Below are 288,358 nucleotides of genomic sequence, written 5' to 3'. Positions count from 1 at the left end.
ATTTCTCGCCTGGAACAGCAGTCACTTTGCTATCTGTCCAGCCAGCATCCTTTTGTTGATCAGTGAAGTTTTGGCACTGCAGATGTGATAAGAATAAAAACATTTAAGCAATCGGTTAATCTAACAAATATGTTAAATATAGTGAGACAATTCCCACTGCTTTCATTGGCACCAGACATAAATCTCAGAGAAAATTGCACAGATGCAATCAGAGTTGAACACGAGAAGTGTTTGGCACATTTGAGCTCTGCTACCCTGAAGATAAGACTTGAAAAAAGGACAGACTGCCTATCAATACCTTCACAGAGAACACCCTTTGGAGCTCTATAAATACATTACATTCTCACCACAATACTTTTTTTTCTTCCCCCTAGGACTGTCTTTAAACATACATGCCCTCATTTCTATCCTGGGATATTTTTTTAACATCCTTCTGATAACTTTCTCCAGCTTTGAATTATTAGTGAGCTACTTAATTGTTGTTAACATTTTCCAACATTAGTCAAAATCCTTGCCAATATAGAAAGATATTTATAAAATAAGTACTTTTAATAAAATATTTGTAATAAGGCAGTTGTCAGCTGTTTGCAGGTGCACCTCACAGTCAAGTCTTATTATTGAAAGGTGGGAAACAACTTCCTGGAGGAGACTGCTCTGAGATTTTCAATTAAAGCAAAGCTGTTTCACACTGTAATGGTTGAGTGGTGTCTCCAAATTGAACACAATGGCTCTTTAGGGGATAGTTGAATTTTCCAGGCAATTTGTTTCATTAGAAACTCTCCTAAGTTTTATAGACATTTGTAAAAAATAACTTTTTGAGAATAGACCTTGTTTTCCACCTCCCATTTTTATGTTCCTCTCATGAAAAACCATCTTTTCAACTTTCAGTGTAAAGCAAATATGTTTTTCTCTCATTTAAGGTAAGAGTAAGAGAATTTCTTGAGGTCAATTCAAGTTGAATTTTTAATGCATTTTAGGTAAATCCTATTCAGCTTCCCTGTGTGCTTTCCTTTTCAGAATTAAAGTTGCCCTGATTTAAAACAATTTTAAAGAATTACAGCAGGAAATAAATGAAACTAAGAACTTTTTGAATTTTGAATGAGAACGTACACATAAGTTTTTTATGTGATTTAGCTAATCCCCTTAAATTTTATACCTCTATTAATTCACAAGATCTCTTCTGAGTGATCACAACAAGATTATTCTTAGACTGTTAAAAAAGGCCCAACTGTTATTACCAGGTCAGAGTTAAAAAGACAGTTCAGTAGCCTTAAGACAAAGTGAGAGGCTTCAGTTTCTCTTACAACTCCAGAAAGCGCCCATTTGGTGTTTCCATAAAGCACATGCCTCCATGCCTCTCTGGTTAGAAGCCAAAGGTCTTTCAATATTTGGATTGTCACAGTCCCAGGATGCAAAGGAGCCAGTGACGAAAACCACCAAGTCTGCTTGAGTTTCAAGAGATATTTGGACAATGCTCTCAGGCACATGGTGTGATCCTTGGGGCTTCCCTGTGCAGGGCCAGAAGCTGGACTCAATGATCCTTGTAGATCCAATCCAAATCAGGATGCTCAGTGATTCACTGACAATTGTCTGATACACGAGCATTACGGTTTTTTGCCTTGAAGTCGCACCACTACCTCAATATGACTTTATGAAGTGCTGTGCGAATTGATCTGTCAAGACTGGTGATGCCTTTGCTGTTTTTAACCTGCTTAAGAATAATTAGAGAGTAAGAAAATGCTCCAGCTCATTTTTCGCATGTTGAACCCAGGAATGTCTCCCAGCTCCCACATTTAGCTGTGCATCCCAGCTATGTCCAAAGCCAGAACAGGGAAGGATCTGTCTTACAGCATCCCCTCAGCTCAGTTCCTGACTCCAGTTCTCTTATCTTCATGGACAAAGCCAAGGACTCACAGACCGGAAATAGCTGGGCCATATCTCAGCATAATCCAGACTACTGGGGTGCCAGAGAAGAGGATATTCTGCAGAATTATTGAGGCAAAGTCACGAACACCATCACAGGCTGAAGAAGGATTTCTCTAAATCTGATTCATGCCCAAGTCAGGTTCCATAGAAGACCAAGGCCCCAGGTATGAGAGAGTTGGTTTATAAAACCCTTCACACAAGGTGGATGAAGAGAGCCACTCTTTCCATAAGGATATGGCTGGCAGGGATGAGAAATATGCAGGGATGAGAAAGATATTTTGCTAAAACCAGCCAGGCCAATAGAAAAGTTGCACAGAGTGACCCCACAGGAACCAAAATATTGACATCTCCCAGCTGGGTAGATGATGAGGGAAAGATTGCTGTGGCACTGCTAACTAAGCCTGAGGTAGAGAGTTTTTGACCTCAGAGTTTGGAAGAGCTCAGGAAGGTAGATGAGAGTGAACATGAACACTTTTTCCATGTGCCACACTTAGAAATATAAACTGACCTTGCCACTAAGAGAAAGGTTTACGCAGACCTGCAGATAAATGGCAACAGCTCTAATGTGGTTTTGGAGGCCTAGGACCATCTCAGAAGCCATGGAATGGCTTGGAGGAAGGCTTGTTTTTCTATTGAACTGATGTATCTTGACAACAAAAACCTCGTGTTGATATGGACATGTCTGCCTGCTATTGACAGACTTCATGGGTGGGTTATACACTCATGAGGTGACTGTTGACATCACAGTGCTCACCTCCAAATACCCTATGTGAGAACATAGGGAACAATGATTTGGCCACTTTGAAGGCATATTCTCTACACCATGGAAAACGCACCATCTGAGCATCCCAAAAAATCGAGAGCTGGGAAGGCTCAGAGTTGACTCCAAGTCACTGGTGTGAGACCCTCAGAGATGCTATTGCACTGCCCTTCACTAAACCTAAAGAATTACCTAATAGGAAGGAAGGCTCCTACTTTGCTCCTCACTTGCACAGAGCAGTAAAAAAACTGTTACAACTGATCCCCAAAACACAAAGTGTTTTTTTCCATAGGTTAAATGAAATATTGAAACTAGGCAGGAAATTCCCCAAAGTTTAGTGCACAGGGTAAAAACTACATTCCAGGGATTTCAAAGCACTTACATTAGGCTGTAGGTAAGTGGGCTCAAAGTTAGTGTGAGCAACAGATCTGGAACACAAGATAGGTTTAAAGTTATCCACAAATGAACACAAGGCTGCAGGCTATAAAACCATTTGGTGGAAGTTTGTAAACTCCTAGAGTACCACTGACATCTAAATATTGTCCTTCAATTTAGCATGCCTGAAGCCTGCGAGGCCAGCAGTGCAGAAGTGTAGAAGATGGACCTTAAAGAATTTCAGCCTTCCCCCCCCAAATTATTTTTCTCTCAGGTTTTGCCAGGTTTAGAAAGCTAGAGAAAGGGATCAAAACTTGGAGCAAACATAGTTCTGAATAAAAAGAAGACAGTCTGAAACTTCTGGGGAGTTACTGGAAAAGAAATTACCGCTTGCTAACATTTTTCCATCAAATTTCAAAAATGCTGGATAAAATGTCATGCAGTCCCCAACCCTGGGATACAATCTCTTTGAAATCCGTGGGCAATATCACAAATATGACATTGGGTATGCTTGGCATGTACTGTTGCACACAAGTTTTGTGAGCAGACACAAACATGGAAGTTCACACAGTAATTAAATAAACAGAAAGCAGACTATCTGGGAAGATTCCAAACACCACGTCTTAGTTACTTAATCACCCTGCAAACACATTTCAGACTATTCTGGTTTTTTTAGTTTCATGTTAAAATGCAAATCACATACTGTAGTTTTAATGACACAATAAAACAGAAAATAATTTTTGGCATAAAGATCTATTAAATAGATTTCTCCCCCACCAAATTGGCTTGTCCGATACACCCTCTGCTCAGTTTTAGTTCCTTCTCTACATAGCAGCTCTTTTGGTAGGACGCCAAAGCCCGTCAATTAACAGTAAGCCTATCCCTTAAGAACAGAAGCAGGGACTGTGATCATGTTCAACTAAGATCAAGGATTAGTAAATCAGCATGGCACCAGATTGCAGGCACTATTTAAACCCCACAAGCCTACAAGCCAATGCAGCAATATTATATTCCATTTGGATGTGGAGAACAAAATCTCATAGTTACAGAGGAACTCACTTTTTACCTTTGCTATGCAGGCAATTACAAGTCAACTTAAAATGAGCCCTGATTTAATCACGTTTGCTCTCTCAAATGCCAGTTAGGAAATAACCCCATGCTGCCACCGCTGGTATCTTATCAAGGACTTTCCATCAAATTACACATATTTCATTACACCTACTATAAATTATAGAAGACTGGATTTTCTACAAGCAAACCAAATATTGCACCAAAGCTGGCACAAAGGTTTCTTTTTAAAGCTTGGAGAAGTGTAATGCTATCTCACCCCTTGCCTGGCACATGGGGTTGTTTCTGCTGCTTGCTGCAGAATCAGGCACACTGCACATGGTGAAATGTTTCATTTCCTTGAGTTCAGGGCTTTGCCAGAAAATAGCCACCCAGTACAGTGTACATCCCATGTTCCCTATAATCATTCTTTCCCCCAGGGATTTTTTAGGGTTTTTTTTCCTCCTTAAGAAAGGCATAGGTTTCTTTTATCCCAGATCAAGTGACAAGAGAAAGAACTGAGATGTTTGCTGCCAGGTAAAATACAAAGTCATGGAGGTCCAGGGGGATCTCATTCCACAAACCTACTGCCAAGCTGAAAACAAATGATATTATCAGAAAATGATCACAGAAAGCAAGCCTTACTCAGAGAAAAACACTCTTTATTAACCTCTCTTTGAAATGACCTGAAAGCAAAGTCAAAGAACAATGGGGGAAGGTGACCTGCCTCACTACTGCTGCTCCCACCAACCATACTCAGCTATGGAGCACTTGTGCAGTGCCAGACTGCTGGTGTCAAAGCAGTGAATCTCTGCAGCCGGAGAAGACTCTTGGGCCTTTAGGCAGAGGTTTTGTTTTGACACTGCCTCCCTTGCTGTGCAATAGTTTCCTATATCTGAAAATTAAAACAGAAGAAAGCTCTTATTTTCAGCCTTGGTGCCTTTGACTTGTTTTTTCTATGACAAGCATCATGTAAAGAGGGAGTGAGGCCACCAGCTGACAGGTCCTAATCTAGTGCCCAAGGGGTGTCTTGTGAATTGAACTGCAGCTGTTTCATAGCAGGCACATGGGCTATTTCTACACTGTGGGACCCCAGAATACGTGTCAGTTCTTGGTCTTGATGGCTTCTGCAGCCACTTTGCCACACCATACTGGGATGAAAGCTTGGCGGCAGCCAGCCCCTCTCCTCCCTCCCTCCCTCTTGTCCAGTTTCCTGAGGAAAGGCAGACATGCACCCAGGAGTGCCCCATGGCACTGCCCAGACAGATGTCATTTGGCATCAGCAGAGGACCACAACATAAGGGATGTGTGTCCAGGCATACCGTGTATATTTGCACTTTTGTTTGGGATTCATCTGTCCTAACCTAATAGATTTGATAGTTAAGTGTCTGTCCCTAAGCTAGCCACAACTGGCTGCTTGTGTAATCAGAAAGGAGGAAGAGACATTTTGAAGGTGTGATTCATGCCATCTTAAAGCAGATGCCAAAAATATGGTCAAATTCTCTTCCAATTGATATAAAGGCAGCCAGGGAGATGAGTACACACAGACATTTATTCTGTGGATATCTAAAGACAGCAGATATGAGTTTTAGTCTTTGCGACTCAGCAGCATGGCCCCCTTTGCTGAGCACCTGCAGTTTACTGGGATGAAAATGATTGAAAGTCATTGTCCTGTTAAGAACAGCGATTAATCTGAGACTCCAAATAATATAAACTTAATGTCAATTATTTACTTCCACATTGCAGGACAGAGCCTGAAATTTCTGCAATTCACTGCAGGACATATTAACCAGAGCCAGCTGCTTTTGACCTCTTTAACAAGTATCCCACCAAAACAAATTTCTTAGCAAATCAAGTTTCCTCCTCCCTCAGTGCTCTGATTCAGAAATCCCTCTTACTCAGGACTTCCCTGTGGGCAACATGACTATAAGCATGGATATTAAGCATCAATCATCTTTTTGCACATCTGCTGTGCTGTGTAAAGGAATTTGTTTTCTTTACATGCTTATGAGAGGGAAGGGCTATAAACCTCTCAATATCTTTATTAAAAGCATTTTATATGATGCTGCCAGTCATCCTTAATGGAAGAGCCATTGAAATCCCTATGCACAACTATGTTTCTTCCAGTGATGAGTCTAAAACCAGATTTTCTTCCAATGATGCAGACACAAGCTCCTTCTTTATAAATACAGCTTTTAGTGTAAATTTAAGTCCAAGCAACCTGGGAACAGCTAGCATATTCTTGAGCAGTTTGCTGAAAATGTCACATAAATCATGGCGCAAGTACTGAGTTTTGTTTAAGAGAATTGTGGCCCATGTCTGTCATGACAGAGGGACTATTTTAGGAGAAGAATTTTCTTAAAAATCAGGACTTTTAATTTAATTAATACCTGAAGCTCATTAAAGAGAAAAGAGTTGCTATGCAAATGAATTATTTCTAGTGATACCATCAGGTTTTTCCCTTTAAATTGTACTTGTAGGAAAAAAATAGTTTGTCTCACTTGATGTTTAAGCTACATAATTGCTCAGATGGACATTTATTGGCTTGCCTGGTGTCTGATGGTCTCTGAACAGCTAAGTAAGAGAAAAGAAATGAACAGGCTGCAGAAGTTCTGATTGTAAAGCAACTGCTCTTTGGAAGTGTTACCATGCCAAGTGAAAATACAAGAACTGAATGTAATTTGGCATTGCTAGAACTTGTTAGTGCTTTTTCTTCTCTTAGCAGTATCCTCATGTGACAGGATTTGGTTATGAGGAAACTCCTAGAGCAATGCTCTATCAGGTCCGTAAGGAGTTTCAAAGCCTGTCTAAAAAGAGGGAGGAGAGATGGCAATGGGAATGGAGATCCACAGGAAAAACACAGCAAAGCCTGGTGTAGCTTTCCCAGTTCCCTTTAAAGCCAAGATGTAAATGCCAAAAGCTTCTCTGTGTCCTTGAATTCTCAAACTATGAAGTAAATGTACACAACCCTTTTTTCTACTCCAACGATGCAGAAAAACTTTTCTATTGCTGAATTCTATTTATGTGTCTCAGTAGAAGACATAAAACAAGTTAAAAAAAGTATCCATTGCCAAATACAATGGTATTTTCAGCAGAAATTTATCATTATATTTGTTAACTAGAGGCTGAAATAATAAATAATCACTAATGCTATCAGCTGATGGGTAGCATTTGTGTCGAACAGCAAAAGCTAATAACAAGCAGTACTACAGTTTCATAGCAGGGGCTTTTATTCAAACAAAAAATCCCCACAGGTTTTAGGATTTTTTTTGCCTGCCGATCTTCTGCTGAGCTTATCAAGCTGAGCAGTCATGGAATCAATCTCACTGAGGAGCGGCAATTTCTCCCCAATTCAGGAAGCTTAAAATCACAGCTTTGGCAGCAGCCCTCCCACCCACCCACAGCTTTCATGGGATCCAGATATAATGTAATTTTATTTTTATCCTGTATGGTTTTACATGGAAACTCAGAAATACATTTGCACCATCACACAGTGTCTATGAAAGCAGCACAAAAGCAAATTCTGCATTTGCAGGTTCGGAGAGATCTTTCAAATACTCCAGTCACCAAGGATTTTTGGGGGGCAGGAGGAAGAAAGCAAGCACCTTTTTCCTTGCAGGGACAAAATGATTGGATCTACCTTCTACTCTGATGTTGATTCCCTTATCTTTATGGACTATTTATACAGTTGTAAAACAGTAGACTGCTGAAACCCCAGTGATCCCCCTGTCCTCTGTGCACAAGGAAGCTCAAGCATCCCAATTCCTTTTTAACAGATGTCAGGCTAACATGTTTTTCATACCTTCAGTAATAATGAAGTCTCCCAGTATTATTCCAGTATTTCTGCTTCCAGAGTTTGCAGATTTTTTTCTGTGTCTGACCTGAATTTGTATTTGATGCAGTGTAAGTCTGTGGTTTCTCTCCTATTCAGCTTCAACAAGAACAGTTTAGTCCATCCCTGCTGCAGCCTTTCATGTACTTTGAAAACCTGCCATGTCACACCTCAGTATTCACTCTGCTAGTGCAAGCAGGCTTGAGATGCTCTGTTTTCTGGAGCTCTGACCATTTTCACTGTTCCCCCTCCAATTACTCTTCCTAAAATGTGACACCCCAAACTGGACACAGCATTTCATATAAGGCCTTGCTAATGCAGAGCAGAAGAGAAAAACTGGACACGATGTGTGCTGTATTGCTATTTATATACCCAGCCTTTTCAGTTTATCTCCTATTTGCCAGGAACATTTGAATTCTATTCCTGGACCAGCATGCCGGCATCCCCTCTCAAGTTTTTGCTTATTTGCAAATGTATTGAATGCAGTTGCTATGCTATCATTTAGGCTGTTAATGAAAACTGACCCAGATCACTGACACTCAGCTGCTATTTTTCAGTGCAGTGAAACATGTCGTTTCACGGTGGGAAAATGCAGAAAATATTATTTTCTTTTTTAATCTCTGAGTATGCATGTTGTGGTACTGTTGTTTGTAATGGGACAACCTACAGAAAACCTACACTTTTTATATTCCAAGGACTTTATCAAATTTCAGTGCATATACATTTGAAACCTGGCTTTTTTTCTATGGAGTGGTTTGGGGTTTTTCCCCCTCTTTGTTTCACTTTGCTTTTTCTCAGCAAAGAATGAATACAATCAAGGGAAATAGTCATCAAGGTCAAAGAATGGAGGGACTTTTTACGAGACACTTGAAAATTGCCTGTTAAAACTAATATTTTCTTGGTAAATATGTTCAAGGCTAGGAATAAGCAACCTGTTCTATCAGGATACTCTGTCCCTGCAATAGCTGAGTAGAAAAGAAAATACTATAAAAAATGAAAAACACCCCAACATTATTCTTCTGCAAACTGTGAGAAAAGATTAATTCTCTAATAATTCAAATAGCTGCTTGGGAAGAAACCTGCCATAACAAAATTATTTTTAGGGCAAATAAATGTTTGAATAAATTTGTGTTATGTTTAAATGCAGGGTTGGGGTTTAAATGCAGTTGGGGCTTAAATGCAGAGCATTAACAAACATTTGCTTAAGCAATTTCATCGATCATTTCAATTCATTATTCTGTTGTTTTCTCTGGCACAGCTAAATCAAACTCCCACAAAAAAGAGTAGAGGAGACTGTGATGAGTTTTTCTCTGAAGTGGACTTTAAGCTGTTGAGACAGATGCATAAACATTAAGACAGATTTTTTTATCATGACCATGACACAAGATTGTTCCTACAGTCCTTTCAAGTATGTATCTAAAAATACTACAAACAAAACCTCCTTGTAACACAATGCACACCCATGCTGTCAAGTGACCTCATCCCCCAGACAAATCCTAGGTCCTGTACTTGTGTTATCATGCTCCTAAACTGTTTTTTGGCATGAAACAGCATCTAGGTACAGCATGAGGGGACAGCTCCCTCTGGAGAGAGGTGACAGCAGACAGGCTGGGTGACACTGCCACAACTTGCCCAGTTCCCAAACACAGCCCCAGCCTCCTTCACTCATCCCTGCGAAACCCCACACCACACACTGCCACAGGCTGGGGTTTGTGCGGTAAAAACACTGCTCTGGGGGACTGTGGTACAGCCCTCTCATCACTTCTGAAGTCCGGAATGAAGGAACATATGAAAAATAATAATTAGGTCTAAAGGGGCACCATATGGGCCCCAGTGGCCTGCCACACGTGGATGTGGCTTGACTATTTTAGAGAAGAGGAGCCCTGACCAGTGGATAAAGTCTTATCAGAGCGATAGACAGTTTTGATGATCTACAGAGGGGAAATCTCTCCGTCTACATGTAGAAACCTTGCCCTAGACTTAATTTTTCTCTGGAGATTGAGTTTTAGAAATTCAGGGCATTATTTTGAGAATACTGCCTTTCCCAGCAAAAATGTAGGTTCAAAGTGGGTGAGTGTTCTAGTTTGAAAGCAAACCAGTGGGAAATCCCAGGTCAGAACTACAATTTAACAGGAAAATTAAGATAAAGGCAATAATACAGAAACATTGTCTTAAACTGACAGAGTCAGGATACAACCTGACAGCCTGCCGGGCAGGGTGCTGGTAGCAGTCCGATTCAATGGTGGCTGCAGTCCTGGTGAAGTGATAAATGTGGTTCTGCTGAAGCAGTGATCCTGTAGAAGGGTCTGCTCTTCCTCTGAAGGTCCAGTGGTGGTTATGTAGCTCTTGTCCTCTGGGAATCCAGTAGGTAAAGGCTGACTGTGGTGTTCCTAACCTCAGATTATATCCAGGTAGGAATGCTGGGTTCCTCCCCTGGGCGGAGCATCTCACAATGGGATGAATGTAATTTTATGAGTCATGCAGTGAGGCTGGATGTTCCATTAACAGAAGATATCCCGCTGGAGGGAGTTACCAGGGGTGAGTGATGGAAGAGAGAAAGAACACTGCCCCACCTGGTTTTAACAGCTGGTGATAGAATACATATTTCTGGTTACATCTTACATTGTAACCTAAGACAGTGAGTAGGTTAGGTGGACTGGTGAAGACTTGCCTAGAGCAGTGTCCGGTTCTGGGTCCCTTGGCTACAGGTTAAAGTGGGCTATTTGCACGTTGCCCAGAAATAGGGGTGTTTGAGGTCTAAACTCACTTGCTAATGAAATAGAATTTATCCTAGAGAAGATACAGCAACAGTTTTCAAATATGTAGAGGACTATTATAAGTACTCATTTTTTTTTGATACATCTTGTCCATACATATTATTGAAATGTGTTCTGTGAGGGCTGGAAAACACAGATTAAATGGCAGCAGGAAAACTTCAGGTTAGGAGCAACAAATGACACTGTAGCAGCAGAAATGGAGAAGCAGTTGGAGAGAATGTCAGAGGGGAAGATGGGACCTCTAACTTCAGGGTTGCTTAAGAACAAATTGGATGAAACTCCCTAAGCAACTAGAGTGTGTAGATGACTCTGCCTTGGGAAGACCAAGCTCAGCCCCTGAGGTCACATCCATGGCTCTACTGAAGGTTTTATGAGGGTTGCTGTGGGTGCATCAAAAGTAGGATAGAGAAATGAGTATTACTGATTAAACGAGAGGCTGCTCAGAAGCATTACATAAAGCAAGGATAGCTCCGTAAAAGCAGACAAAATTTCCTTGGAGACCTCTAATCTGTGAGTAGCTACTGAGTCTGGCAAAGATTCAGATGCTTTACAAAGCAAGCCTGTGAAAAAGCAAGACAAGTTAAAGGTAAACTTCACGTTTAGGTGCTGGAGCGTGTTCAAAGAAGACCAGTGAAGATGGTGAAGGTTCTAGGGAACAAGTCATACGAGGAGTGGCTGAGAGAGCAGGGGTTGTTCGCAGCAGCTGCTTTTAAGGAGGAAGAATACAAAAAAAAAAAAAAAGTAAGAATGCCTACTCTTATTATTCCAAGAAATGTCTTTTTTTCTCTAGCACTATTTCTGTGTAACAAAGCAGATCATAATTAACTAGGGACCCAAAGATTCCTCACATTCCAGCTAAATCCTGCAATTTTTCTGTCCAAAAACTGTTGCAGTGGGGATCCTGCAACATGCATATACCAAACCAGGAGTCCCGTGGAAAGGAAATATATATGGACAGACAGATTCTTGCTAGATGTTTCAGAGATGTTTATTTCTCCAGACGCATGGCCGGGGCTCTGCTGAGGAACTGTTCCAGTCACGGGACCAAGGGTCCTTCTGCCCGTGCAGGGAACACAAACCAACCAACGGGAACGAGGCTGAGCAGGGACAGGGAAGCCCCGTGTCTGTGCCCTCAGGGCCCCTCTGCCAGGGCTCCATGGCAGGGGAGGGACCCCAACATCTCACCCGTTTTATTTTAATAAAAGGAGAATGAAAACAACTGGATAAACATAACAAGAACAGTTTCAAAACAAAACAAGCCACCCTCCCGAGTCTTTAAATGTCCAAACAGATTCTGTGGAACATCTTAGGGCTGACAGAAGGGAGACAGAAATCTCTGAGCATGCTTTGTGGGGAAACTGAGGCAGGAGAGGGTTTAACTTCTTCCCTCCCCCTTTTCATCCCCCACTTGGCATTGGAAAGGGATTTTTGGGGAAACAATTGGCAAAAGCATGGTTTTGTGAGGGAAACCATGGATGAAAAAATGGATTAGGAATACACTGGGGGTAGTAGGATATAGGATAAAAGGGAAAGGTGGGATTAGGAAAGGGAGACTGTAGGGGGGCTTACAATGGAGATATTGTCTAACATGACTACGATTTTTTGCATATATACTGCCTTTTACAGGAACACCATCAGGCCCAGTGACCTGCGATGCTTGTAACCCTTTTCTACCTTGTATAATTTTGAATTCCACGACTTCTCCATCTCCCAAGCTTGGGATGCATTTCTCAGGGTTATTCTTTTTAATAGCAGTTCTATGCACGAATATGTCTTGCTGGTTGTCACCCCTTGTTATAAAACCATAATTTTGCTTAACATTATACCATTTTACTATCCCTAAGATCTTAGTTACTATGATCTTTTCCTTTTTCCAAGTGGCTGCTGTTTTCTGTCTCGCTGCGTCTTTGCTCTCTCCTTCGGTCGCTCCCGTGTTGGAATTGTCGGGGCTGCTGGTGCCTGCGCGCTCTTCCCGGGGTTGCGTTCGGGGCTGCACGGGCCGGCCCGGGCCGCGCCGCTCAGTTCTCCGTGCGTCGCCTCCTCTGGTCGCAGCTTCGCTGCCGCTGCCAGGTGCTGTACCCATGTCTAGGCTGGGCCCCCGAGCGACGACCCCCCCGCGCCCTGCTCCAGCGCGCCTTTCGGCTGGGCGCGGCTCCGTTCTACCGCCACCCGCTGCCAGCCGCCGCCCGCGCGCCGCCCCTCTCGGCCGGGCGTTCACGGGGCTCGCTCCACCACGCGCTGCGCGGGACCGGGCAGGCACCGCCGGGTCCCGCTGCTCCCGCCGCGCCTCGCTCCGCCACCGACACTGCGGCTCGGGTGGCTCCGCCCGCGCGCGGGAACTGCCTCGCTGCTGCTCGGAGAGCGCTCGGTGCACGTGGCCTGGGCCGCACAGTCCCTGCGCCAGGCTTCCCTTCGCCAGGACACAGCTGACATTGCTCAACAGTCTCGGTAACTAAATAATATTCAAGAAAATATTCTTCCATCGGCATATATTTTGACTCCAATATTAACTGTGTCCAAACGGTTTTCCAAAAGCCCTTCGTAAGAATTAAATCCCAAGAAACATTGAAAAAGTTCTTAAACAACCATGCCAGGAAGTGTTTCAGTTCTTTTTCAGCTTGAATCAAGCTAAAATTTACAAATCGTTGTTCAAGAATCATTTTAAGTTTAAGATAAATGTCCATATGCGGCTCTGAGAGCCAAGAGTCTTCCCACGGTTCCTCCATAGTTTAGATATGGAATAGCAAAGCAAAACCAAGAAGAGGAATCCAAAGTTTCCAGGGTTTACTCACACAAATCAGTCGCTTAGGGATCGGGGATCGTTCTGCTCTCAATTCTCCACCATTATGTTGCAGTGGGGATCCTGCAACACGCATATGCCAAACCAGGAGTCCCGTGGAAAGGAAATATATATGGACAGACAGATTCTTGCTAGATGTTTCAGAGATGTTTATTTCTCCAGCTGCATGGCCGGAGCTCTGCCGAGGAACTGTCACAGTCACGGGACCAAGGGTCCTTCTGCCCGTGCAGGGAACACAAACCAACCAATGGGAACGAGGCTGAGCAGGGGCAGGGAAACCCCGTGCCTGTCCCCTCAGGGCCCCTCTGCCAGGGCTCCATGGCAGGGGAGGGACCCCAACAAAAAACCCTCACTGGATTTTCTTAGCAAAACTGTTAAAGCCTATGTAAGAGCAAAGCTTCTGTCCCCGGTCTCCCCGGGACCATGGGCTTCCTGGGGCTGTGTGTGCAGCTAAACCTGCATTCACAAAACCAGCAACAAAACCCATGCTAACCCAGGTGTGCTCCCACTTTCACAATCCTTGGTTACGTGATCACAAAGCCACCCCCGTCACCCCCCCAGTCGTATGGATTTTGTCTACAAAGTTGGGCACATGGGTGTTTTACAATATTCTTTTAGTCTAACCCAACTACTTTAATTGATGTGTCAGAACCTTTATTGCTGTAATCGCTCTTCTCTCAAATGTTCACATTAACGAATTGTTCAGCCTTGATGTGCTGTGTACTTACTAAAAGGAAAACCTTGTTTTCTTCTGCAGATGGTACTTCAGAAATGTAAGCACATAGAAATGTAGAAATGTCTTTTGATGAGTTGAGTGTCTTGTTTGTGACTGGATCTCCTACATAAAGCTGTACCTGCTTTGTGTTTTCCCTGTGACCAGTCCTCAGATTCTTTTAAGGCTTGCATTCACTGATCAATGTGTTAGATCTCTTTTCCTCCTCCATTTCCTTCTCTTCTCCTCACCTCTCCTCTCCTTCCTTCTTCCCCTTTTTCTGTTTTCATTTTCCTTGTCCATAAGAATCTGCCCCTGTTTATTGCTGATTTGCAAGTCAACAGCATCTCAAAGACACTGAGGTGCTGGAGTGTGTCCAGAGAAAGGCAATGGAGATGGTGGAAGGTCTGGAGCACAAATGCTATGAGGAGTGGCTGAGGCAGCTGGGAGTATTTAGCCTGGAGAAAAGGAGGTTCAGGGGGAACCTTATCATTCTCTGCAAGTACCTGAAAGGAAGCAGCGGTGAGCTGGATGTTGCTCTCTTCTCCCAAGAAACAAGCAATAGGACAAGAGGAAATGGCCTCAAGTTCTTCCAGTGGAGGTTTAGATTGGATATTAGGAAAATCATCTTCACTGAAAGGTTGATCAGGCATTTGAACAGGCTGCTCAGGGAAGTGGTGGAGTCCCCACCCCTGGAGGTGTTGAAAAGATGTGTAAATGTGGCACCTGGGGACATGGTTTAATGGTGGACTTGGCAGTGCTGGGTTAACAGTTGGACTTGATGATCTTGAATATCTCTTTCAACCTAATGATTCTGTGATTCAGTAAGAATTTTTCATATTATTATTCAGGAAGAATAATATGAAAAAACAATTCCCAGGAAAATACTTGGATTGTATCCATGCATTCAAATGTTTTCTTCTCACTTTTTGACTAGAACAAACTCAGATAATATTTGTAGCAGATATTCATTCTGCAATGAACTCCTAAAGCTCTCTCTTTAAACACGCTTTTCGCAAACTATCTTCTATCTTAATCAGTACGTAATATTTTCTCACTGTAGACAGAAGGGAATGAACCCTTGCACTGGCTAGTGCCAAGGCAGAGCAGCACCCAGCTTCCTTACAAGAAATAAGGAAATTCAGCTTGCCTTCCTCTCACCCAGTGGTGTTTAGCATAAACAAAGTACCATAATCACCATTATTCACGAAAACAACAGAACTACCTTTTCTAGTGCACCCTGGTTTTATTCTTCAGGGTACAAGCACATTGCATGTGTGTGTGCACCTGCCTGCACATGCCACATAACTGGGGAGGGGGGAAGTTAGCATGCAGAATAATGTAATTACTCATTCTTGAAGAGAAGGATAATTACTGTCACAGAAACCCACATAACTTGCAGATCTTTTTGTTCTTTTTAAGATGATAAATACAGTATTTTCCATTTTCTAACAGGATGCATCCTTTTCCTTCTGTTTTCCCTTCCCCCCACTCAAGCTGAATTGCATACATTTCAAATGAATAACAAGGGTTATCTGTTCCCATATAGGAAAAGAAAAGCTTATCTGGATTTTTAAAAAAATAAAAGTAATTCCATGTCTCTGGAGTCACAGTGGTGAGTCACTGATTGGGCTGTCACTGGTAACAAACTTCCTTTAAGACTTTCAACAGCATATCTAGAAGACGATGGGGGAAAAGAGGCAGGAGCAGAAAAAGACACAGTGACCGACCACAGGCTAAGAGTTTTAAAATTCACACTGTGAATCTCATGCTTAAAGGCAATGATTGCCTGTGTGTGCCTTGCTGTCAGTCACTCACAGAGCATAATCTGGGGGCAGGTGGTAGGCAAAGCAGTGCAAAAAGACACACAAGCAGCCAGGAGCTCACAGCTTCTGACAGCTGGTCAGGTGCCCTCTTTCCTTCTTCCTTCCATCCAGAGAGGCCTTTGGAAATGCAGAGAATTGTCACTGTGTGAGTAGCTGTCTGTTTGAATGGGGACATAACTTGCAAGATACTCTCCTAAATAGCTTTATTTAAAGAGCTTTTTTAAGCCCTGTTGCCAAATCTTAGGCAAGAAGAGTACTTCTGTTAGGTATAAACCTAAATATGTATCTATATATAAAAAACATCCTGACTTTAGGACATTAGGGCAACAGAAGTAGAACAGATACTGGGAACTGCTTTAATGGGTCTTTTTAACAGCTGCTGACAGAACAAGCCTGCTCTTCTTTAGTGACAGTGATATTAAGGGAAAAATTTCAAAGCCTCCATGGGAGCCTGGAGCTCACAGACATCTTTATGCCTCTGTGAACAACAGTAGTTTAGGCATCATCTGGTCTTACATCTTCTGGAAAAAAGGATTGAGACCATCCCTGCACAGCAAATCCCCACTAAGGCTATGCTTATAGTGCAGTTAGCTTAAAACTGCCTGGGTTTTGATCGCTGTATAACATGGTACCACTTAATGTAACTGATTTCAGTATGTTTACTGGGATTTTTCTGCCACCTGTGACCTCAGAATCACAGAATTATTTAGGTTGGGAAAGACATCTAAGGTCAAATCCAACTGTTAACCCAGAACTGCCAAGTCCACCATTAAACCATGTCCCCAGGTGCCACATTTACACATCTTTTCAACACCTCCAGGGGTGGGGACTCCACCACTTCCCTGAGCAGCCTGTTCAAATGCCTGATCAACCTTTCAGTGAAGATGATTTTCCTAATATCCAATCTAAACCTCCACTGGAAGAACTTGAGGCCATTTCCTCTTGTCCTATTGCTTGTTTCTTGGGAGAAGAGAGCAACATCCAGCTCACTGCTGCTTCCTTTCAGGTACTTGCAGAGAATGATAAGGTTCCCCCTGAACCTCCTTTTCTCCAGGCTAAATACTCCCAGCTGCCTCAGCCACTCCTCATAGCATTTGTGCTCCAGACCTTCCACCATCTCCATTGCCTTTCTCTGGAGACACTCCAGCACCTCAATGTCCTTCTTGCAGTGGGGGCCCAAAACTGAGCACAGAATTCGAGGTGTGGCCTCAACAGTGCCAGGTACAGGGGGATGTTTGCTGCCCTCATCCTGCTGGGCACACTGCTGCTGAGCTTTGTGCTGCCCCAATTTCACTGTCAATAATAACCTGCTGTGTCTGAATATGCCTTTTTGAGCTTCTGTGCACTAAACCTAAAAACCCCTGACCCTGGGAAACTCTGTCTGGTCTTATTTTTTAGATAAGTCTGGTAAATAAATCAACTTGTGTGGTGCTATCCCAAATCCCCCCACCTGAAATGGAAGACATTTCATTGAAGAAAGATTACTTTGCCAGTTCCAGGAACTAGTACCTTAAAATAATTATTATGAAATTAATAATAAATAATCAAGAACAGGCTACTCCACACTCCACTATAAATAGCAGGCTGCCTGCTCCAGGCTCCAACTGAAATTCTGTCTGTTTGCAATAGCACCCTTAGCAACCAAAAAATCACACAAGACAATTCATGTAGGTGAGGTGTATCCAAGCAGCCAACATTTCAAATGCAAGCTTTTCTTGTGGGCCTGAAAAGCTAATTTTTCTACAGAAATCTTGAATTTATTTAAAAGTCTTATCCAAGATATCTTTCTCACTCACAGATTTAGCATATCAATGTTACTGGGAAGTCATAATCATTGCTTTCATTCTATAGATTTCCTTGCCCTCTAACAACTCAGATTGTGTGTTGTCTCAACCATTCCCTTCAAGTCAGCTCTGACAGCTGAGTCAGACCAGAAGAATGGTTGAATTAAAAAGCCTGACAATCCTCTACCCCTTACTCAGCCAATAACCTCATTTGTTCATTGATTGGAAATTAAAGATTATAGAACTGCTTTTATTATTTTTGTTGGTGACAATCTACGACTCTGCTATTTTGTACAAGCCTCTCTATTATTCACTTAGGGCCAAATTACTATGGAGACAGAACAGGAAAGCCCATAATAAAATACTGTAAAAATGTCAGAGAGGAATCAGTTTCAGCCAGGCAGGTGTATCCTACTGGTGTTCGCAGCCCAGATGGAGGTTCACACCTTAAACTCCCAGTGCTGACTGTTCCTTTTTGCAGCAACATGCCAGAAGGATGTTTGCAGGATGTCACTTCTCCAGCAGTGGGAATACAGCAGCTGCTCCACTGGCTGCAGAGAAGGACTTTACTGCCTGGGGGGAAAATGGATATGTCAGTCCCCCACTCTGCTAAAAGTGGAGCTAAGGCTTGTGTTAGCCTCATTGTGTGTTCTGCTGATAGCTGAAATGTTCTCAGTAGTTCAAAATTCATATTTTTGCTCTCCTAATTATCCCTTAGCTTAGCTTCTGATATTGGAAAATTGTCCTCTAATTCTCTTCATTTAATCAGATGGTTTATATTTTTAAAAATTCTTGATTATACTCATTTTCATATCCCCAATTAAACATAGTTAGCATTTCCTGACCTCTTTCCCATGTTAAAAGAGTGATGAATTGACTGCAGTCACTCCAGCTGTTCACAAAATATTTTCCACATTTCTACAGTGGATTATTCATTCAATATGGGATTTAAACTTCAGTATCTGAAAGATTCCTTTTTAAAAATGTTCTTCACACTTATCCATCCAGCCTTTTGACATCTAAAATGTTGTAATTGTAAGGTCTGAGTTACTTCTAAATAAAAAATCATTTCACAAACACTTATTTTCTGAAGGTGGGACATGGAGAAGGCTGTGTTCATATGGGCTGCTCTACAAATTGTGAACAACTCCTAAACTATATCTCAGAACATCTGTCTTCACCTCATGTATTCTCTTGTAAAAGATGAGGAGTTAAAATGCCTCAATTCAACCTTCAGGGGAGTATATCTTTGAATGTCTAAAAGGTTTTGTTTCCACTTACTCTGAATGGTTATAACAACATTCTGACCTTTGGTAATGCCCATTACCCCTGAACCATATCCAAACCCTTGATGCTTTTTTATCAGTCCTCTCTGAGAAGCACCATCCTTAACTTATGGGACACATTAATTTCATGAAGTGTAGGACTCAATTCAGGACTTTAAAACATCCAGAGAAATTATTGGCAAGTTTGTTAAAAAAAGAGCAGAAGAGCATAAAAATCTAGTATTACACATGGCTAATTATTTTTCCAAGCAAAAAGCTTTCTACTAGTTTTCCACAGTATTAAATTTTTACCTAAGCAATCAGAGTTAAAAACATGTATTTGAGGCTTTGAAACTAAAATTTATTTGAATTATCTGTGTTCACATAGCTTTTCTTTACATCCTTTTTTGGATAGTAAAGCAGTTAATAGAATATTGATATTAAGGGGAAAATCCATCAAGGACTAAGAAGAGAAAAAAATCCTTGTGTTTATCACTAGCTCATTCTCAGACAGACAAATACTTTCTTTCCTTTGAGGAGGACAACAGCAGTATATGAAAAAAATCTTCATAAACACTGAGGGTACCTTGGAATGCTGAATAAAAGTTAACTGGCAAAATGAAGAGAAAAATTGCCCACAGGTACACCAAGTGTACTAATTGGCTGTCTGAGAGCCCAGAGAAGCTCCTCAGACACTGTGTGCTTGCTACTCTTTCCTGGGGTAGCCAGCATGTGAGCATGGCCGAGGGAAATAAAAGCATTTTTTGACAAAAGACCAGATGCTCACAGGAACAACCCCCAGTTGTAGGGCAGTAACAAAAGAATAGCCATAGGGTGGAGGCAAAACTGGCCAGAAAGTTGTACTAGGAAATTAGCCATCAATGGTCAACCATCAAATTAAAAGGATGTATTGAAAGGGATTTTCCAGGACTCTGTCCCATGTCTGGCTCCATTCAATATTTTCATTATTAACTTGGATGGTGGAATAGAGATCATACTTTGTATATTTACATCTGACTCTAACCCGGTGGGAGCTGGAAGTGATTTAGAGGACAGGAATCAGACTCTGAATAAGTTTTGAGAAACTGGAATTGTCTGAAAAAATATATTAAAAGTTCCACATTCATTTCTGCATTTCAGCTGCTTAAATACAGGGTGGAAAATAATTGACCATTTAAGAGCTTTGCAGGATCTGGAGTTGTCACAAGCTGAATGTCAGCCAAAAACATCATGTGGCAGCAAAAAAAAAAAATCCCAACATGCTGGAATGTGTAAACAGGAGGGTCATCTGTAAGACATACAAAGTAATCTTTCTGCTTTATTTGAGGCTGATAAGGCCTCAGCTAAAGCATTGAGTCTAGTTACAGGGCCTGATTTGTGCTGAAGTTGGAAAGAGTCTATATGAAGCCTGTGCTCTAATCAGGACATACCAGAAGTGTAGTTGGAGGAAATGCAATGGCCAGAAAAAGAAGACTGAGGGAACTGATCAACAGTTTTCAAAAATGTAAAGGCAAGGGCAATAAGGAGGGCAACAAATGATTGCCTCTCTCTTCGACATATATGGTGTATACATCTTAACGAAATTCTTTCTAGACCACTTATTTTTCTTGTAGTTATTATGGCTCACAAATAGCAAAAGGTTATAAAAAGTCACTGATATTTTTGTATATAAAATTCTGTGCTTCTTATTTCAGGAAAAACCTTGACTAGAAAAGTAAATGTCATTTGTAGGACATTGATAACAACTTCATCTTCTAGTAATTTCATTTTAGACTCACTTCCTTTATTCTTTCTCATAGATATCTACCACATTAACTTCTTTCATCATATTACTTTTATGCTTACATGCCACAAGCTCTCTTTCCTCTTCCAATCCCTGAAAGCCCTATGAACATATATATGAATATATGAACAAATTTCTGTCTATTTTCTACCACTGTGGACCCAGGCATCATTCTAAAACTACTTCCGTGGCTGGTATCATCGTCAGCCACGAAATATCATTTCCTTTGCCATAAGGAATGAGAGAGAAGTCATCTCCCTTTTCTCTAACTCAATTTATTCAGTTGAACTCGCCACAACATGGTCTTCCCCTGAACACCTCCCTTCATCACTGTGTTTGAATGCTTCTATGTTTCTTTGGCCTGATAGGTGACAGCATTTTCTCCTTCAGCACACTTGCAGGACCCAGAGCATATTAATTATTCACAGAAATACAGTCCTGCCATCCTGGTGAGTAATTCCTTAAGGCCAGGAATTGCAGTTCAATTCCCTATACAAGCACCTAAGTTTCTGGTACGTGGTCTTTTTCCCAATTTTACTTCATGAGCACTTCAGTTAATAACTCACATATGAGGGGATATAAGGTGGTGGAAATAAGTAATATTCATGTTTCACTGGAACTACCTTTCTCTTTGAGATGGTGTGAGAGATGCACAGAGCAATGAAAAATAAAATGCCTCCCATATCCTGCCACAGGTTACCATTTCCCCAGTTCTCGTGGCACAACAGAGGTGGGACCTCCTCCTTAAGCCTCTCACAAAAACCTGTCCTCAGCAGTAGGCTGCCAACATTTACCCTTAAGGACATGGAGGAGAGTTCATGATTCAGCCTCCTCCCTCTGCTCTGCAAACATCAGTACACAGCAACCATGAGGAAGTGAAAAGCTTGAGGACCATAAGTGAACTTCAGCAGATATTTACTGAGTGAAAGTATGCTTCAGCACTTCATCTCCTCTAGTTTCCTAAGCATGCCTTGGGCTTCTTAAGAGGTCTTCACAGGACCTGAACATCATTTTTATGAGGTATTCAAAGACTGCTACTGATTCTTTGCCTTGTTATAAATGTCTTTATTGGACTGTTTCTCCTGGTCTGCCCACTCAAGTGGTCTACAGGAACACCTATTCTTGAATTAATGCAATTTAAATAACACCAGTTCTTGAAAAAGTGAGTAAAACATGCAAGAATATCCACTGAAAGATGTACTTAATTAGTTTTTCCTAGATATTGGGTGCAGTTTGAGTGAAAGGTCAGTAACTGAGCCAGCCTGTGTACAGGTATTTCTTAAGGCTCCACTGACTCAGTGATGGCCCATGAGGTGGCAGGGGGTACATATCAAATGCTAGCCCAGCTCGCCTCTGCTTGGCCTTTGGACCCAGCAACTGGCCACCCCAAGCAGAAATCTGAGTACAAGTGGCTCGTACAAGTGCCTTTTTATGCACATTAGTGGTGATGGCCAGATGTGCTGTGCAGCCTCCACCTGCGCTGCTGTGTAGCCTCCAGCCACTGATCACCCTTGTAGTAAAAATTCTGGGTAGAAGAGATGGTTAAAACCACCACCTTTTGTGGGTCCACAGGTCTCTTCTTAAAGTCCTCCAATATTTCCTGTCAGTAACACTGGTCCAGGGTGAATTCAGCCTTCTAACAATACATCTCACTTGCTCTGGGTACAGGGGTGTTTTCAAATCAGCATTGCCAAGGGCACCCTATTGGGTACAGCTCCGTCAGGATTGTAACACATTTGCTGCAAAGGTACAGAAATAAAATTTTAAAATTAAGCCAGTGTAAAATGAGACTGAAATATCTTATAAGACAGCTACTTTTTTAAAACTTTAGTTTTCATGGAACAGACTAAATTTAATGTTCTATGAATACAATTCTATCTTCAAAACCTGTATGTTATCTGAGTTTAGTGATAAATACAAAAACTTCATAAAAAGTGAAGCATTTTTGTCCATTGATTACGATACCATCCATTTTGTGAAAGTTCAAAATTCAGCTTTATTTTACATTTCTGTACCTTCATATTTGTACTTCAGACAGTAGTACATCACTAAATAGACAATTTTTCACTTTATACCTTTAAAAATGATTGTTCACAATGTTTTAACATGGCTGTATAATAAAAATTTTTTGTAGGAAGTTCATCTCACTGGTTCAAATGGAGTGGCATTGTCTGCGAGGTCTCATTTCAAAATTATTGCACTTTTATCCTTTTTGTCATGCCACAAGTTGTGAAGTCCAAAATATTTACCTTTCTGATTGTCAGTCTTTCCTTCATAGAGATGTCTGAGTGAAGACAAAATAGACAACTTGTTTTGTTGAATCAATAGAGGCATATTATCACAGCAAGATTATAATTCAGGTGTACAATACCTGCATTTTACAGTGCACAAAACTGAAACTGCCATGTGCTGTGTGTCACAGCAGGTAACTAATATCAACAAAGTACCAGAGTCTATGTTCAAATACTGTTGTATGGGTCTAACTTCAATCCACAAAAGCAAGGCAATTCAAAGTTAAGGCTTAAACTCTATCCATAATCCACTCTCTTCAGGAATTGCATTATGAATGCAGCTGAAGTCTCTTCTCAGGTCTTTGCAGCTCCATGTTGCCACACAAACAGTGAGAGAAAGCAAACCCACTGTTACATGCAGATTCCTATCAATTGCTTTATATCTGGTAAGGATACCATCTGCTGGCGTTCGTATTTACTTGAGGCCGAAACCTGAGGCTTTGGAGACAGGCTGTGATCATTGCATGATGTGTTTGGGATGAATAAGTTTAGATAACTGAGTATTTCTCTTTGCTTTTTGGGGCATATTGGAGTTTCGGGTTTGCATGGCCAGGTTTTCGTAGCAGGGGGGCTATAGGGGTGGCTGCTGTGAGAAGCTGCCAGAAGCTTCCCTCATGTCCAGCAGAGCCTATGACAGCCAGTTCTACGAAGGATGTGCTGCTGGTCAAGGCCAAGCCCATCAGAGACATCTCTGGGATAACATATTTAAGAAGAAGAAAAAAACGTTATTGTGCAGTTGCAGTTGTGCTCAGAGAAGAGCAGAGTGAGAATATGTGAGAAGAACAGCCCTGCAGACAACAAGGTTCCGTGGGGAAGGAGGGGCAGGAGGTGCTCCAGGTGCTGGAGCTGAGGTTCCCCTGCAGCCTGTGTTGCAGCCCATGGTGAGATAGCTCTGCCCCTGCAGCCCATGGAACACCACAGAGATCCACCTGCAGCCCATGGGGCAGCCCCATGCCAGAGCTGGATGCCTGAGAGGAGGCTGTGACCCCATGGGAGGCCCAGGCTGGCGCAGGCTCTGGGCAGCGACCTGCAGACCCATGGAGATAGGAGCCCACTTTGGAGCAGGTTTCCTGGTAGGACTTGTGACACCATGGGGGACCCACACTGGAGCAGGCCGTGCCTGAAGGGCTGCATCCTGAGGAAGGGTGACTCACACTGCATCAGTTTGTGAAGAACCATTGCCAGTGGGATGCATTCACACTGGAGAAGTTAATGGAGAACTGTGTCCCATGGGAGGCACCCCATGCCGGAGCAGTAGAAGGACTCCTCTCCCTGAGCAGTGGCAGGAACGACTTGTGATGAACTGAGAGCAATCCCCTCTTCCCTGTCTGCCTACAGAGAGGGGGGACGAGCTAGAGCTGGAAGGAGGGAAGGGTGGGGAAAGGTCTCCTTATCCTGCTCTGATTTTGTTAGTAATAAATTCAATACATATCCCCAGTCTGAGTCTGTTTTGCCCATGTCAGTATTTGGTGAGTGATCTCTCCTGGCCCTTATCCTTCATTGTATTTTCTCTCCCCCATCCAGTTGTAGAGGGGAGGGATAGAGCAGCTTTAGTGGGTGCCTGGCATCCAGCCAGGGACAACCCAATACACAGAGGTAGGAAAACACCTATTTTATGAACTTCTTGTGGCAACAGGAGCAGACACTCTTGTGCTTATTTTCACATCTTTTTGAACTGTCATTATCAGGAGACAGGAAAAAGAGGGAATATAAGTCCATGCTGAAACCAAAGTAAAATGGCATCAGTGGTTTTCAACATCAGGAACCTTTCCCTTCAGCCTGTGATTTTAGGCAAACAGGAATACAGTGTAAGAAGAAAAATAGTCTGTTTCCAGCTGAAGATACAGAGGGAAGTATAAATAATGTCATCATACTTGAACTAAGAAATTTGTTTCTATAACGAAGATCAGATTTCAGGCTTGGAAACAAAGGTTGCTTGTGAAAACTAATCAGCCCATCATGACTATGTGTTAGGCCTATGACCAACATTTTTTGCCCCTGATGGATGCATCTGCTGCCAGGGCTTTACATCTCCCACTTCTCAAAGTCTGATTTCAGGAAATCGTATTCTGCTCTAGGCTACCCCACTTCTCAGGAATCTTAATTGTGTGCATCTTTCTTTGTAGTATTGTCAGGACTAGGGTTTTGCAGCTTGTCCACAGATTTTGGAGTTAACAGAGAGGAGAATGCTCTGTGTTTTTCATGGGGTGTAGCTGTGCCATGGAAACATGGGATGGAAGCACCCTGGGAACTGTATCCTCCTCCCCCAAGGCATCTTTCCCCAGAGACATCTTTCTACATGCACTAATTACTTTTTTTTTTTTAGTGCAGGTTTCAATGATATCAAAGCTCTGATTAACTAGTGGCAGAAAGTGAACCAGTATGGACAATCCGCAGCTGCAGAATGTGCCGTATTGAAGGACTTCATAACCACTGATACAGTGATCTCAAGCATTAAGACACTTGCAATTTTTTACACAAGAGACCTGACTACAGTTTCACAGCCCCTCGTGAGCTTCTCCTCCTCCTTCAAGCAGCCCAGCTATCACTGAAAAAACAAAGCCATGATGGGAGCTGGGAGACGTAAAGATATTGCTGCAGAACAAATGAAAACAGAGCTAGAACTCTGTACTGCAGAGGTATTCATCCTTTTTATTGCCTCAAAGAACAGCCCTATTCTTCTAACCTGAGTAGATTCGTAAATAGTACATTCAGCTTTCAGAGACCTTCAGTATGTCTGCAAGGCTTGTGATGTAGAATAATGTAGGTAAAAGGAAATACATGGAAATTTTAGTAAAAACAGACACTGAAGTATTGTAGTTGCTTACTTCCTCTCTGCTGTGAGGAAGATGAGAGAAGAATCTTTTGTGTCAGTTTTATTTTGAACCTATTTTGTTGCTGAATATTGGAAAAGATTAGTTTGCTGCTAATTGTGCCATTGGTTTTGTGATTCTGTGAAAACCCCCTAAAAGTCTTCATGCAAAACCAATGAGGTAGAACATGTTTGACAAGCTTAGTTCCAACTTGACCAATGTAGCAGGAAAAGACTTTAAAATCATTGCCTCTCTTCAATAACAATAGTACATAAAAGTGTTTACAAGAGGATTAAAAGCTGCTTTAGCAAGTTGTATTAAAGATTCCTGTATCAGACAAGTTTTATCAAAAAACCTGTTGGAGCACTATGCAGCTGATCAGACGCAAACAGAAGCGAGTTATGCTACTGACTTTATTTTACCTGCTTTAAAAGGATGCTCGATCTATCTGCAAAATACATACCATGTGTACAATAAGCTATACCTATTGACAGCCTGCCCAATTACAACAACAGCAAAAAAAGCTGCACAAGAAACAACCCCTAGCACCTGGTAATTAAAATTGCTAATCACCAGCAATTATCTGGCACAGCTTTATAGCCAGGCAAAACAGTTTGACCCTTTGCCCATGGAAAGAAGAATGTTTGCTGTCTATTGATAAGTGCTTAGGCAAAGCTGTGTTCGGCTCACATCCATTAAGTGGCGCCTAATAGGAAGTCAACAAAAGAGCTCTGACATCTGTAGTGGGCACTTCTAGCAGGCCAGGTTTGGGAGCACAGGTGTCCAATGGGCTCCTGCCAAGGACCAGCGTACAGGACATGGGGACTTTTTCTTGAAAAGAAAACTTGAGCTGCCAATGTTTCCCGATTGGCTCTTCCACAACCAAAGAGTAAATGCAGTATGCTTCCAGGACAAAGATTAAAATAATTACTCTAGTCAGGAGTGGTGGCTTGTTTTCAAACTGTCTGCATGGATTCGAACACAAAGAGGTAAGAAGTCCAGGAGGCTCAGTAATTTAGGTAAAGATTGTTATTTGGTCTATTTCTGTTCTTATTAATTATTGAGTTAAAAAATATATAAATGTCTTTCTAGTGTGCTCTTTAAGTCTGATAAAGAGTTCGCGATAATAAGGTTTTCTTTTTTTCCATATGACACTATTATGCTCAAAGCTATAAAATACCCGTCCATTGTTATAGCTCCAGGAAGATGCCACTAGAGATTATTCGAACTACAATAAACAGCTCCATTAAAGTTTCTGATCTCACCAATGACTCTTATGAGGTCCTAGATAAAAAGATCAGGTTTGGTTTTAGTTGGGTTTTTGTTTTTGAGAAAGAGAGAAAGAAAGAGAGAAAGTCTGGCAAAAATATTGCAAGCTTCTAATAATGAAATGACCTACAAAACCTGAAGGACAAAGCATCCCTTAATCATTTAGGAATGAAAATTGCTCCAAGAACAGGCATCAGTAGAAATTACAAAGCCAGGAGCTGCTGAAATTCAGAACCAAACCTCTGTAGCCTCATCCCTTGATGGGGATTTGGGGGATCTTGGCAATTTGGAGTTTCATTGCAAAAGGAAATTTAAAACACAAGTAATTTGGGGGCATTCTGACTTGCACATACCATGCCTTTTCCTGCATATGGTATCAGAGCCTCTCCATGTACATCTTTGTATTGTGACATGTAAAATCTGAACTGTTTTATAAATGTGAAGCAACATTTCCAGCATACTTGGCGGCATCTCCTAATCCAAAATAATTAATGAAGTAATTCAAAGTGTTCTCTCACTGCTTTGAGTTACTGGGTTTGAAAATAACTTCATTTTCTCATTACCATGACATGAATAACGCAGCCACAACTTGCATCTCTGCACTTATTTGTTTTGGCAAAGTCTGAATCCTGGCAGGATACCTCTTGTCTGCAGAGGGCATCTTGCAGAACCTGGTGTAGTTCCTCTTTAGCCCTTACACAAAAGTTGCTTTGCTAGAGAAGAAGCAATGCTATGATGGGCCCATACATCTCACTCCAGTGCAGACTTAAAATGCAGGTAGGGTTTACATCCCAGCCTAGGAGCCTGGAAACACTTTTGAGCCCTCCAATTCAGCTGTAGCCCAGGGGTTCTCAAAGTGTCTGTACTCTGTACCAAAGCCAGTTGAAATAATTTAAATAAAATTTCAGATAAAATCATAAATAAATAAAAACCCACCAGCCTACTTCTGTATTTCACACAGATTTTTTTGCTTTTGTAGAAAATAAAATTCTCTGCTTTAATTTTGGCACATGCATGGATTGTTTTCCATTAGATTCCAATTCTTGATCATTGGTATTACCATGAGATTGCTGTCTATTGCAGTTTGGAAGCTTCTGCCAGTGTGAAAGAGCAGGATTTCTCTTTGACAAATCTTTAGTGAAGTCAGAAATGAATGAAGTCACTGGAGATACACCTACTTACAAGCCCGGGTTGTAAAGTGCAAAGCAGGATGAAACGATAGATCATAAATTCTGGCATTGCTTGACATTCAGATTCTTCTGCTTGCATGTCTAATTCAGTAATGATCCACAGCAGAAGAGCATGCTACCAGATTGGTGTAGTCTATCCATCACAGAGTAAATTACACTGAATGACTCTTCAGTGGATAAGCTGAGGTAATACGAGGGAGAAGAGGAATGGATTTTCTGACACTCTTTGGCATTTGGAGTCCATGAAATACTAGCAGATTTCAGAATGTTCTATTCAAATTGGGACATCACGGTCACCCAGGTTATGAAACCTATTTTTCTGCCAACATTCATGGTGTAAAGTGATTTTTAATACTATTCTCCAAACCACAGTCTAATGGAATGGCCAGTGGGGATAAGACATTCAGTTGGTTTTTTTCCCATTTTTGACAGTCTGTGTCTTTAGGGGTGGTAGTAGCATAGGCAAAAGAATACAGGGAACAGTAAATTAATCCCTCCTTAAAAACTGTGGGCTCAAAACAAACTAGACAATGGAGGTGGGGAGTTAAGATGCAGCTTGTGTTACCAATCATTCAATTTCCATTTCATGTATAATATGTGCTTAACACAGAATCGATGCACAAAGTTCACCAAATCACTGCTTCACAATATTTTTCTCCTTTCTCTGTGTGTAATTCCAAAACAAAACCAACTTTTCCATTTCTCCTTCAGGTGAAAGCCTGGCTGTGCCTGACGGGCCAATGAACCCATTCTGGGCTTCCTTGGAAGAAAACTCCGGAGTCAAGAGTCTTCCACTGAAAGTGTCTTTCTAGAAACTGCTGAACAATTAAACCTGGGGAATCCCTCTTCAAATGCCTGTTGACCTCTTCTGTCCTGGGAGGAGGAAGAAATTAAGAAGGTAGATTTCAAACCATTTAACTGCTGTGCACAGCAGTACTGTTGAGCTGTGCTAGTGTAGACACAGCCCTGGGAAGTGCTTTGTCCCAGGATGGCACATCTCAGCTGGCACACCTTCTAGTGGTTTCCCTGGCAGCCCCAAGGATACACCCAGCGAGAGGAAATACTCCACTCCAGAAATCAGTAAGGCAATGCCTATCTCATCACACCTCTCTCAAGATGCACATAGGATAATAAACACTCCTGTATTGCCAGTGCTTCGTGGAAAAACAGGCAAACGCTCACCAAGAAATCAAATCTCTCTTCCCCCAGGGTATACGTGTTCCTGCAGATTCCTTCTTCAGCACCAGCTCTGTCTTGCCCAGATTAAAACTTAGTGAATTTGCTCATACCTTCATCTCAAGCTTCGTCAGGCTTTTGATGGGCAAGAGTGATGTTCGTCCTGGACTGGACAAACAACTGCTAAAAAGGAAAATGTTGCCATGGTGGCCCAAACTGTTGCAACATCTCTCCTACAGAAGCAGGACACATGGAATCACAAAATAAAGAGAAAGATGAAAAAACAAAGCCGACACATCTTATACCTGGGATGATGATTTGCTCTGCTACATCTTGGTTTCCTCACTGATTGTCAGATATTAGATCTCTGGCATACTCTGCATTGTTCTCAGCCACTGCTCTGGCAGTACCCTGCAATTCCCATGGCACAATTATAGAATTTTCTTTAAAACATGTATCTTTACCTTTCTCACATATATTTTAGTGACAGGAAGCCATGGGATTGTTACCAGCTCAGTTACTTCCTGCCTTAGTTGCTTATGGTTGCTGAATGCATGTTGTGCAACTCTTTCTACTTAACGTGCTCCAGAACCTTCCCTTGACTTGTTCCCTTGACCTCTTGACTTGTTTTACTGTTGTTATTTGAAGAGACAGAGAGAGAGAGTGATTGAAAAGCCCCCTTGTTATCTAGTGCTCTCTAGTGCACAGCATGGCTCCCACGGGACTGAAGCAGAAATGGTTTTGATCCATTCATGGAGTAGGAGTCAGACACCAAGGTGCTTTGGGGGCCCTAATTAAACAGTAAGAGTGAATCAACAGCAAAAGCCTCTGTAATGCTTGGACCTGTATCATGTGAGCCTAGGTTTGGCCGGGCTTCTGACACAACTTCTGCATGCCAGAGTCCCATGCCAGCCATTTGGGACAGAAGGGAGACCCCGAAGTGTAACAGTATCTGTACCATCCCGTCCAGGGAAATGTCTCCAGAGCATAAAAAGGTGGCTGAGCCAGTTAGGTCACAAGGACAATGCTTCTGTGGAGGACAGCAGTCTCCATGGTTGCCACCTCTCAAGAAGACCATCTCTGTGAAGAAGGATTTGTTAGACACATGTCAGGATGAGACAGCCCCCAGAACACAGGGACCTCATATCTTTCTCTGCCTGTTTGCCAAGGTCTTCCAGTTCACAGGGTTTCAAATTCCACGGCTTCTTCCTAATCCTTGAGGAAATGGAACAAGACCCTAATAGAAGATGGAGGTTAACCGGAGATGGTTAAAAACGTAGATGTTGGACCAATCTGTCTCTCCAGCTCTCTAAATCTGAAGGGAAACTGACCTAGACCTTTCAGACCAGTAGTACAAATACAAAAATGTATCACCAGTGTGCCAGGTTCAGCTGCAATGTTTTCCCAGTACCCTGTTAGGAGGTGGAAAAGGGCTCCAATAAACAAGCCTAGCACTTTATTTCTGTTCAGTGCAAACTAAATCCCTGGCCCCTGAAACTGGCTTTTACGCTGCATATGCTCCATTTCAAAGCTTTAGGACAGGGAGAGCCTATGTCAGTGGATGATGATGCAAAAAATTTCTTTAGAGAGCTTAAATGGAACATTGTTATTGAGACATGGAGATTTTGCTGAGGAATATTGTGAAGGAAACAGCTCCAATAAGCAGTGAAAAAGACTGCAGGATGTGATAAAAAATTACAAGTGTTGAAATAAGTTAAAAATAAAAATAAATTAAAAATAGGATGTGGAATGGGAAAGACAGCCAAGAAAAAATGTTAATAAAAGGTATTGGATGAAAGCCCAGAATAGAAGTACAACAAATACAAACAACAAGCAAATGTACACATAACAGGGTGAAAATTAGAGTCTGTCTTCCCCTTGCATGCAGAACTGAGCAAATGGAGCTACAGGCAATTTTGAAGAATGGCAGCTTTGAAGCATCCAAAGTATAAACATTTCTGTCAGGTCAGCAGCCAGAGGGAGAGGCAGCCTGAAGTGAACCTGTGAAGTACCAAGAAGGGAGGTGATGTACAAAACGGTAACACAACTCAAACACTCCATGTGCCTCTTTTGAGGATCTCTCAACATGGTGGTGTAATTAAAGTCTCAGAACTAGCTGTCTATCTCACTTGTTATTACAATGCCCCCTCCCTAAAAAGTTTTGTGAAGCATAAAAGGGCCTTCACCCAAGATCAGAAAAAGAGTATGAAAACAAGTTTCAGGTGTTCTTTTTATCTCATGGAGACAAATAATTATCAGTTACTAGTTCCACAATGAAATCTCTACTTTTCTGTCCACAGAATATTTGTACTACTTCTGATTTATTTGAAAATTTCAAACAATAAACATTGAATATCATTGTTCATGTTTACCCTAATTAATTTGTGACATCTTTAATAAATTAATATCCAATAGTCAGAGTTTGAATTGTGAGTTTTAGTTTGAGTTATATAACATTATAGCTGTTTCCTGGCTTGATGAGCACCACTTCTGCAACTGAGAGAGATTTAACAAGCTTCTGAAGACAGCCTGTATTTATATAGGATTGAAAGATTTACATAATTGCAATCCTTTTTTTCCAAGCCTAAACATGGCTTTTGCTAGTTGAGAGAGGTGTTTAAGAATAAGATGATTTAGTCAAAGGGAAAATGCTAGTTTTAAAATCAGTTTTCTTATGCAGAAAAAGAAAAAATAGTATATATATACTTGTTCAGACCAACTTGTAGAGGATATTTCATTCTTTTATTTCTTCCTGTCAGAGTTCAGGCTGGGATTTGGAAAGTTGATTCCCTGGCAGGCCCAAAAACATTTCTCTCACTTTATAAGAAGTTCTACTTTCAGGGCAAATATATGAACAAAAAGAATTAAGGTTTCTTATCCTCAAGTATTAAGATAGGCATGCTTAGGATTCTTTAAAAAGCAATCTCGTTAAATACTTTAAGACAATTAATTTTAAGTAAGCACACACATAGAGAGATAAATGCTCATATGTAATTGGAGATGGAATAACTTCAAGTGAAGTCAAGTCCTTTTTTCACAGTATAAAATACATACATATAAAAATTAATTTAAATGGCTAAAGAAAAAGCTAAATAGGCAGTTCAATTCCGACATCAAAAATTGAATTAAAATATTGTAGCAGAGAAGGAAATATTGAGCAGGATTCAGGAATATTTTGGAAGAGTTTTGTTTTACCTTAAATAAAGATTTTTAAAATGGTGACACTGTTAAAATTTTTTCTGGTTCCAAACCTCCTTCACATGTCTCAAATCAGAGAACCAAAATCTGAGATACCTAAGATGAATCATCACTTTTGAGAGACCAGGCCCATGACAGAAAAAGTAGTGAAGTTCTCCCTGTCTTGCTCTGATTCACATGCATTCTGATGGGGCAACAAAAACCCTTCCTTATTCCCAGATCATGTCTCATGACAAACAGAATGCCTGCTCAAAACCATGAAAATGGTGAAGATTTATATAAAAAAGTTGAAAGATCACCAAAGCCTTTTCTAACTTTGCTCACAGGGAAGTCTTGCCTCTCTTTACAAGTACTCAGGGATTGGCAGATTGCAAGCAAAGAAAATTTTATCCCAAATCACAGAAACTTGGCAGAATTATGGACAGAAGAAAATAATAGCATGTAATTAGGCAAAGAATTAGGCAATCATAAGAAGTAATGCAGACATCTCAACATCATTAAGTGAAATCTGCTCCAGAAATTGAGCCAGTCCCCTTTCCTAACCGCTGCTTTCCTTTTGCGTGAAGTTTGTGTGAAAAATGAAGGTTTTGGACATGGTTTTAGTCCTACCAAATTCTGAATTTCCTTTCTTTCCAATCAAGACAAACAAGAGCCCCAAATCCTCCCGACTAAGTATTAAACCACTGGTCTTTCCTTGCAGGATCAAAGCAAACGAAGCCCCAAATGTCCTTTCTGTTCCTCAAGCTGCACACAGACAGAACCTCCTGCCCCTCTTTCTTTTGGCTGCAAGAAGAGAAGTTCCAAGCATCTTTTCCAAGGGTTTATTGAAAGGAGTCTCAGGAAAGTTCCTCTCAACAGATCTTTCATCCTCCTTCAAGAAGCTTAATAAACACTGGTGCTGGCTACAGGAGAGTTCCTGTTAAAGAACATTTTGTACTGACTTGATAATAATTTTGGGAGGAGTGAACTCTTAGTTTTGAAAAGCCAAATGAATGTAGTGAGGCTTTGATCATCTAACAAGCAGACTGTTGGCCTCCACTTTACACAAGGCAGCACAAGTACATTTTAAAGCAAACAGAAGTATTTCATGGGGCTGCACAATAGGAAGCCCAGGTTGGGTATTCAGCAATTCTCTGAGCACAGCTGTAGTTTCAAGTATATCATAACAATGACATATGTGAGATATATATATATATATATATACATATATATATAAAAAATGTTCATGGGCTTTAGGATCAGCAGATAAGATGGACAATGAAGGCTCAGAGACCTTTTAAAGAATTTTTTGCTGAAAGAAACGAAGTTCAGACATTACAGACTGATAAGCTTAAAGAATTTTCCTAACAGGTCTTCCAGCAGTTTGTGGTAACATAATGTTTGTAATTTTGTTAGTGATAGTGAAGTCAAAACTGCAGCAACAGAGTGTTTTGGGACAACTTTAAGATCCAAGATGTGGAGGTATTTTGGAACTCACAATGCCTTTACCACTCTGTTACCCACATTTATGAATTGCTATAATAGCAGCTTTCAGAGGACCATGTGTATGCATCCTGCTGGTGTAAACCCCTCAGCTCGCTGAGAATTTAGCAAACAATGTATGGGGCTTAAAGGAAAAACTAGTCTTTTTACAAAAGGAGACCATGTGTGGGTGTCTAAAACCAAAAGGACTCTTGACAAACATTGGGAACAGACATTAACTGCTTAAATTTTCGTACTACTTCAAGTTATTAGCTGGGTACAAAGGATGGTGTTCAGGAGAAAAGATGGTGAGGGTAAAAAGGTTGTCAACCTTTTTACCCAAAGAATTACAGAAAATGAATACCAAACATAGCATATTTCACATGACTGGAAAAAATATAGGTGTGGAAGGAAAAGATTGTTGGTAAAATGGTTGGCATGGCCTACTCAAGTCAAAAGCTTTTGGAAGTGGTTTAAATCTATGTCATTTAGATTTTAGGCACTGCTGGAAGAAAATAAAAGCAATAAAAGTCTTAACATGCTCCTCTCCAGAAACATCGTGGTTTGATTTTTCCTATAAAACATTAGTTCAGGTTTTACAAGGTAGGTAATTAAATGTTTACAAGTACACTGCCCTTATACCTGGAGTGGCAGCAACAGTGAGATTCCCTTTCAAACTGTACTTATGAATAAGAATGTATTCAGTTTGAATACATTTCAGGAGTGATATGAAAAAAGTTGTGCCGATTCAGTCTGTACATATAAGACTCCACAATCAGACAAATCATAGAAAAAAATTCTAATAAGACTAACATATTTTATATCAGTTTGAACAAGCCAGTATCTTAAGTTGCTCCTAATTTGAAATATTTATAAATTACTCTTTACCACAGTCATCTCCAGAGGGCTAAACTTCTGGTATGATTGCATGGATGTGTCAGGACACAAGCCTGTGGAAACCTTCTCTGTAACCCTCTAATCCTCATCTCTAAAGGACAGCCTGTTTGCACTCACTGAGTGTAAAAATACTTAGGCCACAGTAAGTAAAATACAATTACATTGAAATCAAATCAGACCAAATAAGATGAAGCTCATTTTGTTTCATAAAAAATGGAGAACCCATCACTCTTCTCCTTTTTGAAAAGGTGAGAGGTAGTTGTTCCATCCTTCCACTCACCCAGGACATGAATGATGTGCTTGAATTTCCTTCTTGGCAGGGAAGAAACAAATCTATGTGTGACAGAAGAGCTGCAAACGGTTGTCTCTCTGTATCTAATCTAGGTCACCAGCCTGTCTCTGTAGTCTGATGGCTAGAACAGTATTTTGACCCATGTTCCAAAGACTGTAACAGGATATTAAACAGCTAAAAAAGCAAAATATATTTCCAGATTCATCTGCTAAGTTTACTGAATGATGAAGTACAGGGGCCAGGCAGCAAAAATCTTCTCTTTGCCTGACCTTCATGGAGTCAGAAGTCTGATGCCCACTGACACTTCATTCTGACAGAGTGTAATTCTTTAGGGTGGGGGTTTTACGGAGGATTTTTTGTTGTTGTTGTTCTGAGCTTTTTCTCTTTTCATTCTAACAAATTGTATCCAAGAAAAAAGACCAGAAATGGTTGCAGGAAGGAATAGGAACCAGGTATATAGATGTGATTTGCATTGATGTGATTTCTCTGATGAACTGTAAAAGGCTGTGAAAAGTCCTGGTCATTCTCTGCATCTTGGCTAGTTCTGCATTAGATCCTCCTAAGGACGACAGAAATGACTGTTGCTAGTTGTGGCTACTGCAGATGTGGTCCACCATGAGCAGCACCAGCTCATGGATGGTGGTGTTACTCAGTTTATAAGGCACTGATAACCATTCTTTAGCTTCTCCAGGCAGCTCATACTTCTAAGGAGCAAAGACTTCTGGCCAGACAACTATAGGAAGAATTCCTGTTTTGCTTATTTCTTTGGTCCAAGATGGTCTTAGGATCCCTTAATAGCTATCATCATGTGTTACCTGCATTACTGTAGACTTCCCACTTGTGCACTGTGATGTTACCAGAGAGTTCTGGTAGATGAATCAGGACATCAGCATCCATGCCTGAGGAAGCCAAAACACCCTGCCCTTCCACTGACTGTATCCACTAGATGCTGCTGACCACAAAGGCCTTCTACATGCACATGTCTAAGTACAGGTATCCTGTTCCAGAGCTGAGCTGCACCCAGTAAGTCTAGGAGAATACAGTAGACATGAGAAGCAGACGAGGAGAGGGTGGTGGTTTCTGCACCATCTGAGATGGTGCTTTCAGTACACTGGCAGACTAACCCTGTCCAGAATCTTTGTAGATATAACAGAAGAACCCCAAGAGAGATGAACTGCAAGTATTTAGGAGAAGCTTTCTGTTAAGTGGAGAGAGCCAGAAGACATTTATTTGAATATTAAGTAACTTGTGAGGGTAGGAGTTTTCCTACCACACGAGGTTGTATTTCCTACAATAGAAGAATTACCTACCCATAGAAGGTGCAAATCAGAATAAGGACAGCATGGTTCAAGAGGCCAGGTTTTCAGCAGACTTCATGCTACTCTTTGGGATCCTTGTCTTCGATGCCAAGGAAAGAGCTAATAATTTGATACTAAGACAGGATGTGAGGTTGAGGATGGGAATAACATGCAGGGAGATACTGAGAGATGGTTGCCATAGTGCTCTGGAGGCCTCTGGAGGAAATGCAAGAGAGGTCATCAGAGATTCACAGCTGGCCACCTGCCCTGGGTCCCCCTGGAAGTACAGTGAGCGCAGCTGGGGCCACTGTGGCCTCTCCAGAACACAGCCCACGAAACTGCAGCTGGGGCCACACACCCCCTGTGGATATTACAGAAGAATTAAGAGACTTTGGGGTGCACACTGAGCCCTGTGATCCCTCTCCTAGATAAAGCAGAACCCTACAGGGATATAACACTACAGCAGATATAACACTACTTCTCTGTGGTGCCAGGCAATAGGACAAGAAGCAACAGGAAGAAACTGATGCACAGGATGTTCCACCTGCATATGAGGAAGACCTTTGCTATGCAGGTGACTGAGCACTGCAGATATTCAAGAACTATCTAGGCACTTTGTTTAAGCAGGGAGGTTGGAACACATGACCCACTGTCCTTCCAACCTAACATACTCTGTGATTTTGTGATTCTGTGAAGTGCAGGTTGACCTTTCTCATATAAGACTCTTCAGACTGCTCCCCACACCATCACTAAAGATGGGATTGCATATTCCTTGCCTTTCTGAAGATCATCCTTAAATCATTCCAGTTCAAGTCTGTGGCATTGTGGGGGTCAAACCATACCGGGTGACCTCTAGGTGGGACTTTTGAGACACATTGCCTCATCCATGTAGTCACAGACAAACACACTGCATTATGGATCGGCTCAGATGCAGGATCAGTAATTTGCAGTGACCCCCACTCCTGGTCTCAGACATGGGAGCTGCAGCTCATCCCACATCTGGGGAGAGGCTGGCACAAAGCAGAGGATAGCCTGCTGATGTTCAGGATACTTCCATGTATCAGCGGTACCTCCATGAGCTGCACTTGGCAGACAAGAAGGGAGCAACGCACAGCTGCTGCGAGGTCACTCAGAGGAAGGTACAAGCTGGGTGTTGTGGGGCTGATGAGCTGCTGCCAAAGCTCTCCTGGGAAGTGCTGCACCTGTCGGGGACAATGTCACACACACCTGTGTCCACAGGCAGGGCTGGAGCAGGAATGAGGACACCATGCACGCTGAGAACAGCCTGAGGAGGACTCTGACCTGAAATTTCTTAAAACTCACTAGTTTTAAGAGAGCCCTTGGCTCCTTAAATGAGGGTGACAACACCTTGCAAGATGGCTCTGGGCAGAGCCAGCAGTAAGGAGACCTATTATGCATTCACATCAGTTTCAGGGACAGGGGTTAATTTTAGCCTGGTGCATAATCCTGAGGTGGAGTCCCTTGTCTTACTCACCAATTGTTCACTGCCAGGCATTCCATGGTAATTTGTACATACAGTGGCAGTCTCCTGAAGATCCTTTGTCACAGGTAAGTCAGGTTATTACTGTGACACATTAACGAAACAGCTTATAAATTCCAGTTGTTTATATTTGCTACATCAAACCATCCTACAATAATATAAAAAAGAAAAGGTTTTAAGATTAAACATGTAAAAATACTGTGTTGCCTATTATTTCAGGGGGGTTTTTGTTTCCTGTGTTTGCATGTTTATACAATGCTCCAGGTAAATGCTGCCCGATATATTTTTTTAAATCAATGTCATATTATCAGGGCATGCAATATAATAAACCGATCTGTTAAAGCACCAGTGATGTCTCTATTGGCAGGCTTATAAAAGAGCTCGGTGACCTTGGTTAATTAGCCATGTAATAAACCAGAACTGAAAGAGCCTATTCCCACAAACCACAGCACAGCACCCCTCCACCCCCTGCCTGCCAGAGGGGCTCTGAATGGGAAGTCAGCAAACGCTATGCAAAGTGCAGCCACTTAGCCTTAGAGCCCTTTGGAATGTATGCAAAGATTCACAAAGACATTTCCTTCCAGCCACTGATTTAAGAAACAATCTTTAAAACAAAAAGATAAGTTTTCTGAATACTTATTTTATTGGCTAGGGCTGCTTAAGTTGTGTTTAGATAAATGTGTATCTTCTTGAAACCTCACAACACTTGCATTGAAAAACAGCTCTAAAAATTCTTCATTTTCATCTTTTCTATAAATTCGCTGATTTGTTTTGATGTTTATTTCAAATATTCCTAATAGAAAAAAAATACAACCCCTCTAGTAATTAATACCTATTGAGTTGAATATATTGAATTATTTGAATGGAATTTATTTTGATCCATAAAGTGCAGCCCTCTTAAATAGTGAATCCCATTTAATAAATTGTATGGAAAACAGTGTTACTTGTATTTCTGTTACTTATTTGATTTCACTAAAATACACACCTAAAAATTTAGACCTATACTATAAAAATAAAATTGTTGGTCTTTTGTCTGAGGGCAGACAGTAAAATGGATACAATTTTTTAGCAAATTCTTTGACTTTATCCTATCAGACTCTTTAGAAACAAAAGCTTTTGTAGGTACAAGCAAGAATCACTACAGTTTTAAATTTCACCCAAATGTTAGTTCCTAACAAACATAACCACAATCAACCACATAGCCACGGAGTTAGGCTTTTCTTCTGCAAGAGCAAGTGCAATCGTTTTTCTGATTGCTATAGGAGCTAGCTCTTTTTGAAGTGAACGTATGTGAAGTCCATGACTGCTATCCTTTCACGGCATGCCCCTGAGTTCTGGCACAGCACAGAAACAAAGGAAAAAACCCAAATCCCTAACAGAAGCTACCAGTGTTTTTCAGCTGTCACTTCCACACAGGATAGTGATTTCAATTCTTAAAAAAAAAATCAACAACAAGAACAACAACAACAAAAAAAAAACCCAGCCAAAATCAGCATCAGCTCTTTCTTTAAATAATTTTTTTTCTCCAGAATGCTTTTTATTTTCCAAGTGGACTTTAAATTTACAGTGTTCCTATGCAGTGAAACTAATGAATATCACTCTGGTTTTAAATCCTATACAGCTGTTCATCCATTCAGGGTTGTTTTAGCTGCAGTCACTTCTTTCAGTACTGCAGATCATAGTCAATTCACATGAACAGAGAGTTTCACTGGGTCTGCCAAACAGTCTCCATTATTCTGGGGAAGTTTCAGAATATCAAGCACAACAACAGCCTCAACAAATCTGAGATTAGAGTTGTTGATAGCAGAGTATCCAAGAGCAAACATTTTTTCCTTGATATTCTTGTTTGTTGGATTCCAGAGTGAAGTGGGAGATATATTTTAGGCAAAACATATTTGTTAACTCATTCTCTGTGTTTTCTAATGTGATCTGAGAGATGTCTGGAATCTATCCGAAGGCTCAGGAAGCTACATAACTGCATGGCTCAGCAGCTCATTCGACAGACAGTGTGTATGTGTGTTTGTTCACATTCATAAAATTGAAATTTTTACCCACATGCTATAAATAAAAATGTTAGTACTCATATGAGAATGTGAGCAATGCCCATGACTTCCAATAAGACTATGCATAAGCAGTCCAGGGTCAGACACTACAGCTGAATTTTCCAGTCAGTGTCCAGCTTCTAGGGTGACCACAGCCATACCAAAAAAGCTTAACTGAATAGGGAGAGAGGTAAGTACATGCAGATAAAAGGGGACCTTATAATTTAATGTGAAGTTGCAGAAAATAACAGCAAGCAAAGAGGAAGAGAACAGGGAACTGTGAGTTAGTCATTCTCCTTAGATCTGGATATCGTACACTTTTCTGCAAGACAAACCAGAAAAAAAGGTGGGCACAGGTTTACAAGTTGGTAGAACTGGAACTCTTACAACTAAAAAATGTTATGCTATATAAGGCACAGTTTGTTGTTGGTATGGCAGTCCCACTGAAAAGACTCAGTGATACTGAAAATACAGATGTGTACTGTGATCTCCTCTGGCAGCCTCTGGTCCTACCACATCTCAGATGCCAGTGCAAACAGACTGAGGGCTGAGGACCAGAGTGCTACATCCTCAAACTGTGATCTGGAGAACAGGGACTCGGGCTGGAGGTGTCCCAGATCAGTCCAGTTGCATGAACGGGGAAATCCCAAGGGCAGCAGTCCAGAAGCCAACTCACTTCCCATGGAGGGTTGGCATTGCTGCACAAGCATGTACCCAGGAGTGTACTTTCCTGACTGCCAAAAGCGTGTGCTCCAGAAGAGAAAAGTTTGGAAATATCAGCTGCTGCTCCTCTCCAATTTCCAGCTGCTTGAGGCCTGCAGTTGCTAAGGCTGGAGGAGGATGCCCTCCTCTGGCTACGCGCGTTCCCTTTTCATCAAGCCTCGGAGGCTGAGGAGAAATCACTTTGAACACTGAGGCGGGGAGCTGGAGGCAATTACTTGTGATTGATAGCACTAAATATGAAACCACATGTACCTCATCCATGAAGCATGGAATCAGCAGCATATTGTTAGTGGGGGAGATGAATGGGGCTTGAGATAACCTTGGCAAATTAGGCATATGTTAGCATTAAGCTTTGTCAGTAAGCAGGCTATAAATTACAGACATATTGTAACTCCATAAACTCATCTAATGAATTGAATGACAGTGGTAATTTAAGGCAGAATGGAACTGTTTAACCCTTTTAAGAATTTAGCTTTATTTCTATATTACGCAACAATCCAAACTGTACTAAAAGGTTGGTATTTCATATATACTGCAAGATACCATAACAGGGAAACAATTCTTCCATGTTTCATGTACATTTTAACAAACAGTTGGTAACCTGCAAATTATTTCACTTGTAAATTGGTTTAAAAAGAATGGAAAAAGAATGGAATATCTGGGGTGGGTTTCTTGCACATTCCCTTACTTTGTCATTATTTTTCCATATGATCAAGCTAAATATATTGAAGCTATAGGACACAGCATGCTGTCATTTCTGGACTACTACTGAACTCCTCAGGAGGTGTTATAAGACACAAGGCTAAAGGGCAGGTGACTTTAGTCATAAGAGAAGTGCAATAATCCCTTCAAAACGCATGGCCTGCAGTGTCTTATTGCTATTCTGAAATGGCAGTTATAAATAAATATAAGAGGAGAAAGTCAGTCTCCTGCATTTACCGGCTGCTATTGACAGACTTATGCCATCAGTGACAGCTAATCCAGGATTCTGAAGCCATTTTCCATTTTACTGTGTATTTCAGCCAAAGTAACATTTGAAAATCACTGGCACACCAATGGCACAAAAGAGCTTAAAATATAAACCAGAAAATTTAATACAATATGTTATTAATTAAAATGTGTTGATATCATAAAAAATATTTTTACTTTTATTCAGTAGGGCAACTGAAGAAATGAGCATATAAATCATGCCATAGGTTTAGTCCACTTCTGAGAAAATTTTATGAAAGCATGTTTCTTCACACACTTTAGGCAGTTGATCTTGGCACTCATACAAATCACGGGAAAACTTCTTATCAGACTTTTTGTAGAACATTTGCTTTTATGCCCATTTTTCCCTTTAAGAAAATACAGTAAATGAATCAAACAGAGGCATTTATCTCCATACAGAAATCAGGGGACAGTCCTGTGTAATGTAAGGGTGGAAGGGGCCCTTGGTGGAAGGGATGATAAGCAGAAAGTGAAATCATCAACTTATGTAATTTTGTATTATGTAAATAAGCATTACTTTTGATACTCACTCAGGACAATAAAACCATATATGAATTAAAATGATAGATTTAATAGTAACTCAGTGTGAAAAAAGGAGGAAGAAGTATAGTTACAGATATTTATTTTGTGTTTGCGGTTCACACATATTTCTATTTAGAAAAGGATTATGTTTATCGCAACCTCAGGAAACATAGTTGCTCTGCTAGCCCTGTTTTGACCAATGAAGGAGCAAAGCCTCCATAGGACTTACCTGGAGTTATACAAGGAGTCTGCAGAGAAGTCAGGAGGAGGCCCAGTCCTCATCAGTCCCCTTCTTTTGACACACTGATGTTGACACCATGCCTGGGAATACGTCTGAGATCAAAGAGAAGCTTGCTGTTGTCAAGAGCTGCAACAGAGTAAATTCGGGAGTGCAAGCAAGATAACATAGGAAATTGCTTGCATAACATGGGAAATTCACAGCCAATGCATGGGAGGAAAGAAGCTCTTTCACACTTTTCCGTTTTCTGCTGAGCAATGTCGTGTTTCACAGTTGTTGTATATCCATGAAACTCTGTAAATGATTAAATAATGATATAGTGAGAGTGCTATAGAATTTTTGGTACAAATCTGACCTCTGAATAAAATTGGTTCTTCATTCCAGAAAGATTACTGTGACCTTTACTTCTCCATTTTCCTAATGGTTTCTTCACTACAATAACAAAATTGAATGACTATCTCAGCCATCTCCAAGATTTGGAATTAAATTTACCTAGTGCAAATCAATAAAGTGGAAATCAAAACTAAAAGCCTGGAGTTATTTTAGCAATACTCTGTGTGTAATACAACTTTGCATTTAACCTCTGGACTAAATGGTGACTCCATAACTAAGTCAGTCACTGAATGCATGCTTTACATACTTCAGTGGAATCAAGCTGTTTAGATCAGCAATTATTAATGAAAAGATCTGCCAAAAGTGATTTAGAGAAAAGATGCCTACTCAATCCTGTGACTTTGTTAGGCCATCAAGACAGAAGACCCACTTGAGATACATATAAAATAGTCCTTTGCATGGAAAATAGGGTGATTTTTTTTGGTTTTGGCTGCATAAGGATTACATGGGGGGACATGCATGGGGGAAGGAATTCCCATCCCAGCACTGCCAACAGAATGTACGTTAGGACTGCAGCTATTTCCCTCTGTTCTGGCTGTGGGAATCTCACAGCTGTGGACCCAGGTCTTCTCCTGATGCCAGCCAGCTTCTCAACAGTACTCACAAGACCATCTGCATAAGGAACACCCCAGAGCTACCACTGAGCTGTTTATCCACAGACCTCGGTATGACCAGCGAGTGTCTGACATGGCAAGGTCTGTTGGTGTAGGAGAAATTGAAATAGTTTGCTCAAAATAAAGTCAACAGGGAAGCAATGTCACTGGGGATTAAGCCCCACCTTCCTAAGCTCAGGTCCCTGTCTCTGCTGGACCACAGAGCTGCTGTGCTGTGATGCTGGAGGATCACAGCAGACAGATGAGCAGAGCTGTCATGCAGCCTGTGGCACCAGCACTCCCTATCCCACTGCTCCTTCCCAGTGATAAGAGAACGCCATTTACCTTAAGGTAACAGGCAGCAGGCCCAGCTGAGGGACTCCAGGACATCCTGGCAGGTACCATTTATTATGTTTCCTCAGTAACCTGCCAAAAGGAGCCAGTCTGACATAGCCATCCTCAGCCTAAGAGGAAAGTGGATTGGCAGACACTCACTGGGATCCAGGGCACACAGTCTACAAGAGAAGTGGTGCTGTGAATCTCCAGAGCTGAAATGCCACATCCACGTCCCCAGCAGCCAGGCCCAGTACACACTGCAGCCCAGGCACAGGGACAGGCAGGACCAGAAAGGTGCTCACCCTTCCATGGTGCTGCAGGGCACCACACAAAGTCTGCCTGTCCACTAGCCTAGGCTGTTTGCCTCCAGCTGCTGGTGCCAGCTCTGCGCTGGTTCCTCAGCAGCACAGTACAGAGGGAGAAAGCATCTGTGCTTTCTCTGCAGCTGGGAGCCTCTCAAGGACTCTCATCAGCTCACAGGGGCTGGGATTGCTCCTTAGGCTGGGCAGATAATGGGTAACCAGCTTCATACAGGTCTCTCCCCACTACAGCACCAGTGTAATTAGTCAGTGTTCTGCTGAAGGTAAATATTAATTAACTGAGATGAACCTTCTTTTTACCTTAAGATTTCAATTTAATTTTTATTCCTGCATCTAGGATACATGTCATACAAGAATAACACATTAATGCATTAAAATTGAATATTAGTGGAGACGATGAAAGGATGAGAGGTATAATTAACTTTCAAATAACATACAAGTGCAAGTAGGCAGTATGATAATATGCATAACAAATAATAATAATAATATCACTGCTTAAGGTAAAACCACCTATTTTAACAATGGACACAATTAAGATGATTTCTAAACATGTTTTTTGGGAAGTGTCTGTTCACTGCAGCCTTGTCTGAGCCAGCCTCTACATGAACACTCACATGATCTTAAGCACCAGTGTAACCATGTCCTGTGCTATGTCAGGGGTAAGACCTAAGCACAGCGTCCTCCTTTATCCCACCACCATCACTTTGATATCCCCTGGGACCACAGCTCAGGAAACCAGTTTGAAAGGAAGCCACAGCTTTTGGATTAAAGCTGGTTGTTCTGGTTTTAAGTCCCTCTCTAATAAAAAGCTCAGCCTCACTCCTGCAAAATAATTTTTTGTAGGTATGGGGATCTGTGGCACCTCCTTAAGCCCTCAACAGAAATAGAGTGCTTGGAAGTTCTGGATGAAAATACCATTTACCCACGCCACACTGTAGTGTTATTTTCCAAGCACAGTTAGATCAGGTGTAAACCCCGTGTAAATCCCAACACATGGCCCCTGACTCCGGCTGCATTCCTGCAGATGGCAGCCTAAGGTGGCTGAGTTTGGCTCTTGCCTCACAGTGCTGGACTACGAGGCTGATCAAGCATAGGCAGGAAGCCTGACCAGATCCCGTGAGTGGGAGGGTAAGCCTTAGTCCTTCATGTAACTTCCTAAAATCTTTCTTGCATCCACTTTAGGAGTCCAGTCGTGGCTGAGGTCACATTTTCTGTATGGACTCACTTTTCTCTATGGTCCCTGCTCACGTTTTCACAGTGTTTCGTTCAGTGAATAGCAGAGTTAAGCCAAAAATGAGAAGGCATGTTCTGAAAAGGGGAAACAACCTGTCAATCTTTGATAAAATGGATTTTAGATTACAAAGAGAGAAACCCTATAATTCAAAGTTCATGTGAGTTAAGATTCGTAACTCAGAACAATATTAAGTGTTTTTATAGTTTCAAAGTGCTTCACAGGCATGAATTAATTAGCTGTAATATGAGTTAAAACACTGGATGCCAAAATGTTCCCAGATGTCATTGGGGCACAGATGCCATTAAGAAGACAGACCACAGATAAAATAGCTTGCAACTGACCCCATTGGAGCTTCGAAGGCACTAAAGGGGTCACATTCATCCCCATGGGAAGGGGAAGGGGAGGGGAAGGGGAAGGGAAAGGGGAAGGGGAAGGGGAAGGGGAAGGGGAAGGGGAAGGGGAAGGGAAGGGAGAATGGCTTGAAAGCAACAGCTCTTTTGAGCATCTCAACCAATTTTCAGCACTTGTTTTCAAGGAGACAAGTGAAAAAAAATATTGCAATTGTTTTAAAAAATGAAGAGGAATAGATGCAGCTAATAACTTAGGTAACAATGATTCATTAATTAAACTAGGGATCAGGGTTCTTGAAACAGCATGTGAAGAATGAAAAATGGGTCTGATGGATGACATTAAATGTCAGATAATTAGGATCACTTTTGACAGAACGGAGGTTTAGCAAAGAAACCTAAAGTTTATAAAGAATACTGTAGTAACTTCTGGAAATATCTGCATTTCTGTAGATTTTCTTAGTAAAGCAGATGAGAACAGAACTCTGTCAGCAAAGGCAATTTTGAAATTCATGCAAATTAATTTTCAAGATTGTTTTAGTCTCACTCCATTAAAACACTTCCCATAAGAACATACTGTACTTCAACACACTTCCTCTTTTGTCTCAAAATATTGCCCTTTCAGACATAAATTGCTAGCCAAAACACATAGTCTTGAACGTTTCTTTCCACTGTGGTCTGAACATGACTGTGGTTGGCCTGAGGCTCTGTACTGGGGTATCCTGGCTTCACCTACTAAGCCACATCCCCAGACTTCATGTGATCCAGCCAATCAACACATTTCATTTAATCTGGTCAGAATCCTCTGATCCAAAATCACTGTGATAGAGGAAATATCAAGATCTTGTTGTCCACTGAAAAGTTTTAACTGAACAAAGATTTTAGGCCGACCCTGAAAAAGTGTTCTTCACCAAGTCTTGAGATGTAAACACAAGTATCTGCCCAGCAATGCTCTCAGTGCACCTTCACAAGATGTTCTCAGGTTCAGCACTCATGTCAGATGGATGTCCCCTTCACAAGCATCCAGTCCCTTTGGGTGAATTCCTCACTTCACCAGAAGTACCAAGAGTCTTTCCACCTACATCAGTGAGGGGAGAACTTCCCTTTTGTTCTCAAGTGAAAATTAATTTTAGTGTATATGACTCAACGTCCCTATACTGAATATATTAAGATCTCCTGTAATTTTTCATCAGACTTTTAAACCTTCTTACTAGATAATTTTAGAGGGAAATTCCTTTTAGGCTTCAGTGCTACATATAAAACTAGTGATCTTTAAAATGGTGAAAAAAGTGAGTTAAATGACTGGTAATCATTAAATACTCTAACTACATGTTGTCATGTTAACCATAGGGTGTAGCACCACTTCTCTTTTCTTTGTCATACAGTGGGACTGTCCCATATTTACACGTTGTGTAAACAAGTTGCATGCTATTGTGTCTACAGACCACTTCTTCTCTCGCCCATGTCCTGTGGATTTTCTCTTCCACTTTCCGTGCCAGCAGCAGTACAGCTCACTCCAAGAAGGCATTGTTGTTTACAAGTACAAAGAGGTAATAAAAGAAGGGAAGTGAATTTTGTGGCCTCACAGTAGTTGGTGGTAGCATCTAGTAATTAAATATTGGAGGCTTTTCTTAATTGCATCCTTCCTTGTGCAAGGCAAGATCTGAAAAAAGGACAGAGGAGATGAACTCTATCCATGCTGCCTTCGTGGATGCTGCTAAGCTTTCATGTGTACTGCATACCTATCTCCCAATATTCCCCCAGAAAACTTATGGGCTCCTGGATCTGTTTCCATACAGGTACACGGATCCTTCCCTGTTCTTGACAGCATTCCTGGAACTGGCCTGTCCAAGACTGTCTCCACAAAACCCCAGTTAAGGTGGGTTAGCTCCACAGTCAGATTGCTCTACTAGCACTTCCACCCACACGGTTAGTCCACCACCAGCTTTCTATGTTTCACTCTTTGCTAGAAGGATGGAGACGAGCATGTGTTTTCACTTCTATAATATGTCCTCTCATATATTTTAAAAAACTTTTGGAAAGCTGATAAAATCTCAAAGGAACCAGTTTGTAGCTTGATGCCCTCCAAAAAGCAAGATGGGAAATAAAATTAGTTCATATAACTTATTAAGAACAAAACCCAAAAAACCATGATTATTACATGGCTAATTTCCACTAGTGACACTTTACAAACCTTTGTACAAGACAAAAGTAGAAAGGACAATTGCATAAACTGCACAAAGAGGAGAAATAGAAAGTAAAGAAGCCAACAACAATCTATCACAAACAGCTCCGTAAATAATAGTGCAATTTTCCTAGCTAATAGAATGGTTTAACACCTGAATACACTCACACGCCTGATTAAACACTAACAACGTAAACCCATGAAAGAAGATTATAAGTTGTAATATCTCTTTGCAAATAATAGCATATTAGCCACTGTTGCATACTTCTCTGATTGCATCCCTTTCATTCTTTTCATCTGGAAAACGGTTCACATTATAATAGTCAGCATCATTTGTGTTTTAAAACAAGCTATTACTTTGTATGCAGTGTATATTGCCAAATTGCAGGTCTCTTTCTCCATACATCTAAGTATACTCTTAAAGTTAATAAAATCAGTAATTGGCAGAGCAAGTTATCTTTAACTTGGCTTTCTATGAAAAAAACATTTTAACTTCAACAAACATTTACTTCTTGTCACCCTGGACACTTTTCCCAGGCCTTCTTCCCTTTTCTTATCAGAGGTTGCCAGGAGCATGAAATGTGCCTAACAGCAGCATCCCCACATTTACCAAAATGCATGAGCCTGCCCACATCCACATCCATACAGTTTTCTTTGGCTTCTGTTCAGTTGACTTGAAACAAGTGTGGGTGTCTTGAAAAGAAACATGGAAGGCCAAAACCTCTGGTTTCAGTCACAACAATCTCAGTTCACCACCTTCTTTAATCAATCACTTTCATCCCTTTCTATTTTCCATGCACCTCCAGCTATGCAATTCACTCTTGTGTCTTGTCTCCTCTTGCTTGGACATTCAACCACTGTAATTTATTGACCTTCAGGCCTGCCCTCCTGCTTGAATTACTTAGAAATCCCTAGTTGGTTTGAAAATCCTCCAAGTGAGGCAAGAAAAGAGCACCCCTGGAGATTTAAGTGAGTAAACAAACTTCCCAACCCAATGGAAGAACACTGGAAAAGTTCAACGCAGTGCATTGTAGCATTTTTACTGCTGAATCTCTAAAAGGACAGGATAAACAAAAGTTCACAGGAACAGTTTGGGTGTGCTCCATTCTGTTTTAGTGCACCAGGTGAAGCTCCATCATCTGCTGCATTTGCCTGATTCCTTTAGAGCACAAAGCTCTGTGGTAAGTAAAGCCTGGGGCTGAGCCAGTATGGCAGTCGTGCTTCAGAGGCTGTTCAAAGCCAGAAGGAAAATCAGCCCAGTCTTTTCAAAGCATGGCGTTTGAACAGAAGTGATACTCATTCAGAAAAGGTAGCCTAAATGGAGGTTTCTGTTAAGAAAAAAACCCAGGACAGTAGTCTACTTTTCAGATAATTACTTTCTCTTTTCTGCTTAATTTTGTATTCCAGCTGTTGAGGCATATAAAACTGTGGTTATGATTTATTCCTCATCATAGAGGGAAGAGTAAATTTTAAGGTTTTTCCATGATCTTCTAAACCATCAGGTACTGGCCATTCACTAAGACAGACCAAGGAAATTTTGGACCAGTCTTCACAACTGATACAGCTAATTCTAAGTTTCCTACCAAGAAAGTTCAAACTGGTTAAAATTTTTCCTTTCTCTTTTTTGTTTCCTAGAAGGTTACAATTTGCATGGTCTTTATTGTCAATCTACCCACTAATATGCCTGTGGGTTTCACAAGAAGGTATCTTCAAACTCTTCCTATAGCTGAGATATAATCAGAAACGATAGCGCTACTGTTTCTAGTGATCAGCTTTCCCAAACACCCTCTTGGGGTGGATTTTCCAATATTATTCTGAGACCACCCTACACCTCTCTTACCAAAGAGTTCTGAGTGTGATAAAAAGTGTTCTAGGAGTAAGTTCCCTTGGAGATAAAGCCAGAGCGGGGGGGGGAGGAAAGAAAAAAAAGAAAAGAGTAAATGTAAAAGTAGGCAGATACACAGGTGAATTTAGCAAATTTTGGTGGCAAGCAAAAAGGAATTGAACCTGGCTCTAGTCCATTTCTACCACCTCTACAGGAATAAGGATAACTATTAAAGGAGACAGATTAGCTAGTTTTCCCCCACTCTTATTTTGAATTCTTGTTTTCTTGTGCAGAACTATGGGTCTGTACAGATATGGTGTTAGAATTGAAAAGCAGGTAAAACAAATTGAAGACAAAAAACCCCAAAGGAAAAAGTAGAAGGCCTGAACAGAGTTGCCTGGTGTAACCTCACACCCAGCACACATCTCAAGAGCAACAACCATAGGTAACTGAAAGCTGACACTGCCAGAAAGCTCATCTGCCACAAACTTGTAGGTACTCCAGATCAATAGATTGGGTCTTTCATTGTTGTTATTATTAAAAGAGATGGATAAAGAAATGAGACATTTGTATCTAGCGGATCCAATGAAAACAGAAATTTTGTTCACCCTTTGCTACCTGCTCAGCTGAGAATTGTTTTAAGTTTTGCATTTCTCTCGAAGGTTCTGGATGAACTTCTCTCAATTCCAACCACCGTAGCATTTCTCAGGATAAGCACAGACCGAATACCAAGGCACGGACATCTGACTTAGTGCAGTAACTGAGGGCTGGGAAAAGGATGTTTATGGAATATCAGTGTCAGGCTGGAAGGTTCCTCAAAAAGTCATTTAGTCCATTTCCCATGAGCTGCTGTCAGATCAAGATTGGACTTGCAGGTGGAAATTGCTTAGGCATGGCCATAGCATATACCAATGATGTGACAGCAGGCAGGAATGTGAGGCCAAGTGACTTACGCCACTCTAGAGTTCAACTCAGCTGTCATCACTATCAGGCCACAGTTTGCCAGACTGGCCTCAGAAAATCAACTTGGCTAAATTATTTTAGGAATTTTGGCTTTGCAATTAGGCTACAAAGTTTTTATGGAAAATTAAGCTGCTTGACCATTTCCACAGGCCAGAACAGGATAATCATCTGTCCATCCATAGGTACTGCAAGACCACTGTCATAGCAGTCTTCCTTGCTTATCTCTTTCTTGAAGTCCAGTGTGCAAAGCCAGTCACAGGATTCCACAGCAAGCTTCACCAGCATCTTCCCATGTCTTACATTTGATGTTTCTGCTAAGATGCTTCTGAAAGAGGATCATGTCACTGGTTCAGATTAGGCTACTAATACTGGGAACATATGATGCTGACACTTGGAAATAAAAATTCTCCACATTTGTGCATCAATTTCTTCTTCTTACACACAGTGATACACACTGTGCATTCAATTTTTTTCTTTTTTTTAACATCAGGTCATCTCTTCAGTTTACCAAAATCATTCTGAGTTATGAGTCTATCCTCCAAAGTGCTTGACAGACTGCCCCAAATTTCATCTCATGAAAATTTTATACTCATATGCTGTCTTTCAATATCAAGGCAGTTGAAGTAAAGGAGACTGAGGGGAGACCTCATCCCAGTCTACAGCTTCCTCACAAGGGGGAGCAGAAAGGCAGGCACTGATCTCTTCTCTTGGGTGACCAGTGACAGGACCCAAGGGAATGGCCTGAAACTGTGTCAGGGGAGGTTTAGGTGGGATATCAGGAAAAGGTTCTGCATCCAGAGGGTGGTTGGGCATGGGAATGGGCTCCTCAGGGAAGTGGTCACAGCACCAAGCCTGACAGAGTTCAAGACGTGTCTGGACAATGCTCTCAGGCACAGGGTGTGACCCTTGGGGTATCCTATGCCGGGTTAGGAGTTGGACTTCAGTGGTCCTTGTGGGTCCCTTACAATTCAGGATATTCTATGATACTATTATTCTACGATTGCATGAATATTGGCTGTGAATATAATAACTGGACAGTTCGAAAAAGCTGTGTATGATTTGAGCACAGGAAAGGCTGCGATGTGTATCTGTCCGTTCAGCTTTATGTAGCCATATGAAGCACTTAGTTGTCCTGACCATTTTCAGCAAATCCTAGCGTCTTTTGATTTGCACTAGTTAGTAGTCAATGACATAGATAAGATGTGTGTGAACAACTTCCACAGGAAAAAAATCACCAGGAAGTTGTTAAATAATAGCAGTGGAAAGGTTAAACTGCTCGCTCAGGGCAAGTCTGTACCCTACAGGAAACCATTTCCTACACAGCTCTAGTAAAACACTGCTGTCTCAAGCACCGGTATTTAAGACCCGTTTGAAGCATATTGTTGTGGTTGTGGCTCCAGTGGTTCCTGATGTTACTGCTAAAGTTTTCTTCTACCTAAAAATTAAATTTAAGAAATACACCTTTAAGATGTACTCTTTTTTGTTCTTGCCTCTTTGCTGCACTCACTTGCACTTGTGCCAGCATAGATGGCAGCCTGGATAAGCTCCAAGGCAGATGACTGAAATGACCTGCATTGAAAATAAAAAATGAATGAAAAAACACACCACCCCAGTGATCTTTGTCAGGACTCTCTGGAGGGAATGGCAAGAACCCTTGCTTCACCACAAATATAGAAGAACCACAAATATAGAAGAACCACAAAACTACCAAAGTTTGCACTTGAAGCTGGAGCAAGCACTATCCGCACTTGGTTCTGGGGGAATAGAAATGCCAGTGAGAATAATGCTCCCAGCCGGACCCCTAATAATCTTTGAAAAACAATGACATTGAGGCATGGGATCAGAAGGACCAAATACTAACTGAATTGAAAAGTAGAAGTAATCATTCCTCTGGAAGGCATATTCTAGAGCCATACTTGGGACCCAGCCAGAACATATGCCTCTGCAGAAAAAAAAAAAGAGAAAGAGCAACGTTTTGCCTGAAACAGTTGCTCCATGGGAGTTACCCTGGGTATGTGTCAATGGGAAGACTCAGGAAGCAGATTCAGGTTGTGTCTGAGCTGAACCACTCACAGTCATTTCATTAAAACAGAAAGTCTCCTGGCATGTTGGTAACTTCAGTTTTATTCAACTCATTCTTTACCAATAAGCTTTGGTGCAATGATCTAAAAAAGGAAAGATATGTATATATACTTTACGTTTCATATACATATGTTATGCCTCCCCACTCTGGAGACAGATACCAAGGGAAGACAGCAGGGTAAGAGCAAAACCATAAGTAGTCCCTATTCAGCCACTGAGGGTTTGAGCACCACTTCAAACATCTAGAATCTCTTGAAATGAATGGGGGCGGTTGCACACTAGAAGATTGTCTTGCACAGAGAAAGGCTGTGGTCCAGCCTTCAAACTCTTCCGTGAGCCCTCCTCTCTGCAGCTGTTATACACGATGTCCTGGTGACAAAACAGTTGCACAAGCGTTCATGTCCTTTCTATTCACTTATCAGTAATGTTTTTCTCTAGGCTTCATATTCTTGCCTTCTGCTTAACCTCCTGCGTCATGGTGGCGCGGCTGGCAGGGATGCATTTCAGGAGTCCTTTCTGCCGAGGCCCCTTGCCAGCCCCCCTTGCCGGCGGTCCGTGCCCAGGGATGCGCTGGGAGCAGCCAGCCGGGAGCACTTGGGTGCAGCACAGTCGATGTGGGGACGGGGTGGGTCAGGCCACACCACGCTGCTCGCTGACCCCCGGTGTCATAAAACACGGGTGTGTTACAGCAAGTGCTCGCTGCCCGCCTCACACAGCGCTTCTGCGGTAATTACGGAAAAGGCGTGGAGTGACAACAGTGTGTCTAACAAAGTGCTCGTGTGATGCAGCTGTATCCGCTCTTAATCCTTCATTAATGCCTCATCAAAAGAGTACTGTACTTTTCATTTGTTTCATTTGCCGAAGGTCAGCATACTTGGAAGCTATTGTCATACAGCATTGCAGACTTTTTACATATTTCTCTGGTATTGTTCCAAGCTATTGTATACGCAAATGAGTCAATTGGTATGCAGATTGTCTATCATTAAAACCGTTTCAAAATCAGCTTTGTTGTGAGTTTAGCGGAGAGCTTGCATAGTCTTCCTGAATGTAATGTGTGGTTCTGCACTGGTGCGGTGAGGTGGTCGTGCCAGCCTCACGTGGGACCAGCCCTGGTTTTCGTACTGGCAGAATGTGCAGTGAAATCGTGGGAAATTTTCCCTGGGAACAAGTTTGCAAGCTGAAGCCCTCTGCTTACCTCACCCTCACTTTGCAAACCACACAGGCTACGTGGTCGTATCTGTGCTTTTACCTCGCCTCCTTCTTTTGCTGGGTTGTATTTTGCTTCAGTGTGAGTCCCTAAGGTCTGCAGAATTTTTCCCTAGTCTCCTTGGGAGACGTGTCAGCCCCAGAGCTGGTCCTGCCTTTCCAGCAGGCAGCACATCTCTGCAGCTACAAGCACTGCCTGCACCAGCCTCTGCCTTGCTGCCATGGCACTGAGCCCTCCTCATCAGCCCAACATATCCGAACTTCACACACACCCAGGGCAGAGTCTTCTGCTTTGTTTTTACTACCGAATTTCAGCCTTGAGGGAGAAACAGTGCTTCAGAAAATAAAGGCCACTTGCCTTTTCTATCACCTTCACAGTTTTTTAGCGTTTCCTCTGTGGTTTTTTTAGCAGTTCTTATCCAGGTATCACAAGCTCTTGCTGCAGAACCTGGATTCACTTGTTCGCAAAAACCATTTTAATGACTTCTATGTGAAAAAAAAAAAAGAAGTATTTTTATTTGCAGCTGTGTTGCGTCAAGTGGCATAAAAATCTTCTCTCTTTAATGAGGGAACTATAATCATAATCAGAAAAAAAAAAGAAGGGTAAAATTAAAACCTACATTTTTATAAAATAATTCAATGACAGGAAATGTTCATTTCAACAACGTGCAATACACCAGGAGGTTTAGAAGAACAGGGAATGTAGATATAAAATTCTTAACAGAAGTGGAGGAGAGTAGAGTTTGGGACCATCTGTACAAACCCAGTATTGCCAAGGCTATGGGACCTGATAAGATGCAGCTGAGGAGCTGAAAAAGTTCGTTAACCTCAATGCAAAACTGCTTTCTATCATCTTTGAAAGATCATGCAGGTCACAGTCCCAGACAAGTAGGAAAAGTCTAATTTATGATCATCTACCAAAGAAAGATCTGGGAAACTACTCACCAGTCAGGCTCACGTTTTTCCCAGGGAAAGCTGTGTGTTGAGCCCTCATGGAAGGTATTTCCAAGCAAATTAAGGTCAAGAAGGTGACTAAGACAAACCATATTGGATGATAGCTTTCTATGATGAAACAACTTACTCGATAGATGACGGGAGAACTGTGGAGAAAACACTACCTTGATTTTAGCAAGGCATTTGCCAGCATCTGCTAAAAAATCCTTGTTGACAAGCTGGAAAGTTTTAGTGAGCATGGAATTACAGCAATTCTTGACTACTGAAACTTGTTGCCAACAAGACATGTTTTTCCATCTCGGCTTCTAAAGACCAAAGTTAAAATAATAAGCACAAAGAAATTTTCCATTCGTTTCAACAATTTCTTTATTTCAAGATGTACTGATGCAAGTTGGCCATTCATATCAAGATTTGTCAGTGGTCTTTTTTTTGTCACATCTGAAGAAATCTGTTAAAATCAATTCCCAATCCAGACCTATAAAATATTGGCTCTTAGCTGCAGAGAGACCACCTCCCTCACTCATCGGCATCTGGGGGACAGATGTCACTCTTTGACATCACTGTTTGTGGCACAAGTGGTGGCTAGAGTCCCCTTGGGGATAGTTTGTTAATGTCCATTTGAAGGCAAAGTTTAGTTCAGTCTTGAAGCATGATTTGTAACCTACTGCTACTGTATGGACTTGTGTTATTTATACCAATCTGTGCTGGATTTAAGAGCAAATTGTGTTTTCTGAGCAGTCTGAATACTACGCATTTGTTTAAAAGGGTACTTGCAGAAGCAACATCTTTCGCACAAGAGATTTTTGGTGTTTTGATTTGTGTTTTAAAGCATCATTGCATAAAGGAAAATGATGATTTACATTCTGAAAGCACTCTCTGCCCTGGTGTCAGGTAAATTTGTGCAGATAAAATATTTCCAAATTAATCTTCCCGGCCAAGAAAATGGCAGTACAATGTAAATGGGCATGTGATGGCTGATGGTGCACTGCTCTGATTTAAAAAGAAGGAGAAAAACTAGGGCAATCTACCCTTTCTGTTTCATTCCCCCCTGCCAGGCCTGAGACAGGAGATCTACCCACTGATTCTCCAGGCATTTTGAACTGGGAGAATTCCTTTCTGTTGCCCACCAGCAGTATCTACCTATGGTTCAGGGGGAAGAAATGGGCTGCCAGGAGCTTCTACTAGCTCTGCCTAGTCCTAAATAAAGGCAATCACTTAGATCACTTAATGCAAGCAGCAGTGGCACCCAAACACATACAAAAATGTCAATTTATGATTGTCAGTTCCAGTACAGCAACCTAGCAACTCTGGAGCCCTGGCATAATTATAGGCACCTCCTTCCCATCGTCGCCTCTTGCCCACTGTGGTATCACAACTCATTTCAGGCTTTCAGAAGTCTTATCTGAGATAAGTGGTCACCAGAGCCACCATTCAGTACATGTGGAATATAGTCACCTCCAAGTGCAATTCACCCCAACTGAAATACTAAAGTTATTCATCTCACTTCTGTTTTCAAGTTCTTTCTGCTTGAAATATTCTCTGCATTTCACTGGGCAGAGTAAGTATTTCACAAGGTCAAGTCAAGACTACTTGCCTGCTAGCAAGGGGTATAATTTTGGCAATACCAAAATGGTCCTGTTATTTCTAAATTTAGTAAAATATAGCTATCCTTGTGCTGGTTTTGAACTCTTGCTTTGGGGATTAGGGTTGGGTCTTACTCACCTGAAAGACAGCAAACGTTTTTGTATTGCTGTATGACTTCAGCTGCAGAGGTACTGCTGACACTGTTGTGGTTATTGAGTCATTCAGAACACAAAGAAAAAACTCTGATAAGGCCAAACATGAGAATTCGGAGTGAGACACTGCACCAAACTGATGGTCTGTTTATTGCATTAATCTTGAAATCCAGTTGTGCAAATCTGGTTTGAGAATTCATCAAAAAACACCTTAAGAAAACACTTTAAAAATTAAAGCTCTCTAATATAAATATAAATATAAAAAATAAAGCAATATTTTTCTGCTGAAATGATTCTACAGAACAAAGAAAAATAAGTGCAGTAATGATATTATCATTGTTGCTGTTGTTATTATTATGCCGCAGTAAAAGCAGAAGATACATAATTCCCTCATGCAGAACATCTTCAGTAGGAAGCCTACAATTTTAAGTTTGTAGGTAGAAGATTACAGAGAGATGGGCAGAAACATTATTTATTGGACAGAGGGATGAGGAGTCCAGTGGAATGCTGCTTATCCCAGAACTCTCCCTCTACTTCACTATCTTTTTTAATGCTCCATCTTTTTGTTCATAGAGATGCAGTTTGAGGTTGATTTTCAGATGCCAAAGGAGCATGTTGTGTTGAGTCTCAATGGAGGAGGCTGGCAGCAGCGGGGCTGCAGGAATGGCGTTTGTGAGGGGGCTGCCCCATGCCAGACACAGCCATTTCCATATGGCTCTAGTGGATACACCACTGGCCACAGCTGCGCCCGCCTGTGACGCTGGTGGGGCCTCGATGGTGATATTTGGAAGGAAGGAAAAAAAACACTGATTGGGCAGAAAGTAAAAAAAGATGGGAAATAGCAATGCAAACACCAGGGTCAGAGAAGGAGAGGAGGTGCTCCAGGCACTGGAGCAGATGTACACACTGCAGCTGATGGAGGGAGGACCCCACACCAGGCCAGCTGGATGTTGCTGAAGGAAGCTGCAGCCCCTGGCAGCCCACACTGGAGCAGAAGAAAGATGTGGAAGAAAAGGAGAGGCAGAGAGAAACCACTGCGTACTGATCACAAACACCCTCCTGGAGTCCGTCATTTTCTCACTGGAGGGACTGAATGTCTACAGTGGTAACAAGGGCAGGAGGAGAGGAGTCTGGAATGAAAGAGTGAACTTGAGCACGGGGGAAAGATAGCTGTTGGTTTAACAATTGTTTTGGGTTTTTTTTTCCTCACTACCTGATTCAGTAAGTAAATATTTATTTTAATTGGCAATTGATTAATTTTAGTCAAGTTAAGTCTGTTTTGCTGCAGCAGTAATTGGTAAGTGATCTGGTTTATCTTATCCTGTGAGCTTTCTTCTTCCTGTTCTTCCTGTTTTCCCCACCCCCAGCCGAGTGAGGGTGTGTGTGAGTGAGCGGCTGGGTGGGAGTTTCAGTGTTCACTGTGGCTGTCCCACCATCTACAGCTGTTTCTGTGGAATTAACCTAAGACACTCCCAAAATACTTTTTGTGAGACAGTGTTAGTGTTTCAACTTCCATATGCAGGGATTATTTCTGAGTATGCCTAATTCCTCAGGGAAGACCCTGCAGCAAAGTGAGTGCTTTAGGTCTGTGTTGTAGCAAACTCTTAAGGATAGTAAAACTCTAAAGGATAGTTGAGAAACACACCAACCCAAGAAAAGAAGTAGTATAAGGTCTCTCTCATTTCTTTCATTTTTAAAAGGTGTTGAAAAGGAGAGAGAAGGCAATATCAAAATAACAGAGCACATAGAAATGAACAAGGAAGCAAGAAAGCAGAGATGGAGAGAAGAATGAATTAACACAAAAGTGGAAAGGAGGGAACATGTTACTGTAGTCTCTGCAGCTGCAAAGCAAGAGCAGTGCTGTGTTGAAGGAATGGAAATTCTGCCAAACTAAGTAGAAGAAGAGAGAGACTTTCTTGTTTAAAGCTGTCCAAAAATGCTTAAGGGCCAAATGCCAGCCAAGAATAACCATGGCATTGTGTGGTCCTGTGTAAAGACAAGGAGGGAAGAAAAGAAGCATATCCTTTAGGCTGATGTTGGCATTGGAACATACATGTGTAGATTGCCCATGGAAGAAGTTTTTTTAACAATTGTGATGTGTAACCATGAAAGCAATTCAATGGCAGATGGGTCTTTTAGTGAGATCAGTGGGAAGAGACAGCATTCATTGCTCTGAGGGTCAAGATCACAGAATCATAGAATATCTCAAGTTGGAAGGGACCCATAAGGATCATCAAGTCCAACTCTCTGCTCCTCACTGGACTAAAACTGTTTACCTAAAACTAAAACATATGTCTAAAGCATCCTCTGGATGCTCTTTGAATTATGAGTCAACTGAGGGAAGAAGATCCTTTAACACAACAGTATCAATAGAATGGATGCACCAACAATCTCTTTCAAGGTCTGTCCTCCAACAGCCTCCAAGTCCAGATGACAAGGTCTCCTTTGGGATCGCAGCTTTGAGCCCAGACCTGCACTCCAGAGCCCAGACTACATGTGCAGAGATTAAAAAAAACATTAAATACAACTGCAAATTTAAATCATTAGCAAAGCTTGGCGAGTACCCCTTGAATGCTGAAATTACAGCTCTCCAAATCAGTTCCTATTAAAGGCCCAGTTCCACGCTGTGTAGCAAGAAATCTCTGAGCATCTGACATGTGAAAGAGGTATGTAGGAAGACAGCAGTGATCTCCCTCTGGTTTGATCCTCTCTGTAACTGTGGGTAGGCTGTAAGGACAAGAGGGAATGCGGCTGCATCTCACTGAATCAGATAATTAAAACAATCAAAACTGCCACAGCCATAAAAGCAGTTCTAGAGAGAGTCTACAGAGATACTCCACAGCATATTAATTTGCAATGACTTGGAAGTTCCCTTTGTTGCTACTGAAATCAAAAAAATGTTGCTGTTTCAGGATTTTCACTCATTCAGAGACACTAACAAAGTGAAAAAGAAAACTTCCTGTCAATGTCAAGACAGATTACTCAAGATTACACAACAACATCAAACACTCCATAGGATTATCAGCAATGCAGGATCTTCCCCTCTAACATATGGATTGCATGATTCCCTCTGGATAGGAGGAACATGAAGGCTGCAGATATGTATGAAAACACCATATAACAGTCTCTGTGGCAGTCTCTGATTTCATATTGGTTGGGGCAGCATTGGCTTCAGTAGTTACTTCAGTGATGGAGAAAACCACTGATCCCCTCCCCTCACATATAGTTCTTTATTTGGTGGTTGATATTAGCAATTAAGTGTTTGCAGTCACAGGATTCACCATTGAACATTGGAGTACGTCATTAGCTGGTAACAATACTGAGATCTTTGATGTAATTTTATTTTAATTGGCCTCTTAACTCATATCAGTGAGAATTGAAAAGGATGGAAAAGACCTCTCAGATCATTGGGTCCACCTGTTGTCCTTTTCTGAAATATTTTTACTATTATAGAGGAAGAATAATAACTAATACTGATAGTGCCCATATAAGAAAAGATTCAAAATCAGAAGAATACAGACAAAACTCAGGAATATAAGCAAAAAGAGGATGCGATTGCCATACAAAATACAAATCTCAACAATAGCTGCAGTCAGCTATCCATGACTTCTAGGAGAGAAGTCCTAGGGCAATCGTATGGATTCAGTGGCTTCAGAAGAGCAGCCTGATCATGAGACATCCTACACTAACTCAGCACCAAAAGCAAAGGATAAGAAGACCAGAATTTCTGTAATTCTACTGTATCCCAAAATCATAAGCAACTATCACAAATACCTGTTATCCACAGCTGCTGTTCAGAAATGAAAACTTAGAAGAACCACTGTGCCTGCCTCCCAACAGTGGAGTTGGTCATTTACTGGTCATGATACTAGTTTAGTACAGTCAAACATGCAGTACACTCAAACAAACTTTAGTACAGACCAGCAGTCTAAGTTGCAGGTTCTATAACCCAGATTCTTCTAGTGAAAAATACCAGGCACATTGTATTGGAGCTGGGAGGAGGCCAAAGATTGACTTTGCCTCAACTACAGAATTTGTGAAGTCTTGTCAGCAGATTTGTTTCAAGGGAACTTGGCAGCCTGCTAAGAAGTTAATCTACTCCTTTTGATTTCAATTTAAAAGGCTTCCTCTTGAGAGTGATATGTCTAATTGTCCAGAAAGAAAATGACATCACAGCTGAATCCCCACCTCCCTTGCCCTGTGTCCAACCCCTTCCTGGGGCTGTCTCACTGCCTGAACGTTACCTCTTCTCTACAGTTTCATTCCTCTTACACCACGAAGTGCAATTGACTGGTCTGCGTCCATCCCCCCTGGGAAAGGCAGGTTACCCTGCAGGATAGCCCACTGGGAAGCACTGCTTTCACTGTCAGCACTGTCAGATGGCCAGAGGACAAACCTCTTAGCCTGGACCTGCAGGTCTGAAGCATCACCCTCATGAATCAGAGCAGCTTCACCTGCATGGCCTGGGAGGTGCCTCTGTGTCCCAGGGGTTCAAGCAAAGTAGGGGCAAAGGACAAAAAAAGTCACAGATGCGGTTCATTTGAGAGCAAATTTAATTAACGAATTCCACACAACTATAACCACAGTTAATACTAGCACCAAAGCCATGTAATGGGTTTGTTTGCTAGAGAGATTTGCAAACCACTTGCACTCAGAACTGGAGCCTTCTCCTCACTTACCCTGCTCAAAAATTAACGTCTTTCTATTGCAAAAGGCAAAACAATTGTTTGAAAGACAACTGGTTTTTTCTAAATTTGTACTTGTAAAACGTGATACATGGATGCTTCAATCACCTGACATAATGCCTTTTTTGCAAACAAACTCAGAAACTTTCCCTCCTGCAATATCTGAATAGAAATATATAAACATATAGCAGGAAAATAAACAAGGAAAGAGAAATAAAGTAAATCTCGATTACTTGAGATATATTCTAACATCAATTTTTGAAAAGAAACAATACTTTCCTTTGACACCATTGGGGTTTTAACTTTAGGTCTTAGGACACTTCATAAGCAGTAAGGCCACTCCTGATCTGCTTCTACAGCTCACTCCTGTACAGTAACCACAGAATTTCCCTACTAAATGACTACTATTTGTAATACTAACCTTGAAAACAAACAAAGAAAAAATTCGAAGTATATAAGTTTGTTATAAATATATCACAGTATTGAAAGTTAGGATAATCAAATGCTTTATATAATTTTCTAACAAGAACATTCGGTCTGAATCCAAAACTCTTGGCTATAACCAAAGTGATTTCAATTAGAACAAGAATTTATTTAAAAGGATTTATGTTTTCTTGTTGAAAAAGGAAATGGTGCTTTCTATAAACAAAAGAACATGTGATTCCTTTGACACAGATATAAGTTACAGTGGAAAAAGCTCAGAAAGCTTCAAATAAAATTGGCATTTGTTTAAAAGGATGATTTAACAAGTTGATTGCATGAGGTTCAATCAGCCCATACAGTCTGGTAATTCTAGAAACATCAGTGTAAAAAACCCTGCTTTTTTTGCTTTCTGCTATCCAGTGTCACACAATCACATGACTGAAAACATGTTGCCTGCAGAACGGCAGACACCGATCCCAGCGTCTGCTTGCACTGTCCCCAGCGGCGGCCGTGTGTCCAGCGGGAGGTCCCACACCTTCGGTGCCCCCTCGGCAGCTGTGTCACACGTGAGAGCTGCGCCTGCCTCGTGTGCCCAGCGACACACGCAGCCGTGGCTCCCTGGCCTTGTAGTGCTCGTTGAAGTCCAGTCTAAAGCTCAGGAACCAAAGGCTCTCATCAGAACTGGTTGTCAGCATTTGTAACTTTCAATGCCTGCCATGAACATCAGAGTCTCCAGTGGAAGCAGCTTGGTCTTTTAAAGCATGTTCCCCTTTGCCACTGCCTCGGGACAGCATTCAGGATCCAACCTGTGCCAACAGGAGGCCTCACCTTGAGCCCATGTTGCAGGTCCGACACCATCCAGGCCAGCATTAGAGCACTGCTTGCTTCACACAGACCCATCTAGTGTGGGTTGTACAGCAGCACATGGCACCCCAGAACAGCAGAGGCTCTGCCCATCTGCCCCAGCCAGCTTCCAGCCATTTCAAGTAAAACCTAACTCCAGTCGAATAATTGGTAGAAGCTGTCCTAAAATTCGACCCAAGATTTCCCAGGGACGGAGATGTGCAACATTTTGACCCAGCCAGCAAATTTCTTAGATTTAAAACCCCCGTGCCAAAGGCTAGGATCACCAGAGCCTCCAGAAAGGGTCGCCAGTATTTTTTATTGGGGGACACTGTTACCTTTTCCACTAGACCTCAACATGAAGCAGTGAGCTCCTTTTGACAATGCAGCTGTTCATTCAGTGAGGCCATGGCTTAGCTAGATGGAAAGTAGAATTCTTAATGATAGAAAAAACTACAATATAATTAAAAATAAATGGCTGATACAAGTCACAACCTTGTCTTGAAAAAGCATAGCCTATGAACAGCACACATTATTACTTTGTCTCCACTTTGAATCAGAATTCATAATTCGTATAAAAACCGAAGTATCCCGGATTATGAGGCCACAGCTGAAAATGCATCATTTGTAATTCTCCGCTGTCCTCTAAAGGCTGCTTCAGGAATTTCAGTCTCTGAGTTTGAAAAGCAAGCTGCTTCTGCTCTGTATCCATGTACTAGAGCACAGGTCAGTGGGTCCAAGAAATGTGAGAGGTTTATGAAGAGCTTCAGCTGCAGCTCTGCAAGTCACTGCAAAAGATTGGTCTGACATAGGACGCAGAGTGATCACATCTGTGGCATGTGTGACACTGCACTGTCAGCATCACTGGCTCTGGCAAGGTATGGGATCGGCAGGATTTCTATTCTTCTGCATCCTGATACAGTTAATTCTGCTGGTGAGGTTTGGAAGTCCCTCAGCATGGCCAGGTGCCTGTTACAAGTAATAACGTGCATCCAAATCAGCTTGCCAAAACTGAACCAAAAAATCTGATCTTGTTTGGTACCTTGCTACCCCTTTAAAGGTGATTTTGAGGAGTTCTTTATAAATAAAGGAGAAAGGACAAGCCTAAAATAAGCCTGCAGTTATAAAATTGCCCATTAAGAAACTCTCTAGTTTAAGCCACAAGCAGATGTAAACTTCTTCTACACAGCTATTTCTTCTGAGTCACTTACAGTGACTCAAGGACATGGTAACATTTATTATTTTATTTTGCTTCCTGGCTAGCATCCAATTACTCATTTTATTGTAATTATTTCCTATTCTGTTATTAATGTCTGTTTTGATCTTTTCATTTGAAGGAGATTTCTTTAGATTTCCAGAACATTTTGCCTGTGAAATACTGGAACCTGTGCACATATTCTAACTCTGGGGTAAGTCTGGATCTGATTCTGGCTTTGTCTTAAACTTTAGTTGTGTTAATAAAGTTGCAATGAGTGGAAATTATTCTTTTCTCATTTATCAAATACCACTTTCACCCCACATTTATGTTCTCTTTATGCTTTCTGTTCACCACTAAATGGTGCAATTTCACTTCTCTCCATCTGATGATTCAATTGCTTGTTGTCTAGAGAATTTTAGTTTTTTGCTTTTTTACTCATCATAATATGCTCCAAATCTTATTTTTACACACTAGGTTGTTAAAGAAAAGCTCCCATTTGCCTTTTTAATTACTGTTGCAAGCCTGTCTGTAATTTCCCTGTTTCTTTATGCTCTTCAGCACAGTTCAACAAAAAAAGAGGTAAAAGTCAGTACAAATATCCCTCTTTTAAGGAGTGAAGGTAGTGCCTTGTTAGAAAGAAAGGCAGAATACTGTGTTGTTTGCCTCCCTCTTGGTAATTTTTGGAAAAGCTTTAAAGGGTGATGAAGTGGCCTTGAGCAGCTTTGGGAACGTTCCCATTGTAGAAATGAGAGGCATCCTAGATGCCTAACTACCTTGTTCTTCTGGCAGGTAACTCAAATGCAAATAATTAATTTTCATTTTCTGTGGCACTGGAAGAATTCATACACGGGGTAATCACCGTGTGACAGCTTTTTGCTATCATATCTTTTAATGTTCTGACTGATGGTAATAATCACTCCAATTGCATTTTCTGTACCCAAATGTTTAGCTAACTTAATTGCTGTTCTGATAACTTCTGAAGGAAAACATTTAACATAATTTGCTCCACAAAGAGCTAAAGTAAATTAACTGCGCAGTGATAGAAATTTCACCTCCTACACTCCTCAGCTTTTCTTGGTATGTTTTTCTTTCTCTACTATTTCCTGAGCATCTCTTTGGCCACCATTTGATGCCTTTCAGGATTCCTGCTCTCTTCTCTGCTTTTCTCTCCTTTTGTGAATGAATATCCATCACTGGTTTCTTTAACTCTCCTGGCCTCTGTGTTCTCTCTGACCCCATACAATTCTGGTCAGCTTTGGCTTTTCACCTGCCCTTGAGTTTCTATTTTCACTCATGCAGCACTCAGGATTTAGTCCAATGATGTTATGAAAGAGTGTACAATATTGGGTAGTCAAAGTGTATTAGCAAATAAGCTAACTTTGGAACAAAAAGAAAGAAAATAAATACTGACTGAGGTACCTTTCCTGCTCTTCCGGTGAAAGAGAGTAAGCACCAAGTTAAGCCTTAGGAACCATACTCACGCCCTAAAGACCAAGCTAACAAAAATAGTTAAAATACTACATCAGGGAGCCTGTTACTTTAGGGAGTCCGAGTGGTTCATACCTTAAATTCATAGTATTCCTTGTCAACATAAAAATAACATGTTTTCATTTATTTTAAAATTGTGGTTCAGCAAGCCCTCAGAATGATATATGACTTGTTAAATCAATGGCAGTAGAAACTTTTATATATTTTACTTGTAATTGTTTATTGTTACCGTTGGTATTGTAAATAATTTTGTTTTGTTAAATAGGGTAGAGCAGGCAATGGTTACAATGCCCTTGTAGAAACCAGACAGAATTAATTCCTCTGACTTCTGAAACAGCAGGTTCTTGTATCTGTCCCTGCTCTACTTGCCAGTATTTGCACATCTCATGCAGCTCTCCCAACTTTTTCCTCTCTCCAGTTAGCAGAATCTTATTAGAGGCTAGAGTGGCATTTTAGGTTTCAAGTAGTCAAAAGATGATTTTCAAAATTAATGAGGCACTTTGCAGAAGTCCCTGAGCACCCTTATGTGAGTGTGAAATATATTCTGTCATCTCTGAGGCTGCTCATTCAGGTGAAAGTTGAAATGAGTACAAATGTGCACACCCACAGCTTGTTTCTAAGGCCAGCTTTAGGAAACATTCATGCAAGATCACAGACAACTCCAATATTTAAGTCTAGAAGTTTTAAACAAAGCTTCAATTTTCTGTCCAAATGCCTCCCTTTTTTAAAATCACTTATTATCTTTCAACTCTTAGTGTGTTTAAAAAGTTACATATGTACTTAAAGAGTGTCCTCAATACTGAACAGAGTGGTTAGATTAGCATACTGGAAGTTATAGCTTCACATTGACCAAAGATAACTGGCCATTCTTGATAGAAATGCTATTTTAAAAGGTTGAAAAAATTCTTGTCCAAAACATTAACATCTTACATATGTGACAGGAGGAAGATAAAATCCTTCCACGACTAATTTTAACAAAATAAATATTGTAGCTTCGGACTTTTTAAAAAAAATAGTTTGCTCCCGTGTAAGGCTGAGAGACCTTGGCATTTATTCACTGCATCTGATATAAGAGGAGAAAACACACAGGGCCTTGAGCAAAAAGAATCACTTAAATAAAACTGGATTATGATTATATTCTGTCCTTGATCTCCTACCCTAAGCTTATAACTAATTCACTGGAAAATACATTATATCATGAGCTTCTGCATGTCCTAGGGGATGCTTCTAAAATACTAAGCTGCCTCATACTGTACCTTGGTGCAGTCGAGCTATTGTAACAGAGGGAGATCAAACTTTCAGGGGTTGTTTTTTAACTTTTTCTTCTTGAGAGTTCATACTGGTTAAGATATTATTTTCCTTCAGTTACCAGAACAATATCCCTTGTAGTTTAAAAGAATAAATATTTTCCAGCTCTTTTCCTTTTAAAGTATTTGTGATAGTGGTAGCACCCCATTGACAGCCCTTCACCCAGAAGAGTGTCCCATATTGTATGGCATCCTAAGTTGGGTGACAGTTTTATTCCCAGTTTCTGCATTTCTACTTTTACTACAGTTTCTCCAAAATTTCTTCAGGCCTTGGAAAACCTGAAAAGGAAGGGGCCGAGCGTGCAGGCTGAGTTAGCAAAGGCCCTGGGACAGGATACAGTGACAAGGAGCTGGGTTTTTTCCAGCCTGGAAACATGGCTGGAGACACAGACCCACAGCACTATTTGTATTTTCAGACACTGTAACTCTAAGAGAAAAACACTGAAATTACCAGCCAGAAGTGTGCATTAAAAGTAAAGAACAGCCTTGTATAGTTAATGTGTTGCTAAGAATTATTCTTTAACAGTGACTGTAGTATATAACTTCAGTATTGAAAAATAGAGGTGAAAATCTCATGTTTCTCCTCAGAAATATACCTTAATGGTGTTGCTGCCACCCACTACAAGGAAAGCCACTTGTGCAGTCACAGCAGCAGGAGCCTGTCACTATATCTGTTTATGTAGAATTCAATATTGGTCTTTGGGCACAAATGAAATATAAGATCATTTCTCTCCCACTTTTTTTCGGAATTGCTGGATCCATTAGTCCAACAGAGGTGAGGTTGTCACAAGAAAACCCACATAGATTGAAATAAACATAACAGCTACCAGGTTAGAGGATAAGAGACTGGTGTCTCCCCGCAAAAGAGCATGAGGACAATGGGGTCCCCACTGGTCCCCTCAGCCTGGCAGTCAGAGCAACTCCTGCAGCAGTGAAGACTTTTCCCAGATCAACATCTTGCTGTAGAATCACCTCAAAATGATCATCCACAGCATGGCCACTACTGTGGGTTTCCTGGGTACTGCTGGATTCATTTGAGGAGCAAAGAGAATTTAACTTTCCTCTGGAACTTGTCCTCTAATTCCAACATTGGTGCTGCCTCTCTGGCCTCTGACTTGTCTAATGATGTGATCATGCAACACCCATCTCTCAACCCAACAGCCGAAAGAGTGCCCATGCAGCTAACTTTCTTCTGAGTTTTGGTCAAAACACAAATAATCTTTGCTGTTGTTCCAGACTTGCCAACAATATGTTCCCACCACACTGGCAAACATGGAGTTATTTCTGGCTGTCAAATGATCCATGACCTTATGATGCCAAGCTGAGCACCCTTCAACCTTCCCTTGGCTCACCAAGTAGCACCGGCTTCAGAGTCCATCCTTGCTCACGGCTGAAATGCTGCCTGCACACGACACCCCGTGACAGTACCTGCACCAGCAGGGCACAGGGTTAAAAGCCCTACATGTTTTAACAAAAGCAAGGATTCCAAGGCCTGCACAACAGGAATCCTGGTGTCCAGAGAGCAAACCAGCTAGTCCAGGGCTGCAAGTCAGCACACGGTCCCCATCAGAGCTCACTGCCATGATCACTCACAGGAGCCTTACCTGAATGGCCTGACAGGTGCCTCTGTCTCCCAAGGGTTCAAGCAGAGCAAGGGCAAAAGGCAAAAAAGGCCTCGGACCTGGTTGATCTGAGGGTAATTGTTAATTAATGAACTGCACACAACTCTCAGTTAGACTAGTACCACAATCCTGCAATGGGAAGCGATCTGTAAATCAATATGCTTCTGACTGGAAGATTCTCCTTTCCTAACCTGTGAAAAAATCATAAACTTTCAATTACAAAAAGCAACACACTTGTTTGAAAGATATTTGTGTTTTTATTTTTCTAAGCTCGCACTTGTGGAACATAATAAATGACCTGATATAATGACAACTTTGCAAAAGAAGAATCCCCCTCCTCTCCCCAACATCTGAACAGCAATATATAAATATTTACAATGAAAAAAATAGGAAAGAGAAGAGAATGAAGTCAACATTAGCCAAGTCAGTTTGTTTCTATATATCTGATTTTGAACACTAAGTATTCAAGCTTAACCAACACTTCCCTTCAGTACCGAGGCTCTAACCTCATTTTTAGATCTTATGTGCAACAGGTACACTCCTGACTCTGCTTCTATAGTTTGCTCCTGTACAGTAACCATAGAATTTCCCCACTAAATTTTTATTTCAGGTTTTTAACTTTGAAAACAACAAAAAAATTAAATATAAGTTTATGTCTCCTGATACAAAGTTTCTCACACAGTCAAACACATCACAACACTGAAAATCAGCATAACGAAATGCTGTATAGCTTCTTAACAAGGACAATAGGTCTGGGTCCTGATCTGTTGGCTTTAACAAAAGCTCTCTTCAAATAGAACAAGTACATATAGAAAAAATAACCTCCTTATTTTCTTGTTAAAAAAGGAAATGGTGCTTTCTATAAACAAAAGAACATGTGATTCCTTTGACACAGATATAAGTTACAGTGGAAAAAGCTCAGAAAGCTTCAAATAAAATTGGCGTTTGTTTAAAAGGATGATTTAACAAGTTGATTGCATGAGGTTCAATCAGCCCATACAGTCTGGTAATTCTAGAAACATCAGTGTAAAAAACCCTGCTTTTTTTGCTTTCTGCTATCCAGTGTCACACAATCACATGACTGAAAACATGTTGCCTGCAGAACGGCAGACACCGATCCCAGCGTCTGCTTGCACTGTCCCCAGCGGCGGCCGTGTGTCCAGCGGGAGGTCCCACACCTTCGGTGCCCCCTCGGCAGCTGTGTCACACGTGAGAGCTGCGCCTGCCTCGTGTGCCCAGCGACACACGCAGCCGTGGCTCCCTGGCCTTGTAGTGCTCGTTGAAGTCCAGTCTAAAGCTCAGGAACCGAAGGCTCTCATCAGAACTGGTTGTCAGCAGGACCAAGAACTGCTGGACGATTCCCTGAGGGGGAAAGAAAAACCCAGAGACAGCTAAGAAAACAGCCCTGGTGCATTTTGCACAGGAACATCAGGTGGTGCACAGACCTGGTAAAGAGGCAGAGAGAATCTGGGGAAAGGCAAGCACAAGGGTCCATATCCAACAGTTAACAAATCAGATATGCTGGATTCATACTTTCTGCAAAAACCCAGACCTTCATTTTTATTTTTCAAGTATCTGCTGTGCATGCCAGAGTCTCCAGTGCAAACAGCTCAGTCTTTTAAAGCTTGCTCCCCAATCCCTGTGCCCTGCTGGCACACTCCAAATGTCAGAAGACTCCCAGGCTGCAGAGCAGCTGCCTCTGCGTGCCACTGCCTCGGGACAACATTCAGGATCCAATCTGTGCCAACAGGAGACCTCACCTTGAGTCCATGTTGCGGGTCCAATGCCATCCAGGCCAGCCTTAGAGTACTGCTTGCTTCAAACATACCCATTTGATATGGGTAGTACAGCAGGACTTACACCCCAGAACAGCAAAGCATGTGCCCAGTAGGGCAGTCAGTGCTGCAGACCCAACTAGACTGTGCATTTGGAGTGATTTGATGGGGGATTTGCACTTGGCATGTGGGAGGCACACCTCTGCATCCCATCTTCCCATTCAGCCCTGCAAGAGTCCTGCAGGACACAGGAAAGCAGAGGACTTAGGGAGGATGAGAAGACTCACTTGAAGAGCTCATTCCTAATCTCCACTAAATATTAACATGAACACACCCACAACTAGAGCACTCCATTATCTCCAAAGATGACCAAGGCTGGCCAGGGGAAATCCTGTATGGAAAATCCATAGTAGGGCTCAGCATGAATACAGTCCAAGCAGGCAACACCTACATTGCCAACTTGTAGCAATCTTGTAGAGCACATAAACCACAATTTATTTACAACCTACACTTAAAGACTTAGGCTCATTTTTCTGGGGAATGGTAGCTTTCGCATCAGATACAACAAATTAAGACAAAGCCAGAATAAACTACTTATAGAAGATAGCCTGCACATGTTCTCCCAAACATCTTATCCACTGCCCACCTCAGTGAGCTTAAAATTAAGTGTTAGGCCCTTAATAAGAAACTTTCTGCAGTATTTACTAAAAATAACTTGCAAAGACAGTGAGGAAAACATGGAATGCAGAAGGAATTCTATCTTTTTCCCCCCCTCAGACTACACCAGAAGATAGCTGTTACTTTCACTACTGGAGGAAGAAGACAACTTATATGAAATGACTCTTGTCCTTTGTCAGGGAACATAAATGATCATAAAACCTTTGACTACTAAGGAACAGTGAACACAGGCTTACAAGTAGAGAAGGAAAAAACAAAGATCTAGATCCACAAACCACACACACGAGAATATAGAAGTTACACCTACTCAATATTTGAAATTCATTTCTACACAAAGCTCAGCGTATTTTAGAAAAATATAATTTGAGAGGCACCTGGTAAAAGTGAGTGAGTATTCGCAGCTGTGAACACATTTTAGGTATTGAGTCTTGAAATTCTTTCATCCTCTTGTTCTCTTCTTCCTCTTCTGATGCAGTTACACCCCACTTGCCCTACATAGAAACCAAACAAGAGGTGAAACATCATATGATTCAAGTTGCTAACTGGGCCACCCTCTGCCCAGCTACATCAGGTTTCTAAAAACCAACCATTGCCACAGAAAGACAAACATAGAGCCTCCAATATGGAAACTATCAGACCCCCCTTGGGGGTTGTACAGCACATGAAAGAAAGAAGAGGTCAGCAAAGCAGGCAAGTCTCACACCAACACTGCATGTCACAGTCATGCAGCAGGGAGGCAGACATGGAGCTATGGCAGTTTTTGCAAAAGGGTTCCATTTACTTCATCTAAAAGAGCCCTAAATTTCTCATCCTCCAAAGGCCACTAGAGAAATCAGCTTAGATTTTGGGCAAGACAGAAATCAAAGCAGTTGCTTGAAGTCACTAGCAACTGCTGCTGACTTTTACATCTGTCCCAACTACATTTTTCATTTTTGCTGTACCTCTACATGGTATCTACAATCCTCCACATATAAAAGGCCTCAATTCATTTTCACATTCTAGTAATATTCTTATTGCACCTCAAGCTCACGCTGCTTTTTTCTCTCTTCAAATTGCAACCTCAGCTGCAGCTCCTCCAGAGCAGCTCTGTACATTGCATCTTGGGCATTCTGGAGCTCAATGATCTGGTCAAAAACTGCTCGAAGCTGGTTAAGAAGTACCTGTGAGACAGTCAACAAAATAATTGATTTTAATTAAACAGCTGCACAGCACAAGAGTTTTAGGTTACCACCTTTCTCCACAATAGGAGTAAATAAAAAACCAATCTTTTTTACACAGCCAGAGAGGCTGTTTTGCAAAGCCCTAAGGCAGCTGTTGCATGATCACACAGCTTCTTAGGACGAAAAACAACCGGCCCACACTGCAGCAAGTTTTTTATCAACATGTGTCACTATGTCTGGACAGTAGGTACAGAACCTATCATTATAAAATCATGTATCAGAGGAATAAAAATGATTTTTCCCTTTGCTCCTACCATGTTAAAGAAGGTGGTTCCTAACATATATGCCAAGATCATAAAGTTACAATTTCATGCAAAGGAGAAGACTTACCCTGGAATCACTATCCAGCAAGCACCGAGCTATGATTGTGTCCAGAAAAACTTCATGAGCTGCAATGATGTGATCCAAGTCCTGTGCTTGTTGGACCTTGTTCCAGAGTTCATCCCATGAACATTCAAGCACCTGGAGCAATGATACAGGATTGGGCCGTTTTGATTTGCTAGATGACAAGCTCTTTGAAATTTAAGACACACAACACATACAGAATATTAAAAGTGCTTCATTTTCCAAGTAACTAATTGCATGGGTAGAGTATACCTCAAATGTAATGTAATACTGCATTTGATGAATGAAATGGACCATTTCTGATGCCAGAACGTGACACTGATGCAGCACCCCAGAAAGCTCTGTAAAAAAATCCAGAGATGGCATGTTAAGGACTGCAAGGACAAGCACAGCCAACAAATCAGCTTGGTAAATTTTTTGTCACCAAATTGAATACTTCATAACACAGCCACTAATAATCTTATTGGTAGCAGCAGTGACCTTCTGAGGCCAGGTGTCCTCTCCCGCCCACCAAAAGTTCTTAATTATAAAACAATAAACTTGAAAGTATTACTGTGACATAAAGAAGTGTAACTCTCAATAGGTATTTTTTACTGAAAGAAATGTAGATTGATTAAAAAAAATTCAAGAGTGAACCAGTATGGATGCTCACAAATATGACTATATTCTCTAACTGAGAAATAGGATCAAAAAGTCCCAGTCCATGAAATATACACCAGAGCCACTACATTTCAGAGCTTTCTTATTTCTTCTAAAATATCTTTCTCTTCTCAGCCTCTTCTGTTCTTAGCTAAACAAAAGCAAAGGGAATAAGTGAAGGTAAAACTAGTAAATTCAGAACTGTGCATGTATGAGACTAAATAGTTAACAGACAGCACAAGAAAGAGGGAGACATGGGGTACAAATAGGAAGGCCTAAAGGAATATGACTACAAAGGGATGGAAGAGTTACAGTCTCACAACTGGGCCAGCATAAAGATACTTGTATTAGTGTGACTTTTCAAGAAAGGGACCAAGGATTAAGTAAAACAACAAATAGGAAACTTCCATTTACAATAATGCTGTTTAACCTTCATCATCACCATTACCTACCCATTAAACAGCCAGCCAAGAGAAGCAACAAAATACAAAATTAATCTGTACATCATTCATCAGACCTTTTTTCCCCCCCCCCCCTCTTAACACACATAAAATAAAACACAGTCATGTAAATCCATTTTACAAGCATGTCATCCATCTGGACACCTCTCACCTGGCATACTTTTCAGAAGTTTTGCATTGCACATATGTCCTTTCCATATATCAGTAAGAATATACTCCATTCTCTTCGCTCTCCAAAGGAAATTAAATACTCTTAAGTAGTGGCTCATGCACTCACGTGTAAATACCTACAGAATAAAGAAAATATCAGTACAAATTAATAGACATACCATATGTCCTGAAGTACCAAGAACCTCTTCACAGTCCATCTTACCTGATCCATGCAGTTTATTGGTAAATATAGCAAAAAAAAAAGTTTCCTGGAACTCCCAGAGCTTTTGGAAAGATCCTCCCTTGAAGGCTGTACAGTTACCTAGCATTTAAGTAGGCAGAGGGCACTGCTGGAAGCATAAGAAGGGGTGAACATAAAGCCTAAGCCTCCTTTAAAGTTGCACATGAAAATGCCTCCTTGCTGGTCAGACTCACAGTTTGTCCTGCTTAAAAAAAAAGTTCTTTACAAGTTCTTTATCGAGGCTAAATACATTCTGATAAACAGTGCAACTACCGATCAAATGCCATTTAGACAGCATAAGTAAGTTCTCCACAAATACATTCTTCAGTTCCTTGCAAATTTTCCCAAATTAACATCTACAGACTAATAATTATCAAAGAATAGGAGCACTCAATTTATTAAGTACTTGCTAAAAACTGCTGGAACAAATGAATTACTGATTTTCAGTAATGACTGTTTTAAATGCAGCTTTTCAGCACTCACAGTTAACTGCTAAGAATTGAGATTTTTGTTTAACTGTTAATACAGTGGGTACATCCTAGATGCCAAAAATACCATCTCTGATCTCACACTGCAAAACAAAAAAAGGTTACCTCAATTAAAAAAAAAACCACTTAGCAATTTAATTCAGCACCCAAGACACATTCAGAACCAGCAGTGTATGACATTACCGTTGCTATTGGCCCATCGACATGATAGTCCAGGCTGAAGACATCCCATCCAGTGTCCCCAGGAGACACCTGGATTAAAAAGATATGCTACTGTCAGTGTATAATCAGAGCATACTAATGCTGAAGACCAACTCTTGCTTACTCTTTCATGAGCAAACAAGCCTATGAAAGGCCTATGAGCAAACAAGCATCCACATCAACAAGAGATACAGGAGTTTTTTGCTGAAAGTAGCAGATTTAGCAAAAATTAATCAAACCCTGTGATACAAGGGTGAGACTCATCTCACACAAATATTGATGTTTCTAATGTCAGTGTTTCTCCACTGAACACAATAAAGGAAAATAAAGGTAAGGAAAAAATTCTTTGGCATCTGAAATACTTATTTCAGATGCTATAGCTCATCACTAAAGTCTCACCTCTGGGAATGAAGCTTTCACATTAATTAAAGTTTCTTACCACAGGTCTCTTCCATGAAATGTGCTTTCAATGCTTTTCTTTTTTTAACTAAGGGCAAGAAGAAGACACACACCCCAACCTGCCCCTTCCTGCTCCAATTCTTGTAAGAGCAACAGCAGTAAGAGCTGTTTGGAGAACCTCAAATCAGGGCCATCAGCATAAATTTCTGTTAGGCCCCAAATAGTCAACCTTGTACTGTCAATGGCTGCAAACCCACATCTTGAAATACAAATAGACAACAGACAAGGAAAGGGAAAATAAGAAGACTTACTAAATGACCTTTATATTATTCAAAGTACACTTCAGTGGTAAGGAAGGGGAGAAATGTACTCATATACACACACAAAATAGATGTCTGCATGTATACACACACACAAAGGTATGTTTCAGGTCAGAGTCACCACGATGCAACAGACCTCCAGAAGTCGAACATCCAATCGCTTGAGAATCTCAGGATTATCGAACTGGGCATTTGTTGCCCTCACTGCTGTTTCCAGGATTCCAGTTAGATTATGCTGATATAAGGTGGTAGCTGGTCGTGCAAGCTCTGGCCTGGTGGTTATGAAACAGTCATAGCACATTACTGAAATACTCTGCAGCAGGAATTCAGTAGTTACTGCAGCACACAGCAAAACTCTTTTCTAAGAGACATTAAAAACTTCTCGTATTACTCTTTCAGCCTTAATCATGAAGAAGCAGTGAGCAAAATATTTGCACAGAGTATGAGCAGAGTATGTGTGTTCATATGTAGCTATACTCCTGAACATTAGCATGAGGAGTAACTTAATCCTCATTTAATGCCAGTAATTTGAAGTTACCAGGATTGCTAGTTTAGCTAGTCTGTAATCTGAGTTGCATTCATATCTAAAATGAGGCAGATTACATCATTAGCACATCAAACCAATAATTTCACTTCAGTTTTCAGAAACCTTCTGATCGCCATCTTGCAGGCTCAGAAGTGCTGGCAGAAACACAGAAACCCACTCCCCCTCTACGTAACTCCAACTTTCCAAAGAGTTGCAACATGCAGGTCTTGTACTACCTCTCTCTTTCCCTCAGGATCAGTACTGGAAAGCCTCTTACTCCTTCTGCCTCAAATGTAATACTGACTCCACAAACCAACCTTATTCTGCTTCACATTAAAAAGCATAGTCATACACAAACTGCCAGCAGACAATCTTGATTTTGATTTACAAACAAGTTAATGAAAGCTCTATTACAAAGCCTGACCTCTAGATCAAAGAAAAGCTTTGCAAACAACCCTTCTGACTGACTAAATTTCATCAGTAGCACCACCATGTAAAAGTGAGTTCTCAATACACTTTAAGAACTGGAATCGGTAGTTGTGGGTGCACCTGGGTGCTTAAAACAGAAGCCAGTGAGGAATCAATTAGATTTTTTAAATTGCATTGAGGGGTTTTGAAACAATGTTTTGGACCAAACACCCCCAAAATACAGAGAGGCCTAATAGTCCCAGCAGCGCTAACCAGCAGCATCAAGAGCAGCAGAACTTTTCTGCTTAAATTTGCTGACAGGAGCAAGAGAAGTGCCAACATCCTCAAGGCTGTCACAGGGCTGGCATAAAGATATCTACATTAGTGCAACTTTTCAAGACTTTGTGAAATGGTACTGTACGTATGCCTAATCAAAAAGGAAGAACAAAATTTAAGCCTCAGGGTCAAAGAAATTAAATCCAAAATAGAATTTAAAAGTTATTACTCAAAGGTTTAATTGAACAAGGTACTTAGAGGGTCCTCTTCAAAAAGCAAAAAAGCTTCTGTGCTGATCATGCACAGAAGCATCAGAAATTCAACACAATTACCCTTCCTATTGTCTTACTTGAGCAAGTCCATTAAATGCCTGATAAAGTCTCCTTGACCAAGTAACAAGTAGCGCCTCATGGCCTGCATGTGTTCCAGCAAATTGTACTTCTTATTGAGAACATCCAGCAGGTATTTGCTGGTTTCAAAATAAGCTGCATCAATTTTCTCTTGAAATGCGTTTTCCAGATCTGTGAACAAATCAGCAGCTAAAAGAAAATAAAAATTAAAATTAAATTAGTAGTTTTCCAAAACTGAGGCAAACAAGCTTTGGAGTTGAAACACACACAAACAGAAAAACTGCCATTTCTTCTGATCCACTCAGCTATACATTTGCCATAGCCAAAGCAAAAGCAAGTCTAAAGCAGCCTATACTTCAACAATATTACTTTTAATCTGTGCCCAGTTTGTACTTTCCAGTACAAGCTCGTATTATGTCACTTTTACAGAAAAAGGTGGGGATTTTTAAGCTTGCTGAAATATCACAGTTTACAAATGAAATAATTTATGGAGATCTAAAAGCTCAGAGTTAGGAAAAACCTTTGTTGGGGAGAATCTAAATCAGAAGACACTTCTAAGGGTCTGGGGAAAAATAAATCAAAGAATCAGGATGTTAAAAAACTCAGAAGAGAGTTTCTATATATAAAAGAACGAGAGATTCTCGTTTTACCTGGGGGACAGCCAGCAACCTGATATTTTCTCTCCATCTTTAACGCAAGGCAATTTGGGGACAGAAAGCAGGAAGCAGTAGAAAGTAGTAGGAAGCTTATTTCACTGTTTTCTATAACTATAAGCTTATCGAGAAAGGGACTCAGGTAAAGTTGTTACAAGATAGCAAGAACTGCAGCCTCTTCAGGCAACATGGAACAATACTCCAAATACTGGATTGCCAACGATCACAAAAATCAGACCTTCTTCAGCATTAAAGGATATACTCTCACTTTAACTACTCAATTAATAAAATGCTTACAAACTGAAGAAATAAGCAGTGGCTCTAATAAAGAAGTCACTCTTTAAAAAGGGAAAATTCAATGTCTGGTTCACTGACATTCCCAGAGGTTTCCAAACTATGATTCAGTAACCAGTGAAACTCTCCATAAGACACAAAAAGTGCAAGAGATGTCAACAAGATGACACTTTTATAATACATTGCTGTGTTTAAAATCCTTACACAAGAGAAATACTACTTAGTCAAGTAACACACATCAACCTTACAGATGTGAGAATTAATACAACCTGCAGTAAGTGCAAGTGTCCTTCCTCAAGATGCTGTGAGCCTTACAGGCAAAACAAGAGGGAACAAGCCAATCCAGAGAGAGTTACCAGCCAGTATCTTCAGCCACTGGATGCAGAGGTTGGGCCTAGCACCAGCTCAAGGCACAGGCAAAGCCAGAAGGCAACTCCCTGGCTTGTCTGTAGCCAGCCCACCATGTCAGGCATGCTGGTCCTCACACAGGGGTGAGCGTGTCTAAGGCAGTACCTCTGAGACACACAGACCAGTCTCAACTTCTTACTGTCTCAAGCAGGAAAAGCAGCCTTTCCCCTCTCCTTAGTACTGATCCTCTTGCCTTGAAGGAAGTGACCTGGCCACAGTCCTTCAACTCAGACTGGAAAGTTCAGTTTTACCTATGTAGTTGTAATGCACCACCTTGTATAGACACACACACCCCAGCACAGGCAAAACGCAGCATTCCCGTTTGCCATGCAAAACTGCTAAAAAGGTTGTTTACATCAACAAACAAGAGGCCTAGGCACAAGTTTTGAAAACTGTGCAAAATGATCTCAGAACACTGAAAAGCCAGAAATGGATAAAGAAAGGGTCAGACTAGAAGCACTGACAGGCAGGTCCATGAGCTGCTACTGAATGTAGTGTCATTCCTGGTCCAGAAGACCCCAAACTATGGACTACAACTACATGTTGGGGCTGAGGTCACTTTATCTGCCTTTCTTACTGTTCCTCTCTCCCAGAAGCTGTAAAATTCCCTGCCAGGCAAGATGACCAACTTCTATACAGTTATGTCAGACCTCTTGTTTTAATACATGTTCAGACAGTTTTCTACACCCTGCTTACTTCAGCATCAAAAGGAAGCTGGAGAAACATGATCATTAAGATCCCAAAGCAAATGAAAGCAATAACACAGCCAAACCCATGAAATATTGAGATTTAAAATGAGAAAAAGCATCCAGAACTCAGGCTGACATCCTAGCTTTCCATGATCTTAATAATAAGTAATTATCTAAAAGGACTTTCAGAATATTGTCAGATGGCACAAACAAGCATGAAAGGAAGCATTTCCAACATCTCTGACAGAGGATGTTCTTTCAGGATTAAATGGGTAAAATGCCCTAAACGCAAATGCAGTTTCATGCAAAATTAAAGCAATGCAATACCACGAGGTATTTAGGCTGCCAACCACAAGGTCAGCATGCCTTCAGCACACTGCAGATAGAGTAACATATTTCTAAAACTATGCTTCTGTCTCATACAGTTATTCTCAGCACTTAAGATAATGTAGGTACTTTGAAGCACTCATCCCCTACATAATAGGAAACCTGCATTTGCACAGATCTTCCATTCAGTCAAGGAGAGAGAGAAACAAGTGCAAATTTAAAGTAATATTGGAAAAGCACGGCCATAAATGCTGTATAAAGTGGTGAAAATAGTGCAGCCAAAGAATGTTTTTTCCTTTTTTCCAGGAGTAGCTGGCATGATGATTGTTTAAATGCATTTATAGCCCTTATTCACTTAACCCTGACCCCTCTCTGCACTTTAGGCTTATCTTTGACTAAGCAAGCACTGAACATGGTACAAGAATCACATTATTAGATGACTTATTCTTCCAAATGTGGGTGGGATTTTATTACTAGAACATTTTTCATGGAGGTACTCATGCCAGAAATCCATACTGTGAAGAGTTACTATTAAAACTAATCCAAGGTTATTTGGGGGGAAAAAAAACCCCAAACCCAACAACCCCACATACACAAGCTTTAAAGTTATTATGTAAGTAATATTATGTTCTAAAGTGTAAAGAAGGATATTCTTTGAAAACAAGAATTTGACAGAAAAATATTTAGATGATTAGCATCAGAAAACTTACAGCTCACTGGGATATCTTAACAGTTAGACTATCTTTGGTATATTAAACAAGTTATCAAAAGAAGTTACAGAGGCAAAATACCACTTTCACCAGAAGGCAGCAATCATTCCTTTCTCTGAGATGTAGCGGTATCCTACACAATTTTTGCTTAGTATTCAGACATAAAGCCTCTTTGGTTTAGATGCTTACTATTTGCTATCTTTGGTCATAACGATGTTAATTTCATTGCAACAAACATGCCACCAAAAAATAACTCCAAATGATATACAAGTTCTCATTCATTAAAATCGAGATCTGTTTTAAATAAAATAAAATAAACTGAAGGAATTCTGATAGTTAAGTTTTGGTTCCATGTTCAACAGCCAGCAACCCCAATTTTAAGTAATCTTCAAAAAGAATTTTACTAGCCTTCCACATACTTAATTTTTTTTGACATATTGGCATGGTGCATTAACAGAAAGGTTAAAAAGGCTTCTGTCCTGTTTTTATTGCTCATTCTCTTATTTACAACCAATTGAGTATTTTTATTTTTCAACCACAAAGTTAACTCAGTATTATTACGGAATTGTATGATGAAGTATATTTGATGAGAAGTCGAACATACTATATTCTTGTTGCAGCACTCAAGAATATCCCTGCTCCCACCCCAGCTGAGGCAGCTGAAGGCGAACTGTTTTTTAAAATGATTTCATTCAGAAATTCAGTACATTAACAAACATCCAGCAAACCTATCAAATTAAGAAAATTATGCACATGCATCAACATACATCTTCTGTAAAAAAGAAGTATCCATTATATTATCTATATTTTAAGGCAGATGGGACTTTTGTACTCCTTTCCACCCCACCATCCATAAAGTCAGTTTACAGTCTAAAACATGTATTGTACAGGAGGTCAGTTCAAAGGGGAGACACTGAATAATATGAATACTGTACCATCTTTTGAAGACTCTGCAGATTTTGCAACAGCAATCATCTTTGTGGATGGCGTTTGATCATGACAAACTTGATGCAAGAAGTTTATGGATTTTCCTATTAGAAGAACCTGAACAAAACAGGATTTTTAAAAAAGTGATTTGCACATAAAAAAACACCAAATGAAGAAGCCGCCCACAACCACCAGGACAACAAGATATGCTGTCATCTTTCTGTGCCCTTAGTTTCACAATCCCAACCTCAGCAATCCAGAACAGCAATGCTAACATGAAAAGGTTTTAAACACAAAGTTATTTTCCCCCAGTTTAAGAGTTAGAGAATGGAAAGGAAAAACAGTCCTACTGTCTCTTCCTCAGGAAACAATTCTAAAATTCCTGAGAGGATTATTCTTTGTTAAATTTGTCCTCTATTTTCTCAATAGAAATCTAAGCAGCAGCATAGGGCAAACAAATCACCAGAAGATGAACTTTTAGATTCATACCTTTTTTGATTGCTCCATTGTAATAAAAGAAGGGATCATTGATTTCCTCAAAGTATATTTGTCATGCCACAACCGATCAGTTTTAACTGTAGGATCTGAAGCTACAAAAAACTGAAGATTGAAATAAATATTAAAAGCAAAAGACTAATGTAAATTCTAACCTATAGTTTCACCTATTATTCCTACTATTTTAACAGATGGAGAGGAAAAAAAACCCACAAAAAAACCCACAATCCCCAAAAAATTTTGCAGTTGATACGGTGATCAAATGCTATAGTCTCTCAACTCCACACAAGAGAATCCTCTCATTTGTAAAAAACTAAAATGACTTTATTAGTTTTGTTGAAGTGAATTTTGGATGGATTCTGTCCTTATCCTGAGGACATACACCCATTTTCTGGACACAAACTTTTTTCACTGCCTCCAAACACCATTTTCTCCAAGAATGCTCAATTGTCTTAGTTCAAAACTGTCTATAATACTAAAATTGTAGCTTTCAGTACAACACATCCAACAATAATTTTTAAGATTAAGAACACTCTTACAGTGCACATGCAGAGGTTAGAGCTAACAAAGACAAAACCTCATATCTGGGGAGTAGCTGGGAAAAAAAGAATCTATTTTACACTTCTAAAAGAAGATTAATAGACATTTTACATAATGCTGACCTTAAAGATCAGCTGTTACTGTCACTCACTTAAATTTTAACCAAAATAAGGACATTCCAAAGAAACAGCATATTTCACTCTCAAGTAAAATTACTCAGATTTTCTCAGAAGTGCTCAAATAATTTTAAAAAATGATTCTTTGCCTTCTTGGAAAAAAAATTTTTTAAAAATCTAATCACTTTAAAAAGACTGTAGTGATTGGAGACAGGAATGTGTTGAGAGAATTTAAAAAAGCATAAAAATATTTCCAAGAAGAAAAAGGACAATTACTGGAACTTGATGTTACAGAACTCACAACAAATAACTCTGCAGAGTTTCTATTCTGGAATCATAAAGCTCTTCTACCTAGTTTGAACTTACTTATCAAGGATAATAGCATGCAGTCAGAGAAAGATGAGCTTCATTTCAAATACAAGGCTTACATTCTAAACTGTTACAAAGAACTCTGCATACATTACTGTTGTTACAGTAAGCAAGAAAAGATACAGAGAAATTGTTTTGCCTTCAGAAACAAGAAGCTACTGTCAGTGCACCATTCTGACTCTACTAACCAGACCGAGGATATGATTTGTTGAAGACAACATACCACAACACTGCAACCTGCAGATACCAAATTCACGAAGAATTCATGAAGAGAGTGATATTTCAGTTTGTTAATGTATGTATTGCTTACTCATGTTATACATTTTCATCACACCCTACTTTTCAAACTCTCCTCTAAATTCCCACAGATTATTATACCCCAAGGCAAAGAGATGAAGTATTTACTGTAGCACGTACATTACCTCATGGTATGTATCCTCCAGCTCTCCATCATAAATCCAGCGATAAAGGAAGTTCAGTACAGGATGGGATACTAGGCCAAGAATGTGCTGAACCAGAGATCTCATGTAGGGATCTCCTGTTTTAGTGTAGGCATGAACTGCTGAGGCTAGTTCACCACCTTTTCTCCCTGTAAGATCATAGGGGAGAGGAACAGAAACATTTGAAGGAAAACCATACACACTCCATTTCAATTTAGCAGCTATTGATTTTAGCTATCCTTGTGTCACAATGAGCTTGCTAAACAGCAATTCTAAAATGTAGCAAAAGTAGATTTTTTTACTGCTAACAGGGAATTCCTAGGTTTTAAGGCATGAATTACTAATCTTACTAAAGCATTAAAAGCAGAGTTCTCTGTCTACTTTATGGTAGCTTAGAGGAATGCAAATTTCAAGATCATCACACATCAGATCACACACAGAGGTTGATGTTATGCTTCCAGAGAAGCATTAAAGGAGCCTTAGAATGTTTTCTTTCTCTCCTGTTCTTGACACTTATATTCTGTGCGCACATATGCACACAAACACAGCTTTCCTGTTTCTTGATTATAGTTGCCCCCATAGCTCCATTAGGTAACATCTCCTGTCTTCTTGCAATTGAAAAGTAAGAGGCTGTCGAAAAAAAAAGTTAAAAAACAGATAGAATATTTGATTTTGCTGCTATACTCCACAGCTTACAGCTTCCTTGCAGCAGAGGCCATAAAACTCAAAATTTTCACTAATATCTTAAAAGTAAAGCCCACTTTTTAAAGAATTTGCTACCAATTCCAATAATCAAGGTAAAACAGGTTTTTTTGGCTAAGATGCTCTTTCTAAAGGGCTACAATCTCAAATCTGAAGCACCCTCAGGGAAAAGCATCAGTTACTGGTCAGTTTAGCCAGTTACTAGCCAAAGTTCTGGTAAACTCTAACATTACTCTCCCCACCATCTTCTTGTGGATTGCCAACAAAATCACATGATATTTGCAAATTTGCAAAGTTTTGTTGTTTAACATGAATCCACAGACAAATGGCAAATTATTCTTCTATGCCATCATATACAGAGAAATTGCATAATACTCACACATAGTGAAGAAACTAAGCCAGTCACTTCATAATATATTACTAGGGTTTTTTCAGTGTACCATTCTCTGCAAGATGATTGAGTAATTGAAAATAGCATGAAAAGTGCATACTTAAAATTGAATTTTTTGAGCACATTCTAGTTTTAAAAAAGTAGGAAGTCTGAATGTATCAACATGGCACTATAATTTGTTATGCTTTGTTTAAACCAGAAGAGGGAGAATCCTCTGAATTACCGACTTAAATTTTTCTAAAAAAAAAAGTCCAAACAAGCACTAATATTATTGATATCAATATCTAGCATGCACAACTACTCAAAGGTATGTAACTTCCCCAGAAATATTAAATTAATGTTAAACAGACCTTGACAGTGATCAACAAGAGCTGCAAGGGTCTTTAACCTTATTTTGGGATCGTATGTCCAGACTAGAAGACGGCGAAGTGTTAAACTGCTCTCAAGTCCCAAATTCACGCCCTGATCATCTTCCAGTTGCAACTGATCAAGTTAGAAACAGAAAGACATATCAAAGAATACAACTGAGCAGGACTGAATCAGAACTCAGGTTTCATAGTTTGTTCTAAAGTCAGATTTTTACTAATACACTTGAAATACCCTGTGTTATGTATTCTCTCATTAAATCACTGGGCCAAAACCTGAGAGTCAATTTTTAGTGGAAACAGAGAATTAAGCACAGGTGAAAGAACAGAGACAAGCAGAAGCGCAATAAGGTAGACAAAGCACAAAGACCAAGAAAGTTTAAGACAGCAAGATAATAGTCACGAAAAGAGAAGAGCAAAGGAAGGAGAAGAGATTCTGAAAGACAGCAAGAGATACTCAAAAAAGAGTAAAGAAAAACATCTAAAGTAAAGGCAGGCTATAGGAGGTAAATTTTTTATTACTGCACATGCAGCTTATTTTAGTTCAACATGGGACGAATCCCATTCAATGTCTTCCTCCAGATGCCATCAGAACTTAAATTTGCCTTACAGTGAGATTAAGGAATTGCTACATTGAAAGAAAAACACCAAACTTTAAAAGGTACAATAAGAAAACTCTATCATAATGTGACCACCATGAATCTTCCAACACCATAGAAAATAACAACCAAATATTTGCATCCAAGGTGCAAATGCAAATCTCTTACAAGTACAGATGGAATAACCAGGACAAGAACACAACTTAAGAATATAGAAGCAAGTTCCTAGAGCAGTACAAGCAGACAAACTCTTACGGAAGATGCTGTTTCTCATATGTGACAACCAACCCACTCGGTGCTTTCCCATCTAGCACATTTTTTTAGCCAAGTGCAACACACTAGTTAAATTTAAGACTAGTGTCATCCACATTAAGTTCACAAGTTAACTTAAAGCCAGTTAAATTCATTTGCTTCCAAATGCTCCTGGGTCCATGTTTGGGATTTTTCTTTGGTGTTTTTGGAAATCAGCAATGGTAAAAGAGACATGAGCAAAAGCCACCCTTTGGCTTTAGGGAAGACATGGTACATCTTCATCATGGAACTGCATTTTTAAATGGGCTGCAAAGTGAAAACAACCTGCAAGAAAAAGACCAGAGACACTTATGGAATAGTACACACTATGTTTAGGATTACTGTTTCAAGGGCAGAAACATGCTCGGGGGAATCTCTGAAGACATCATAAGTTATAAAGAGAGTATAGAACCCTTTACCAAGATTCTTGTTGTTCTATGCCTGTACTGCTCTCTGGAACTGCAGTTAACAACTCCTAAGCTGGCAGCCTGTACAATCTCCTGAATCTAAGAATGCTGCATACATTTAATTTCAAGTCAATTTTGTACATGTTTTCAGGAAGCTGAAAGGTACAGTTTTTCTCTCCATTCTGCAGTGAGACTTTCAATCCTTTCCACCCTGCAAGCCACAAAAGAATTTCTCCTCCACTGCTAGATCTCCTTCATTTCACACCTTTGGGAAGGAATGTTGCCAGGAGCTTCTGAAAATCCAAACATAACATGATTCAGGGACCCCCTTCAGTTAGGTGCTGAGGGACCTAGATTCCCCAGAAACTCCAGTCTGCTGCTGCTGCAAAGCATTACAGACACTGTATTGACTGTTCGCTATGAAAATGCAATTAATCAACATGCTCAATGCACACATGAACTCTAACACTGAAGATGAACCTGGCAAGGAACATGAAGAGCAACAAGAACAGCAGTAAGACTGGGAAAAATGTGTATCTAACTACTGAATGATGCTAGGAAAGGGCTGACAGGAAAAATGGAAAATGCTAAGGTACTTAATGCCCTTTTTGCCTTGGTATTTTGCTAAAATTTGCTGTTGGGTAGACCAGATGTCAAGATAAGAAGAGGAGTCTGGAACATGGAAGACTGAGTAGAAAAGGATCAGGCTAGGGTCACCAAACAAACAGGATATGCTTAAGTCTGTGGGACCTAATGGGATGCACCAATAAGTGTCGAGGGAGGGAGCTGGCCAATGTCACTGCAAGGCCACTCTCCATTATTTTTGCAACACCACAATTAGAGGCAGTTTCTGACGACCCTGAGAAAGCAAATATCACTCCTCTCTTCAAGGAGGAGCCATAGAGCTACACATCAGTGAGACTCACTTCATTCCTTGGGATAGCAACTAATCCTGGAAAACCACTTCCAAGCTTATGGAGGACAAAGAGCTTTCTCAGGAAAAAAAAAAGCTCAGGGAAAGGAGAAGCAAGTAGGAACATTTGTGGTGATGGAGTTTTTCTTCCCAAGCAAGTGTTAAGCATCCTGAGACCCTGCTTGCCAGAAGCAGCTGGACATCTGCCTGCTGATGGAAAGTAGTGAATGAACTCCCTACTTTGCTTTGCTTGCACGCACAGATTTTGCTTTCCCTTCTAAACCATCACTAACTTGATTGACTTGCCTTTTTGTCTTCCTTCTATTTTCTCCCCATTCCTCAAGAGACAGGGGGGAGCAAGAAGCTGGGTGGGTGCTTGACTGCTGCCCAGGGTCAACCCACCACAAAGGCAAATGCAGTTTGAAAATAAGTAACCCCAGAACTTTCTTTTCGTTTTCTCCTTACAGGCTTTCCCTCCCACCGTACTCATCTCTTCTTTTGAAAGGTTTGGTGGAGCAGGAAAGGTAGACAAAACTGCATTTCAAAGTAGTCAAATATTTTCATGGTCAAGAAGTTTTAGAAGTTAGAATAAATTAAAGCTTCAGCAAACCAAGAGAGAAAACATATTTTGGACAGAGCAAGAAGTAACTACAAAAGGAACAACTGGATAATAGCCAGGAAAAACAAGCAAAAAGTATATATAACAAGCATTCCAAAAGTCAAGAATATTCAAGAACTGCAAGTGAGTTAAAAAGAACAATGCTTTGAAAACATTTACAAAAGCCTATGACAAACTATAAAGATCTTATTGAAGTTAGAATTTTTAAAAGGCAGTTTAATTTAGCTGTAAGTCAATTCTCAGAATAAATTTTTCACCATTACAAGTAATGAACCCCTTAAAAACCCTTTAAAAAAGGCAAGCAGAAGAAAAATGTTTATTTTACTTTAATTTTAGATACAGTATCTAGATGCACTTATCTACAAACATTTGTGGACAAACTGCAAGATTATCAGCACTGAGTTGGTCTATACGTTACAGAAAAATAGTAAAACACTGAAACATCTGCAGAACAGATGTCTTTACTCTCAGAAAACAAAGGGACAAAAAAAGATGAACAAACTGCCCCACACAGAAAAGAAAGTTGCAACTGTTATTACTAGCTGCTGAATCATGCACTGCTTGAAATAAAGATTGGTTTTTTCTCCCCTCAAGGATGTGTCACATTGTTTGGGATTTGAATGATAAAGATATTATGCAAGATGAAACTGACAGGATGCAAAACAGGGACAGAGACTTAGAAATACACATTGTATTCCTTGCTTATGTAACATATCAAATACCAATGAATTCCTAAGAGAAAAAGATTCAAGGGCACATACATTCAAAGAGTAAGAAGTATGCAAGTTACAGAGAATTGTCTTCACTGTCAACAGAAACTGCTGTAGATCCTTCACATTCTAACAGAATAGGTAGGTATACCTTTATAGGAGCTATTTAGATAATGTAGAACAAAACAGTAAAGTTGAATACGTACCACTTAACTCACCTGAGAATGTAAAACAGACAGAAGTCGGTAGTATTCTTTAAGTTCCTGATGTAAGGCAGCACAAAAACTCTGTAAGAGAAGGGGAAAGAAAAAAAAAAAAGGAAAAGTAATGAGGAGAAATCTTTCTGATTTGATTCTATCACCACACTTCCAACATAGTCAGAAAATTCCTGAATGCAATCATTCTACAAGTTTCAGCATAAAAGCCAATTCTTAGAGAAATGGCCAAACATGTAAGTGCTTCCCTAAGAGCTGCATACACCTTTTCCAAAAATATATATACATTATCAAGTGACCTTGTTTCTCGCTGTCTTAACTATATCAACAGATTAAACTATGACAAGTGTAACTCTTCAAGTAGATGTATCATCTCAGCAATGGCATTAATAATTAGCACAGGGATGTACCAATTATAACATGACCCAGTTGAAGATTTTTTTTTAATAATCATGTAAGATACACTATGCAGTGAAGTAATAGAGTTTACCTTTCAGGAAGGCCTCTAACAACAGAACACAGAAGTTAGGCAATTATTTTTATATTTACAGTATAGACTATATGACATGAACAAGAAAACACAATGCTCAAAAAAAAAATACTCCCAGTAAGTGCTGCGGGATCAAGTACTCTAAATTTTTGCCCTTTTATCAAGTCAGAGTTATATATGATTCTTCACTTGACATGGAAGAAATGAACATTACGAAGTATATCTTAAGAAATCTGTAAAATGGGCAGAAGTTAATTCAGGCCTGAACTAAAGCAAAAACCCTTCTTTGTAAAACAATTCTAGGCACAGCTATTTTAGGTTGTTTAAAACTCAAGATAAATTTTAAAAACAATTCCTGAAATAATATTTGTTTAGTGATAAATATTTTCTACAGTTTAAGGTGGGGGGGGGTCTTGCTTTGGTTTTGTAATGATCTTAACCTAACACACAGACTAAAAAATTGCCTGCAACACATTTTTCAAAACAGAACTAAAAACATGGCTCATTAATTTGGGACTAAGTTAAAAAGACTTTTAAACCCCCCAGAAAGTGCCTAAAGTTTTTTGTTTGGTTACTTGGAACAATACTCCCATGCACACACACAAATTCTTCAAAATTTTCTAACCAATTCTGAGCTAATGAATTTGATATCTATTTTAATGGATTTTTTTTTTTTTAATGGGAAATTTCCCAGCACTTTCCCCTCAAGATCTTTTAGAATTACAGTCAAAAGAATTTGGAAAAAATAAGGAAAACTTCACAGAAAGAACCCAAGAACTTGAAGTAAAATATTTATTCATTAGAATATGTAAAAGGCAGAAATCATTTCTAGAAGCACAAGGAGAAAATAAATCTTCTTTCCTGCTAAGCAGCCTAGGGAAAAAAAAGTCATTAATCTTGCCATTGTATCTTTTTTAGGGAAAGGAGGTTCCTTTCTTCAACTTGACACTATAAATTACAAAGAAATTTGACATTCATTTTATTCCAGAGGATACTGAAGGGCAAAAAGAAATCCCTTTATGTGTAACTCCACTTTTCATTTCTTCTCACTTGCTTCTTCAGTAGATTTTTGAACCTATTAAAGTGGCACTTGCCAAGATAGAGGGTAGAGCAGAGCCTCCAAGAAAACAATCAAAGGCACTGTTTTGCTCAAAAAGGAGAACAGCAATCATTGACTTTAATGATTTAGTAGCCAGGATCCAACTGGTCACCAATTTTTCAGAGAAGCTTTACAAATTAAAGTTTACATCCAGTACCAATTCCTGCATCACAAACCAGAGACTTTTGCTTCCCAAACTGATACAGAAAAACTGGACATTATCCTAGAATTCTGATTTGGTCTGCAGCAAAAGAGAATTGAGGAAGTAAACAGAAAAAAGTTAAAATGCCCACTGGCTCAACTGGATCTAAATGGGCAAAATGCCAAAGAACAAGGCAAATTATAATTAACTGCCAATTATTCTTTTTATTTTCTGAGGACAAATCAGAACTTAGATATTAATCAGCAAAGTCAGAAAAAAGTGTAATATATTGTTATATCTCTACTTCTAATGTTAATACCTGACATTTTGTGTGGTAAAAACAGTCACCAGAATCATAACAAAAGAGGTGACAGACATCTTATTCTACACCTGATTTAAACAGGGGTTTACACAATCAATCTTTTAGAACATTAGGCAAAAGACGCTTTATAACACAACATATATTCTTGTGCTAAATTCCTTAATGCACAGTGTGCAGCACCTGAAATTCTCAGCTATAAAAGCTATGAAGAGCATGAAGGCATACTCTGTGCCCAGATACTGACAGCAAGAGTGGAATATAAGTTTTTATTTGAACGCTTATGTCCTAGAAATATACACAAGTGCTTGCCTCAAGCAAGATTAGCAGCACTAGAGCTATGCAGATTCAGGTAACTTAACTGCACAGCCTTCTGCACAGGATCTGAAACCTGCATACAGAAACCAAGATACTGCACATTTAAATTCACTGAAGAATTAAAGTTCTCCCCTTATTGTAAACTTGAAGATTAAAGCCAGAGATAGTAAAAATAAGCACAAGCAGGAAGCTGCTAGATAAAGAACCAAATTTTACCCAGATATAAAGGGGAGAGTCCAAAGAAAATGCATACACAGTAGCACTACCATACAAAGCATGGAAATCAGCATTGGATCAGTAGAAAAATAATTACTTATATGTAACTGGAAAGGTTACTTAGAATAAGAGACAGAATGGAACAGAATAAAACATTAGAAAAGTAGGAAGCACTACAGTGTCTCTACTGACCTCTTAAGAAAAATTAGATTGAAGGGAGAAGCACTTCAATTTCTTGGCAGATTAGGTAGGATGTTATGGCTAGAGGCAAGGATAACATTTCTGTCGACTCAGAAGGGATAATATCCAGTTTTACAGAGGGAGCAAGTGAGAGGAAACGGGAATGTCTTAGCAGTAAATGTGGTTTTGGGTATTACAGCAGCAGTGAAGTTACTGTAGACTATAAATCATGATGATGAAACCTATAAAAACAAAAATTAATATTCTTTTGATGCTGTATTCAAAAGAGGGCAGAAGATAATGGACTATTTGCATTTTATGTAAGCTAGTGCAGTACTAACACATGAACATCAACAATAGCTGACAAGAATGTCTCCTGCACACGTCACTAACAACTGAATTGGTCATTAATTAACTCAGGGATAGCACCATCCCATTTAAGAAATGTTTTTGTTTATGAACATGCATGAATAATTTTAAAATATTATTAAAAAAAAAAAAAATTAGGAAAAGGAATTTATGAGAGTTTCCAGCTACTAATTACAGGGGCAAATCCTTAAGACCAGCAAGAGCCAATGCCTCTTCCTTGCCTTCTGACTATGACCCATATCAAATGCAGCATCCACAAAAGGAGTAAATCAGATGATGAATGATCCAAGCTCCAAAGTTTATGCACCACTCTAGCACTGCATTTACTAAGAAGTTTCTTAGCAAAACAAGACCAAATATTGTAGTTAGAACTTTTTTTTAGCTGACTCACCTGTCCGACAAGTCCAAATGCACGATCCAAACTCCTCTGGTCTGTATATTTTCTTATTTTATTATGTAGCCACCCCAACTCTGCAAGTCTACTTGTAGTATCTCGGAGAGATTTGGACAAGCTCACCTATAAAGTAAACAGAAACAACAGTTTGCAATTAAGTCAAATCTGTCATGCCAATACTGGTTTCTTCACAAAGGTCCCTCTGCCTCATAAAAAAAAAAGCCAGATAAAGAAACAATCATTTTACATTCTACAGCACAGATAGTGCAAAAAAAAGCAGACAACCATGTAATTAGCATTGAATTTGTACACACGTGTTGAAAAGGCAGCAGCACCAAACTACTGGCAACTCTGAGACCTTCACTTTCAGAAATCTTATTGTAATAGTATTCATACACTTTTTACATTAGGCAACTATGGCAGCAACAAAATGGTCTTCAGAAGAAAGGAAGAGATCTGCAGTTTAGTGTTGTAGAATCAGACTTTATCTTATCCTGACAACCAGCAAGACTGAAAATATGAGAGTTCTAGCAGAGGTGTTAATGAATGAAACTAATGAAAAAGCTTTGACAAAATAATCAGTTATTGTTACATGTGAAAGAAACCTTTAATAGAAAATAAATGACCCAATGCCTGACTAGGCATCAGGAACAAAGTTGCAGAACCCAACTTCCAAGTTTAAGTCCAGCTTTTATAAGTTATTTAATCATATATCCTTCTGAACTCTTCTAGCGTGTTTCTGGTTTTCTTCTAGTATCTCACTCACCTTGCAAGCCCACCTTAGTCTCAACACTCTATTTAGCTACCACTATTTTCATCTGAATGAAATGTGCATTTCTTCCTCTAAATTACCAACAGATAAGACACTGCTCCTACTTGAGATATTCTTCCACCACATTTCACCATATTACTCAAGAACACTATAATCAAGTATTCAAAATTTCATTGAATAAAAAACCCCAAACAATCTGACTGATAAAATAGACCAAGAGGCAGACACTAACACTTACCCACAGCAACTGGACCTATCCCACCCCTACAGACAATTTTACCGTTGACAGCCAGCTTGGAACAGTCGAAACTAAAGCAAGGAAGTATTGTAAGAAGTTAAGCTGCCAAAGAACTAGAAATCAATCTCATTCATTAAACCTTTTAGTTAACAGTACAGGCATTCTCCAAGATAACAATTAGTGTCAGAGTGTGTTAGCCACACCAGTGTGGGCTTGAACCAGGCTGCAGCATTTGCTTGTAAGACCAGAGTTCAGTCCCTAGCCCTCTTGTTTACCCACAGAGGTACAGCTTTAACTTCTTGAACAACTTCTGTAGGGTAAATTCCAGCCCAAACAAGCATAATTGGACACAGAAACCCTGCCCGCAGCTAAAACCCAAAGAGATGACATAAGAACTATTTAGAATTCTGCAAGTGCAGAGTACTTGGCAAACACTGAGCACAACACACATCCACTGGAATTAAATGAGGAACAAGCAAAATTGGCTTGGTGTTATTACATTTGTATGTCTTAGATCAAATCAGAGGCTGCTATCTTTTACAGTGCTGAATGTCACCACCAGACCTAATATTAACACTAAGATTAGGAAACATTTCAGCAAGAATAGCACCTTACAAAGTGTGTTTCTTTCTGGAAAAAAAACCCAACAGCCCAGACTGTGTATAATGAGATTTTCTTTGTAAGCTGAGGAAGAACTACATGCTTTGACTACTATTTTGCCTAATGTGCAGTCAATACAGCTAAAGGAGGTATGATCTTGGTCCTCCTTGTTTGTCAGAAGTGGTTCCAGCTGCAGCTCTGGTGAGTCAATCTCATCTTCACTGGGTCCGGTAGCTCAGTCCAAGTGCCAATAAGGAAGAATGGAAGACAACTGACCTCACTAAAATAACTGAAGACAAAGTTCTCAGGCAAAGATTATTCAGCTGGCTTGTGGTCAGTAATTAAACTCCTTGAATTACAAGTTCCAAGTAAAACAGCTTCTGACCTCAAACCAGCCTATTGGATATGAAAGCTACACAGAAAAACAATGAAATCCATTGCCAATTTTGTAATCGCTAACTAAGTTTTCTTCACATTCCTCTAGAAAAATATATTATGCTACCCTTCTTTTGCCAGATATAAATTTACATATGAAATATAATTAACTCAGTGAAGGTGTTGAGGAATTATAAACTTTGCATCATCTACAGGTAGATGTTTATTAAGAATCTGTTAATTAATAAGATTTAACTTATTTAACAAGAGTTGAGTTTTTCATTTTTCCCTCCATGAAGCAGCTGTAAATGTCATTGTAAAGTAATGGTGAACAACTATACATCTCACTTTTTGCAACTATTATGAAGGAAAAAAGGAAATTAACTCAGGTACCAACATTAAGACCTGTCTACCATGCTCTTGGCACATGAAATGGACCAAAAGTAATTTCCCCACCATTTAAGGACTATGTAATACTGTCATAGAAAGTTTTTAATAGAAGTAAAAATTGAAAGCATCGTCTTTCCATCTGAGCAAGAATATGAAAACCAATTAGCAGAAACTGAACACTGAAGCTGTACTGTCTAAATACGGAATATGAAGATGCTAAAGCAACTAGAGCCACTTTTTTTTCTTCGTTCAGCTGACCCAATCTCACTCTAGGGTTTTTTTGAATTGCAAATAGGTTTAACATCTCACCACCTTAAAGCAAAGTCTCTCAGGCATCTCTCCTATTCTTTTGTCCCCTATTTGATGTCTTCATTCAAATTTACATGAGGCCTTTCTTCAGTTCTACCACCAGTCCTTCCTTTCTCAGGTAATCTGCATCTGATCACTTATAATTGTAATCAGGCCCATAACATCAAGTGGCTAGCATTCATTCCACATCTCAAGCTGTTAAACTTAATTCAATAATAACGTAGTCAAATGCCTGCATCTGCTTTATATTAATTCTTATACACTGGAGAGGGGAAATGTTGACAGAAGTCCTCAAAGCCGTAACTTATGAATCCTTCTACTGGATTAGGAGTTGGGAGGCTATTCATATCTTGTGAAATGTTACAGTTTCTTTCTGGCATCTAATTTACCCAATTGATTTTCAACTACTACTGTTGAAACTACTCTGTTGTATTAACAAAAGAGCTCACAAAAACAAAACAAATAAAACCAACCAACCAACACCAGCACAAAGGAAAAAAAAAGGCTGGTAGAGGGAATAAAGACTTGTAATAATATTTTAACTTTTTTACATGTTTCTCATGGCTATTTTTCCCCCTATATACTTCTCTGCACACATATGAAATACAAGTCACCATACAGTACCTTTCCTTCCACTTTGTAGCAATTTTCAGAATTGCACATTTTGATGGTTTTGCCATCTATTCCCTGGAAGACATATAAAACATCTCTTACAAGATTTGCTTCTGTTATTTCAACAGAACCTGGAAAAGAAAAAAATCAAAAACAAAACAAGTATTTAGATTTGTTGAGAAAATTAGTTTTGATTACAACTTTGAAGAACTATTTAGAACAGCCAAAAAAACCCCAAACTATAACAACTATAAAGCCTGTGCTTGTAACCCACAAAGAAGTGTTTTAGGTCCTCTTAATCTGACAGGAAAGCCCAAGATTGCCTTTACCTGCCTCTAATGCTACCTGTGGTTCTCTCAGAGCAATCAGCTTGTATGGCACAAGGCATGCCCTATTTTAACCAACACATCAGCCAGTTCTTAAACTTGTTATCTCTCCTGATCCAACACCAGTGCAAGTTCTGAGGCAAGCACCACAGCAACTTTATCTTTCTTTGAACAAAGAGATGAAGTTGTTTAATTAGACTGTAGACTTACAGAATAACCTCTTCTACATTCACCTAGGAAAAGGACAGTTAATCCAGAAGGAAGAGCTGTTTGTTTCATAATGGCTTTCAATTACATATGCCACTGCTCAGTGAGAAGACTGATCAAATTAGACTGCATATTAGTCACGGAGCTGGAAAACATTTAAGCATAAACACTGTCTGAAGATAAGTACATCTTTGATTTAGTAAAGCCTTTGCTATTGTAGAATACAGTTTGCTTCTGTTTTCTATCTCTAGTTAGAGGTTAGACTGTGTTAGAGATGTAAGATATTTATGGATTTAAAGGAAACATAAGATCAAAAAAGGCACTGTGCAGGCCATTGAAACTATCCCCACTTTTTCTGGGCAAACCATCACCATGCGCTTTTGTAACTTCATTTAAGATTTCAAGAGTTAAACAATTTTAACAACAACTATCCAGAAATTGAGATGCTACAGCATGCTTCTCCCAATTTAGACAGCACTCTTACTCTTGTCAGTTTGCCTCCCCAACAATCCACTTTTCCAGAAAAAAAAAACCCAAGAAAAATTAAATTCTACTCTTATTTCAGCAAAAGTAGTCTTCACAATACCATTTAAATCTCAGTCTGCCCTCATAACATTAAGATGTGCATGAGTAAGTTGTCCCTCTCAGGAACTTGTAGTGAAATGGTAAAAGATGTAAGTGCGTATTTCTTTAATTGATATAGTACAAAAGTATTAACATCAGCCATACAATGTGCCTTTTTATACTCTGTGTGTAGATGTAACAGTAAGAAAACTTCAAATAAAAGCAAGTAACTTTAGGAGAAAAAAATTAATTACAAGAATCCATTATTCATAGAAATGTATCTTCTTGATAATAGACTTCTATATTCTGAATGCAGTCCTACTTCTATTTCTACACCAGCAAGTGACTACATTTAAGACAACTGTCACTCTTTATACCCATCCCACATAGGAACCAAAGTCACAGCTGCTGGCTGACTCAACGGAAGAAGAATTGTTTTTTATAGCAATCTGTATCATAAATTAAGAGGCAGTGATAGATTTTACATGTCTTTCTATTTCTTTTTCCTATGCTTTTTTCTACTCCTTTTTCTATTTTTTCTTTTCTCCTATTTTGGTATATATTAAATCTACCACATATATAAAACACGTATTTACATTATATACACACACACACACATCTTCTTGCACATCAATGGTCTTGTTAATTAGGTTCTAAATGCCAAATGTTGCCCTCAGATACACCAGTACAACTCTGATCTATAAGCCACTGTTTTGTACACTGCTACTCCAAAATGCAGAGGCTGGCAGACAGACTATATTTTAGTTCCTTAATATCCACACTTATTTGTATAGAAGGTAAAAAAAGCCAAAACAAAAAACCACAGACAAAAGCCTGCATCTCTTATCTTTCTTTGCCAGAGAATAATGGGATGAGTACATCTGCCATCAGCTCACTTATTCAGAAAAGTCTGCCACACAAAAAGGAGTTGTCACAGAGATCACCTGTTAAACAATTCCTCCTTAGTTACACTTGTGTAAATTCAGAATAGATCCTCTAGGCATCAGTTTCAAGTTTACAGCCACTTAATCATGGAAGTAAATTAGCAATATTGGGAATTTAGGAAGAAATTCTTTACTGTGAGGGCTGATGAGGCACTGGAACAGGGTGCCCAGAGAAGTCGTGGATGTCCCACCCCTGGAAGTGTTCAAGGATAGACTGGATGGCTCCCTGAGCAACCTGGTCTAGTGGAAGGTGTCCCTCTCCATGACAGGGGAGTTGGAACAAGATGATCTTTAAGGTACCTTCCAACTCAAACCATTCTATTATTTTACTAGTCTATATTCATATTTATTTTATTGACAATATTTTATATGTTACTTGCTCTAATTACAACCACTGTAAACAGTATGCTAATTTAAAGAGGAAATAGGTTTAAGAGCTCTATATTCCAGTTCACATTTCCAAGTTCTGAAAGACACAGAACCACAAACAGATGAGTATTTCAAGAAGTTCTATTTACTGAGCTCTCTTTCTAACTCTAAAAACAGTAGCATCTTCTGATCATCAAAAGAATGATCACTGCTCACGTCACAATCACTTAACTCTGACAAACACTGGAATGAAGTCAGTCTTTTAAGAGGACCAGATCACAATCAAACTAACCAGTGCAAAAGAGAAATTAACAACCAGCCAAAGACTGTGGCTAAATATACTAGTCTTGCATATTTGCTTCTATCCTTCTACCAAGCACATTCTAGAAAAACACTCTTCAAAAAATTAACATGCTATGATTCCAAAATAATTGAAAAGATAATGGAGGATATAGGTAACTGTGAAAAAAATTATCTTTAACAACTATATCTTTGCTCACCACTTGTATCCCCTTCTCGCCTAGACCTTGGCACACCACGAGAGACAGCATTTGAAAAGCCTTTTGAGGTAGTGCTTTGTAAAGAAGGCTGGCTCGCAGTTAAAGTCCATGCAAGACGTGATCCTAGCTGCTGACGGAGGCAATCTCCAACGCCCGGAGCTTGATAGGATTGTCTACAAGGATAAAAGGAATAAAAGTCTTTAAAAACTCTGATTCTATACCCACTACATGGTGTGAAGTGATGCAAATTTTGAGAAATGCCCCAAGTTTTCTGTGGATGGTTCATTCGGGGTGGGGGGAAGGGGTGGTTTAATAAAGGAACGTTAAAAAAGGGTACAGAACATACAAGCAATTTATTTCTTCCTATAAGTCTACACTTTCAAAAAACCCCCCAACCTGTAGAAAAGTTTGACATACATGATTTTGTATCAAAGATAAACTTTGATAAAACATAATTATGCTGAAATAGGTTAAAAGTAAAGGTACTATAACAATAATAAACACAGTCATAGTAGAAAAAACTAAACATCTAACTTTTGTTATTACCTGAAGCTGCAGTTACATGTCAAAGAACTAAAGGAAAATAGAAAAAAGAGGAAAAAGTTCACTTTCCAGCCAGTCTACTCTTTCAGATAACTTGTATCAAGTGCCTGAAAATGTAATCAAGAAGGGAATATCCAGACAAGTTCCAATTTCCCTTCCAACTTGTCAGTTCTCCTCACAAAGGAAGTCTTAAATATGAAAAAATGTCACATTGGCCAAGTGCCAATCATCCAGAACCTCCCTGGTTGGCCAGGACTGATAAAATGACAGAGAGTGTCTTGGTGAGCTCTTCCACCAACTCCCTCATCACTCTAGGATAAATCCCATCAAGTCCCTCACACTTGTGAGCATCTAGGTTGGTCAGCAGGCCAGTAACTTCTGCCCCCCAGATTAGAGTGGGTCCATTCTGCTCCCTGTCCACATCTACCATCTCAGGAAGCCACCCGTCCTGGGAATAACCAGTCTCAGTGTTGAAAACTGAGCTCTGTTGTGTTTAACATTAGTAACACCTCAGAGTACAACACTGAATTTTGGCTGCTCAGAAGAATGTACTCCACAAAAAAGAAAAATAGGTATAAAGAGAAGTTCCGGAGGAACAAAGCTCACAAAGATTTTATTTGGGTTGTTCAGCTCAGACTACAGGACTAAAGAGCACAGTGAAACTGCTATAAAATGGAACAGCATGAACAGGTCAGACTAAAAATATGCCAGTGTATTGGGTTGACCCTGAGTTGATGGACAGTCTTTAAGACCAATTACGCTTCTCACAATTTACATATTTAAAATGCACAGAAAGGCGGGACTTCCCCCTTTTGTCGGAGCTCGCCTGTTGGAAGGTGGGGGGGGGGCTCCGAGCCTCCCGGCCCCGCCGGGCCGGGCCAGGGCCACTGCCCCTTCCCCCCTTTCCCATCACTGCGGCACGGACCCTGGGTCGCTGGGGGGGGGGAAACTGTCCCAGAGCCGCAGGCAGCTAAAACCAGCCATGGACTGCTCACAGCTAAACCCATCCAGCACGGCGGCTTCTGGGGACGGGGGGGTCCCTCTCCTCTCCATGCGGAGCCAGTGGAGCCAGCAGGAGCCGGCAGAGCCTCCTGTCTGCAGCCAGCACACTCCGTGCTGAACTGAAGAAGACACCATGCAGCCAGCAGCACAAAGGGAGCGAGGCTTTCCCCACCATAAAGCCTGAACAAGAACACCCTTCAACATGGCGGTTTCAGAGTCAGAGAGAAAGAGAAGTGAGTCCTGTGGGACGGAGCTGAGCATGGCGGCGGGAGAAAAGAGGGCGGTGCCGCGATTCTGGCGCGCAGCTTAAAAACCTTCTTGCATGCCGTGGTAAGAAACTGTAATACCACAAACTGTTTGTCTCTTTAATCCATTTGAAGAAACATGGGGGGATGGAGTATCTTCGTGTGCCTGTGAAGATTGTGAAGAATGCCTATGCCAGGCTATATAGAAGTAGTAAGAGGCTGTTAGAGACTTGTGGCGAAGAAAAGCCTTTGTGTGCAGGCCAAAATAACTTATCCTTAAAAAGATGAATAACCCCATGTGATGGCCCATGTTTTGTAGTGTGAAGGAACTGTGAGATTTTTCATGGGAGAGATGTTCTACACACAGCAGACTGTTTGTTTCCGGGCGGAGCTGCTGTTAGTGGCAGTTTGGGAACCACGTGCAACTGAAGGAAAACCCTTTTTTCCTTAAGCATAAGAGAGAGACTTTTCAAGAACTGGAACACTGACTAACATCCCATGTTCTGTTATCCCCTGTGTGAGCTGGGTAAAAGGAGAGAAGTGCTGGAGGGAGGGGGGGATTTGCTTTAATTTTGTTTTGTTATTTTCTCTTTACTTTTAACTCTTATTATTAATAAAACTCTTTCATTGTACTGCAACTGTTTAAGGTTTGTGCCTGCTTTGCTTTTCTCCTAATTCTTATCTCACAGAAGGAAAATAAGTAAGTAATGAATATTTTGAACCAAAACCACTACAGCCAGAAAGAGGGTATTCTGCTGATATTTTTAAACAAGCAGATATATGAAATAACCTCATTGACAGATCTTTCTATATTGTACCAGGATTATATAATGGTTGAGGCTAGAAGGGACCTCTGGAGATCACCTCCTACAACCCTTCTCATCAAAGCAGGATCAGCTAGGGAAGGTTACCTGGTGCATTGTTCAAGTCATGCTTTTAATATTTTCAAGCATAGAGACTACACAACCTCTCTGGGCAACCCATTTCAGTGTTTCACAGTATGTCCCCGCCCTCAAACATGCAGCCCATCTTAATGCAAGAAGGTTTTTTTCCCTTTTGATTAACTGCGATTCACAAACTCACAAATTTTGCCAGTTACCTCCTTTTCTTTCTCTGACCCAAACCAGTCTGGTTCAGTCTTCTCTATGTCCCTCATCATACTATTACAGAGGTAAGATCCCAAGATTTTTCTTCTCCAGGATGAGCAACTCCAGGTCTCACTCAGCTTCCCCTCGTACATCAGATGCTCCAACCACTTAAATGGTTTTGGGCTTCCTTCTCCAGACTCCTTCCAGCCCGCCTGTATCTTTTCTTTGTACTATAACTGGACCCAGCATTTCAGATACGTCCTCACCAGTACTGAGCAGTGAGAAGTTTTATTTGCCTCACCCTCCTGGTGATGTCCTTCATAAAACAACCCAGGAGGTTCTTAGCCTCCTTCACCACACATCGCACACTCATGTTCAACTTGGTGTCTACCAGGAATCCCAGGACATTTTCTGCAAAGCTGCTTTGCAATCAGTCAGCACCAGTACGTACTGGTGCATGGAACTACTCCTCCCCAGGAACAGGACTTTGAACTTCAGCAGGCTCCTGTGAGCCTGTTTCTGGAGCCCACTGAGCTCCCTCTGAGAAACAAGTTAATGACCTCCTTTAACAACCACTCCTCCCAGCATTGTATCATCTGCAAAGCTGCCAAAGATTCACTCTGTGCCATCAGGTGGGAAGAAGGATACAGCTTCTGGTTACACCATTAGGGATTGGGCTCCAACTGGACTTTGTGCAACTGATCATAATCCTTTTGAGTCTAACAGGTTCAGTTCACCTCACTGTCAAGTTATCTAGTCCACATTTTACCAGGTCTGTCAATAAGGCTGTCACAGGTAGACAGCATCAAAAGTCTTAGTAAGGTTGAAATAAACAACAATTATTGCTTTCCTCTTGTTCACCAAGTCAGTCATCTCATCACAGAGGGCCGTAAGATTGGTCAAGAATGTCTTTTTTTTTGTTTTCTTAAGTCTGGGCTGACTACTCCTACTCCTCCTTCTTGTCCATCACATGTCTGGACATGCTTTCCAGAGCAACAAAGACCTTCCCAAGGGTCTTTACCAGCACAAAGGCAAAGCAAGCACCAAGTACCTCAGCTTTTTCCACATCTGTCACCACATTCCATGCCCCTTGAACAGGGGCCCATGTTTTCTCTAGCTTTCCCTTACTGCTTATGTAGCTGCAGAACTATCTGCTGTTTCCCTTCATGTCCCTTGACAGATTAAGCTCTAGGTCAGTTTAGAATTTCATTGCAGTCACTCTGACCCTGGATGCTCCTTGGCACCTGGCCCTGCTTCCATCTTTTGTAAACCTTTCTATATCTTGAGTTTTGTCAGAAAAAACTTGTTCATCCATGCAGGCCTCCTGCCACTCTTAATTCCTCCTTGCCCATTTCTTTCTTAAGCTTGCAGGAGGTGATCCTTGAATATCAACCAGCTCTCTATTCCAACAGTTGAACCAGATGATCATTGTAGGTCCCTTCAAACAGAACTATCCTATTCTGTTCTCTCCTTAATCCCTCTTTCCTCCAAGGCAGCTTCTCAGGGGATCTTTCCAAGAAGATCCCAGAAGAGCCCCAAGTCTCCTACCCTGAAGTCCAGGGAGGGAATACTGCTTTTTACTGTGCTTCCACTTCCACAATCCTGAACTACATCACCTTATCACTACTGTAGTATTTGTATTATAAAGTCCAGTTCTGTCAGCACTAATTACTTCTATAATATGAATTTAGTAACTCATGCCAAATACATTTTCAGAAAGGACCAAAGCTTTTTTTTTTGAGTTGAAGATATATTTTTTTAGTAGAGTGTATCTTGTGATTTTGTGTTTGTTTCACAACTCTTGGGGGTGGGAAGGAAAATGAAAAGACAAGAAGATAGTGATTAAAAATGAACACATTTGGGCAGCCATTTATGGCTTCATATGGTCATATGCCAGCAGCTGATACTCTGAACTGTTCAGCTCAGGAACTCTGTTTCTCTGCACCTAAAGCAGAATTTCCAGTGGCATGCAAAAGCAGAGAGTGGAGGAGAAAAAAAAAAAAAGAAAAAAGGCAAGTCTTCTCCAAACCTATCAGTAAGGTGAAGTTTACCCTGGAATGAGTGATTGTGGAGTTGGTGTTGGCCCATTTAGGGCATACAGGCTGATGCTGCTGATCCCACTGCTCCCCATGCTGCAGGAACTCTGGGCAGACTGAGCACTGCGGTCTTGGTAATTCAGTGGAAGGGTCTGAGGCCTGGCATAGTAATAAGGGGTTGAGTGAGCATCCCGTGGCAATGCTTGAGCAAAAAGCGTGGCATAACTTGACACCTGAAAAGATAAGGATTTGAAGAGAGGAATAATTTAAAAAAAAGATGTGGGAATTGCTTTAAGTCACATCTTCAGTTAACAGGAGTGTAATATCAAGAACACAAGAAATACCTGAACATCACGTATATGCAAAGAAAACTTTGCTGATGCAATTATGATGGAAAAAAGTGCCTTACAGTGAGCAACAGTACTTTTAGCAATACAACTTCTTTTTGCCTGCAAATTGTCATTAGCAATAGCTGCAAAAAGCACTTTGGTGCTAGCTGAGCTGCAACTGCATTGTGCTTTCCCTAACTCCATTTAAAACTCATTATCACATGAGCAGACATCACACCCTCAAGCAGAAGGCAAACATAAAAAACACCCATCTAATACAGTCACAACTTCAGCTACACGTGTTGGACAGCTCATATTTTTACATTTACGTAGTGTAAGAAAACTACACCAAATATTACAGATACTTAAGTGTTTTCTTCCTTGCAGTCTCACACACAGATACCATGAAAACAACCTGAGGTATTGGTTAAGTCCGGATAATGATTCTTGAAGACATCTAAAATAAGTGACACACATTTACTATCTCTCAGAAGCAACAAAAGTCTCCTCACCTACCTTGTTAGACTGTTTACGTGGATCTTCACTAAGGCTAAGCAGGAGGTAGAGTATTGACCATTTGTTTTTCAAAATGCCCTTCAAAAAAAGATGAAGACAAACATAAATAAGCTTAACTCTTGATAATAACAGAATTCTTTTTAATTATCCAACTTCCTAATATATATGCATATAAATAAACTTTCCAAATAAATGAGACTAACTCAGAACCACATTCTTGAATAAACTGGGAATGTGCAGTGCAGCCTCTGTATCGTTAATTTTATGAATTTTTTCCACTGTGTTCAAATCATGAATTCTCACCTCCTCTGAGATCAGCAAGCAGGCTCAATTTAAAAATCATAGCTACTAAGAATGAGGTTTATACAGAGCTGAACTGTTACCAGCATTCCCACACACTCTCACCACTTAAAACATCTCATTTGCAGCCATTAATTTAACCCAAACATGAAGAAGGAAAACTCTTGGTGAAGTTTTTAGCAAGGAATTGTCTTTTCTCCTTTTTCCCCTCCACTCTCCTTTGCAGAGGCCTCAAAAGTGAGGGTTTAAATTTCTATTACTTTAAATGCCATTTAACAGAGCTACCAAAATTTTCACAGCGTAAGATAGAGACACTGTCAATATGAAACTTGAGAAATACACAATACAGTCTTTAGCAGACACATACAGACTGTTAGAATAAGACTGTCAGCAGTTTTAGATCTCAGCAGAAAGCTTCAGCTAAAGCCCAAGCTACAAACAGAATACTTTAAAGTGAAGGCAAGTACTAAAACTATTTATTTTAAATATCCATGTTCCTAGATATGGTACTCCATAGTTCTGTGACACTAACACTTGTACCTGAATTTACCAGGGGCATAGAACCATATGATGGACATTAAGTTGAGTCAAAGAAACTCATACAAATTCTCTCACAATATTGATCAGGCTATGATCTGCAATACTAAGCAATGCTGAATATAAAGCAAACTTGAGTCATATCAAGATTCAACACAGACTCCATCCTGTATGAAGCAACATAATTCAATGCTATCAGTCTTGCAAAAAGCACTTTCAAGGTCACTTTGAAATTTTTTTTTAAACATTTTCATTTTCTCAATTTTCTGATTTTCCTACCTCCTGCAAATTAGGCATTTAGTGCCTATGTATTACACGGTCTAGGAATTTTGAACATGAAGCATTCCTTTCTTCATGACAGAGCCCACTAATCAAACCTACTTTGTTACAGAAGAGTAAAAGGGGACATTCTATATTATTACGTAGGCACAAGTTGATTATCTTCGGCTTTGATCTCAAAAACAAGCAAAAAGTAGCGGTATTGCATCTGTTGCAGGTAACTAATACAGCAACTAATTAACAAGCGGTAAAGAAGGAGCAGCAACATTACTGGTTCTTCTACTGGCCAGGATAGAATAAATCCAAGTGCTCCAAGAAGTGCAGTTTACTCAACTGGCAGGCTGCCATAAAAATAAGCACTGACCTCCTTTTCTGTTTGGAGTAATAGATGAAACAAAGTTAAAACATATTCACACATGCTTTTTTTTCTCCTAACTGCTTTCAAGAGAATTGTTGGAAGCAGAAAAACTCGTTGATTCAGAAAATGTGTATCCCTTTATGCCCTTCCATATGCTTGCAGGAAAAAAAAATTGATTGCACAGCTTTAGTAATAAACCTAACAGCAAATTGAACAATAATTGTAGTGTGAATTTTAAAGAAGTCATGATACCATTTCACATACACAAGACGCTAGCAGAGGGGGAAAAAAAGGGTTAAAGGAACCTTCAATGTTTGAGGAGGCAGTAAAATACCAGGAGATAGCCTGCATTACATTCAGAAGAATAACCAAACATGTAACACAGGCAAGGCATTTTGTTCCAAAGATTAGTCATCATGCTCTGCAGCACTTTGCTTGCCAAATGGCAGTGCAGTACATAAGCTACAGAAACATGTTACAGAAAGTCTGTATTAAGAATCATCTGCAAATCAGTGCTCTGCTGTACAAACCAGTGCAAATAATACACAAACACACAGGATACCGAAACCAGGAAGACTTACTCAGTAACTTGATCTCCAAACACTAACAAAGTAACGGGTAAGTATGGAAGAGGGCAGCAGGAGAACCAATTTCTGAATAGCGATACTCTCCACAGAGTACCTTTTTTGTAATCTTAATCTTAGCATTATTGTGTTAAACTCAGGTTTTCTACATGCTAACATCTTTTTTCAGAATATTGGCATGCCGTATTCTTTGATTAACACTGGTGTTAGAGCCACCCAAGTCAGCAAACCCTTAACCTTCAACATTAAAGACTTGGAGCACTTAAAAATTCAGATGCATGAGAATACTAGACTAGTAAAATCAATATCCTGCAAGACATTTCTGTAAAATAAATGATGAGAAAATTCATCAGTTTTATATATTAAATGAACACTTGACTTTTACAGAATTCCTTTCTTCATATGAAGTACCCCTTCATATAACTGGAATCAAATACTAAAAATATAGGGTTGAAAGGCATCTCTAAACACTGTCTGGTCCAATCCCCGTTTAAAGCATGGTCATCTACAGCAGGTTGCCCATGACTGTGTCCAGTCAGGTTTTGACTGTCTCCAACGATGGAGACTCCACAACTTTCCTAGGCAAGCTGTTCCAGTACTTGACCATCTTCCCAGAAAAAATATTGTTTATGACCTAAGCACTCTCCAAAACAACTCTAACATCAGAAGGATGCTTATGACTGCTTTCAGTTTCTTTACTCTTTACACACTTATTAAACTACCTGTGAACCGAGTTTTCTGTAGAGTTCTGAAAACAAAGCAGCATCTGCTTCCCTTCTTTGTCGTACAACTATTAAAAAAACAAAGAAACGTAGATTAAAAGTTTGAAAGAAGAGTAACAGTCACATCTTAACAGATACTTGTGGTAAATTATAAAAGGCAGCCAAGAAAGCATAATGATGCTGGACTGTTCCATTGTATTTACTTAAACACTTTGCCTGTTCTTATCTTATCTGCATTCCAGCCCTGAGAACTCTTGCAATGGAAGTGATTCAATGTAAGTACTGGCTTGTCTTAGCTCAATCAAAATATGCATTTTCTAATTAAGTGTCCATTTAAATTCTAGGCTGCCATTCAGTAGGTTTAGGGACCTAAGGGACTGAAGACACAACTGAAATCAGATATGCATTAAAAAAAGTTAAAAAAACTACATGTAATTGCTCCAAAACTAGAGTGCAATTGTTTCTATTTTAGGCAATAAAATGAAGGAAAAAAAGTAGTAATGCCATTTGCTGCAAGTCAGGCAGAACTCCAGGGTCACACAACTTTTATGTATTACAAAAAATAATAGTCTCAAATCAATGCCAGTTACAGAAGTTTCTTCTCAGAGGAGACACCTCTTCCAAGTATGATTTCTTTAAAAAGCTGTATTACATCAGAAAGAGCCATGTTAAAAGAAAACCAAAGTGATAAAAACATCTGAAGAAGCTTCAGTGATAAGAAAAATAGCTATTAAATGTTAGAAATGTTAATTAACATCAAAAGTCACTGGTAAGTACACTTTGACAACTAAGTCACTTCCTGTGTGGTATCTCCAAAATAAATGTAAAGTTAGAAGGATATATATCCAGTCACTTGTTACATGACCACTAGCATAAGCCTAAAAGCTGAAGCTGGGGAGAAGGAGGATGAGGGAGACAGTGCTCTTCAGAAAACTGACAACAGGTCCAAAGAATACATGCTGTGCTGGCTACAAGTAGCCAAAGCATGGCAAAAAGTATATATTGTAGATTCCAGTGTTTTGGAGCTGTAGATAGAGGAATTTTAATGGGCTTATGTGTCTATCAGCAAGTCATGGAAGCTCTGCATTAGCAGAAAAATACACATGAACCTTAAAACAGTTACAGCCACTGACGTCAATTATCCTAATTCAATCTCTCAATATTCAAAGCTCAAATATGAAGCTTTAATTTCATTTGCACAATTCCAGTAATTGTTTCTGGACATGCTACTGTGCAGCAGAACCTGCTGAAAGCAGTATTTGGCTTTTCAAGAATTCATCACATCCCCTCTGGATACACACAGTGCCACACTTGACTCAGAGCAGCACAGAGCACAATGGAATGGAACTGCAACATCCCTTACAAAGTCATGCTCTATGATTTTAGTTTTAAGAAGGTGGTTGCAGAAAACTCAGAGAACTGAAGGCAAGTAGTATCAGGTAAGTCACAAACTATTCCATCAGTTCCCAGGACACTCATTCAGCAAGTTTCACACAGGTGCTCATGAAGTTAATTGTGCCAAGGTGTAATATTCCTGAAGTGCACATCTCAAAAATATCAGTCTTTTAATCTTCTAAAAAAAACTATGAATTCATAAATTCCCAGTACTAAGGTGAAAGGAGTGCAGTTTTAATTTTAATTTGTCTTCATAGTGGCTAAGATACAAAGCAGCAAGGAAAGTCTAAGCTGAATATTCAGAAAAATCTGAGCTGTGAATACAAACACTCAGGAATATTCACTAGGAAATTAATGGAATTTACACCATGAGATATTCAGGAAGTAAGCATTAATAATATCTGTGAGGCAGAGTTATCCCCTTTTCAGAGAAATAATCAGGTTAACTTCGTAAGAACTTTGTATTTCTAAGAAAGGAAAAGGATACACTTACGTTCTTTCTTGATTTTCTCCGCTACAAGAAATTCATCACGCTCAACAGTGGGAGCAAAATTGCTTCCAATAACTCTCACTGCATACTGAAACTGTTGGGCTGCATCAGCTGAAAGAAAAAGAAAACTCAGTTAAGGAGAATGCTAAAGTTCTATTAAAACTAATTTTAAAAAAGTGAGACATGAGATTACAACTGCTATGTCTGAAAGCAGCATAAACATACCTGGCTTAGATTTGATAATGCTGTGCTGTAATTCTTAAACATACTTCTAACCAGAGGGCAGTAAAGTCCAGTTTACCCAGTTTAGCACAGTATTAATGCAATATTTCAAACATACTCACCTGTACACACTCCACAAATAACTGCACCAAAATTTGTGAATAAGCCTTTCCTATTCTGTGCTGAAAGAGACACTTAGGTCTACCCAGTTATTAGAGAGCATTTGCACGCTTAGCTGGCTCTGCCCATCCTCACAGACAGAAATGCTGTGGGACTTGGCACACAGTCACACGGTTCAGTTCACACACCACACCAATAGTCACCTTCACCACCGACCTGGGGATCTTCACTCAGATATCCACAATAGTGGTTTTACCAGTTTGCATCTTGCTTTTAGGTTTGGTTTTGTTTCAAACAGTTTGCATGGTTTCATCCTTTGGTTCAAAGCCAGCTCAGAGATATCAGCATCACATCCCAATGCATAATGTGGACACTAACACAGAGGTCACAAGTCAGTGACCTCTTTCCACTGCATCTTCCTCATGCAATAATTCTATCTTTAATCTTGTTGTTGAAAAGCACTGTTTTAGTGCAAGTATCTTGCTTTCTGGGAAAACTAACAGTCTGGTAACACTAAGATAGGGCCAGGTCACTATCAATGACTCTACAGCATAGTCATATTCCCATGTATTGACCTGAAAACTCAAACAATAAGCCTACAGACACATCAAGTGCCCTTTTAAAGGGTCAGACACATTTTTATTCCTTATATAGAAACAACTGTAGTAACACAAGGAAAAAGGTACAGAAGAAATCCAAGTGTGTTTGTCCTGTATTTGAATCTTTTTACTTCAGGAAAAAAAACCATCTAAGCAATTCTGCACATTGTCTGTTCTGTATATAACATTATGTGTGCAAATGCACCAGGTCCTCATGTGTTTTATTTAGCCAGTTGAGCAGTCAGCCTTCAGGGAAAATTGCCGAGTAATGCAGCAAAGGTTGGGCCAAGGAAAAACCATGGATGCTGGTCAAGACAAATACATACAAAAGGAACAGGAAAATGAAATAAGGTGAAGGATCACTAGAAGGAGAAATATTTTATGCATTTATAATGTCTTTAACTAGTATTTACAATTGAAAAAAAAAAAAATCACCAGGGAGATACTAAGAGTCAATTATTAAATGCATTAAGATCATCAAAAAATTACGGAAAGAAGTTTGAAATTTGAAAATCACAACGTGCTAGATTGTCTTTGAATGCCCTACATTCTTTTTGAATGTGCATTTTATACTGTCTTGTACTATAAATATCACCCATTGGTCCTACTCTACCAGAATACAACTGTAGAACAGCAAGCATTAACCAATTCACACAAAGAAATACCTCACACAATCAGGAAAACAGTCTGCTCAGACAAAATCACTAACATTTAACAGTATTTGACAATACTGGCCTACAGAAGGAGCAAGAGTATTGTTCTATTGTCAGAGAAGAAAATGCCAATATCCAGACTACTGTAAGGTCACAAATCTCTATGACTTAAATGCCTCCTCTACTGTTAGACTAGGCAACCTTTCGATTGCAATATGTCTTGCAAATACAAATATAAAAATTTAACAGTGCAGCTACTTAGGAACCAGGTGTGAAGAGTTAAATATGAGGAAGTATTTCTGTGTAATTCTTAAGTTTAATGCACATCATAACAGAACTCAAGATTTCAAAAAATATTCTGCATGGTCAATTAAAGTCAAATACTGGCACTAAGTTATCCCAAACAACATATGCTCTGTTAATTCCTCAACTGTGTACTTGGCAGCAGATAGGAAAGGGGCAAGTTTTTCCTGTAATGGGGCAGTTTTAATGAAAATCTATTACCTTCTGTAATGACCTTCTATTTCAACAGCACCCATAACAACACTAGTTAAAGCACTGAAACTTAGCATAGTCTTTTCCATACTGCCCTAACAAAGCATCTGAGAAAGATCTCTAGTTGGAAGAGTACAATTCCATCCAACAAGTCCTGCTTTTTAAACTTGTTACACTACTGACAACACGGAAAAAGTGATCTGCTCTTTATACATTGCTGATTTGCACCAGCAATTCAACAGTTCTGTAGCAAGACAGGTTTTCTATTTTATTTAATTCAGATTTTAATGTTTTATTCATATCAAGTCCAGCTTCTCTTTTACAAAAAAAATTCCCTGCTGTTGGTGTTTCTTCAGCAGATTATTTCTCACGAATTCGTAAAATAACTTCAGTACCTAAAGTGATTAAACGTAACTTAATACAGGTATGTGTCAATACAATAAAAATTCACATCACTTATAACTAATAGGCACATTTAATTGCTTCCCTCCTCAAAGAATCATCATTACGACAGCAGACGTACTTTAAATATACAGCCATCTATCTATTTGAACATCCTTCATCAGAAAATGATTACAGCATGGCTCTGTTACATAACAGGAAGCTCAATATATCTGATGCAGCTGTCTGAGAGCTGAAGGGGGGCAAACAACATTGATCATGGCTTGATTTCCAGAGGTCCGATCACAGCAGAGAATGCAGACAGCCAGCCACATCTCCTCAGACTATATCCCTTAAGTAATACACACACAATTAACAATACTGATAAGCAGCCACACAGCTGAATAGAGAACTGGCACTTGTGAATCACAAGAAAAAAAATGAAAACTTAAAGACTGTCTCCTTTGAACAAAGCAACCCACCAATTCTTCAAAGATCTATACTCCACACAGCCATTCAAACTTTCCTACACACAATGCAGTATTAGAATTTGACTACTTCAAAAGGCAGATAACTGCACTTTAAAGCACATGAAAAGAAAACTATAGGAGCAATGCACAGAAAGATTCTGGTTATAAAGACAGCAAGGAGAAATAGGACCAAAGATAATATTTAAAGTAAAAGATCGGGAGACAAAGCGATAATTAGCCAATACAACTGCAAGAGGACAGTACTTCAGAGGACATACTGAAATTCAGAAAGACTTTTGCCATAAAGAAGCTTCTAACATTGCCTATAATTTTAAGGAAGAGAACTGAAATTCAGTTTATATTCTTACACATTTCTTTAAACAAGGTTGGTTATAGATCAATTAAGTTTCCAAAAGGGGGCAGGGGAAGTCCTGAAAAACCTAAGTAGTAGGTTTTCCAAATATTAATGTATCATTGTGAGAAACCTTGTTTCCTGGAAAGAAGACATTTGGTTATTTAAATATGTCTATAAACAATTTCTAAACTACAGGACTATGCTAAAGAAAGTGTAGCTAAACCAAACAGTAATCACTTTCTTGAAAGACTTCAAAGATTAGCAAACTCTCCAGTCAGCTGTCCATCATCCCAGACAACTATTTTCCTTAAACACAATACAAAATTATCGTAAAACAATTACGCTCTAAACTGCATTCAGTGCTGTAGGAGTGCCACTGACCAGGTAAAAATTATTGCTGCAAACTACTCAGATACAGATGCTGCCAAAAACACCTGCTGAAGAAAAAAACCCCAAGCAACTAACTTCTTTCCTGTAAGAAAGTGTTTACAAAATGCCTAATGTGCTATTGTTGCAAAACTAAGCTGGGAAGAAAAGCTGTAAAACTTTCCACCTTCTCACATATACCATGAGTACATATTATGTTTGTCAAGACAGTAATGCTGCTGTACATCCTCTGTTTTACCCATATCAATGTTCTACATTACTATGAAGCATTACCTGGGGGAAAAGCAATTGCATTAACATGGCATACAGTGATAAACTGGAAGACTAGCCTCAAATGCCATTAGCATTACTATTTTGCTCTTGATGAGAATCTATGCGCACTGTGAGCTTGTTCCTGTAGAAAACGCTGGGTTTGAATTGTGCAATTTTAGGACCAGCCTGGTTATGACATGCAAGGTGCTGCACTGGGTTGAGGCAATCCCAGACAACTGCAGACCAGCAGAACCCACTGAGAGCAGCCTGCAGAGAAGGACTTGGGAGTTCTCATGGATGAAGAGCAGGACATGATGCAGCAATGTGTACTCACAGACCAGAAGGCCCAAATACATCTTGGGCTGCATCAAAAGAGGAGTGGCCAGGAGGTCAAGGGAGGTGGTTCTCTCCTTTACTGTGACCTTGTGAGACCCCACCTGCACTGCTGCATCCAGCTCTGGGGTCCCCAGCACCAGAAAAACGTGGACCTGCTAAGAGCAGGTCCACAGGAGGCCACAAAGATGGTCAAAGGGCTGGAGCACCTCTCCTGAGAAGCCAGGCTGAAAGAGCTGGGGTTGTCCAACCTGGAGAAGAGAAGGCTCTGTGCAGAGACCTTATTGTGGCCTTTCAGTACTTAAATGTTATAAAAAACGGTTATAAAAAAAGAGGGAGAGCAACTTTTTACATAGGCAGATAGTAATAGGACAAGGGGGAATGATTTTGAAATAAAAGACATTTAGACAACATGCTGGGAAGAAATTCTTTACGGTGAGGATGGTGAGATACTACAACACATTGCCAAGAGAAGTTGTGGATGTCCTATCCTGGAAGTGTTCAAGGCCAGGCTGGATGGGTTTTGAGCAACCTGGTATAGTGGAAGGGGTCCCATCCCATGGCAACAGGGTTGGAACTAGATGATCTTTAGGGTACCTTCCAAGCGAAGCCTTTCTATGATTCTATGAAGTATACCTGAAAAAAAATTAATTTTACATCAGTCTTCTGATTTAGTCAACTACCTTAAACTTCTCTTCTGCTGATGCAACTTTTTAGTTGAAGCATTTTAAAATTATTGTTAATTGTTTTTCTAGTCTCCAGACTCCTTTCCTACAAGGAAATTAAACCAACATAAGCACAAAATAAAGCCCAAGCCACACACACTCCCATACCTTTCCTTACTTGGAAGTTGTCCACAAACTTTGAAGCACAGCACAGGAAACGTAGGTATTCTTTAATTCTGTTAGTATGGCTGGCTCTTGTTGCACTGTTAGTAAACAGATTTATTCGAGGACTGTCCCACTGGACTACCAGCAACTCTGTGTCACTATCTTTTCAGAACTTTCCCTCACTGTGAATTTTTGCCTCTTTTGTCAACTCACATCTGCTCTGTTATTAGCAGAGGTAAAACTCCCTCCATATCACCTTTTGAATGAACTCTATGCTTTTCCCCCGACATGAATCTTTAACATCTACTCCAATAATTCAGAGTTTAAAAAAGCAAAATCAAACAGCAATAACAAAACTGCCACTGACTCTGGAGATTAAATTGAGGCCATAGTGTGGACTTCAGGTAGCAAACTACTCCCCAAAGACTGAAATATTAACTTTACTTTCTAGAGTATGCATACCTCCAATAGTACTTTGGCACACAAAAACCTTTTTAGGATTCAAACTCAAATAGATTTAGCTTGAATATTTACAGCAATACCATTTGTTTCCATTGGAGGCACTAAGAGTTCTTAAGAGTTTTAAGATTACCAGGAGGTTTGTGAAAGACAGCTAAGAACAAGAAATTCTTAGTCAGAAGGACTAAAATCACTGTCCAAAGAGAGGCATGCAACCCTGTATAAGTGCTGGAGTCCACAAACATAGGGGGGGAAAAAATAAAAATTATAGAAATTACTGCAAGCTCCCTGCATGATCAAGCGCAAGTATAAAAGTGAGGTGGATAGCCTGGAAAAACACAGAAGACTGGTAATACAAAGCCAGCACAGTAATTCTTAGACAGTATAAGAACATGTGGAAGAGAGAGGTCAGCAACAGCTCCAACTGCAGAGGCAGAGACTCCAAACTAACCACAGTGGCTGAATGCAGACATACAGCACCATGGAAAGCTTTAAGCCCCTCCTTGATGACTGGCTAGAGCACAGTAAAACAGAGAGCTTTCAAACCTTAGTTCTAGAAAAAAAAAGAAGTTTAGGCAGATAATTTAAAAACAAACAAACAAACAACTAAACAGAATTCTTCCACATAATTCAGTGGATTTCTCAGAGCTGTTTGCAAGAAAGTAAAAAATCCCAGTAACTGGGCCTATGCAGCTGACTGGTTCTGGAAACAAAGCAAGCCATCTACTCAGGGGATGATCCCAAAAGGGGGAAGAGAGAGAAGATGGCTCCACCACTGAGAGCCCTGAAGTCATGTTCCATCAAACCACAAATTAACTTCAACATAAATCTTTAACAAGCAGAGAAGGTGGAAGCCTTCTAAGGCCATCGTGGACAGAAGCAAAAAAATCCTTGATGAGGGCTTATGGAAGACTTCAGGCAGGGGACTGTACAATGCAGACTTGGAAGGAGAGTAATCCCACCTCAGCCTTAAGTGCACAATTATCATACAGACATTATATAAAAAGAACCCTTCAGCTCCTCCTGAAGCCATAGCTTCCTCACAAACATAACACATAAGTGCTGAGAAGGAACAAAGGGAGAACAAAAATTCTCAAGCAGAAACTCAGGGAATGCACAGGCAGGAACAACCAGTAAATCATCGAACCTCAATTCCTTTACTATTTACCCATTAAATTTCACCCAATTACAGCAGCACTTTGTACTTTGCATTCACAGCAGGTTTAAGATGGATGTTTTCAGCTTCTTGTTTTGAATTGTTAGTAGAAACTTCTCTACTAAATTTAAAGATCTCTTAAGTGTCTAAGGTTTTTGCCCCTCAACTCTGTAAAAGTAACTGAACATCATCAATTACTTTCCAAAGACTACACTGATAATACTTGTAAAGTTTGCTTCAAAAAAGAGAATGCATATATACAAAGAGCCTAACTTCACAGTACACAAGTAGCAGAGGAGCTGCATGCAGACCACTAACCACACACTAATACCTTATGTCAGACTTACCCTGTGCTGAAAGGAACAAGAATTACAAGCCTGAAAAACAGCAAGATGCTAAATAACTTGTCCAGTGGGTTCCTTACCACCTATGGATACATGCATCTTCCTCTACACAGAGGACGCTAGTGCTAACAAAATTCCTTTATTGTCTTTATGTATTCCTTGGACATAGATATTGGGAGGTGGGGGGAAAAAACCAGCACACATTTCATGGCTGAGACTTTCACAGAATTTTTGATTTATCAGTCTGTATGGATCGGAAATCTATAGTTGAGCTGAAACATGTACTACAGTTGACTGCTTCAAGGGAAATCCTGTCTCAGAAGGGTGAGGTTTCAGTGCTAGCATCCCTCATAACACAGGAATAAAGAGCAGGGTAAGAATGGGCTTCCCATCTGCCACATGCATAAAAACATAGATGATAAAGGTGGCAGACAACCTACGTTTTTTTTTAATCTGTCACTTCTTTGAAGTCCTCAGATAACCCTCAAGTGCGCAGACAAGCAGGCTACAGGTTGCATGCAGAAAATTACTGTGATTTTGGCCAAAATTTCCACTTTCATTAGTCAAACACAGAAGGTATTTTAGTTACATTATCAGAATCCCAACACACAGGAACAGGTTCAACATTTATTTAAAAAATAACAAAAACCAGTTCTCTTGCATGTTTTTGCACATACTGCTTATAAATAAAATTATTATTCCAGTCAGAAGATACAGAGATGTATCGAAACTGTGACTTCAAAAATAGCTGGATCCTAAGTTGCTAGAAGTGAGCCACCTCACATCAATACTCATACTTCAGTTGATAAACAAAGGTTTCCATTTCTGTTCTCATGCTCTGTTTAACTTTTGTAAGTATCACAGACCTAGATAACACCAAGAAACAAGCTTAGACTGAGTTTAGGTTGCACTCCAAATCTAAGAAAAAAAGAGTCACGAAGAAAACACGACTAGGCAATATAGAAATGATGTCCTCAAAAAGGCATCCACTATTCCAATAAAGTAAGACAATCTATTTTCCAATTTTTAAATTTAGTTTTGGAAATAGAACTAGCAACTAGCACAATAATTTGAGAGTTCTGGTAGCAAATGTTTGAAGTACTCTTAAACAAGAACACATACCAATTGTATCAGAAAAAAGTTTCCAAAGAATGTTAAAGGCAAGAAACAGCTTTAAAAACAGAGCTATAAGAGCACCTTAGAACTATAGGCTGATGTGAAGTGCCCTTTAAAATACAGTTAAAACACTTGCTAAAAGAAATATAGTTACCGAAGAACACAAGAGGCATTAAACAGTTTAGAAGCTACTGCTGATTTGGTGGAGACAGGGGAAGAGTAGAAACTTGCTGCATCCTGATACAATCTTACAAAAGGAATTCCTGTCACAGAAATAATACAGATTCTGGAAAAAAGTAAATTTATTGCCTTGCAGAAGACTTAAAAATGCAATAGAGAAGGAAAAGATTTTGAGAAACAAAACACAGCAATCAACAGCTGTTGATCATAGAATTATTTAGGTTGAAAAAGACCCTTAAGATCTTCGAGTTATATAGAATGTTTTTTATGAAGGAGTCCCTACTCAACAGTTCAGTGAAGACAAAGATTCCAACTTCCTACCAATTTTACCAAGGTTCTCAGATGAATCACAATCACAGAATGGTTTGGGCTGGACAGGACCTTCAAAGACCATCTAATCCACTTCCCCTGACATGGGCAGGGACATCTTCCACTAGATCTTGTTGCTCAAAGACCCATTCAGTCTGGTCTTGAACACTTCCAGGGATGGGGCCTTCACAACTCCTCTGGGCAACCTGCTCCAGAGGCTCGCAACACTGACTGTAAAAACTTTCTTCCTTGTATCCAATCTAAACATACCCTATAACTGTTTAAAGCCATCACCCCTTGCTCTGTCGCTTTAGGCCTTGGTAAAAAGTGTCTTTCTTATAAGCCCTCTCTAAGCACCGAAAGGCTGTAATGAGATCTCTGAGCAGAGCCTTGTCCAGGCTCAACAACCCCAACTCTCTCACACTTGCTTTGCAGGAGAGGTGCCCCATGCTGTTTTCATGGCCCTGCTCTGGACCTGCTCTCACACACCCACATCTTTTTAGTACTGGGTGCCCCAGAGCTGAACACGGTACTGCAGATGGGGTCTCACAAAAGCAGAGCAGTGAAGGGAGAATCACCTCTCTCTACTTGCTGTCCATGCTTCTTTTTAAGGAGCTCAGGATATGGTTGACTTTTTCGGATGCACACTTGTTGCCTCATGTCAAATTTTTCATCCACTCCCCAAGCCCTTCTCTGCAGGGCTGTCCTCAATCCACACATCCCCCACTCTCTACAGCTGCTGGGGATTGCCCAGACCCAGGTGCAGAACCCTGAGGTTCACATGGGCCTGCTCCTCAAGCCTGTCAAGGTCCCTCTGCATGGCACTCCCTTACCTCCAACACATCAGCTGCACTGCTCAGCTTGGTGTCATCTGCAAGTCTTCCAAAGGCACACTCAAGCCCACTGTCTGTGTTACTAATAAAGATACTAACCATCATCAATCCCAATACAGGCCTCTGAGGAACACCACTTGCTAGTGATCTTCATTTTGACATTGAGACAGTGACTACAACTCCTTGGATGTGGCCATGCTGCCAGTTTCAGCGCCTTATTCGCCAAACAGTTAATCCATTAAACCCATATCTCTCCAACTGAGAGACAAAGATGGGTTATGAGACCACAACATGCTGTCTGCAACAGATGAACACAAAGCTTGAGACACAGAAAACATGTATATCTGTATCTTGTTACTCACTTTCTAGATTTCTAAGATAGCAACAATTCACATGTGGGCCACATTTTAGTAATTTTTTTACAACAGGTGAATGCTCAAAAGTTTTAGTTACTGTCCTGGAAATATCTAAAGGGACTTGTCAGAAGAGAAGGGCACGGAGAGAGAAAAGAATACAAAAAAGACTTGACAGCCATTACTAATAAGGGAGAAAGTAATTTCTCATACAAGAAAACAGATGCAATAAGAGCTTTTGGATGAATTTCTCTAGTGCTTACAAAGAGAGCACTTAAAAAGGAGACTCAGCAGATGCATGCCTTCCTTTCCACCCCTCCGACTGATTACTAAAAACAGTCTTTGCTTGACTGCAAGGGAGAAACTTACGCAAACAGACGAGATTCATTCCCCTGCTGGAGACTCACAGCAGCATCAAGACACCGAGGACCTGTAGCGGACCTGGCGCACGTCAATGGCTCCACTCGAGCAGGCACCGGCGGGAGGCGGTACACGAGCCCCCCTTCGCCCAAACACCCCGGCACCGGTGCCCGGCTCCCCGAAGAGGAAAGAGCCTTCACGAGCCGGCCAAACGCTCCGGGGGAGCCGGAGGAGGAGGGCACGAAGCCGCCTCCAGCCGCCTCCCGCCGCAGGGCTCGGGCTCACGGGGCCGCTGCCATACCCGGCCGGCACCTCAGCACCGCCCGGGCTGCCACCCCCCGGGCCGGGAGACCGCCGACACCTCTCCAGCCCTGCGGGGGCAGCCCCCGCGGGCTCCAAGCGCTGCTGCCGGGGGAATGGCGGGGGGACACCGTTACCTTCGCTCTTGCCCAGGATGCGGCAGCAGAGGCTCTGCAGCAGAACGTTGGGCGATTTTTGGTCCGGAGTCGCCATCGCCGCGCGGGAGGCAGGAGGTGACGCGGGGGCCGGGAGCGGGCGGCAGAGCCGGAGCACAGCAGAATGGCGGAGGGAAGGAGGGAGGCGAGGACGCGCCACCCAGTCGGCAGCACAGGGACCCGGCAGCACCTCCCGCTCCCGCCACCGCCTACGGCGCCATTTTAACGGGACCCGCCGAAAGCCGCAACGGCGGCCGCACACCCACAATGCCCCGCGCGGCGGGAGCGCCCCGCGCGGCGGTTCCGGGGCAGGCACCGCCCCGCGCGCGTGGGCAGGAGCCGGGGCGGGAACGCGCAGTTGGAGCGGGACGTGCCCCGTCCGAGGCACCGTTCCGGGCTTGGAAAACGCCTCTCACCTACCCCTCAAAGCCTCTGAAGCCACGCTCCATCAAAGCACAGATTCACTTCAACACAGATCTTCTAACGAGTGCAGGAGATGGAGGCCTTCTCAGGCCATCACGGGCAGGAGCGAAAAAGTCCTTGATGGAGGGTTTGCGAGGACTTCAGGCGTGGGATTGCAGAATGCACACACGGATGCAGAGTAATCCTGTTGCCAAAATAGGTTCTTTCACCCTGTGTGCAAGAGGCCAATCCACACACAGTCGAGGTATTTGGTTTATTTGCAGTTCTGCACTGAAAGGGGTGCTGGGTGGCAGATCCACAATAGCACCCCAGCTACCAAAACTTTTTACTATTTATACATTTTAGCAAACGAGTGAATTAGTGTTTATTGGCTACAAGTTATGTAGTTCTTAATTAGTATTCTATCTTCTATTAATGATTCCCTTGCTTCTCATTCTAATTAGTCCACATTCTCAGTCTTTCTCTTCTTTTGAGTCGGTGGGTTTCTTGCATTGGTGGCCGTGAGTCGGTGGTCACAATCTTGTCCTGCTGGAATTACCTTTTATCCAGTCAGAGATGATTTCAGCACAGTTGCTGAGTTGGCTTTATTAGTCTTCTTTTCCTTGGAAGTTCTGCCAGATGTCCTTGTGGCCCAAAATTCTGCATTCATTGTGTCCACCATCAGTGGTATGTCCTTCTTCCCAAGCTTTGTTAACCTCCCTCAGGTCGGAGATCACTGAAACATATCAAGCCCTAAACCTTAACAAGGCAATTCTTCCAACAACTAATTTGTCTTTCTAACACCTGGACATCACTTACTGCTTCTTAGCTGCTCTGTTTCACAGATTAAATCTTTTGTTGTTGTTGTGTAGGCTTGAAAGTATACAAAGATCAAACATCAGAGAACACACTTTCTTCAGAAAATCTTACATATTCCACATTTTGAAACAATCCCACATTAGCCCTGATACATAAAGAAATTATGTAGCTTTCTCACAAACATAACAACAGACAAGAGCTCAGAAGGAACGCAGGGAGAACAAAAATTCTGAAGTACAAAATGAGGGAATGTACAGGCAGGAACAACCATTAGATTGTTGAAACTCAACTCTTTTCTATTATTTACCCATTAAATTTCTCCCAGTTGCATCACTACCTTGCACTTTACATTTACAGAAGGCCAACTACACAAATGGTTTAAGATGGATATGTATTTGCACCTTGTTAGGAATATTTACTGGAAATTTCCCTACTAAATTTAAAGATGTCTTAGGTATCTCAGGATTTTGCCCCCAAACTCTGTTGAAGTAATTGAACACTGTGGATTACTTATGGGGAGATCAGGTTCACTTATTCCCCCTCAGAGAAGAACAAGCCGTGAGGTGGCTGCACTTCCTGTGATTTGGTGCCTTGGGGATCAAGGCACATTAGTGGCTTTTCCACACAAAGTAATTACCAATCAGGTTGGGTCTGGAGAAATGTGTGAGGATCCTGGACAGACGTCTCCATGCCCTGCTTGCCATGCAGCTGGGTGTCCCCAGTCCCTGCGGAGCTGCCGGGCAGCGTGGGGACCAGGGACAGCACGCTCATGGTTGGTCTGCGCTGCTCCCTGGGACCTGCTCCTCAGGCTTCTCACCCCTAGCTAGCACAGACACTGACATCACAAGATGTCTGAACTTCCATCTCTTCAGTAAATTCATGCTGTGTCCGGCCCAAAATACATACTTAGGAATAATTATTGCTCTTGTGCTGCAGGAGTCCTGCGTAACCCAAAAGAGGTGATTGGAAATGCTGCAGCAGCAGCCAGGTGAGCTTGGTGCACTGCTGGCTGTGAACAAATTTATTCCTGCGTGCAACACGTGGCTTTCTGATGGCCCCTGTTGGCTTCATTGTTTCTGTGCAGCCACAGTTTTGTGTGGGTGCTTTCTACAGGCACGTACACGTGGCCTTTCATTATGGGAACATTACAGATGTAAACATCAGCTCATTGCTAGCATTACTGCTAGAAACAAATCACAATGGCAAGCCAAGAACTGGAACACATTGAGGACGTATGGGGGTTTGTTGCTTGGAATATTCTAGTAGGAACGTCCATAGTCTCATCACTCACACTATAGCTCTTCATTCAGTGATACATTCTTTAGATTCTTTTGAGAAGTAAAATAAGACCCAAAACTAATAAAGTTACCAGAACTTTATCCCTGTAAGTAAGGGTTGTAAGCTTCATTTCCAATAATTCTGAAGTAAAGACTTCAAAGATGGTGTGACCATTTTTTTTTTTATACTGAGCAGCAAAAGAATCTCTGTTCCATTTTCTGCCTAAAGCAAACACAGTTGTGCTGCAAAGAGCTGGTGACTCACCACTGCTGCTAGTCACTTCAGATTTAGGTTCCTCCATGGAAGGTGTTAATCTGGCAAGCAGCAAATATGGTTGCTCACACGAGGCAAAAAAATAACTTTGGCAATTTTATCTGGAAGTGGTGTTCCTTTACAAAACCTTTACATTCCAAGGGAACCCAGTCACTCACAAATATCCTGTTACTGCATTTAAGTGGACATTACTAATTCTTTCTGGTCACGTTAGTCATTTTAACTAAAGCGATTGTGCCACTGGTCTGAAATCAGAACACATTATAGAGCAGCACAAATGAGAGCATGCCACTGAAATGGGCTCACTCAGGGCTCCTGCAAGCAGCAGTACAAATACAAACCTAAGCTTTTCAACTTCAGCACAACCCCATCCTATGTTATGCTTCTGAAGTAGTGTGATAGCCAACCATTCTGTTACATTACTGAGAATGTATTCTTTCATTTCTAGCCTCTTTTTCCTAAGGAAATGAGACTTAATGCAGTTATTCTGTATGGCAGTGCTTCCTCGTAACTGCTGGATCTCATCACCAATTTTAAACAAATTTAGAAGAGGGATAGATTTCTTAAGGATATTAGCAAAATTTAATGGAATTCAGCAGCTGAGAGTACTGAGGCCTAAGTCAGTGCCCCCTTGAAAAGAAAGGTAAGGAGAATTTACTTCTCCCTACTGTGTTTGCCCTTAGCAAAGCAGCAGATTGGTGTGCACACCCTGGACAGGTAGGTACATATCCTAGCTCCAAGCCACCTACGGTACCAGCTCTTCTTGCCCAGCCTGATGGATGGATGATTTAACAGAGAACTCTGGCAATAATGTGGAAAGTAGTCAGAAAGAGACAAGTGAGATGGAAAATAGAGGGAAACTAAGCTTCATTAGTGTCACTCCTCACAGATCTTGATTTTTTCTTAATGGAAAGAATGAATCCTGCAATCCTGTTTAGAAATGCTAATTCTGATAAAGCAGGTTGCTAGCACTTGCAGTTTATTGTGGTTTTACCAACTCCAGTACAGCTATGATTCCTTAAATCAGCTTTAAAAATCTCATTTAAAAGGAGAAAGAAAAAATTTAAACTATTTTCTTACTGTGTAACCATAAGCTTAATTCACCTTGCTGCTTGGTCTCTCAGCATTGGACAATAAAAAAAAGTAATAGCTGCTAAGATTTTTCTCAGATTTTTCACAGTACAGAAAGTTCATCAGTTAGCAGAGTTAAATATGTGCTTTTAAAATTAGGACAGTGTCTTATAAGAAAATCAGCTCATCCTTAGAAGGTTAAAGGGACTGGTGATTCAGATCTGCTGCTTAAAGATCATATTTCTGATAGTGAATAGTTTTATAACAAAAGAACATGCAATGAGATCCATCAGGAGGTGGAAGCTGAAGCTTGCCAAAATAAGGCTAGAAACAAATGACAGTATTAATTCAATAAGGATGTTCACTCACTAGTGAGAGACGTTTAAAAGCGTGGTACTTTCTCCATATTTGAAACATTTTCAATCAGCCTTCTGGTACAGGCCTAGTGACCAGGTATGAACTGGCATGGGAGCTACTGTGTTGTGTTTACGTTCTGCACAAGATCAGTCTGGAGGGTATCATTGTCCCTTTTAGTCTTAAATTGTCTAAATCTTATCAATAGCTCTATGAAAAAGATCTTAATCCTTACAAAAAACCCTAAGGATTAATGATACTGATTTTGTGAACTCTTCTTTGGTTATGTCTACAGAGTACGATACCTTACATAGCTCTAGCTGTTCATGAGGCACACCAAAAGCAGTAGGGAATCATGCTAACACCTCCAGCATTTCACTGTGTTGGACAGACTTTTTTTATGTGTCATGTAGCCAATGTTAAGAATTACAGTGCCTGGAAATAGGGATGGATACTGTCTGTGCCTTAGTTAGCATATGGCAGCCCTGGAAGTACAGCAGCTGGGCCTCTTCTGGCTTCGGCGCCATGTGGCTTCTGTCCCTAAGCATATATTTTCCACATAGGCAACCTCATAATGGCCTAGGGACCTGCTATGCTGAGTCTGCAGCATTAAAAGGTTATTAAACTGATCTAATTTTTGAAAGGGCATATGTTTTGGGATGATGTTCTATGACTCGGTTTTAGATAGATGTCCCTGTGCACAACTGGGGCTCAGATAGAGTTTTATCCAGTTTAACCCTCCTGCTCGTGTTAGTTCTGCACCGCAGCCTATTTGTTGTGACTTTCATAATATTACTACCACCTCTCCATTTTAAAACTCTTCACTTCAGCTGTTCCTCTGTTGACTGAGAAGCCTAAAGTATGTTCCATAATGCCATATACTTACAGAAAGTCTACTGAATTGGTGTTAGTATATCAAAAAAGAAACCTGTGTTTCTCAATACTTAAAGAGATACCAGAAACTATGATTTCAGCTATATAAGTGCCAAACTAAGGACATTTTCATTTTTTTATTTGGGATTTTTATTCAATATTTACAATAAAATAACAGTTTTGGATCACAGAGTCACAGAATGGGTCAGAGTGGAAGGGTCCATAGCAGGTCATCTGGTCCTATCTTCATGCTCAAGCAGGGCCATCCCAGAGCACTTGGCACAGGATTGTGTGCAGACAGTTCTTCAATATCTCCCGTGAGGAAGACTCCACAACCTCTCTGGGCAACCTGTTCCAGTGCATGGTCACCCACCCTGTAAAGAAGTTCTTCCTCATGTTCAGGTCGAGCTTTCTGTGCATCAGTTTCTGCCCATCACCTCTTGTCCTGTTGCTTGGCACCACTGAGCAGAGCCTGGCTCCATCCTTTTGACATCCCGCTTCAGATACTGATAGACATTGATGAGGTTCCCCTCTCAGTTGTCTCTTCTTGAGGCTGAACAGGCCCAACTCCCTCTGCCTTTCCTCACAAGAGAGAGATGCTCCCGTTCCTTAACTATCTCTGTAGCCCTCCACTGGACCTGCTCCAGAAGATCCATGTCTCTCCAGTTCTGAGGAGTCCAGAACTGGACATAGCACTCCAGATGTGCTATGTGCTAGGGCTGAGTATTCATCTAGATCCTGAGGGGCAGGATCTAGATGAATAACATTAACTATCTAGATGAATAATATATGCTACAAACTGGAAGTAGTACTGGTGTTTTGCATCTCGGGACAGTTGTCTTTCTTCTGCTGGTGCCTCGGCTATCTGAGAAGTTTCATTCTTTTCCAGTAGTCTTTAGTCATAAACAGAATTGCTTTCCAACAGGAAGAGACACAGACAGTTGCACATTGAAGCCCACTCCACATTAAATGCTATTGATCACACAGGGGTGGACACCATTATGTATCTTTCTAAAGAACAGTGTAGCTGCAGCCAGCAAACAGATTCCAACAAGCTCAGTAAAACTACATGACATTTTCTTAGTTCCTGTGCTCTCCGTCATATCAGTCATGTTACATATATGGAGTTTCAGTAAAAAAATCACATCAAATCATTTTCTGCCAGCAATTCCATGAAAATATTTTGCAAGAACACTTCTATTTTGTCAAAACTCCCTAAAATACTGTCAAAATATTTTTGAAAGCTAAAACAACTTTTTGATAACTATTTTAATTTTAAAAAGCAGAGCAATAATTTTGGAAGGAAGCCTGGAATGAAGCCCTGTAATAAAACTGAGTTAATATTTCTAAATATATATGTTTCATTTTGAACAGAACATCAGCATTTCTATAGGAGTTTTGACCATATGTGGCTTCAGTATTTAAGAGCAAAGACTTTTGATCTTTATCAGCTCTAGACAAAGGTGTGTGTGGGGAAACTATCCAAATAAGTCACTGAATAAAAAAATAGCATGTAGCAAACTAATCAAGAAAGATGTGCTAATATATTTGTAAGGAAATTATTTCTATAAATGTGATAATTTCACTAGGCAAACATAACTCTTTAAATACAGCATAAGTCAATAATAAAGCTCTACAAAGCATTGCGATATTCTGCAAGCAGGAATGACGAAATAATTGGAGTTTTCTGATTTTTTTTTTGGTGGTATTGTTTTATCTGATTTCACTATAAAGCAATAAAGTCAGGGTTATTACTTTATTTTAAGACCCTCACTTTGTTTACTCATTTCCCGAGGCACATATTTCTCATTCCAGTAGCAACTCTCATGTCTATGTGAGCTGAAAGCCTCTAGGTCAAGGTCTGGGTTTTTCCTTACATCACACGGAAGAAGAGACAGCAATCAGTTGGCAAAGGAGGAACCAATTCCCCCCATGCTTTTGTTTTAAATGTCAAAAGTATTCATGAACATAAGCAAATGCCATCTTGTGATTGTACTTGAGCTAGCTGTATTTAAGCAGTTTTCTGACAGTGTACTCTTTAAGGGGTCAGTCTGAAGATTTCACTCTGTAATGCTTTTTAGAGTGTTTTTTGATTTTTCTGCTCTCCTCTCAGTGTTTGGAGAGTTTATCCTGATGCTCATTTTTTCCTTTCCAATGAACTAGTCAAGAAAATGATGTACTAGCTGTGTCCCTAGCTGTGTTACATGTATAGGGTAAACAGTTTTAAAAATAGAAGGAAACATTATAATTTTCTTTCCTGCAGGTTTATTTTGAGTATAGCAATTAGTCATTTTGTAGCAATGTGTACCATACTTCCAGACAAAAATGACTGTCAAGGTGACAATGTCCCTTGCAGAACACATCTTGACCTTCATCTTCCTACAAATATTGGAAGACAAATTGCTATTCACTTTAGTGAACTCTTTGTATTTATGAAGCTGATTATCTGTCTCCTCAAGTCCACTTCATACCAGCCTGAGCTTTTTCCATTAGAGTTCTTGAAGATTACTGACTTCATTCACACTATTAGGAGGAGTCTGTATATATTACTATATATTTGTAAGGAAAAACAAACAAACTTCAATCCATAGCCTTCTTAAGAAAATAAGAACAATTCCTAGTGTTCCTGTCTGCTACATTCTAGCCTGATGGTTATTATCCCATGTATCTACATTAGTGAATATGGCATTTTTCTCTGTTTTCTGCATTAAACTATTGACTCTTTTTTCTATGCCTGGTTAAAAAACCACCATATTTGATTAGGTTAAGAGGTGCAATAAATAGGTCTAACCAAGTGACTTTTAAGGCTTGAATTTATAAAGGCATGTAGGAATACATGCCCCTGTGGCTGTTAAAGCATTGGTGGGTTTTAGGCTTGTAAATGTCTGTGAATCCAAGCCTACATTACATGCTCCCAGATACTCGGATTAGAGGAAGCTGTAGAATTTCCAAGTGCAGCTTATTATTACCACTGTTACACTGCTAGCAATAGAGGGACAAAAGGAGTAGCATTGGAGCTGCAAACATTTGCCAATTTTTAGGTGTGTGCTTTAGCAGGGGAACCACATTTGGTTCCTACATGCAGGAGCATTTCATTGTCCTGAGGCAGAGTAGTTTTTCTGTAGGTAACTTCTTATGTGTTATACTGTTCAAAGATTTCTTAAATATGGTATCTGGTGGACTAGAAACTAATCTCAACACTTCCTTCCTCCTGAAGATCTGTAGCAGTTAAAGCATATTCTAGGAGAATTAGCCTCCCAGAGACAGATACAAGCGATACAATCAGGTAGTAACTGGAGCCTTTGAGAATGAGTGTTGTTGACTCTATTTCTTGGGTTTCCTCTGTGTGATTAGATCAGCTCTAAACTGAAAGCCTGTGTAGCCATATCCTGTGTTTCCATTTATAATGTCAGATAACACCTTCCATCTCAGGATGTCTGTCCCCGCACATATATTTTTAGTATTCTCTGAGGCAGAAAAGGGTTATAATCCCCATTTTATACAGAATAAAATATGGAGATGTAGACAGGCAGAGATGAAGCATTTTTGCCCAAGGTTATAAAGAAAAAATCTGCCCATTTGAGGACTATAACCCGGATATTCTCTTTTTCTTATACTTTAACCATGGAACCATCATTCCCTCCTACTTAGAATGCTCTCAGTGTTTTTAAATGCTGCAATTATCCTTTGACTGCTTTCTATTTAAAGACAGGGATATATACTCAGCACTTCTCTAGAAGGCACAACAGCAGCATATATTTGTTAAGAACAGATTGTTCAGGTTTCTCAAGTCTCCTGAAGAAAGAAGTCATTATTATCTTTCTCGGGCAAATACGGAGTTAAAAGCCAGAAAACCCTCTTATCCTCAGTATAAGAAAAAATAGTGAACACTATATTCCTGATAATTTAGAAAGAATAGTTCTTTTCATGAAGATTGGGATTCTCTGGATTATGATTACAGTTATCACTGTTTCTTTATCGGGAAGAGAGTATAGTAACAGTGGCATAATCTCTGTGTAAAAGTCTTCTAATAATCTTGTTTAGTAGCATCTTTTCTCCAAAATGAGTTGCTGGCAATCTGAAGAAATGAAATTTTCCTTCCGTTGTTTCTGATTTCTTACAGAACTGCGTGGTGAGGATTATTGTCCTGCTTTATAGAGACACTATGAGACAACTAAATATGTGATCAATAGCAAACAAAGCAGAGTCCAGTCCAGGAAACTGTGCAGGTTCATTTCATTTCCCAGTCACTTCCTCTGCTGGACACAAACACAACACAAACCAGACAGAGCTGTTTATCAAACCATTAAGATGGAAAACATCACACTGAGTCATTCCAACACAATCTGCTTCACTGAATAGAGAAAGAATTTCAGCAACAAACCTTATACAAGCTAATACTTGAAAAATCAGTGTTAGATGAAAATCATAAGTTTTCCTCAATTGTCTAATATGATGTGAGGCATCTAAATTCAGTTATGGGCACCTTAGTATTCGAGATGCCTAGTTATATTTGCTTAAGAGAAAAGTAGTCATGTGGGAGGACTTCAGAATATTGGAATCTATTGGGAAAAATAGAAAGCCTGTGACTGTGTAATTATAGACCACTGCATGTGTGAGGCAGGAATACTGCCACACATTCAATCCCAGCTCAGGGGTCTCAATTTCCATTTGCTCTTTCTGTGTAAGACCCTATGTTGCAGGGAGCTATAGCTATTCTTTAACAAAGTCAATACAACACCACCACTGCATTTATCTGGCTCATACTTACTACCTGTGTTGCACTGGTGTTGACTCTTTAAAAGGTGAGGTAAATAGGAGAAAATACATGTTTCCTCCTGATGTACCCCAGTATTACAGCCTTAGTGTAATACTGCAGCCTATCCATCGGCATTTGCTGCAGCAGAATTGTAGAGCCTACTGCTGGCAGATCAGGGAGTGATGTTTGCTTGGGGGTGCAGCATTGCTCCCAGGTGGCCCCCGCATGTCTTCCTCTGCATGGAAAGAGGGGCATAAGGAGGAAGCTACTGGGTGCCCAGGGGGTGTTGCAGTATGAGGTTGAGAAACTTGGAGGCTTATGCTTGTCAGAAGTAACTCTGGGTGTTGTAGCTCTAATACCAGATGTTCTAATACCAGATGACAGACTCCACATATCTTCATGTAAAATTAATGTAATAAGGGAACTATCTATGTTAATAAGTACCAGCTCAGCTAATATATTGTGTGCATCTGGTAATCATAAATTTTCTCTCATTTTAATCCCCTATTCCATTTTAAGGATAAATTACTTATTGTTTGGAAGTGGGCAAAGTTGTCTAGAGAAAGTTAACATTTTTACAACTCTCAGCTGAAAATGATCAAAAGAGCAAATAATCAGCAAACTCTGGATTTCTGATAAAACCAAGTTGGTCTTCTACAAAGTTAATTAAATTTAAAAAATGAGGTCATTTGGCTGCATAGTAAGACCAAGCTATAGACTGTTGGGAGAGATCTCTCCCGGTGAGTTTTCCAGGTTATATTTCTATCCGTGTTTGCTTCAGAAGATGCAGCCGAACAACTGCAACCTGAGAACACAAGAGTACCACAGCAGAAATGAGACAAGTAAAACACAAGTGCTGCGACATGACATTTAGTAAAACAAGCACCAGAATCTGAATCTAATATTCTGCTGCTATGAAGAGCAGAACAACACTAAAACAAATCAGAGCTCAAGTTTGATCTCAGAGCCCTTTTCTCTGCTTGACACAGCATCATATTGGTAAGCTGTGTTATAAACCTGCTACTGCTGCTAGGCAGCATGAAACAGTAAGTTGGTAGTGTTGCTATTAGTTTTGCTATAAGGAGAACGAGCATGAAAACAGGTTTATTTGGAATATCCAACTGAAGTTATCAGTCCAGTGACCATTCTTCTGCTCTTCAAAAGACTTAGATGCAGAAGATCAGAGCGCTTTGTTAAAAAGGAGCGTTTGCAGTCCATCCCCATGCCCGGAGCTGACGGCAGGTGTCACTGCAGAAGGCACAGAAAATGCAGTCGCTGTTCCAAAGCCGCGCTCGCTCCGGCGCCCTGTGAATGCCCCGCCGGGCTCCGCCGCGACAGCCTGGCCATGGGCTGGGTGGCTCTGCCCTGCGGCGGCCGTCATCAGCTCCCTTATCAGCAGAAACGAAAAGCACGTACCCCCTAGTTAATAAAGGGCCTGTATAGTATTATTTGAATGCAGACTGAAGCTCTCACCTGGGAGAAGAGGGCTGTTCAGTTCTGCCTTGCTGTCTCAGGACGCATTAACTGTTCAACACATATTCCTGGTTTCTGCCCGCTGTCTGAGACTGCTGTTGTTTGTGCACACTCTAGAGACAGTCCAGACTTGCCAAGAAACCAAACTAACTTCCCTGTGCACACCGCAGGGCATGGGCTCTTCCCAAAGCTTTTCCACTTCTGCTCAGGCAAACACCACAGCAGCAGTTCAGTTCCACAGGTTCACACTTAATCATCTCAGCTGTTAAAAAAATGTGTGGTGCAGCAGACAGATGCCTTTCTTTCCTTACTACTCTTGTTCATCTAAGGGAGGAATACGTGTCATCCCCTCGTGACTGGCCCAGAAGCTAAGCCCCGTTCTTTTCTCACAGTCAGTGAAGCTAGCCAGACAGAACAGACTGAGGTCCAGGGGAAGTTCAGTGAGACTGCTTCAAAGGCTGGAAAGGAGTATATTGGAAGGGGGAAAGATCTTCCACCTGTACAGCTCGCTCGGGGTTCTGCATTACCCGGTTCCACCAGCCAAATTGCTGCTTTTAAGGCAAAAGAGATTTTGTGGAGATCGCTGAACAACACACCACCATCTGGGATAAGTGATATATGAAGAAGCAGGTCATTATACCAAGTGTGCTACTCTCAGTGTCTCTGTAAATGAGAACAGAGATCACATGAGGTACAGCTTCTAAGATCTAAAACAGCTAGGATCTAATTTTTGTGCTGTTAGTGCCCCTCCACATTATCATCTCCCAGAGAAACAGGAGGTGATGGTATCCCTCTTCACATCTTCTCATCCAAAACTTCCCCAGCCTTCTGAGCAAAATCTCTGACTTATGAAATATCAGATTGAATGCTTCATAAATTCACATGAGAATAATAAGCTTTCTTGCACCAGAGGAGTGTGGGTTTGAGCTGTTCTGTCTCTGTGATTCTCACTCTTGGAGCTCTAGCTTACCATATTTCTGAGGGTTTGCCTTGACAGACTGCTGTTGGACCACACATGTGCTCTGCATGCCCTTGTGTTCTTCCCCCTGAAGGCATTAAATATGGAGCAGCCCCATCTGCCATTCCGTTCTTTTGCCATGTATACTCCAGATTAACAGGACTCTGTAGCAGTGGGGAAGGAGAACTGGTTGTGAAAAGAGAACAAACACAAAAATAAATTTTATAGAATTAAAATTTGTTCAGAATACAACAAATTGCCAGTGCTATTTCAGCAGGTATGTGAGAGCTTGTGGTATCAGTGCTGCCCAGGAAAGAAAATAACATTCAGAATTTAAGTAGCAAGAGGAAGTTAAGCTTCAGACACTGAAAAAGGGATTGCAGAAGTCAGATCTAACTACAGAAAACACAGAACTGTACACCTACATCTTTTTTCTTAGATGCTTAGTAAAATGACTTGCTGCTTAGACTGGGTTGATCCCTTGAGTCCATTGTGTCCTAGTCCTTCAGGGAGCTACAGAGGAGCTACAGATAATCCTTTTTTTTTTTCTCCTAGATGAACAAATTCCACACATGAATGAGAGGACATGACACTGTCAAGCATGCCAAAGGAATGAAGTCAAATCAGAAGGGCACAATGTCACCCTCGGGAGAACAAGAGGAGGTGTGCAGGACACCTGCTTTCACTGCTGTGATGCATGAGAGCCTGAGGTTGAAATGACGACCTTCAGGACACCCTGTAAGATTCAACTGCTTGCCCAGCTCTTTCCTGCAGGTGTGAGGAAGGGTCGTATGATTTATTGCATATGTTTTGTTGAAGTTGGTGATTTTTTGGTGTGTGTAGTTCACTCGCAGAATGAAATGGGTCTATGAAAACTCAAAGTGCATCATTGCTTTCAGATGGTAAGTTCCATCTTGTCATTTAAAGCAACTTTTTTTCCTAAAGATAAAAACCAGTAGTGCATTCTATAACTTTTGGGCTATTATTCAAAAATTTCTTTCTGTCTCATGTATTTTTGTACATACTTCTTAGAAACATGAATAAACCTGTGGAAAAATCTTGATAATATATTGGAAGGTAATTTGGAAGATCATAATTAAGTTAATATATTTATATTTTTACTAATAATAGAAGTGATTTTAAATAAAAAAATAGAGAATTTACTTACGCTAATCCAGAAGTATTCAAAATTGGCCATAAACTGCAGAAGAATCATAAAGCTTAATACAAATAAAGAAATTAATACACGTAATCTAACATAAAAATGCATTATTTATGATACACTATATTTTTCCTATTTTGAATGTATATCATCCAGTCAAGAAGCAAAGTACATAGTTTAAATGATTAGTTACATACACCAGAGAATGCATATCAAGATATAGAGTAAAAGAATATTCATATACTGAACCTTGTTTGGTAGGGAAAACAAAACACAAATACTAAACTATGTCTTTGATATTACAGCAAGCTGATCAGGAGCTTCCAGAGCTCGTTACGGGAACGCACTTAACAACAATTAGCTTCATTAACTCTACAATGCAGAAAACTGACATTAATTACGGATAGATATTTTTCACCATTATTCACTCAACCAGATCATGCATTTTTGAAAGCGCAAGCAGATTTAACTTGAACATTTCAAAAAGAATTAAATGTAGACGTCACTTAAAGAGTCCTTAAAACATCTTACTCAGTATAACTGAATCAATTGTAGATACAGCTGTCAGCTAAATAAGCCAAACAAAATTATTGACAGTTTACTTTGTAGTTCATCAAGTTTGTTTTCTGTTGACTTTGTTGCCATCCGTGCATGATTGCTGCTTCTCTTTTCCAGAATAGGACCATTCTGTTCCAACATCTTTTGTGCTCTAAGATGCCAGTGTAGAGCTTCAGTATTTGTTCCAGTAAACAGATTCCTCCAGCTCAATAACACTTTTCTCTGGGTTTGTTTGATGAGGCCGAGGTCAGGAAACAAAAGGATTTTGTTCTCCTGATACTGGATATTGCATTGCTAGAGTTGCTTTCAGCAGTCTATCGTGTTCTCCTGTTTCAAACTTAGATGAAATAAAAACACTCCCACTGTTGTTCACAGTCAACTTCTCCTCACTGGCATTCTACAGCACTTTTCCCCATAAAATATGTTCTTCCCCACTATCACTTTCCAGAACTCAGTACGAGTTTAATAATATATGAAATAGGATCTATTTGGCCTGTACCAGATGGGGAACAAAGGTTGTGCACAACTCCAGACCTCATTTGGTTTTCAGTTGCTTCCTCCCTTTTGTGTAGTGACACACATTTCACAAAGGAATACAGACACCTCAGACACCTTCTCCACCTGCAGCCCATGAAATTTTAAAGGCACTTTTAGGCTCTTTACTTCCCCTTATCATGGACATACAAGCCCTCAGGAAAGAAGTGGAACAGACAGATAGGGGAAAAGCTATTTAGCTATCTTACTATAATCTGCCCACATTCAGTGGTATCTGAACTCAGATACCCATATAGCTTCCCATATAGCCCAGACCATACCATGGAGAGGCCCCAGTATGTACTTGTCATCTAACTCTCTGTGATGCCTGGTTTGCCAAGCACTTTTTTTAAAATTATGTATTCAGAAGTAGTTATTTTAATACCCTGAGTCTTTATAAAAAAAAGCATGTTAGGATAGCTAGAACCACACTTTCACCACAGTGGTGCACAAAATTAAATCTATAATAATTTTAAACAACATTTTAATGATATTTCCTATACTTAAATGACATAGCTTAATGTTAACTGAAAAAACCTGAAAACACACAGTCAAAAGCAACACCACCAATCAAAGCATTTGTACTTTAACTTTGTAAACATTTGACAATAAAGAACCATCCCAATGTGATACGTAGGTTCTCTTCACAAATACTATCTTCTTTTCCCATTACAGTTTGACAATGGATTACTGTGCTGTTTGCTGCAAGTAATCATTTATTATATTCTTTTATCAGCTGATTGCAAGCAAACCCTTCCTTAAAATTCTTGACAGGAATTCTGTCTAAAGAAGCCTCTGTAGCAATGATGACCAGTTTAGCTCTGTGCTAAGAGAACTGTGCAGAGTATGCATTGCACGCACTGAGAAAGACTACAGGCATACCAGTGGGGTTCACAGAGAGGTGTGTGGCTGTTCTGTCTCCAGACAGCACAGGAGTTATCCCAGGGAGCCTCAGCAGCAACAGTCCCCATTCCCACAGGCTAAGCACTGGCCACATCCCCAGCTGTCGATAGAGCTGAGGCCTCTTGACAGTGAACTTCCTTTACATTCAGCAAGCCTGCTATACATTTGGACAACTGGCTGTGTGTATGTTTCTGCTACAATGTTCTGTTGTTCATGATGTGATCGTGACAAAACAAATTTAAATGAATAGTTACAATAATCCATTACCATTTATTTTCAGAAATTTTAGCAAATACATGTTTTTTATGTAGGCTTTTCATGACAAAACAGATTCATAATCTTATGCTCCCCTGCAGGCAAAGACTTTCTGGCTGAAAAACATCTCTGGCTTCCAATTGGAGAAGCAGGCAGAAAAGAGAGGAACATTTTAATTCCCTTTTGTCAAATACCGTGTCTTTGTGTTAGTCTTGAGCTCTGCAAGATACTTGGGGAATATGTCCTTTTAGACATTCATCAGCTTCTCTATCACAAGATTTATGGTCTCTCTCCTTAATCTCTACAACTGAGGTATGTTAATCTTTTATGTACATCAGTATATAAAAGTGTGGATTGATTAATAATTTAATTTCTCAGAAATCAAAAAGCACAACAGCAGCCTTTTGTCTTTCCCAAACCTTTATTTTGACATGCATGGTAACCTATAGCATAAATGTCTCAGCATTCCACATCACTAGAAATATACTTTTTCTCATGTGAATTTTCAGACTGTTATGCTCAATAACGTAGGTGAAATGTTATCTTAAGGCCTGAAATTTTCACGTTCTGAACAGCAGCTGTGTGCATGCATGAGGAAAAGCAAAAAAGCCGACCCATAAAAATACCACTACAGATAAAAGTTCAGGAAGGCATTATTTCTTTAGATTCTCCTGTAAAAATAGGAATACATTTTTCTGGATATGTATTATTCTATTATTTAAACTATTTGTATATATTTGTTATGTTTCAGTAATAAGAAAAGTAGGCAAGAATATGGACAAAGGATTAAAAAACCTTTAATTAGAGGTCATGGACAGAGCAGTTTTGATGACTCAGACACAAGATGAGCAAGTTTATTTACTGCTAGGAAGAGCTTCTCATCTGATTCACATAGTCAAGAGCCATCTTTATATGAAGTCCTTGTCCATTTTCCTGGGAATGTACAACTGCTGCCACAAAGACTCAAGTTACAAGAGTATACCACACAAGTTGATTTTAACATTTTGTGGCACTGGGACTCTACCTCATGTTGTTTCACAGTCTACATTTAATCCTGAATCGACTCAAAATCATGTACTTCAGCATAGCGTTTATCCCTTATGTAAAGGATGGATATGGGTCATTTTGTTTGATTAAAATCCTGCTGTGACCTAGTCCTCCTGAAAGGAATACCTCTTAAGGTAGACAAGTGTCCTGGAGTCTCCACTTGCATTCCTGTCCTTACAGATGTTTGTCTTCAGCAGCTTGGCCCTTGCTGCTCACTGACAGCCCTGATTAGGGGCTGGTAGAACAACACCACAGTTGCTCGAAGGACAGAGAAAATGCTTGTGAAACTGATTCTTAATTATATGCTTGCATTTGCTGTCAATTCTTTAGAAAATAACCTTGGAGCAAGACATCCAGCATTGTGAAAACAACAACACACAATGTCAACCACATATAAGTTTATTTCTGGGATTCCTACAAACTGCTTAGCTGTTAAAATGCAGTCATGCTTTTGTCTTGTCAGAGCTAAGACAAGATTGGGTGAAGTACCTTTAGACTTTAATTGAAAATTAAAAATATTTTAGTAAATCAAGGCATTGCTATGGATAGGCTTTAACTGTCATGAAATGTTGTACAGGTGGTTTTTTTCCACCATCATGATGAAGACTGACATTACTAATGGGGCAGGCTGTGAGAAGAAAAGATTTAAAAGTCCTTTAGCCCATCTCAATAAATCTACCTCTGACAGATAGGAGCAGACAATCTCTAACTTAAAGAATTAATAAAGCATGCTGTAAAAATGCTTGTGTATTTATAACATGCCTGTTTGCATCTGCAAACTGAGTAAAGTCAAATAATGATTCAAACTGCCAACAGAAGAACCTTTGCTTAAGTCTCATTTTGAGATACATCTGAAAACAGTCAGTACCAGTTAGGATTTCTTAACTGCCAGGGGTGACAGGTACCTATTATTGATGGAAAAGATGAGCTGTGGCAGAGCCGCCTCTTAATATGGAAACACTGACCCACATCCCATTCATTTACAATGAGAATTGCTCATACAAAATGAAAGTGTCCTGCTCCAGCTTCTACAAGTCTGAACCTAATAAGAAAGATATTGCATTAAATTAATTTTGAACATCTTCCCATGACTATTATGATAGGATTTTGAGAGAACATGTATATATCCTATATATTTTGGAAGATGACTTATTAAATCCTTTTCTGAAATAGGTATTCCTTCCTGTCTTGGCCACATAAACACACACACCCTCGGTACTCTAGGGCAATTACATTACTCAAAAATACTTATCTCAGTCTAAAAATACTCAGAACAAAGCCTATCAGTGAGAATAACTGTATTTTATTATTACAATCTAGAGAAAAATATGCATTTTACATAGTTCTATATGATAATCTAGCAGTGATTTTAGTTTTCAGTCTTAAAATGTAAACTAACAATAATTCTTAATTTGCAATATTTTAGTATTGTAATTCATCAAGGTTAACTTAGCTTAACACCAGTACAATTCCACTTTCTGAATGGCCTAATTTAACATCACTGTAAATGTGGTGGAAGAAGTTGTCAACTCAGCATAAATGACTTGTAAGACAAGGTGGAGATTCCTCAAAGGACCAGGGTGTTCTTTTCCACTAAAGGAAAAATTCTGTCATGGGAGTCAGTACCTGCAGGAGTTTCCCCAGGTTAAATACTTTATACCTTTTCCTGAAGGAATAGCAGTACTGCAGGTTCTAGCTCACAGCTTCCACAGGAGTCTGTGGAACCACAGAGAGATTTTAAAAGAGCTGTATGTCTTCTTGTTGCTTGTCTACTCCTTCCTAGAAACACAGCTGAAAGTACCAGCTGTCCTTTATAGAAATCTGCATAACCGCATGCTTTTAAAAACTTCTCGGTGTGGAAAAGATATCAAAGGAAAAAAACCACAGCATATGGCAATTTTACAGACCATTGTCCACTCTGTACCAGGAACAAGGTAAAAGACATTCTATTTTTCCTCTGAAACCACATTCTAATGATCAACAGTTAAGCCAAATACAGGTCAATTCAAGGAGTTAATTTGGACTTTGAAAAACTACATTTAATCACTTGTGCAAATCTTGTCCAGTTAGCTCCTCATAGTATCTTGAGATTCAGTTCTTTATCCAGGATTTAATTATCAATATATGACTATCAAAGAATCCATATTTCAAAGAAGAAAATCCACATATTCAATATACAGGATTGTTTCACAGTCTTACAATTCCATATCAGCAAACTGAATGCACATCACTGAATTTATTGAACTGAAATGAAGGTGACCATAAGTGTTACTATGGTAACATCTATGGTCACCTATGGTTGCACTTAAAAGTTCGAACACAGAGTGAAAATCCCTTCTGGCCCTGTTGCTATAGAAAGTCAACATTTCTTGCATGGGGTTCTGATCCTGAAGTGCTATTTGAGTGCTCAAAATATATCAATCAGATTTATTCATGTACTAAACAGAGAAAATGTGTAAGAGGGGAAAAGAGAACCTTATAACGTGAATATAAAATTAATAGCAAGATTAGTGGTGGCTGTCATTAGTAGCAGGTGTTAAATGGTTTCAAGCAGAGCTATGTCTTGAACATTTAATTCCTCCTCTACATTATATTTATGATTTCCTATTCACTTTCACACAAAGGCATTGCAAAAGTCAATTGAGATGCTTCTGTGACATGAGATGTATAGAACAGGTATGCTATTATAACTAGCATGATTTGTGTTCAACTTTAAATCAAGATTGCAATCACTTGGACTTAAATGACATGTAGATATGGCACTTAGGTGCCCAGTTTAGTCATGAACTTGGCAGTGCTGATGAACTTTTTAAAGTGTCTTTTCCAGCCAGAAGATTCTATGATTCTATGACTTGATTACAGCTAGTAGCATTCCAGAGTAGCACAGTCTTACCTCTCAGAGTTACAAGGATTTACAGAAATTTTCTTGGATTGTGTTACTGTTTGAGATGATCAAGATGAGGCGGAGTTTCTCAGTGCAAGGAAATAAAAGTTGCCCTAGGATGTCATGAAGGTGCACTAACTCACAGCATAAGTAGAATGCCTTAAATCAGGGAATAACTTGAAGTGGTTTAAACCAACTTTATGTGTGTGACATACCAATATCTAGATCATAAATCTCTATGATTGTATGCAGCTCAATGATATACAACATATATCTGTATGATACACAGGTAAACAAAATTTATATTAGGAAAAAGGCTAAAGTGGCAAATACCAGCTAAAACAACAGGCAATACACTGGCATTTAACATAATTTAAAATGCAAGATGAAAAAATTCTCCTTAAAAGACAGTTAAATCAGAGCAAATATTTGAAAGTCTATTCTATACAGTAGTCTCCTTTAAAGGCTTAAATGGATATTCATATGAATTAGAAGTAAAAGTGAGTTTAAAAACTCAGTTAAAATGCACAAATTGTCGGTTGTCATTGCATAATTATATAAAATGAATTAGGAGGTTCCATTAATTTCACCATTTTTGCATAGCTTTCATAATTCCTAGATTTTTTTAACTGCCATAGATGTCTACAGAATATTATTCATGCTAGGCAGCTGCATATGAGCTGTAGTGGACAGAATAAAAAACTTAAATAATTTTATTAAAGTAAAAAAATTGATTATTTTTGTTGCCTTTGCCATTGTGTTGTCTTTTCAATGAGTATGACAAGTTTTAAAAAACATATCCAAGAAAAGAAAAATTTTCTCATGGATGAGGAATTCAATCTTTTTATTTTGGTAGAAACATTATTCCAAATAACCGTGCTCATTGGTCCCTAAAAAGCCCACCATTTTATCAAATGTCAGCATATATTTGATAGTACAGAATTGACCTGACTTTATTGAATAATTATATTGGATATTAGATACAAAACTAGTTGACATTACATAATAATAGATGTGATTATTTCTTACTCTATTACATATAACATATTTTATATTTTCAAATGTAATACTTTTCAAATATCAGGGAAATAACCTTATCCATCTGAAACATGGTTGGTTTCAGCCTTTACAATGGCCTGGTTTACACATTCCTATAGCAATAATATAAATGTTTTCATTAAAAAAAATCACAATCAATACAGAAGATAAAATCAAGATGCCTTGGTCTAAAACTCTTTGGCAGTTCCCTGTTACGCATATTGTAGAACTTTGTGCCGGTTTGGACAAATTTGGAGGAAAATATCCTCTGGTAGAAGGCAGGTTACAACCATCCCTCCCCCACCAGGTTCAGGAAAAAAGAAATTTTCCTCGGAGGAAAGTGAAAGAGATAAAAAACCTATTTATTTAACAAACACACAGGAAAAGGATAATAATGCTAAATAATAAGACCTCTTGCTGTGGAGAGAAACCTGGGAAGATTTCAGAGTCCTTCTGTAGGTGTGGTCTCTCTCCTCCTCCTCAGAGCTGGGTCGGTGTGGGCCCACTGCCAGGGCCTTGGTGGAAAATTCTCCTGATGTGTTCTGATGTTGAAACAGTCCAGAAGAGAAGAAGGGAAAAACTGAAGTCCCAGGAAAACAAAGTTCAACTCTCTGTCTCCCTCCGGAGAAGAGGAGCTGAAAGCTGGCTGGAAAGCGAGCAGGGCGCTTCCTCCGCTCTTGCTGCTGCAGCAGGAGCAGAGGAGTGTGTATCTGTGTCCCTGAACAACTGCTTTGAAAAGTTCCCTTGGTTTTTTCCTCTTCCTGCTCTCAGGCTCAGTTTAAAGGCACAGAAAGGCACAAAGTTAATTTCTGGGAATAGAGCAGTGATAGGGGATACACATCATAAAGTCACCCCAAGGCATGCTTCTATCACATGAAACTGATTTTAAATACAATCTCCAGTGATCTAAATATCTATTGACTTCTGAAGTAAATTGAAAAATCAGTGCTGACAGCATGAAGTCACTTTGAAAATGGATTTAACCTATACTTGCCCTGGAGGTTTATACCCGTTTGGGATTCAGCTTCTTCTGAAGTAATGCCAGGAATGCAAATATGATAGACTTGGTCTTCTAATATCAGCCAGGCAAGCAACCCAGGAAATAACAGATTTTACATATTCCATAAATACATCTCTTCCATAACTGAAGACAGGCAACTCCATGTTCCTAGTGCTAAGTGAAGACAGTATTTTCTTCTGCACCAAAATCTGTTAGACTTGATTGTGAGAGCAGGGATGCATTTATGTAAAGGTGCAGGAGGGAAAATAAAGGATATTATGAGAGGTTTAAAAGCAATAGTTTTCACTCTCGATAATTATGGCATCAATAACATTAATATCAACATCAATATCATTAAATCTATTGTGATCAAAGACTGTTGTCCTAAAAAGCTCTGACCAAGATTACATTTGTTGCACAGAGGATGCTGAGACAGGGTCACCTGCACAAAGTGTTGTCGGGGCAATTACTCACAGCTGGTGGCTTACACTACCTCTCATGTTGAATGTTACTTTTTGGGAAGAGGAGAGTGGAGAGAAAGAGAAAAAAAAAAGCCAGCTGAGAAGAGGAGGGATGGCAGATCCTCCGATGAGCACCCTCCCCTGGCAGCTGGTACCGCTGCCATCCCGCTTTCCCGGCGGGGATGCCCTGGGTGACCTCGGGACCTGCCCCAGGCCCTGTCACATTTGTTGTTTCTGTGGACAGTGTTGTCAGTGCAGATTGGGGCATGCAGGGAGTGCTCTATGCTGACTTTTCTGTGCAGTCCCTCATGGGTCTCCTCGGGTCAGTCAGACGCTACAGCAGAGGCATGGAGACAGGAGAGGGAAGGGTCAGTCTCGGCCAGTGCTGGTCACTCCCCAGGAGAACCACCACAGCACTGTGTTTGCTGAGGTGAGGCTGTGGGAATGACAGCATGAGAACAACCATGTGGGGCCAGGAAAAGGACTGAGGCTGTGGGACAGGAGCACCCAGCTGGGAGGAAAAGCAGGGTCCAGACGGGCCAACAGAAGACCCTAAGCACTAGAGAGAGGAAGGTACCCAAGGTGCTGTGCAACACTGGGGAGCACAGATTTTGCAAAATAACAGTCTGTGTACACATTGCTGCACATTCTATAGCTTTTTTTTACGTCTGCCTTACATGATATGACATATACAAACTAAACTTCACAAAACAGCCATGTCATCCTTGACTGCACTGAATTCACACATTCCATCAGTCATCCTTCCATATGCCTCCCAGCCTAAGTCAGAGGCATACCCTCTTTATGTCTACCTGTGCTACAACCAGCATACGACATGTTGCCTGTTTTTGCTAGACTGAGCAAATTTAGCACCTTTACTCAGAGTCACAAAGTGCATGTAACACCCCTCTGTCTCTTCTTTTGTGACATGTCAGTCGTCTATAATAAAATGGCCGAATTCAAACTGATTTCTGGTTCAATGAAAACAGATGTAAAGAGTTAACAGCCAGCTCAAATTTATTTCTATATCTCATTTAAGTGTTTTAAGTTAATGTACTTCAGAAAAATAAAAAATAATCATGAGACACTTCAAGATGGATTATTTAGGTGTAAAACATTAGCCTAAGATTTGTCATGCCACAGTTTGTTTATATTCTGCCTCAAAGACTTCCTCTATAACCTGTATTAATTCACGTGGAGACAAATTCCCAAAGGAGTTCAGTGCCTGACTCCCGTGGGATCTGGTCTGAATCACGTTGTTTATATCTATATTATCCCATAGGACAGAGGGTAGGATAACAGCCAGAGTATTTCCTGATAGAGTTTTGTTCCTTATCTGGCTCACTCAGTAGCGGAGTGAGTGGTCTGTGACCACCTTGATCAAAGGATGTGGCTGCCTGGGCTCCAGCTGCTTACAGACCCCAGCTGTCTGTGCCACATGTGGCGTAGGGCCACTGCAACTTCCACACCAACCACACACTCCTTGGCTAACATATCCATTCTCCATCAGCCACAGGGTGCACCAAGAAGGGCTGTTGCTGAATAGTCATGGGCTCAGCCAGGATGCAGAGGTATCAGTATATCCAGCTGCACTTGGGATTATGTAGCACTTGGGGTTCTCCCAGTAGGTGTCTACAGTGGAAATGTCTGCATTAGAGAGGTGTCTACAGGGAAACACATCTGGTCATCTGAAAGCCTCCCCGAGTTCCCTGCCTGCAGTGGTTAGGTCTTCATTGATTATCGCAGGAGTTCATCCAGGTGAAAATTCTTGCAGTGCAGACACTGAAACGTAAGTCAAATTGCACTCCTAGATTTCATGCCAGGGTGTACACTTGCATTTGGAAAATCTGAACTATAATGAAGACATAAAACAACACATAAAATGCACCACAGATGCATGTCCCCAGTTTCTTTTGGCAAGTGAGGAGAAAAGTACTTCTGCCTCACAGTGCTGTTTTATGACAAGAAAGACAAAATATATTACAGACAATAGTACAAAAAAAAGTGTACTATAAAACTTCCTCTTTATAGATAGAAGGGACAAATATTTTAGGAAGGCATTAAAATTTCTGGTATATTTTCTTAGTCCTTGCATGTTATGTAAAAATTTATATAATGCAGATTTGGATGAAAACTATTGGTTACCATCTATCGATTTTTCCAGTAAAAGTCTATTCTTAGGCAGCTACAATAGAGCCTAATATTACAGAGTCACAGAATGGGTCAGGTTAGAAGGGACCACAGTGGTCATCTCATCCAACCTCCCTGCTCAAGCAGGGTCATCCCAGGGCACATGGCACAGGAGCGCATCCAGACATTTCTTGAATATCTCCAGTGAGGGAGACTCCACAACCTCTCTGGGCAACCTGTTCCAGTGCACAGTCACCAGCACAGTAAAGAAGTTCTTCCCCATGTTCAGATGGAACTTCCTGTGCACCAGTTTGTGCCCATTGCCTCTTGTCCCATTGCTTGGTAGAAGAGAAGAGCCTGGGTCCATCCTCTTGACACCCTCCCTTCAGATACTTATGAAGTCCCCTCTCAGTCGCCTCTTCTCAAGGCTGAACAGTTCTGATGCTCCTGTTGACACTGCTAGAAGAGAAAAAGCTAAGCAGTCCAGCCAATTTCAGTGCATTCTTGATAGTATTTTTAGTATTATTTTAGTATTATCCAGTTAATGCTGGTTAAACCTTTAATTACATCCTTTAGCCCATGTTCTTGTAACAAGATACTGAAGAGAAAGGACTTCTTTGTCTATTGCGGTCTTGCTTAATGCCCACTGGAAAGACACCAAGGTTTAGCATCTAAGATTTTAGGATTTAATGTTTTAAAGTCTTCCCCTTTTAGAAATTTAGTGCTGCTTCACTCCTGAAACTGTTCTACTTGTAAATCCAAAATAAAAGAGTATGATACAGGTTGTTTGCTGAAGACAATGTTTACTAAAAGACTGAAAATCTTGTTAGTTTAGAGGAAACAGTAAGCAAAATACACCTATTCTGAGCTCCATATCACTTGAGGAGGTGGTTAAAAATTCGGATATTCTATTACACAGAAATATTTATCTTATTCCCTGGGTCTTTCTCTTCATGGGCTATCATTTTTAAAAAACAGTCTTTAAGGGAACTTTCAGACTTAGTATTCAGATTCCTAGGACATTGAGTATCAACCAAAGGAAAAAGCCTATGGCCTATAGTATTCAAAGACCCTTTTATCCCGGTCCTTTATACTCTGAATAATTTTGAAGATGAATTGTAAGAGACCTCATCACCATATCAAAGATGTCAATCAAATATTCTTTGGAATTTCACTAATTCAATATTGACTAAGAGATATCATTTGGGCGAGGAAAAAGATGTCTGGATTTTTTTTATCACTGTCTTTTGCAGTTTTGCCCATGTCTCTACTTAGGGTCCTCTCTCCCCCTCTGTAAGCTCTAGACAAATTTCCCAATTTCCCTTCAATAAATTCAAAGGTTTTAGGGGTCCCTTTGATCTTGCCAGCACCTGGTTGAGCATAAGAGACTGAATCCTTTGGATCCTGATTTGCATGTCACCTATTCTGGCTTGACATATCAGGCAGTATCAAGTGCACTCTGCCTTTGAAGCAACAGTGTTTGATTTTCTTTCACAGTTTAACTAGATATGAACTGACAGATTAAACTTAGCCACAGAAGGGCAGTGGCTAGGATATAAATGTATGAGCCCTCCTCTGCTTTGTGGAGTGTCTGGTCTGATTGGCTTCAAAAATTCCTTCAGGTGGGGCCTTACTTGAAAGTGTGCAGAGGTGTGTCTGGTTTCCTTCTGTGTTATGTTGGAACTTTGGTGGGAATAGCAGTTCCTGGTCCTGCTTGTTCAGGCAATCATTTACAGAATTACTCCTTTCTGAATTGTCTGTGAGGGAAGTAAGGGAGCAGATCAAGAAAAGGAGAGATTCTGGCTCTCACAAGTACTAGGTTAATTACAACTCTGACCTCTCCTGATTACCTGTAGCCTTCACTGGCTGCAGTCCATGATTTTCCCTCTCTCGGTCTAGGCTTGAGGCTGCTGTTCCCATGCTCAGTCTCAGCAACTTCAGCCTCTCTATATATATCTCATTCCTCCAGTTCCCTTTTCTTTGGATGATGACACAGCAGTGCACATCACCTTCAGCATTTATAATAGAGAATGGTGGACAACAAAGTATTAAGAGAAACAGATTTTAAACTAATGAAGATTTTGCACAGGTCATAGGTATTTTCCTGTGTGGGGATCCTTCTGGTCCACATGTTTTCTACCTCTTTCAGACCCTCCTTCTGCTCTGTCTCAGCAACATAAACAGCTTCCATACCACATAAACCAATTAACTCCCTATCAATGGAGACCAACAAGGCACTGGAAGAGCATTAACCTTCTATGAGGTTAGTAATTGCATTAGTAGCTTTCTTGGTTTTATTTATTTAAACCAGGCATATTTAGTTATAGTAAAGAATACTTGTTAAATTGTTGCTTGTTTAAGCCAAACTGCAAAGGGACATACAAATCTCATGAAATTCCAGGTAGGGATTGTTACCCTGATTTTCTTGAAGAGTTTAACTGCTGTGTGACATCAGTGGAAAACTGGTAAACATACAGAATCATACCCAACTGAGAGAGGAATGATGTCGAAAAGTCACAAAAGTTTAAATTACAGACAAAAAAAAAAAAAGTGAAAACCTCAATAGTATGCAGAGCAGTGAAGACACCCTGTTTTGCTGGTACTACAAGCATATTTTTAAACTGAATTCATGAAACCAAGTTTGGGTGAACAGGCAGAAATTTCTGAACTGAATTCAATTATCGAATTTTAGTCAAACATAGTTGAAATTATATACACGGAGCACAACCAAAATTTGTGGGTTTGATACATCTGGACCCATGGACTAAACATGAAACACTACAAAATGAGTTACCTTGAAGAAAATTGTCCCTATATAATCATAGAATCATAGAGTCATTTAGGTTGGAAAATATATTTAAGATCATTGAGTCCAATCATTAATCCAGCACTGCCAACTCCACCACTAAACCATGTCCCCAAGTGCCACATCTATACATCTTTTAGACATCCTGGGAAGCCTGTTCCAATGCTTGACAACCATTTCAGTGAAAGAATTTTTTCTAATGTGCAATCTAAACCTCCCCTGGTGCAACTTGAGGCCATTTCCTCTCGTCCTGTCACTGGTTGCCTGGGAGAAGAGGCCACCTGGCTACAGCCTCCTTTCAGGTTGCTGTAGAGAATAATAATGTCCCCCCTGAGCCTTCTTTTCCCCAGGAGAAACAACCCCAGTTCCCTCAGATGTTCCTTATCAGATTTGTGCTCCAGACCGTTCCCCAGCTCTGTTGCCCTTCTGTGCACACTCTCCAGCACCTCAACATCCTTCTTGCAGTGAGGACCCAGAACTGAACAGAGAATTTGAGGTGTGGCCTCACCAGTGCTGAGTGCAGGGGGACAATCACTGTCCTGTCCTGCTCGTCACACTGTTGCTGATCCTGGCCAGGATGCCACTGGCCTTCCTGGCCACCTGGGCACTGCTGGCTCATGTTCAGCTGCTGTCACCAGCACCCCCAGGTCCTTTTCCACTGCACCACTTTCCAGCTGTGATCTTTCTGCATAAATTATTAATCCATGCAGGATTAATAAAATTCCATCAGTATTCCTAGAATATTGTCATAGAACTGACTCTTTCCCTTTTTATTGTCCATATATAGATTCAAATATACAGATTCATTCTGGGTTCTTCCTTTCCCATGAGAATCTTTACAATTTTAATATCAGATTTTCTAGCATAATCAATCTTGACAGCATCCTATAAATCATATTAACACAAAGAACAATTTTTCCAGGGACCGAAGTGCCTACTAGATGCCAGAAAATGGTTCTTCCCTTCTTATTGTTTCCTTCCATCAGAGATTTACATTTGGTAAGTGATTCTGTAAATCTGGCCAAAAGTTTCATTGAGCTGGCATTCCTGGCTCTGTAATGCTTCTAAGGGCTGTGATCTCAAACTAAGAGCATCCTAGAAAGTCACTCCATTCCTTTGTCTACTGTGGAGACAGATTTTTGTTTATAATCCTTTTCCACAAATAGGACCAAAACAGTGTTTTCAGGCATTTCTGGGGTCTCCTTTCTTGTGCTTAACATTCCAGATTATTTTGCTGATTCACAAAAGATTACTTTTACTGGACAGATTTAGAGAAATCAAGCCATTTTGACATATATGATTGCCCTACTTCCCTTCCCACTACCATTTCAGTTTACCACTGTAGTTTAGGACAGTCTAAGAATTTGCTCATCTGTTGAACATAAGCTAAAAAATAATTAGCATGGTATTTGGTATATTCTGCAGCTGCTACAACTGGAGTCCCCTACCTCACCCTTGTCAGGTTGGTGCTGAATCCTGCCCTGGAGCAGAACATAACAAAAGTAATCTGAGTGTAACAGACATCAAATTATGATAGTGTTGATACCTACCTGTCACAAAGAACACATGTTCAGGGTTCTAAATATGACATATAAGTGAAAAGAGCACTATTATTCCACTTTACAGCTATTTGCCCCTTACCACTAAACCAATGCTAAGTAGCTGAAGTTTGCAGGGATACACCTCCTGTTTGCAACGAAGTGCTGTGCAGTCCCAGGCTGGTTTGATTTTTAAGATAGAAAAGTCAAGGGCACAAAAACTCAAGCATGATAAATCAATTGCCTCATATATGCCTGCAGAGGTATGAACAATCCACTCAGGTCTGAGGGGAAAACATGCCAAATTTTCCAGCTTTTAATAAAAGCCTTGGCAGCCTATCAGCATAGGAAGAGTAATATCTAAGCTTATTGAAAAAGGAAAGGATCAGAAATCAGAAAGCACTTGCTAACCTTAGTCATGGAGGAAAGTTCATTGTCTTCACCTTTTCCTGACAAACATAACAGACTACATAAAAAAGGAACATGTTTGATTTTGTCAGCAGTGACTGAAACACCTGGAAACCCTCTATGGTGCAGGACATTATGCAGAACCATATCATTATATCACAGAAGGAGGAAAATTACTGAGCAAAAAGGAAGCACAGTTATGTTCTTCTCAGCAAAAATAATACTTAAGTAAAAGCTGCAATATGTAGTATCTATTTCAAATAATAATGTTTGTGTATTTGGAATAAGAGCATCTTTGAAAGTGTAATGTAGGGGAAGTAGGTGGGGGGTTGTCTCACTATCTCCTCTTTCTTATTTTTCCACCAAGTAATATAAAATAAACATCCAGGCTTCTAGACAAGGCTTTCTAGTGCATTTCTAAAACATTATATGCATATGCAGCACCTCAGTAGTTCTTTAGGCCTTTGAATATGATGATAGTTTTATTACTAAATGTTCTTTTCTTGCATTACTCAGTAAAGTTATTTTACAGCATTTTGTTTATGTGATGAACACAAGAATAAACCAAGTCAATACTCATATTTCAAGCAATTTCTAATTTCATGCAGTAAAAATGCCCAACCATGCTTTCGCTGTAAAATAAAGTGTTTCTTAAAAAAAAATCCCATCAGAGTACTTCACTGATTCTCATTGGAGTCCAATTACCTGTTTACTTTCTGTATAAACACAGCTAAATATATCCTGATACCAGCAGATGCACAATCGTGAGATAAAATTTTGTTTGTTTGCTTTTAAAATTTTTCTGAGTGTAACATAGTATTCCCACAGCCTTCTTTTGCTCGCTGGGTATGAGACTGAATAGAAAGTCTATGACTTAACAAATGCTTTTATTATCCAGGGTTTCAATGCCATTAAGAGCTTTTCTAAAAACTACAGAGCTGTAATGGGGCCATCCAAATTCTCTTTAGGCTCACTAGCATAAAGCATATTGGCAGCAGTCTACTCATGGAACTCAGACAACATCTGCCGCTTCTTGACTAAAATTAGCTTTTATGTCCCATAACTGTAACACTTAAGGGATGTGTAATACACTGTAGTAACATAGTTTCAGCTTCTGTGTTCCAATTCTTTCTTAGCAGCAAGTTCGTCTCTACCAATAGGTATTCATAGGTATATGCATTGCATCATTCATAGCACATATTGCACATGTGCTATATATACAAGTATGTCATGCATCAGCCACTGGGTTATGCACTACTAGAAAGGTGCCATGATTTGTATTACTCTGTGCATGTGTGTGTGTATACAGTGATTAGTACTAAAGGGCCTCACTGTAATCATGCTGTTAAACAGAAAAAAGGAGTTTGTGTGCATGTGGCCATGTGCACATTTATAAATAATTATGCCAGGAATTAATTGATGAGCTACCAAATAGCCATCCCACCTTTGTTCTGTCTACTCCCTTCCCCTCATATCTCTTCTCTCTGGCTAGCAGTTGCCCAAGACTTGGTCAATTTTTTTCATAAGACTTTGTTTCTGTCTTCACTGCCACCACCCCTCAAGCTCAAAGCAGCTCTACAGAAATGCAAGAAGCCATTCAGGTTGATTCAGTGTGAGATCATTAGGAGCAAATTCATCTGTTACCCACGTGCCAGTCCACTGACATCAATGGGACTACACAGTAGCAAGCAAAGATGGGAATGCAGCCTAAGGGCTAAGTATTTCAAGGAAGGAATCCCTGACTCACGACCTTAAAGCATGGAAGCTTTCATAAATCCCTTATCCCTCTTCTGGGTTCTTCCCTTAATATCTTGCCTTTGATGATTAACCTGAGCCACCTTTTTTTCCCAAAGGGGGAGGCAGGGCATAGCAGGGAAGAGAGGAAAAACTGACATTTCCTTTACTCCCCTCTCGAAGCAATATGGAAAACTAAGGCAAAAATTTGAAATTCCTCTCCGCTCACGTGCTTCTCAGTATAGAGGAGGCAAAGTAGTTGCTAATTGTAGAACTCCATTTCAACAGCACTATGAAAACATGAACAAACCCTCCCACAATCCAGCTATAAATCAATACCCATTACAGAACTCATTCTGCCAGGATGATTAGTTCTAGAAATGTCACACAGGCACATGCACTCCCCAGTTCAGATGCATCAGGGCAGGCCTGTGGCACTCAGGGCAGAACTCCTACTTTACGTGGCTTCGAATCACAGCTCCATCTCCATGTATAGGAAAATTCAGCTACATTCATCTTTCTGCACTAACACTGAAGATCATTTGTAATGGTGGCCTAATTTTAGGCAGTAAACTGCCAGTAAACAATTATTTTAGGAAGCAAAGGAAAGAGGCATACTCAAAAAGTTAGAGTTTTTATTCTCTCCTTTCTCCTGGGGATGTTAAAGCACTAGTTGTAGAAGATTGCAGCCATGCACTTGTCACAGTTTGGCCCTTCCTTTCCAGCACCAGCCAGCTTTGCAGAAGCTGTAGCATCAAAATGGGGCAAAGCAACAGCAGCCTTAACTGCTTTAAAATCAGTCAACACTGAATGGCTGCTGCAGGACTGCACTAGTAGACATGTCTATTTATAGAGTACCAAATAGCGTTGGTGGCACTTAATCATAGTACTCAGCTTACTACCAATACATTCCTCCGAAATGCTTCAGGTAGTATTATCCATCTCTGCTCTAAGTTCACTACTATTAAACATCAGTTCCCCTGGATTAATTCCCAGCAAAGGATATTTTTTTCTGTCCCACATTTCTGGACACTAGAAGATCAACCCCCCTGTCAGCAGCTTCTGGATCCAGCAGAGACTTTCACCTGTCGACAGGGTGGTAGCTGATGTCCCTTGCCAGAACAGCCTACTCCAGCAAACAGGCTTCTCAGGTTAGAACACAAGGTTTGGTTTGCCTAACCAGAACTTAGGACCAGTTACATGGAAACATGAGCTGCCTCAGAACAAGCCACCTTAGCCTGCACAGACTTAACATCTCAGGAAAGACTGATGCTTTGCAAACTACAGCCTCTTGATAAAATCCTTCCCTCACCAGCCTTTTCACCCTTTGTAGATGTTGATTCCCTTTCCTTCCTACTCAGCTGTAAGTCAGGTGGGCTTCCTTTCAGGCAGCTTTGGGAAGTATCATGACAAGGCATGGATGCCATCATTACCATTTATTAATCTTTTTCTATTTAGCACACAGTCCTTATGCCCATTACAGGAAATAAAGTAAGACCCAGAAAAAACCAAACTTTCAGTACAGCAAAAGCACACACAGTCTCTGTGAGCAAGCTACTTTCATAGTCACACAAATCTACCTCCACACTCTCAGCAAGCTACACAAATTTTGTCATGCTTATAAAATTTAAAAAACCCCCCCAGAACTAGATTTGCCAATTTATACATCTGTCCACAGAAAATACCAGCCTCTATACAAGTCTGACTCCCCTTCCTGCTCCCCTCTAGAGGATTTAAAATATGGAATGTTAGAGGAGAATATGGAATTGAAACTTCTGTAATTATATATATTATAGAGATATTTTACAAGATAATAGGCTGTGCTCTGGAGAGGAAAGATAAGACCATGAAAATGCTAATATAATTTTTATTTTTGCCCTTTTATGCAACTAATTTATATCTTTATAAGCCCTTTTGTAAAGATGTAAAGGTTTGTGATAATACATCTCTGTCGGGAGGAAACATTCTTCCTGGAATTATTGCCTACTTAACTAAAGCAATTTTTCTTAATATACAAATGTCAATTGGAACAAACTTGTAACAGCAACTTTATTGAAATTACAGGCAAACTCTTATTACAGGAAAAAAAAAAGCAATGGCTGTGGCCATTACACATTTCACAGCAAGTGACATTATGGAATTGAATGTTGTCATGGTTGAAAGCTTCGGGGATCTCACACACTTCATTGAATCCATCTACAAAATGCTAAGTCTCACCATGTTCCCTCACAGCAAGATTCCCAGTCCACAAAATGCTCATCATGCCCAGCCTCTGCAGTGCTCAAGGAGATGAAACAGACATAGCTGCAGTAAGGGAAAACAGCAGCATCTTAAAGAACTGCTTCTCAGTCGAATAAGCTGTCACCATACAAGCGGTTTTGACACTTGCTACAAGCAGATGAAAAAAACATTATAGACCATTAACGCTGCAAATATGGCCAAAAATTACTTTGAAAATATACATTGGAATACTGGTTTTTTTGCTAATCTGAGAGGATTAGCAAAAAAAAAAGCTGATGCTTTTTGGACAGTGGAAATGAAAGAGGTGCAGTCTGTGTCACTGTCACCTAGGATTCACCTACAGGAAAAATAATGGACAGTAGGCATCCTACTTCCATCCCTACTGCCTGTGGGGGGTCATCAGGAGGCATGAAGGGGTGAAGAAAGGACCCTCTTTCAGACACTCTCCTGCCACCACCACTCCACTACTGTGTCCACTCCCAGCTTATGAGCATGCAGCTTCCAAGAATAACAAAGAGGGAAGGGAAGAGAGAAAGATGCAAAGGTACACAAGCAGTGGGACAAGTCAGAATGCCCTAGACTGCAGTGCTGTGTCCCTTTCTTAGGAATTTGTCCTCCAGATAGCTGTAATTTTCAAACTGGAAAATCTGATGACTGTATCACTGCATCATTATTATCTAAGTAAAAGGTTCATTTTTGTAGTGTTTAATATTTCTGGTACTTTATGTATTGATTTGCAGTTACTCATGCTTCCTAAATAAACAGTTATAAAACAAATTGAACACAGTCAGGAGAAAAAGCAGGTATTCTTGAGAAACCTGAACCACAGCTTTTTTGAAGCCCAGAATGATGATACTGCTATATTTAGTGCCTTGTTTGGTGGGAAAGAGCAAACCACTAAAAGATTTCTTCCAGCTTCGATTGAATGCTACATCAAAACAAAAGTAATTTTACAGATGACATTAAAGTAGCCAGAAAGTGATATTCTCATTATTTACTACCCTTTTGGAGGACCAGCTGCTTGCTTCTATGGCTACAAAGTATTGTCAGAAAGTATTTCCTGACCTGGAAGTGTGTTATGATGAATACTAGTTGTACTAACTAGTCCATCTGGTTATTACCATGGAATATGACAGGAATATTCACACACTTTTAAAAAAGTTATCTCTTTTCTCTGGATACTTGGGGTGAAAAAAGTGGCCTCAAGGTTTGCAATTTATTTGGAATTTTACAGTTTCATAGTGTAGAACTACTACACAGTTAGACTCTCAGATCAGAAATATGTAAAAGGTGAAAAAAATGTATGTAAAGGTGGGAACAAGACCTGTGAAGTGCTACCAAAAATAAAATAGCAAAATAATGTTCTTGTCCCTTTAAGACACCAAAAATAAACCACAGTACTTTGCTCATCTAAATCCTGATGCTGCACTCAGCTCTACAGTCACAGGAGTCTGACTTTGGGGAGTTCTCTGCCGGATCGAAGCACTGAGGTGTAAAATAGAGACATAAGGCAAGACTAACATTAATGCAAATCCAAAGTGAAGAGAACACAAAGTTCACACAGCAGCAAGGACAGAATATCATTCGCAATACCCATAGATTCCAGTGCTTTCCTTTCTTCTGTTTATTTGCCAATAATTTGTATCTTTTTTCTCTTTGATTGTGCATGGCTGCCACTAATGAGGTTTGTCACAATTCCAACAACAAATATCTCTGGAGGTACGTGCGCATGGTGTTTGAATGAGAAAGCAGGTGAGTGAACAAGGAAGTAAATGGAAAATCACATTAGTAACCATAGCAGCCAACAGCATTTCATCCCAGGAGAAGCTTCCTCTGGTGGAGGCTGGGCTTCCTCTTAATGAGTTTCATACAGTGTTTCACAGTGAGGGGGCAAGTCTTCCAAATGGTCCATGTGACTGTTCTGTGTCTCTAGTAAGACCTTCCTGACTCCTGTGCCTTTCCTGATGATGAGGATTACTTTGCAGCAGCCAGGGACTGGATCTCTTGCATCAGGTAAAGCAGATGAACAAATCTTGGTTGTAATTGCAGCTGACCGCCTGAGTTGGCAGAAGATTGCAGCCAAATTATTTTAACCGATTTGTGCATTTGTTTGATTGCATCTGTTTAGAAGCCATACTCTGTTCTTTTAGAGGATTTTGTCAAGAAACTATTTAACAAAGGTCACCTTTGTTAGCAAGGATGTGGGAATTACATGTTGTCCTAATGACAGTGCATTTAGCTTTTGACTATAAGAGAAGTCATGCATTATTGCCAGAGGTTAGAAGTAGATAGGTCAGAGAGTCAGAAATGTGTCTCTTTTTCACATACATGTTTTCTGGAAAAAAAAAAACAGATCTAGACAAAGAAAGTCAAGCAAGAGTGAAGCGATCTTCAATCTCCAGTGCTTTTTTGAGTCTCCCTCTGTCCTTTGGGCTACTCTGCTTCTACTAAATCATCATCAGAGCAGTTTGATGCTGGTCATTTTACTTGCTTTGTCTTCACCTTCCATTTGTTATCTGTCCTGGGCAGGTAAGTTCTCAGAGTACCACAGTAACTGTTAATTATATTCTTCTTCAAATGAAGTACATCTGTCACGAAGTCCAGGCAGTGAAATGTTTTTAACATAAAACAGACTTCAGAATTATTTTTGGTATCTCTTTTCACAAACAATATTCAGAAGGATCTGAGAAAATAGATTCAGTAGATCAAAACACAAACATCCGTTCCACTGAGGGAATAATTTCTCTTATTAGTACAAATTAACTAGTTCAAATACATGGTGACTCAAGAATGAGAAGAAGTTCTTTTCATTAACTTTTCACAAATATAATAGATGGAGAGACACAATTAAGAAGTGATATATTTATAGGGGAAAAGCTGCAGGATAAACAATTTCACTCAAAGCATACACACCAGTTTCTCAAGCAGATAAGCTGCATACAATGAACAGCTTTTCCATCTCTGCCATTTCCCATTCTCACACTATCCTCACATATGCCCAAGTCAACTCTTATCACCTACATACAGTTTTTTCAAGAAGTATTTAGTAACTTTGGCTGGAACGACTAGAGGTATATAGTCACTACCATAATAGGAAGCAGGAACCAAAATAGATGGTAAACTAAAATCTTGAACAAAAATCCTCTGACGTCTATCATGCTATCCATTTATACTGTATCACCAGCATGCCTGTGAGAACTGTGGCACTTTATTGGAGTACAGCTTTAAATCTTGCCTTCCCACCTTCCAAAATCAGGGTGGACTAAACTACAAAATATCTATTACTGCCTCAAGAAGAGAATCCAGCACGTAGTGAGCTGCTGCCCTCGGACCAGTGTCTCAACATCTTCACTGCAATTATGAAATGGAGTAACTTAATACGGGTTGCAAAGTAACAGAAAATACAGCTGTTCATAAGAAAAGTAAATCCTTTGCACACTAAAATGTTCACCTTGATTTCTAAAGATATTTAAACAATGATGTTTCAAGCAGAGTTGTACTGACACAGTAAGTAAATCAGAAGGGGTGTGAGATTCTGAGGTAAGTAATAAGATCTAGAGAATGTGGTAATTCAGCTGGGCAGGCAGGAGTACCCTGAAAGGCCAGTAATGGATCACAAGGAATCAATCAGTAAAAAGGGGAAGGAGAAACAGAGAGCAGTAGAGGAGGTCTAATCTGCAGTCAGAAAAGACACAAGAAATTTAGAATATACAGCATACAGGTAATTTTAGGAATTTTTAAAATGAGAAACGAGGAGTGAAATATATGTGATGGCATATTCAAAGACAAAGATGATTAGGTTTAATAAATTGCTAAAAAGTGAAACATTGCATAATAGGCAGAACAGATCTATGACCAGTATGATCAAGGCTCCTCATCTGGCTTGACTGCTAAGTCGCAACGTGACCTTTAGCAGGGCACTTTAGGATAGATCCAATAAAGGACTCAGGCACCTTAAGCCTGACTTAGGCAGATTTGAGGTACCTAAGTCCAAAAGTATGACCTCAACACCCTCTTCAGTTGCACACTGACCCTGGAAAAGCTAGTCACTCCAAAAAGTCAAATATATGTGCTGTGCAGTCCTCCCTGCACAAACACAGCTCAGTTGGCAAGGTCCTGTGTTAACTTTCAGCGTCCTACCAGTGTTCTCTCCTGGGCTGCACATTTAGGTGCCTTTTTGTGGAAATATGGGCATTCTTCCATATAGGCTGGGACTTCACCTCAGTATATGCCCAGAATCCAGCTGTGCTCCTTTTCTCTCTTTTTGCTGGCAGTGTAGGGAAGGGCAGAAAAATGGCTCAGCTTTGCTTGAGCAGTAGCCTGGAAATGGCTGTATCCGAGCATGTGTGTGTCCTCTGCCCTGGACTGAAAGAGTGAAGACAGGAACCTGGTCCCCTTTTCAGGGAAATGCAGCCAACCTGCACCTATGAGTGCCTTCCAGGCTCTGGATCTGAGGAAAATGTTTCCTGCAGCCCCACCTTGGTTACCCAAGCTGAGGAGACAGCAAAGAGTTCAGAAATATATCCACGATGGTCATGCTCAGAATTGAACCGCTGTTAACTGTTCCCAGCTCACCACATGAACTTTCTTCCCTTCAGAGATGCTCCGTGATACTCACCAAGTAATGTGGGCATTGCACAGAGGGATACTTAAGGAAGTGAAAAAATATATTGTGACATTTGGATGAAAGAAATGACTCAAAGTATTAAAACAAAGAAAGCTTTAGAAAACAACTTTCTGCAGCATTTGAAAATTTGCTTTTACTCCAAACACAGGTAAGAAGCAATGTCATTAAAAATATTGGATTGATTAAATGGTACTGTTTGAATAAAAGCGGAATAACTTGTAAAAATATTACAAAATATGAATACTCCATAAATTCTTTGAAATTGGAATAACTAAACAGAGAAGTATGCTAAAAACAACTGGGAACAACTTCCTGTTACAGTTTTGCAATGTTTAATTTGAAACTCTCACTTTATGTTCATGAAGTTCTTCTGTGGGTTTTTCTTGATAATAAACTAGTTTCCTGAAGACTGATGACATGCGCACATAATATTATTTTAATATGTTACTGTTCATGTAAATAGAAAATAAAGTAGTTTTGTGTTAACTTGTGCAGAAGTGCTAATTTTGAGAAAAATTCCTGTTGTTTCATGGATCTTTTATTTATTTTCACCTTTCCGTTTCAGTGATGATTTCTTGAAACTGAAATGCAAGTACAGAAATCTATATCATAGAAGTGTTAGGTCTGTAAATAGGAGCATGAAAATGGGAGGTGCAGAAAATGAATGCAAATTATTAGTTGTAACAAAGATGAAAACTGGGGTTTAAACCAATGTCCCTTTAGAGTTTGAACAGCAACATTAGCTTGACCACAGTGCACTTTATGCATTAAATTATACATTTTGCAATCTAACCCGTAATAAAAACTGCTGAATATATAAAATGCACCTACATTAAAGGTGACCTGTAAAGAAACAGTCATATGTCCTTTCCCTTAGTATTTATGTAATGGTCTCAAATAGTTCAATTTCTATTTTTTCTACGTGTTTGTTGTATTACAAATTTGTGCATTCTTTTTGGTAGAATACTTGATGGTGTCCACAGAACTACGTAACTGTGACAAAACAAAACCCAAAATAAACAAAACCTGCATTGTTTTAGCCATGAACTAGACAATAAGGGACAGCTTATGTGATTGCTGCTGAAGAAGGGAATGGATTTTCATAAGCATAAAATTCTGGTTTTGTTAAAATGAACTTTTTTAGTAAAATAATTGAATTTTATAAAATAAATAAATAAATTCCAGTTATTTTTTGACACAGTATTTGGTTTAGAGCCTTTATTTTATATTAAGTTGTACATAGTAATGCACAAGTTATCTGAGACTATGTACGAGATTCCTGCAAACCGGAGCGAGTTCTTCGGTATGAATGGCATGCAAAAAAAAAAAAAATAGCTGCGGAAAACAAAGGCCTAAATACCTAAAAGGTGTTGTCTCAGGCATTCACGGAAAAAAGGAATAATGACACGCTTCTACTTCTCTTTCGTGCGCATTTTTTGCCGGCTTCCGCTTATCCCTTCACCTACCACCAAGTAATTTCTACTGTTTGCGGGCTTAGCAGGGCTGTGGTGTTTGGGCTTGTCAGCGCACAGGTTTCTTTATCTGTTCCTGCCGCACTTGACAAGCGGGGCCGCTCTCACTTGTCCGCGCCGGGCTCCCCGCCGCGCTGCGCCCCAGCGCTGCCGCTCCTCGGCCGGGCCGGGCCGGACCGGAGCGGGGCCCGGCGGAGCGGGGTTCGCTTCCAGCACCGCTCGGGCCCGCCCCGCGGCACCGGCAGCACTTCTCGCAGCCCGTCCCGCCGCCCGGGCAGGAGGAGGCACGCCGGGCTCCGCCGGACCGGCACGGCGGGGCAGCGTCCCCTCGCTGCGGGCGCCCGCGGGAGGCGCCGGGGCGGGCGGGGGTCGGCGCCGTCCTGCCGCGGGCACCTCCGCCCCGGAAGGGCGCAGCGGCCGCTCCCTCCTGCCCGGGGCCCGGAGCGGGGCAGGTGAAGGCGGGGCGGAGGAATTACCCACTACCACGCCCTGGCGCTCCTCAACGCTCCCAGCGCTCTCCATGTCCTCCCAGTAACATTCATTATCTCCCCCCAGTGCTCCCAGTTCCCTTCCAGTACTCCTAGTGTCACTTCCTGGGTCGCCCCAGTGCTCCCAGTAACAATCCCTGGCTCTACCCCCATCCCCCCATGGTCCCCATGCCCATGGCGGGGGGATTGGAACTAGATCTCTTTAAGGTCCCTTCCAACCCAATCCATTCGGTAATTATGAGTCCTCCCAGCATCATTCAATGGCTCCCCTTAGTATTCCCAGTTCACTCCCAGCATCACTCCCTGGCTTCCACTCCATGCTCTCATGCCATCCCAGTTCTTCCAGTATCGCTTCATGGCTACCCTCAGTGCTCCCCAGTTCCCCTCCCACTACTCCCAGTGCCACTCCCTGGCTCTCCACCAGCGCTCCCAGTTCCCTCCTAACCCACCCAATATTACTCTCCGGCTTCTCTCTACGTTTTCACTTCCCTCGCAGCATCACTCCCTCCAGTGCTCCCAATATAACGCACTGGCTCACCCCAGTGTTCCCAGCCCACTCCCCGGGTCGGGCAGGTTTCCCGCTCCCCCCGCCGGGAGCCGGTACCGGCCGCTCCGGGAGTCGCGCGCGTGGGACAGGACGGGGAGCGGCCACGGCCGCCGGCGCGCGCGTGCCCGCCCCGCGTGACGTGCGCGCCGCCGGGGCCGCCCGGCGAGCTCGGAGCGGCGCGGGCCGGGCGGGGGCCGGGCGGGGGCCGGGCTGGTACCGGGCGAGCCCGCGCGCGCGCGCGCCAGGACCGGGGAAGCGGGAGGGGAACGGCGCGGGGCGGCCCCGGCCCCGCCCGCCGGATAAAGCCCTGGGCGGCGCGCGCGGCGGGCAGAGTGCAGCGGGTGGGAGCCTTTCCTGGCAGTGCATTCCTTCTCCGCCTGCCCTCGGCGAGAGTGTAGTGGCGGCGGCGGCGGCAGCAGCAGCAGCAGCAGCAGCAGCAGCAGCGACGGGGGACATGCGGGGCCGCGGGGCGCCGCGCCGCAGCGGCGGCGGCGAGCACATGGCATAGCTGGGGGACGGCGGCGAGCGCCGGGCCGGCGTCACAGCGGGTCCGGCGGGGCGAGCGCGGCTCTCTGCATGTGGGAAGAGAGGAGGCGAGCCAGGGAGCCCGGCGGCACCGGCGAGCACCCGGCGGCGCGGTCCTGAGCCGCTCGCCCGCCATGGATTGCAGCCTCCTGCGGACCCTCGTCAGCCGATACGTGAGTACCGCCGGTGCCGCTCGCCCCCCGGCGTGGGGGGCAGCCCCCGCTGTGCCCCGGGCTCGCAGGAAGGGCTCTGTCAGGAGTTGGGCGGTCCCGTGACCGGCTCGGCGGCCGGGGAGCCTCGGGGCCGCCGCGCGTGGCGCCCGGTGCGAGCGCGGATGCAGCAGCGGCGGCACCGGGTGTCGTGCGCTCCCCGCAGCCCGCTCGCCCCACGGGACTGTCCTTCGCTGAACCACTGCGGCTTGACCTAAGTTCAGAGCGCTGTAATTTACAGAGTGCTGCGATACGTAGTTAGCAGGGCAGATAAAACCTCCAGCTGTCTAGCTTTTTTTTGTTGTTGTTGTTTTTGTAGTACTTTTCGTCTTGGTTTTCTTTTTTCCCTTTCTCCTCGTTATATTGTTTCAGTCAAGCGACTTTTTGTGGCGTTGTCCAACTTAAGTGTACTGGTCGGAACGGTCCCAAGTTTTTGTAGGTGTCCGTAGTAAGATTCAAACACACCAGACTTGTGAGTACTCCGGGAAAAGAGGGCTGATGTCGCTTGTTGGTCAGCGTGTGGAAACCCACCGGCACCGCCCGAGAGAGCGACTCGGCAGCGCATTGGAGTGGGTCCAAGTGTAGACTGAGGTGGGTCAGTGAGTGCGGCTCCAATTCCACAGAACCACTAATAAATACTCAGGTTAATAGTTTAAGTAGATTAGCAGAATGCTTGTAAGTGTGGGGTTGTACAGTACAAGGCACGGGGACCACCAATACCAGGAAATGGCAAATTTCTGCTTTTCGGTATGGAAGTAATTTTTAAAAGATAGGGAGACATTAAGTGGGATTTTCAAATAAAAATAGCTTTTTCTCCTATGCAGGAAGTACTTTGCCCTGGTCAGAGCACTCAAGTTTTCTCACAGTAAATACACTTAGTTTTGTATGTCCCAAGAGCCGTGTCTGCCCAATACAGGCTGAACTCCGTCTTTTTGAAGTATAAACTAAGAAAAGTAGCAGAGATGAAAAATGATACTCTTTTTTTCTTCCGGTTTACAATAGCATATATGTGGGATGAGTGGAGAGGTAAGTATTGAAAGCAGCTATGTGTACATGAACCTTTAGAAAGTAGTCTTAAGGGAAGGAAGAGAATACTCAAAATAATATGTAGCAACAATAACAATGAGGTATAAGAGAAGCCGTGGTCTCTATGGATATAGAGACCAAGTGAGTTGTGCTGAGGTCTGTTTGGAAACAGGTAGGATCACTTTGGGTGTAGAGATCTGTCAGTGCTGATCTAACTGCTGGATTTAGTTTAAGATTTCTTTGTGTGTGCTCACATCTGGAGCCTGTACAAATGGTGTGTTCTTTTTGCACAGAGCAAGCACACCGTTAAATCTCTTCTGCATAACATTGCTGCTAACCCCTTCCAAAGCAGACTTAAGCATCAAATATGAAGGAAATGGGCTTGAGAGCAGCCGCAGTAAATATACATGAGAAGACAGTATGTTGAAAGCAAGGGGCTTGAGCTTTTGAGTTGTGCACTCACACCACCCTCCTGCACTGCTGATGAGACTAATGCAGCAGTCTACAAGATGAACGAAACATTACTATATCCCATGTGAAGAGGTGTTCTTATTTCCTAGGTCACACTACCTTCTGTATTGTGTGTATGCTGATAGGCTGTGCCTAGGTAATTGCCTTGGTTGGTCCATGGTGCCTGGTATATTTCCACCTGTTGCTTCTTGCTCTTTTGCATTCTTTCAGTGTCTTAACTTTGAAACCTTTCTTCCATGGAAAGATAATTTTGAGGAAAAGATGCTGTAAGTAAATTTGTGTTCATTTCAGTAAGACCATTGAGGTCTGGCAACCATTAAGGTCTGTGGTATGTGGTTTTTCTAGTTTTTTATTTTTTATATCTCCATGGTTCAACTATTTTTGTACCTCTACAGCAGTGAAAATGAAAAGTACTAGTTTGATTGCTGGGCCTGAAACTGACTGCTCTGCAGGAGTAGCAGATGTACATGTCAGGGGTATCACTCCAGCAGTGTTCACCAAAGCTCTGTACGCACCAGCCAGGCACACAGATGAAGATGTGCTTGCCACTTTCCAAACTGCTTTTTAATAGGGCGACAAGGCAGTGACTCTTCTGTGGGAGAGCTGGAGTGGATAGATAGTTTCATCTTGTGTTTATTCCAAAATAAGCTCAAGCTTGGGTTTAGTTAAAAGCTATACAAAAACTTTTCCATGATCAAGGTCTTAGAACTATGAATTTTTGTTCTGCAAGTCTCCTGGACTTGTTCAGCTGCAAGTCCTTTGTAGAGAAGGCTAGTCTCTGGATTATGCTGAGAACCTTGGCTGATGCATCTGGACATGCTGGGTTAGCTGGGAGTTCTTATGGTATGATCTTGGGAAAACAAACACTTGTGATGTGATGGACTAATGGAGACTTCTAATAGGATGGTTTCTAACAATTCTGTGTCATTTCTTTTCTTTCTCGGTCCTGTTTGTTGTAGGACATAAAGGCATAAGTTAAATACTGGGGTTTTGTTGTGAGTGTGAAGATCCCTCCCATTCCTCTTTCCCTTACTGGACATTTTCTGTCCTGAAGCAGTGCAAAATCAGTGCACATATCTCCTAGGCCCTGTGGAAGAACAGCAATGACTGGGTGCTGTCAGCTTCCTGGTTAGCATTTTCAAATATTGCTGTTTTACCTGCATTGGGTGTTCTTTTTATATCTTCAAGGCATTGAAGAGTTTAGTGATGTGGGCTGAATAAAATATATGTTCAGCATGCTAGTCATACTGTATTCCATATCTCTTCACCAAGAGATGGTGTAGTCTCTTAGAAGGACAGGGGATATTGTCTCTATCTTACTAAATTTTTAAATTGGCACTGTTTTGTTCTGCCTCTTTAGACCCTCCTGCAAATTTTGGGGTCTTTTCCTTCACCTCATGCTTCCTGTAACCATTACTTCAGCCAAACACAATTTACAGGACTGATGGTGAAAAATAACTTTTTTTACAGAAAAGGTGTTTGTTTCACTGCAGTACAGCTGACATGAAGTTCAGTTTTCCAAATCCTTTGTGATGTTTCAAGCTGATGTACAGCATTGTAATTTTCTTATTTGTGTCTAATGAGGTTAATCTGTGTATTTTACTTGCTTTAAAATGTGTATGAGCTATATTAGAGGCATCTTTAAGTCATGAAATAGAAACACCCTAATATACAGTTTCGGTTCTCCATGGAATCACAGGAACTGAATAAGTCTTCTGCATAAAGATAAATAAGAAAAATTTTGACACCAAAACTTATTATTTCCCAAATAATGGATGTAATGGCTGCGTGTGGGTAGTATGAACATTACTTGAGGGGACTGTACTTTTTGTCACATACTGTATAAAAATATAATCTTCTTTATGGATGTTGCTTTTGTACCAGACAACATGCTTCTCTGTCTTCTTGGATTCCCAGAGGATATGTGCTACCCCAGGGAAGGCAGCTGCACAGCCAGAGAATACAGAATTAGCATGGGCTATCCTGTAAGTGTCATGCAGAACCTGCTGTGTGCTTGGTAACAAGAGAAAATTGTTAGCTTAATATTAAGCTGTTTAAGGAAAAACCAAGCATACAATGGCAATTAAAGCTGCCTCCATACAAAATTAGCTTCTGTTTTATAGTTAAATTATTTGGGACACTGGCTATCATTAGGTGATCTGTTCTGCCTGTGTTAGTGTAGCTGCTTTAGTTTTCTCTGAGCACTTATTTTTTGCTGGTCTTAGGACTTCTGAAGTCTGTCCTCATCACAGTCAAAAGTTGGTTAATATTATTTAAACAAGTTTTGGTGACATCTTTCACAAAATGAACACTTTCTTTAATAAAGCATGTGCATATGTCTTTTGTGTATTCACGGCAGCTGTTTATGGATTTGGATATTCCTGAAGACTGTTAATTTTAATATATCTGGGCAATCTGGGAAGATGTTGCTCTTCAGCATATGCCTGTTTGGATGCTAAATGGTTGCTAAACATCTTGCAGTCTATGGTGACAGTCTGTTCTGTATTTGTAAGACTGCTGGCCCTCGTCGCTAAAAGCTCCTGCCCAGGTTGATGGCTTTGGGTTGTACAGTAAATACTACTGGGTCAGAGGTCTGTATTACTGAAGAGTTTTGCTTGTATTATGTAGTATATTTAGGGATCTTGCTACTTTACTGCTTCCCCTCTTTAGGGTTCTCCTGTTGCTTTTGGATTACAAATCTGGATCTTAAGTATTTGTTACCTGTGTAAATATCTCTAAATGCCTGTAGTAGCAGGTAAAACGTGTTTCCAGAAGGAACAGTGATTTACTACAGCTTTGGTCTCTGGGGAGCTGCTGGCCTATTAGTTGTGCAGGTATTTCTGAAAAATATCCTTTTTTGGAGGCTGGAATAAATTGAGTTTACAAATGGATGCTCTATTTTTCACTTTTGTAAAAGTGGGTCAGCTTTAATTGTAGTTAGAGAAGATGTTTCACTAGCCTAACCAGGAGGTTATGGTAGGGATTTTTAGCAAGTTCTTAACTAAGTTTCATGATAGCCTGTGACTTTTGTTCATTGACTTAGATGATTTTGTTGCTTTTGATTGGCATTATAATTCTAAAACGGTTTTCTAATTAGATTTCCCAAGTATTTTACTTGTATATATAGTCTTAGTAGATGCAAATTAATATTGAACTTGAGTTTATTTATTTATCTAACTGATGCATTAAAGGTTGATAACTACTTTGACCTGAAAGTTGGTGAAATTGTGAGCCTTGGTGCTTTATAATTATTTGTGTCTTAAAGGACTGTCCATTTGTCAAGTGTTTCAGATGACCTATTGTTATCAATCTAAATTTAGTTAATTCATTTGAGGGTGTTTGGTTCTTGCATTCGCTTCTGAATTTATTCAGCCTTCTTTGCACTCTTGCAGATGAGTATTAAACTGGTGCTGTCTGTGTTTCTTAGTCAAGGTTCCTGTTAACACAAACAGTTTTCTTCCTAGTCAAGTAAGTCAAAAGCATTGTGTTATGCTTTGTTTAAGTTCAGAGGTATAATTTGACAAAATCTGAAGCTGTTTTAAGCTGTATGTAAACACATTTGTATGACAGGCTTTGTCTGCTAGCTGCACTGAGTGTACAAAAGATGCTCTCTGTAGGAGCTGTGTATGTAGTCATGGGTCAACAATTAGTAACTTGCAGCTTTTAAGGGTTTGTGTCTATTCCTGGTATGTAATCCGTTTTTGTTATCTCCTGTGAAAGTCTGTGTGTCACAATGTTCTTTTGAAACTTGAGATGCTTCCCATCTCTTAGCCCTGCTTCACTGCAGGTACCAGTTCTTCCTGCTGTGAAAGGTTCGACAGAGGGCATCAAACAGCACGAGTAACTTTGGAATTCCTGTTTCCCCAAGCACCATTGCTTTGTTATTTGCCTAATTGCCTTTTTCTCTTATTTTTTGGGGGGTGGGTATCTGTCTGGCGTGCTTCCTGCTGACTTTTCAGCAAATTATTTTAAAAAGGCAAAATTTGAAAGCTTACTTAGAAGTTAATTCTGTTGAATGTGGCTGACAGAATTTGGCACTCTTGCAAATCTAACTCTTCATACTGGGAGTGAGTCTTGTGTTCATTCTGGTTTGTAATGTACTCTTAAAGATACTTCAGTATTATCTGACACTCAAAAACCCCCCAGATACTCTCCATTCCCCCATCAATTATTTATTGCTGAAGGGCAATAAATATGGAGAATTGCATGGGTTCCATTTTTTTCCCCTCCCCCCACTCCATCAATTAGCTAATTTACACAAGAAAAACATCATTTCCTTTTTCTTTTGAGAATAAACAAATGAAAATAGGACATTGCGTATGTAAAACAGTTCACTTACAGGAAGTCAGTGTACACGTTACATTGCTGGTTGCTATTGACTACAAAATATTGCTCATCTGCACTCATCAGATGCTCTATGATAGTAGAAAACATTGCTTTTGGAGTATCTAAATCGTAGAACTGTTTCAGTGACTTAAAATAGATTAAGAAGTTTTAATCTATTTTTAGCATCAAAAATTCTGAGATGAGAATGGTATAGTTGCTTTTGTCTCTTGATAACGTGTTGTTTGATTAAAAAAAGTTTAATATTGTTCCTCTTTTGTGCGTTTTTCTCTAGCACCACTGAGTATCAGTTCTGCAAGCAGGAAGCCTTTTGAAAATTATTTTGGGGAATGGAAGAGGACAAAGTACAACATAGCACATTTACAGCTTAACATCTCTGATCACCATTTCTCATTGATTTTTTTCTTCTGTCATACAGACAGACAAGGAAAGTGACAAGATGGAATGGATTTTCTAATGAGTCTGCTTTTAAAACCCCCAGCACTTAGAAAACAGTAACTGGACTGACGAGTAAAGCATTCCACAAATACCATAGCTGGCTATCGTTTGTGGTGTTGAGATGGGCATAATAAAACTTAGTCCATCTAAGTAGGTTTAAGTGTGACTACAAAGCCATTGTGGTTTCTGAGGTGCTGCAGCAGGATTTACTGTGGGATGCCTGCTGCATGTCATGTGCAGGTGTGTCAGGAAGTAGGAGCAAGAGAAAAATGTGTCACAGAGAAGACTGAGCAGATGTTTTAGAACCTGTTATGCAACTGTATTCAACTTCACTGGGCTTTTTTTGTTGGGCTTTTTTTGTTGTTGTTGTTGTTTGAGCAAAATAGCCAGCCTCTCCTCCTATAACTTTTAGACAGATTATATTTTTTCCAGAATAATTCTCCTTATTCTAGTGGCTTACAATTACACAGGATAATGTATTATTTTGTATAACTGTTGGGGGACATTTCAGCTGAAGTTCATCCTGGGCTGTGAAGCCAAATGACACTGGAATGCTATTATCTTCTCTGCTATAATTGCCATGGCAACAGCTGCAGGTAGACAAAGCAAACCAGGGATTCTTTTTCTATATCACATGTACACAAGCTGTTTTTCTTCTCTCTCAGTAATGACTCTGAGAAGCCTGTGGCATGAACAGATTCTTGAGTCATTATAAAAAGTGTTTTGTTTGGGGTTTTTTTCAATTTAACTTTGATTTTAATTTTGAAAGTATTGAGTATTTGCGATACTATATTAAAAAGAGCACTCTTTTTAGGAAGAAACTGGCAGTCTAGCTTAAATTGTTCTAGGAGACTGAGGAGATGAGCCAGTGGCTTGGGAGTTTGTTTAGAAGATCACAGAAGACCACGGGCTGATAAATCACCTAGATATCTTTGCGGATCTGGATGTTAATTTCTCTGTGCATTCATCTTTTCTTGGGACATGGATGAGAGTAGTGTCCACCTTTTCCATAGAGAGAAGTCGTAAGGGTACTTTAATGCTTCCAGGTAACAAAATTGCTGTGTTACAGGAAGAAAACTGGGTGTGAACACAAGCCTATAATGACTCTGTTTTGGGGTTGTTTTTTTTCGTAGTTACCTAAGTGTTCTGCGTTGCTTCTCCTGATATCTCCCATTTCCCTCTTTATGTCTCCATCTGCATACATTTGTATGCATTCATGTGCAGATGGGTGCACATGTTCTTCCTTAAATTGTGTGCTATTCATTTAGCAATGTTAAAAATTATGCCAAGATTTTCCAGGGATCCAGATGTGTATTGGTATTAAAAAAAAGGGTCTTCATATGAGCTCTTTTCTGGTTACTGAGGTATACTGTGAAAGTGTGTTCTGGCATGTGTCTTTCTTACATCATTGTGGTCATTACTACAAGCATGGAAGCTTAAGAATTGGGAGATTTCATAGAGACATTTTTCCATTTGATTTGCTCTTCCCTGTAGACTAGTTTCTCTTTTTGAAATAGGAGAATCTGTTTCCTTCATTAATCATTAAGCTCATCTAGATACAGGGCAGGGTGAGGGGGGAATAGTGTTTCTTTTTCCTGGTGACACTCACTAATCTCTTTGCTTCAGTCAAAAGAGGATTTCATCTAACCTATTTTGAATGGAGGATTAAGGACAATTAGGCTCTTCCTCTACTTCACCATTAAGATGGGATGTTGTGAAATCCTCTGAAAAGAACATCTGCTGATGTGCCATTAAAGTTTTGCAAAATTAATGTTAATAATCAAAATAGTTGTATGCAGAAAGAAAACCTTGTGTATCAAGTACTTGTCTGGAGATAATTGTATGGAGGAACTGAGGAGAGGGAAGGAATACTGAACTATTTGTCCAGTAGTTTTTTGTCTCTAATGCTTCTAATTTACACTGTGGACTAGACATGCAGATGTACCAAAATGGATTTCTTGTTACCTGAATTGCATTAGTAACTTGCAGTTCATACTTAGCATTTTACATAGTTCTTCGCTTCTTTTCAGAGTCCTTTTAGTGAGTTCTTTGCACATATTATTGTAACAAAGTATAAACACTATCCATTATCTGTGCTTGTATAACTATTTTATGCATCTCTTGAGATGAATCTGAATCAGCAGTGGCATTTGATGGCTAACATGACACTGCTGTATTTGTCAAGAGGTCATTAGAAAATAAAACTGAAAAATGCTACTGTTATTGGAACATATATGATGTGCATTAGACAGTATAAGGATTAATGTGAAGGATAAATGGCTGTGTGTATTTTGGAGAAGTTTGGCTTCCAAATCTATACTGTAAATGATAGAAATGGTTGCCTTCCATGAAGCATGGATAGTACACTGTGAAGCTACAAAGAAGTTAGGTAAGTGACACTTGCCTCTGAGAAATTGCTCTTGCAGTCTTAATTTCATTACTAGCAGTTGTAGGAAGGTTACTGAAACACATAGTTTCTTTAGATTTATTTCCTGCAGAGCACTAGAGAGTTGAATCTAATCCTATTTTTGGGATGGTAATATATCTGAATAAGGGTTGTTGAGAAAAAGCTGAAGTCTATTTACTTGGTCTTATTCTTGAGGTGACTGTGAGTCTATTAAACTGTAATTTCCCAGACTGGCATTATCCATGGCTCCTGAATGAGTGCAGCGTTTGGCTCTGGGACCCCAAAGCTCACTTTAAGGAGAATTGTGTTCTGTTAAAATGTATCTGGTGTCTTTACCTTTGGCTTGAGCTTGAGGCTATAGTAACAGAGTCACTGGATGAGTTTTGGGAATGTGGAGGAAACATTGTTGGGGAATTCCACATCTACTTATTTAGTGAGTATTTTTTTCAGAGGGGGAAGACATTATTGAAAATTTAACTGCATGAAAGTTCTTAAAAACCAGGCTGCTGTTTAATCTTACTATAAAAAGTGCCTGGGTAGAAACACACTTTTATTATGTGAAATATGTATGAAAGAGGTTACTGTAAATGTAGGCTTAAAGCAGTTTATTGACTGGGTCATAGCTAAAAAAAGCAAACTTTTATGCTGATATTTGCAGAAGTATAACGTAAGTAAGTTCAGGCTAGACATTTTGCTTTGGTTGCAAAGACTCCTTACACTCTAAGCAGATTTTGATAGATTAATGTTAGTCATTTCGTTTAATACTCAACATTTTTTCTGTAAACATAGAATACACTGACATGCTGTTATTTGTTAGTGTGTTGTGTGTGTCTTACAGAACAGCTGTAAACTGTATTAAGCTGTAAACTCCTATTAAACTGTGTAGTTCCTTTTTCTTTGATTTTTAAAAATGGAATTACATTAAGTGTAAGCATGATGTTTAGAGTTGCCTTAACCTTTTGTTTTCTAGTCTCCTCACCACCAGTGTGAACTTTTGACAGCTTAACTCTGATAAATCATACTTTTTGCTCACCTAGGCTAAGAAAAAATAATGCCTGAGAAATCTTTTTTTTAACCTTAAGTATTACAAACATTATCAAGTTAGTTTAATGTTTGAAATTCAGTGTATAGATTTAAAAATGTCTTATACTTTTTCTTTTTAAAGAATATTTAGTATTTTTATCCTTTTTAACCAGAAATTTTTATCAGATTTTCAATTCCTGACTACCTTAAACAAGCAGTTTTCAGGGCTCTAAACAATTCCCCTTATTTTTGACTTTAAGCTCTTTGTATATTGTTGGTACAATAGATACATGACTAGTTGAATATATGGTTGGTTGTTAATATCACAGTGGGGAGGATGGGGGCAGGTGGTCTAAAGCTAGGCTAAGAAATTTGTTTTATGACAGTTACTGAGCACAACTACACAATTCTGTCACCTTCTAAAATTAAAAAAGAAAGAAAAGACAGCACAAAACTAACCCACAAGGTTATTGTAACTTCAGCTACAAATGCTGTAGTATTGTTAATCTCCTGAACAGTGTTAACTGACTGCTTGCTATTTCCAGTTGTCAAGTGACCAGATGGCCTAATTAGGTAGGAGGTGCCTGTGTACTGGCACCAAGAGGGAAGAAATGAAGAGAAAAATGGGAAAAAAAGCTCTCTCCTTAGCCCAGAAATGCATGATTGCTTTAAGCTGATTCATGAATATGAATATGTTGACTTCTTGAAGCAGTAAGCTTTTGTCTGACATAAGGAGGTTATGTTTCCATACTCTTTGACTGTAAAGACATAAAAGCAATAGGAAAGCTTCCTGTGCTTTTGTGAAGCAGTGCACAGTGAACACGGGCAGGTATGAAAACATGTTTATAAAGGCAACCTGGACTGTGGTTTTGCATCTCCTGCCTCTTTCAGCCCAGAAGGTCTCAAATTTAAAACGCTTATCTTTTTTTCTTAAAGGAAGGTTCTTAAGCCTCTGATTTAGTTCCTAAGAAGTGGTTACCTTGAGCATTTTTCCTCTATTAGTGATGTTTGCTGTAACTTGTTTAAAGATCTTTTATGGCAGCATATATATAAAATAATTTTTTTTGAAAATGACTTGAGGCTAGATTTCTGCTGGGCATATAGAATTAAAATAGCAGTATTCCTTTGCTATTTTAATGCAAACTGTAAGGTATTTTAAGATGAAAATAATAATGCTTTTACGCAGGCATTTGCTTTCTTAAATGTTAAAAACGGTGACAAAAGCCAAACAAAGTTTGCTTGAGTTGTGGTAATAGTTGAGTCATTAAGACAACTGCAAATACTTGCAGACCTTTATGGCTAGTGAGACAGTGGCATTGGTTTTTCTTGCTTTCTCTCTCTGCCCGCAGTCAGACCACTTAATTCTGCTTATAATGACTATTTCTTGCTGCAGAATAGCAGCTGCTTGGTTATGTGGCTTGTAGCTGATCTTTGACAGTACTATGATAAAGGTCAAATTCATAGTTATCTCTTGGAGATGTGGAGTGGAAAAGGAGGAATGTGGTCTTTACAGCCCGGTGGACTTGAGCACAGGGAGCTTCCCAAGCCTGGCGCTGGGCAGTTAGGTCAGTAGAGGAGTGAAAGAGCATGTTTGTGGTGCTGCAGGCAGCTGCATCTTGTCACTTCTTCCTTAAACTGATTAAAGGTGTGATCTGGACTTCCTTCAGTTTCCTGTAGTATGTAGAAAAGACCAAAGCAGAAGTGTTAAGTGTTTATCTCCTGTAGTCTTGCAAGAGCTGTCAGAAGGGACTCTGGCTGTAGAGACAGGTTTGTGCTTTCTTTTCCACTTGGGATGTGCTGTTGGCTTGTTCATAGAGACATCTGTTTCACTTTGCTGAGTGACAAGCCACTGGGCAGTGACTGTATGTGGGTGCATTCCTAGAGAGGCAGCTCTGTTCCTCTGGGTTTGAAGCTGAAATGGGTGAAGCAGTAGCAAGTTTTGCTGCCAAGTGCCAGAGTTCTAGGTAGTGCTTCTAACCGGAATGAAGTGACATCCCAGAGTGCTGACTGATGAGTCAGGCACTGATTTGGCAAGATGCTGACATCCATGGAACACTGCCTTGTTTTGTGAGTAGCATCTGGCATCAGAAAAGAAGTAATTGGGAGAGGGGTGGGAGTTAACAGTTCGTGTAAATGTCAAGAAGCTTGATGATTTATAGAATGAGGAGAAGTATGTGGGGGACTACATACTGGAGGGAATGTTACTTTAAAATAAGCCAACCAGAAAATAGCTCCCCCTTTTTCTCCCCAAACTAACTCTCTGATGTGAATGCTCTTGCAGCACTTGTATCATATGGCTTGACCTTCCTTAAGTTTCTAAGTGCAGTCAAAACATAATGATGTGTGGGGGAAATGGAACAGCCCTTAAATGCCTAATGTTTTCTCCTGTGTTTATGAGAACATGTTTTATAGAAGTAAGGAGGCCAGTGCAGCAGTACTTCAAGACTGTGAAAGTCTATAGCACAGGCAGCTGTGGGAGACTGGTATCTTTGGTTCCATGTAAAGACCAGTGTCAAATGCTTAAAAATCGAGGTTTTCTTTGCATGAAGACAAGGCGTACACAATCAATTTCACTAATAATATTTGAAATTAATTAATTCTGAAAATAATTACTTAAACTCAGCATTTCTAAAACAAGCAACAAAAAATATTTGTTAGTATCAGACTAGTCTTCATAAAAAGTGACAAGATGATCTGGAGAGATCCCTTCTAACCTGCATTGCTCTAATTCTAAAATGAGAACTAGTGACTTCTGCTTAATTTAAAGGAGAGAATACTCTTGCCTCTTTTGCAGCCATCTTGGTTTTCATCTCTGAGCCTATGGTAGTAATAAGACATCCTAAAGTTTAAAACAGGCTCTGTGGATAAAGCTGCATAACACCTTTAAGTGATAACCCAGAGACTCCACAGCAGTAATTAGACTGTGCAGTGTGTTTGTTTATTCATGCTTTAAGATTGCTACAACAGAGGTTCACAACAACTTCCCTGTGTTCATCTGCTCAGTAAAAACTGCTGTGGGTGGAACTGAGGTTTTCATAGCTGTGCACCTGATCAGGCTGAAATATTTCTTCTGGTGCCTGTTCTTCTAGTTAAAGAAAAATTATTACAGTCAGCCAGCCTATACATGGTTATTATCATCATTCGTACTCTTTAACTCATGTGCCTATTCCAAAACTTCTTTTCATCAAAAAAAGGATTTTTCTCAAAGTAGTGAGTAATTTGTTAAGCTGTCTGATTCATGTTCCTTAATTCAGATGTTCGTAATATCTGAGGAAGTCCTAGCCTGAAAAACGATGGTAGTGAGTAGCTCGGTGAAGAGGGAGCTGGGGGTGGGAAACTCTTTGGGAGCTACATGCCTATAACTTAATTTGGAAGTTGCTGTTGTGTAAGTGTGACCTGAGAGGCTGGAAAAGAAAAGCTACTAGACTTTAATTAGTAACAAATAGTGTGAAAATGCTTGTGCCCTTGAGACTTAAGCTGGCCTGTCTCAGCTTTCACGACAAGATCGTTGTCACCATGGAGCACTGATGGGTGCATGTGCTCCGAAGAGTTACTTCGGACCTCCATTTAGGTGCTGAAACTACATGTGTTTAGTTTGGAGAGTGTGGGAATGGCAAAAAGAAGACAGACAATATAGACATTATAAGCAGAGTTACTTATTCAATGCCATTAATAAAGAAAAAATACTGGATCATGGTAATGGGCATGTACCAGTAAGCTGTTCTTGAAGGACTTCTTACTGGGTTAAGAGCTGATGAGTTTTGGAAAGGATCTCAGGCCTTAAGTTGAGGAAAAGGTGGTGAAGGGTATTTGACTGTTAGGAAGGAAAATATGAAAGTAAAACCTCGATCTCAGTGTAGTTGACTTATGTTTTCTTAAAATAATTTGGGGCACGTTAATGCAATGGTATTCTATGTCTGTTTTAAAATATCAAAGAGAGAAGAATGGTGAAAGAATATTCCATAGAAGAGTGAGTGTCACTGGCTGAAAGAGAAACTTGAGTACTTGATATCATGTGCTTGAAGTCACATGTTGTAATGTGTCCTTCTGTGGTTTCTGAGCTGGTGGCTGAGGGAGAGCAGGCTATAAATACTTCTCTGTTCTCCCCTTATGTGGTCAGTTGAAGCTTGATGGAACTTTTATTTAGAAGTTGACCACTAAATTGGCATATTAAACCAGCTTTCCTGCTTCTGATTTGAGTTTACTCTTAAACAAGAAAGGCAAAGTGAATCTACCTGCTTCTGCTTAAGTGTTTTAAATTGGGATGCACTCTTAAGAGGCATGTTCTAAAACAGGCTCTGAAAGTTTTGGTAGATGATTCCAGGAGGAAGATTTTTCTTCCTCTTTGCAGTAGGCTTCTGAAGAATTAATGATACTCCTTTGGAAAGGCTGAGCCCAGTAAAATCCATTTACATAAAACAATCTGCTAAAAATGTTTATTTTTATTAGCAAATGTGTTAAAACATCTGTTCTTATTTTGCACTGTTCATGGATTAGCCTTTAAAATACCGGAGACATTCCTGAAGAGACTTAATTCTGAACCTGAGCTCAGAATAGATACCAGAAAGTATACAGCCCTTGCTCTGGAGGGCATCTAACAGCCTCACTTGGCTTGCTACAGCTCTGTTTGTCCAGCTTTTGCTTCCTCTGCAGGTGGTTCAGGATGCTCTGTTTCTCCTTGCACTATGTCAGAGTAATGAACTGATCTTTAAGTCCAGATGCATCCTATTCCAGTGCCTCAATTTCCCTTTAGCACTGCCTCAGGTAATCTTACTATGGTTCTCGTCTCTTCTGTAAAGGCTTTCTTAAAGGTCTTTTTCTTCTCCGGTTTCCTGGTTCATTGTTCCACAGTTACTATCCTCCTTGAGCCCAGATTGTGCCAGGAGGGCCTCTCTGCAGTTCTTTGCCCTAGCTTGTCTATCTTCTTGGATGCATCCCTATTGAGAAGTTACAGGAAATGACATCGTGAACTCCAGATGAGTTCTCCTGGCCTAACAAACATTGCCTCCCTCATTCCCACAGTCTGCTCTGGGTCATCTGATCCCCAGCTGACCAGATCAGCTGTTGCTGTGTGGCGGCCTTAAACAGGAAGGATAAATTGACCCTTACTTTCTTTGAAGATTCCACTGCTTTGGGTGTTTGGAAAACTACAGCCAACAAAGCCTGCTTTTGTTATCTCCCTCTAACTGAGCTGAAGTGTATGACTGAAAGGATTATGCCACACTAGGTTACTAAATATATTTTTGCATTACACTAAAAAACCTAACTTTTTAGATTAAAAAGAAGAACACAATGATAGCTATCTCCAGTAATGACAGGAATACCTTCTCTTAGTGGACATCAGTGCCAGAACTTTATTTTAGTACCTTCAAAGTCATTAGTACAGAAAACAGTGCTGCAGCTGTCTTGGCAGGCTGTGCTAGGAAGAAGTGCAGTTCCTAATTTAGTGTGTATCTGATTGATGCATTTGAAAGTGGCAATTCAGCCTGGCATCAAAAGAGGATTGAAGGCTGGTACTGAGCACAGTAGTGTTTAGCTTATGGTAGCTCAGGGCTACTTCATTCTGTACACAGGGGAAGTGTTAGTGTGTTCACCCTGTGCCCTCAGAGAAATGGATTGCAGCATGGTCAGTGTTGCAGCCTGGCTGCTTGTTGCTAGAAGGAGTTGGAAAATAAAAGTATGTTTTGAAATAGGTGCCTTGCTGTCTTGAGGCTGTGGAACTTTGACTGGTCTTCTAGCTATAAAGCAAGCTTTGTACTTGGGAGAACCACCTGAAAACGTTCCCAGTCAGCATTATTTTGGTCTGTCCAGGTCTGGTTTAGATTTTAGGTTATCTAAATAATGATCTGATGCTTAGGCTAGGAAGCTTTTGTGAGGGCAGTGGTTGCTGTTGGGTCACTTCAAATAAAACTTAAAATCTGGAAGCTTGTTCTTACAGGCACATGGTTTGCAGGAGCTGTGGTGCTTAAAACTGTCTTGTAGCAGTTTTATAGAAACAGCAAGAGCCTGAGGGAAGCATGTTCCTTTGGCCTCTTAGTAGAGATTCACAGGGAAAAATGGTTCCATTGCAGTGTGTGCTGAGGCCTGCCAAACACCAGGAATTGTGGTTATTGCTGCAGTGCAAGCTGTATCTCCTTCACTGGGATAAATCTGGAAGTTGCAGTGGGATTGCTGAGTCCAGTCGTTGTTCTGTGTGCCTGTTGCCTTGAGACATGGCTGTATGAATATGACCAGGACAACTATGTAAAAAGCCTGGTGAAAAAGTAGATTTAGTATAAGCTGAAACTTTCCTTTGGTGACAGGGGATGGGCTGTTGAAGAAAGTGTGTTATGTTAAGGCTCCTGCGTTCTTCATCTTACGGCTTTTTTTGTAGATGTAACACACCTAGTTAGGGTTGCTATTCTGAAGATAGAAATGTTGCTGGCACAGGTGGATAGATATGCTTTTATTGCATGCGTGGCAAACACTTGTGACTTTTCTAGGTTTGCTACATACTCCAGTGGAAAGCTTGGAAAAACATTGGCTGATTTGCTTCACTAAAAATGTTTTCTTAAATTTTTTTTCAGGTAGTGACAAATGTCCATTTTATGAAAACTATTTGATGCATGTTGACCTCACAGCAAAGGGTTAAGCTGTCTCAAGTGACTGCTTTTTGTCCTGGAAAGAATCAGCAGTGGAAGTTAGGCTGTCAGCTTTGTTTGCATTTCCCAGCTATTGTGCACTTGCCAGCATCTTTTAAATGTTTTAAATGTAGCTTTTGTGTTTTTCTAATGCATAACATTTGTATGCAGTGGTTTTTGTGAGGGTGCCAGAACAGCCATATAGTAAATATTTAATCAGAATAGTAAAGATTTCTTGTTCTCAACGGGCTAAGTTCTGATCTAAAGGAAGTGAAATTGACTTTTTAAATTATTTATGAAATGCTGCACGTAAGGAGATATGGTTTGTTTGCTTTATTATATGTAGATGGCAGGAGTAAAGGTCTCAGTTTAGTTAAGACATAAATGGTGTGGGTGGGTGGTAGCTGTAGTACAGGTGGGATGATGGGAACTCTCCTGTTGCTCTGTTCTTCAGCTGACTCAATTTTTGGAGACCTTGCTTTGCAACCCTTTATTTGAAAAGCATGAACTGTTTGCTTGAAAGTCTTAATAATGAAACTGTCACTTGTACTAAAAAATTATTTTTTAAGATGGTAGAGATGTCTATCAACTCTCATGGGAACATGAATTTCCCTGGTGCTTTACTGGTATTAAAAGAGAAATGATTATTGGTATATCTATAACTTCAGTGTAAGGGGAAAGAAAGTGAAGCAGGTGTAATTGATGCTCTGAGCATCTAACAAAGCATGCAAAAAGTATTCTTTCCTCTTTGTTCAAATGCAGAAGGGGCTGGGGAAGAAGTGAACAGAAGTAGTGAGGTATGGAAGGTAAAGGAGACTAAAGTTGTTACAGAAGAAAAAACAAAGAAACCAGTGTGGGTATTCCTCTGTCCCCAGACATAAAGCTTCAAGTGCAAGTCCTTGGATGTTTAGTTAGTTGAGACACCCTGAATCTGTCCCTTCTCCCCTTCCTCAGTATTAGTGTTTTGATTGCTGTTGTTTGGAATGAAGAGTGTTAGAGGAGAAATGTGAAAGTTTCTGAAGAAGGTAGGGGCTTACTAGGTTTTCACGGTAAGGGCCCAGTATTTGAGGAGTTAGCTCTCTGCAAAGAGTGGGCTTTCTTTCAGCATTATCATTTTCACAGGTATTTGGTCTTTTGGTGGGTGTTTGGTTGTTGGGTTTTTAGTATGTTTTCCCTGGGGACCACAGCTCTTTTCGTGGATAATAAATACTTATTTAAAAACTGAGTCTGTGCTGATGATGGGAGGACGTGTACTGAGATGGCCTTTACTCAGCTCACTGTAGACCTTTAAATGTAATGCTGGTCTGGTGAGAAGCTCCTGTAGTTTTTAGAGCATTAAAAAAAAAAAAAAGAGCAAGATTGCCTGGCAAACAAATACGGGCTGTATGTGAGAGGAGTAATACTTTTTTTTAAAGTGAAAAGCTCAAACATGCTTTTTTAGCACACCTCAGCTTTGCAGTTTACTTTTGATATTGGGATTTTCTTTTACTTTCTAGTATTAATTTTCTTTTTTGCTTATTATGCTCCAAACAAGAAACTAAGTTGTCTTTTATAAACTTGTGTGTATCTGGAGTGAAAACACAGTTATATTTAAAAACACATAAACATGTTCTGCTACTTTTAATATAAATTATCCAAAGTCACTTCTCTGCAAATGAGGAAAGACGGATTCAAAGTAGTACCCATGGAAGTTAAGCTCCTTAATAAACCAAGTTCCTGCTTTTATATTGCATCTCAGTAGGCTTGCAGTTCTCTCTTCCTCTGTTTTCTGTTAAAATAAACCCATTCTGAAGCCCTTAGTGTGTGCTTATATCTGGCTGGCCGTTTCTGTAGAAGGTGAGCTTTCAAAATAGTAGTTCAAGGTGACACTAAACCGTGCTGTAAATCAAATCCCTCCTGATGGGAGAGAATATTTTAAAGTCCTTGCAAGGAGTTTCAAAGAACAAACCCAGACTTTTCCTGGAGTTTCAGTGCTGCCAGATAGTTGTTTATTAAGTCTTATCAGAGGAACAGAGCCACTAGCGTGACCCAGATATAACATAGAGCGCAGAATGCAGGAGAGAAGTCCAATTATCAAGATTTACACAGCCTTTTAAAGATAATTTAACCAATGGTTACTAGAAAAGTACATTATTTTTACTTTCCTACCGATTATTCAGTAACACAGCCAGGAACTGCGGAATTCTTTATCCAGTCACCCCAAACTACTTTTACTGCAGAATATGGAGTAGTAGAAGAAGAAGAGGAGGGTTTGGAGAACAACAACAATCCTCCATTTTGGTATTTTTTACTCTTATCTATTCATTACAAAGAGAAGCCCAAGCCTCTAAATTTTCACCCTGTGACAATCTTACATAGTAGTCTATCACCTAATTCACACCACTGTATTTTCTAGTTCTTGTCTGATCATTTGTAATTTTTTCCAAGGTTGGAGGTTAAAACAGTGTTGTTCAGGGGGGTAAGAACCCTTCAAAACAGGCAGAGAAATATTCTCGGCACTCTGGGTTCCTATGCAAGGCACAAACATTATATTTCTCCTTTAATAATGCTATCTCTGAAAATGCTGATAGTTACTCTGTTTTATGAGCCTGTTATTTTTTTAGTTTGGGCAAGATAGAGTAAATCCTTGCTATTGAGAGGGGTTTTTTTAAATTTTAGAGTATAAGGTGGTATAATAGGCATGAATATTATCAAATATGTTATTGTGACATTAAAAAAGTTTTAATGATTGGGGTTTTTAAATCACTAGGTTGGACTTAAATGTACTGTGGTTTGCTTTAAAATGTGGTGGTGTGTGTATCAGTGAGGGACACCTGAGATGCAAGAGGTATGATGGGATTGAACTCAGCTTTTTCTCAGTGATAATCCTTCAATGTAAGAGGCATGAAAGGAGCTTTTGCCACTTGTTGGAAATGTTTCTGCTAACTCTTGATGTCTGTGGGAGGATTGAAATAGAGCCTGTGAGTTAACTTTCTACAGTTGTTGTGCATGCTGTATCTTTAATAAAGGACTTGATAGGAGATGTGTGCATGTTAATATTGGTGGACCTGGAGAGAGTTACTGGACTTTTTGTGTTCTGAAACATTCTATGAAATAGATTTGACAATTTATTTTAAGCTGTTTCCTTTTAGGGCAATAACAGTGTAATTGTATACTGCGAGTTTATGTATGTGTATACAAACATACACATATAAAACTCTTTTTGTGGAAACAAATTGCATGTTGTAAATACCAAAGATGTAGCTGGTCAGAGGAGAAAATGAAATGTGAGAGATGTCACTGTTTAAAATCTTCATACTCCTCTACTAAGTAGCCCTTTCCATTTCCCTTATTTGAATGCATCAGTTCTGCTTCTGAAATAATTTCTCTGTTTCCCAAATAATAAAATGTGTTTGGTTTTGTTTTGCATGCATTTTTTTAATGTTGCTTCCCATGTCTACTGCAGAAAAAGCAAATGGCTTTAACAAAAGAAACTGCCAATTTCTGACTCATGTCTGGTTGAATCCACATTTGGGTTTTTCTGCTTCTGTGTCTGAGCTTCTGAGGAACCTGTTTCTTTCCTGGGTTTCATGTTCAAGAGTCTTTTATAAGCAAATATTTGCAGTTCTCTGCTGTCCTTTCTTGTCTGAATTTTGAGACCTTTTTCTGGCTTTTAGCATACTCTATTAGTTTCTTCCTTTTCTAGAAGGCTCCTTATTTCTTCCAGTTTGGAGGAAAAACCTGTGTCTTACGTAGGAGTCTTTCTGTTCAGGGCTGCCTCAAAGTCTATTTTTCACCTGGTAAACTAACAGCAGAATTGATCTGACTTAAGGTCTTAAGTTTTAACAAAAACAACCCACTTAACTTTGTGTATGCTTGTGATTCTTCGAAGTGCCAGAATGGGTTTGCTTGTAGAGAATGAAGTGTTGAAACACTCATGACGTTGAACCAAACATAAATTCCACCAGTTCTCCTCTGCTTATATGCAGAATAACTTCAGAACATGCTTTCAGTGGAACCTTTTGGGGGGGTTTGTTGCATGTATGTTGGTTTTTTGTTTGATTGTTTATTTGTGGTTTTTGTTAGTGTGGGCTTTTATGGGTTTCTTTCTTTTCTGTGTAAGGTGATGGTAAGAAAGGAACACTGAAATAAAGTACTGCTCTTGCTAGGTTTCCCCTCTTATTTCAAGGAGTTAGTTACTAGTTTTGATAGCTTTCTGATTAAAAAAGCATCCTAGAGAAAGGGTAATAAAGTAGATTGTTCCAGAATGGTGAATAATCAGCAAGCTATGCTTTCAAGCTATAAACAGTATTGTCCATTTAGCAAATGCTTTTATTGTAGGTCTTAGTACTCTTGAATATTTTTGTTTGACTAGTTGCAGGTGCATGCAGACCTGTGTTGTCCTTGAGATCTGTACATGCTTTCTGTGTTCTAATGTGGGTCATGCATTTACCAGTTCTGATATAATAAAAACAGTTCTCATGGAAAACTAGTAGGCAAGTGAAGACTTACACTTGGGTATGGAAGGGAAGCAGGGAGGGTGCAAAACTTTAAAAATTATGCAAAACAGTTGTTTATCAGAGCATATTGTGTCGTGGACTTGGACTTTAATTTCATACTTCAACTATTTAAAATGTTTGAAGAATTAAGTACTTGGAAGTGTTAATCAGCTTAAGTGTACATTTAAAAATTAAACCCAAGATAATGCTTAGACCCAGTTCCACATGTTTTCTGTTAGGACCCTTACTGAGAGCTGCTGTTCCCTGCATGAAGAGAGCTCTTTCTGAAACCTAGGGATCTGGAGAGTATTGGGCATCAGGAAGTGTGAGAAACCAAGAGAAGTAAGGATTGTTTTTCTGGTTGTTTCTGCAGAAGTCCCTGAAGGCTCCTGTTGCAGCACAATTAGTTTGAAGGATGCCTCCCTGATGTAAAGTGTGTTTTGTTCTCTTGATTAGCAATATTGCCATTTACCATAGTGCTAACATTTGACTCCTCTACTACTACAGCAGTATATGATAAAAGCCCAATCAGTAGAAGCAACTGCTCAGATAGTAATGACTCCTTCCTACAGTGCCATATTTATAACATTGATGACCTGGAGTAATGTGACTCTTGGACTGATATTGCTGCAGTAGAGGTGGATATAAATGAGGAAGGAAGAAAGTGTTGTCTGCGTAAAGAAAATATTTTCTAAAATCGATACAAGGTTTCCACCTCTTTGCATTTTCTGAATCTGGTAGCATTGTGAACTACCATGTCATTTAGTAAAAGGTAAGGTCACTCAAGTGTGGTCAAGTAAATTATTTGAGCTTAGAATGCAGCTTTGGTAATTTTCTTGGCAGTTACTGCCCTTTATTGCACTCTTGAAAAAAACCCTGGGTTTTAATCTTAGAGGATAAATCCCTCACAATGTATTGTGATGGTACATATAGATGTTACCCTACTTCTGTGTATTTAAAAAGAAAAAAAAAAATCCCTTTTTACTCTAGAGATTTCAGGATGTGCCTCTGATGTAATGTCTGCTTCTTGTGTGTGCATGTTTGAAGCTTTTATATTGTAATACATCCTGTATGCTGCTGTTACGCATTGTGGAAAGTAGCTTCACTCCCTCCATTACTGGCACAGCTTTCTAAAGTTTTTTGGAATGGCCTTTCCTTTCTGTGTTCTCCAGCAGCGATACTGTCTGTGAAGCATCCTTCCTTTTAACTGGTATTATACACTAGCTAAGTCTGCTTCAAGGGAAGAGTGTTGCTCTTATTTCTCCAGTCATCAGGCCTGTTACTGAGAAAGTGGAGCTGGACAAGTGTCTCCCAGTGGCAAGTAAACATTTGTTCATTGAAATTTTTGGGTTTGTATCTGAATAGTTCTTAAATTTTTTTTTTTTTTTGTCTAAGACAAATCTAAGACACCAAAAATGAAGGAAGGACACTCAGTGGGGTCTAGCATGCAGGTTATACTTCTCAAGAACAAGTTTATACTGGTTTAAACCTTGAAAGGCAAAAGCAAAAGATTGAGCTATTACATCAGGTCATCTGGGCATCTTAGAGCAGAAAACGGCATGTAACTAATAGCTTTACTTCCCCAAGAGACCTTGAGGAACAGAGTGACTAAAAGAATAAAATGGTTAGATATTTAGGTAGCAATTGTAATTTTGTTACAAAACAAGATTATTAATCTTTATTTTGGTTTTCTGATGGTGCCAAAGTTTGTAGACTAAATTGTAAGAAGGCAGCTATTTAGCTATCCATGCCTGGTTCATAGCCATTATATATACAGCTGGTATCAGATGAATTAGAGCTTTGTAGAAACAGACATGTATGGTGCCCCACCTCAGTCTAATATGTAAATCATTTAACACATTCAAGAATTCTTGTAATTTTGACCTTGGGAGATTAGCTAGGTCAGTACTGGGCGTGCTTGAAGTCTTACCAAGGAAGTAAATGCTAGTGAATTGCTGTCTCTGTTTCCAGATCTGGTTGAGCTGGAGGAGTTTATTTCATATGCAATGTGAACAGAGAGTCCTAGACAGGTTAAGCAACTTAGCCAGGGTCCCTCAAACCTAGTGGTGACACTGAAAACTGCAGTGTGCCTAATGAATGCTCTCAATAAGACTAGGCTTTCTGATAAAACTGATAAACTAAAATGAAGGTTTTAATCTTTCAGCACCATCTGTTGTGCAGGGCAGCAGCAGGTGGTCTGTGCATGGAGAGGACTGGCAGAAGTAGCTGGGTGCGCTGCAGGGTGGGTGGAGCTCTGGTGGCAGTGAAAGCACTGTGGAGTTATTTGCCTGCTATCACTTTCTCCCCACCTGATTTCCATTCAACCATTATTGAGACGCTGGTGCTGAGAAGTCTGTACTTAGAAGACAAGTTAAGAAAAGATGTATCTTTGCCTAAAATTTTAAAATTACTTAAAGTGCGTTTGGGCTGAGATTTCAGATCAGCTGCAAGTATCTTAATTTCTCATGTTTACTACTGTCACTTTCTTTAAAAGGCTCAGGCAAGTAACACAGCTCAAGCTTAGGATGTCTAGCTTTGACTCCCAAGGTTTGCGAAGATAAGTGATGTGATACTCTAATTGCTTATTGCACTTGCATCAATGTATCTAAAGTTACTACACCATTCTAATCTCACACATGATTTGTCTGTCTACTTCAACTGTACTCAGATACCTGCACGTGATACCTCTTGTGGTTGGTGCTAAGGTAATGCACAGCTCAACTGTAGTTTCATGTGAAAAAGAACTGGAAAAAGCAGAGGATGCTTGTATGGAAAACAGCTAAGTTTTCCCTTCTCCAAAATCAAGTAATTGACTTAAACGAAACAAGTGAAAGCAAATTCAAGCTGCTACTTTTTAGCTATTTTTATTTGGGCTTCTGGATTTCCTTAAGAGACCTCCCTTCTAGGTGAGCACCTGAGAGTCATCCAATTTGTTGTTTCGATTGTAGTGCCTACAGTAAAGGAGTCTGCACTGGATGGGGGAGCAGTCCTCTGCTGCTTCCGTGTGGGTGCTGTGCAGAGTTGGTGAGCAGTCTCTGCCTTTACTCACCTTTTAGGTAGTGCTATTCAGACTTCAGCTTTTTTTTCTTGTGACTGTGATTTCACTGGCTCAAATGCAGGTTTGAGATGTTGGGGCATGCTGAAGTGTGTATATCACCAGCTATGCTTACAAAGGTGTTTTTTCCATAGAAGAGGGGAGGAAAGACGTTGCTTTGAGCAAAGCAGAAACTGGCAGGGTTGAATAGTGTCGGAGTAGCAATGAAACTCATCTAATTTTGGGGTTGAAGGTTCTGTTTGATTGCATTCTATACCTTTAGATAGTTGTATTTCTTCTAGTCACACATTGTTGTTCTATTTCAACAAATAGAACAAAAATGAAAAACTGTGGTTAAAAAATTTAGTTCTGTTTAACAGCATATTTATTACAGGTAGTTTGCTACTCATGATAGTTTTCAGAACAATAAAACCAAGAAGCCTCCAAACTCTAGGAAAAATTTATCACACTTAAAAAAACTAGACAAAGACTCAAATTCTCTGTCCTTCTAGAAGCAATGACTATGTAATCTGACCAAAAATGAGCATACTGTAATCTGTCATTTTTGGTGTAATAAGAAAGCTATTCTATGCTCTACTTCATGCTATTAATAAGAGGCTGCCACATTATATTACTTTGTTCCTGAGCTGTGACTTAAATTTTTCACTCTTCAAGCAGGCCAAATTCAGTGATCTGATGCTGACTACATTTATTTCATATACAAAGTCAGATGAAGTGACAGAATAGCTGCAGGTTATGAAACTTTGACATTTCAAGAGGGTGCAACAAAAGGCATCAGACTTTGGCAGCTAGTGAGCTATATCAGAAATGCCTAACAGAAGGTAAAGGTTGCACTGTGGTTTAATTTGATGTGTTAATAAATGGAATGCCAGTAATTTGCTGTGTGCTAGCATTTTTAATGGAAGGATATGTATAAATATATAGAAAGCATATCGCACTGGGAGAGTATCTGAGCTGAAATCAGTTTGAGACCATAAGTGAGGATTGCCAGCTGCCATATTCTTGCTGAACTTTGGGCATTTGTTAACAGCTGCTGTCCGTGTAGGTAGCTTTGTCTGCTGTTTTGTTTCAATGAAGTCTGGTTTTCTCAGGACTATTATGGTAAGACATGAGATTATAGAATCATTTAGTTTGGAAAAGATCAGAGAGTCTAGTCATTTACCTTACACTGTCAAATCTACTACTGAACTGTAGTAGAGTGGGGTTGTATTAATACCATGCTGTTAGAAATTTCAAGACCCCAAAAAGTTCATATAGACCAGTATGCAGACAGGTGTCTCAGCTTGCCAGTGAGAAGGGTTAAACAGTGATGATAGAAAAGGGGAGTTGAAAGAAGCCAATATTGAGCAAAAGACATGCTTCAGGTAAGCAACAAGCTTTCTGGACATTCTCAAGAACAGTCTAGTAGTGTCAGAGAAGATGAATGCAGAGTGCTTGGGTATAGTGAGCTGGTGGTGACACTGAAATGGTTCATGAAACACATGGCTGAGCAGGAGCTGCCATAAGGCAGTATTTGAGAAGCAGGATTGCTGAATGATGGTGGTGTGCTGTTAGACCTCCCAGGAGCTAGCAAAGGGACTAAAAGGTTTTTCAGTGGAGAACTATTGGAAAGTGTAGGAATGAGCAGTGAATGGGCAGGTGAATTAAAAATGCAAGGATTCGTTTTTAGTCTTAGGGATTGGAGATGCACTCTGCCTGTTGTCAAAATCTGTAATGAAATTTAAAAGTATACTAGCTTTATTGTAATAAATTTTTTATCATTCCTTAAACTGAAAGCTGTAGAAGAAAAGGGTTTTTTTGATACTATTTCACTGAGTGATGAACGGCCAAGGAAAATACTTGCTTCTTTTTTCTTGTTGCCTCTTTCCTGAATTTTAATGTATTGCCAAATTAAGTTTTCTTAAATGGTATATAAAATGGTGTATAAAAATAGACAAGCTGACAAAGCATGGAACTTTGCATGCCTTTACCAAAGGCTGTGTGCCTTTTGAAAAATGTAGTAGACTGAAACAACAATTTTAAAATGAGCATGCTCATGCTGTAAGTGTTGTGACAAACTTGATGGAAGAGAGATAAGCAATGAGACTGCAGTATTTGGGTGTGAATATACAGGAATTGCATTACAGATGAGTTGCTTTAGTAGAAAGATGCTATATGATTAAGGAAAATGGGGTAAAGTAAAATTGTTAGTTTAAATTGATTGAAATACATCTTAAAAGGAAAAGGGGGTTAATACTGTTGCTATTTTGTTGACTGTTTGATAGTGTAGCTGTGCTGTTAGCCACATAATCAGAATACTGACAATTACATAAAATGCTAGAAGACATGAAAAAAACAAAAGTAAAAAGTTTTGGTAAAAGTAGTATAGTTCATTTACTCAAGACAGAGGAGGAGGAACAAATGTCACTACTAAATGGGGTGGAGACAGTATTTATCTCAGCTGTCAAGGATGGGTTTTGATCATCTACCTTGATGTGCAAAGAGGAAATGTTAATCTTGGGCAATGCAGGAAGTCGGATTCAAGATGTTACTTGGCAGTTACCTTGAAAACATTACCTGTGTTGTATTGTTATATGGCATTCCTGTATGAACAAAAATACTCCCAAAATTTTTAATATGACTTATTCTTTCCCCTCCCAAAAACTAAGTCAAGCCTCAGACTCAGTTAAGCCAAGTAAGAAGAAATGACGAGATAGAGTTGTGAAGGTGAGTCTTGCGTGTCAAGACAACAGATTGGAGACTTGGAAGTAACACGTGTTTAACCAACAGGTTAAATAGAATGAAAAAAGCTGATGGTAGTAATCCTTCAAAGAGCAGAACTGTTTGAAGAAAGGTTTAAAATTAAAACCCTAAGATAATTACTGGCATATCACTGACATTGGGAAGAATGTGAGGAAGGCGGTAGTCTGTTCAGTCGCTAGCACATCAGGGAATTCTTAAGCAAGGTGCTTTTACAGCAGACAAGCCACAGGAGTTTTTTGGGGAGGTGTTCACTGTTGGAGGACTGTACATGAATTCTCAGACTGAAGAATTTCTTACAGGCATGGTCAACAATATATTTTTAATTAATGTGCTGAGAGGCAATCAGTATAAATAAATAGGACATCATCCAAACCAGCTAAAATACACTCAAGGTGTAAAATACCTCAGACATGGAAGTGTCTGATGTTTTTGTCAGAAGTATGTGGTCCATTAGTTAAAACAGGCTGTGTGTACCAGAGGAATGGAAGCTGCAAATGTGATACCACAGTGACCTAGGAAAGAAGTAAAACTGAGTGTTTCAAGAACATAGAGTACCATAAAAAAATTTTAAACACATTAAGTTAAAAAAAAAAGCTAAGGCCTTTTCTAGCTAGAAGTCATGCATCATAAAGCAGTTAGAATCCTTGGAGGGGGCAGGGAGGGAGAGGAATAAGTATATTGTTGGTGTAATGCACTTCGATTTATAAAAAGCATTTGACAAGACCTCCTGCCAAAGGCTTTTAAAGAAAATCAGCTGCTGTGGATTAAGAGGAACCACCTCCTGTTGTATTAATAACTGGCCAGAAGATGAGAAAAGGTACAGCTAAATGATCAGTTTCCACAGAGGTCTTTGCAATGAGATCTTCAAGGATATGTGCCCTCAGCAAATTCATACATATTCTAGACAAAGGAACAAAGTGTGCTGGCATTCAGCTAGGAATGCAGAATCGGGCAATCCAAAGTTAATTGTGAGATGTTCAAGAAGAATTTCAAAATAGACATATACTCAACAATAAATAGGTCCTGGGATTCAGTATCTGCTAATTGTAATGTAATACCTGCTGCAGGAGGAGGATGAAAACAGCTCTGATTATATGTCTGCTTTAACAGAATCCTAGTTAGCTGTGAACCTTTGGCAGAAATGTTGTTTTGTGGGCAAGTCTTTCAAGGTATAAGCTTTGAAGGCAGAAGTGTTTAGGAAAGGAATAGGAAGTAGAACAGAAAAGGTCATTATTGTTATTCCTTGGCATACTGTATGCTGTATCCATCTTTGGTTATTGTCTGTGAGTAACACTAGTAATGGTGCCTGGGATAATCACTGTGGCCTGGCTTCCATTTGAGAGAAGGCTAAACAGGATTGAGCAGTGAGAGTTTGTGAGTTAAACTTAAGTATGAGGTTCTTCTGGAAAAGGGACCCAAAGGGTGTGCTGCTGTGTGCTTTTTTTCTCCCCTTTCTCTAGCAAGTCCCACCACTTTGTTGCAAGATAATTTCCATTACATGGATTACTGTAGGATACTAAAAGATGCTTTGCAGAGGAGATTTTATAGAGAAGGTCACAGAAGATTTTAGAGAAGAGTCCTGATCAGTTTAAGAATTAATGCTAAATATAAAAAAATAAAGCACTGCAAATATAGCTGACTTTTCGAGGCTGTCATATAGAGTGTCTGTAATTCTGCTGTCTGTGAATGATTGTGTCCTGTGTAAAACTTACGAAATTTGGGTTTCCATTAACTACATACAGAAATACAAATGTGGACTAACTTCGGCATGTGAACTTTGAAACCTAAAAACCAACATTCTTTATAGGGGTATTAATCACCTACAGCCCTGATTATCTACTTCAGGAGAAACCGTAGTGAAAATTCTTTAATACAAGAGCAGCTTTAATTTAGTCACCTTCCTCCAGGCCCGAAGTAACAATTCTGGTCTCCTCTTCAGAGACCTTGGTGAGTGTTTCTGGGTCAGGTTAATGGCTAAACACTGCTGCTTTTGTGAAGAATACAGGTGTTACAAATTCAGTTATGAAAATATTCCTGTGTGTCACCCTGAATGACTCACCAAATGGGCTAGCAGAATAGTTGCCTCCCTGTAAGTTGTAGTGGTTGATGACCACCTACTGTAAATTGCTGTCAGGTATTATGGGTAGTTGAAGAAAAAAGCTGATCATCCAGTGTAAGCTGACAGCACTAGTTTTCATTTTAAATTTGATGTAAAGGAGTGAGGTTATTAACCCTTCCTTTCATTTCCCCAAATTGCTAATAGAAATTTCTGAACAGTTTTTAGTGAAGTGTATAAAAGGAGATAAAGTGTGGGTCACTTTTGAGCAGGGTTGGGGGGGAACCTCCAAACTAAGTTTTACCTTGTCAAAGACAGTCTGGCTCTAACATTATGCTGGTTTTGCACACGTGTTGGTGGGGTTTTTATTTGGTTCTTGTTAAAATCTATGCTGAGACACATACTACAAAATTACAAAGGGAAATTGATACAAGTCGGGAATTTTAGTTACTTTATTTCTCTTGTATCACAAGAGACCTGCTTTTGAAAGATTGTGGGTTTTCTCCTCAAATTAAAACCTGTGGAAAATAAAATTATAGTTGAGACTTCTGGTATGCTTGAATCTATTAGAACTGAGGATCATCTGCAGTTCTGGGAAATACTAGCTTTTCTCCATATAGTATAAATCATTCTGCAATAAAACCAGGATTTTTGATTTTGCATTTTTTTTAAATGTTAGTATAATTTTCTGACCTAACATTGTTGAATTGGGTGTCTGTTTAATATTGTAAACTTTTTTTTCACTTAATTTTTTGTTGAACCGAGACAAAAGTCAAATTTTGTGTGTGGAGATGAGAATTGACTACCCTCTTTTAATGACTGATGCACTGGACTCTATATCTTAATAGTGGAAGTCACCTGAGTATTAAGCAAGATAAATACAGCTATCTCAAATTAAAATTTTTGTGAACTCTTGTGAAAATTATTCTGTTTTTATCTACATATAGCTTTTACAAAAGCCTATCGAATGTTTCCTGTTAGTAGTCGTGGTTGGACTTCCAGAGCAGTTTGCAGAACAGTACTGCCACAGCACTGCTCTTCAGCCTTTAAACATACAGAATTTCTCTAAGGCTTTCTTGCAGAGAGGAACTTTTAAACTCCAGTTTAAAACAGTATAATCCATACCAGAACCTGATTTTTTTTTGGATAAAAATGAAGTTTTCCAATCTTAGTCCTGGTCATGTTTATTGCAGAAGAGATTTATGAATGTTTCTGGGTGTAAATTCAAATGTTCGTTGTTATTCTGCAGTTACAACTTCAAAAATTATTCTTATGGGAAGATTTTGTTAGTTTGTGCAAGAATTTGTGTGGAAATAAGTTATGACAGGATTAGGTCTGCAGAGGGAAGGAACAGGTTCTCCTTTAGGGACTATGACTGTTGAAAATAATTTCTCAAAAGGTAAAAATGTTTGACTTCATTTACAATTTGTATGCACATGCCAGTCTTGTCTCTAGGCAAAATGCTTCATTTAATCAAACCCTGATAATTCCTTATCTGTTGGAAATGCCCAAATCTGTTTAAGTACTTGGAATTCATATTGTTTTGTTTGCTAAGTCTGACAGTATACTGAAAAATGACCACTAAATTGCTTCTGTTCATTTTGTCTTTTTTGTGGTTTACCATTTACAGAGTAAACTACTTAAGCCCTTTTTCCACTTAAGTGTTGTTAAACTAGCTAATGCTGTGTAATGTGGGTCACTGGCTAAAATGATGTATACTACTCAGTTACCTGAGCAGAAGGAATGATACGAAGAGGGGAAGATTGATACACTTCTGAAAAGCACACTTTTGCCAGTTTTTGCTTTCTTAATGCTTGGGATTTTGTTCCTTAAGACACTGTATACATTGAACAGTTGAGATTTAAAATCAAAATATCTTCCTTAAAGGACAGGGTTCAGTCTTCTCTCTTTTTCTTTTTATAACTAAGAATAAGTCTTGGCGAGTCTGTCAAGTTTAGGCGGCTCTGTTACTGGAGGAAGGAGACTTGCATGATATTTTGTTCATGCCAGTGGAGCAGAAATTGTCTGGAGAATTGTGTGGTTCATAGAAGGATTAGTATTTCCCAGTTAGAGAATATCCTCTCAAAGCTGAAATCACTATTCTCTAATGTGTGGAAAGAACATGGTTTCAGATTATTTTGGGAACTTCTAGGGCCTGTTTTTAAAATTAAGATACAGAAACATCTGTGGAAGTGGATTGCAGTATTTGTATCAGTGCTTATGAAAGAAAAAGCTTTTCAGTTGTGGCAGAAATAATGTTACATTTTATTTCCACAAAACGGAAAAAGCCCCATGGAAAATGACAGTCTTAGAGATGCTTATGGAGTATGAAGTAAATACCTTACCTGCGTATTGTTTGAGTGTAGCCATTTGCTAATAGAGCACATCTTTCTTGAATGGATTTCTGTCAGGAATAGAATCGATTCTCTATTTGTGTTGTGTAGCTCCCTTTTTAATGTGAAATCATATTTACCAGGAACTTTATTTTAGTGACATCTAAGTCTGTCAGAATTATTTTAGAAGAAACATAGTTTTTCAGAGGAATTCTGCGTATTTGCTGTTTTCATTTTCATGAGTTCTCTTTTTCTTTAGTAATTTTTTTTCCTCTTCATTCCAGCCTCTCTTGCTTCTTGTATTCAGTTATATGGTGCTATCTTGCAGATATTGTTGCCTGGAAGGGCTCAGGAGTTGCATGGAAAATGAGAATATACTGATCTTCTTATGCTCAGGGCACCCTTCACCTCCTGAGATTATTCTCTTCCTCGACATTAATTCTTTTGTCTCATTCTATCCATGATGTATTTTTGTTCCTATGCCCATGCTAACCTATTTTCTTTACTCAGAATGTATTTTGTTGAAGCTGGATTTGAATGTCACATCTATTTCAGAAGAGTGAAATTCTTTCCTCTGATGTCTATCTCTGGTGAACAGTCATGTCTGAAGGATGCTTTACAGTGCTAATAAAATTAGGCAGGATTTTGTGAACTTTGTCTCAGTTGAGTACTAAATAAGCTTCCGAAGAAATGTATTAAGGTAATTTTTATATTTATTGCCATATCCTCACAGTAAATTCTTTGTGGTTTTGTTGTCTTCCCAGCTGCCTTTGTCATATGTACTTAGTAGTATGCCAGGAGTCTGGGTGCCTTACATATGTATGTTTGTGTTTGCAGTTAAGATAGAGTTTAAAGCCTTGTTTACACGTCAGGACAAATTCTGAAACAGCTGCTTTACAGAGACAGTGTGCAGTCAACCTCCTGTTAGGTAATCCTTTGGTGTAAATTCACATTTCTTAATCTCCTGTCACTTTTGTCCCCTCATTTCCTATGACCCAAGAGTCGTCTGCCTTTCAGTGTTGAACATAGTTTAGTTTTGGCAGTATGTGGCTCACACCCAGGGAGCCATCAAGGATGCCTGGCTGTGATACTGTTAGCAATTACCAAGTATGGTACTAAACTTTAGGGATCACTAAAACTTCAGCTCTTGCTGCCTGCAGCCACTAAATAGCAGGTGTTTGATCTGTGAGTCAAATACTGTTAGAAGCCATGAAATGACTCAATGTGGCACTTCGTGCCGTGGTCTGGTTGACAAGATGGTGATCAAAGGTGTTGGACTCTGATCTTGGAGGTCCTTTCCAACCTTAAGGATTCCATGATTCTGTTATTCTAAGCCTGCTGTAAATATTTCTAGCACACTGGTTATATCCCTTGCTCACAATTAGCCCATTATTATAGTGGAGACTTTTGTGGGAAGGTGAATGTGTTAATATTGATATGACAATCCCCCAAAGTACTGTTTATGAGTCTTTCAAAGGCTGAAGTAGATAGCTTTCCATTAGCCATAGCTTAGAATGTTTAGACAGCTGTGCTATTTTTTCTGTGGTTTCCTTCACCAGAATAACCTGTTATACTTTAAAAACTCAGTGAGTACAGCGCACAAAGTGCCTCCAAGAAGCACCATCACCTTCTGAGACAGGAGATACTTCTATGGAATTGCACTCAGGTTCTTATTCCTTATCTGTATCTTCAGGCAGCAGCTGCGTAGTCAGAAGCAAGATCACTTCGTGCTGACACTATGACACAATGTTGACTTGATCATACTGAAGTGAGAACAGAAGTTGCTTCTACCTGTGTTGCAGGCTATGAATGCTCTTAACGGGGAATTAGGAGGGAAGAACAGGTTGCCTTACAGACAGCGATGACTGTTTGCATGTTGCTTCTGGTTCATCACCTTTTTGGCCCTAAATATGTTTTGTAGAAATCTTATTGCAAAACTAAGGCAATTACAGCATAATTGTAATTACAGGAAAATATTTATGAGACTTCTGACATCATACATCATCCCCATATAATACTATGGGGATACTCCCAGTCTCAGGCACTGTTTTCCTAGGCAGGAGTCCACTGGTACCTTATGGACAGATTTTTGTTTAAGCAAAGAAAAGCCATGCCACCTGGACTTGTTTTTTAACTCTGGGCTTTGTTGTTCAGTTGAATACTGCCACTTACCCAGGAACTTAAAAATAATTTCTGTAAAAGTTAAATTCAGCTGTGGTGGCTCTTATCCCAGTGGAGTATCCTCAATGGTAGGCAGTGATATTTTAATGACTGTAGTTATTGTAGTACAGCTTGAAAGCTTGAACATTTTAGGATTGTACTGTTCTCTTAATGTATTTTGCTGTTTTTCTTGTTTCCAAAGCTGTTCCATAGCAATTAGAAAAGGCTGTCCTATTTCTTAGTGTTGAGGTTTTGATAATGTAGGTGTACTGATCTTCAGCTTTGAGGCTACAGACTGCTAGGCTTAGATAATTGAAATAAGCGAAGTCTGAGCTTCTTCCATTTGTTTGACAAGTGCATTAGTTTTCAATTCTGACATGTTGCCAGTTCTGTTGACTGCACAATACGTATATCCAATAAATACAGATGTATAGGTGTAGTCACCATGTTGTGTTTGTCAGCAGAAAGTCTTCTGGGATGGCGGAACATTTTAAGTATAGACTAGATAAGCAATTTGAGATGTTACAGTTGGTAGAAACTTTCTAGTAAAACAGATGGCAGGTGATGTTTTTCTATGCCCTGTTCTGAAATACTCTCTATAGATGTATTTAATAAAAAAAAGTCTCATATTATTTCAAGTGAGTGTGTTTCTGTAATGAAAATTATTTTAGGACTTAACATTTTTCATTGGAATGTTAACACATTTAACAGTGGAAGAAATACGCAGATTGGTGGTGACTTGAAAACATTCTCAGTAAGAGAGCATGTTTTTGTGAGCAAATGATGAGCAGTACCTTCCCCCTCCCCCAGACGCCTTTGGCTTTTATTCTTTCATATAAAGTTCCATATTCCAGGCAGCTGGCCAGCATTTGTGTCATCAGTTTACCAAGTTCAAGAGTTGCTATAACTTTTTTTCCCTATTGGAAAGAGTTTTTCTTACCCCTCTTCCAACAAAAAACCCTCTACAAACAACCAAAATTTCACTACTTTGTTTGGAGCCTTCATTTTCATTCAAACTTTACAGGCAATTTGTGCATATCTGTTCATAAACCAAACATTTGTTTAGTATTGATTCCTTTTTATTAATCTGTGTTTTAGAGGACAACCACACATTTTTCACACTTAAATTTCATGGATTCCTAGGCCTTCCAAAGAAGGGTTAGTTTCTTCTCATCACAAAGGCTCTCTGATTATTGATATAGATGTGCTGTGTACCTGGTTTGATTTAGGTTGATCTTTTTTTAGATAAGGAAGGCCAGAATAGTACTTTTTCTTTTTTTTTTTAGATGCCACCCATGCCCTGTAAAATGTTATCAGTACAGTACTTTCTCTACAGGCAGCACCCCATCCTCTGGCCCTCTCCCAGCTGATGAACTGCCAGTTTATAGCCACAGCTTTTGCTTTTAGTCCTTAGAAGTGCTTCAGCTTATACTCTGTATGATTAAATTTTACTGCTTTTTTTTACTACAGCTTTCAAGGTGTTCTAGTACAATATCCCAGTCCTCTTTTGGTGTTCAGCTTTGTGTTGTCATCAGCATTTACCACTGTTCTGTAAACATTCTTGTGGTTATTTCTGTACAGTGGTGCAGGTGATCCTCACTTCGCCCAGGCCTTAGTCCTGTTTAGTCCCCAGCTGTAGGTGTACTTTGTTCTACTGGCCAGTCTGCACAATTGCCATGCTGAGTGTCATTCAGACACATCACAGCTTCCACGCTTTCATTATCTGGCACTTCTCCACAAAAAAGATTTGTTGTTCTACTCTGAATTTTATTTGGTTCCCTGTAGTACAGTGCAGGGCAATAGAATGATAAAGTGGTTTAGGTTGAAAATTACATCTAAGATTATCAAGTCCAACATTAACCCAGCACTGCATAATATTGTATGTATGTATTTCCTTTGTTCTGGTTCAAAGGAAAAGATAACAGACTTGAGAATCTCTTTTTGTGGAATATAAACACCACCCTCCCTCCACACACACATTCCTCTACACACCAGCTCATGTAACACTCTTAATCATTTTTGGGGAATTGATACAGAAATAACACATCAAGCTGCAGTGCAGTGTGTGGTCCTGCTGCTGGGTTGATCTTGGACCTAGCTCATGGTTCTGTTACTCTTTAGTAAAGAACAGCCTAAAAGCTACTTTTGTGTTGACTCACACTGATCTCAAGTGGGAAGGTTCTCAAGGTAAGATGTGTTTATGATCAGATTTTTTTTGTTTTTTGTTAGAATTGCATGTTAGCAAAGAACAGGATGAGCTGGTTTCGTTTCGAGAGCACAGTGTGAGACTTGATTTTTTTGATGGAAGTCTTTTGTCAGTATGAATGCAGAAGAATGCTTTCCCAGGAAGAAGACAATAGAAAGCAACATTTCATAGCTGAAATGGCTAATATAAACAGTGGAACAGCAGAGAAGGATCTTGTTAAAATGTTGATACATTTTAGGGAAAAAGAGTTCTCATGTATGGCAGCCTTGAGAAAACAAAACTTAGAGATAGAACTACAAGAAGTGTTTAAAGGTCTTTTCATATGTCTTACAAAAGAAACTCTTTTTCTGTTAGGTTGTGGTGTTTGCTTTACTTCCCTTTCCATGTATCCGGGCTGTGGCAATTTAAACTATATTAAAGATGGAGCAAGAGACACATTGCATAAGAGGATGCTGCTTGTTGTATTATGTCTGGGTGACTTAACAGCTTATGCTATGACTTACTTTTCCTTCATGGAAGAGGAACCATTTTAATAAAAGCATTTTCTTCTAGAATAATCCTGAATCATTCCTACCATAGTTCTTTAGATCATGTTATTTTGAATACAGTTAAGAATGAAGCTGTATAGGAAACTCGAACCCTGATTTTTTTTAACTTGACAGTGTGTACCACTATATTTAATATGATAATCTGACTCAAGTTTTTCTTTGTGATGCCTAGAGTAAAACATGCAGTATTTGCAATTTGCAGATAAATAGGTTGCTTTTTCTCTTTTTGCAGATGTTTTTAAGGCTTTCATATTAGCAGATATTAGTAGATAACTTGTTTGTTCCAGCAAGTAAGTCTTATTTTCTGTAACAGTTGCTGCATTGTTAACTTCTAATCTTGTATTATTAGCAGAACACAGAAACTGAAGTTTGTAATTCCAAGTACTTTGTTTTCCCAAGAAAAGAAAAAAGCTGGCATAGTCCCATAACAAAGCATTTTTGTTTTGTTTGTGTTAACATAGAGTGAAGGGGTAGAAACTTTTGTAGTTTTCTAAATGGAGCAATATTTAGGAAATACTCTGTACACAATAAAATAGCACTGCAGGTATCTTGAAATAGAGAGGACAGAGTCTTGTGCCTTTTGAAATGGTAAAGCAAGCTACAGTGTTATGAGTGAAGGATGGTATGGCATGGGATGGTAGCACAGCTTGTCAGAGAAAGAACATTGCTTTTTCTATAGTATCACCACAAATATATGAAAGTCTACAACAGTGTAAAAATTTTTGGTTATGGGCTGTATCTTCTTTTCTGCTTCAGAGTTAGTAGTTTAACTGTTGAGGGAGGGAGGCATTTATTCATGTATATAGCAAGAGAAATCTGAGATGCAGATTGCTTTACATCAGTATGCGTAGGGTTAGGCACACTGAGAGTCTTACAGGATTTTTTTTTTCTTCTTGTTCATACCATGTTTAAATGAAGATTGTTACAGTTAGGAGTAACCACATGTTATGTAGAGAGAAGTAATGATGGGGGGAAGTTGATGTGGTAATTGTTTATTCTATGTAAACAAATTGAGACGTGTAAGATTTCTGAAGACCTTAAATACCTGACTTCAAGAATGAAGTATTTTTGCTGATTGGTATGTGTTCTACATAAAAGGAAGGTTTTGGTGATGATAAAGTGGTTGTCAAGTCACTGTTTATCCTAAAATTACTTCATCTTTATCTCTTTAGTTTATTAACTTAGATGTGATATGAAAAACATATCAGTTACATGGCTTCTTTTATGCCTTTGGTGATGTGCAATGGAAAGTTGTCTATGCAGATTGGATTTGTGGAAATGGTGTTACATGGGTAAGTCATACTGATGACTTCTAGTCCAGTGAGGAGTGAGAATGAATTTTGAGTCATTGACTGGCTTTACAATAATTTTCAGTGAAGAACAGTATCAGATTTAATTTTGTCTAGTGGTATATAGATTCCTATATACCACTAGAAGTTAGAAGTGATGCTGATAAGTGGTAGACAAATGTTTCTTCTGTGCTTGAGGCTTTTTGTGCTTTGTGCTTTTCTTTGCTGTTGCTCTTTTTCTTGTTTTACGGTAACAAGCTAAATGCAAGGGCTTACGGAAGCATGGCCTAACATGCCCTTCCACCTGTGTATGGTAGGTCTTCATTCTCAATGTGTCATGAAGAAGATGATGACCCACATTTTGTCAACTTCAAATATGTTTGTTATGCCTAATGTGTTCAGAACCTTCAAAGCTTTACATAGAAATAAACAAATTGAGCAGACAGGATTTACCAGGCAGCATAGTACATAGTTTGACAAAATCCACCATGCTTCCGAATTTACAAGGTTAGCAGTGCTTTTGTAGAAATCTGTGGCCAAACAACCTTTTCCCCTTTGCCTTTTTCTGATGGATTTCTGTTTATGCTTGAAAGTTGGATATTGAAGGTCTTCTGACCTTGGAAATTGATCCACTTGAATTCTCTAGAGCCCAAGCTTGTGAACCTTTAGATCCTGCTCTGAGGTTTACTTGCTCAGCATGTGTAGTTCTTTTCCTGTTTTGACTGTTCATTTCTCCTTAGTTGTCTGTTTGGTTTTATATTGAAGGAAGCATTTGTAATAGGCTGAGCTGAAGAAGTTATTTTTGTTTTAAATGCCAGTGATGGTTCTCGGCTCTGTGTGGGAGTGGGAGAAACATAGGAAAGTTCAGTTCAGCAGATCTAAGTGATGATGAAATTGCTGGTTTTTTTCTAGGGTTAAAACAAGGTACCATGTGTTTGCCACTCTTATAGTAATTACTAAAGGTCAGAATTGGTGTTTAAATGATCATAGAAAATACACAAGCTAATTCTTTACAAGTGTTGGTGTAAGTCTGAGCAAACCGTTACAGTGCTTTTTTATTCTGTTCCATTTTTCTGAAAGGAAAAAGCAGCAACAGCTTGTGTGTGAAAGCACCTTCATTATTGTATTTGGCCTGCAAAAGACAGTGCTGACCTATAATCCTGGTATATCAGTACTGAATGTACATCTAGGGATGTTTAAAGAAAAAGCTGAACACTTTTAAAGAGCTGGAACAGCGCAAGTGTCTGGAGAGGATGTGAGTTTTAAAATGTTGCAAAATAGACATCTGCTAATTGATTTTTCAAATTTGGGTCTTGGAAGAGTAGTAATAATCTCTTTAAAACAGCCTCACATAACTTTGGTTTGATCCTACTGGCATCGCTGGAAGTAATTGTTGTAATTAGAGCTGTGATCTGCTCTCTTACGGACATACAGGAGAATGGAAAAAAAATAATTAAAGTAATAGATTTGATGTGTATTGATTTATTACTTGCTGTAACTTGAAGGAAAAGTATGAACCTTTTCATTTATTTATTAATTCCAAGGAATTGCCAAGGTGATGTCTTTTCTTAGCCTAGCCTTGTTCTATAACCTAGAGAATTTTTGAACTAAGATGATGGGACAATCCAATACATTACATCATTTGACTGAATTTAATGTGAGCTCCCTGGAGTGGAACAACTTAAATCAATAGCATTAGAGCCACTCATTTTAAAGGAAATGGCATGAACCAATAATGACAAGCTAGCAATAAAAGAGGAATAGCCTTTTTGGAGGGATTTCAAAAGAATAAATGTGTTCTTAGATCTTCTGGCCTGTGATCATTTCAGAGACACTGGAACTACTTAGCTAATGTTGAAGAGACCAAACCAGAAAACTGGCCATATGTTGGCTCTGTATAAAATGGGAGAGATACAAGATTTTTTGCAATATGATCAAAGATGCTATCCACAGCTAGATGCATAGTACTTCAAAGTAACACACAGTTTCAGACCACCTTCAAACCTTATCTAGGGAGTTCACTAGCTTGTGGAAATTTGAGTACAAAAACCAAAGGTAGTTGAAGAACTGCGTAAAGAAGTTTTAAAAGGCTATGAGTACAGGTTAAATGTACTGTTTTAAAAACGCAAACCAAGTTGTCCAGTTGTCAGTTGACGTAACTGTGAATCTCCTGCCAAGTATAGTAGTTGCTGATTTTTTCCCAGTTTTACCATAGGAAATAAAAAGTGGTTAAATCAGTGCAACATCTAGTACTGGCATTGTCTTTTCCAAGTGCTGAGAGAGGGCCGCATTGTTTCCTGTTCTCTTATACACTACTGATATTTTAACTGATTCAGTGGTGTGAACTGATCCACAGTATTAAAAAAAGCTTAGAACAGGTAACGTTGTGTGAGAGCGAACATAGATGACAACTAATAGATCAGGTTAACAAGGTAGCAGTAAGGGACTAGATTATGTGTTTTGGCTCTCCCGTGTAAGCCTGTATAAACTCAGTTTTAACATAATATATAATTTACAGCAAATACAGTTCCAGAGATGAAATTGTATCAGGAATTAGATATGGGAAAATACGTGTCTTTAGAAGATCAGAATAGCAAAGGAGAAAACACTTGGCTGTGTCTTTCAGCAGCAAGAGGTTGTTGCAACAATCATTCTACAAGACTGCATACCTAGTGCAAGTCAGTATTTTTTGTACAGGTTATCTCACTGGGATTTTTTTGTGCTTCAGTAGATGGGACCTTCTCAGGTAGATGACTTTCCTATCTCCATGTATATATATGAAGTTTGAAATTAATTAGCTTTCAGTGCTATGTTTGGTTTCTTTTTTAGAAATTCGTTGTTTACTTTCACAGCCTCTTACAGAGATGTGGCGAATAAGCTTTCTTAGCTGATACTAATCTTAATCTTACAAGGTATGGAATAAGCAGCTTGATTTGTGTTGCTCAACCCTATTGGTAGTGATGGCAGCACCATGTGGCCATAAGATACAGAAAAGCCACTAAGGTGCCTCTACTGTCACAGGGGAATTTTAACATGGGCCAACAGTTTTGTACTGAAGGTGCAATTTTTCCATGTCTTTTTTTTTTCCCCAGAGAAAGACTTTGTGAAATGAATGTTCCTGTACACTGGCATCTGTCACATGTTTGAGGCAATGGTGACTAAATTACTCGTGTGCTTGGGGCGGCCAAACAAGGATTAGATCCCCTGTAAGTGGGATCAAGGCCAGGGTTTCAGCAGACTCTGCCAAGTCATGGCATTCTGACACTGTACAGCAGTGGCCACTGTGGTGGCTCCAGGGACTGGGAACTTCAGTGATGTTCTGTTTTGTCTGTCAGGCCAGATTTTAGGAGCACCTGCTCTGCTAAACAGGGTGGTAGATGTGTGGGTATGGCAGAGGTGGAACTTGTTGGTTTTGCTAGACTTTCAAAACAAGTTGTTTGGAAACATGTTTGACATAAGGAAATTTAGTATCTGTGAATCAAATTCCTTCAACCAGATGCGTACACTTTAAAAACTCTTCTGTCAGTGGAACCTGAATGCTTAGAGAGGATGTGTGGATGGTCCCTTGTGAGGTTAGAGCTGGAATTGTTGGTCTGCTCGTTTCTCAGCCTTGCAGCAGGGGCTCTGCAGCCATTTGAGAGCAAACCATATCAGCTTTGTCTATGTGCACCTCTGGTTTTAAGGGGAGAGTCTTCTCTCAGGTGCTGCCTGGCCTCTGGGGACCCTCCCTGCATGGGGCCTGGCAGTGACCAGGCTCTCCTGCCCTGCATTTCCAGCCAAGCACTGGCTTTGTGCTGGTGCTTCCACCTGGGCCCTCACAGACAGGGCCTTGTGGGGGGCCTTGAGGGGCCGGCCCGGCACAGCCATGGAAAGTGGCCCCCTTCATGCCCCGTGCCTGGAGCTTAACGCCAAGGTGGGTTTGTCCTGTCGCCTGGCCTCCTTCAGCCAGAGCTTTAGCATGTTACTTTTTTCCCACAGTCCTTTGGCCTGTATGGACTTCCTCCATGCTCCTTCCCTTTTGTAATTTTTATTTTTTTAACCGCTCCTATCATCTAAAATTATTTTCATTTTGTATTGTAAGTACAAGAGAGCATTATGGAGTTGAGTGTCTAATTTCAAGGTAGCAAAGGTTTTATGAGCTTTAGGTTTCCTTCCAGGGACATGCAAATTATGTTTTGCCCCCTATTAAGTAAGTCTTGAGTATATATCCCTCTGCTTGCTGGCTCTTCACCTATTTTACCAGACAGTCTTCAGTTTAATTTGCTTAGCAAATCCCATTGTGAATAAGTAAGACAGAAATATGAAGTGTAGGTATTTCCTGGAGGGCTTGCTGGGGTCATAGTGTGACCTTTGGTGTCCCTTCCTCTCTAAGATGTACCTGAGGTACACCAAGCTTGTACCTCATAAGACATCAAGACAAAACCATGTTTTTTTCATGAGATTATTCCTAACTATTGAATATTTGGTAAATCTCATTCTGTATTAAGCTTTAAAATATTTAGAAATGCCTAGACTTTGTGGAGACATCAATGAGGATGTTGATACTAAGGTGAGAGATTAAAAGGGAAACAAAGCTGAAACCAAAATATTTAAGAGGTGGAATTTGGTTGCGTTTTACCTATAAGGTTTCCAGCTAACATCACATTTGAGGTAAATCCATTTCCTTGTGTCCAGTTTAGTATCTGTGCAGATGTATAAACAAAGCACAAAAAGATTTATATATATTTCACTTACTGCAAGTAAGTATGTAAAATTAAAGTGGAAACATTAGGATAAGCAGATTTCTATACACCACTAAGAACAAAACCAGTGTGCTATTTCTTCCTTGTTCTGGTATCTACATTTTAAGAAATCTGGCTTTTTTATTGCACTCTCTCCAACATTGAAACAAACACAGTGTCTGAGAATTAGAAGAATTACCTTATACTGATTAAATAGAGAGAAACACAGAAATGACTTTTTCATGCCATGGAACCATAGGCAGCTGAAGCAATACACATTCCATATAATGGATAACCAAAAGCAAGTAGCATCACAGTGTTGACACTAGTAAAATTCATATGCCATCTCTAAATCTTGATTTAAGTATTTTTTTAGACATGTTCTGTGTTACTGTATTACGAGATGTAAATACTTTTAGAGTTAAAAGCCAACCTTCACAGTATGAAGCTGAGTCAGGGGCAGTTTAGGTTGGATATCAGGAAAAGGTTTTTTTACCCTGAGGGTGGTTGGGCACTGGAACAGGCTCCCCAGGGAAGTGGTCACAGCACCAAGCCTGACAGAGTTCAAGAAGTGTTTGGACAATGCTCTCAGGTACATGGTGTGACTTGTGGGGTGACCTGCCCAGGGCCAGGAGTTGGACTTGATGATCCTGATGGGTCCTTTCCGACTCAGCATATTCAATGATTCTGTGATTCTGCTAGTATTAAAGTATGGAGACCCTTAAAATGGTCAGCAGGGTATAATAACTGACACTTTAACGTGCCATAAATTGAATCTCTCCTGATGGGAGAGAATTTGCTGAAAGTCCTTGCAAGGCATTTAAAAGATAAAGCAAGACGTCTTCTATAGTTTCAATGCTTCTAGATAGTTGTTTATGAAGTCTTATCAGAGGAACTGAGCCACTAGCGTGACTCAGGTACAGCATGGAAGGAGGAAAAGTAGGAGTGAGAGCGAGAGAGACTAATTATCAAGATTTACGCAGCCTTTTAAAGACATTTTAACCAATAGTTACTGAAAATGTACATTATTTTCACTTTCTTACCAATTATTCAGTAACACGACTAGGAACTGCAGAATTCTCTATCCAATCATTCCAAACTACTTTTACTGCAAAATATGGAGTGGTAGAAGAAGGAGAAGAAGGTCTAGAGAATGACAACAATCCTCCATTTTGGTATTTTTAACTCTTATCTATTTACTATAAAGAGAAGCCTAAAACCTCTAAATTTTTCACCCTGTGACAATCTTACATAGTAGTCTATAACCTAATTCACACCACTGTATTTTCTAGTTGTTGTCTGACTGTTGGTAATTTTTTCCAAGGTTTAAAGCTAAAACAGTGTTGTTCAGGGTGGTAAAAACCCTTAAAACCAGGCAGAAATATTCTCGGCACTCTGGGTTCCTACAATAAAAAAGAGAAGGAAAATTACTTGCTTAGGCTTTAATTGGAGGGTGTGGGTATTTATTTGTTAGATGGTAGGAGTTTTCCCACATGAGTTGCTTTATGACACCTTATCCCTCCCATCTCCGTGGTCTAGCTCACTTCCCTTTGTGCACACACGCACACAAAGAAAACCCTTTCTAAAGTTCATCGTATTTCAGTTCCCTCAGCAAATGCAGAAGTATTCTCTGAGAGGGTGATACTGAAGGGGCTTTTTCTTCAGTAAGGCAAAGTAGAAAATGTGATTGTAACCTCTGTGCTTTCAGGGAGCTGAAGCAACCAGCTTCATCAGTTGGACACAACGCTGTTGTAGAGACATTGTGTTTTTGTTGGTCTTGGGTGAAACACTAGTTATTTCGCAAGTACCAAAATCAAGGTTTTCTTAACCAGCTAATTTTGATACTAAATTTACAGACTTAGAGCAAATTGACTTGTAAGAATAATTACTAGTAAGGAAATCTAAGCAGCTTACAAAGAAAGTTACTACAGTTCTTACAGGGACACTAGATCATTGTAACTTTTATATTTGTGAGATAGCAAGCCTTTTTTCCCCCAATAGCTCCATTGGAATAAGTGAAAACATGCAATTTATTGTTTTGTTTTTCCTCCCCATTAACAGCAGTCCAGTGTTAGCATTACTCCTTACAAGGACACACCTTTGGTTTTATGTAGAGCTAAGGCATCATTTTGTAGTCTCTTTATAGAATATATTGGAGGGATGATATACATTCTAATACAAATGATTTAACATATGTATTGTACTCAGGTTTTATAGTACTTGCTTTATTTTCACTCAAGACTTCAACTAATATATACAAATGAAATCGTGGTGTTCTTTGGCAGTTTGTACCTTTGAAATAGAGCTTAGTACTATGAGTCAAGAGAGGATGCTGTGTATGTGTATGGTGTGTGTGCAAATGAAATCTGAATTTTATATCATTAAGATTATTTGGAGGTGTAGTTTTCTGATAGGAGTTCAGCACTTCTCATCTGAAAGGATTTTTTTTAAGTGCACATTTCGGCCTAGCCTCTATACTTTCCTTTTACTCTTTCTGTAAATGTAAAAATTTACCCAAATTGCAAATGAGTTATCTGTTTAATAGCCTCCTGCCAATATCCTCGCAAGAGCATCTGGAGGTTTTATTTCTAAAAGTTTGCAGTTGAATTCAGTTTTCTTCCTTCTATAATGTTATGTCTTCACTGAAAAAAGCCCCCACCAACCAAAACCAACAAAACTAACAACAAAAACCCCTTACTCAAACCGCAGTGTCCTTGGCTATTTGAATATTGTCTATAATATATTTTCTTAAGAGTGATAAGCTTTCTTAACAATAGCAGATCTAACTCACTTGTGATGAACTTGATGCATAATATCCTTACTCCTTGCATGTGCCAGAACTTGTCAAACTGCTGTGAACACTGCTTTCCTTCTAATGGTGGATCCAGTGCCATTTCCACCTCACAGTGCCCCCATTGACAGAGGCAGTGGCTCAGCTGAAGTAAAACGTTCCAGCTGCCACCGGATAGCCTCTTGCATAAGCACATAATCAACTTACATTGAGAAACAAAGTAAGCAATTATCTCTTCTTATCAGAATACTTGCTCCATTTGAATTCAATGTCCAATGTGTAATTGACCCTTTAGGAGCCAGGTATGCTAGAAAAAGAACAGACAGATTAACTGGTAGGCTCACAATCGTGCTCTGCACTAGATCTACATCAGCTATTTGCTTCTAGGGGTGTGGTTGTTGGATATGATAACTGATATGGCTGCTGTGGCAAGGCCTCAGATGCAGTCATATTCTAAAAAGTAAAATAAATGTGAAAATACTTTCTGCTTTCCTTGATTTTACTCATAGCTGTTTATTTTTAAGAAAAAATGTTGAGTTTCCTTTTTTGTTTGTATTGTGCCTCCTAAGACAATTCAAGTTGGGATCTGTGCCTGGTATTCACTCTATCTTCATTAAATGTAGTTGCATTTTATTTCTGAGGAATTGTCTAATAGAATGCCTCCTAAAATCAAGAAAGATTAATTGTTTCTAGATGGCAAAAGTAAATTACTTTCCTCTCATGAAATTCTAACTTACATATGGATTGTATCTTCTTACATTTAAAGGAGGAAAAAAAGCAAAGTGTTAGGAAGTGGACAAAAATAACTCCTGTAAGACATTGTAGTACCAACCAGGGCACTGCTAAGGATCACTTATCTCATTTGTAGTAATACTCCTTGGGCTATCACCTGAAGTTTTATTTTTGGCACTATCCTTTTGGTATCTTGCTCCATTTTCATTGCCTACAGGACAGCTGATCCTGCCTATAAGGATACATGTCCTGAAGAGTGCCCCATGTCATCAAAACACATTTGGAAATGTGGATTTTACAAAACTAGTCATGTGCTCTTCTGCAGGAGTCAAACATGCCTCATTCATTAGGAGTCTGTATTTCTGTCTATGGGTGAAGTAGGATTTGTAGAATCTCGTTATTTTACTGCATTTGGGGGGGAACGAAGAAGTTAGTCTAGAACAACGATTTCTGATTTTATTTAGGGTTTGCCTTTGGCTTTCAATGTTTTTAAAGGCTTAAGGTAAAGAATTACCTGACAGAATAAATGTCATGAATGGTTAGACTTTTGTTTACAAACACAGTTGTGACTGAAATTGGCCTGGTAATCAATAAACTCATGTTAGCTGGTTTAGAGAGAGCACAGAATTGCCTCTCCTAAAATCACTGAATTCTAGGCATTTGTCTGTCAGTTTATGCAACCAGCTGATATGTGGAAGGTTTTTGGTCTAAACCTCTGCTCAGAATATGGACAGTTTTACAGTTCATTGAACTTCGAAGTTAGTTAAATCTGATTCACACTTCCTTATTCATAGATAGTATCAAATGATTACAAAGTACAGAACTGTTGTGTACTTTTGAAATAAGCAGTATTTGGAATATATGTTACTGTATAATAACAGTATTGGATATCCACTTTATACTTAATTCTTATTTCCTCCACATAGATGTAAAAAAAACCAACATGGCATGACAAGCTAGTTCAAAAGTCATCATTTCCTAACCCAATTTTGCAGCAACTGAGAATTTGCAGTTTAGGTTGGTGGGTTTTTTTTTTTTTGCTTGGACTGATTCCAGGAATTTCTAGTCCAACAGGAAAAGACAGATGAGGGGGCACACAGTTTTCTGGGAATTAGTTTTACTAAGCATGAAAGCTGAATCTTTTAAAAGAACATTTGTCTATTGGACTGTTTTCAAAAAGTATACTAAGAAAAGTCTATTAAAAATATTTTCTTTGCTGTTGTAATAACTTCATTTCTTAAGTATGTGTATTCATTTGAAACAAAAAAAAAAAAAGTTAGCAAATGTGCTTTTCATGATTATCTAGCTCTATTTCACGTTGTAAGTTCATTAGCCGGTCATACACAGCAGATTAAAATAGATAATCCTGATGATTCTGGTTCAGACGTTTTTTGATACTTGTTCAGTTGAAGTAATATCTCTCAGGTGTCATTCTTCTAGTACAATGGTGAATTGTTTATTTTTTGGTGGTTTTTTTTTTTTCCCCCCTTCGATAATCTGTCATAGACATCTGAAGGATCTGTAGGGCCTGTGATGTCCTTAGGTATATATATATGCTTTTTCAAATTTGCTAAATAGAGGTCTTTCCTGCCAGCATGTACTGGGAGTTTACTTCTACTTGGGTTTCCCAAAATGTGGGGTATAGAGACTCCTTTTATTGAGGAGAAAATGTGGTTAGGTTTTTTTTCTTGTTTTTTTCCTTTGCTTATCATTGAAAAGGGAAGGAATGGCAGATCAGCCTTTGAAGTCTGACAAACATTTCTTTATGGAGATTTTTGAAGATGTAAGTTGATGTTGTGGAGTATGTTTGTCTAGGGGGGTTAAAAAATGGTGATTTTTCTTAGATTCTAGAGTCCTGAGAGAGTTTTATGGCAAAGAGAAACTATCCCATCACAAGTTCTTTTTAGGGGATGATGTATTGTAACTACTCGCCTCCATCCCTCCCCACATCAAAGAAGTCACAGCGGTAAATCAAAGCCTAAAATTTGGTGACGTCTCATGTTTTTATGTATGCTTTTGCTGCTGCATAGAAACCAGCAGCATCAAAAGGTTGTTAAACCTCTTCTCTGTATCACTGAATGACAGACACGTGGAGGTTGAGATTACACTTATCGTCTCATCCCAGACAAACCTGCATAACCTCCTTTGCCTTTATTATCAAAATCATTGCAAGTCAGAATATATTAATCTCAATGTACAGTGCAGTTCTAGACTTGATAGAAAAATCTTTGTTTAAAAATATCTTTCCTTTTCTGCATGAAGGACACAGAACAGTTTTGATATACTGAAGTGCAATGTGGACATTTTGTCTTCCACATATAAATAAAAGGAGGTACATGGATCACTGAAAGCTTAAAAAACCATTCCCCATATTGTATAATTATCCTGATACAAGTCTCATAGTAACCTTTTAAAGTGGGAAGTAGCTACAGTACTGCTAAAATAAAACAATTTGAACCATCTTTGCTTCTGACCAAGAGATATCTTTCACACTGTACTTGTATACTGGTGCTTGACTCCAGATGTGTTGGGTGTACTGTGTTGACCTTACTTTAAGTTCCCTGGCTATTATTAATGCTTTTATTAGTAGCATTTTACAAATATGAAATGTTTACGCAGGGTGGCCAGTCATTGTAGATCAACTTGTAGTACCTTACAGGCGACTGACTATATGTTGAGAAAATGTTTTATTTAAGTGTTCCTCATCTTTGCTGTATCAGAAGTTTCCTCTGAATTATTAATGATATCTTGGCTTAAAATTCACCTTGTCTTCACTAAACTGTTCAAGATGATAAAAACTGAAAGTCTGTCCTTGAGTTCTGCTGCCCTGCTTGTTCAGGGATTAGATACTGGAGTTTCTCTGACTTCAGTTCCCAAAGAGTTTAGTTACAAACCTTCATTTTCACTGTTTTAAATGCTAAACATTGACTTTTTTGATTTCTTGAGCTTGTGATTTAATTACTTGTATAATAGATGTTCTGGACTTTCTAGACATTTTTCTTTTATTTTTTTTCTTAATAACAAGTGGCAACTAGCTTCTGACTTAGCAGTCAATATTTTGTATTGTAATTAATTTTTTTAAAATGTTACATATATTTTTCTGTATGTGACTATATATGACAAAGGAAATAGCTCTAATGTAAAATAATGGTTTTGTATGAATATCTAACTTTAAAATACAGCTAATAGCAAATGCTGATGAAGGTTATTTTTTGTAAATATTTAACTGGTTACTGTAGAAGTTCTTGAAGTCTTTTGATGTTTGTAAAAGTACAACGTTGTGAAATATTTATTGTACTTCAGATTGTTCAGTTTCAAGTCTTTAAATCTGATCTTTGAGAGTAAAAGTAAATATTAAAAAGCTCACTGCATCAAAAGAATTGTAAAGTAATATTTAATCTTAATGGAATTCACATTCCTCAAGTGCAGTGAAAACAAAAGGGATTCTAAAATCTTGTGATTACTGGTGTCATAAACTTCTTATGCATCATGAGTGGGTGTACTCATACTCCTGATGTGAACACTCAAAGTTATTGCATGTCCTTTGTGCCATTTTGTAAGTTTAAAATTCTTGTCTTTCATCAGTGTAGACTTTATCTGAAGTCAGATTTATGATCCTGATGCCTGCTAATCTTGGAAAATTTAAAAGATCTTCACTATTACGCATGAGGATTGAGTGTGGCATTTCATCAGTAACGCCTATGCGTTAGTAGGTAAAACTGTAAAATACAGTTTGTGAACTTTTACCTGAATCGGCACATGGCTTTTACCCCTCAAATACTTTAACACATGGTATTGCTTTACAGTATAGGAAGAAGTAATTGGTTAAAATTTTATATTCCTTGAATGTTTCAGAACTGCACTTGAATAGTACTGTATAATTGTGTAAGAATTAGAAGTATGCTGAAAGTGTTTCAAATAGCTCCAAATAAATGTTTCATTAACCTTACAGCCATCTGTAATTAGGGTCCTTCCTTCTATCAAAGTGTGTGTGTTCACCAAGCTGAATTTGCATAACATCAGATTTGGTGCTGATGCACAGCAAAAAGCATGGAGATGAAGGAAAATGCTAGGTAGCTTCTAGTGCTACATAATTAGTCCATTATTCTGAACAGCCAAGTTATTTTTGAACTACAAGTTAAAGATTTCTTCAAGATGAAGTACAGGGGTGCTGGGTTTATATTGTGGCTCTTCAAACAGTGCTCAAAACCGATTGCATATAAGAGAGAGAGAATTCGCATGTTACACTGCAAGGGAGTATGGCAAAATATAATTACTCATAATAGGAAATTTGGCTATTAGTATTGCCATTTTGCCGTATTCCAGGCCTTCCAGGCAGTTGATAAGTTTACCAGTAATGCAGGGAGAGCTTGGCACTTGTACTATACCTGTTTACTTCTGTGGGTAGTTCTGTAGACCAATATAGTCTGGCCGTAGGGGGGAGTAAGTTCAGGACCAGCCTACGTGAGCAAGACTGTAATTTGAAAAATTGTCAAAATGTGACACGTGCCAATTTTACTGAGGATTTGGGTTTCTCCTTATACATATGGAAAACAAACAGGTAGCAATTGCTTTAGTAGTACAGCTTTCAGTAGCACCCATGTGGTAGTTTTTCTCTCTGTTTTATCTTGGGTTATTTGCTTCTGATAAGGTTGCAGCCTGACCTAAAGTATGTGTGGTAGCATAGCTACAGAGATATACCAGGAGACTTTTTTTTTTAAGTAGTCTTTGTGTAGCAAAAAAAACCCCCAAAAAGGCGTTAGTCACTGTTGTCTAAGAAACTGTAGTTCAGTATCAAGTAAGTATAAATAATTAGATATGTAAAGATATATAGAGATGTAAAGGAGTAAATTCTTTGGTGATTTTCCGGTACAAATACGTAACATAAGCTTTAGATTATTATGGATGGAACAGTTAATGTAATAACATTTGGACATTCTTTGGTCACTGACTTGGTGTCCTGCAAGACAAGCATTTTACAAGCTGTTAGTTTTGCGGTATCATTGCATAATATAAGCAGGTTGCCCCACCTTCCGTGTGCTAGAATCATAGCTTCACTAACTCTGAATCCACTTAGGAATGAAAATCCTTTTGAAGTCCAACAGTCACTGACCATTAGGACAGTGAGTAGCTGCTACTTGCAGTGAACTTGTTTTACAGATTTAAATGTGATGACAAGGGTTAACAATGGGGGGAGGTGTTTTCTTGACATCAAAGCTACATTATATTTTTCTAGTTAATGTAGGAGTAGAGGTCTGTTGCTCAGCTGTGTCAGTAGACTGCAGAATGCAATAGTTAACTATCTTTTTTTTTTTTTTATCCATAGTTTACTTGAACAATTTAGAGAGCAGTGAACATGTAGATGAGGCATTTTGACAGACCTTGTGCTAAGTATAAAGAAGAATACAGAAGCCCATATATTTTGTCTTTGTTTTGGAATCCGGATGGGAAATTTGGCTCTTCCACTTTTGTTTGCTAAAATCCTTGTGGAATGTGTTGTCACTCTGGCCAGTTCTGATCATGTCTGATAGTAGAGAAATTTACTGTTCTAAATATAAAGCATATTTTTAGAATACATTCCCTTTTGAATAATCTGAAGCTCCTATAAGAATACTGTTTAGGAATAGATTTGGTTACATCTGATCTTGTAAATCTTGCCAATGCATACTGTCTCCATATGCATTGCGTTGTTTCTTGGAGAAGATTCACAACAGGTATTATTGCTTGATTTTTCTTAATTTAGTTACTTAATTTAATAATTAAAAATGTTAATTTAAAAGGAAATAAATAGTGTGGCATATCTGCGGGTTTATTACATATTTTTGAATGAATTAAAACAATCTGCTACTTCTCTCCCTTCATCCCTCTGTTCCTTTAGCATCTGTAAAAAAAATTTTTAAAAAAAATCAGTTTTCTGCCCTGAAAATTTTGATAGCTTTAGATTTTTTTCGTGTTGAATTACTTCAAATGGAAGTAGTTATTGGCAACTAAGAGTAAAAAAAAAATCCCTGCATTCTGAAATATCTATACAACTCTCTTGAAAATATCTTTGTAGCTACTCTTGAGTTTGACTGGCACTGCATGTAAATATTTGTGGCCTTTAGCTGCCTTAAAAGAAATGAAATTGCTCTTGTTTTACAGCTTTTCTTGGCACCTAAGGAAGCTGTAAATTTCCTTTGCAAACCTTTATTTCAGTTTTTGGTCTGGAGCTACTTAGAAATAAACTTGATTTTTAATTAATTTAAGTACTAAGGCTGTCAAATATCCTGTGTCTTATGTGACACTTTCCCTTCTAGTTTCTCTTACCACTTCACTTTGCAGTGTAGTTTTTTTCTCATTTGCCTTTCTAATTGCAAGCAAGACTCCTGAAAGGATTTCCATGTAGCAGCAGTCCTTGGCTGGGCCTGGGCAGATGAGCACAAGGCACACGGTGTCCCTATCCCACTGGCAACAAGGGGCAAAATGTGTCAGAACCAGTACACTGAGGAAGGAAAAGTGTAGCAAAAGCATTTTTCCAGCTGTCCAGTAATTCACATACATCACAGATCTACTTTCTTACCATCATTGCAGTGGTTCTGTGAAACTAGATGAAGATTGCATATGTGGATGGAATAGGAGATTTTTATCTGTATCACTTTAATTGTTACTTTTCATGGAAATAAATGGGGAAACTAAAGATTCACCCGAAGAGAAAGCACAGACATCAGAAATAGCTATACCTAATGGGCCAGTACATCAGCAGTATTTGGAATTTAAATTGACTGCTTAGAGAAGATCTCCATCTTTCTTGAATAACTGAGATGAGTTTTTATGTATGTGAAACAAAGATTTTAACCCTTTTTAGGAGGAATGCAGATCACTGGCTTTGTCATCCATCAGGTCAAATTATTCAACCATTCAAAGTATAGAGTATGTGTAATTCAGCTAAAAATTATGTTCCAGACTGGAAATCAGAAAGGAGAATGAGACTGTCTTCGAAGTGCTGTATTGCAGTGCCCCAGTGCCAGCTCATGTGACACAATTGGAATGTAGCTTTATTAGGATAGCTTCTGAAATGTTTTACTCGAAGTACAATGCTCAAGGAGGCATGAACTGGAAGGCTGAAATAAAATTTATATTAAGGACACATATAGAACTGTTAGGTATTTTACAGAAACTGGAATATTTGCTGTTGTGACAATATTTTTTCTAACAGCTCTGAATTATGGAATTTTGCATCATTTTGTCATCATACTTTTCCATTTCCTCTTCAAAAATTCCACAAAAACTTATTGCAGCCTATTGCTATGAATCCATTTCCCCTCTGTCTGTATGCACAAGATCCTTGCAGGAGGTGGAAAGAAAGATCAGAAAACCAGGATCCACCAAGTAGTAGAGATATGGCTTGGTTGGAAAACTTGTCGGCCTGGCACCATTTTATGTAGTTAAGATGTACCTGCTTTTGCTTCTAATCACATATTTTAACTGAGAGTCATAAATAAAAGAATCTATTTGCAGTTAAAGAATGTGATTGTCTTCTTTGTTCTTTCTCTGCATATACTTATGTCCAGTATTCTGTGATTTGTAGGCAATTGACTGGGGCAGTTTTGATTTCAAACGTTATTTCTGACAAAACTCGTCATCCAAGAATTTAAAATTCATTTGTTGGAATGAAATGCAGTAATATTCTGTGGCAACAGATCCCATTATGGGTGACCCATAGGAAACGTGTTAATTAGTCATAGAAGTTTCTGGGAGAGAGTTGTTCTGGGGTTGGTTTTTTGTTGGTTGGTTTTTTGGGTTTTTTTGTGGTTGCCTCTGAAGAGCTGCATTTTGGTATTCCATTAGATTAGTTATTTAATGGCATATGTCCATGACTTGTAGGTGAATGGAGTAATTTACTTTCTGTTTACAATGTCTCATATTGAGGTAGTCCTTTTTCAGAACATAAAACCTGATAGGGTATTTATCTGATAATTATATGAATTATATTGGTTTTCTATGCCATTCTATATTCATACAAAACATAACAATCTTAACAGCTTTCAAAGTTAGTCTTCATTCTCAGCTTGGCCAATTCATATGAAGGGCTGGTGTAATGCTGTGAACAAAATGTAAAGCTTAAGTGCTCTCTCTCTATACATATTTGTGAGTTTGCCTGTCATTTGAAATCTAAGATCCTTTAAATGAATGAGAATTTCACCCTTTATCTCCACTAACACATACATACAAATTAAAGTTTTTTTTTTTTTTTTTTTTTTTTGCAAAAGTAGACTATTTAAAAGCTTAATATATTTTAATGGTTAGCAATTCTAGGAAATGTAGACTATTTAAAAATTATTACTTCTTTAGATGGATTTTTGTGATCTATAGATCAAATCTACCCTTAAAAGGACTGGATTTGGAAAGATGAGGTAAAAATCTGCACACTGTGCCATTGTTTGCAAAGGGAGATGGCTGCACCTATTTCTGCAGAATGGTGTCAAGTGTAAAAGAGCAGGTACTCAGTACATTTGACAAATGAAGACAAAGATGAGATTATATGATCTCATGGTTTGGTAAGAGTATATGATAAAGACAGTATCTGTACAGTATTAGAAAGGAAAATAACTTTTTTTCTCTTCGCCATAGTGAATTACAGCTTTGAGATATTGAAGTTGTTTCTCTTCACGGAATGAAAAATTGGAAACCGGGAGCCTTTAGTGCAGAGATGTTGTAATGCATGAATGTTTTTTCACACTGTGCACCATTATTTCTTCCTGTAGATTCTGAGTGATAATGGCTTGTCAGTATCTGTGATCCTAAAACTCCAAAGTGGTTGAGCAGCCGTGTGTTCAGTGTGCAGTTTTAACAGTGGTGCTAATTGCTTAATTGACATCAAATATCAGTGATTCAATAAAACACCAGGCTGTTAGTAAAGCCTGCCTTTATGGGTGTGAAGTACTTCTGTGTGGAGGAATGGAGTCACATCCTGGGTGAACAAGGCTATAGTGGATGCTGAGAACTTGTTGCTGTCAAATCTGTGGTTAGAGTGCACTATCCCTTTTAATCAAAAAGCGTTTAGAAAAAAGTAAGAGAGAATACTGTTCAGTGAAATGTACTTAGAGCCTGGCCAGGGCAGACTGATTTGAGTTTTCAGCTGTACTTAGTGCATATTAACTTATTTGAATAGTGTTTGTATTTATATTATTTGGAGACAAAATACAATATTGAACTGAAGATTGTTGCTGGTAATTATGCCCAAGTTAATAGTTCAAGTGGAGAGTCAGGAAATGTCATTCAGTGTTTCCACTGATTTCGAAATCATACATTAAATCTCTACTAAAAATATGTGGAAAGACTTGGAATCTTTCAAAGTCAGTTACTTTTCCAGCAACTACCACTAGCATCTTCCTATCATCCTTTTGCTGTCACTCATTGAATACCAAGCCTCTTGCCTTTTCAGGCAATACATTTGTTTAAATTAAATCCAGATAAAAATTACCAGAGCAGCATGAAGGTGAATCTCAAGCTAGTTTCAGTTTGATTTTTTAAATCAGAAAAAAATAAGCTGCAGAAATATTTGAACTCTAAAGGTAAAATCCTGTTAACTGTCTCTGTTTAGTGTTAGGAAAAGATGCCTTAATCTTTTGCTGGTCTTTGCTTTCATGGTTGCTGACACTGCTTGAAAGAGTAAAAGCTATGTAACATTTCATTGATGTGCCAATAAAACTAGGTCTCAGTACACTGAGCTTTACGGTATAAATAGAAGCAGATAATGCTAAGATTTATTTATGGTTTCTTGGACATATTCTTAATGGGCTTAGGCAATGAAACTTAAAAAAAGAAGTGACTATTGTTCATTGTTCTGGCAGCAGCATTCAGACTGTTTTTTTCAGTGACTCTGGTGTCATTCTGTAAGTTGTAATACCAGAACGCTAAAAGAACTTTCAGATCAAGGTGTTTGGCTTTGGAGGTTGGCATTACCAGACATTCAGTTGGTGTGGTTTGATTTCTCTATGTGGCCTATGTCCTGACTTACAGTGCTGTTTTTCTAAAAGTATCTTTCTCTACTTCACACAAGTGAGTTGCCTTATTGCCATATTGAGCAGTGCATGTGACTTTGTGCATTGCAGTTTGACCTCACTGGCAAAGAGAGCCTTACTCTTCCCTGCTCAGTTTTTACTCTTGGACTGTGAGTGATTTGGAGGTTTTAAGTTGTTGAATTAGGTTAGTAAAGTGCATTTATTTTCTATTGTCTATTAACATAATGAAAAATAAAAAATGTTCTGTGCTAGCAGATAGTTTAAGTTAGATATGGTTTTATACATCTGTCGTAAGTTTATCAATTCATGATAAAACCAGGTCAAATTAAAGCTAATAGAAGAGATTGTCTTCGTTTTATACTGAAGCTTAAAGTAATGCCTTGCTTTAGGAACACAAATTCCAGAGTGGTTGGTTTACTTAGTGTTGACACAATACTCCAGGGCTATCAGACCTGTAAATACTGGCAAGTAGTGCAGGAGGGTGCTGTTTAGAGCTGTCTTCCCAGATTCATTGGCAATTTCAGAGGCCTGTTTTAAGTGAGTCCTGATAAAGAGTCAGTGTATGCAGTGAAACTTTAAAAAATGCTTTTTTGAACTAAAAGCATTGTCAAGCTGTCTTGGACTGGTTAATAATAATTAGAGATAAATTGTCAAGCTGGGCCCCTGTAGAGGGAAGGAGAAGCTGAGGGATTTCTTCTTGGTGTTCAAAGTTTGTGTGGTATTCCCATTAGCCCTTTACGTAGTCATCTCTGAACTCAGGCAGGCACTTCACTTATCAGGAGTAACCTTTTTGTTGCGTTTATGTCTGGAATGTCCTTCCTAATGAAAAACTAAAGAATGTTGTACAATTTAATGTATTATACAGGAATGTCTCACATTCCCTTGCATTTCTAGGAGTATTATGTGGTGCAAGTGTCAGTAGGTAATTTGTGTGCATTGTACATTTAGGGCACTGACAAGATAAAAAAGTATTGTGTACCAATAAAATGGTAAAAGATACCATTTGTTATTTGGTTTGTTATTGTCATAGAAGTAAGGTGGAATATGGAAACACTGTTGTGTTCCATTCCTTCCGAAATATTTTGGCTTACTCAAAGAATGTTACCTGGTCTTCAGAAGTGGGCTGAATGGCACTTTACTTTTTGACAAGTCCCCTTGGTGGTAAGGGAGAAGTTGTCTGACTGGAAAATCAATGCAATTTTTATACCGACCTCTGTCCTAGTTTCCAGTCTGTGCCAGATGTGGCACGGGAGAAATGTGTGTGCACTCCCACTGAGCCGGGGCAGTTACAGGGGTTAGCATAAGCCCTGACTGGGCCATTGGTGAGTCTTACGAGTGGCTTTCATTTTCACCTCCTTTGTCAACAGCTTCATATAAATAAGTGACTCTTTCAAGTTATTGGAAGTTGAATAACACATAAGAAAAATGTGGGGTTTACTTTTGGTTTTAGTTTTATGCCTAGTATTACAGTTTTGTCCTTTGGTATCTTCTGAACATAATGCCTTCATTTTTCTGTCATGTGTAAGAATCAAGTAATGATTTAGGTCCTTTGTGTCTGCTTCTTAGTATCTACTTCTGGGATGATAGAAGTTGCTTTTCCTTAATCCTTCTACTTCGCTTTACATTTTACTTGATGACTTCTACTCAGCTATTTTGTGGTTAATAGTCTGAGTCCAATAGGTTTTCTTTTTATATTTTTTATGTTCTCTCCAACCTCAAGAAAGTCATGCACATCACATAGATAATTATTTTATGAGCTTAACTGCGCCAAATTTGCAGAGTATTGCAAGATTTTATACATCTATTGCAACAATAAATTATGTAGAAAGTGATCTTTGGCTGTGCTGCACTTAAGGCAGTGGAAAATTCATATATATATGAATGATGAAGGAAATGTTAGGGTGAATGTTTTTTAAGTTTAAGAACAAAATTTTATTTTAGACTTACTAGCCAAGTGTGTAGTAGTAAAGTAAATGGACCTATAACTATTGACATCAAGACTAGTTGGAAAAGAAGATACCATGTCTGTATGATTAAATTCTGCTTTTATGTCAAGAACTGCACAGGTACATCCAGCTGCTTTGGGGAATGATGCTTTGGTTGTATAAACTACCAAAGGCACACTATTTGTTTGGGGTTAGTTTGCTCAAGTCTGACAGTTTACCTATAGAGACAGACAATCAACCACCAGTGCCCAAGAGCACTTTCAGGACATATTTAATGTACTAAATAAATGTAGCTGTTGAAGATGCAGAAAAGGAGCTTCCCTCCAATATGCTTAATGAAAGTATGTGTAAATGAATCATTGTGACATAAAGCAGAGGTTTTGAGTTTAAATTATGACATATTTAAATTACCTCAGTTTTGACCATACGATGATGTTAAAGTTACTGATGCCTGGGCTTCTCCAAGCATTAGGAATGTGTTCTGTGCTTCAAAACTGTTTTTCATAAGGTAGGTGTGAATTAGACAATTGACCAAGGGATGGTCATTTTATAATCTGTGTCCCCCCAAAAAATTAATTTTTAAAATTTAAAAAATTGGTTATCTTGGTTTTGTGTAAATACTTTCCTGTTGCGTTGCTTGGTTTGGTTTAGCAAGCGGCAGCCCTCTCGGAAAGCACTGCGAGGCCGCTTAGGATAGAGCGGCAATTCCACTCTCCCGTAGTCCTTCCGGACAGCCCTGCGTACCTGCTCCCGCTAGCTGTCGGCTCCGCAGCACGGTGACAGTACAGGAGGCGAGAAGGGTCCCTCCATGTGCACCTCAGAGGAACCTTTATTACAGGGCGACAAGCTGGTTCCCACAGGCAGGGAGAACCACGTGGGCCAGGAGCTTGGGGATTTATATAGGGACGAGGGAGGCGGGGAAAGCACATGGACGAATGATCTCAGGGTGCAGGGGTGGTACATGGGTGGAGTTGGGGTACTGGAACCAATGGGGAGAACCAGAGGGCGTGGCTAGGGGCAGGGGAAGGGCGGGGACAATGTGGAAGGCCTGCATTTAATAAGAAAAACAGTGGGGGGAATGCAGCGTTACACTTTTATGCAGTGATTTGTACTTTTTTACAGTTAATAGAACACAGAAGTACTGATTTTGGGGAAGCTATAGGTGTGGTGGAGTTTGATGATGTGAATGTGATCATTTGGCACACCTAGGTTTTTTTCTACAGCTTTCATAGAAGAGCAAGTGCTCCGAGATGACAAGCTGTGGTCTTTTCCTGGCAGCTTAAGAGTCTCTAAGCTTGTTCATGTGTGGGGAAATGATTACTACTAGTATTTCAGGAGAACAGAGTTTCACTTTACTGCAAATAAAATACCAAGTTATGGGCAGCTAGTTTCAAAATGTAAAGTATTTGTCATACATAAAAATATTTTAATTAGCACAGATTTTCTTAGTGGTAAAATTAGTAACAAACATAAATACTTACTAAATATGTAATTTGAGTGAGAATCCTAAACCATTTGTCCTTTTTTCAGTTATAAATGAAAAAGTCGGAATAGTGATTTTCATGGATGCTCTTTCATTGTGTTGTGGGAAAGTGCAGTGCAGTTAAGGCAATTTTGACATTTGATTTGGCTTTAGGTGTTTTGGTGGTCTTGAGCTGGTACAGAAAAGTGTGAGGGGTCATCTGCTGGTGGCTGTGTACGTGTTGATGGTCAGGCATGTGATTAGTTAATTCAGTGTGTGACTCGTTACTGCAGAAATATAGACTGAACTGACACAGTAACTCTTTTTTCCCCCGTAGTGTGCTGGAGAAGAGAATTGGGTGGACAGTCGGACTATTTATGTTGGGCATCATGAACCGCCTCCAGGTGCTGAAGCGTACATTCCACAGAGATTTCCAGATAATAGAATAGTCTCATCAAAGGTACCAATATTTTCTTTCATTCATTTAGATAAATCAGCTGAAGTTACTTTGTGTTTATTTATTTACTTCAAGATTTTTTCCTAGTCTTCCTGTATATTTTTCCTTTCCAAAACCGGCAAAGTTAAAGTGAAGATATCTCAGACTTCTTCTAGGGAGACTAATTGCTAAGTTGTCTCTAAAATGAACAGAAATAAAATAATTTCTCCCATGTTTACTGCAGTACATATTATAGTACACTCTTTGAGTAATAATGAGCTTTTCCACAAAGAAGAAAGCAATTTTCATTTGAGGCAGTCCTGGAGTAAATAAAATCTTCCTGAAGAAAGACTGCATCCTTTGTACTCAAAAGCAATACCTCAAAGTACTAGAAATAATTTAGTTTGTTGAGCACTTAGATTCATTATACTCTCTCCACCACAACAGTGTCTTTCCTTGCAAAAGCTCATACTGTTTCTATGGGGTTTTGTCAGTAGTCTTTGTTATTCACGTGCAAGTGAATCATAGTCTTGGTAGTGTGATACATTTGTGCTCTTTAGAAACCTTCCTGTTGTCCCTCACTTCAGTTAGTAAGTTTGAACTTCCATAAGCTCCAGCAGCTTTTTGTGAGCAGTTGGGATGTTGGTACTTTCCAGCTGGCTTGCTTTAGCCAAAGGTTTACACTGCAGTGGCATAGAAATTTGAATGCTTGCAGGTGATGTATGGCTAACAACTCAAGAACTCCCAAGTTTATAATGTGCTTAGATTTTAATCCTCATGAGCTCACACCTTCAGCCAATTATGAAATAATCAATTCAAAATAATATGTCCTCTACTGAGAATTACTTTTTGAATAGTGTCTCAAATCCCCAGCCGTTTTAAGAACCTTGGTAGCATTGTGATCTCAAGGAACTGAGGTGTTACCCTCATTGACCTGAACTTGCCATCCATTAACATAATGACAGCCATTTCTCATGTGAGATTTTGTATTTAATACCTTCTTCGCATACTTCATTCAAAGACAGTGTATTAAGCTTTATTTAGGCATCTTTAATTAGATTGAATGTTCAAAAGTTAAGACAGATGAAGTGCAGATGAAGTAGTCAAACTGGTACAGTGGGAAATCTTGTGCTCTACACATTGATTTGTATTGCCTTTTGAGTTATAGAAAAGTAAACACACTTAATGAAATCTTTGTACTCCTGTGGCATTTTTCTTATTTTTTTAATCTCATCTGGGGTTTATGTAAATAAAGCCATTGAAGTAACTGATGACAGTTTTCTTGAAATAAAAACATACTGTTCAGCTATGCAAGGTGTTTTGACGTCTTTTTGTGATTATGAAGTTAGTGGAAATTCAAGTTATTTTGCTGTGCAGAGTGAGGTTTTTTTAAAAATATTACTTAAACCTATTTTGAGCTAGGGAATCCCTGCCAGAAATTAATATATATGTGTGACTTCAACCAGTTCAGGATGGAGACTTCACTGTATTTTTATTTGGCTATAAAGCATATTCCATTAAATATTTTAAATGTTAAACTCTTTAGTTGTGAACTGTATCTGTAAATTGCCTTTCATAAACAAAAAGTATTCGTGGAAATATATACATTTATATATACATGATGTTTCTCAGTTTTTCTGTTTATTGACTGTTTATTATTAACTTCTTAAATTCAATTATTCTGTTTATTATTAACTTCTCTCTTTTAAAAAATAAAATGTAGCTTGTCTTTGTGGAAGTAAATACAGTGGTGGTATTTCAGGAGGGAACAGAATTCATGTAAATTCTTCATTATATTGAACAGTTCCTTAGACTGCTGAAAGCTGTTTTAATGACTGTTTTAATGTTGTCTGTATATGACAACTTTCCATGCTGTCCCTTTCAAGTAAACTGTTATTGCCATGCTCCATCCCAAACAGCCTGAATAAAGCACCATTGTGACTTGACTAACACTCATTATGGTTCTGTAAGCTGCTACCTCTTACCATTTCAGCTGTCCTTGTCCCGTGCTGGCCTCTGAACCCTCCTGAGGGGGCACCTATTACAGCATAAGGAACATAGACATAAACTTCTTGAAAAATGCTAAAATGTCCAAAATTAAGATGGCAAATCCATAATTGTTACAGTAGAATAAAGGTACGTGCTCGCAAGCACACAGTATAACGTTACCTCAACCGTGAAGGATACTTCCTTCCTCTTTCATCAGCGAGACAGACAGTAACTTTCAGCTGGGCTTTTATAGGTGTTTAGTGCTTATGTAAGAAAGTGTGTGATTGCTCTTCAAGGATGAGGAACTCTAAACTTCCAAGTACAGACTTTACCAATTTAAGACAAAATGAATTTCTAAAAAGGGTAGTTGAAGACCATGAGAAAATGTCATCAATTAGCCTGTCGGTATGCTGCTTTACTAAAAAATGTCATGTCGTAAAGCTGCCCTGAAAAAGACAGCAGCTTGCAGTAATATGAACTGTAGACTTTACTAGTCCTTCCAAAGGTACACTTTACTGTGCTTCACCAGAGGCTTCCTGGTGTCAGCAAGGTAATACTTTGATTCAAGTGCAGAGGGATATTTCGTGTACATTTTAGTGTCACTGTGGAATGTGGTTAATGCTCTGTCTGCTTAATGATACATTCCTGGTTGTGAAAAATGATGCAGAGACAGACCTTGGCCAGACAAAAGTGTTATATTGTTTTGATGTGTTAATTCAATTATGATATTAACAATATATTGCAAAAGGTGTGTGTTAAAGTAGTAAAAGACAAAAACTCATGTATTTTGGATTGTGCATACATTTCCTTTTACATCCTAGAGACACTGACCTTTGTAGCATGAATCGTTTTGTTGATCTAACTTTTAGCTACTTCAGCTGCCTTGGGTGTTGGCCTTTGAAGTGGCTGTTATGTGCCCTCTATTGAATTTATCACATGACAGTGCTGCAGGATGGCAAAATACCAGCTGGTAGAAAAACCCCAGTGTTTCAAATGAAAAAGAAATAAAGTAATTGAACTGGTAGGGAGGTGGCTTGCTTTTTGAAAAAAAAAAAAATAATATATACACATTTTGATACTATTTACTTTTTGGTAGAACTTAGTTTCCTTTTAATCTGTAAGTTAAACTAGTCAGCAGTAGCAACTACCAACACTTTGTGAGAAACAACCTTTTTTCCTTCTGAAACAGGATTTTACTTTTTGAAAAACTGATAAATTATAAAATAACTTCTTAGTAGAAAACTTCCTTAAGGTTCAGGCTTCATATCATTGTGCTAGGAATATGATTTTGTATTTAGTAATCTTTAATGGATTTCTCCTCTGTGAATTCCTTCAATACCTTTCAAGCCCATATAAATTCTCAGAATAAAGAGCACTCCAATTGTAGAAATGTTTGCCGAAAGTAACTGAGCCTTCATTTTAAAGCTTCCTGTTAATTTGAGTTCATATTCCAAACCCTTGAATCTGATAATGACTGTTATCCCCTGTTTATAATCTTGTTTCTGTTGGTGGTCTTCCATCATATTCCTTTCCAGGAGGAATAGCCTTAGCCTGTTCAGTAATTGTTTGTGTGGAAGCTGCTTCATGCCTTTGCTCAGGTTTGGTCTGTACATTTTCCCAAGCCAGTGGAATCATACACGGATCATTCAGTACATAGCCAACTATGCATTGATGTAGTGGCATGATGATGGTTTTAGTTTGTTAGTAATTTAATATTTTTCAATATCCAAATTCCCTTTTCCTGAAGTTAATCAAATACCTTTTTAGAATTGCTATGCTTCAAGGATCTCATTTGTTGACAAAGTAGGGATTTGCATTTCTTGTTCTACCTGAGTTGATGAATTGAAGACTGATTGGATGTCTACATTTCTCCTGAACAGAGGGAAAAATTGTAATGAAAAGAAAATCTTTTTTACGGCAACAACACAGAGTTCATAGGAACATGTTTAATTAGGGCTGCTTATGGCTTTTAGAAAAAAACAAAACCCCAAAGAAAACCCATAAAGAAGGAACCACAGGAAAGAACCAAACATTTCAAAAATTTCTAGATAGGAATAGCCTGTTGAATGAGAGAATTTCCTGTGTGTCAGAGACACCTGGCAAAATTAATTTTAGGCAGGAGAACTGATTTTTTCTTTTCTTCTCCCCCCATACCACCCATAGAGGAAGTTCCTTTCAGTCTGTGGGTAATCAACACACACACAGTATTTTGCCTTGGTAGTCCTATCCAGCTGCAAACTTCTACTGTCATAGTTTCATAAAGAGAAATTTTACAGCTACAGGGCCCACTTTTGCCTAGGTCACCAACATAACTGGAGACTGGCTTATGCTCCCAGAAGATGATACTGAAGAGTGACCCTTGAATGAAATGCAAGATTGACTCTACACTGGATGCAGAACTATTACTTGAAGAATTTGCCCTAAAGAGATGTCACTGAAATTAAATTATACATGAAATTACAAAGTGCTCAGTTGTGCTGTAGCTTTATTTCCTGTTCTTCCTATAGAAAAGCAGTAACGTGAACTCAGATGGGAGAACAGTACCACTGTTTGTAATGCTGTATGCTAATTCATGGATCAGAAGTGATCCTGGTTTTGTTGCACAAATAATGCAGTCTTCTGTTGTCTGCCTGTTTCCTTAGGACTTTTCATCAAATACTGATCCAAACACTGATTTCTGTGATAGTGGCCTGAGACAATAATGCTGTGAGTTGAGAATCCTATACATTGCCAGGGAAACCTTAGCTACCTTCAGTGCTAATCTCATTGAGATGACTCAAGTAATTGCAGTGACTAATAGTTAAATAAAGTTAAGCAATTCTGACATGTTTCAGCAGATGATGTTGAAATATTCCTTTCTTTCAGCAGAAATTCATGCCCTTGTGCTGTACCTCTTCCCTGCAGCACTCGCTCATAGTGCCATTATAAACACACAAAGACTGGGTGTGCTCTGATTTCTCATTTTGTTGCCACATTTAGAAGAAATGTTAATACTGAAGCTTAAAGAAATACTAAACCACCTCTATCAAGATGAGCCACTTGGAACCCAGCAGACCTAGGCTGTCCCACACTTTTCCAAGGTGGTGCTTCATAACTGGAAGGCTTTGTCTGGCCTCTCTAGGGCTGTGATGTAGCAGTTTAAAGATGAGGAGTTCAAACACAGCCCTAAGCCGTGACATTTGAAAGTCAGAAAAGCATCCAAAGCTCACAGTGGGAAGAGGCAGGGTCATGTGTTTGTGAAGCCGATACGTAATTGTGTAGCATACTCTGGGGGGCAGAGAGGGTGGGTAGACAGAAATGCGCATGGGACAGGGACTAATGCAGGGAGTGTAGCGTTGTGTCTTTTAGTGTGAATGTACTGATCTGCTCTAAAAGCAGCTGTGTCACAGAGCTCTCTATTTCTGCCTGGGTAATCCCCTGACTGCCAGCCACACTGAGGGAAGTGTGGAGGGGGAAGCAGGAGGTCAGATCCAATGCTGCAAGGGCTGCAGAGTCAGGTGTACCCAGCCCTGCCAAAGAGTGAGCAGGGCAGGAGCTGTTAGAGATGAGAAGAGTAAATGGACTTGGTTGGCAGTAAAGCTAAAATGCATCTGAATCATTGGACTCTTGAAGGGGCCAGCTCGGATGGGAGTGCGTGAGTGTGCAGTTCTTCCAGGCATAATGCTACAGTTTCCTTCTGGGGATAACTGCCAGTGCCTAGAGAGAGCAAGGAAAAGCTCTTCTTGGCTCTTGATGAGCCTGCTCAGTGTGGGATTTCCAGGTCAGAGGCTCTTTGCAACCTCCCTTGTATTCCCAGGAGAAGCCATTTACCCTTCCCATGGCTCAGTCCAGGATTATTAGCAATATTTTGTCTTCTGCTGGTACTCCCCCTAACAGAGCCTTTTAAGTTTTTTGTATCAGTATGGAGTCTGCATGTAGCAAGAGAGAAGCAGAAGGAAGGAAAACAAGCAGGTCCAAACCTAAACACCCGGGAAGACAGATGCAATTCTTCTCTCTCTACAAGTGAGAACATGAAGCTTGCTTGCTCTCACACACTCTTTCTTCTGTTTTCCTAGTATTCTCTGTGACTTCTGTCTTCAGTCAATCATCTTTGCTGCAAGGTTTTTTTTTTCTTTTTAAGAATTATAATTGGATAATTACAGATGCTGGGGGATATCTTTGTCAGAGGAACTCCTGGAGTTGATAGCCTCTATTTGATAAGACTGAGAGTTGCTGAACAGGGACTACTAAGGATAGACTTGTTTGTAACAGAAATCCTGTTTTATCAGCAACTGTTTTTACAAAATCCTATGTATGTTTGTTCATCAAATATGCCATTTGATCTAACGTCCCCAAATCAGTTTCATTTTTGCACTTTCTCTGAATGTACTGGTGCTGGTTTTTCACTTGTAAAAGCCCTACATGTAGCAGAGCTTCCACTGATCCCTGTGTTGTGAATGACCTTGTGAGGTGGAGAAACAGGAGTCCCTCCCTCAGTGGAGTGATAAACACTGTGCAGATGGTGCATACGTTAATACTTTTGTTAAAATATTGTTATCTTTTGTTATCTATTGTGTCTTTCTACATTCATTTCAAATTGTCATAAATATGGCAAAATACTTCTAAAATATTCCAATTCTATTGAGTAGCATATAAGCACAGAAGTCTGCATTTTTTTGCTTTGAGTCAGTCCTGATACTAGTTTAATACACTGAAGAACATAGATGAGTTCTGCTGTAAACTTCCTATATGCTTGTAAGCGAGTCACTTGGGTTAGACAAGGCATACTCTCTACTCAGTTCCTATGATTTCAGATAATTATTGATTTCCTGTTTTTTTCATACCCTCTGCTATAGTTTTCTCTACCCGTTTTCTACTCTATATAGTTAGACAAATTGTGTTTCAAAAAAGTATTATTTTTATAAATAAAACTACCTTTAAAGAAACCGTGAAACTTTTGATCAGAGCTTTTTCAGCTATTCTATTGAAGAGGGCTACCTATATGTATATAGTATATGTAATATTTATGTTGCTCAAATAACATAATACCGTGTAAGGTGGTATTATATATAAAGTGTTGTGTCCAGTACCTGAAAGGAGACTACAAAAAAAGCTGGAGAGAGACTTTTTACAAGGGCATTAAGTGATAGGAGAAGGGAAAAGGACTTCAAGCTGAAAGAGGGTTGGTTTAGATTTACTTTGAGGATGGTGAGGCACTGGAACCAGTTGTCCAGAGAAGCTGTAGATGCTGCATTTCTGGAAGTGTTCAAGGTCAGTTTGGATGGGGCTTGGAGCAACCTGGTCAAGTGGAAGGTGTCCCTGCGCACAGCAGGGGGGTTGGCACAGGATGCTTGAGAAGATCTTGAACGTCTTTTTCCACCCAGACCATTCTATGATATGCACACATGCCTGCAATCTAGTTCTTAAACTGCAGCTTTAAGAATGCATTGTTTCTTGGTAATTGATAGATAGTACAAAAATGTGTATGTTAAAAAATACTGAAGTCACCATGGACACAAATGACTGCAAGATCAGCTTTTTTTCTATACTACCCTGATTTTATTATTCTCAGGATGAATTTTGTTTTGCAGAAGGGATGAAAATCATCATAGGAAGATGTCTACAAACCAGGGATAAACCAATATAGTAGATTTTGTTTTGTAATAGTTTTAAGCATTTACAAGAAACAGTAAAAATGGTTGAATGAAAAGAGTGAAATCAGAGTGGGTTAAAAGAGAGGTGGTAACTATTTAAAATAATCTGTAAGAAACTGAAATGTTGACAAAACTCAGTATGAAGTGCCTTTTCTTACAGCTTCAGGTTTTGATGTAAAGTGATTACTAAGAAACTCTCCTTTTTCTTAAGAAAAAGTCTGCCTCTTAGGGTAGAAAGAGAAGCTTAAAACATGAGCCAAATTTCTGGCATGCAGATAGCAAATGAAAAGGTCAAAATACAGTGTCAAGAACAGTGTATTTTACGTTTTTGAGTCTGTGTATCTGGCTGCAATGAAGATGTATTGGATCTGAAAGCAAGATGTTGTCAGTAAAGAGGATGCAAGAATTGGTGAGATGGAGCCAGGGGCACAAGCGGGAATACTATGGATGGGCTCACAAGTGCAGAAATAGACCAGCGCTGCAGGTGCTACTGCAATTATAAATGGGAAGAAAATCTACTTTAATGATGCTGTTTTGACACCAGACTGATCTTACAGATTCTTGCACAGTGTTTCAGATGCATCTGTTGGCACCATGTGTTATTCTCTTGGATGAATCCATAACTACTACTGCTCCGTGTCTGATGTGTTACCTCCCATATGTAAAAAGCACCCAAGCTCTGGCCTCTAATTCTTTTGTAGCATTTGGTAAAGATCAGTTAAGCTGTCCCCAGCTTATATCTAAATACTGTGTAACTGTTTGGATAAACTTATGCCCTTCAAGTGAATTATAGTGGAAAAAAGGTAGTTAAATATAGGTAAACTGCTTTTCAAGAGTTTACAAAGAGCATGACTAGAAATTATCTGAAGAAGAGAGATGATGTTATTAACTCCGAGCACAGTAATCTGATGGATTTAATATCGTCATTTTTAATGACTTTGCTTTAAAAATTTTTGTTTGTTCCTGCCTAGTTACATTAGAGAAATTGCCTTGAATGCAGCAGTCATGAGATAAATATTGTTCTGAATGGCAGGCCCTCCATTGCTTCTCTAGGGAGTGATTATGTTGATTAAACATTACTTGCACATTTGTAGATACTGCTCTGAGCTACTGATGGCTTGGGTAGGGGCAGGTCTGTCTAGACATCTTAGCGTTCTTTCTTGCCTAAGCTGCAAAAATCGTTACTTCTCTGTTTAAGATGAATGGGCAGAATAAAGACATACTTTGTGTGCATGAAACTCAGAGTCTCGAAGTGCTAAAAGTCTATCAGATTGAAAATAAATTTTAAGAAGTAGTCTGTGTTAAAAAAGCATCCATTTTAGGAAACACTTCTCAGCCATAAAAGTGATCTGTTCCCATATTATTTGCTTTTATTCAGCTAAGAGAGTTGCTGATCAAAGGTGGAGCTGTGGAAAGACCACAGCTTGGCAGGGAAGGTAGTGAACTAAGGATGGAATGCAAGGAGGATTGGGTACTAAGGGTAAAGGTGAACAACCTTTTTATGGATTGTTGTTTTAATTTATTTACCTGCTTCTTCAATCAGATATTTTAAATATCTAGTCCAACAATAATATGTTGTTATTACATAAGAGATCACGTGATTTGGGGGCTTGTGTAAATCACTGAACTTTTACGGTCAAAACCCCTTTACCATGGAAAAAATACTATTTCTATCAAATTTCTATCAAAAATACTATTTCTATCAAAAGAGCTAAACAGAAAAATGTAAACAAATGTTTTTCACTGAAACCTCTATTGATTTTTCTTTGCAGCAGGCAGAGATTCTTAGAAAATAAATGGATAAAATTAGAAAACAAAGATAACTTACCTGATAAAGTTAATGATGAAAATACGCAATAATTGTTGTCAAATAGAATTTATATGTTCATCTATCATAATAGCAGTTTTGAATGATCAGCATTGTGCAAGGAAAAATAATCAAGTCTAACTTGTTCTCTTTGAAAATTCCAAGTAGCTGTAGGATAATGGGTAGTGCATGCTACATTCCTGTCTGATGAAAAGTGTTCTAATTGCAAGACTAGAACGCTTGATTTTCTAGCTGTTGCATGTCTGCCTGCCTGAGTTTTGGCTTGCTCACAGGTGATTTAATACTGAACTAGCTATTATGTAGGATAAGTGGTAACTTAGGGCATATTTAGGTTATATACTGATTTTTGGCACACGATAGAAGAAGAATATTTCATTCCTATGTCTTACACATGTTCAGGCTTTAACTCCCAAGAGGTAAAAAGACTGCTCTATATAATAGGGTTTCACGTACATTTAAGGCATATTTCTCAGGGATATTTTTTGTCTTCAGATGTAATAGAAGTGCTTTCCTTCTGGAGCTCTGTCTGTCTTTGCCTTCAGGGCCAAATTCAGAAGATGTCTAGCTCATGGAATTATTTGGTTATCAGCAAGTGTAAGTACAATCTGCCAAGAGGAGACAAGGCACATTTGTAACAGAGCAAATAAATTAGGATAAGCTTCTTAGCCCATCTCGTTTGAAATGAAAGTTTTATTGGAGTTGTCATTTTATTACATGTCAAAGGATAATTTGGATAATAAGATGAAGCAGTGTTAGTTTTCTGAAGCCATTTTTCAAACCTTTTTACACCATTTTAGCTGACATTTTTTACATGTGTTCCAATAAGCAATCCTTGCAATGTTTTTCTGGAGCTACAGAATGAGCTGTGTAAAGAGAGTGTAGTTGAACCTGCTGCAGAGCAGAGGAAGGGGACTAGATGATGTTAAGGTCCATTATCACTTTTACATGACTTTTTAAATTTGAAGTTTTTGCATTTTCTGTTTGCAGCTTTATGTAATGTTTCTCATGTCATTTTATAACACTTGTGATAATTTGTGATAATTAGTACAGAAATATGCAGCCACTTACTCACCACTGTAGTTTATCTTGAGGAGTATTTTTGTGTCCCAGCCAAGGAACAGAAGAGGGGCCAACAACTTTTATTTGGTTGTCTTGCTATTACTGTGTATTTAGCTCTGAGTGCCACCTATCTCAAGTCATGAATACGACATGAAAGTGAATTAAAAGTTGTCTTTGAAATTACTAAAATGCTTTTAATAAATTTTAAATTTAAATAAATTTTAAAATGCTTTAAATAAACTATTCCATAACTAACTAACTCTGGACACTAACTCTGGACAAGCATTGTTGCTAGTTAAAAATTATTGCAGTCCCTAGTAGAAAGATTATCACAGGTCAGAACAATGATGCTATTCTGAGAATACATGCTTGTCAATTAAGGTTCAAATTCAGTAAATTATTAAACTAAGTAACCAAAACACGCCTGCTTCTTGTTTAGTTTAATCTTGAAATGTTAGTTATAAAATTGAGTGTGAACAATATTTCCTTCACAAACGCTCATAATCTGTGCATTTGTTTTCAGTACACGTTTTGGAACTTTATACCAAAAAATTTGTTTGAGCAATTCAGAAGAATAGCTAACTTCTATTTTCTCATCATTTTCCTTGTTCAGGTAAGCTACTCCCATTTTCTAGTAAGTTCTGCGCTCTTTCTAAAACAGGGAGAAGTTGAAAGAGATTTTAAAACTTAACTGGTTTTGATGACCATGGATGTAAATGGTTGAGCATAGAAAGCCTTTTACACGGGTGATGTGACAAAAAGGTGTTTCATTTAATTTCCAGGTTGTAAATGTGAACTTAATCTGAAGAGAATTTGACAGCATCTCTAGTTGGATGGCAAAACATGTCTTGATAAAATTGAAAATAATGCCTGTCATTTTTATTTTGTAATAAGCATCCACATCTGTAAAACTGTTACTTTAAATTCTGTTGATGATAAGGTTTTGTTAGTTTTGCAAAAATATGATATTTATAACAAAATAATGTCTTGGCAGCAATTTTCCAACTGTGCTGTCATCAAAGCCTGTGAGAAACTGAAATAATAGGTACTGATACAATGCTTGCTTAGAGAGGTACATAAATACTTGTTTTTTAAATGAGTTCCATGAATAACTAGTGTGCTGCTTTTTAGGTGTCTTAATTCTGAACCTTTCACAATCACTTAATTGTGTTAAATAGTAAAAATCTTACTAAGTGAGAAGCAGTATTACTTTGCAGACCAGATTCTGTAGAAAGAAAAGCAGATTCCCAGGACAACTTAGATTTTGTCATTTGCACTCCCTCTGTGAACTCTGCCTCTCTGTTTATATTTGCAGAAGCCCCAGCTCAGTATTTCAGAATTTACTCTTTGCATGCATAAGAACAGCTCCATTGTATAGCATGTAAAGCCAGTGCCATGCTAATTTCTAATGGTGCTCCATAATTTTGCTTCCAAAGCTGCAGCTTTCCAGTCTAATACTTCCTTAAAGTCTTGCAAGCAAATATTTTTACAAGGCATTAACATCTGGATGTTAATGTGATCTAACTACAGTGTTGTATCTTCTTACAGCATCCAATTTTCAAATTTTTGTCAGTATAGTACACATTCTGAAAGTTGTACTGAAGTACTGTTCTTTTCAATTAAAATTCTGTGATGCCTTGTAACATATTGGTGAAATTACTTGAAAGATCTTACTTGAAAGATTGACTGCTTACATTCACAAAAATATAACCAGAAAATATTTTTTCTTTTTGTTGCAGTTAATTATTGATACACCTACTAGTCCAGTTACAAGTGGACTTCCACTTTTGTTTGTCATCACTGTCACAGCTATCAAACAGGTGAGTAATTTAGTGAGCAAAAGTAAAACTAAAGAGAGCAGTTGAGTCAGTTTGGGTCTGCTGTCCAAGCAATGCCCTCTCCCAGCCTCTTGCCCGCCCCCACCCTGCTGGTCTGGTGTGGGAGAAGGTTGAACAGGATGCCTTGATGCTGACACTCTTCAGTCATAGCCAAAATGCTGGGGTGTAAGCAAGACTGGTTTAGTCCCAAGTACAAAGCACAGCAGCACAGGACTGCTGTGCAGAAAGCTAACTCCACCCCAGATAGACCCAAACCAGGATAATTTCGATTGTCCCTTAATAGATAGCTTAATAGATAACTTACTACCTTCACAGTCTTTATGCTAAATGCAGACTTTTCCTTCATGAGTCTTCAAAGAAGCCATGGAGAGTTGTGTTTCTCTTTCTTTACAGTGGTAACTATTCATCACTGAGTATATTCTATTGTTAAATTCACTTCTTGTTGAGTAGAAGTTGTGATACGTGCAAGAGCTAGTATTTTAGTGTGGCTTTCCCAGTCTTAAGATTTTAAATGTTACACTTTAAAGTCTTACTGTTAGCAGTGACCAACCAAAGCCTGGGTTATGATGTGCTGTGCCTGGTACTGCAGTTCTGTGTATTTCCTTGATTTTTTCTCTCAATGACTTGGGTAGATTTTGGGACCTGCTCGAGGAGCTGTACCAACCCCTGGAAGTATATTACAGCAAAGTCATAAAGTCTCTCTGAGTTCCCAGATTATTTTTGAGACCATCCAAAGTAGTGATACTTTTGTTCTGCACTGAATTTTCAAATGTGCTCAAAAGAGTTAGATGTAAAAATGCTATGTAAAAATACCACTACAAGTGGTATTTTCCATCTCTTAACCACTGATGACTTTGTCAGTCCCAATCTTTGTCATATGGCAGGACCTTTTCAATGGAAAGTTGCAATTCCCTATCCTTTAGTTTCTCTGCTTGTATAAAACACAAATTCATGGGGTAATTGAGCACGAAAAATAGGGTACTCTGCAAAGTCTCTTGAAACAAAATTCTTCACAACTATATATTGTATATAGGGTTAAAAGGTTTGGCTTAACTGTACGGCAGTCATCAAATATGACAACCTTTTGTCATGTCATCTCTTTATCATCTTGCAGGATAAAGTCCCATTCTTCCACAATATATTTTCTACACTTCTTCCTTCTAGTCAACTGCTTTTATAAGTACTGTGCACTTACTGGAGTCAACAGAGCATAAGCAAGAGATGATCACTTAAATACCAGAAACTCTTCTATGCTTTCTAAACCCCTATTCATCCAAATGTCTTCATTAAAATACATGGTTTTGTTTGACTAATTGTAACCATGAATGCTCTTTTTCATAGATATCCAGCACGACTTTAGTACTGACATGTATCACAATTTCATTTGTTCTAGTGAGAATATTTTTTTCCTTTACGGTGATCAATGATAATTCTTAAAATTTTTCTTGCAAGCTAGAGCTATTCTGTGTCTTTATAGCCAAATGTGCATCACTGCATCATTCCATTTCACTGTTTTCTAGGGTTATGAAGATTGGCTGCGACATAAAGCTGACAATGCAATAAATCAGTGCCCTGTTCATTTCATTCAGCATGGTAAACTGGTTAGAAAGCAAAGCCGAAAATTAAGAGTAAGTAACTTGACAGATTTTGTGAGTCAGACTTTACTTCACCCTTCTTGTACACTTCGCACGTAAAACAAGTTATACAGAAATGTAGTGTGATGATGTAGCATTTGTTGCATGTAATGGAGATTAGACCCACAGTATACTAATTTTTAGTTTTATGCCTCTGAATAAAATATTTTTATAAAATTAAACTCCTAGTGAGTTAAACTGTCTAATGAGATTAGATAAATCTCATTTATTATGATGCCTTTTCCTGGTCTTAAAATCAAGAGTCAAACATGGTTAGAAGGGGAAAAGGGATTTTACCTTGGTATTTATTTTAAGGAACCTTAGGTGCACACGTCCAGGTCAAATGCACCGGAATGCACCCTGCAAATTCCACCCATAAGATCTGGTGTCACATTATAGGTTTTACTAATTAGCATATCTATCAGAAATTCCCCAATGAGAGGCTTGAATGAGCCCTCCTCCCCAAGGAGCCTTCCCTTGGATGGTTCTATCTTGGTTTACAGAATGTGTTCTGGAGAGGACTTTGGGGTCTGGGGCACACTATCCTCTACCTATGAAGCTTCTAAAATGTTTAGTCTCTCAGCTTGACAAACAAGTCCAAGAATGTAGGCAAAAAGCACTAGGAATACAGAAGTTGTAAAAAAGGTGTAACAGGGGTATAAAAGAAAAGGCAAAAAATCTTCATGGCATCATTATCATAATTCTGAAATTTTATTTTTAGATGTTACTATTGCTGATTTTTATCAGGCTGTTTTGCTTAACTAGAATTAACTAACTCCTTCCATAAATGTTACTTTCGTTTTCAATTCTTTAACTTGGAATTTCTGTCACGAGTTATCCTTTCTCTATTTTCTGTCTACTGTCATTATCACAGAGTCATAGGATGCTTTGGGTTGGAAAGGACCTTAAAGATCATCTAGTTCTAATCCCTATGCCGTGGGCAGGGACACCTTGCAATAGACCAGGTTGTTCAGAGCCTTATTCAACCTGGCCTTGAACACTTTCAGAGATGGGGTATAACTACTATTTTGCACATTATTAATTTATTTAAGCCTGATTGTGACAGTCAGTGCTATGTATACAGATGCATGCATATGTACAGATGCAATGCATTCTAAATATTTTCTCAAAACCCATCAAATCACAATCTCTTCATTGACCTTGTGAAAGCTGCATCATTTCCTTCTTGATATATTTTCAGAAATTAATTTTTGCTGCTCGTTTTTTTTTTTCTTTTATGACCAGATTAACTTTTTAACATTATTTTCTTTAGAACTCAGAAAATTTGATAGATTTTTTTTTTAATTTTCTTATTTCCAATATGTCTTTTTATGCTCTGTGGGTTTTGGGCATAAGTGCATCAACAGTGTTCACAGCCTTTCTGCTGTGACCTTCCATTTGAGTGTGATAGTTTCTGCCTAGGGCTTCCTGGTAATAAAAAAATTTAGGGCATCACATGCTTGAGAATTCCAGGTGTGTACCTAACCAGTTAAATATTCCAAACAAAAATAGTCAAGTACCATGCAACTGGATTTTGAATTTTAGTGGTTAATCTGTTGCCCATATTTTCTTAATTTCTCCCCTATTTGTTGCTTTTCAGAGTGTGTACATTGGGTGACTAAATTATAGGAGAGACAGACCTTGAAAATACTTTCATGGAAAGGGATATCTATGTGTATTTGTAAATGGGTGAAATTCTCAGCTCTATATTACATGAGAAAACAGGCTAGGTTGTATAGAGGTCTGCAGCTAAAGCCTGGGGGCATTCAACTAAAGAAGGAAGAATTGCTGAAAGTTGGAGTTCTTTTTCACACAATCAGAGAATGGTTGAGGTTGGCAGGCATCTCTGGAGGTTTCCTGATCCAACCCCCAGCTCCAGCAGGGCCACCAAGAGCTGTTCGCTCAGGACTCTATCTAGAAAGGTTTTAAGTTTCTCCAGGGAGGGAGACTCCACTACCCCCCTTGGGCAACTGTTGCAGTGCTCAGTCACCCACAGGATGAAAACAAGGTGAACCCTCCCATGTTGCGGGTTGTGCCCACTGCCTCAGGCCCTTTTACTGGGCACCATCAGAAAGAACCTGTCCCTGTCCCCTTTGCATCCTTAGCTGACATAGTGGCAGACGTTGGAACATCTTTTAAATTTTAATAAGGTGCTATGCGCTAGTACTTTTATTTGTTTTAGGATGAGGAAAATGAGAATTTCTTACCTGATTGTTGCAGGTATGCTTAGAGTTTGCATTCTCCTGTGCCATGTGTACAATCTGCAATTTTTCATTGCTATTGGTTAAGGAAAAAAAGCCTCTTTCATATCTACAATTAGACAAATCTCATTTATTATCTTAATTCTAAAAATTTATTTTTAGATGTTACTATTGCTGATTTTTATCAGACTGTTTTGCTTAACTGGAATTAACTGACTCCTGCCAACTGCTAAGGATAGTGGAATTTTGTTTTATAAGCATATAACAAGAACAATGATTAAGCTGATTCTTATTATAATAAATTATGACATAAAAGTATATTCAACAGATGTTGACCTACATGAACAATTGCAAAAATTGCATATTTTTGATGGGATTTTTATTAAAACCCTGATATTCTTAGAATACAGAGTATGGCTTTGCTGCTTGTTTAACCTCCAGAAATGTAGAAAAAGCCATTTTTCTTGAATGATTTGCAAGAATATTTTGAATTTGTAATTGGCTGGCTGTTCTATTGTGGCATTCTAATGTGCTGTAAAATATTGCCTATGTTTTCATGAATAAAAATTAGTTTGCTTACCTTTAAAATAGGGTAAATGGATAAAAATAGGATGGACTTCTAGTCACAATTCTGCTAAATTATGCTAAAAATGTATCCTGTTTTCATCAGCAGACTTGGAATTGTTGGCTTTTTCACCTACTTGTAATATTTGGATCTAGATGCTTATCCTCATGAGCCAGTGAGAGCAGCTCACATCTCCTGGTGGTTTTGAAACAGTTTCGTTTTATTTAGTCTTAAGGATAATATCTTCCATCTCTCAAATAATGTTGCAAAACTTAATAAGACAGTACTTGCCAGTTGGTTATCCTGAGAGGAAAGCCGTAAACAGTAGATCTCTATCATTCTGCAAGGTATAATTCAGTTTTCCAGAGATATTTCTGTAGTTCTTTACTCTTGTGGTAAAATCCTGGTGTAAATAAAAATTGTTGAATTTTCAAAATATTTGTGTTAATCTAGATTTTAGTTTTGAAATCTGAAATTTGGGCTGCTACATACATGCATTTTATTTTCTTGTGTTTTTTCCTTAGGTTGGAGATATTGTAATGGTAAAAGAAGATGAAAAATTCCCATGTGATTTAATATTCCTATCAAGTAGTAGAGGAGATGGAACATGTTTTGTTACAACAACTAGTTTGGATGGTGAATCCAGTCACAAAGTAATTAAATGTTCTATACTTTTTTTTTTTTTTTAAGGCAAAGTTTGCTTTTAATTGTTGATACAGATCACAATATGGCTTCATGCTTAGATGTGTGAGCAGGTACACTAATTTGTGTGATTTATGTTTCTACCATCTGACTTCATTTCTCTAAAAGTAATACTGTTTTATGAAAAATTTTAAGACATTTATTTGTGATTTTGTCTGTGTCCAGTATAGGCATGCAGATTGCAGTGATAATACACTAACCTTTTGTACTTAAATGCTTTCATGGTGACCTGCTTTACGAATACACTGAAAGGTACTTGCACGAAACTGTAGAATCATTTAAAAAAGTGATTGGAAAAGACCATGTAAGAAGATGCCCAGCTAGGAGCATTTTGAGGTGCATCTTATTTGAATTATGAGCTCTTAACATAAAAGTTAGTAAATTTCAGGCTGAACTGAAGTATATGTACAGATTAATGTCTTGTGTATCTGTCCTTTTTTATTTTATTTAAATGTTTTTATTTATTCCAGACTTACTATGCTGTTCAAGACACAAAGGCATTTCGCAATGAGCAAGAAATCGATGCACTACATGCTACCATTGAATGTGAACAACCTCAGCCTGACCTTTATAAGTAAGAAAATGATCCTTACCTGTTCAATTTGAGGTACCCTAGCAATAAATCATAAAAATATCCTAATGAAAAGATACTGGCTGCATCTCTCTGGTTAGAGCAAGCCCCACAGTGAGCTTGAAGTCAAGTAGGTCTTCCATCTATACTCCTTTTCTGCAGGTAGTTCCCTAGATGTGCTCTGGGGTAGTGATCTCCAAAGGGGGATGGCACAAAGCAGTCCACTGAGGAATGTGACAAAAATTTTAGAACTTCAGTTTCCTTATTTTTAATATAAAAATAAGAAAGAAATTAAGCTTTACTAATACTTAGTATACTTCTTGATATTGGCACCCATACTCTCTCTCTGTATGTCACATACAGTTTGTGAGGTTCTCCAGAGGAAGAGGGTGTTCCACAATATGGAGAAGTTGCCTTTGGCACTCACTCCTTTGCTTTCAGCAAAGTATTGCAAAGTGTTGCCATTTATGTGTACCCAGTTAAATGGATTTGCAGATTATATTATCTAGTTTTAACTGAAGAAAGACTCACAAAATACTGAAGTGGCTTAAAAGGATTCTTGCAAAGAAATTGCAGATTGAAGGTAATAGTAACATTCTAGCGCAAATGAACAATAAGTAAATGGCAAGCACTTATGCTCCTGGTAGAGAAATTCATCAGTCATATTACAAAGTAAAGCCACTGTCAGTCTAATCAGATCTGACAGGACGTTAGCCAGAAAAAATTCAAATTGGCAAGACTCTTTTAAATACAGATTTACATCTGCTGTTGTTAACGACAAACCTCACACCACAGGCTTTGAAATACTAACTAATGACAGCATGAAGCCATCACGATTAGCAAAACACTTTAATGCAGAACATGAAGAAAAATGTCTAAAGTTGTATAAAGTCTTACAGTACTCAATATTTTACAAAAGAACTGTACACAATTCCACTAAACCTAATGATAAATCTTGAGAAGCTTCTTTTGAGGTTTCTGTCTTAATAGTAGTACAAGAAGTCCTATGCCATTGAGAACAATTGTTTTTTCTGCCACAGTAAAAAATAGCTGAAATAAGACACAGAAAACAATGTGATGTCAAGCTAAAATGCACTCTTTTGACAGCAAATACTGTTGGAAGATGCAGAAAAAACATTGCTTATTTCTGAGGTTTGAAGGCATCTCTTTTCCCCAATCTTAGTGATTAAGAAGTTGGTTTAGAAATCTGCGTGAGAACAGGTTCTTTAGAATATTGAGTCCATCACTCGTTTGATCCTTTCTTTAAATACTTGGCTCTCAAAGTGAATGGCTGGAAGTTGAAACTCATTACAGATGGTGAAATTCTTTGGGACAGCTGTTGACTCACAAATAGTGAAAATGCTTATTGGTAGTCAGCTTGCATCTCTGCTAATTTTTTACTTGAAACTTTGCCTCTCAACAAAACACAGTGGTGAATCTTTTTTCCAAAGGCACGTGGTTATTTTGTATCATGCTGCATCATAACCAACTGTACATTATTGTCTTCAGATGTGGCCCTACCATGTTGTATATTCTCTAAGCAGACAGGTTTCCACTCCTCAGAGCCTCAGAGGTTCCCATTTGGGGTAACAGGCCCACCAGCTCCCCACAGTTTCCTCTACCATTGAAAACACTAATGTCCACCTTAATCCCCTTTGCATTAGCGTATCCACTTGGACAGAAGTATTGCAGATACAGGGTACTCAGCCCGGCTGAAATGAAGTCAGTTCTCTTCATAGCAGCCAGTGTGGTGTAGTGTTGTTCCTCTGAGACTAAAACAGTGTTATGTTAATTGCACACCACGGTTTTAGCTATTGTTGCCAAATTTTTACACAGTGTCAAACTTCTTGTTCCTCATTTTGCCCCTCCAGCAAATAGGCTGGAGGTGGGCAAGAGGCTGAGGATGGACACAGACAGAATGGCTGACCTCAGTTGACTAGGGGGATGTTCTGTGCCATATAGTGTCATGCTCAGCAATAAAACCAGAGGGCAGTCGTCCAAAGCAGCTGTTGCTTGGAGACTGGCTGGACATCCTCAGGCTCATGGGAGGTGGTGAGTGGTTGCCTTTGTGTCACTTGGTTTTTTCCCTTCATGTATTGAATTGTTAAGATCTTGCTTTTGTTCTTCCAGCGCTCTTCCCTATCCTGCTGGGGAGGGAACGAGCGAGAGGCTGATGGGTGCTTAGCTGCTATCCAGGGTCAAGCCACCACATACAGATAAAATGTACTTACAGATATTCAGAAGGAGAATTACTTACTAGCTCTATGCTTTGGTTTGCTTTGGTTTTAATTCAGTTGTGGGCTTTAGATGTTGTAAAAGATAGTAATTACGCTGACTTATCTTAGGCAGTTTAGGGAATAAGACTTATTTCTTGCTCATGGATCTACTTAGAAGATTTATCCCTAAATTTATAATTTCTTACATCTCTTTATATGCAAAATTTATATCAAGTTACCATTCTTTGTATTTTTGTATTTACATGTTTTAAGTATGTATCTATATGTATCTCTTATGTTCATGTTCATGTTCTGGATAATTGGAGCCTGTTCAGTTGGGAAATGTTCTCTGTGATAAGTACTTCCTAGAAAATATTTCTCAAATAATCTATTAGCAGTACTGTTAAACTACTTGTGTATTTCCCTTTCAGATTTGTTGGTCGAATAAATGTTTACCATGATAGGAATGAGCCTATTGCAAGGTGGGGAAATCTGGAGTTTCTACACATTTAAACAGTTCACAGTTGAATAAGCATCAATAATGAGAATTACCTTTGGTTCACCAACATTGTGCTGCTTTATCTTAGTGCAAGAATATTTTTCTCGTAGAAGACTCCAGACTGTTATTTCATAAATAATAAATATTTCATCTTCTAATCATATTTCTCTTCTTTAGTATATTAATGTCTTTATTCAACTTCCATTGATGTTGATAGGATTTTGACAGCACTTGTACAATACTGCCCCATTAGTGTGAGATCTTGGTAGTGCACTAAACAATATGAATAGTATCACTTGTGTATTTCATTTTTCTTCTTAGATTCTGAAGGGCTTGAACATGTCAAATGATCGTCTTTAATTTTACTAAATGTGTTTGTACTTCTGTCTAATATGTCCGTAGTGCTGTGTGTTCAAGGAAGGCAACATCCAACTTGCTGTACTCGAAATTGTTCTGATCCTTGTCACAAAGAGGGAAAGCAGTAGGAGGGAAGCTGCTTGCTGGGGTGATAGCCCAGATCCCAGCATGTGGGGAGTTAGTGCTGGCTAAGTGCGTTCCTAACCTCCTCAGCGTGTCTGTACACTGTTATTTTCTGTCACAATCTGCTATGGAAACTGTCGATTGATCTGGGTCATTCATGTTCCACTAGTTTCTTGGAACAAGTTTCAGGTTTTACATCAGAATTGTGGCCCTGTTTGTTTGGAGTTTCTTGATTTTTTGGGAGTTTCATACCACAGGTGCACTTTGAATGACGTTTGAAAACACTGAATATACTTTTTGTTTTGTTTTGTTCTGTTTTATTGCTGTATAGATAGAATCTGACAATTCTGCATGCTGTCTGTCTTGTAAAGTAGTCCTTGGTTTTGAACTCATATGATGATTAATGTACATACCATGTTCCAAAATATTATTTAAACTTCACTGAGGTCCTTACATTAATTCCATACTCTTCAATAAATTATTTTACCTATATTTGTTGGCATTTTTTGAAATGTTTACAGCAAGTATCAAAAATATCTTGTATGCCATTTATACTTAAAATGGAAGAGTGTATTGTCCTTAAGTAGTTCTAACATAGAGGATACTGTAGTTCATATAAGCCTAAAAAATACTAGAATTAGTGCTTTTAAAAACAAGTACTGTGCAATTAAGGTGTTGAGTCTTTATTTGGGTACCTACATTTGTGGCATTGAGGTGCATTGGTTTAAGACTTGAATTATGAAATTTTGAGTTTAATTTTAGACATCTATTTATCTATTTTTAATTTTCCCTTTAAAATTTTAAATATTCCTTGTAAGTTTGTTAAAATAAAAGTAATTTCCTGTTTTATGTGACTTCCACTAAGGTCTGATGTTTTCCTCTAAATGTTAACATTTTGTAATACTTACATTTTGCAGGCCATTAGGATCTGAAAATCTGCTTCTTAGAGGAGCCACTTTAAAAAACACAGAAAAAATCTTTGGTAAATATTTCTATTGACTATTTTAATGGACCCTGAAATAATAAGCAAACACCAAACAAGGTTACAAGCCTACAGTTACTACTGGGCTTATGATTTCTATTGAGTCACTTGTTTTACAACTTTTTGATAATATTTAATGTTGTTACATAGAAACACTTCAGCAATTGGAAACTGTGACTGGAATGGGATGTAAATGCTGCTTAAAATTTCTCTCTTAGTACCAAGATAATAGAGCCATTTCTAATTTTGGGCTATCATCCAAATCTGTGGGGTTTTTCTTCAGACTAAAGAATTAAAGAAATGACAGAGTATAATGATGTAGTGAATTGTGCTCTTTTGCAGTTACTGCACTGTGCAATCTTTAGTAAAACAAGTTGTCTAATTTCAGGTGTTGCTATCTACACTGGCATGGAAACTAAGATGGCATTAAATTACCAGTCAAAATCACAGAAGCGATCTGCTGTAGAGAAGTAAAATTTCTAGTATTTATTTTGGGGTTTGAAAGCTGCATGCTTGAATGGTGCAAATCAGATACTTTTTTTCTCTAGAAGTGTATGTTTCATTGATTTAAATGAAAAAAAGGTAGAGAGACTTAAAATCTGGTTATTTTTAAATAGTTTTTTACTTACAATACAAGACATGTATGTAACACCATATAAATGAGGTTCTCAAAACTGAATTATTGTTGTTAGATGTTTAAAAAATAAAGCCATTTTGAATTAATGCTTAGCTTTTTAATGTATGATGTTTGGTTGTTCCATAAGACTTTTCTTTCGCTGATTAGAGTACATCTACTGACATTTTTCCAAGGTTATGTTTTTTATTATCCTAGCATTCAATGCTTTTCATTGCAATTAAGTCTTGGAATTCAGTAAAAGTAACTTTTTTAATGCACTTCACTTTGGATGAAGTAACAGTGGCTACAGTAACAGTGCTTGACTGTGGCATGTTTTCCATGGTTTAGCTAAAATTAAGAAGTTCCATACAGACATATATGGTGGGAAAGTAAGACAGTGCTATCCTTAAGGAGTGGGCTGACATTGGTTGCTTATTATTTTCAAAATAGAGACTATTTTCTATTCCTGCTCTGCTATCTGAAATCATCAGCTCTGAGTAAGGTGTCCAACCTTGTGAAAAACAAGATGTCATTGATTGAGACAAGATGGACTGACCAGCTGACAGCCCTTCTCTTACACAGTGACTGAGCAGTGATGATGTGTCTGCTTCTACTGTTATTGATGTATAACCCATGGCTTTTAGTTCATGCCCATCATTAATGAAGATACAATCTTAAATGCAAAATGTTCTTGCTCTTTTTTTAGATCTGCCTAGAGTTAGGACATTACAGCTACATAGCAAAATGTTCTTTTTTGGTTTTATATTTCTATAAAAATACTTATGTGAGTGATCTTGTATTGATTCAGAGAAATGGCATGAAAAGGTCTGCAGATACAAGCCCAGTTATTCTGTTATTATTCTATCTAAGCTATTGCTTTCACTAATACACTAGTTTTGGTAATGTGTCACACACATTTTGGAAACAATTATAGCAGTTAACGTTTTAAATAGAAAATGGTCCTCAATAATGTTTTTCCTCATTGGAAAAGCATTTTGGAAGAGTTATTTAACATCTTAGCATTGTTAGACTTGCAGCAAATGTTAGGCTGATATTTAACATTTTCTAATAAACCTGTGTCTTATATGCTAATGGGAATCTTAAGTTGCCTTTTTATTTTTTTTTTAGATCAATGAATGTATTTCTTGTCGTATACCTCTGTATTCTCGTCAGTAAAGCACTAATAAATACTGTTCTGAAGTATGCCTGGCAGAGTGAACCATTTCGTGATGAGCCATGGTATAATCAGAAAACAGAGCCTGAAAGGAAAAGAAATTTGGTATGGAAATAAATTTTAATAACAAGAAAGTTTGCCCAAACCCTTAATTTATAGACATTCTACTGAAAAGTATATACAGCCTGCTTACTTACAGTCATGCTTTTTTTGCTAACAGTGGTGATAGTGTACTTGTAAAAAGGTTGTATGTTAAATTTTTGCTCTTAAGTTGTATGTGTGAATTTAACTGATGAGAAAATGTTTGGTTTAGTATAAAAAGCTTCATGAAAATATTTTGGAATTGCCAGTTATTTATATAAATTACTAAAGAATTGACCTCTTGCAGAGAAATACAGGGCTGGAAGGAATCCCACAGCTATTGGCAGTCCTGTAAGAGACATGTTCAGAAGAATCTGCTATAAGACTCTCCATAAAAATGCCCCTCAAAAGCTTCATTTCATATTGCTCTGTCTTGAGCATTCGAGGCATCAGACAGCATCAGTCACTAGTGCCAGATGTTCTTACAGGAACAATGATATTGTCCAGAATGGATACCCTGATGATCCAAAGTAGTGAACTGAACCCTCACCTACAGAAAGCCCAATATTATTTCATTAAATCCTCCCAATCAGACTAGGGGAAAATTTGCTTCCTTACTGTGAATGCGTGAGGAGCACATGCTAGCCAGGCATTCCAGAGTTCTCACTACCACCAGTAGCACTGTCTCAACCTGCTCAGCAGGTTGACTGTAGCTCCACCAAGTCTCCACCACTGGAAAATTAAGCCAGATTATGTGTATACGTTCTGCTTGTGTTGAGAGAGAGGGAAAGGAAAGCCTTTATTTATTTATGAGATACTGCCTGCAAGTTATGTAATTTGGTAATCCTTGAAGGAGTTGCTGTGCATCTATGCTATTTTTCTGGTTATTTTCGAATGTACCTGTTTCCCTTGTTCCCCAAAACATCTTCACCATGCACGTTAGTTGCTCTAGAATTTCACAATAATGCTATGTAACAGTATTCTACACCTGTATATCTGTAAAGAAAAATGCAAATTTAAAAGAAAAAGCTCTATTTCCTGCCAGTTGTGATGTTATAAATCATGAAGGTCTACATCCTGTGCAGAACTGTGAGCTGTGAAAGGCGTTGCTTACTGTTTGAAAGTTACTAAAAAAAAAACCAATTTGTAAATACATGTAGTAATCTTGCAGTCTTTAATAGCACATGAAAAACCAATATTTTCATCTTGTTTCTTTGGCAGTTTCTTCAAGCTTTTACAGACTTCCTTGCATTCATGGTTCTTTTCAACTACATTATTCCTGTATCCATGTATGTCACTGTGGAAATGCAGAAATTTCTCGGTTCTTATTTCATTACATGGGATGAAGAAATGTTTGATGAGGATACAGGTGAAGGACCACTGGTGAATACTTCTGACCTCAATGAAGAGTTGGGACAGGTAAATTTCATTGAATGATAATTTTTTTTTCAACTGTTTCTACTGTAGGTTTTTATTTTAAAATTGTCACTTCAAGGTTTTTTGGCTTTGTTTTATTTTGGGGGTTTTTTTTGCAGCTACATGTGCATTTTCTTTAGTGCTGATTAATTTTAAAAATAAAATTTGGATATTTTTATTTTCAGAGTCAAAAATTCTGATTTCTTATCCAGTCAGTGGAATTCAATTAGTATTACTATATTGTTAAGGAATAAACACTTTCTCTTCATTGATTATAGAGGGAAATTATATAGGCATCTAGCTTCCTTAGATTAAAAGTTAGATGGAAAAAAAACCCCTTTTTGTCTGACTAGACTGACATTGTGTCTCCAGACACAAGTTTCATCAGTTAAAATGATCAATTGTCATTCTCATTTCTGAAAAGAAATTCTGTTCTGTATTAAGAAAATCATCACATTGAGACAGATACAGATGAATTTTGTTTGAGAAAAAAGATCTCAGTTAAAAATGTTTTCATAGGTTTTTCAAATAAATAAATAAGATGCTGTATTTTTCTAGTCAAACTGGTAATAAAGCTTTTAAGGATACATACCTATTTGTATTAAGGGTGGTACCAGGTATTTCATTATTATGGCAGACAGTTGACATTGTCTCCCATAAGATCCTCAAAGAGGATCTGATGAATTATGGCCTGGATGAGCAGACAGTGAGGTGGATTGAAAAAGGGGTGAGCAGCCACGCTCAGAGGGTGGTGGTCAGCAGTGCAAAGTGGGAGGCCACTATCTAGCAGTGTCCCCTGGGGGTCAGTACTGACTCCCATCCTGATCATTAATTATTTGGATGACTGGGGGCCATCCAGCTGGAAAGCAGCTTTGCAGAAAAGGACTTGGGAGTCCTGATGGAAGTCAAGTTCAACAAGAGCCAGCAGTGTGTCCTTATGGCAAAGAGGGCTAATGGTATCATGGGCTGCATTAGCCAAAGTGTTGCCAACAGGTCAAGGGAGGTGATCCTACCCCTCTCCAGGCCTCACCTGGAGTGCTGTGGCCAATTCTGGGCTCCCAGCTACAGAGGCATGGGCATACTGGAGGGAGCCTAGTGAAGGGCCACAAAGGCAAGGGGCAGGACTTTGCATGGCTCATGCAAAGACAGGTGGAGAGAGCTGGGACTGTCCAGCCTGGAGGAAAGAAGGTTTGGGGAAAATCTTACCAATCTGTACAAATACCTGAATGGGAGGGTACTAAGAGGCTAGAGCCAGGATTTTCTCAGTGGTGCCCAGTGAAACAGGAGGGTCTGTCTGAAAATGAGGAAACACTATGACAAAGCAACACACTGAATGACTAAAAGATCTTTGGTTGATAGCGTTTTGTAGCTTGTATTATGAAACTGAGTGTAGGGGTTGAGATGAAAAAAATCCGTATAAATCCTATCCATTCTGTAAAAGATTGAATTACGGGTGTTTTGTCCACAGATAAAAAAACACAGGAAAATTTGGCATTTGCCTTTTCAGATTAGTGAATTTTGCAAAGGTTAATCTCAGTGGAAAGTTTGCATAATTAGTGACTTGGTTTTGAATGTTTTTGAAGACTGAGAGCAAAAATTTGTTTGGTTTTTAGTTTGTTCAGTGCACTGCATAAATGGTGAAATTGGTTAAACAATCTAATGAATTCTAAATAATAGCATTATTTTCAAAGTTTAGTTCCTTACCTTACTTCATTCTCTTATTTTATCAAATATTACATGCAGTATGTATACAATACCTACATCCAGGATCCAATATTGAGCCAATCTAGTTCTTCTAGTTTATTGTTCAGATTTTGGTTTTATTTTTAATGTTGTTAGACTTAAGCACTGGGGCTCATTGTAAAAGATAAAGTTAATGAAAAATTTAATATTGAGACAAAATGAGTGTTTCCAGCGCAATTACAGTGCCCATGTGTATAACTGTATGTGTCCACAATCCTCATTAAAACTAACCTAATTGTAGTGGGGAATTCAGATACTGCCCTAAAGACTGTTCTGACAGTGACTGATCCAAATCCAGGCAGTGCATTAAATAATAATCCCTGGGAAATGAAATTTGTATGCATTTTGTTTCTAAAAATATATTTCTTGCAGGAAGAAAGACATTAAAAACTAAAAAGGACCTAGAGAGAAGAGTGGAAGTAGTTTAAACACATTATTTATATGTGTTTTGAGGCAAAAGATAGCATTGCTTGATACTCTCGTAGGATAAAATCTTTCAGGGCCTATATTTCTACAAAGATAACTGCCCAAAGAAATGGTTATCTTCCTTTTCTGAAAGAGCTTAAGGATCTTGAAAGGAAGGTGTAACCCTGTAAGAAACTCAGTTTTGTTCAGAGGTGGTGGAAAATCTCTGTTCACATTCCTGCTGTTTTTAATTTGTGCTCATTTGCAGATTGAGTATGTCTTCACAGATAAAACAGGAACATTAACTGAGAACAACATGGAATTCGTAGAATGTTGCATCGAAGGGCATGTTTATGTACCACATGTTATCTGCAATGGACAAATCCTCCATGACTGTACAGGCATTGATATGATTGATTCATCTCCAGGAGGTAGTGGAAAGGTATGATAACTCTTTCTATGTTCGTGGTTTTTTACAGTGAAAAATGAAAATTGAACTGTACTAATGAACGTAATATTAGGAATTCAACATTCTTGAATTTTACTAATCAAAGTAGATAACTGCATAGACATTTTCATTTCCTAGTTAAGAGTAAGATTTAAAGTCTTAATGGGAAGTTTCTCATTTAAATGCAATTGTAAAACTGAATTAAAACCCAAATACAGAACTTCCTGTGGTTAATAGCTACAGACGTAGATAACTGGTTTCCATTTAACCTTAGCTACAACAGGGAAAAGCAAGACAGGAAAATCCTCAAAGGGGAAAATGGGGGCTTAGTGCAAGCACTTATTTAGTCATCACTGAGTGAAAATGGGGCCAGAGAATGGTTTATGATCAAATTAAATTACTTTAAAATGTGACTTAATTTGAAGTGTGCTACCTACAGCATGCATGTATTGTGGCTATTTGCTGTGTAAAGCAAAGTTAGTTGAAAGGTCAGGAGTCTTCACATGTCAACAGGTGAACACGGTGTACATGGCCAGGATAATCACAGCCAAAGTACAATGTATTTTTAATTAAATCAGTGCAGTATCATATCATTCACAGTTACTTCATGTCATACCCTTCACTATGACAAAATAAGCTCTCTTAAAATATGTTTGTGTAATTCAGCAGCCATATGTCTCTCACCCATGGCCCTCAGAATGTGGTCCCGAGGTATGCTGTGTTTTTATCTTGGAATCACAATGGCACAGTCAGTATTTAACAGCACAGAAGAATAGATTTCAGACACAAATGTAGAGATATAACGCAGCCAGGTATCCATGAAATAGAAATCTCTTTCTGGTGCCAGGAGCTGTCATTACCAAACAATCTGATATTTTATAGGAACTGGTTTGCTTGAGCTGCCAAAGTATATGCATTTCAGTAATTTTTATAGTTCTGAGGGGTGTTCAAGCTGTTCAAGAGATGGAAATCTGTAAGCCCTGCTAAGACCTGTGTTCCAGATACTACATCCTTCTGTGTGTACTCAGGACTTCTAAATTATACCTTGACTAGTATTTAATTAATACAAGTTGTTAAAGATTAAGCAAAAGTAAAGAAAAAACACCTTTCAGTCACGTCTAGGCACTCAGAGGAGGTAGAAGATGCACACTGGGTTTTTGGGGTTTTTTTGCATCATTAGCTTGACTTGTATGGCAATCCCAGCAACCTGACTTGTACGGCAATCTTAGGGGTACAAGCAGCTGTGACACAATCGTGTTGTTACCACAGGGAAAGACCTGGCTGCCCCTAAAAGAGCCTGCCTCTGTCCGATTAATAATCAGTAGTAATCAGTAGTAATCAGTCACATTGATCACCTTCCAAAAGAAGAGATTTCAAGTGATAACATGTAATGACAACCGTTCCTTTTATTTTTCAGGAGAGAGAGGAACTATTTTTCCGAGCTCTTTGTCTTTGCCACACTGTGCAGGTAAAGGATGATGACAGCGTAGATGGTTTGAAGAAAAACCGGTTCTCAAGAAGATCTTGTATATATATATCATCATCACCTGATGAAGTTGCATTAGTTGAAGGAATACAGAGGTATGTGTGTACTTAGGTATTATACTTTTCTAAACTGCAGATCTATTCACTGAAGCTCAAAATCATTTTCAAAACAAAAATTTTAATAATACACACCAAGTAATCTACAGCTGATTGATTCCTTAACATGACTTCAAGATTATTCATAGTCTAAAATCAAATAAAAACACTCTGGGATCCTGGTGTTGGTTTGTTGTGGGCTCAGTCTTAAATCCTTATGACATGCTTAAACCAGATAATTATATATTTGTTGTATTCATTCTGTTCATCTGTTTCATTTTACAGACTTGGTTACACCTATCTAAGGCTGAAGGACAATTTTATGGAGATCTTAAATCGGGAAAATAACATAGAAAAGTGAGTGGTTAAAAATACAACAAAATAGACTGATGATGAGTTTTTGTTGATGTGTTTAATAAACTATTGTTTCCTTATACATGAATTTTTAAGTCAGGAAAGTCAGGAACCTTGTGTTTTAGTAGAAAAATAAATTAAATAAAGAAAATTTAGCAATTTTAATTACTTTCACTTTTTTTGACATTATATGCAGTATAAAATATTGGTACAACAATTAAGGTGTGGTGTGGGATTCATGACCTAATCTAGTAGTTTCTCATGGTTTTATATATGGTAAATAATACATTCTTGATAGAAAATGCTCTGTACCCAATTTGTTGTTCACAAATAATCCATGGAATTTACAGGAGGGTAATACCTGTAGAATAAATTTTGTGGACCATAATGTGACTCAAATTTTCAATAACATTGAACTAGTGCAGCTGTTCCGTGGGATGTACATACCCTTGAAAATTTACCTTACACTTCTCTAGATGTCTGCTGGTTAAGTCTGTTGTATATCTGGGTCTTCCTGCTTGGGTACTCTGCTAACTACACAGGGACACTTGGATACAAATATTAGGAACCCTGCTGTTACTTTATCCCCTTTTAGGATAATATGAGTGTTTTTCCCAAAGGTTACTTCAGACTTTTTTGGTTCAGCTCCTAGGAACTGGAGTCAGTATAATTTGGTGACTCAGAAGAAAACACTATAATTGAGAATTTTCTCCCAAATGCATCACGGTTTGTAGACATAGGCCTGATGTAGCTATGCACAGGTTTGAGTTCTAGGATGTTAAAAGGACTTAGGATTGAAGGACTTAGGACTTAGGACTAATTAAACAAGCAGATCTGGACAGAGATGAATCCTGAAAAAGTTGGGAATAATGATTGGATTGCTTATGTTTGTGCTGGTAAAAGAGAGGCTCTCTTAGATTAAAGGAAATAGGTAAGAGAATAAATGATAGAAGTATACAAGCTGATGAAACCAAAACAGTGCAAGAGGAGCTTGTGTTCAGTTTTCCTCTTAGAAAGGAAAGGAACATGTGATAAAATCAAATCATAGAAATAATAGCAAATATAAACCAGTAAAAAATAATTTTTTTTCATTTGAATAAATTATCATTCAACATTTGAGCAAGATTCATGGAATTAGGTCAGCACTTTTGGGAGATTAGGAATAGTAAAAATGAGAAAAATATAGAATAAAGACTTTGTGTAAGCATGCATTTCAAGTTCTAAGGCTATGTCTAAGTATTATACATAGAAACTTACTTTATATGCAGTACAGTGCTATGCTGCAAAGTTTCTAGTCTTCTGCTTAAATGAATTAGATTGACTATACATTCAAAGATACTTGAGGACATCATGAGTTCTGTTTCAAGTAATGAGGAGGTAAGGGCTTTCCTTATTTCTTATTTGCAACCTGCTGTTTCATTCTGTACTAGTTCCATATTCCATAGTACTCAACATAATCTTCCATGTTAGAAGTCATGTTTAATTTATATGCTTGAAGTCATTTATATGCTTGAAGTCAGTTTAGGGATTAGGAAAAGTAGAGTTGTGTAAAAATAGTTCTGTTTCTTTTTCAGGTTTGAATTACTGGAGGTTTTGAGTTTTGATTCTGTGAGACGGCGAATGAGTGTAATTGTTAAATCTTCAACAGGTAGGGCTGTCACATTCTGTTCGATTTTTTTGTTTCACTTGAATTTGTTTCAGATTTATCAGTTAAGCATTAATCATAGTCTGTGTGCCTTTCTTTATAAAATAAGGGACCGGGTACTAGCGTGAGTACAAATGTTACAAAAAAGTTGGAAGAAAACATTTTGAAGACTTACTAATTTGGATGTTTTTTGAAGAAAGTATATTTGGTCATTTTGAATTCCATATGCTGTCTCTTTTAGGTGATATATTTCTGTTTTGTAAGGGAGCAGATTCCTCCATATTTCCTAGGGTTAAAGAAGGTAAAATTGACCAAGTACGATCCCGAGTAGAACGCAATGCAGTGGTAAGATTCCATTTTATTGATCTGTTCACATGATATCAGTGTCAAAAAGAAGTTAAGTGCTCTGACCTCCTCCTTTATCTGCTAACAGATTTGTCTTTACAGGCTCCAAGGTTATTCCGTGCCAAGGTTCACTCAGGCTTTGTGGGTAGCAGTCTGTGTAACTTGCTTATTTGTATCTGTCATCCATCTCATCTTCTAAATGTCAGTTGTGGTGCAATATGAATGCATTAGATATGCACAACTGTAAGTTAAACCAGAGATCATCAGTTAGCTCGTTAGTATGGTATATTCACAATTGTGGATTGGATTAATTTTTGAATAGAAGAAAAGTGAAAAACTGTAAATCTCATTGCTAGTTTTAGTCCTCAGCCTTAGCAACTGTTACCTGCTGCCTTTGATTGCTTTACAAGCTTTGGGGAGACAGATCATCCATATCTTACATTTTTCCTTGCTAAAAATCAGCTATGAACTGGCTGATCACCTTTAAAAGAAATTCAGGACTTGGTTTTACCTAAAAGTAGTATTTGGAGTTGTAAAACTGAATTTTGTTGTGTCAAAAAATACACAGAACTCATTGCAATGCAGGACAGCTGCCAGTCTTACAAATGGCATATAATTTGCTGGCATCCAGTACTCAAACTGAAACCAAAGTATTATTACAGGTATGTGGACAAAAAAACCCCTACAGTGTCACCTGCTTTTGTTTTGAAGCAAAAAACTCTCGAAGTGCTTTACTAAGCTTTATTATATGGGACAGCTGTCTGATAATTACAAGTAAAAGAGGCTAATGAAATTGAAAAAGTATTTACGTATCACATTCATTCAATATGTATCAAGAAAGAAATCCAGATCAACAGCTATTTTTTCATCCTGGATAATTGGAAATAGGGCTGGCTCCTACATACAGAAGCCTCGCAAAGAAAATACCTGGCACCTGCTTTTATCAATAACAAGAGGCAGGGAGCTATTTTAATAATTCTTCTTCTTGGTTTGATAATAAGAAACTATGTAAAGACCTACTGGATTAAAGTTAAGGAAGCTGAAGTGCCAGTTAAATGGTGTGGTGAGAAGCAGAATATAACTGAGGTAGCAAAACTTTTCTGTGTTATAACAGCTTTTCCCCACCTTACACAATCTATATACTCCGTTTCTTGTTCATCATACAGTCCAGAAGTTTGATGCAGCCTGAAACACCTGCAGCTAAATTCTAATTTACACTTGACTGAAATGGTGCAGTTGGATTTTCATTTCTCTTTGTGATGTTTGGTCCCTGTCCGTATATCTGCTGCAACACAGCATCAAAATCAGACTCTGCAGAGCTACTATTTATATTACTATTATTTATTCTGACTCATCCTGCCTAATTATACACATAGGGAGGGAAAAGTTTACCTTGGCTTTGCCTTCTCTTGTAATCTCATATATCCAGTTGGATCACTGAGCTGTTTATCTTCTGGAAGATTGAGGTTGGTCCATCAGGTTGTAACTGCTTCCAGAGCAGCACAGAATCAAGCTCAACTATATCCTAGTCTGTATTATACTGTAACAGTCTATACTTATTCACTTCATGATGTTCCTTTTTCAAATCATCCAGCATAAACACCAGCAAGAAGTCTAAGAGGAGTTTTGTAAGATGCATTTTGTTTCTTTTCATTGCATTCTTTAGGAGGGACTGCGAACATTGTGTGTTGCATATAAAAAGCTCACAGCAGAAGAATATAGCAATGTACAGAAGCTGCTTCAGAATGCAAAGTTGGCCCTTCAGGACCGGGAAAAGAAATTGGCAGAGGCATATGAGAAGATAGAAAGAGATTTTATATTACTTGGTGCTACAGCTGTTGAAGATCGGTTAGTACATTTCTTAGTTTCTTATGTTCAATGGTGATGACAAAGTAATTGAAGACTCTTTTTCTGCATTAGAGGTTTATTTGGGAAACCCCTTATTTGAAGCAATTCCACACCCTTAGCTCACTAAAGTTTACACATGGTAACTTTATAACCTAATAAGCAATTACAATAGTTAAGTGAACAAAAATCAGTGTATTTGAACCATTTTACATGCATGTAATAGTTTATTGATCAAGTTATAGGCAAAAGTTTTGGAGGAAAGGACTACAAAATGGGTATTGAGGAAATGAAGGAAGAATCTTTACGTCTTGAAAAGATTCAGAAACATATACTAGTCCCCTAAACATTTGTGGAGTCATACTTTGGGGAAAATTCTTAGATCTGATAACTTCCATTGAAATTCTTTTTTTGTTTATGAAAATCTTTCAATAAAGACCTCTGAATTTCTCATATCCAAGCAATAGCCGTCAGTGTATTTTGTCAATTGACTTTACAGACTACAAGAAAAAGCTGCTGACACTATTGAAGCACTCCAGAAAGCAGGAATTAAAGTTTGGGTTCTGACAGGAGACAAAATGGAGACGGCTGCAGCTACTTGCTACGCTTGCAAACTCTTCCGAAGAAATACACAAATACTTGAGCTAACCACAAAGAAAATTGAGGAGCAGAATATACTCGATGTGCTTTTTGACCTAAACAAAATTGTTGTAAAACCCAATGGCAACTTAACCAGGGATACCTTCTCAGGGTAAGAAAAAAGTTGGATTTTCAGGCTAAAAATGGGCTTCTGGGCATTTTGCAAACAATGAAATGGTGACCAATTACCTTAAGAAAGCAGCAGTATGTTTCAGTTTCTGTTGCTAATGTGTAAATTATCGTATGGCAATTAAGTATAAGCTTGTTTAGGTAAACTTAGGTTTTCAGTCATGGTTCTTTAGCTCGTTTCTGGTACTGTTTTAACTATTAAAGGAAAAATCGCAACTGACACTGTATTTGTCTTTCCACCATAAAACTGCTAGCAACAAGCTAGCAAGCATTTGTGATACCATTTTAGCAGAGATTTGCTATAATTCTTAGTCTTACAGCTTAAATCTCTGGACCAGATAGTTTTTCTGAGTTCTCCTTATGCTTTATACCCCATTCATCTAATCAAGAACATTTGTATATTCAGTTAAATAAATCATTTTCCTCCATGTCATCCATACCACATTTTGTTTAAATACCACAGGCCTTACAAGGTGTGATCAAACATATTTGTTTAACTTTTTGTGCAATACCAATTTTCTGCATGTTAAAACTCTTTAGATTTGGTTTGTTTTTTTTTTTTTTTACATTAATCCCAAGAGCTAGAGATCGTACTAAGATAGTAATAGCAGGATTCTGCCTGTGTGTTCAAATTCAGGCTAAAAATATTTCACTGTAATACACCAAATATTCAGTATATTGCTTGAACTTCATAATGATACCTTTTTATTTGATATCATTGTACATCAATGGCATTATCCCATTTGTGCCAATGGGTAGCAAAGTGCTGAAAATATCTGTAAACTTATTAAATGTAGTTTACAGTATTTTATCTTACTTGCCAAAAATAGCTTCTGTTCTAGTAGAAAGGATGGAGATGCCTATTAATAAATATGGTGTTTTTCTCACAAACACTGGTCCTGGTGAAACCATGTTTGTTGAAACCCCATGCACGGTAGTGTATAACCTTGGAACACTGAAAAGAGAGTAAAAATAAACCTCGGTGTACATTTATACAACATTTACTGTTGACCTGGAGCCTGAGGCTGTTGTGTAATGCAGGCAGATGCAAGGGTGCTCTGAAATAACTTGTCTGGATGCTGCAGAAAATGGCTCTTGCAGTCCAGACTGTCTTATCTTCCCCCATTGTTCAGGGTATATAATGTAGTGAATAAATTACTTCCTGTGACCGTGATTACACTTCTAGCAATGCTCAAATTACTACAGGCATACTGCTTACAGATTTTTATGTATAAGAATATATTGTAATATTATAGGAAACATATATAATTATTGTATTTTAATATTATAAATAAAAGTAAGCCTGTATTTGACTTAGCCACTGCACTAAAGGCAAAATATCCATACTCTAGATGTAGACAGTGGCCTTATCTATCCAGGCCAAAAAGTTTCCTTTAGGCATTTCCTTCAAGGCATGATTTATTCCTGTAAATGTAAACTCTTGGAAAGAAAATTATTTCCTTATCAGAGTGCCAAAGGCCTTTCAGTTTTTTTTTGCTCTGTGTTATGGAATGTGCCACAAAATTAACTTTATTCCTGCAGCTTGGTTTACCTCACTGCAGTTCTTGGAACTTTTTCAAACCAAACTGAAAAGTCATTAATTATACACTCATACTCACTGGTGAAGTCACTGAGCTATCAGATTTATGTATTCAAACTGGTGAAGCACTGAATATTTTCAGCATAGTCCAGAGTTTTAAAATGTTGCAAATATCAGTCTTATACAAAAAATTTCCTTTAGTAATGTATTAGTTTTGTGGTATTCTATGCTCATTATTTTTTCATTAATTAATTTTCCCATAATTCTTATTGCCAGATTTTAAGTACTTTTGAGAATTTTACAGTGACAGTTTATATTTTATTCCTGAACAGACTTTCAACTGATATGCAAGATTATGGTTTAATTATTGATGGAGCAGCACTATCCTTGATAATGAAAACAAGACCAGATGGGAACTCTTGTAGCTACAGAGAGCTCTTTCTTGAAATTTGCAGGAACTGCAGTGCAGTGTTATGCTGTCGAATGGCACCTCTGCAAAAAGCACAGGTTTGTGTTTAATTTCATAATTGCTTGTTAGTCATGCACATATATAAATATTGAAGGTTAATACTCTGTATGGCTTACTATGACAATTTAAGATGCTACCATTCATTTTTGTATCTTCTAAAATGGAAAAAGTAAAAAAAAAAGGAGAGGGGAGAATTTCTGCTGGCAAACAATTTACATAATGGTATGCTAAAACAGCACCCAGCCGTGCACCTGAATTTAAAATTTGAACAGTATGTACATAAATCATAGTTGGTATATACTAATACGAACATATTTAATAAATGAACTAACTGCTCTCTTTTTAACCTAACAAGCTTTGAATAGTCTACCCTTTTGACACTACAAGAACCTGTGTTACTTAGTACTGCAGAGGGATATTTTTTCTCTGGTTTTAACATAAGTGGAAAGCCAAGAAGAATCCAGACAAAAAAATGTGGGTGTTACCACGTTTAAGTATACCTGACTGTTGCATTTGTAATTTGTATCAAGTAAAAACATATCCTTCCATTACTGAAACATCTCAAGATAGCTGAAGAACTTTTAAAGGAAAGAAGTATTGGAATTTGCATTTCATTTTTTTTCAGTTGGTCATGTCTTTTTCTCAGTACACAGGTACAGCATTTATAGCCCATATTCACATTAACAAATGTATTTAGCCAGCACTATAACTGTCTGGAAGTTTGTAGAAGATTTTAGTTGCAAAAAAATTTAGGTTACCAAATTTACAGAGGTGATCATTTGTAATGGAGAGATTTGAAGTCAAATTTCTGGACAGTTTATATGTCGATAGTTTTTACATATATGCAGAGTCCAATATATTTTCTTAAATGTAGGAAAAAAGTTCAATACAGATGAGAAAGCAGAAATTTTAGTCTTTCTTTTCAGGATTTCTTTGAAATGGTGCACTCTGTGGAACCCTCTTAATTTATTGCTGCACTGGCACAGCATTAAGCAATCTCAGCAACATCTTCCATTATTTGGCTCTTCCTACCTCCTGTCCCATCTCTCTCAAAGTAGTTTGGAAGTATTTTAAAAATGTTTGGAACAAGCACTTTGTAATATGAAGAAACTGTGATCTTTATGCATATTTGTTGCATTGGGTGATGTTGGGTTTGTGTCCTTTCAGAGAATTTCTTACAAAACTGTCTTGGTAATTTTTATTTAATGTTATACTTACGCAAAATAAGCAAACCATTACAGAGGAGAGTTTCTAATACTATTTTTTTTCCAGATTGTAAAGTTGATTAAGTTATCAGATGAACATCCTATCACATTGGCAATTGGTGATGGAGCAAATGATGTCAGTATGATTCTAGAAGCACATGTTGGTATAGGTAAGCCTGCACCTTAGCATATTATTTCAAGTGAAATGATAAAATCCATTTATTTCTTACAAACAGGCAGTCTCAAAGAATCAGGTTATATGTGTTATAGACAACTTTTAGTGCATTTATCCTAGGAATAATGTATGAGATACAGTTGTGATCACCCAGTAGATCAGTATCATAGCGTTATTATATAATTTTGCAATTAATGGTATCTTTTTAATAGTTCTTTAGTTATTAAATAGCTTCACCTCTTTTTATTTTTTTAAGGAATCATTGGCAAAGAAGGTCGTCAAGCAGCAAGAAACAGTGACTATGCAATACCTAAATTTAAACATTTGAAAAAAATGTTGCTTGTTCATGGGCATTTTTATTACATTAGGATATCTGAACTTGTGCAATACTTCTTTTATAAGGTAGGGGAATTCTTATTCTAGTTACATAAACCTCACTTAAATGGTAATGTCTAACTATTTACAGTTTTTGCAGCTAATGTTACAAAACAGCAATAATTCCATAAGGAGATTTTCTTGAGTACCAGATCCAGTGCTGAAATGGAATTGTTGTTTTTTTTCTGAGCATGAAGTGAAATAGTTTGAAATAGATACATTCTGTAAGAGATGTTACATTTAAAACCAAAATTTTTATCTTATTTTTTCATATCCTACAAATTCCATCTCAGACTGGTCTGCTTATTTCCAGTACCTTCCAGGCTGTCTCTATAGTGAACTTTTAAATCACATTGGAAATAGTATTTGAAAACTTAAAAATTACTGCAAATTAAGTTATGCTAAGTTCATTAGGATAGTGTAGGTGGAGAAAGTTCATGGTGAGCATCCCCCTATTTAGACAGCTTTGTTATTTCTAAATGTTGGCATCCAAGTTCTTTTGGTAAGCAGTGGAAGATTATAGAAAGGAACTGTCACAGGGTAATTCAGGGTTCTAGTGTTTGACTATATGTATAATTGGGAGAGGATGACATTTGGGGTTACAGCTAGAAACGTCTTAAAGTTGCTTTGCTGGAAACCATACTAACCAGAGTATCCATGCTTGCTTATCATGATTTGTCTCCTCCTGCGGATTGTCCCTTATATTCTTTGCTTTAACTGAACTGTATTCCTGGATCCCAAATTTCACTGGCCTTGAATTTTCAAACTGTAGCCTTATAAGATTGTTTTGAAAATATTGTAAATGTTTTTTTCTAGCAGCATTACTGCAAGATTTGACTATTGGTGTTTAATACATACACTATTCCTGCAATGCTCACTATTGCTAGTGTTATAAAACTATGATATACATATCTATAGCATTGTATATAAATAAGCGCTTGCATTTCACTTGACGGCATTCACTTTGTTTTTCAGAATGTCTGCTTCATTTTTCCTCAGTTTTTATATCAGTTCTTCTGTGGGTTTTCACAGCAGGTTGGTTGATCCTTTTCCATCAATGTCATGTTATGTCTTTTGCTTTCTTTATTAAAAAAAAAAGGGATCCTCCTGAGAATTTTGTGTTAGTTTATACAAAGAAGAACATCGTTTTTGGTTCATACGGTTTTCAGTGGCAAATGCAGTAAAGTTACACAAGTCCGTTTTATGAATTATCACAAAAGCAATGTTAAAGTCAAGGAATAGAGAAATACAAAATTTGGAAATGGCAATGCAAAGTAAAATGTCTGTGGAAAATGTAAGTCAATTAGATTTAAGCCTACTGGACATGAATAGAAGAAATCCTGAAAGATGAGTAATTGAACCAGTTGTTCAAGTTTAGAATGCAGAATGAAAATGAGAGAATAAACTACTCTTCTCTGGCATGGACTGGTATGAATTACAAATTTCAGATGAATAGCAGCGTTCCATTAGTTGAAAAGAAAATATAAAAACTGAAAAATAGAAGAAAAGAGAATTGTTGCTCACCAGAAAAGTGCTGTCATTCAGGATAGGATCTGGTATTCGCCTTCCTAAATTTTTTGTTTATTTTCTGTTCTCCCTTGTTCTCATCTAATTTGTGCAGAAAAGATCTACCTCTTCTTTCTTCAGAATGAGGGAGCAAAAAAACAAAGGAATGAATGACTGAATTTAGACAAATAGGGTTTATGTTTTCAGTATTAAATTCAGTGAGAATTCAATGAATTAATGAATTAATTCAGAGAAAATAGTACTGTTGCTTTGAATTTGTTGAAAGAAAGCCCCAGGAAGAGTCAAAATGACAAAACTATTTTTATCTGTTTTGGTTTCCATTTCAAATGACCACTGAAAACTTTGTAAGTTTTTATTGAGCATTATTAGGATTTAGATATGAAAGCATGTGTTGATGAAAATTTAGCTTAATTTTTATCCTTTTAAGTGATAAATGTAATTTTGAATCAAAAAGGGGGTTTTGGTAGAAATTTTTTCCAACATAAATGATCACCAAATAGGTTTGAGGAAGTAAACAGCTCTTTTTGTGGGGTGACATGGTAGGTGTGAGGGTACACTGATGATACGTACGTGAGAAAGCATTTCAGTTAGAAGAAGAATCGAAGACACATTGGGATGTGAGCTGTAGCTCACTGCAGTCACACACAGCTGAAAAACCTCTGGAGTGCTCTCACTTCTTCTCTGAATATCTCCATGTTTTAAAGACATAGAGGAGATAAAAGGGGATGGGGCTATGTGGATGTATGTGAGAGGAATTTCTGCCTCTACAGGAATCTGCTGTTCAGTTTGGGTACTTTGGAGTTGGTCGTACAGTTGAAACAATAGGGGGAGCCAGTATGTGGACCAGACTGGTCCAGGCAATGGATCTTTTAGTTGATCTTTTACCTCCAGGTGAATGGGATACAGGTGGAGGGTTGTGTCCTATATCAGTTAGCAGCTGTAGAGGGGTATTTGCCTCCATTCTGAAGGAATAGAACTTTGTTTTCCTGCAGAAGTTCACATATTCATTTTAAATCAAGTCTCATGCAGAGGATTTAATTTTAAAGTAAGATTTAATTTTAAATTAAAAGTAGTTGATTTAATTCTTTTCCACCTACAGACTTTATATGATACTGCGTATCTAACACTGTACAATATCAGCTTCACCTCCCTTCCTATCCTCTTGTACAGTCTAATGGAACAACATGTCAGTGCAGACATACTCAAGAGAGAGCCTTCCCTGTACAGGTAAAATTAAAACACTGTGCCCCAAAGTTTGACTGTTCAGTTGTGGGATGTGTGTCCATTACAATGGAAGTCCTCAGGATTTCTGTGCCACAAGGTTACAGTAGAACATCAGACCACATGCATGGTCTACAAAGTGCAATAGATAAACATGTATTTTTACGTGCACATTTACAAATCACACCATGCGTTCTACAAAGGGAATGAGAGCTAAATAGAAATCACTGTTCAACAAAATCAAATTAGGATTTATTTTAGTACTCTTTATTTCCTCCAGCTATGGAGGAAATAATGGGGAGGAAACATGGGGAACAGAAGTATTTTTAAGAAAGAAAACATGCTGGTTTTTCTATATACATGTTTTATTCTGACAGAAAAGATGACTGAGTGTTAGATTGTTGTATCAGAGGATGTATTCTGTGTGGTGTCCAGCATTGTCCTCCGCATATTGTTGACTCACTTCTGGGCGTTGGAATTGACTTGTTTAGGTTCTTAGCCACTCGACGTACAGTTGTTGTCAATTAACTGCATTTGGCCATCTAAATTAGGAACAGTGCCCAGTTTAGATCCTCGTAGCTACAAAGCCAGTACATTTCAGGTAGGGCTAACAGTAGATTATCACAGGAAAAACATTCTTTGAAAGAAGTAATATTAGCCACCCAAATGTTAATCAATGTAGTGATATGTTTTTACCACTGAAATTGAAGAGGAATACAAGCGATTACTGTTGAATCAACAGTAATGTTTTTATTTTCTCTTTGATATTTTAAATGTTTTTAGTTTAGAAATGTTAATTCAGAAGATCTTTTTTGGTTTTTGAAAGCTAGCAAAGCTTATTTGTCAGAAACTTGTGGGTTTTGATACCTAACAGAGCCTGTTGCTAAGCTGTTTTGGGCAATAGTGGTTGTTCTGGGCCACATGAGGCTATTGTTGGCTGTGTACGGGTTTGCACTCTATATTGTTAATCTGTGGGGAGAAATTACTTTATATGGTAATCAGACAGTCTTTAAAGTTCATATGGTGGAAGTATTGGTTGGTAGTAAATGTTTCTGTAACTCAGGGTTTTCATTTAACTGTGTCCTGATTTACTCTGATGTGTTTTATACTGTATGCCAAGTTGATACATACCCATTCTGTGGACAAGAACTAAAGTTGTAAAATTTAAATTTTTTGTAGTAAGAAAATGCATGCTGATGAAGAGTTCTGTTGTTGACAAATCCCTGTATTTTTTGTGGGAAAACATTCAAGAAATCCTATTTGACCTGAACCTTCAAGTCAACTGCAAATCCCTTGTTTCACATTCCACATAAAATAAATGTTTTATTTTGTTGCAATAGTCTGTATATAAGTATCCTAGAGGAAATAAAGCAAAGTCTCCAGGGACCTCTAGTGTTTCCATTTAATATCTGCAGTGGATCATGACATGTGCAGCAAGCACTGGAAAAGAGATACCTTCTGTAAAAAGTTTGAAAAGTAAATGGGTACAGCACAGGGAGTTTGCTATTATTGAAATAAGCAGAAGTACAGGGAGCAGTTCAAAGGATTTACTAAGAGTTAAGTAAAAATAAATATAGAGGATGTTTTGAGGAAGGAGTTAGATTTGAAGCGATAGACAGTTGTAATGTGGAAATGTGGTGCTTTTCAAGAAACAATATGAATGATCTCATTTATCTGGAATTTTCAAACCTGCTGATAATGAATACGTGTTTCTTGTTTCACACAGAGATGTTGCCAAGAATGCTTTGCTGCGCTGGCGTGCATTTATTTATTGGACATTCCTAGGAGTGTTTGATGCTGTGGTATTTTTCTTTGGTGCCTATTTATTGTTAGACAACACAGTTGTGACCAGCAATGGACAGGTTAGTGTTGGATTTCATCAGTCAATGGTAATTTTTTTTAATGCCAGTTGTGAAATGAACATAGTTTTAATTGTTTTCTTTGATATTTCATGCAAGACAATAACTGTTTTATGAGTTACAGTGAGATAGATGGGTTATCTGTTTAGCAAAATCTGGACTATGCAATGGAACATACTGTGTATCAGTAAGCACAGATATAGGATTGGATACTAATGAGGAGAAATATAGAACATAAATTTCAGGTATTACTTCTGAATTTATACAGTAACTTTCCAGTTTCATACTTAACATGCATCTGATGAATATCTGTTTACCATATCAAAAGACTATTGGTAGAGTAGTTATGAATGATCATAAAAGATCTTAAATATAACAAGCTTTTTAATAGTTTAATTATTTTTGACATATAGTAGCTTAAAATAATCTATCTCTACTTGCTTTGCAGTCACATGAATGCAAATTTTATGAACTTTTGCATTTTATTTATTTTATCCATTGATATTTTGGTCTATTTTATTTGTGTGCTTTTTTTCTTTTTGCTACTTGCTTCTCTTCCTATCCTCAGCTAATGACAACCAGCACTCACATGGTAAGACTATTGTGGATTTGTCATGATATCCGTTTCATCTTTCACTGTTCTTTGATTAAACTGTTAAAGAGCAGTAAAATATCACTTCAGCCTATAGTTAGAAATGTTCTTTATAGCTACTCTATAAGTACTTAAAACAAAAGGAATGTCTCGGTTTTGAAAGACAGGTGTCTGCTAAGGAAGGCAGAGGCCCCCCTTGAAGCGGCAGATATAACCCCTTTTTCCCTCCAAGTTATTATATTTTGAAATCAAGGGCCTTTAGGCAAAGATGTGGGAAATAGGAATAACAGTTCTTTACTCTTTCTATATATATATATGTATATAACCAGTAAAACAAAATAACAACAACTATGGCAGTAACAGCAATCACAAACCCAGTGCCGGCCTTCTCGGCTGTCGGGCCCTTTCCCCTCGGGTGCAGTTCCGCTCGCAGCCGGCAGGGGCGCTGGCGGCTCCCGGTGAGCAGGGCAGGTGCGATGGTTCCCCCGCGGCTGCAGGGGGCGCTCCGGGAAACACGCGGCACCGGTGGCCTGGGATCCCGGGAAGGGATGGGACAAAGGCTTCACAAACCCCTGGGCAGCTGATCCCGGGCTCTCAGGAACAGCAGGCTGGAACGGCAGGGACGGACGCAAATCCCGGGTGGCAGGCGAGATGTATCCAGATGGGAGAACCCCACGGAGGCCCAGGCAGGCAGGGCGAGCAGGGCTACAGCGTAGCGAAAGCTCGAAGCAGCAGCGGGGCAGGGCAGCCACAGCCCGGTCTCCAGCAGGGCAGGGAAAGCGGCTTTTGGGGTCCCGGCGTTGTTTCCAGCAGGAAGAAAGAACGGCCAAAAAGAAAGAAGCAGCAGCTCCTTTCTCTGCAGCTTCTCTCTCCGGATGCTCAGAGCGAACTGACCCCACACCCAGGTGTAGACAAAGGAGTAGCCAGGCCCGCCCCACTCCCCTTTTTGTCTTTCTTAAGTACAGCTATTTGTCTCCTAGCAACATGCATATGGGAGAAAATTCCTTTAACAGGAAAACCTAAGACTAAACTAAAACCCCAACAAGGAACTTTATACAAACTATATGGAGGTATAGGAGGTGTGGTAAAGAACCATGAACTTTAAAAAAGCTTTTTGCTTCCTTGCATTTTGTTATTCTGTTGTATGCTTTTCTGTAACCTACATTTTGTTGCTGACTCTCTGCTACAGAAATTTTTTTACAGTTTATGCTATACTCTGCTTTAATGGCTTTAGAAAATGCCCTCAAAGTGAGAGACAAAATAAACTCTACACAATTTTGTTGCCTATATGCAACATACACATTTGCTGGCAATGCAGTGTTCAGATATCATTAAAAACCTCCTTTGTGACATCTGTCAGGGAAATGAACTTCTTGTTTAAAAGTGTTTTTTCTAAGGACAGAATGAATTTCCACTAGACAGAACTCTGTACTGCAGTATATCTTTTTCTGGTACCATTATGCTCTCTGTTAGATGTCCAAAATTCTTCATCAACATATATTTATGGTCTTGAAAATTAAAGTTATCATACCTGTGCCAATTTTGTAAACAATTTGTATTGCAAATATTCTGAGTCATTTCCTTTCCGAAATTCTAGTCGTCTTCCATTGCACACATTCAATCTAGTCCTAAGGCTTTAAAGCCAGATTAATGCCTAATTCTCTAATTTCAAATGTTTAAGTCTACATCTAGATACACATGTTAACACTTGAAGATGACGTGTTGCTTGAGGAGACATTCTGAGTCTTGAGTGTCCGTGTTGGAAAATTTATCGTTATTGAAGGATGCATGCCTGTGTTTGTGTATAAAACTTAAGCAATATTGAGCTGCAATTTTAGATTTAAAGGCTTGAAAATGTCAAGTGTTCAGGAGTAGTCAGAGACACTTATGTGAGTTCATACATACATGAATGCACATGGTATTGATGGTTATTTCCCAATTTTAAAATATGCTTATGTCTGGAAAAAGTCAATGAAGAATTTGAAGGTTTGAAAGGTTTGCTATGGCAACAAAATGTTATTATGGAACAGGGAAAAGTAGAAAGCAGTAAAGAACATAAAAGAGTTGACAGTAACACTAATGCCATAAGTGATATGTAATGATACAAATCAGGTTCCAGATTTTTAAAATGGGTGCTGAAGCAAAAATTTTGACTTTTTCTTTCCCCCCACAAATGAACTAATCACTATTATCGCAAAACTAGTAAAAAGTGAACAAAGTCAATATCTTTCACATAGAATGATGCCTGTCAGACTAAAATTAACGTACTATTAAGCTTGCTTCCAAACACAGTTCCCCCCAAGATGTTTCTCAGTGCTTAGAAATTAATGTGAAACAGTTTGCTTACTGTAGTGTGATATTACTAGAATAACGGAAAAGTGTACTTCTGATCACTGAGATCTACTTCATAAGTGCCTCCCTTGGTCATTTCTGGTAAGCAAAACTAAGATGTTAAAGATTTATTTCCTATAAATTGTTATTAATTTGCCATACTGCTTTGTGTGTATGGTGTTCCGCTGTTGATAGGACATCATGGTTGGTGTTGCAAAAACATACAGTTAGAAAACCAACTACAGAAAAAAAGGTAAGAAGAAAGGGAGGTGCTGTAAAAGTCATTGCAGATTGCAAATGTTATCTTAGTTTACCCATACAATAAAATGTATTTCCTGGGTGATTTTCTTTATTTTAACATTTGATACAGGGTACATTAAATATAATTGTTAATCTGGGTTGAGAGAGACTAAGTTAAAAGGAATAACAGAATGAGAAATACAAAACAACAGGAAGGAAGATAGGTGAGCAGAATGCTGAACTGGAACACAGAAGGTCAACAAATACAGTCACAGGAGGAGGAGGGGAAGTCTTGGATAGGCTGGGAGCAGAACATAGAAAAATACTTGCTAATAAACTAGATGTTAACAGACTTACAAAAGAATGATTCATTGCCTGAAGGCATGAGTAGTATCTTGATATACTCAATGCTAGAAAGACATTGTGAGTTTTTGTAACTCACACCTTTCCATATTGCTTCACTTACCTTCCTCTGTGCCAAAGTAGCAGCTTTATGGATCTTGTCCCTGTGCTATGACCTCACTTTCTGAGTCAATAAGAAAGGGGGATAAGGGATTTGGTTGCAGACCAATGCTTTCCATCTAGCCTAACAAGCAGACAGGGGAAGGTTGTTTCAACTTCTTTATTTCATCTGGCAACTTTTATTGCAAATATGGACAAATCTGTTCAGTATGCAGAAACGTAGACTGACAGTAGGTTCTCTGAGAGGTGCTACATATGGCACGAGAATACTGTAAAATTTAACTGCAACAAGAAAGTTGGTACACAGCATGATTGGAAGTTCCTGATCCAGATTCCTATCCCTTAACTGCACAGGTTTTTTTAGGGCACAGAAAATATAATGATGGCTTGAGCCTATTACATATCAAAGTAAAAGATCAAAATGCTGAAGGTTTTCTGAATTTCATCTAGTGTTCGATAGACATGGTCACACAGTGAGTAGTTTTAAAATAGTGAAATGATTACTGAGAATAATGAATCTTTTGGCCAGTCATTTGTTTATTTTAAATTCTTTTTTCCATTCCCAGTTGATCTCATTATCTTAGCCTGGCTTCCTACTGACTTATGTCCTGTGGCTGGCTGTGGTCTCCATTCAAAATTTTTCACACAGCAGCATATTTGTGTGATCAACTTCCCACATGGATACCCTGTCATGTACTATTGGGTGAGCTCATACAGAAAAGTCTAGATTGGACATGATCTAGTTCAGCTCCCTGCTCTGTGCAGGGCTAATTAAAATCAATTTGCTGAAGGCTCTGTCTAGTCATTTTCAGGTTTTCAGTATCTCTGAAGATGCAGATTCCATAGCTTTCCTGGGCAACCTATTCCAATGTTTTTCTGTCTTCATGGTGAAAAGATTTCTCACAATACCTAAGCAGAATATTTCTTGTTGTTCAAGAGAGGTTTGTTCCAGTTCTTCATCTTTGTAGTTCTTCAGACATTTGTGGGCAGCTGCTAGGTTGTTTCTCAACCTTCCCTTCACCAGACTAAGCACTTCCACCCTTCCTTGCAGAAGAGCTTTAAACACCTTAGTTGCCTGCCACTGATCATTTCCTATTTTTTTCACATCACTCATGAACTGAGGGGTCCAAAACTGAGCACAGTCTGAGTAGATGGGAATAGTAACCTTTCTTCAGTGGCCATGTTCCTCCCCATTCCTGTGCAGTTTCCCTTATGTATAGAGAGAGCACAATACAGGCTTGTATTCAGCCTGGAGTCCACATAACCCCACTGCAACTTCCTTTTCAGCAGGACCATTGCACAGCCAGTCACTACTCCTCTGTAGGTGTAAATCTTTGCACTTCTCCGTATTTAATTCCATAAGATATCTATTAGCCTGCTTCTCAAATCAGCAGAGGTCCCTCTGGATTGAAACTCTGTCATTCATTAATTCAGCTATTCTCTATTTTTATACCACTTGGCAGTTTGCTCATGATACTCTGTCACCCTCCAGCTACCTGACAGGGATATTCCACAATTTCCAGCCAAGTTGCTGTTGCTCTTCCTAGTGTGGTTCACTTATTACCAGCAGCCAATCACCCATCAAGGACTTTTGAGTTCATAGGTTCCACCAGTTTTCAACTGTGTAGTAGTGCATTTAGCCAGCCCCTGCTTCCTTATTGTCCAAGGTCAAATGCCTTGCTAAATTCAAAATACATCCACTGCTTTTCCTCCTTATGAACAACTCAACCCACACTGTTGCTTGCTCCTTTCCTTCCCAAGCTTTGCTGTTAAATGCAAGGAGCAGGTTTTGCTTGTGAAGACTAATATTCAGAGTATTGAGTAATTCAGCATTTTCTTTGAAACTTTCCACTAGGTTGTCTTACCACTCCATCAGCAGACTTGCATTTTTCCTTTGAAGCAAGGATACCTGTAAATATCGTTTTTGTCCCCCTCAACACCCCTCAGTAATCCTAGTTAGAACCGAGTTTTGTCTCTGATTTGTTCCTCTGCTTTATTCTGTTTGCTGCCTGCCCACATTGTCATCACTTAAATGCTCCCATTTTGCCTTTTTGTCCATGCAGTAACATCCTACTTGGCCAACTGGATCTTCTGCTGAAATTCCATTCCTGCATGGAAGTTGTCTCATTCCTGCAGTTATAACTGCAGAAGGGAGTTCATGAGATCTCAAGAGTTCTCTTTCAAAATAATTCTGATCTCTTGGACCCTTCTCTTCCAAGGGTACAATACCCTGAATCAAACACAGTCTCTTCTAAAATACAGTTGCTTACTTTCCCAGCATTTCTCTGGATCCTGAACCTGGTCATTTGGTAGCTGCTGAAGTCCAAGCAATCATCTGTGACAAAGTTCACCACTAGTTCTTACCTGCATCAGCATTAATGGTCATTTCTGTCCACTTGAAAAGCTGAAGTGTTTTACGTCATTATGCAGATGGGGAGAAAATCAAACACAAGTTGAAAGTGTTTTGTCTTAAAATGTACATAGACATTTTTGTACTTAGATGGTTATAACATTCTTTCTTGTACTGTTGCTTATCTGTATAATATGCTGTTGAACCTCAAGGAATTGTTGGATGCCAAGGACATCCAATAGAGAAGGAAAATCAGAGAAAAGATGATGTCCAAGAAGATTGATGAAATAACTGCAGTTCGTTTTTAAATCTTAGTGATTTGTTATTTGTGCTACCTTTGATTTTTATTGAGAAATATACATTTGAACTTCGGGCTGAGAGCATTGGTTGTGGTCTTCTTCTGTCTGTCTGAAATCTGGGTTTTGTACACACAGAGCAAGAAACCAGAGCACTTTGCACTGGATAGATCATGTAGAAATTCAGTTTCTGCTTAAGGGTCAGTTCATGATACAAAGCAATATTAAGCTGTAAGATGTTTATTCTGAACAATTCACAACATACTGGACAATATTGCCTATAACTGCTTTGGACCATTTTTTGTAGGTATTTGGAAATTGGACCTTTGGAACAGTGGTGTTTACTGTGCTTGTATTCACGGTTACATTTAAGGTAAGGTATGCTGTATTTTATCCACTAAAACTTTCTTAAAACTTGTTTTTTAATTGTTGCTTATTTATATCAATTTTTTTCTATCACCATGAATTGTTTTATTAGTTTAAATAGTGAGCTTGCTATCTGTGCCTTCTTAACTGTGCTCAAACTTGAAAGATGTGTTTACCTAATTCTATGTAGAATTCTTCCCTATTTTCAAAGGGTATGAATCTATTTCATCTCCTGCTGGGACTTCTTGTTGCATCTAGATAGCAATAACACCATATAATATCTTTTTTTTTCAGCTTGCACTAGATACACACTATTGGACGTGGATAAATCACTTCATGATCTGGGGATCACTGGTATTCTACATTATCTTTTCTCTGCTCTGGGGAGGAATTATTTGGTATGAACCCTAATATTAATTGCATTGCAAAAGTTGTTTCAGAAACATAAAGTTGTTATATTTCACCTTTCTGTCACAGACATAGTTAAATTTAGGCTTTTTACAATGCAGAACTCTATTTTAAATACATCATTAATACTAATTGGAGAGTGCTCAGCTCTTCTTTTCATGAATGTCTGCTAAAATCTTTGTAAAGAAGAATCCAAGGAGAATAATATCAGACCTCAGACTACCACTGGGTTTATCTCAGTAGTGCCAGTCAAAAGCAGCGCAAGGGTTGGTTCAAGGAGCAGAGATTGCCTTTCTGAGTCAAAATGTCACAGAATAGGTCATGTCTGTGCAGTTGGTGACTACCCACTTACCTGCTGGGCTTGTCTTGGAAGCTAGCTGTAGCAGTCAAAACCAGAGACAAGGAGTGGAACTCAATACTGAAGTGATGTGGATGTCCAAGAGTCCTGTGTTTGTGCTCATTGTTTTGCCTCCTTGCTTAGCAGAGTTACTGTAGGTGTCTGAGCACCTACTTGTTCCTGTTGGTAAGAAGCTTTTTAGGAATTAATATAACTCATGTGCATAGCCAATTTAAAGTGTTGGGGGTTTTTTCTATTAAAAATTCTGTGTACTTGAAACTGAAATTTTTGGGAAGGAAATCAAGTTGGAACAAGTTCAGTTCCTTACTGTGCCTGATTGCCATCAGGAGCTGGAAATTTTGTTTCACGCTTGTAGAGCTCTCAGTTATAAGGCCATCTTTATAACTACTGCTGGAGCCATTCTACTTTGTATACACAATATTTTGAGGGACCAGAGAAGGAGGAGGCTAACTATTGCATGGTGATTAAGATGCCATTTAATTTAGAGAAAGGATTTGTATTTCAGCGTCTTTTGCAAATGAGTAGCTACCTTTTAACTCCTTAGATATGTAGCTGCCTCTTCTTTTTCCTAGTAAGATCAGATCTCAATTTCTTCAGCATCAGTTTGCAGAAGTGACATTTTCCCAGACAATGTTTTCCTACCAGCTTTGCTGTGTATTTAGGGATGTGACTATCTGTATATAACAATGTATTTTAGCTTAGTTACCTTTTTAGAATGCAAATAGTATCAAATTTTGGAAACTGTCAGGAAGCTGCCCTGCTGTTTTTACGCACTGCAGTGTTGCTGCAATCTGTCCCTTCACCTTGGCTCTCAGAGATTATGGCCTCTGGTTCCCAGTACCATACGGTGATGGTGTTTTAATGATTATGCAACTGCATGGGATACAAGGGAGATAGGGAAGTCAAGTTATTGATAGTGTGGTTAGATTACTGTGTGGTGAATAGGATGGGGAGCATAACATGAAACCATTAGAGATACTTAGGGGAGCCTGAGAGGTATGAAAATAGGTGTGGTTAACGAGCCTTACTCTGAGGATACTACAAAGGAGTGTGCCTTAGGAAAGAGGAGGGAAGTGGTGGGAAGAACACTAAGAAGAAAGGTGGAAAATACCTGGGGCAAGATCAGGGTACATGGAAGAACATAAACAAGTTAAGAATGAAACTTAGTTTATCTTTGCAAGGAAGAAACACTATGGCAGGGAGGGGACAGCATGATATTTCCTGCAGCCTTGAAGACAAAAGAAAGGTAGTTATCTCCAGACAGTGCATGTTTAGCTCTCCTTTTGAGAAAACTGGTATGGATGAACTCCCACAAACTGGGAAGCTGAACCTGAAGTATTTAATCACTGGCATAATTCTTGTATTTAACACTATCAGCCTTTCTTTTGTGAAGTGTAATAATTATTTTATCTTTTTTCCTCCCAGGCCTTTTCTCAATTATCAGAGGATGTATTACGTGTTCATGCAAATGCTGTCCAGTGGTCCTGCATGGCTGGGTATAATTCTACTCATAACTGTCAGCCTTCTTCCAGATGTTCTGAAGAAGGTCTTATGCAGGCAGTTGTGGCCTACAGCAACAGAAAGAATCCAGGTAAATAATCTTTCTCATTGTGAAGTTAGGGTTTTTCTTTTTGTATTACAACCTAGGTCAAGGTCAGAGACAAGATTAGAGGAGAGGTTCCCCATCTGTGTTGTCTGAGCAACATGGTGAAAAATGCTGCCTGTTATTTACATGGTGGCAATTAACCTGAATCCTGGGGCAACGCTTGTGCCTCTGTACTAGCAACCACAGGAAAATCAGCTGATGAGGATGGTGGGAGACAGCTACATGGCTCAACATGATTTCTGATTTGAGGAGATAAGGGCAAGGGGATTGGGATCTCTGTAAGGGTAGATAAGAGGCACTTACATCTGATAACATACTGATGCCTGTTAGAAAAACACATGTATTAAAACTTACTCATATCCTATTAATAATTTTTTCCTCTTTTATATTTCAACTTACATTTTGCCTGTTCTGTTCCATTATTTCTACATAAATGTGCCTTGCTGTGCCAATGGGAAGAGGATTTTAAAATCTATTTTCTCCTTTCATCTGATCAGCCCAAAAGGAGAAACTGCTGTGTATCTAAGGCTGGAGAGGAAGCCAGGTTCTGTGGGAAGCATTGGTGCTATGCTTGGGACATGAATAGAAAATGTTTCCTGTGTTTTAACCCCAGTAAACTTTTATATATCATATATTTTAGAATGTGAAGGGCAGTAGAGGTGTTGAACTTTAAACTTAATATTACTGCCCTTGCTCTTTTCAGCCCGTCAGCTGCCACTGGTAGGTTAAAATAATGAGTTACCAATAACAGAAGGGATTAGGTAGCATTTTGATGTTTTAATTGAGAAGGTACTTTGCATTAAGAGGAAAGGAATAAAGGAACTTTGCTACCAAGGAAGATAAAAATTCCCTGTGGTAAAAAAAAGAATGTAGGGGTGTAATAATGCCTCACTTCAGGAAAGAATAAAGAATATAGTAAGAAAGCATTCCCAGGTATATCAGTATTTAGTGGTTTTTCATTTTGAGATCATAGATGTCTCTTTGCCATATATATTACTTGTCCAAGGGCATGACCTCAGTATAGATTCTGAATAGTTAATTTAAACGTCTAAAGAGAGAGAATGAGCAAGGGTTAAGGTAAAGAAACAAGCTACTAAAAAAAAAACCCTAACAAAGTATTGTAGCATTTCTTACAGACATTGTATATTAGTACTGGAAAATGAATCAGTAGTAAAGCAGACTTTGGGCTCAACACTGGCAATATTCATTTTTTAAAATTTAGCAGAAGATCTGTGACTTTTAACCAGTTGTATCGCTTGTGTTTCTTCTTCCCTCTCTTTGTTTCTTCTGTCTTCCAATCCGCTTTGCCTAAATAACTGCTACCTTGCTTTAAACATAAATGATGTGCTCGGTTGCTTCCTACAATCTTCTGGGGAAATCAGACTAGACATCAGTGCCTTTCTGTTGAGCAGTCCACCATCTTTATGCTTTCTCAGACTTCAAGCAGTCTAAGTTTCTAATGGAACAAAAGGTGACTTTTTTCTGCCTTTCTGCATGCTTGGCCATTTCATTCAAAGGACAGTTAAAGAGTTTATAATCAGAAGTTATTTACCATACTCATTATCTCCATTTGTGATTCATATCAACTATATTTTGAGGAATACTTTTTGGTATAGTTTTTTCCTTCTGTGTATCTCAAAGATTGTGTGAATTGTTGTCACAGTCCATCACTGTCACTATCAATATTTGTCACTTTTCTTGCTGCGTTTTACAGAATGTTTCTGCCTCAGGAATCTACGATTCTTATATCCCCATTTTAATCATTGGACTGTCTATAGGCGAATGCATGTTTTGTTTCCATTGTACCAATAAGTAGGATAGTGGCCACACAAACAAGTGATAATTCTGATTAGGCTGATGTTACTAGCATCATACAGAAAATGTGATACTGGAAACCGCTTAAGCAGTCTTTGGAATATATTAATGTATTTTCTCTGCTGCTAGAAAACGCAGCTTTTTTTCTTTTTCCAGCATGCATTTTGAAACTGAGCTTTCCTTATGTTCCCTTTTATGAAATTCTGTGCTCTTTCTAGAAATAAAACAGCTCAAGATCTGAAAGTTTATGACATTATTTAATAGAAAAGTAGAAGAAATGCTAGTAAATCTTGTTTACCCTACAGTCTGCAAGAAAACTGTTTTTTACTTAATATTCAGAGACTGTTGGTTTCCATTGCAGATTTTATATCTTTATTTCTTAAGTGGTTAAGATAAAAAATATATTTCCTCCTTCTTTCCCTCTCAAGAATATATAGTCAATAAAATTTACTGTAATTATATAAGTCAGAGGGAAAATACAGTTTGTTTCACTATCAAAAATTCTGACTAAAATTGTCTCTTAAGTGCCTTAGGATTGGTTTGAACTGAGCTTATAAATAGCTATTTTTAAATGTACTGCATTCCTAAAAGTTATATTGCTTTCTTTATAATAAATGGGCTTCTGGAACAATTGAAAAGATTAACATAGGACTAGTGACCATTTCCCAGGTTACTAAATTAGTTCTACTTAGGCAATGAGAATGCATAAAGCCTTTGAAGTAGTTCTTCTGAATTTTTCAGTTATTTGAGAGTCACTCCAGTGTGTGGTGAGCGATTGTTTACCATCATTAACATTCAGATGTTTTTAAAGATACCACATATAGTTCTGGAATTTTTTCAGAGAGCTTTTCAGTGATATATATACACATACAGACATATATGTGTATACACATACATGTATGTACATACAAGTATATGTATATATATGTGCATGTATATTGGTATTGATATATATACATATATGAGCTGTTGTCTTTCTTGGGCTAAAACATTAATTCTGCAAAAGCTTTGGAGGAATCTGTTGCCTTTTGGTAATTTTGGTGAAAATCTGCTTATTTCTTATACATGTATTCTCTGCAACTCTGGCTTAATGACACGAACTGAATTTTGTGCTTTAACTGGTAATTGTGCAGTTTCTCTTTCTTTATACTTTTAGTAGCAGAAGTTCAGCCGCCTTGTTAGAGAAAATATAAATTCAATTTAAGTTATCCTATTTCCAACTTTATAATTTTTGCTTTGATTGACAGTGTCTCAGCAATGGCAAGTATTTGGTAGCTGAAATACCAGGTGTTTAGTTCCTGACCTGTAAATGACTTCTGTACTTTCATCCCTTTTTAAGAAATATTTTTCTTTTTCTCTGTTTTTGACTGATGATTTTTTACTTCGCTTTCACTCAGTCACAAGCTTGGGCCATCAGCCATGTTATGAGATCTTTACCCTTTGCCACGCCTGGAGAAACCCAAAGCGGTCTTTTTGCTTGGGGAAGCTTCTCTGGGGATTCATCATTCTTCTGTTCCTCAATGGGCTTAGCTGCTGTTGAACAACTGCACTGGGCGCTCAGAAAATTGGTCACCAGCAAACTGCTGCCTTTGTCACATGTCAGGCTCCTCCTCTGTGGAAAGCAAAGCAATGGATCTTGCTGTTGCAGTATTTGAATCCTGTGGACGAAGTTTCCTTGGCAACTCCCTGGCCTTCTCTGCCCACAGTGTAATGACTAAGCTGTAAGTCAGCCTTCATTAGCACTGGCCCCACCAGCTCCCTGTGGGGCACTCCCTTCAGTATGCTGGTTGTTCTGGGGAGTAGTGAAGCAGGATGTCCACTCCTTAATGTAGAATCAATTTGGCCTTGTTGTATCACAGGCTCCTCTCCCATGCAGTGCAGGTTATTCTTAGAGGGGCAGGACACACAGCCCACAGTACTTAGTCAGTTTAGTGCTTTTGGAATAATTTTTTAACAGAGTTTGAAATTGAATTAAAAACACCCTCAAGCGATTAGTCTCAGGATCCAGAAATAGAAACCGTGTTTTACACTGGATAACCTTTCCTTTTTAAATCTATCAAAAAGTCCATCACTTTTACAGGGCTTTGCTATAAGAGTTACCAAATGGTACAGTTCATTCACATTTCTTGTATTCAGCAAGAGTCTCACTGTCTTTCCTCATCCTTGCAGAAGAGTATGAGACATAAAACAGTCCTAAATGCACTGGCGAGCAGCGATGGGCCACTTCTTGAAGGAAATCTTTCAGCTTCCGAGCCATAATTAGATCAAAGCTAGGTAACAGTACTGTACGTGTTGCCAATTTGGATTAATTTCTATTTACAAAATTTGTGCTATTTACAAATCAACTGTTTCCTCCAGAGTTTTTGATGTACTTTATCAGTATTAATATAAAATCATTATGTTTTACTTGGAGAGCCTAGTTTTTGCAAGAGATGTTCCACACCACAGGTAAGATCTTTTTGTCTCAGAAACTTAATCGTGTAAAGCAAACCAATAAATCAATGTACCCATATTTATGTCCTGTAAATATATTGTATTATGTATAGGTGCTGTGTGACATTTCTTCTATCAGAACTGCAGTCATTTTTGCAGTGGGTACTCACATTACACTACAGTGTCATACAGTCAGAGGTTATTCTTACCCACGAGCAGTTTATCCATCATCTTTCATGTTCTTGAATACGTATATAGACCAAATGCAGATGGTAACATGTGAAGATAATCATAGCAAGTTACTTGTGAATAGGACCTTGGATCAGAAGACTGGGGCTGTGCATCTGACAGTGTCTGCCACAGTGCTGTGTTCTGTACAGACTAGGGCATTGCTGTGTCACTGCCTCAGGTCAAGAGAGAAGCATGATAGTTTAGCCAAATGTCTGAGAAAACAGCAGGAGTGGTGAACTAAATTCCCCAAATATTAGGCCAGCAGAACGAAGTTCTCTGCTTTACATCATCTCCTTGCTATGCTATACTGATTAGACGAACAAGTAAGAAGGTACACTCTTTGCTCTAATGATTCCCACCTGGATGCCATGACTGTTCCAGTCCCTTTGTGCTCTCCTGACCCCAAAAGCTGCACATGAGGAATTAAGTGAAGGTGCAAAGTTAGCAGTATGTGAAAAGGACAAATGTCATGTGCTCTGTGTGCTGTAGGACTTTAAAGTAGCCCGAAGGTAGCTAAAGTAGCTGACTTGCTTTTAATGACTGTTGGACAAGTAGCAGTAAAAAACCCCAACTTCCTTGACTAGATTCAGGCTTGGTAAAGGTTCTTGCCTTGGAGCCCTGTGTAGAAAAAAGCATTTTATTTTTAGAACTATCTATGGTAACTAAAATGCTTCACTTTCTAGCTGAAAGAATAGGAAAGTTAGTTACCAAACTGTATGACTACTCCATCTTACATTTCCAAAGCACATCTTCTACCCCGTTGCCTGATTTTTCTGTATTAATGTTGCTGTTTGGTCTATATGTGTTTAAAAGAACCCAGGCCTCACTGTGGTGAGCGGTTCAGGATAGTTTTGTGGCCTTTCCAAGAGTATCTTTTTAAGAGTACTTTCAGATTGCTCTTGGTTATGCAAGAGTAATGTTTCAAGCTTGTGATTGGCATTAAAATGTAATGTTACATTTCAGCCAAAGTTCTATAAGCTACATCATTAATATTTACTTTGTGCTTTTGTCCTTTTGCTCCTGTGTTCTGATTAACAGCAAAGAAGGAAGGAGATGATTAAGAATAGAGGATTAACTGGTTTATATAGCATTCATGGAGAGACTGATGAATAACGTCGCTTTGAACCATGCTTATAATGCATTTATATGTTATATACCATCACAAAACCTCCACACCTCTATACCTGGAAATTATATGTGCATTTAGTGAGAAGAATTTCATAAACTCATTGGGAAAAGTGCTGTGCTAGTTTTCTTTCAGTTTGTGCACATGGTCCAAGGTCTTGTCATGCAGCCATGATGTTCTGTAGTCCTGAGCATTTACTGGGTGGAAGTGCCAATTCTGCCAGAGTGTGGACCGATTATATGAGAAAGATAAATTTTAATGGGCAATTAGACCAAGATAGTATTGTGATGTACAGTATAAATTGCCTGTATAGATACTACATGTAACCTAAGCAAGTTCAAAATTCAATACTGCTTAGAACTACAAAGCAAGTTCATTAAATCTCTGGAATGTTCATCTGTTAGCACAAACTGACTGTAAAGAATTTCCTCTCTTTGGAAGTACAGGGCAAAGTACTTGAATCTGTTCTGTCTTAAAATTCCACATAAGAAGTTCAGAGATAAAAAGATGTACCAGGAGAAATTCCAAAATGAAACATAACCTTGATTTAAAACACTTTCATTTGAAAGCAGGCCTCTGTGTCTTTATCCCTTCTCTAAAAAGCCCATTATCAGGTTAGAAATTAAGTGTAAAATCATGCCTGGTTCTGTAGGTCTTAATATAAAACTAACTGTGTTGAAACTGGTTGATTGCAAAACAACATGAGGGGGATTATACTTTCACATGAAACAAATAGCCAGAGTGGTCATCTAGGGAAAGGTATCATTATACCAAGGGGACAGTGGCCCTATGAAAGAAAACAATTATATGCTTTTGCTTCCAAGATCGTCTATTTACTGTGTATTTGTTTCTTTTTTTCCCTTTAACAGAATGCATCGAGGCACTGTCGGGAGCACATCTCAGAATTTACACCTCTCACCTGTCTGAAAAGCCCAAGATACAGGAGCAGTGACTGCAGCAATTCCCCAGCAAGAAGGTCTAATTCTCATTCTAAAAAAGTGATGTTTACGCAGTGGAAAGGCATTGATTATTCAGTACTTCCATCTGTCTTTGGCTATTCAAATAAGCATTGCCATTCCAGTGCAGGCTACCACTACAGTGGGTCAGGTTTGGAAACGTCCATATGACGGAACACCGAGTCAAGCCTTTAAAAACTGTGGTTTTGTTTATTTCTTTTTTCAGGAAACAGACATGTCACAGAAAATATTAAACTAGATGTGGCTTTTGCAGTCTGAGGTATTGTTGAGACAAACAGGATCAAGAGCTAGAAGTATGAACCCTTCCAGGCCAATAGGCCTCTTTTTATGTTTTGACCTATTGGAGCAATGAACAATCTGCACAGTCTGGTACTGTGACATTGGTAGCACTAAAAATTTTCTTCATCCTGTGTCAAGACTTCTGTGCATTTACTACTTCTGTCATCTTTAGTGATTTTCTTTGTTACTTGAAGTGCATAGTTTCAGTCAGATCAACAGTTTTAGTTTTCAGCCAGAAGCAATGATCTCAGTTATCTCAAATGAAAGTCTCCTAAAGCATATTTAACAAATGCTGTTTCTGATTGTCCTCTGTCCTTTTTTCTTTCTTTGCTCTTTCTTTAGAACAAACTGGTGTTTCCTCTGTGCAAATCTGCTTTCAAGAAACACTCTCTAATGTTCACTTCCTTGTAAGTGGCCAAATCAGGGCTATGTATGGTTTTGGTTAGTTTTCCCCTGTAGAAAGATAGGCAAAACAATCCTTGTGTAGAGTATGCACACACAATATGAAGTCAAGTTGGCTGTTATATAGGTAAATATCACCAATGTTGGTATCTACATGTAAACTGAATGTAAGCATTTTGCCTAAAACATCTTTGAATTTGTCAAAGATGCACATTACCTGGTGTTCCCACTTCCTATCCCTGTGATTGTAAAATATATATAGCAGAAAGTATTATATATTAAGCTTTTTTTGACACAGTTTGTTGGGTTTTTTCCTTAAAAGAAGAAAAGCTGTTTTTCTGGATGAGTATCTTCTACTATCTTGATTTATCCTCTTAATATTGATTTTTTTTGTGTGTATGCATGTATGGTTAGATACTGGCTAATGGGCTTGGTAGATGTATTACGAAGCACACAACCATTAGCTTTTTGCAAGCAAACCACGAGGTGGCACACAGCTGTTGACTAACAGTTGAACCACAGTTGGGATATAGAAACTAGTTTGATTGCAATGATTCTGTTTGAATTCCCTTAAGAATGACAGCCAACTTGCACTTCTGTTTTCTCTGCTACATTTATGTTACCTTGCAGTAATTCAACTATTAGCTGCATCCTTGTGTTGTTTCTTTAGTCCAGTGTTTTATTTTGGGGTGCAAAAATATCTGAAGGAGTAATCCGATTTCAGTCGATTTCAGCCTGGTGGTTACAACTGGTTAATGGCCATCCTCATTTAATACCTCTGTGAGGACATTAGCTAAAAATTTATTTCAGTGTGAAAACAAAATATTTGTAATCAGACCTGCAGCATTTGTTGGAGACCTGGCCAAGACATTGTTAGTTGTCTTTCATGTGGACAAGGGCGGCAGAGAAAAATTATTTCCCTTTTCGTGTTTTAACAAGAAAAAACAGAGGCAAAATAAGTTTACTTACTACTTTACTTTTTAATAAAAGAAAAATCAACTTACTAGGAAATGTTCCTCACAGTATTCTGAGTAGTTTTTATATTAAACAAACAGTGATTTATTATTAAAATGCCCTGGGTCAAGCAGAGATTGTAAAGTGAGTTATGAAATCTTCAGTATACCAAAGATAACAGAATTTTACGAAGTCTAACAGTGAGCACCACAGATAAAGGTTTTCTATCATTTAACATATAGCACTTTTAAGTTTCAAAGAACGTCCTTATAGCAGTAGCATTTTGAAATACATACACATGTGTGGGTGTGTGTACATGTACTTGCCATTGCAGACTTGAATGTTGGTCAGTTAGAACCGTCCCCTACATAAAACACTGGTGTGTATATTTTTAAGAAGTTAATATGGATATACATTTTATACCAGTAGCAGTGACAAATTTCTTGTGTGTAGTTAACAAATTATTTGTAATGTATTTTTTAGAAATCTTAAAATTGCCTTTGCACTGAAATATTTTTCATACTGTAGCTATTTATAAATCTGTTTTACGCATACATTTGTTAACACACCATTTCTATTTTTTTTAAGTATATGTTTTGAAGGCTTTTTTTATAACTATAAGTTTTGGCCACTTAAATTTAGCTTAGAGTGGAGTCGTGGCTGAATGTTAAAATTCTAATGAATGTCAAATTCGAAATACAGGTCTGTTGCTCTGTGAGTCTCACCCAAGTTATCGATGTTTTGTTGGGATTTGTGGTAGCAGCAATTAGAGCGCTGTACTTGCAGTGCTATATTATAATTGCTAGCTTTTTTTACTCTATTAAGCCTCCTGCTTTTTTACTTTGTGAGTTCTATCTTTTAGCCTTAAATAAGGAAATTTTTGCTTGAAGTTTTTGAAAATGCTGCATTCCTGTTCTGCCTACTAACAAAGCAGTTAATTGCAAACTTCATGTAGCCCTGCACTTAGGTATTGTTGACAACATTGTTCAGGCTGAAACACCTATATATGTGTTTGAGAAATTTTAGTTAAACCTGGCATTTTTTGGAGGAGAAAGAATGCTTGAATTTAAGTGGAAGTTTCTGCTTTGATTTAGCAATACTTTTACCTTTAAAAGTTGGTGCTGTTTGTTTGTTAAAATAGACTGTTTAATGAAATGAACATAAAACATCAACCTCGCTTCATTTGATGTGTTTTTGCTTCAGTCCATGTTACTATTGCCATGTAAACCTAGTCTACTGCAGCAGGTGTTAACTTGGGAGTTTCATTGCAACATATACAAAGATGAAAAAGTAGAAATTAGATCAAAATGCATAAGAGTGTTTTATTATGGGTGGGACACTGAAAGGAGACAAATTTTTATGTATGAAGAAAAAAGAAGAAAGAGGAAAAGTCTAAAAATCTATGTAACCTTCTAACTTGCCTCATTTAAATTGTTGCAGCTTTAACAGCATAATGTCTCCATAACTGCTTCTATAAATGTCTTGAAACTGGTAAGCGCTAACCAAATGTATGTGAAGACTTAGAAAGTATTTCAAGCTTTTTGGCCACAGAAGCTCATATATTCCTGCAGTGGCTTGTGGCAAAAGATCTTTTTTGTTTTACCATGTACAGTAATTGTTTGTTCAGCCACTCAATGTAAAAGCTTACAGTTTACTTTCTTGCTTGCATTAGCCTGTTTGTCTTCACCCAACTGGCTTGCAAAAATAAGAGGACAAAAATAGCTTAATTGAGGAACTGCACTACTTTTCTTTTGGAAGCCAGTGGGATCATTGTGCTCATGCTACTGTCTCTGTTAAAAAAGCTTTAATGGAAATTTGTGAAAGTATTACAAAAGTGAAAACATACATGATTCTACTTTGCAGAATAATCAAAAAATCAGTTTATATAGCTTTAATTTTTTACCTTATGAAAATTCACAGGATTTCAATCTGCATTGTCTCGGACATAAATTCTGTGCTATGTATACTTTGCATTTTAGATGTTCTTTCATGATCTAATGTAAAGTAGAATCTGTGAAAGCTGCTGTATGGGAATGGGGGTAGTTATCTGTGCTTTAAACATTAAAGATGTCTGTAGTCATCAGCACCAAATACTGACACTTATTTTTTAATTGAACAATTTTAGGTGCATTTATTTGAAAATAAATCAGCCTTCAAATCTAATGTTCAGATTATCCTATACTACTTCATTTACTTGATTTGAAGAGTCAGTGTGTGAATACATTACTTGTAAAGTTCTTTTCAGTGCTATTTTTAACTTTTATTTCTGTAGACAACCAAATATACCTTGTTTATATTCAGCCATATTTTGGATCCTTATGTAGAATATATAAGCAGGAGATACAAATCTGCTTGCAATAAATAGAAACATTCAAGACTGGTTTAAGTTTGCTCACAAGTAATTACAATAATTCGAGTATGAATATGAGATGGTTTCATATTAGTCTGTAATAAAATATAAGTATATAACTAAACAGAATGAGTGTTTGATTCTGTTGTTGAGTATGTTTGTAGTCATGCTCATTTCTCATACTGCAGAGGGTCCAGCAGAGCACCACAAAAATGATTAAGGGGACTTGGAGCATCTCTCTTATGAGAGACTGCAGGAGCTGGGCGTGCTTAGTCTAGAGAAGAGTGAGAGGAGATCTCATCAACACATATAAATATCTCAAAGGTGGGTGCCAAGAGGATGGTGCCAGGCTCTTTTCGGCATTGCCCAGTGACAGGACAAGGAGCAGTGGCCATTAACTAAAACACAAAAAAGTTTCACCTCAACATGAGGAAGAACTTCTTTACATTGAGAGTGGCAGAGCACTGAACAGGCTGCCCAGGGGGCTCGTGGAGTCTCCCTCTCTGGAGACGTTCAAAACCCACCTGGACACATTCCTGTGTAATCTGCTCTAGGGGACCCTGCTTTGGTAGGGGAGTTGGACAAAATTATCTCCAGAGGTCCCTTCCAACCCTGCCAGTTCTGTAATTCTGTGATTTTCAGAGTGTATGTAGTCAGCTAAAAAAGCAAGCTAACAAAAGGAAATTCAAAGAAGGGCTGGAACATGAACTGGGGGGTGCACTTCCCATAATAAAGGTTTCAGAGGAATGAGATTGTATTTATATGAAATTTTTATCTTAATAATACAAGAATGCTGTACCTATCTTCCTTTAGTATATCAAGAAATTTTGTGTTTCTACATCTAGAGAAGGTAGTTTGAAGGGCATAGGTAAATATGGAAGATGTTTTTCCCTTTATTCATGCAAAGAATAAAAAAAAAGCATAAATTGCAATTAGATGTTACATTGAAACTGGTTTTGAAAAAAAATAATGTGATGATGTATCTGGATTTCAGGAAGAGCACAGTACCAATACAGACACGTTACCACACAACTTTTTATTTTGCACATAAAAATACATTTACTTTTTTAAAGGAAAAAAGGATAGAAAATAATTTAAGTGCTGAACAATAATCTAAATCAAATACTATGTGTTTTCCATTATCTCTTAAGTTATGCTCTTTTATTAAGTTACATTATAGAATTAATTGAAAACTATTTTTTATATTCTACATTGAGGCTACACTTTTTTCTGCCATATGCAACACTGCTCTATAAAATCATTCCTGAAGGTTATCTTGATATGAAGTGAGGTAGGTTGGAGACAGACCGAAGTTCCTTGGTTTTGTTTTTTGAATATTCCAATTTGCTCTGAAGAAATTTAGAAACAGTATTTGACTGTTCTGTTAAAGCTTTGTTGTTGTGCATTTCCACTGCACATACAGGTATATTAATCTTCATCTTATTCAAATGCCTAAAGCAAAACCCATACCCATTTAAAGGCTTCATTTACACTAGGAAGTGATAAGATAGGGATAAAACCAAATATATCCATTAACTTCCTTCATTATACAGATCAGTTTATCAGGTGCCTAATGTCCCCATCTATGTTTAAAAGTTTTTTAAAAGAAAATTGCACTGTGTGAGCTTTCTTTTTTAACAGGCAAGTCTGCAGTAAATGAATAATGTTGAGTCTTAATAATTTGTTTGTTTTCCATTTAAAGGTGACAAATAGCACCCAGTTTTAAACCACCAAAAGGCTTCTTGTTTCCCATTATTAATTTCAGTTAAGAAATCTCATGGTGCATTATGCTTTTAAAAATACATAGGATGCAGTGTCCTACTAGGTTCAGAGGCTTCCTATTTCAGGGAGAACTGTTGGGTCTCTCCTTATTTAATGTGGGAAAAACTGATGTGTTTTTCTTCCTAACAAGGAAAGCAATGTAAATATTTTTTTTCAAAAAGTACATCAACAACTTACCTTGAGATTTCAGATATCTCTTGTAAAGATACTTCATGCTGACATGTTAGCCAAATCTGAAAGCTCTGAATCTTTCAGTCTAATAAACACTGGGTTCTAGAAGAGAAGGAAAACAAATCCGGGTCCAAGGATCAAACCATCAAGTGGTATGCTGACTTTTATTTCAGAAAATACTTCCGACCAAGTAGCCAGCCTAGAAGAACATTTTTCTAGGAAGTACTGAACAGGTTGCTCCTAGAATGAATAAAATTGCATAGCCAGAGAACGCTGTCAGTTAAATTGAAATCTAATTGTTTATTCCCAGCTATGAACAGGTAGTGTGTGTAATTTTATTCTGACTAAATTATAGCCCAGAAAGAAATACCTCTCCTCCTGAGGGATTTCAGGACCAAGACCACAAAACACTGATGCACGGATACAGCTCAGTAACAGCTGGGATTCACTTGGCTTTTAAGTGGCTTTTCTCAGAAAGTCCAAATTATGTATTAGTTTAGCACAAAAAGCCATGTTTGTGCATCATTGTGCTGAAAGGAACTGGTCCAGATGGGAAAAAGCTGAAGATAGTAGATAGTAGTTCCACTGTAGATAGTACTGGAACATGAGTCAGGCTTCTCTCTGTCTTCTCAAATATGGCCCACAGCAGATGATTTGGGATCCACCTTTCTTGAACTGTCCATTTGGAGTTTAACTACTGTTTCAAGCTTTAATGCCTGCTCAACTCTTGTTCTTGCTACAGGTAGAAAAAGTATGTTTACATTTCCCCTTACTTACCTCTTACCTGACATGCTGGTGTACCTCCCTTTCCCCTAGAAGTCTGTTTAACATACCATGCTTAATTCTGAAAGGAAAAAAAACATTCCTTTTATGTTTAAGCAGTGATCTCTCTTTTTCATGCTCTCTCAGAGGAGCATTCAGCAGGCAAACCAGCAAATCTGAAGCAACATGGTCACCAGTACAATGGTTACTTAAGTTGCTTTTACACAAAAAGTACTTGAACACATGCACATAAACACCACAAACTCTGTGTCCCCCCCATCTCATGTGGGAGATTATCACTCATCTTCATCCTGCTTTTCCCAGGCTTCTTTCTCAGCAAATTATCTCTCAAGGTAAGCTCATCCATCCTTTTTCTTTATGGAAATTGGGTATGTTCCGGAAATTAACCTTCTCCCTATTGAGTCCATTCATGCAAATTGTTCCAAAAGGATACATGGTCTCATGGGACTTACTTAATTTTTTTCTTTATAAAAAATTGTAACTTGAAGGTATTGGGGAAAAAAAGGAATTCTTAACCCACTTAATTTATTGCAAACTACCTGTGTCCTACAATTTTGTCTTTACAAGAGAAAAGGGTCTGTTTTCATACATACCCGAAGATTTTAAGCTAACATAAAAAGGGAATGGCTATTTAAATTCTAACGCCACTGCCACCAAGGAAATTCTTATCCATATCCAAAAGATAAATTTCACTCTGATTTCCTGCTGATCTGGTTCTGCATCAATCATGATTATGTCCCTCAATTAACTTTGGGAAATACGCCATTATCCTGAGTCCATGAATATTTCCATATCCTAGCTGAATAATATTCATGCACTCAACTTTGGCTTCTTATATATCCAGATGTAGTTCATGAGAACCATCTGTCAACATTTTAATTCCAAATGTGTATGAACACTGAAATACAGAAAGTTGAGATATTATCTTAATTTCACTGGCAACTAATCTTCTCATTCAAGAAGGCTCCACCCTGGCTGATTGTTTAAGAGCTGTTGCTAGAAGCTACTTCTGTTCCATAAGGTTAATTGCCAACCAGACTGTTAACTTTTTAACTGTTTCAGTCTATGAAGATTTACATTCCCCTTACATTTCACAGAGATGCACACTTACAAATCCTGATATAATTAATTTTATATCCAGGTATTGAGCCAAGACACTGTTTGGAATTCTACTGGTTTAGGGAGGAAAGTGGATGTAGTGCAAAAAGCCCGGACTACTGCTGCCAGGCACTATAAATCCCACGATACTCTTGTCACTGATGTGTTTTCTCATCTACATGTGGACACCGCAGGTGTTATATGAAAGTATGTCAGCTTGGGAGTTAGGAAAGTTAATTAGAGTGCATAAAAATAAATCTCACTTCCACAGAAGAGTTCAGGCATCCTCTCATGTGGATTGACCTGTAAATCTGATGAATGTCCATTTGAACATTTGCCTGCACCTCACCTTTTACGTTACTGCTCACAGATATTTAATCTTACTGCCATGTCACACCACTCTTCTAATAGTGTTCACGGGTTGCAAATCCATTTATTCTCTACCACCACACCAGATGTACTCAAAACTAATATGCTCTACTAATATTTTAAAAGAAAGTCCATGGTTTTTGTTCAGTCCCAAACAATTTCTTTACTATGAGTCTTCATCATTTTGTTTCAGTTGTTTCATGGCGCACAGCCCAAAACTCTGATTATGTTTCCCACGGAACAAGACAGCAGCACCTATGACTTTGAAATCCCTGCCTCACATACTGCAGACCAAAGCACACCATGTTTCTAGTCCCAGGAACTTTTCCAGTCCCCTCTCCCTCTCTGCCTCTTCTCTGCACAAGCAGAATTAAGTGGGAGTTGTGTATTTGAACAACTCAACATCAAAATATGATCCAAGAAGTCAAATGTGAGGTTCAGGTTCGGGCACTTACAGCTGTTTGTGTTCAATGCAGGTGTCAAAACTCCCATTACAGCCAGCAGGAGATTTCCTGTTGGGTAGTCACTGAAAGTAAAAACAAATAGTACCTGCAACACATTTTTAATCATGACATTCAGCCCAAGTTCTTTAACGTGTACTGTATTTATTTGTGTATGTTTGCATTTACTATCTAATTTACTGAACATAAGCACAGTGATTTCAATTTTTTTTTAAGCTCTTGGGGAAGCTAAGAAGATAAGCAACCAGAAGGGAGAGAAAACATACATGCCAAAGGATGTTCTGCATTCATGACAAAGAAAAAATCCCATAGAATATTCTTGGTGCCTTCTGTCACTATGACAACAAAGACACAGAGACACAAAATTTGAAATGTGAATAGCAAAGGTAGAATTTGGGGCTCTTGCACAAGCCATTAGCAGGATGGACTTACAGCTTTGTCCTCCCACATGATTTTTGTTGCTTGTGGCCCTGTCCCCAGTACACATATTAGGACTCATTTATTTAGCTGACAAGGTCGGACCTTGCAGCCTAAAGTTGTAGAGTTTTGTAGGACCTAAGCATCTTCAGCGTCCCAAATCTCTAGCCAGGGGATCTTCCTTCCATTTAGACACTTGGGGCTACAGGCAGATCCCCTAGTCCTCCCAATACCTTTAACAGCTGTGGGACTGCAAGAGACCTCATCTGACTTGTTACCCTGAAAGGAAGGAAGGGAGGAGAGGAAAGAGGATCACATGCTCCACATGTCAGATATGTTTTACAGGCACCAGGAGTGGTGGAAGAGTGATTCTGTGCCAACCACCCAGGTGAACAACAGGACAGATTTTCCATGGCCACTTCCAGCATGAATATTTGCTAAATCAAGATATAGGGAGATGCTTGCCCTGTAGATTTCCCTATACCTGCAGGAAATTACCTTCTGTCTTGTGACAGGCATTTAAAATTGCATTGCTCTTCCAGGCCCTTTCTGGAAGCTCTGCTGTCCAGGGTAGCTATGGCACATCAGCTGCACAAACTGCCTGCTTCTTGCGGCTAATGCTTTCCACAGTGTTGGTTCAATTAGAATGGAAAAGCACAGAAAAATCCTTTCCAGATTTCATAAGGTCAGAAGAGTTTTTTAATCTGCCTTTTTAAAGCCATGTAAATGAGAGGCTTTCTCCACATTAGCTATAGTTTCCCTTGGTCCCTGCTCTTGTTGCTATGGGTTTCCTAGTACCTTCCAATAGGACGGTCCCACCAAAGGATTCTCCTTTTATCACCTGATTTCCTGGAGATAATGTTTGTCCTGGTTTATTCATTCCTCATACATCTTACAAGACTCCAGTGTATCCTCACTTTTGTTCCAGTGACTGATTCAGAGAATTATGACAATAATTGGTAGGGGATTTAAAATGGATGACTTCATCTCCAGAATCCTGTGTGTCTTCACACAAGTAGTGACAAGAAGTCTCGCACTGGACCATCTGGCTTTTAAATCCCAAGCTTGTACACTGTTTTTTGATTAAACGGAGTTCAGGGAGGTCATGAAAGAGCAGTTGGTGTGCAAAGCTTTTACCTTGTAGCTAATTAGCTTTCTTCCTATTCACGGCACATATTTGAGTGGCTTGTCCATTCGATTCCTGCCCAAGCCAGTTCCTTTCCCGTTTGTTATGGCAATTGTCTTTTGTTTCATCAAGAACTCTGGTGGACACAAAAGGAGTATCCAGCCATAACAAGCTGAATCTTCCACTGCACCCTTTGGATAAAATTGAACTTACTATAGGCTAAAAGGACTACCATGGCCTCTGCTGGTACTGCTAGCACATTCAGCTTGAATTTTTCGCCCTAGAGTAACCCTGAAATCAAGAGTCTTTCTGATATTTACGGAGAGACTGGTGTTATTTTTACTGAGTTCTTAGGATTTGTATTAAAGTAAATACTTCATACCAGAGAAAGAAGAATTTCTGGAGATACTTTGCACCATCAGAAAGCAGAGTATGTTTGCAATAGTATTCCCTGAACCTATGAGTCA

At 39.0% G+C, this 288,358-nt stretch overlaps 2 protein-coding genes across 12 annotated transcripts; one reads left to right on the top strand and one right to left on the bottom strand.

Moving 5' to 3' along the window:
- Window positions 1-62,464: 62,464 nt before the first annotated feature.
- Window positions 62,465-119,270, bottom strand: TUBGCP3 (tubulin gamma complex associated protein 3). 3 transcript variants are annotated; one of them, XM_039549865.1, is made up of 23 exons: window positions 118,987-119,270; window positions 108,346-108,453; window positions 106,458-106,525; window positions 103,678-103,755; window positions 102,848-103,065; window positions 97,919-98,091; window positions 95,021-95,139; window positions 91,710-91,835; window positions 88,189-88,257; window positions 84,417-84,549; window positions 82,956-83,122; window positions 81,503-81,613; window positions 81,022-81,130; window positions 77,005-77,194; window positions 75,582-75,717; window positions 74,709-74,777; window positions 73,798-73,933; window positions 72,799-72,887; window positions 72,532-72,663; window positions 72,001-72,141; window positions 71,356-71,472; window positions 69,835-69,890; window positions 62,465-62,733 (listed from the first exon to the last, which is right to left on the bottom strand). In XM_039549865.1, exons 1-23 carry the CDS (start codon window positions 119,060-119,062, stop codon window positions 62,631-62,633), a joined length of 2,724 nt encoding a protein of 907 aa, XP_039405799.1. In that variant the 5' UTR covers window positions 119,063-119,270; the 3' UTR covers window positions 62,465-62,630. The 3 variants fall into 3 exon arrangements, with proteins under 3 accessions (XP_039405799.1, XP_039405793.1, XP_010392633.1); XM_039549859.1 differs by lacking the exon at window positions 62,465-62,733 and having other exon boundaries at window positions 68,763-69,890; XM_010394331.4 differs by lacking the exons at window positions 62,465-62,733; window positions 118,987-119,270 and adding an exon at window positions 118,559-118,726 and having other exon boundaries at window positions 68,763-69,890.
- A 40,133-nt stretch (window positions 119,271-159,403) lies between these two features.
- On the top strand, window positions 159,404-281,808 carry ATP11A (ATPase phospholipid transporting 11A). Of its 9 annotated transcripts, XM_019282868.3 has the most exons (32): window positions 163,287-163,313; window positions 219,021-219,143; window positions 230,152-230,241; window positions 231,368-231,448; window positions 232,987-233,094; window positions 236,391-236,519; window positions 237,039-237,142; window positions 239,787-239,837; window positions 241,252-241,316; window positions 241,705-241,786; window positions 243,061-243,211; window positions 244,409-244,606; window positions 247,020-247,193; window positions 248,617-248,780; window positions 249,066-249,137; window positions 250,709-250,782; window positions 251,021-251,124; window positions 252,791-252,972; window positions 253,469-253,720; window positions 255,610-255,784; window positions 257,019-257,121; window positions 257,383-257,528; window positions 258,477-258,536; window positions 260,128-260,255; window positions 261,976-262,111; window positions 262,677-262,700; window positions 268,687-268,752; window positions 269,040-269,143; window positions 270,937-271,102; window positions 277,592-277,698; window positions 278,321-278,385; window positions 280,775-281,808. In XM_019282868.3, the coding sequence occupies exons 1-31, from the start codon at window positions 163,302-163,304 to the stop codon at window positions 278,370-278,372; spliced, it is 3,483 nt and encodes a 1,160-aa protein (XP_019138413.1). In that variant the 5' UTR covers window positions 163,287-163,301; the 3' UTR covers window positions 278,373-278,385; window positions 280,775-281,808. The 9 variants fall into 9 exon arrangements, 8 of the variants coding, with proteins under 8 accessions (XP_039405756.1, XP_019138413.1, XP_019138412.1 ...); XR_002044384.3 differs by having other exon boundaries at window positions 277,592-278,385; XM_019282867.3 differs by having other exon boundaries at window positions 278,321-281,808.
- Window positions 281,809-288,358: the final 6,550 nt, after the last annotated feature.

This window comes from Corvus cornix, chromosome 1, assembly GCF_000738735.6.
Source record: "Corvus cornix cornix isolate S_Up_H32 chromosome 1, ASM73873v5, whole genome shotgun sequence".
NCBI classification, from domain to species: Eukaryota; Metazoa; Chordata; class Aves; order Passeriformes; family Corvidae; genus Corvus; species Corvus cornix.
Note: the sequence above shows the minus strand (reverse complement) of the source record. Positions and strands in the feature narration are given on the sequence as shown.

Coding starts and splice junctions, on each gene's coding strand:
- TUBGCP3 (XM_039549865.1), bottom strand. CDS start 119,062: ATGGCGACTCCGGACCAAAAATCGCCCAACGTTCTGCTGCAGAGCCTC. Junction 108,454..118,986: donor CATCCTGGGCAAGAGCGAAG/GTAACGGTGTCC, acceptor TTTTTCTTTCAG/CTGATGCAGCCCAACAGTTT. Junction 84,550..88,188: donor TGTCTGTTTTACATTCTCAG/GTGAGTTAAGTG, acceptor TAACTTGATCAG/TTGCAACTGGAAGATGATCA.
- ATP11A (XM_039549822.1), top strand. CDS start 159,757: ATGGATTGCAGCCTCCTGCGGACCCTCGTCAGCCGATAC. Junction 239,838..241,251: donor AGGAATGAGCCTATTGCAAG/GTGGGGAAATCT, acceptor TACATTTTGCAG/GCCATTAGGATCTGAAAATC. Junction 248,781..249,065: donor TTAGTTGAAGGAATACAGAG/GTATGTGTGTAC, acceptor TTCATTTTACAG/ACTTGGTTACACCTATCTAA.